At 43.8% G+C, this 259,607-nt stretch overlaps 3 protein-coding genes, 1 non-coding gene and 7 pseudogenes across 5 annotated transcripts; 6 read left to right on the top strand and 5 right to left on the bottom strand.

Annotated features, from left to right (window-relative positions):
* Positions 1 to 2,129: 2,129 nt before the first annotated feature.
* Positions 2,130 to 43,573, bottom strand: LOC105709521 (uncharacterized; annotated as a pseudogene).
* Positions 43,574 to 47,323: 3,750 nt separating this feature from the next.
* Positions 47,324 to 47,421, top strand: LOC135275555 (small nucleolar RNA U13; annotated as a pseudogene).
* A 7,151-nt stretch (positions 47,422 to 54,572) lies between these two features.
* LOC135268147 (ATP-binding cassette sub-family C member 6-like) lies at positions 54,573 to 74,086 on the bottom strand (annotated as a pseudogene).
* A 6,504-nt stretch (positions 74,087 to 80,590) lies between these two features.
* On the top strand, positions 80,591 to 85,722 carry LOC105709408 (E3 ubiquitin-protein ligase Mdm2). The gene is given in 3 exon segments (XM_064376783.1): positions 80,591 to 80,675; positions 85,140 to 85,262; positions 85,265 to 85,722. Coding segments are annotated over 3 exon segments (666 nt in total).
* Positions 85,723 to 86,562: 840 nt separating this feature from the next.
* Positions 86,563 to 87,871, top strand: LOC105709389 (probable ribosome biogenesis protein RLP24; annotated as a pseudogene).
* Positions 87,684 to 185,168, bottom strand: CPM (carboxypeptidase M). Of its 2 annotated transcripts, XM_012441409.3 has the most exons (9): positions 185,120 to 185,168; positions 184,646 to 184,808; positions 141,655 to 141,752; positions 126,533 to 126,705; positions 124,886 to 125,070; positions 123,993 to 124,163; positions 111,620 to 111,772; positions 104,160 to 104,308; positions 87,684 to 101,923 (listed from the first exon to the last, which is right to left on the bottom strand). In XM_012441409.3, the coding sequence occupies exons 2-9, from the start codon at positions 184,803 to 184,805 to the stop codon at positions 101,669 to 101,671; spliced, it is 1,344 nt and encodes a 447-aa protein (XP_012296832.2). In that variant the 5' UTR covers positions 184,806 to 184,808; positions 185,120 to 185,168; the 3' UTR covers positions 87,684 to 101,668. The 2 variants fall into 2 exon arrangements, with proteins under 2 accessions (XP_012296832.2, XP_064233075.1); XM_064377005.1 differs by lacking the exons at positions 87,684 to 101,923; positions 104,160 to 104,308 and adding an exon at positions 108,861 to 109,734.
* Positions 114,023 to 115,884, top strand: LOC135275216 (melanoma inhibitory activity protein 2-like; annotated as a pseudogene).
* On the top strand, positions 119,573 to 120,405 carry LOC135275215 (protein CREG1-like). The gene has a single exon (XM_064376660.1). It carries the CDS (start codon positions 119,573 to 119,575, stop codon positions 120,233 to 120,235), a length of 663 nt encoding a protein of 220 aa, XP_064232730.1. The 3' UTR covers positions 120,236 to 120,405.
* LOC110567208 (small ribosomal subunit protein eS21-like) lies at positions 136,705 to 136,962 on the bottom strand (annotated as a pseudogene).
* Positions 165,354 to 165,416, top strand: LOC135275514 (U7 small nuclear RNA). Its single transcript, XR_010343139.1, has one exon. It is a non-coding gene; the product is annotated as a U7 small nuclear RNA (small nuclear RNA).
* Positions 185,169 to 193,942: 8,774 nt separating the features above from the next.
* LOC105709390 (melanoma inhibitory activity protein 2-like) lies at positions 193,943 to 194,983 on the bottom strand (annotated as a pseudogene).
* Positions 194,984 to 259,607: the final 64,624 nt, after the last annotated feature.

Below are 259,607 nucleotides of genomic sequence, written 5' to 3'. Positions count from 1 at the left end.
TTTCGTTGATGGCTGTAGTAGCTGACGGTTTCGTATTTACACGGTCAGAACAATGAGTGCTTCTGCTTGATTCCCAGATTCTCTAAGATTCCTGTGGAGCCACACCACCTCCTATCTTGGCACTTCGTGAGTCCAAGGCTGCTTCCAGAGAGGATCTGGTTGGTAGACCATGACATTGATTCCTGCCTCTTGGCAGCTCCCACCTTTTTGGTCCTAGAAGAGTGGTTTTTCTAGTACACTCATAAGCGGATGCTGAAATCACAACCTGGCCATTTGGATGTTCAACTACTGCTTTATGCTGCGGAGTCCCTGGAACTCACCAACCCATGCCGGAACTCACCGGAGCTCAGGTGTGTGGCACTACATTGTTTCTCTAGGACAGGAAGTGCAAACATTGTTCATGCATTTATTTCCCATTTTTATACTTTGGAGGTTTTGTTTTGTGAGACAGGGTCTCACTGTCATGCAGTCAGGAGTGTGATCATGGCTCACTGCAGCCTTGACCTCCCAGGTTAAAGCCATCTTGCCTCAGCCTCCCAAAGTGCTATGAATACAAGCGTGAACCACTGCACCTGGCCTACTTTTGAGCTTTGAGTTCTTTATATATTCTAGAGATGAGTCTCTGCAGATGAGTCCTTGGTCTGATAGGTGGTTTATAAATGTTTTTCCTAATCTGTAGCTTATCTTTCCAACTTCCTAATCCAGTCAGAGAGCACAAATGTGGTCTCTCTTGCAAATACTCTGCTGCTGTAGCAGGAAAGCAGACACAGTATGTAAATGAACATGTGGATGTATCCCTTGAGTAAGTGTCCACTTGTGGTAAAGAGATCTCTAGACAGATCAGTGCTGAGAGGTTATTTCATTACGTAATAGTTGAGCTGGGTATAAACTCTAACCTCGTGCTTACTTTCTCTTATTCCACTGTCTGCTGTTGCTGCTGGTGGGAAAGCAATTGTCAACATGTTCTTCCTTCTTTCCACCCTCCTCAGTAGCTTTTAGGACCTTTTCTTTGTCTTTTCTGCAATTTTGTTTTGATGGGTCTAGGTATGGATGGATTTATTGAATTGGGGATTGTGCCTCCTGACCCTAAAGGGTCCTGTCTCTGTTTTCATTCTGGAATTTTTTTTTTTTTTTTTTTTTTGAGACAGACTCTCACTCTGTCGCCAGGCTGGAGTGGAGTGGCAAGATCTCAGCTCACTGCAACCTCCGCCTCCTGGGTTCAAGCATTTCTCCTGTCTCAGCCTCTGGAGTAGCTGGGATTACAGGTGCACACCACCATGCCCAGGTAATTTCTGTATTTTTAGTAGAGACAGGGTTTCACCATGTTGGTCAAGCTGGTCTTGAACTCCTGACCTCAGGTGATCCACTCATTTTGGACTCTCAAAGTGCTGGGATTATAGGGATGAGCCACCACACCTGGCCTGGAATTTTTTGAGACATGTTGGATCCTCTCATTTCATCCTCCCTTTGTCATATTTTCCAATTGATTACTTTTCTCTTCTGCTGTTGAATTTGTGAAGTTTTAAATGTCTGTGAATGCCAGCCACTAATTCTGGCATCTGAAGCTCTTGGAAGTCCACGCCTCTTGTTTACACTGACTTCTATGCCCTTTTAGAGGGGCTTTGGCTGTGGCAATCATATGCAACACTGGCTGAAGAATCTCTTACCACGTAGGCTCTCATGCTATCTCAAGGTAGCTAGTGTTAGAACTGAATTAGAGGGACACCCTGGTAGTGGGGACAAACCCCCACACATTTGCTCACAGAAGTCAGCTTCTGTGTTGATGATGATTGTTGGGGTATGAGAGCAGAGGGAAAACAGGGGCTGAGCATTTTTCCTAAACAGTGTGTAATTCAAACCCCTAATGACACTGGGCATGGTGGCTCATGCCTGTCATCCCAGCACTTTGGGAGGCCAAGGCAGGAGGATCACCAGAGGTCAGGAATTCATGAACAGCCTGGCCAACACAGCAAAAACCCATCTCTACAAAAATACATGCCTGTAGTTTTGGGAGGCTCAGGCAGGCATATTGCTTGAACCTGGGAGATGGAAGTTGCAGTGAGGCGAGATTGCGCCAATACACTCCAGCCTGGGCGGTTCATAAACAAGACATAAATTGACTCACAGTTCTAGAGGCTGTACAAGCACAGCTCCAGCATCTGCTTGGCTTCTGGCAAGGCCTCAGGAAGCTTACAGTCATGGGAGAAATGGGGGTGGGTACAAGGAGAGAGACGAGGTGCCAGGCTTCTTTAAAAACAAACTGCTCTCATGTGAACTAATAGAGCAAGAACTCTGGCTTCACCAAACGGAGGGCAATAAGCCATCCATGAGGGAATGCACTCTCTCTAACAAACGTGATATTTGGAGGGGAGACACATCCAAGCTGTGTCAGGCCATAAATGTTTTGACTCTTAGCTCCTTGAATGATAATTGAGTATTTGTCCTGGAGAGAGGGAGAGAGAGACAGACAGGTTTTACTTCCAGACTGGAAGGCAGATGCCAGATGGGGCAGAGTGCCAGCCGGCTGGGGCAGCTTACCATGCTGTGGAGGAGGGGCCAGGGGCACGAAGCTGTGGGCACATAGGTGGATGTAGGTGGTCACCAGAGTGCAGGCAGGCTGGAGCTCCCAAGTGCCACAGGGGTCCTGCACACACAGGCTGAGGAATGGTGCAGGGTCCACCTGAAATCAGGGCCACCCAGTCACTGTCCCTACCCTGGAGAGTGGCATGGAGGAAGGGCCTAAGCTAGATCGGGGAAAGGGCACACACTCACCACCCAGAAGCAGTTCCCCAAGCTGGAGCAGGGGTCCTGGAAGAAGGCCCGGTAAGTGAGGCTCTGTCCTGGGCAGGCCTACTGAGTCTTCTCAGTGGCCCTGCAGTCACCATCCACCTGGTGGGACAGACAAGACTCAGGCCTCCCGCTGGACCATGTGGCTTCCCCACATACAGCAGCCTCAACAGGAGACTCCTCCAGACCCTGGGCCTGCAAAGTCCTCTGCAGAGCCAGCAGGCCACCTGCTTCTCCCAGAACTCTGCAGTGAGCAGCCCTCAAGAGACTCAGCCGGAGGGAGGAAGGGCAGGTTCACCCACTCACCTGCCAGGCCAGGCTGAGCTCCTCCAGGCTGTGGGCCACAGAGCCATCTGGCAACATCAGCTCATTGCCTGCTTCATTGTCGTTGGTGCCCAGAAGGCCTGCGGATATGCATGTAGGGGAGGAGGGAAGCTGAGGAGCTCCTAAGAGCCTGTGATCCTCCCACAGGGGACCTGTGAGTGAGATGAGCCTGAAGCACACCGAGGAGTGGTAGAATCCTGCCACCTCCACCCCAGACTCCCAACCCTCATCAGAGGAGGGAGGGAAAGCACAGGGACTAAGGACAGCATGTGTCCCCCCATCTGCAGCTCAAGTGGCCGGAATCCAGGCCCTTCCTTGGTGTTCCTTGGCAGAGGGACCACAGAAGGGCCAACTCCACCCTGGAGCCATGTATCCCAGGGACGGGGGCAGAAAGCCCTGGGCCTCAGTGCGATCATGTGGACACAAGGTCAGTACCATGCAGCAATGCTAGAGACAAGGCCAGCAGAGCCTCTGTATTCAGTCACTGCCTACAGCCCGGGGACCTGTTGCACTGGAAGCTGAGAAAGGAGGCTCTTGGCGATGGGGCCAACCCCGCCGGGGCCCAGACTCACCATGGTGCCAGAGGCCCAGAGTCAGGCTGCAGAGGCCGGTGGGCATGTCACAGGAGATGGAGACCCCTTCCTCACTGGCCAGCTCAATCCTGGGGATGTCCCTCTTTGTTGTGGCAGGAGGCAGCTGGAGGTCTGGACAGCTCTCCCCCAGCAGGGAGGAGTTGTATAGCCTGTAGGCCTGTGGGCCAGAGCGGGTGGGCAGGAGGGCTGACCCACAGCCAGGGGACAAGCTTGAAAGGGCCATTCCCCCAGGTGAGCTGCCACAGGCACAGGTCTCTAGGGGAAGTTCAGGCCTCTTCTCCTCACCTGCAGGCTGGGGTAGAAGATGAGGGTCATGTGATTCAGCTCCATGGTCAGGGCTGTGAGCCCCGAGTCCGTCCGACTCAGCATCAGGGAGACTGTGTTGTGAGCAAAGGCTTGGGCCAGCAGGACGCTGCCACACTGGGCACTGAGGTCCCACATCCGGCTGTCGAAGGTCACCACGTGCTGGGACCCAGCCATTAGGGCATGATCTGGGGAGAAGCAGCCCCAAAGGCAGGGTGAGTGAAGCCAGCTCCACCCACCGCAGTGGGAGCCCAATGCCTCCTGGGCACCAATGCCTAGAGTCCCAGCTTAGCCTGCCCTGAGGCCAGGAGTCCCCCTCCCCTGGTCAGCAGCCAGAGGCCCAGTGATCCCCCACCAGCTTCAAGATGACATGAGCTGAAGGTCTACGGCCAATTCAGCCCTAACAAGGAATGGAGTCCTGAGACCCGCTACAAAAATGCTGTGCTAAGTAAAAAAGACTGGCTCAGAGGCCACGTATTCTATGCTTCCGTTTACATCAGATGTCCAGAGCAGGCACAGCCATGGACACAGCAGGCAGATTGGTAGCTGCAGGGTTTCATTTTAAGATGATAAAAACCTTTTAAAATCGATTGTGGTGAGGCATGCACAATTCTGTGAATAAACTAGAAGCCACTGAATCATACACTTAAAATTCACACATCAGCTGGGCATGGTGGCACTAAGCCATCCCAGCACTTTGCGGGGCTAAGGCAGGAGGATCACTTGAACCCAGGAGGTCAAGGGTGCAGTGAGCCGAGATCGCACCATTGCATTCCAACCATGACAACAGAGTGAGACCTAGTCTCAGGAAAATAATAATAATAATAATAATCACAGATCATACAAGTCATCCATTTAATCTCAAGGAAGCTACTGGAGGGGAGGCGGGGGAACACTGACTAGTTGAGTAGATGGCCAATGGCTCCCTCAAACATGAGAGTGGTGTCCTGCAGACCTGCCCTCTTCAGGGTAGGGAAGAGATGGCCTGTGAAGGAGCAGGTCTGAGCAGTCCAGCCAGCGTGGCCTCTGAGTTTTGCCTTGAGGGTGCTCGTGCCCGTGGCAGGGAAGCACCATCTATGGTGCACAGCCAGGCACCTGATGGCCAGGGCCAGCATCCCGAGGGAGGCACTACCAGCCCCGTGGTCAGCTGTCTGTCAGAACTGAGGGGCACAGAGAAGCCCATGGTCACACACACACAACTTGAAGACCAGGCTGTTTTCTACAGCATCAGCGTGCTGCTTAGATGTGACTGCACCCACTCTTCTAGGGAGCCCTAGGCCTCCCCGTGAGTCTCACACAGATAAATCACTCCTTGCCAAGCCTGGGTACCATGGCTCCCCCACAGACATGAGGGGCTCCCTCATGCATCAAGAACTGTACATGCCCCTCACCCATGTGAGTGAGCCATCTTGTTAACTGCATTTCACAGTGGAAATTCCAAGTCCATAGGGGTTAGCAGACTCACCTGAGCCACACGCAAGCTCCCCAGGAGCCCAGAGCCGGTCATCCCAGCACTGCCCTTGGCTGCAGGTCGCCCCTGACCGGCGAGTCTGAACTCAGTGCCCTTCCAACTGTAGCAGGAGGTCTGCCTTTTGCTCCAGCAGAGCCCACAGGGAGGGAGCTGGCCTGAAGCCCTAAACCGCCCGCTATACTCTGCTGGGCCAGGCCTTATATTCTGGACAAAAGCAGGATGTGCAGCCTCAGCCCTAGTCCCATAGGACCTTGGGAAGTCCAATAAGCTCTGGGCCTGGCACGGTGATGCCATGAGCCTCTGCAGGCTTCCCTGTGCCCCCACAGCACCTGGCCCTGCTGCTGTGCCCCTGGGGCAGAGGGCGTCACAACCCGGGGCAGGACTCACACTCCCAGGAACCCTGCAGCAGGTGGTGTCTGAGCCAGCACGTTGGCCCCGGACAGCTCTCAGAGTGGCCGCAGCAGCTTCTCCTCCACCAGGTAGCTGGTCACCTGGGCCACATCCAGCGGCTCATCTTCCCCAGGCAGCATTGGCAGCATCACCACCACTGAGTAGATCCTAGAGGGAACACACAGGACAAGTCGCTGTACCTGGCAGAGCCTTGCTTCCTTTGGCTGCAGAGGGTAGCTCACAGGTCCACAGGAAGAGCTCTGCCGTGGAGAGCATGGAGGTGCCTCTTGGGGAGGGGTGTCCTTGTTCTAGGAAATCCCATAATGAGGTGGAGGAAGACAGAGGCCGGCACAACAGTGGAGGTGGGGGGTGAGGCTGGGACAGAAACAAGCTGCCCTATTTTGAGGACACAGGTATCTGATGTCATGCCTGATCTGCCCCCTGGGTCTTGGGCAGCATGCGGCCTGTGTGTGGGGATGCCGAGGACAGAAGCTGGAAGGGCTAGGAAATTGTTGTGGTTTGTTTTTTCAGACAATCTCATTCTGTTGCCCAGGCTGGAGTATAGTGGTACAATCTCGACGCACTGCGATCTCTGCCTCCTGGGTTTCAGTGATTCTCCTGTCTCAGCCTCCTGAGTAGCTGGAACTACAGGCACTCACTGCCATGCCTGGCTAATTTTTGTATTTTTAGTAGAGTCAGGGTTTCACCATGTTGGTCAGGCTGGTCTCGAACTCCTGACCTCAAGTGATCTGCCCACCTTGGCCTCCCAAAATGCTGGGATTACAGGCGTGAGCCACTGTGCCCGACCAGCAGGTCTAAGAAATTTCTACAGTTGAGGGGAGGACTGGAACTTTCTCAATATGTAGAGTAGGGGTCAAGCCTGTGAGATCTGAATGATGGGGTTATCCTGGCTCACATGGGGGTGTAGTGGGAAGAGGAACACTACACACTCTGTTGTTGATGGGCTGGTGGAGGGGGTGCAGGGGCAGGTGGCCTCACGTACCTTCTAGGGAGCCCAGAGGCCCTGCAGCTGAAGGCAGGAAGCAGCCTCAACACCCTCCCTGCCAGTTGAATCCATTTTTTGGCACCCCCACCAGATCCCACTCACCAGGAAGGTGAATAACCAGGCAGGCGATTCTGCAACCAAGCCAAAGCCCCACCCTGGGAGCTCTTCCCTTCCTCAGCCTACATTCTGACCGCAAGAGGGCAGGAGCAGGAACTTGTATTACATGGAGCCTTTTCCCCATGATGCGGGTTTAGTCCTTATTCTACAGCTGGGGAAACAGGCACAGAGAGCTGATGCAGAGGCATCCTAGTTAGAGGCAGAGCCAGAGTCCAGATGCTCTGCAAGGCCACCAGTGTGGAAGAAGGGGGCTGCCCCCCCTGCCTGGAGCCCGGTTCCTGGTGGGCCTCATGCCTGTGAGGGAAAAGGATACTGGGTCCCTAGGCCCCTGCTCTAGACTGGGTTCCCCACTTCTATCCACCACTCCCGTGTTCTCAACACAGGGACCAAAGGGGCCTTTTGAAGTGAAAGGGTACTCGCATCCTTCCTAGGTCAGAGCAGAAGCCAGAGCCCTTGCCCCCACCCCCCCAGCCTTGGGACCTCCCAGTCCCTCCCAGTTGTGTCCACTCTCCCTTGCTCACATTCTGCTTCAGCCCCGCCAGTTTGATATTCAAATAGGCCAGGCACGGTGGCTCATGCCCGTAATCCCAGCACTTTGGAAGGCTGAGTCTCTGGAGCCCAGGAGTCTGAGACCAACCTGACTAATATGGTGAAACCCTGTCTCTACTAAAAATACAAAAATTAGCCGGGTATGGTGGTGCGTGCCTGTAATCCCAGCTACTTGGGAGGCCGAGGCAGGAGAATCACTTGAATTTGAGAGGCAGAGGTTGCAGTGAGCTGAGATCACACCACTGCACTCCAGCCTGTGTGACAGAGAATGAGACTCCATTTCAAAAACAGGCCAGGCACATCCCTCTCCCAGGCCTCTGTGCAGTGGCGCCCCCACCTGGAGCTCTCTTCCCACGCTGACCCATGGCTCTTACTCAAACTGTACCTTCTCCTCAAAGCTGGCCATGTCCTCACCATAGGATCCCCCGCCCACAATCTCACTAGTGTTACTTCTCTAGCATTTCCCACCTAATGTATCACTCAGTGGTGGTAAATGATGGGCAGTGGGCCACACCCAGCCTGCAGCCTGCTTCTGCACAGCCTGCAAGAAGGGCTTCTGTGTGTTAAAAGATTACAAAACAGGCCAGGTGTGGTGGCTCATGCCTATAATACCAACACTTTGGAAGGCCAAGTGGGGTGTATCACCTAAGGTCAGGAGTTTCAGACCAGCCTAGAGTGGCAAAACTCTGTCTCTACTAAAAATGCAAAACATTAGCCAGGTACGGCAGTTCACGTACCTGTAGTCCCAGCTACTTGGAAGGCTGAGGCAGGAGAATAGCTTGAACTCAGGAGGCAGAGGTTGCAATGAGCCGAGACCATGCCACTGCACTCCAGCCTGGGCAACAGAGCAAGACTCCATCTCAAAAAAAAAAAAAAAAAAAAAAAGGGATTACAAACGAAAGCAAGGAAATATGACAGAGCAGAATGGACTGCTTAAGAGGTGACTCAGGCTTTCTGCAGGGAGCTGTGCACACCCTGCTGTAGATGATTTCTTGGGCTTTGTATTGGTTTCTGAGTAAAAGTGAGCTTCCTGAAGACGCGCCACTCCCAACCCTGCGTTACCTGGCTGCGAAGCTGTACAGGTTCAGCAGGGGTTTGCAGAGCCTCTTCAGTGCCCATGAGAATGTGGCCTTAGCCCAGGACGGTATCTGGTGGGCCACCTGGAGAGGGAGGGGACAGTGAAAGCTGTCTCGGTCATCCTCAGTTGCCAGCCCCGCCCCATCCTTGCTCTCACCAGCTCCAGGGTGCCTTTCATGGCCCCCAGGGCCACGCTGATGGGCCTAGGACCCCCGTTGCCTGGCATCCCAGGTACCCAGGCCTGTAGCCGCCACATGGCCTCCTCTGCCTTCTTCCACCACACTTCCTCCAGGGCCCGCAGTGTCACCTCCAGGTAGGCATCATTCAGAGTGGCCAGGGGCCCTGCAACGGGCAGCCACCACCCACCATGAAGCCTCTGGGCAGCTCAGAGACCCAGTCCAGGCCTCGAGGACACAGGGCCTGTTCCTGGGATTAAGATAGCGGGGAGTAGGGGAAAAGGAAGAGAGCAGCGGGCACTGGAGATTGCAGGCGAGTTGTCACAGCAGACCCAAGCCGCCTCTGCAAGGCCTGCTCATAGGTTGTCTGGGAACTTGGATTGTGGGAGAATCCTAGAAGTGATCCTAGAAGTGATACGAGGCTCTCTGCACCTGAACTGTTTGCACAAACGTGGTTTATGCTGGACCACTGCTTGCCTCCTAGGAGTCTGACAGTGTGGTCCGTGCCAAGCAGCACCTGCCAATGTGGCAGCCCCCACTAAACACCCTGGGTGACATACTGCTGGGACAGCCACGTGCATCCCTTGTGAAGGTGCTGGGACTGGGAGAGGACACTGGGTGCTGGCCCTGGTTCCCCCTGGACTCCGCCCCGGCCCCCTTCCCTGTGCTGACACTCCTGCCTCCTCCCGCTGTAGTCAGTCACAGCCACGCACAGCACAGTGTGCCGAGTCCTGGAGCACTCCTCCCAACTCACTGCCCCGTGGGTGGCCATGGGACTCTGGCACAGGAGAGAGGATGCGGAGGTGACATTCAACAGCCAGTCAGAGGGACGCCCACCCTGGTGCTGGGCAGGGTCTTGGGTACTCTGTGCTGGGCTGGGCATTAGCCACGGATGGTGGAGAGGCCAGAAGTTCCTAGTCCTGCCAGAAGGGCGGCTGGGGCAGCAGCTGTGAGTGTTTAAGAACCACATGGCCACAGAGAGCTCATTGTGGAACCTGAAAGAGACCCTGTGGCAGTGAGCTTCACAGAAACAAGGCAGGCAGAAGACTGAAGAAACCTAGGCAGCAGGCAGAAGGGATATTAGCTTGGACACCCTGAGACAGCAGACCACGAAAAAATGAAGGTTGCGCTGGGTGTGGTGGCTCACATCAGTAATCCCAGCACTTTGGGAGGCTAAGGTGGGCAGATCACAAAGTCAAGAGATCGAGACCATCCTGGCCAACACGGTGAAACCCATCTCTACTAAAAATACAAAAATTAGCTGGGCGTGGTGGCAGGTGCCTGTAGTCCCAGCTACTTGGGAGGCTGAGACAGGGGAATCGCTTGAACCCGGAAGGTGAAGGTTGCAGTGAGCCAAATTTGTGCCACAGCACTCCAGCCTGGGCAACACAGTGAGACTCCATCTCAAAAAACAAACAAAAACAAAAACAAAAAAACCCCAAGGCTGTAGGTCTGTAAGAAATAAGGCGGGGATCTCAACACAGCTGGGCTGCAGGCCTGCAGGAAGCGAGGCCACCATTCTGATTGAAACAGTGCCATAGGCCCATGTGATGGCTTAGGGCCCCGGGCTGGGCGTGGCTTTTGGTGCAGGGTTGAGCCCTCCCTCCCACACTCACATTCTAGCTCGTTCCACAGCTGCTCCAGCCCCACCTGCAGCCAGGCCAGGTAAAGAGGCTGGTGCTGGGTCCATGTGTGCCTGGCCTGGCTCTGGCCCCACAGGGTGGCGACTGCCCGACTATTCGCCTGCACGGCCTCCAGCCCTGCCTGGGACAGCTGCAGGAGGAGGCCTGCCACGCCATCCAGGGTGCCTGCTGTCCGTACCTGGTCGGGGAAACCAAGGCAGAATTGGGGTGAGGTCCAGGGCAGAGAGCGCCCCAGACCCTCGTGCCCAGGGTGGGATGCCTGGTGAGTAAAGGCTACAAACCAGGCCACAGGGGGAGCTCTCCACCCAACCCTTCCCCATGTGCTACCCACCAGGTGCTGGAACCTTCTTACAGAGGCCCCCAAGCCTTGAACCTTCTCTTCCAGCCAGGCTTGCATCTGGGAGGCAACTGCTGCAATCCTGGACTGTGAGGACGGGGAAGAGGCTGGGACTCCCTTGGGGCCACATAGGAATGAAACAGACAAAAGGTCTTGGTGCCAGCGGCAGGTGCGGGCCTCACCCCGGGGCCGTCTGCTCTGGTTTCTGGACACAGATGGACCCAAAGGGCTCAGGGCTCCTGGCACTGTGGCCTCTGCCCAGGGAGAGAATGGTAACCCCTTCCCTGTGTCCCAGCCCAGGCCCTCTCACCTCCACGTGGCCCAGCAGGTGCCCCTGGCAGCCATGCACAGCCAGCAGGAGGCTCTGGCTGGCAGGCTGCAGGGTCAGGAGTCCCAGGGGCTGGAAGGGCTGCCTGCCATCCCAGAACAGGACCTCTGCCCTTGCTGTCCGCCTGTGAGCACACGCCCGCAGCACCACACTCTCTTCTCTGCCCCCTGGAGCCAGAAGGGGACCTGCTGGTGTACCCATGATGTTTCCTTTTGCCCACTCCTCCACCACTTTCGGTAGCTCCCCGCTGCCCCAGGCCAAGCCTCAAAGCCCTAGGACTTGAGAACTTGGAGCTCCACATGAACTTGAGCCACCTGAAGCCCCCTCTTCTGTACCCTTCCCAGCAGCCTCACCTGACATGGCAGTCAGGGAGGGATGCCATGCAGTCCTGACAGGGTTTCCTGAGTTTTTTTTAAGACAGGGTCTCTCTCTCACCAAGGCAGCAATGCAGTGGCACCATCACAGCTTGCTCCCAGCAGCTGGGACACAGGAGCGCACCACCCCACTAGGCCTTTTTTTAAGTAGAGACAGGGGTCTCACTATGTTGCCCAGCCTGGTCTTGAACTCCTAAGCTCAAGCGATCCTCCTGTCTCAGCCTCCCAAAGTGCTGGGATTACAGGTGTGAGCTCCTGCGCCCAGCCCTGACTTCTGAGATCTTAATGCCCAGACCACTCTCCTTTCTCGAGCCAGTGGGGGCCATGACCCAGCGAGCTGAGCTGGGACCCAGCTGCCACTCACCCTCCTTATGGGCCACAGAGACCTGGAGACAGCTTGGGGCCTGGGACACGGACAGCCTCCCTTTCTCCTCCCTGTTGTCCACATTTCCCTCCAACCGGACCAGGCTTTGAGAAGCCGAGGTGGAGACGCGGCCCAGCAGGCCAACCCGCTGAGCCTTGGAGCTGCGAAGCTGGGAAGGGAAGGGCAAAGGCCTGTGTGGAGCCTGGCCCAGGCCCTGCCCCTGGTCTCTGTTCCCTGCCAGCCCCAGGCTCAGGAAGGGGCTGGCTGGGGAGACTGCGGTCAGACCTGTAGTAAATCAAGGGAAGGCACAATACCCACGCCCAATCTCCAGGGCACCAAGCTCCCTATGCCACATCCCTCCCCAAGGCTCCCAGTGCCCCGTCACAGAAAGCATCTATGAAAATACTCAGGGCTGGGCGCAGTGGCTCACTCCTGTAATCCCAACACTTTATAAGGCCGAGGTGGGCAGATCACTTGAGCCCAGGAGTTTGAGACCAGCCTGGGCAACATGGCAAAGCCCTGTCTCTACCAAAAATACAAAAATGAGCCAGTCTCATAACAAATAGATTAAAAAAATTTTTTTTTAAATATCCATCTAGGCTGGACACAGTGGCTCACGCCTGTAATCCCAGCACTTTTGGAGGCTGAGGTGAGTAGATCACGAGGTCAGGAGATCAAGACCATCCTGGCTAACACGGTAAAACCCAGTCTCTACTAAAAATAAGAAAAATTAGTCATGCATAGTGGCACGCACCTGTAGCCCCATCTACTTGGGAGGCTGAGGCAGGAGAATTGCCTGAACCCGGGAGGCGGAGTTTGCAGTCAGCAGAGATTGCACCACTGCACTCCAGCCCAGGCAACGGCGACTCTGTCTTTGAAACAAACAAAAACAAAACCATCTAGGAGCCCACCAACCCAGCAGCAGCCACCACAGGGTAACTTAGAGATGACTGCTTCCCCGGTCCCGCCCAGACACTCTGACACTCCCAGTGCCCTGGTGTTGTGCCAACAGTCCAGGCTTTCTGAGTTTGCATGGGAACCACTGCAAAGGTCTAAGCAAGTTCAAGGAGACGTGGGTAACACCTGGTGTAACACCCCAGGCACAGAGCAGTTTACCTCAATCCCTGCAGGCACCCAGCCTTGGGAGCACGGCAGGGACCAGGACCAGCACAGGTGAGTCTAGAATGGGGTGGGGGAGAGGCTCAGAGGCCCCAAGAGAACACAAACCTGGAGGAGGCCCTTCGGGGGAAGGACCTCAGTTACCCTGTATTCTACCCTGTATTCTGTCTTGTTAGCTCCAGACGCTGCAGCTAAGAAGCTGTGCACCCTTCAGTGAGGTCGGCACCCTCTCTGGGCCTCAGCTCCAAGGTCTGTAAAACATACAGAACACAATGGTTCACAAAACTTAGCAGGACTTGAGTGTGTGTGTGTGTGTGTGTGTGTGTGTGTGTGCGCGCGCGCGCACATGTGTCTGTTATGGGTTGAATTTTGTTCCTCAGATATGTTGAAGTGCTAACCCCACATACCCGTGAACATGGTGTTATTTGGAAATAAGTTTTTTGCAAATGTAATCAAGTTAAGATGAGGCGACAGTGGATGAAGGCAGGCCACACACCCAATGAATGCTGTCCCTAGGAGAAGGCCACCACATGGGATAGAGGCAGAGACTGGCATGATGCCACTACAGCCAAGGGTTGCTGGCAGCCACCAGAAGCTAGAGGTGGTACGGAGGATCTTCCCTAGGGCTTTCAGAGGGAGTGCGGCCCTGCTGACAACTTGATTTTGGACTTCTGGCCTCTAGAACTGTGAGACCAGACATGTCTGTTACATTAAGCCTTCCGGTTGGTGGCAATTTAATATAGTAGTCGTTGGAATTGAATGCAGGGTGCTTACTACACATGCAGAAGCATGTCAATCTCTGAGGAGATCCAAGTTGGTAGGAGGGTACAGCAGACTCCTGTGGAATTTCACAGAGCACAGTGAAATCCTGCCAGGCAGGTGGGGTCAGGGGAGGGTCTGCAGACCACATGGAGTCAGCCCTGGATGGCTCCCCGCATCTGAGCTCAGCCCCTCACTGGCTATCACTGAAGAGCGAGGGCCCCACCTGCCTCTGTGCAGCCTGGGTGAGCGCCTGACCTCCCCGAATCTGTCCTGGGGCCCCTGGGCTGTGGGAAGGAACAAACAAGGCTGGGAAAGCCTCTGACCACTCTACAGACCCCAGAATGGAGCAAGTGAGGAGGAGCCAGAACAGCTGTCCCAAATAAATCAGGGACAGAAAAGCAAGAGGATCAGCCACTTGCTGAGTGTCTGCCACAGGCTCATTCCCAGGCCTCCAGTTCTGTCAGGCAAGGGGCCTACAGATCTGGGAGCAGCCAGGAGCCTGGCTGGGAAATGGGGAAGTGACTGTCAGTCCCGGAGAACGAGAACCTTGGAAAGAGAAGCTCCTTTGAAATGGTGACAGCTGCTGAATTCTCAAGCCACAAATGCCATCCTCATCCAGCTCCAGATGCCAGGAAGGGAGGGAATTCCCTTCTCACAAGCACCTGCTATGTGCAGATGTTGTACAAATGTCTGTTTTCCTCCTAACGATTCTGCAAGGGAGATGGTATATGTTCCCATTTGACAGAGGGGAAGACTGAGGCTCAGCAAAGGAACATCACAAGGTCAAGTTCACCCGGCCAGGGAGACAGAGGAGGTGGATGGAAACACCAAGAGAGCACCTGCTATGTCATGTGCCTTGGCTATGCAGGCAGTGGGTACTGGTATGCAGACCCCCCAAAACCACCCTGTGAAATACCTGATCCAAGATAAGGAAACGGATGTTCAGAGAGATTCCTCGCTGGGATCACCTGGCCAGGTCAGGGCAGAGTAGGCATTGGAGGCCAACCCTGCCCCTTCCTACTTCCCAGGGCTGCTGGGAGGCAGGAGGGGAAGGAGATGAGGCCAATAATGGCTAATGACAGCAAATACTCACATAGTGGCTGTTTTCTGTCAAGCACTGGTCTAAGCGATCTATGCCTATGAACATATTTAATCTTTGCAATCTTAACCCCATGGGAGATAGGGCCAGTGCAATTATTATACCCATTTTAAAGAGGAGGAAACTCAGGTACCAGGAGGCAGCTGGTCTGGGATTCAAACTTGGGCAGCCCAACAGCTGCCTCTCCGTTATAGGAAGGGCTGGGTGTTGGGGCAGTGGAGGAGCTGCTTTGTCTCGGCGCCAGGGCCAGGCCTGGGGATCAGCAGGCGTTCCCTCCACCCAGAGTGACGCTCTGGCCCCATCCAGGGTGCTGGTCTGCAGTTCCTCAGGTGGCCACTAGATGGCGGGGCCACCCAGGCAGTGAGGACCTGCTGGCCAGGGAGGAATGGGAGGGAAGTCGGGGCATCTTCCCCAGGGACTGTCATCTCCATCCTGGCCCTACCTGCAGCTCCCCAGAGAAGTCAGGCGAATGAGGCCTGCTGTGGTTTTGGAGGGTCAGGCTGAGGTGCAGGCCGTGGTCTGGGGCTGGGGCAAGGCCCAGCTGGCAGTGGGAACGCATCAGGAGCCCATCCCGGCCCAGGATGTACTCCTCAGAGACCAAGAGGGCCTGGGAAGAGAGAATCTGGGTGTCAGGCAGGTACAGGGGGTGGCAGCTTCCTCTCCTCACCATCCTCTGCGCCAGGAATGCAGCAGCAGCTGTCACCTCCCAGCCTCCACACTTGCCCCTGCCCCAGCTGACCTCTAAGAAATGCAAATCAGGGCCAGGTGTGGTGGCTCACACCTGTAATCCCAGCACTTTGGGAGGCTGAGGCGGGTGGATCATGAGGTCAGGAGTTCAAGACCAGCCTGACCAACATGGCGAAACCCCGTCTCTACTAAAAATACAAAACTTAGCCGGGCATGGTGGTGCTCGCCTATAATCCCAGCTACTCAGGAGGCTAAGGCAGGAGAATCACTTGAACCCAGGAGGTGGAGGTTGCAGTGACCCGAGATGGCACCACTGCTCTCCAACCTGGGCGACAGAGCGAGACTCTGTCTCGGGGGGGGGGGGGGGGGAAAGCAAATCAGACGTTGTCCCCTGCACTTAGAAGAGAAGCTGGGCTCTGGCATGGCCTGCTTCATCTTCCCAACCTCACCTCCCTCGCTCCCTCCATAAGGGCTGCCCCATGTTCCTCAAGGCAAAGTCCTGCCTCAGGCCTCTTACCTCTGCAGGGCTCACCCTCACCAGTGAGGCCCCTTTTCCAACACCCTGCTCCCTCTCCCTGCTTCCTTCCTGCACAGCATTTACCACACCCTGACCACAGACCATGTAGCTCTAGTTTGCTGTACCTTCCTGGCCCCACTGGAATGCACCACCCAGGAGGCCGGCACTGGGGCTGTCTCTTTCACTACCCAGTCCCTGCACCTAGAGCACAGCCTGGCATAGGTGAAACACATACATGTTTTCTGAATGAACAGAGGAATAGATAAGGGGTGGGAAACTATGGTTCAGGGCCAAATCTGACTCACTGCCCACTCTTGTAAATACTTTTACTGGAATACAGCCATATGCATTCACTTATATATGATATATATAAGTCTGTTGGGAAATGATATATAGCTGCTTTCACAAGACAGTGGTAGAGTTGGTAGTTGCAACAGATACTGGATGGTTCATAAAGCCTAAAATATTTACTATCTGTCCCTTTACAGAAGAGCGTGTGTCCCTGGAATGAATGGATGGATGGATGGTGGATGGATGGATGGATAAATGGATAATGGATGGATGGTGGGTGAATGGATAGATGGTAGATGGATTGATGGATGGTGGATGGATGATGGAAGGATGGGTGGATGGATGGTTGATGGATGGATGGTGGATGGATGGATGGTGGATGGATGGATGGTGGATGGATGGATGGTGGATTGTTGGATGGTAGATGGATGATGGATGATGGATGGATAGTAGATGGATGGATGGATGGATAGTGGATGGTAGATGAATAGATGGATGGTAGATGGGCTGATGGATGGTGGATGGATGATGGATGGATGGATGGTGGATGGATGGTGGATGGATGGTGGATGGAGGGATGGAGGGATGCAAGACAGTGAGGGTGGGAGGGTGAGAGGGCAGAAATAGGGGGATGGATGGAAGATGGGAAGGAGGATGGAAGGACGGTGAATGAATGGATATATGGGTGGGTGGATAGAAGAACCAAAAAACCAGCTACCAACCCCAGGAAGGGATAGGGGTTGAGGAAAAGGGGTCCCAACACCTCTCTTCTGAGGCAATCACGACAATAGCAACTCTAACTTCCGTGCCAGGCACCAAGGCTGAGCATTCCTGCATCACATCTCTTAACTCTCACCATCACTTACATCCTGGAACCTGCTGCTGCTTCCATTCCTCAGATGAAACACTGGAGGCTCAGAGAGGAGATGCGCCCTGCCCAGTCACCCAGGAGGCAAATGGCAGAGCCACCATGCTGGTGTCTGGCTGCCTGGCTCATACCCCTGCATTCTGTGGGCACCACCCTCCCTGCTGCCCCCTCAGCATGGGTCCCTGGTCTTCCAGCTTCCCCTTTCCCCAGGGCAGACTCACCCTGGCAGGTCACAGAGCCCCAGGTAGAGGGAGTGCCACAGCCAGTGTGCATAGTCAGTCTGTACTCCCCGGAAGCTCTGCGGGGCACAAGAGGCCCCGAGAATGTGTTCCAGCGTGGCCTCCACGATGATCTTGTCTGGCTGAGATGGCCGATACCTCTGGAATGACAGTGCCCATGTGTCAGGGCCTTATCACATAAGAGAATGCCCATGGCCAGCTGCAGGTGGAGACCCTCATGTAGCAAGAGCATGTGCCAGGAATCCACCGTCAGAGCCCTCATTAGCCACAGCACCCCCTTACACTCTGGGGCAGGATTTTTTTTTTTTTTTTTTTTTCTGTGAGAAGGAGTCTTGCTCTGTAGCCCAGGCTGGAGTGCAGTGGCATGATCTCGGCTCACTGCAACCTCACCTCCCAGGTCCAGGTGATTCTCCCACCTCAGCCTCCCAGATAGCTGGGACTACAGGTGCACATCACCACGCCCAGCTAATTTTTTGTATTTTTAGTAGAGACGGGGTTTCACCATGTTGGCCAGGCTGGTCTCAAACTCCTGACTTCAGGTAATTTCCCCTGCTGCAGCCTCCCAAAGTTTTGGGGTTACAGGCGTGAGCCACCATGCTCTGCCTGTGGTAGGATTTCTGCAGTGAGCACTTAGTGGGTTGGGCCCAAGAGCCCGAGGAACCCAGGTGGGAGGCCCAGAGGAGGAAGGGGGCTTCCAGGGCCAGCTCTCGCCAGTTCTCCATGGCCTGGTTCCTGCCCCAGGCTCTGCAGAACAGTGCTCAACACCACGAGGAACCCATCAGGCAGTGATGCTGGAAGAGACCTGGTCCCTGATGCCTCCAGGAACCTGAGCTCCTGATCTCCCTCCGCCCCCTCCTGAGAAGCCTACAAGCACCCCACCTCCTTCCCCATCTGTTCGCAGCATCTCATGCTGGAAACACCTGCTGTTCTTGTCTTCCAGAGCCCTCACCGCATCCCAGGTAGGAAGGGAATACTGTGCCCATTTCACAGATGAGAAACCAAGGCGCACAGCAGAGAAGTGAGTTTCCCAGGATCTGGCAAGCACTGGAACCCAAGACCACACGGTCCCAGAGTGGGACATCCTGCAGCAGGTGGAGCCGCCTGGGGCTTCCCTGCCCAGACGCTGCTCCCCAGGCCTCACCTCATATGTCAAGTTCTGCAGCATGCACTGCTGGCCCCAGGACACGTCGAGCTGTACAATGAACATTTCTGGGGTTTGTGTTATGGCCCCATAGGCCGGAGGGCATCCAGGCCCCAGGTTTCCTGGAGCTGATAGGGACAAAAATAGGGTACATGACCTGGCGAGGCAGCCGAGAAGCCTGGAGCAAAGGGGAGCCCCATACTGGGCACAGTGGCCAGGCCCCACATACCTGTTCCGGGGAGGCTGCCAGGCAGCCGTCCCAGGCAGTGCTGTGTGCTGACATGTCGGCCCTGGCAGGCTGCAGGGTCACAGGCTGTCCTGTGTTCCAGGTGAGCTGCACCTGCGTTGAGATGGGAGGGCAGGGGTGGGGGTAAGGGGGAGATGTGGGGGAGAGGAGAGGCTAACGGCACCACCACACCCCATGTCTGTTGGGAAATGAGAGGCTAGGGAGGATGGAGAAGCTGGCACCACCACCCCCCACCCCCACAATATCCCTGTAGAGGAATTAGGATCTGGGGTGGAGAGACTGCCCTGCCCCTCATCTCTGGAAGAGCCCAGAGCCATTCCCAGGCTGGAGACTGAAAACATCTGGATAAAAAACCCGCCTCATCCCAAACACCCAGACTCAGCATTTCCAAAAACAGAAAGCTATCGTGTGCCTCACTGCAGCCTCCAGGGCCAGCAGGATCCATCCCTGCCCATCTGACCTCATCTCCCTGTCACCCACCCCCCCCCGCCAAATCACTCTGCCCCTGTCTTATTCCCCCTCCGGCCCTCCCCAAAGCACCAGGCTCCTTCCCACCACTGGCTCCCCCACGCATCTGCCCAGTCACTCTCAATCTCATTTCCTCTTTTTATTCTGAGATGGAGTCTCAAATCCTCTTTACTTTTTTTCCAGTCGCCCAGGCTGGAGTGCAATGGCATGATTTTAGCTCATTGCAACCTCTGCCTCCCGGGCTCAACCAATTCTCCTGCCTCAGCCTCCTGAGTAGCTCAGATTGCAGGTGTGCACCACCATGCCCAGCTAGTTTTTTGCATTTTTAGTAGAGACGGGGTTTTGCCATGTTGGCTAGGCTGGTTTCAAACTCCTGACCTCAAGTGATCCACCTGCCTCGACCTCCCAAAGTGCTGGGATGACAGGCATGAGCCACTGTGCCTGGCCCCTCTTTACTGCTTTATGATGCCTATTGCACCTTCTGATTTTTAAATTCATTCCTTAGCTTGAATTCTGGAGAGCATCTTTTCCCTGCACACAGCTGGCCTATTATCCTCCCTTTCACAGATGGAAAAACCTAAGGCTCAGAGAGGTGATGGGAGATGCCTGAGACCACCCAGCCAGACAGGGCACCCAGCTGCCTCACTCAGTCCCCAAAACTATCGTTAAACAAGCAACTATAAATGATGAATTGGAGATGCCTGTACCTGTTTCCCATGTTAAAATGTGAGCTGTTCTCAAACACTACCTGGTATACAGTAAGTGCTTAATGAGATATTGATAACAACTGAATGAAGGACCCTGGAGATCCGCAGGCTTCAGGGAGCTGTGATTCTGGAGAAGTCCTTGTCACTGATGAACACGGTCTCCTTCTCCTACCTGAGGTGCCCAGCCCCCCAGGCTCAGCCACGTTCCAGCTCCTGCCCCTGCTAAGGGCGCCTGGGACATCCTCACTCACCTGCCGGCTCTGCCTGCCACCCCTGCTCTCAGCAAGGCCGCTGGCCTCAGCTTGCCACCAGGAGACGCTGAATGGGTGAGCCAGGGCCAGGCAGGCAGCCAGCTCACTCTTCCCCAGCCATAGGGAGGAGGAAAGCAGCACCTGGGGAGGGGGACAGACTCAGCCAGGGGCCTTACCCAGTCAGGCCGCACCTCTTCCCCACCCACACAGACCACCTTTTCCATCAAGGTCAAGGCTGTAAGGGTAGGTGGCTTTGAGGACAAACCCAGCCCTGTGCAAAGTCCTGGGAGAGCTCAACCCACTTCTCAGAGGAGAACATCGAGGCTTGGAGAGGAGTGTTTGGAGCGAACACATGACAGAGATGAAACTGGAGGTCACCCTCCTCTTCCACTGTCTTCTCCTAGTTCTGTGGCTCCGGGCAGGTCATGATGCCTCTAAGTCCTTCAATTTCATCATCTGAACATGGAGCTATTAAGAGCACCGAGCAGATGGGAGGCTGAGGTGTGGGTTCACACACAGCACCTATCATGGGATAAGCATTCAGGGCCTGTCAGCCACTGCCACTGCCGTGCCTGTCAAGGCATTGTGGGGACCCAGGTCTCCTGCTGCCCTTCTGGAGAGACTGTGGGACATGATGCAGCCTTGTCAGCTGCAGGTAAGACTCTTCGGGGAGGGGAGGGCCCCAAGGAGCCCGCTCAGCCTTCAGGGCGGAGTTCAGCTCTGCCCCAGGGTCATCTTCCAGTCCTGACACCTACCTGGTCCCTGCCATCCCAGCCGACAACCAGGCCATCCTGGTGGCTGCCTCCCAAATGCTCAGACAGGCAGACTGCAGTGTCATGGCAGGGGAAAGGGCAGCAGGTGGGTGAGCTCCACTGGGCGGGTGAGGACACACACAAAGGGTAGGGCATGTGAGCTGAGGTCAGCAGCTCCAGGCCTAGGGGGCGTTCAGGGGACCCTCAGCGGATGTCGCTGCCAGCTCAGGCAGGTGGCCACTTGGGGGCCACACACCCAGATAATTTTCACAAAATTTGGAAGCTACGCGCCCACTTTGTCACCATCACCACTTGAAACCCTACACTGTCCCTGTGGGAGGCCCCGTTACAATGAGACTTCACGGCTCCTCCCCAGCCCTTGGACCTGGGCTGGCCTCATGATGTGCTAATGGAGTTTAGCAAAGTTGACCACGCGCCAGTTCTAAGCCCAGGCTTTAAAAAGCCTTGCCCCGCTTCCTCCCTCGAACCCCTGCCCAGCCACATGAGAACAAACCTGCTCGCCTGTGGGCTGGTGCCACCTGGGGTTGGAGGGAGCCTGATTTCTGCTCAGGATGTCCAAGCACAGCTGACAGCTAGCCCCCGAGCAGGTCAGAGAGCCCAGCCAATGCCAGCAGAGCCGCCTGCTCACCCTACAGCTGACCTTGAACATGCGGAAGACCAGAAAAGCTGCCCAGGTAACCCACAGCCTCGTGAGCAAGGAGCAACGCTTGCTTTATGCTGCTGAGTTTCGGAGCAGTTTGTCATCTTGAATCAGGAGCTAATGGGTGCCCCAATCCCCAGCAACTTGCATCACTCTTGGGGCCTCACATGCACGGGTGACCTGCGCCCTCTCGGAAGCCCCGCACCCCCATGCCACCCTTCCTATGCTCTCCTTCCATCTCAGGTATGACAGGTGGCACCCCATAGCTGAGTCCTCGCAACAGTCTCCACACCCTGGGTCTTCTTCCTCTGTCCCCCAGGTGAGTCAAGCTGCCCTGACCTCCTGCCTCACTTGACCCCACCTGCTGAGACCCCTGCACAGTCCTGCTTTCCCAGACCCCCACAGCAGGAGGCTGCCCAGGGATCCTTTGCACTGTGGCGAGCTCTGAGCTCTGTACAAAGGGCACCCACCTGTTCGGATGGGCTGCAGGGAGCCGTGTCCAGAGACACTGGCACTGGCTGGTTCTCAGGGCATCACCCTGTCATTGGTTCTGGGGAAGCTGACCACATGCAGGGCCAGAAGCCTTTTCCCTGCCACCCGTTGACCCACCACCTGCAACGTTGTGACCACAGTGTGAAGCTGCAGGCTGTGAGGCTCATCAAGGGTGGCACAAATACACACACACATACATGCACATGCATGTATACACACACCCATGCACACAGGCATGCTCACATACAGGCATACACACATGCATATACGTGCACACGCACATGCTGTCATGCCCATACACATGCACACAGGCATATACACATGCACATACATACATGCATACACACATGCACATACAGGCACACATACAGGCACACACATACATGCACACATGCACACACAGGCACAGATACATGCGCACATACATGCATGCACACACGCACACAGGCATACATGCACACACACATGCATATACAGGCATACACAGGCGCATACACACATGCACACATGAATGCACATACACAGGCGCAGATATGTGCACACATACAGGCATGCACACACATACGCACACAGACATACACATGCACACACGTACGCATGTGCACCTACAGTCATGCATACACAGGTTCACACACACACATGCACACACACATGCACACATACAGACATGCACACACAGGCATATGCACACGTGCACACAGACATGCACACATACAGACATGCACACACAGGCACACACGTGCACACACACATGCACACATACATACATGCACACTGCCTTGGCTAGTGGAGGACCTGCTCATTTCCTCTGCCTTCCAGGGCACACATGGCAAACATGACGCTGGGAGTATTCCATCAGGCCACCTGGAAAGTCATGCCCCCAGGCTGGGGTCTGCATTCTGTCTCCACACCTGGCGGGTCAGGGGTCGGGCTCTTCTCTGTGCCCAGCGGGTTTCTCACACAGAAACTGATAGTCTGCGTGGCTGCACAGGCTGTGAATGACAGGCCCTTCCAGGGATGCCTATTCCTGGAGGACCCTGGGGCTCACGGCTGCCATTGGGGCTTCACTGGCACTCACCTCTCTTGGCACCAGAATTGCCCAGGGATGCCACCCCTCCCACACCCTGGCCTCTTCTCCCTGCCCGGTCCCACTCGGGATAAACCCCAGCTCCTGAGTGACCTGGGTCTCCCAGCCCTCTTGCCTCACCTCCTCCCTTCTCCCCACTCCAGCCACGCTGGCCTCCCTGATGCTGCTCCACATGCAAAGCTCATTTCCACCAGGGCCTTCCACCTGAAGTGCCTCTGCTCAGCCTCTGCACCTCAGCCAGCTCCTCTTTACCCCTCAGATCTCAGCTTGGAAGTCACCTCCTCCAAGAGGTCTTCCCAGACCACCCTACCTAAAGGAGCCCCACACTCCACACAGACCCTGCTTGCTCTCACAGTCTTTCCCACGCGTGGAAATGGTCACGTTGGATGTTATTTTGCTTATGTGTGTCTCGTTGCTCAATGACTGTCTCCCTGATGGGGACATCTGGGCCATCTTGTTTCCCGATAGATTCCTTGTGCCCTAGAATCACACCTGGGATCAGCAGGTGCTCAGTGATGGCTTTTTTTTGAGACCAAGTCTCACTCTGTTGCCCAGGCTGGAGTGCAGCGGTGCGATTTTGGCTCACTGCAACCTCTGCCTCCTGGGTTCAAGTGATTCTCCTGCCTCAGCTTCCCAAGTAGCTGGGATTACAGACGCCCACCACCACAGCTGGCTAATTTTTGTATTTTTAGTAGAGATGGGATTTCACCATGTTGGTCAGGCTGGTCTCAAACTCCTGACCTCAGATGATCCACCCACCTTGGCCTCCCAAAGTGCTAGGACTACAGGCGTGAGCCACTGTGCTTAGCCAGGGATGATTTCTTGAGTGGCTGGGTCACTGCTGCCACATTCCCTCACACACTCACCCTGCAGGCTGAGGTTCCTGAAGGGCTTGGGGAGAGGCCCAGAGAGGCTCCCAGTGATGGCCAACACCTGGCCATTCCACAGCAACTCCTGATGCAGGACACAGGTCCCATGAGCTCGTTCATATGTGGTCTGCAGGACCAGCTCTCCCGGAAGAGCACTGAGCTGGAAGAGAATGATGGCGTCACAGGGGAACCTGACACACGCTTCTGCCTGGGATGGGAAAAAGAGAAGTTTGCAGAGGAGAAAAAAGGGAGTATTTGTGGATCATTTCTAGTTTCCTGCATGGCAACATATGTCAGGGAATCAAAAAGCCAAATGCTTCCTAAGGATGAGCGGATAACATAAAGGAGAGGAGTGGGTGAGGGGACTATGGCCAACTGGAGACAGCGCAGAACAGCCACCTCTCAACTCCATGGCCAAACTGTGTGGCTCTGGGCAAGTTTCCAACCTCTCTGAGCCTCACTTTCCTAGACAATGGAGGCAAGAAATTGTCAACTTCTGAAAGATAATACAAACGGTGCACTCAGCCCAGGGCTAGATCATGGAGAGGAGATTGTAGGGGCCACGCAGTTGGTATTGAGATTTCTCAATCATGTACTGAGCATGTATTATGCTCCCAAGCTAGTGCTAAGTGCCTGGGTACAAAGGTAGCCAAGACCTGATCCTGGCCCTTATGGGGCTTCCAGGCTGACAGGGAGATAGTCAAAGGACAGAAAACGATGGGACAAGGATGGTCACAGAGGCATTCAAGGAAGAAAGGAATGCAGAGAAGCAAGCTTGGGGATGAGGCAGGGAAGAGCATTCCAGGCAGATGGAACAGCCTGTGCAAAGGCTCAGAGTGGGTCGCTGTCCTTGCTGGTAGGTACCACAGTCCGAGGGTCACTTGAGGGCACTGCAGGGGGACTGCTGGGGTAGGGTCCGAAGTTTGCTTTTTTTTTTTTTTTTTTTGAGATGGAGTCTTGCTGTGTTACCCAAGCTGGAGTGCAGTGGTGCGATCTCTGCTCATTGTGAACTCCACCTCCCAGGCTCAAGCGATTCTCCTCCCTCAACCTACTGAGTAGCTGGGACTACAGGCATGTGCCACCATGTGCCACCATGCCTGGCTAATTTTTTGTATTTTAGTAGAGATGGGTTTTCACTATGTTGGCCAGGCTGATCTTGATTTCCTGACCTTGTGATCTGCCTGCCTTAGCCTCCCAAAGTGCTGGGATTACAGGTATGAGCCACCATGCCTGGCTTTCCCTTAGATTTTCAAATGGCTGGCGCTTATCATCCATGGCTAGCTCAAGAGCCACCTCCTCAGTAGAGACTTCCCTGGCCACCTAATCTAAATGTGTTCCCTGTTCACTCTCAGTCACTTAAGTGCGTCTTCTCCATATCATACTAGTATCTGGCATATCTGTGTGATTTTGGGTAATCTCCCCCACTAGAAAGCACATTTAATGAAAGGAAGGATTGATCAGTTCCATTTTAGGTCACACCTCAGCTTCTAAAATAGTGCCTGGCACCTAGTAGATGCTCAATAAATAATGTAAAAGGAAGAAGGGATGGATATAGACACCAGCTAATAATCTACTTCAGCAATTTTTATCCGTTTCACAGCCTTGCCTGCCCTTCCCTCCCACGAACCAGAACATTAGGACAATTTCTCTTTTCTCAAAGGGCTGTCCCAGGAGCGCCCCCATCCCCACCCCAGCATGCCCTGGGCCTGGACCGTCCTCCACATACCTGTAGGAAAGTCTGTCCCAGCTTCATGAAGTTGGCGAGACTGGCCTTAGCAGCTACCAGCTGGGTGCTGATGTGAAAATGACACTATTCTGCACCCAAGGCAAACATGCTCTGAACCTCATCCTTGCAGTAGTGTAGCTGGGTCGGGGGAAAAAAAAAAAAAAAACGCACGATAGATCTCCTCATCAGGGCTCTGATGGAACATTTAAGCAGATGCTGGCTCTAAGCCATGAGCTCTGCCTCCCAAAGCCCCAGGCCCAAGAGACCCACAGCTTCCTGGGCTGAAGGAACTTTGATGAAGGAAGGGTTTGGAGCTTCAGTCTAGGCCATCAAATGTGGCCATGGCAACTATCTTCTCAGGCCCTCCCAGCTATAACACGGACTTGAAAATATATACCAGCCTGGCGCCAGCAGGCAAGAACTCTAGTTGCAGTACTGTTGCAGACCGCAGGGGGCAGTCTAGCAGAAAGGACAATGCTTGGGCTTGTGTCGGCATCAAACACTCAGAACTCTAAGTGTGGATCCACTACGGAGAGGTGAGTGATTTCCAGCTAGTTCCTTAACCACCCAAGCCTCAGCTTCCTAATCCAAAACACAGGGATAAGGACACCTATTTTATTATGGGTTGCTGTGAAAATTGTATGAAATAATGTGCTAACTTCCAGGTTGGCTGAACAGTAGAATCACTGGGGGAAACACTAAAAATATAGATTCTGGGCTCACACTTAAAACCTACAAAAACAGAATGTCTGAGAAGAGGTTCAAAAGCTGGTACTTTTTTTCTATTTTGAGACAGAGTCTCGCTCTGTTGCTCAGGCTGGAGTGCAGTGGCACAATCTCAGCTCAATATAACCTCCACCTCCCGGGTTCAAGTGATTCTCCTGCCTCAGCCTCCTGAGTAGCTAAGATTACAGACATGTGCCACCACGCCCAGCTAATTTTTCTATTTGTAGTAGAGACAGGGTTTTGCCATGTTGGCCAGGCTGGTCTTGAACTCCTGACCTCAGGTGCTCCACCCACCACAGCCTCCCAAAGTGCTGGGATTGCAGGCTCGAGCCACCACACCTGGCTAAGAGCTGGCACTTTTAATGAGCTCACCAGAAATGCATCGTTACGTTAGTGATATCCCTGTCAAAAATGTTCAACCTGAATCTTAACTTCAGCAAACAATCTGACAAATCCACATTAGGAGAATGTTTTGCAAAATAACCTCCTGGACACTTCAAAATTGTCAATACAGGAATTTTTTTTTTTTTTTCATTTTTGAGAAAGGGACAGGGTCTGCTCTGTCATCCAGGCTGGAGTATGCAGTGGTGTGAACACAGCTCACTGCTGCCTCAACCTCCTGGACTCAAGCAATTCTCCCATACCTCAGCCTCCTGGGTAGCTGAGACTACAGGTACACATTGCCATGCTTGGCTAATTTTTAAATTTTTTGTAGAGATGGGGTTTCCCTAGGTTGCCCAGGCTGGTCTTGAACTCCTGAAGTCAAACAATTCTTGGCCTCCCAAAGTGTTAGGATTACAAGTGTGAGCCACTGTATCTGGCTGGGATTTTTTTTAAAGGTGGTTAATGTTAATAAAATGTTTAGGGGAAATTATATTGATATCTGCAACTTATTTTGAAATGTCTCCAAAAATAAGATGGATGGAGAGCTATGTGATTACGTGAAATAAAATGTGAACAGGAAAATCTAGGTATGTGGGTGTTCACTGTAAAATTACTTCCATTTTTTAGTGTCTGAAAAATTGTATAATAAGATCTAGGGGGGTCTGTGTGCAGTGGCTCATGCCTGTAATCCCAGCACTGTGGGAGGCCAAGGTGGGTGGACCACTTGAGGTCAGGAGTTTGAGATCAAGCTTGGCCAACATGGTGAAACTTCATCTATACTAAAACTGCAAAAATTAGCCAGGTGTGGTAGTGCATGCCTGTAATCCCAGCTACTCAGGAGGCTGAGGCAGGAGAATTACTTGAACCCAGGGGATGGAGGTCGCAGTGAGCCGAGACTGCATCACTGCACTCCAACCTGGTGACAGAGAGAAACTGTCTCAAAAAAAGTAAAAAAATTAAAAAATAAAAAATAAAACATTGGGTAAGGAAAGGTAGAGTGTGGAAGGAGAATGTTCTAGATCAGGAGTTGGCTTTTGGGTCAAACGTGGCCCACAACCTGATTTTGTAAATAAAGTTTTATTGTAACGCAGCCATGCCTATTCACTTACATATAGTCTATAGCTGCTTTTGTGTTACAATGATAATTCTGAGTAGCTAACAGTGATCATAAGGCCTGCAACCCCCACATTTTACTTTACAGTAAAAGTCTGTAGACCTCTGTTCTGGCAAATATGCAGGCTGTGTGATCTTGGCCTGCATCCCGGATTTAAAACAAAACAGTTTTTTGAAAGAATGTTATTGGGAAAGCTGGGAAATTTTATATGGGCTACACATTAAATGAAGGTACTACTTCAATGTTCAGTTTCCTGAATGTTGTAATTATTGTGTTAAATCAGAAAACATCCTTGTTACAGGAAAGAGTTGAAGTATCTCAGAGTAAAAAGACGATGCCTTCAGAAATATCTCTATATTAATTAATGATACAGAAAAAATGTGTGTATGATGATACAAATTTATGTAACATAGATAAGAAATATGGAAAGGCATTAACAATTGGTCAGTGTTCACTGTCCCACAGTAACTTTTATATAGGTTCAAATGACTCAAAATAAAACTTGGGGAAAAAACGAAGAAGCTCCCTGGATGGAGCCAGGTGTGATGGTACCACCTGTAGTCCCAGTTACTCTGGAGGCTGAGGCGGGAGGATTATTTGCACCCAGGAACTTGAGGGTGCAGTGGGCTATGATCATGTCACTACACTCCAGCCTGGGTGACAGAGCAAGACCCTGTCCCAAAAATAAATTTTCAAAATAAAAACTAAGGCCGGGCATGGTGGCTCACGCCTGTAATCCCAACACTTTGGGAGGCCGAGGTGGGTGGATCATTTGAGGTCAGGAGTTTGCAACCAGCTGGATAAGATAGTGAAACCCCATCTTTACAAAAAAAGAAAAAAAAAAATCAGCCAGACGTGGTGGTGTATGCCTGTAATCCCAGCTACTCAGGAGGCTGTAGCAGGAGAATCATCTGAACCCAGGAGGTGGAGGTTGCTGTGAGCTGAGATCATGCCACTGCACTCCAGCCTGGGCAACAAAGTGGGACTCTGTCTCAAAAAACAAATACATAAATAATAAAGATGTTCCCTGAATGATTGTGCAGTTGTAGCAAAGTTAGGGGAACTCCAAAATCATGTGTAAATGTGGCAGAGGACCCCAGCACATAGCATGTGCTCTGTAAAGGAAGTCAGCCTGGGTCAGGGTTAGGAGGATGCCTAGCAGAACACGGTGGCTGGCTGGAAAATGAAGTGACCAGTTGGCAGATGTGACCGTTCATGCATGCACTCACCCATTCGCACCCTGTTTTTTACTGAGCACCTACTATGCACTGGGCCCTATGCCAGGCACTAGGCATGCCCTCCAGGAGCACTGGATTTGGATATGGACAACAACAGCTCAGAGGGACAGAGGAACCTGGCCTAAGTCTAGTGGACCCTCCTGTCCACTCCCAGGACCCCCTAGTCTTGTGTGCAGAGCAGAGACGGGGGTGACACTGGCTCAGCTCAAAGGACTGCGTCATCTCCTGCAGCCTCTACAAGTGCGCCAGGCTGGGCGAGGCAGCGCCAGCACCAGGCACTGGGTGAGGAGGCCTCCCCAGTCTCCTGAAGGGCTCGTGGGCCTGGCTGGGGGCCGGTCCAGGAATGTAAACCTGGGTATGTTTGGGAAAGCTGGAGCCAGGAGTTTCCCAGGATGGCCCACAGGGACTTGCTGCAGGCTGGCGGACAGATGCGCATGCGTTAACACGCCCCAGAGGGACCTGGCCCCACTCCCGCCTTGGGCTGAGCATCTGAAACCAGTTAGGAGCCAGGCGGCTGGTGCACAGTTACCTTAGCTGAGACTGAGGCTGAGCTGGGGCAGCGGCCCAGGAGGGAGGGGAGACAATGCCGGCCTGAGAACAGCCACTCTTTGCTAGAAGGAAGGAAATAGAGGGCTTGAAGCTGGCAAGACGCCGCCTTGTCCAGTGCCCCCAGGACCAGGTTGGATCAAGTCAGCTTCCCCAAGAGAGGGTCAGAGAGCCAGGATCACATCAATGGCCCAATGCAGGGCTATTCACACACCCTGAGGCCCAAGGGCCATATGGTGTCCTGGTTAGGGCTGGATTCTGGAGCCAGGTGACCTGGGTTTGAATCCCAGTTTGGCCTCTGTCTAGCTCTGGCACCATAGGCAAGCTTCTCTGAGCCTCAGTTTCCCCATTGGTATCAAGGGTTAAGCATGGCTCTGGGCTGCAAGTCTGCCATGAGCCCATCAACGAGCTTTCTTGGGTTGGTCCCATGGGAGTCCCAGCAGAGTGTGGACAGGATTGTGACCCCCGGCTGCCTCCCAGCGATCCTCCTCACATAGCTCCCCTCCCCTCACTCCTTCAGGCCAGGGTGGGAATCATCTCCATGTTTCCTTTTCTTTTTCTTTTTCCTAGAGAGACAGGGTCTTCCTCTGTCACCCAGGCTGGAGTTCAGTGGTATGATCTCTGCTCACTGCAGCCTCCACCTCCCAGGTTCAAGTGATCCTCCCACCTCAGCCTCCAGAGCAGCCGGGACTATAACATGCATCACCACACCTGGCTAATTTTTAAGACTTTTTGTAGAGATGTAGGTCTCACTATGTTGCCCAGGCTGGTCTCACTATGTTGCTGGAGCTCCTGGGCTTAAGCAATCCTCCCACCTCGACCTCCCAAAGCACTGGGATTACAGCTGTGAGCCACTGTGCCAGGACTGTGTAACCCCAGGGCGCTGCACCCTCCTGTCGGGTTCCTCTCCACCCCAGGGTCTCAGCCTTGGCACAGCTGACACCTTGGCTCATGGACTCACAGTCATGGGTGTGTCCTGCGCACCGTAAGATGCTTAGCAGCATCCGTGGCCTCTGTACACTGACCCTCATAGCGTCGTCCTCCCCAGTGTAGCAGCCAGAAACTCCCAGACATTGCCAAAAGTTCCTGGGGGTGGGGGGCGGGGGGACTCACCTCTAAGTGAGAAGCACTGGTCTACCCCTTCAACAAGTGGCTTACTCACCTCCTCCCCCCACTGCTGAGATCTGAGCGCTGAAGACTGGCTGGTGGCCCCTGACGTAGTGTACCCATAAGAACACCAAGCACCTCACCAGGCCCCCAGCCCCAAGGGCAGTAAGAGTCACTAATAAGCGTTTGGGGCCTGGGATGTACTTAGTTTCTGAGACCAAGAACTCATCAGTGCCCTGCCTGGAGAGGTTGAGGGATTTTTATAGCTGTGTGACCTTGGAAAAGTCGCTTGCCCTCTCTGAGCCTCCCTGCCCACATCTGTTGATGTGAGCTAAGCAGAGGATCGAGAGGTGCTGTGTCCAGCGTTGGTGCACAGTAGGTGCCCAGCCAATGGTTCCTCCCTCTGACTCCTCTCCTCCTGGTGGCCGGGGGGTCTCACCTGACTGCCTGGTTCTGGCCACGGACGTTAAGGACCAAGCTGGTCTGAGAATCGCAGGTCAGCCGCAGTGAGGAGCTCATCTCTTCCGCTGCCCAGGGTCCTTGGAACACAAGCTGAGGAGGGAGCAGACTGCCAGGTGTGCGGGTTTAGACAGCCTGAGGAGGCCAGGTAGGGACCCTCACAGGCCAGGCTCTACAGCCCAGCACATCCCTGTCCCCACGCCCTGCAGGCCTGGCTCATCCAACACTCTCATGGGTGCTGAGGATGCAGGGCGGGGGTCAGCCCCTGTTGCAGCTCAGGTTGGCAGCGCCCACTGAGGGATGCCAAAGGACAGCTGCAGCCCAGACATCATCAGAGACCTCACTCCCCGGGGGTCTCCCCATCACCTGGCCTCAAGTGCAGGAAATAGTTTAGATGAAGTCAGGGGCACGGGGTATCCAGTCCACTCAGTTGTGGGGTACAGAGCCAAGAGCCTTTGCAGGAGGGAGAGCCTTTGACATTCTGGCCCCCTGAGCCCTGGGGAGCTGCCCTCTCCTCCCACGGCAGAGTGGACTGGGGCAGGGGTTGCCGGGTAATCTGAAACAGGAGGCTGTGAAAGCAGCATTGGTGCCTGGCTCTGGGACATGCTCTGTGGCTCTTGGAGAAGGAGGGCCAGCCAGGCAGGGCGAGTTCATGCCAAGTGACAGTGGCCAAGGCATGGCCCCATGTGGGTTCCTCCGCCGAGGCAGGAGGGCCCCATGAGGAAGGTCCTGGGTGCCAAGTCTGAGGCCCCATTTTGCTGCTTTCTTGCTAGGTGACCTTGGGCAAGTCACCCACACTCTGGCATGTGACCCAGAGATGATGATGATAAAGGTCATTGTCACACCACCAGCATCATCTTTTTCTTCTTCATCACAGCAAGTGCTTCTTAAGCATCTACTCAGGCATTCCTAAGATTAACTCCCTCAGTCCTCACAACCTCCACGTTACAGGTAATATCATTATCCCCATTTTGCAGATGAGGAGATGAGTGTACAGAGAGGTGAAGAAATTTGCCCAAGGCCATACAGCCGGCAAGCAGCAGAAGTGGGATCCAAACACTGGAGAAAGCCTTGGTAAAGATGGGGCCATCCTGCCTCTCTCTGGGGCATTGGGAGGATGAAACTAACAAATGCCCATGAACCCTTCAAAGGGGGCTGGGCACGGGGCGGGCACTGGATAAGCAGGAGCTTTGATTCTGACCCAAGACCGCAGGGCACCAAGACACAGGCCAGAAGCCAGATGCTAATCCAGGGTACCCATCCATACCAGCTCTGTGATTGGGAGTACAGAGACTGCTCAGCAGACCTGGTTATAGTGATGACAAATGAAGGCTTTGTAAACTGTGAAGTGCTGGGGAAACCCAAGGCCTGGCCCTCCCCATCCGCCCTGCACACAGCGGGTCCTCTGCACCCCAGGAATTAGACAGAGGGGACAGAATTTGGAGGGAGGTCCTGCCCCATCCACTCCTTACCTGGCTGGGAAAGGCAGGCCCAGCCTCAGAGAGCGGGCACTGTGTGGCTGGCATTGGCCGCCAGTTGCAGTGGGCTGTGCAGTGGCCAGGACACCAGGGCTGCCAGGTCCACACTGACCCCACTGTCCCTGCCATGGAGGGCCATGCAGGCCTGGGTCTGGGTCTCTAGAGCAGAAAATGACAGGGGCTACTGAAGCAGGTTCACCTCCCTTCCCAGCCCAGGAACACACCAGACTTCAGGAGGGGCCATGCCCTGCAGCCCTCAAACACAACACCAGTGGGAAAGGGAAAGACTCCCATGGGGATCTGGGTGGGGTCAACCCCTTTTGAGCCTCCTTGACATCATCTGTCATCATTTGCCCCTGAGGATCTAGGCATGGGTGGCTCCTCCTTTCATTGAAGTTTAAGTTGCTGAAATGACACCTCTTCCTAGAGGGCTCCCCTGACTGCCCATCTGAATTCCCTCCCAGTCCTTTGCTGCCAGCCATCCTCCATCCCATCTCCCTGGATTGGGGTTCCCAGCACAACCTGAAATGACCTCGCTCCCTTGCTTACTAGGCTCCTGCTCCCCTACTGCCACTCCACAAGAACGACAGCCCCTGGGCCCAGATTTCTCTTAGGATGGCTCCTGACATACAGCAGGGGTTCAGTGAATGCTTTCTGAATGACTGTGAGATGAAGGGCTCTGCAGCAATTCCTGGGGATTCTCTGAGCAGCCTGCAGAGGAATCAGCATGAGGTCTGCCCTTGATAAATGGCCACTTTGGCCACTGATACCCACCTGCAGCCACCTGGCCCTGGCTGGAGGGTCCCATCCCTTCCATCACCCCCCACAGAATAGGAGAGTCTGGTTCACGGTTAGGAGTTTCTTCTTTGACTTAAATTCCCTCTGCTACACACAGAACCATCTGGTCCAGGAGCCCCAGCACAAACGCATGTCGCCTACTCTATGTCAGAGGCCAGGTTCCCATGGGGTGCAGCTCATGGCTCAGGCCCAAGTGACACTCAGCCAGTCTCCAGCACCTCCCATCTGGCCAGCAGGGTAGATGAGCCCCGCAGCTCTGAGCCTTGACTTCCTTATCTATAAGGTGGTCACAGTCCACCAGCCTCAAGGGACAGCGTCCAGAGTAAATGGGGTAACGCATGGGAGAGGACTGCCTGTGCGGCATGCAGGAGGCCTGGGAAACGCTTCCTTCCTTCCTCATTCAACATTCAACCATGTGTACTTACTGTGTGCAGGGCAAGAGGAGGGAAGGGACACAATTCCCACGCCCGGGAGCGCCCAGCTGTCAGAGACACCAAGAATGTTAACGACAGGCAGAAAGCATCCCCGAGAAGGGGGACAGCAGACTGTGGACAGCAATGGGAGGAGAGGGAGGTCACCTCTTGCTGGGGGTGGCCATAACAGGCATCATGGGTCAGGAACTAGAGTGGCGTGGAGGTGTTCATCCAGAATGACTTCCCATCACTTGGCCACCCTGTCCGCAACAAACTCTGAGGTCAGCTCAGACTGGGGACAATTTCCTCATGTGATCCAATCCTCCATTCACCCCTCAGGAGGCCGAGGGCCAAAAATAAAGTGGTTTTTTTTTTTGTCTGTAAATTTTTTTGAGATGCAGTCTCACTCTGTCGCCCAGGCTGAAGTGCAGTGGTGTGATCTCGGCTCACTGCAACCTCTACTTCCCAGGTTCAAGAGATTCTCGTGCCTCAGCCTCCTGAGTAGCTGGGACTACAGGCATGCACCACCATGCCCAGCTAATTTTTTTTTCTTTTGTAGAGACGGTTTCACCATGCTGGTCAGGCTAGTGTCAAACTCCTGACCTCAAATGATCCATCCACTTTGGCCTCCCAAAGTGCTAGGATTACAGGCATGAGCCATCACACCTAGCCCTCAAAATAAAAAAAAATTTGGGGCTAACAGAAGATGCCCTAGGGGACTAGGGAGACCCAGGGGTCCTGAATGCTCAAGAGCCAGGTCTCTGTAATCTATATGGGGGTAAGAGGGTGGCTCTGGGTTTAATCCTTGCTCCGTCATTACCAGCTATGTGGCCTGGGCCAGGTGACTTAACTTCTCTGAGCCTCCATCCCTCATCTGCAGAATGGGAATGGTGTTCCTAACCCTACCTCATAGGCTCATTCACGCACATTCAACACCTTCTATGTGCCCTGCGGCAAAGCAGACAAAATTGTCCCTGCCCTCGTGAAGCACACATTCTGGTGATTCTTGTGCAGAGAGAATGAGAAACAAAGGTATTTGTATGCTACTCAGTGTGTTCAAATGACAGAGCCGGGGAGAGGGTGGGAGGGGATGGGAGCAGACGGGGAGGTGGAAAAGAGGCCTCCCTGAGATGACATTGAAAAATACCTAAGGGAGGTGAGGGAGCCAGGCAGGTGTGTGGGAGAGAGGCTTTCCAGGTGGCAGGATTAGCCCGTGTCAAGGTCCTGGGGCAGCAGCAAGCCTGGTGTGTTAAAGAATAGCAAGGAGTGGAACAGGTGGGGCTGGGGGCCGGGAGACGAGGTCAGATGGGGGAAGGGTGCGGGTTCTGATGGCTCGCAGGCCCCTCTAAGAGCTGTGGTGTTCCCCTGTGTGATCGGGACAGCTGTACTGTACTGAACTCTCGTGTGTACACGGCTTGCCTGGTGTGTATGCAGTAAGTGCCCAGCCAATGCTGGCTCCTCTTATTCCTTTTATCTTTCCCCCATAATGGGTTGAACTGTGTCCCCCAAAAAGAGATATGGAAGTCCCACCCCCCTTGCCGTCTGTCCTATGAATATGACCTTATTTAAAAATAGGGTCTTGGCTGGGTGCAGTGGCTCACACCTGTAAACCCAGCACTTTGGGAGGCCCAGGCAGGCAGATCATGAGGTCAGGAGTTCGAGACCAGCCTGCCCAACATGGTGAAACCCTATCTCTACTAAAAATACAAAAATTAGCTGGGCATGGTGGTGTACCTGTAATCCCAGCTACTCAGGAGGCTGAGGCAGGAGAATTGCTTGAACATGGGAGGTGGAGGTTGCAGTGAGCCAAGATCACACCAATGCACTCCAGCCTGGGTGGCAGAGTAAGACTCCATCTCAAAAAAATAAATAAAAAATAGCATCTTTACAGATGGAATTAAGTGAAAATAATGTCATATTCAAGCCAGATGGGCCCTCAGTCCACTGTGGATTATGTTGTTTTTATTTTGAGACAGGGTCTCATTCTGTCATCCAGGCTGGAGCACAGTGTTGCAATCATAGCTCACTGCAGCCTCGACCTTCTGGCTCAAGTGATTTTCCTGCTTCAGCCTCCTGAGTACCTGGGACCACATATACATGCCACCACATCTGGCTACGATGTCTGTGTTTTAAGCCATCCAGTGTGTGGAACTTGGTTGTGGAAGTCCTAGGAAATGAATCCGCCTGCCTTGGGAGTGAGGCCATCGATGGACAAGGCTGTCCCAGTTGTCCCAGAGCCCAGGGCCACACTGGGCTTGATGGGGTGCCACCTGGGTCCAGGGCTGCTAGGCTGGCCCAGGCATGGAGGAAGCCAGCTCCAGCCCTGGGGCTCTGTGCTGGGTGCCTTACCATGTATCTGCAGTTCTGTGCGCAGGGAGGCCTCGCCTGGGAACCCTGCCCACAACAAAACCTCACTGTTGTGCCAGCTCTGGCCGGAGAGCTCCAGGTGCTCGTCATGGTAACAGCAGCTCACAGAGTAATTGAGAGATGTGGGTCCCATCAGGATGTGTCCAGAATGCTCAGAGCCTGAGCTGTCATTGTGAATGTCCACGAAGACCTAGAATGACAGGAGACATTGGACTGTCCTGTGCAGAGAGAGCCAGCCCAGGGCAAGCTGGCACTGGCTCCCACACACCCTGGGGTTATCAGTGCCATCCATGTCCCTGTGGTGGGAGGAACTCAGATCCTCTTGAAGGAGGTTTGATGACCAACGCAGTTACTTCAACTAATTACACGTGCAACAAGGAATCCACAGAGGAAACACAGAGAAACCAATCTGGAGGTGGGGCAGGTGGAGCGGGGAGCCTGGGGAGGACGGCTGGAGAAAAACTTTGGGAAGAAGGAGGCATCCTGGCTGATGTGAAACAGGTTGGCAAGCCACAGCCTACACCTGTTGTTATAAATAAAGTTTTATTGGAACACAACCCTGCCTGTTTGTCAGAGGCATTTGAACAAGAGCAGCTCCATCTTGAATAGAGACCGGGTAAAATGAGGCTGAGACCTACTGGGCTGCATTCCCAGATGGTTAGGCATTCTAAGTCACAGGATGAGATAGGAGGTTACACAAGAGATAGGCCATGGCTGGGTGCGGTGGCTCATGCCTGTAATCCCAGTACTTTGGTAGGCTGAGGTGGGCAGATCACTTGAGGTCAGGAGTTCAAGACCAGCCTGGCCAACATGGTGAAACTCTGTCTCTACTAAAAAACATAAGAATTAGCTGCTCATGGTGGTACATGCCTATAATCCCAGCTACTGGGGAGGCTGAGGCAGGAGAATCACTTGAACCTGGGAGGCAGAGGTTGTGGTGAGCTGAGATTGTGCCATTACACTCCAGCCTGGGCAACAGAGTGAGACTCTATTGCAAAAAAAAAAAAAGAGAGAGAGAGAGATACAGGTCATAAAGACCTTGCTGATAAAACAGATTGCAGTAAAGAAGCTGGCCAAAACCCACCAAGATGGTGACGAGAGGGACCTCTGGTCGTTCTCACTGCTACACTCCCACCAGCGCCGTGACAGTTTACAAATATGGCGGCAACATTAGGAAGTTACCCTATATGGTCTAAAAAGGGTGGCATGAATAATCCATCCCCTGTTTAGCATATCATCAATAAATAACCATAAAAATAGGCACCAGCAGCCCTGAATCTTTTCTTGCACAAGATCCAAGAACCCTCTCTTGGGTCTGGATCGAGATCCCTTTCCTGTAACACGTTCATGTCCTATTCCCGTGGCTGCTTTCATGACACCACAGCAGCAGAATGGAGTAGCTACAGCACAGACTTAGGGGCCACAGAGCCTGAGACAGAAAACATTTCTCAAACTCTGCCGCAAGATGTAATTCCCTCCCAATGCCACCCCATGACCATCTCAGTAAAACCTTCAATAAGGCCGGGTGCAGTGGCTCACGCCTGTGATCCCAGCAGTTTGGGAGGCTGAGGTGGGCAGATCACTTGAGGTCAGGAGTTTGAGACCAGCCTGGACAACATGGCAAAACCCCATCTCTACTACAAATACAAAAATTAGCCAGGCATGTTGGGTGCCTATAATCCCAGCTACTCGGGAGACTGAGGTGGGTGGATCATGAGGTCAGGAGTTCAAGACCAGCGTGGACAACATGGTGAAACTCTTTCCTACTAAATAAAAAAGTTAGCCAGGTGTGGTGGTGGGTGCCTGTAATCTCAGTTTGGGAGGCTGAGGCAGGAGAATTGCTTGAACCTGGGAAGCGGAGTTTGCAGGGAGCCAAGATCACACCACTGCACTCCAGACTGGTTGACAGAGCAAGACTCCATCTTGAAAAAAAAAAAAAAAAAGGAAGGAAATTCTGACACAAGCTTGTCAAAACTTTGAGGACATGCTAAGTGAAATAAGCCAGTCCAAAAAAGCACAGGCTGGCATAGTGGCTCACACCTGTAATCCCAGCACTTCGGGAGGCTGAGGCATGAGGATCACCTGAGGTCAAGAGTTACCAGGCTGGCCAACATGGTGAAACCCTGTCTCTACTAAAAATACAAAAAATTAGCTGGGTGTGGTTGCACGCACCTGTAATCCCAGCTACTCAGGAGGCTGAGGCAGGAGAATTGCTTGAACACAGGAGGTGCAGGTTGCAGTGAGCCGAGATGGTGCCACTGCACTCCAGTGTGGGCAAGAAGAGTGAAACTCCGTCTCAAGAAAAAACAAGGACAAATAGTGTATGATTCCACTTCTATGTGGTGCCTAGAGTAGTCAAAAGCCTAAAACACAAAGTAGAATGGTGGTTGCCAGGGACTGGGGGCAGGAGCGAATGGTGAGTCAGCATTTAATGGTACAGACTTGCAGTTTTGCAGGTTCTGCAGATGAATAGTGGTGATGGCTGCAGAAGACTGTAAATGCAGGTAATGCCACTAAACTTAACAATGGTTAAAACAGCACATTTTACACAATGTATATTTAACCACAATTAAAAGTTAATATTTAAAAGACCATTTGTGGCCAGGCATGGTGGCTCACACTTATAATCCCAGCACTTTGGAAGGCCGAGGTGGGTGGATCATGAGGTCAAGAGATCGAGACCATCCTGGCCAACATGGTGAAACCCCATCTCTACTAAAAATACAAAAATTAGCCTAGTGTTGTGGTGCATGCCTGTAGTCCCAGCTACTCGGGAGGCTGAGGCAGGAGAGTCGCTTGAACACGGGAGGTGGAGGTTGCCATGAGCCGAGATTATGCCACTGCGCTCCAGCCTGGTGACAGAGCAAGACTCCCTCTCAAAACAAAACCAGACAAAACAACAACAACAACAACAAAAAAACAAGACAATTTGCAGGACCGGATGTGAAAAGGGAAAAAAATTAAACCCATTTTTAAATAAATGTAAAGGTGAAATGTGTGCTGTAGAAAAACCGCCACCTGCTCAGCTGCCGAGCTCACCATTATTCCTAACTCAGCAGAAGAACCCACCCTCTGGGGAAAACTAAAAGCAAACCGCTGCTTCCAAAATGCATTTTTACAGTTGGAAATCTGTTTTTCCTAAGCCCTCCTTCCAGTCCTTGGCACTGTGGCAAGCGTTTCTCATCCCTGGGGATCTGGGGCTGGAGATGCAAAAGGGAAAGTCACCAAGGCTGAGTTTCAGCTGCTTGCATCCTTGCGGCCAGGGCCAGAGGGCCATGCGGGGTTCCCCAGCTCGCACCGTCCAGGCTGGACTCATGGGGCATGGCTCTGCTGCAGTGGCCGGGCTCACCTCCACCAAGTGATTGCTCAGGGTGGGCTCCGAGTCATTCTTGAAGGTCTGGCTGACACGGAGATGCCTGTTGTTGCTGCTCTCATCCCAGTGCTTCCTGTAGTTCACCTCCAGCTGTGAGTGCAGGTGGCCCGAGTCCTCCTCGTGCCAGAGCTGAACCTGGGACACACACGAGCGGTGAACTGTCCATGGAGGCCCTGTCCACCCAGTCCCTGGGCCCCCTCACAGCCACCCACTCCAGGGATATCAGTTTGGTTTTCTGAGGAGACAGTTCTGTAGAAAGCACTATTTTGTTGATGTTTTTTGTTTTTGAGATGGAGTCTCGCTCTGTCACCTAGGCTGGAGGGCAGTGGCATAATCTCCGCTCACTGCAACCTCTGCCTCCCCAGTTCAAGCGATTCTCCTGTCTCAGCCTCCTGAGTAGCTGGGATTACAGGCACCTGCCACTACACCTGGATGATTTTTGTATATTTAGTAGAGATGGGGTTTCACCATGTTGACCAGGCTGGTCTCAAACTCCTGACCTCATGATCCACCCGCCTCAGCCTCCCAAAGTGCTGGGATTACAAGCGTGAGCCACTGTGCCTAGCCTTGTTTTTTTTTTTTTTTTTTATTTATATTTGTTTATTTTAGAGACAAGATCTCACTCTGTTGCCCAGGCTAGAGTACAGTGGCACCATCTTGGCTCACTGCAACCTTTGCCTCCTGGGCTCAAGCAACCCTGGATGAATAGACATAAGACTGAGGCTGAAGTGCCAGCCCTGGATCCATCCTATATGGCTATGCTATGGGAGCAAGTTCATCTCTCTGGAGATGAGCTCAGGGTACTCAGATCACCACTTGCCTGACTCTGGTGTTCTCTCTGGACATCCCACCTGGCCTGGGCACCCACCTTGTGGCTGAAAGCCAGGATGTGTGTGTAGCAGAGCTCATGGCCCAGCTCCAGCCTATAGGCACTATCTGAGCCACTCTCTGTCTGCAGCCTCTGGCTGGTGCTGCACTCGTGTGCTGGCTGCTTTGCCTGAGCTGTGAGGATCAACCCAGAGACCCCTGACATCCTCTGCCAGGCAGCCCTCCACCACGGCTCCAAGAGGAGGAGGGCCCAGCCCAGCCTGGCCTCAGCCATGCCCCCCACAGCCCCGTGCTCTGCTCCACCTGTCACTCCATTAGAACCTGTTGGTAAGGAGGTCTTAAGAGATGGGTGAATGTCCCCTCATCAGACACACCTTTTTTTTTTAATGAGCAGGTACTAAGTCCTACTCAGAGCCCACAGAGTGACTAATGGAAAACCCTGTGGTGAAAGCATATCTTACCTTGCAGAGCCACAGCTGCAGGAAACAGGGCAGACCCTGCCACCTCCACCTGCCCCGCCACCAGGCACGCAATGCCTTACCCAGGAGGCTGTACTGTATCCTCAGGGAGTTGGTCCAGAGCTGGGCTCACTGCTGCAGCAGGCCAAGGGCACGCAGCCCCGCCAGCCCTGGCATGAAAAGCTCAGCACCCAGGGCGGCCACCCACTGTCCATCTTCCTTCTTCCTCTCCAGCAGTGCTGCAGGGACAGAGCAGGCAGATGAAAGGGTCAGCCCCCAGGGACCAACAATCCCAGACCCAGGCAAAGAGGGGACTCGGGAATCCCCCAAGGGCCTTGGAGTTGGGGGCTCCTTGAAGAGCCAACACCTGTGCCCTGTACAACAGGCCACAGACAGGCCTGATCATGGCTCACTGCAGCCAGCCTTGACCTCCCAGGCTCAGTCAATCCTCCCACCTAAGCCTCCCAAGTAGCTGGTACTACAGACATGTGCCACCAAACTTGGCTAATTTTTATGTATATATACATTTTTTTTTTGGTAGAAACAGGGGTCTTACGATGTTGCCCAGGCTGGTCTTGAACTCCTGGGCTCAAGCAATCCTCCTGCCTTGGCTTCCCAAAGTGCTGGAATTATAGGCGTGGGACACTGCTTAGCTCAAAAATAAAGTAGAATGAGGCTGGGCGCAGTGGCTCATGGCTGTAATCCCAGCACTTTGGGAGGCCAAGTTGGGCAGATTTCTGGAGGTCAGGAGTTCAAGACCAGCCTGGCCAACATAGTGAAACCCCATCTCTACTAAAAAAAAAAACAAAAACAAAAACAAAAAACCAGGTTTGGTGGCAGGCACCTATAATCCCAGCTACTCAGGAGGCTGAGGCAGGAGAATTGCTTGAACCCAGGAGGCAGTGGTTACAGTGAGCCAAGATTGCACCATCGCATCCAGTCTCGGCAACAGTGCAAGACTCTGTCTCAAAAAAGAAAAAAAAAGTAGAATGAAACAAAATCAAACAGGACAGATGAGAAAAGAATTAACCACACATCATGGGTTGTCATGTAAATTTCACCTTCTGAAGCTTCTGCAACACTGAAGGTCAGCCAGAACACACAGGTGGAACTGGGCCAGCTGTTATGACTCCCAAACACCCACGTGAGGTGGTCAACAGCCGCCGCTCCAAGTGCCCCCGGCCCCAGCTCCTGTCTTTATCTTGGAATCTTTCACAACCCGTAAGCGGCACACCCAGGCGCCACCAGCCCGGCTCCGGCACAGGGCCAGCACCTGCTCAGCCTCTGTGTATTTGTTTTAAATCCCCAGTGTATTTTAGGTCAAAATGTTACCTGTGTTTCTTATTGTGGGTCAGAATAAAAACAGCCCAAAAGCTGCTATTTTAAGGTTAGTGGGGGCAGTTGGAGGTTGGGGGAGGTTCTGGAGGCTCACATTGAGCCTGCATCTGTCCTTAGATGGGATGTTGATATTGAGAGGCTGGGGTGATGAGAACCATCAGGAGGCATTTGGCCCACACCCTAGCCTGGCCACGGAGGAGATGGGGCACAAGGGATCTCATCTCCTACCTGTCACGTGGGCCTGGTCACTCAGCAGATGGCTCAGCGATGCGGAGAAGGCCAGCTTGCCGCCCGCCTGCCATGTGAGGTTCCCTATAAAGATGATGGGGCTGCCCCCATCACCAGTTTCACTTCCAGCTCCGCCTGGAGCCACTTGGCCTCGCCACCCATGGGTGGCTGCAGGTCACTCCAGCCCTGAAAAGGCCCTGGTGTCACCTGGGAGGATAGGCTTAGCCAGCAAGCCCAGCCATGACCACACAAGCTGGGGCTGGAGAGAGGGCAGGAGACAGCCCAGCTAGTGGTTTTCTATGCCAATCCTTCCCCAGGTTTTGTTTTTTCTTGAGACAGAGTCTCACTCTGTCATCCAGGCTGGAGTACAGTGGCAGGATCCTGGTTCACTGTAACCTCTGCCTCCCAGGTTCAAGTGATTCTCCTGCCTCAGCCTCCCAAGTAGCTGGGATTACAGGCACACACGACCGTGCCCAGCTAATTTTTTCTATTTTTAGTAGAGATGGGGTTTCACTATGTTGGCTAGGCTGGTCTCAAACTCCTGAGCCCAAGTGATCTGCCCGCCTTGGCCTCCCAAAGCGCCGAGATTACAGGTGTGAGCCACTGTGCCCAGCCCTTCCCCAATTTTTTAAACTCCAGATTTCTCAAAATTAGAAACCTCTGTTACAAACTCAGAAATAAATACAAAGGACTCCTCTTCTCTCCTCAACAATTCCCTCATTGGATCCATTAGGAATTCAGTCGACTGTCGCTATGGAATGTGACTAGAATCAATCCCTTCTGCCACCTCCGCTGAGCACCAGCTCCAGCCCTGGTCATCGCGCCTGTCTCACTGCAGCATCCTCCTGGCTCCCATCTCGCTGCTGGTAACTGATCTCCACGTGGTGACCAGACATGTCGAATGATGGCACACTAGTGTTTCTTACAGTACAATCCAAAGTCCTTGAGAAGGCCAGTGAAGCCAGAACTTCATTGGTCGTGGTGCAGACACTGGCAGTTGGGCCGCAGGGAAGCTCACCACACTCCAAGGCCCCACACGGGAGATCCTCTAGAAAAGCCATGAGCAAATGCAAATATCATCTTTGGCTGCCCTGCCAACCTGCAGATCCACCCCACACACCCCTCTGATGGCCACTAGCTGGTCAGTTCACCCAAAAGATGTCAAAACAACACTTGCTATTACCAGACCGTCACTACTTAATGCTGTCTTTCCCTGATTCCCACAGATGTGTATGCAGATGTGTGTACTAATGTGTGTGCATGTGTGTACAGATGTATCTGTACATAGATGTGTGTATATACAGAAGTGTGTGTGTAGATATACATAGGTACGTGTGTACGAATGTGTGGATATGGATGTGTGTGTACATGGATGTGTCTATATGTAGATGTGTGTGTATATGGATGTGTGTGTACAGATGTGTGTAAAGATGTGTATATGAATATATGTGTACAGCTATGTCTATATGTGGATGTAGATGCAGCTTTTCCTGCTGACAGGCACATCCTAATGACAGCTTTCTCCAGTCTGTGTCAGAGGCTGTGTGGTGGTGTCAGAGCTTCCTCTGTGAACAGGGTGAGCACAAAATTTCTCACCCAAACCACAACACTTTGCAGTTAAAGAGAACACCAGTTATAAATGCCTCAGGTCAGCAGGTGTAAGCTGGGGTTCTCCAGGCAACCCAGGACCCAACCCCCACACACCGGGGGAGGGGTTGCCAAACAGAACACTTCCCACACCAACCTTAAATCCCATAAACTTTGAGACAAGTTGAACTTAAGCTCTGGTACTCAGTATTCATGAGCTCATCAGCCTCAGTATCCTCACCTCATATGGGGTTACAGAGAGGACTTGAAGAAGGGACCTCATGTCTGCTGGAACAGGCTCCAGAAAGTTCCAGTGTAATTGTGATCAGTCTGCGGAGGATGGAATTAGAATTTCTCCAAAAGCAAACAAACATTTCCAGGCTGCAGACAGAGCTATAGGAGCAGCAGGAAGGTCCGAGGGGAGAGGTACAGGGAATTCGTGCTTGCACATTTAGCAAACAACGAGAAGTTCAGGGGCCCCTGGGAGTTCCAGAAAGGAGGCATAAGTCTCAGCCATCAGGCAGGTGGGGCTTTAGGAGGAAGATGGCTCTCCCCTGACATGGGTCTTCTACCCCCCGAGGCTGACAGCAGAGCTGGAAGTGGAAAGTGCATTTATGCAGCAAGACATCCAGCCCTGGCTTCAGACGCTCCACTCCAGGCCTCTCTGAGAAGACACTGGAAACTCAGGCAGAATTGGGAGATCCACTGCTGAACGTGCCCAGGAGTCATGCCTGGCGGGATCAAGTCTAAAGCTGCTATTTGTACCCTGGCTGGAGTGCAGTGGCGCGATCTCGACTCACTGCAACCTCCACCTCCCAGATTCAAGCAATTCGCCTGCCTCAGCCTCCCAAGAAGCTGGGACTACAGGCATGCACCACCACACCCAGCTAAATTTTGTATTTTTAGTAGAGACAGGGTTTTGCCACCTTGGCCAGCCTGGTCCCAAATTCCCGACTTCAAGTGATCCTCCCTCCTCGGCCTCCCAACATTTGTATACTTTTTGGAGTCACCGATCTGCTTGAAAAGGGGATAGAAATTTTAAATCTTCTCCCCAGGATGGAGGAGACAGACACGAAACTTCAACACAATGACAAGGGCTTCAAGTGACTCACTAAGTTCCATCCAGGTACCCTTGGTTAAGAACCCTTGAAAAGCACCTACTAAGATGAAAATGAGCCTGGACAGCATAGTAAGACCCATCTCCACACATACACACACACAAATAGAAAAGCATGGTGGCACAGGCCTTCATCCCAGCTACTTGGGAGGCTGAGGCAAGAGGATCACCTGAGCCCAGGGGTTCAAGTTTGCAGTGACCTAGGATCATGCCACTGTACAGAAGACCTTGTAAAAGAAAGAAAAAAGTGAGGGGGAGAGAAAAGAGGGTGTGGGAAGAGGGGGGGAAACACGGGAGGGAAAGAGGTAGGAAGAGGAAAAGAGCGGGAATAGAGGGAGGGAGAGAAAGGAAAGAAAAGGAAAAAAAAGAAAAGAAGAAAAGAAAATAAATGAGAAAAAACATATAAACCTTGTGGCCAGGGAATTTCACTATTAAGAATTTACTCTGCAGAGAGAATGGTGTTCACAGCAGAGTATTTGTAAGAGAAGAAACCTGGGAAAAACTCTGGAGCCCTTCATTATAAAACTAGCTGAATACATTCCATTCCACGGACTATTACACAGTCATCCGCACTACGCGGGAGACGCCGATTTTTTTTAAGTGAACATATTAACTCCATGTGCTGATTGTGTGCATAGATCATCTTGGAAAGGAATCACCAGAACAACCCTAACAGTGGTTGGCTTTCAGGAGGGGTGGGAGAGCGTCTTTAAGTCTGCACCAGCACCAACCAATAGAACTTTCTGCAATGAGGACCATGTTTCAGGGCCACCTGCAGCTGCGGAGCACCTGAAATGTGGCCCATGCAGCCAAAGAACCAAATCTTTCGTTTTCTTTAACGTTAATTCACTTAGATTTTTTTTTTTTGAGATGGAGTCTCGCTCTGTTGCCCAGGCTGGAGTGAAGCTGCATGATCTTGGCTCACTGCAACCTCTGCCCCCCAGGTTCAAGCAATTCTCCTGCCTCAGTTTCCCAAGTAGATGGGATTACAGGAGCCCACCACCACATCTGGCTACTTCTTGCGTTTTCAGTAGAGATGGGGTTTCACCATGTTGGTCAGACTGGTCTCAAACTCCTGACCTCAGGTGAGTCACCTGACTCAGCCTCCCAAAGTGCTGGGATTATAGGCGTGAGCCACCGTACCCAGCCTCACTTAGATTTCAATAAATACATATGCCACTGGCTGCCATATGGGAGACTCAGTTCTATACCCTTTCATAGTTTTTGAACTTTGAATCATTTAAATATATCACCTATTTTTTTAAATTGTAGAATTTAATAGAATAGTATTTAGATAGAATTAATCTAAATGAAATCTACAATAGAATTTAAATTGTACCAGTGCATACTGATATGTAAAAAGATTGCCAAGGAGAGTGTGTGTGTGTGTGTGTATATATATATACATGTATGTTTATTTCCTTTTTTTTTTTTTTGAGTTGGAGTCTCACTCTGCTGCCCAGTCTGGAGTACAGTAGTACGAACTTGGCTCACTGCAACCTCCACCTCCAGGGTTCAAGCGATTCTCCTGCCTCAGCTTCCTGAGTCACTGGGATTACAGGCACGCACCACCACACCCAGTTCATTTTTGTACTTTTAGTAGAGAAGGCATTACACTATGTTGGCCAGGCTGGTCTTGAACTCCTGATCTTAAGTGATCCACCTGCCTCAGCTTCCCAAAGTGCTGAGGATTACAGGTATGAGCCACCATGCCCAGCTGCAAAGGTCTATTTTTGAGTAAAAAGAGCAAAGTACAAATAAAAAATAGGGACTAGCTGGGCATGGTGGCTCATGCCTGTAATCCTAGCACTTTGGGAGGCTGAGGTGGGAAGATCGCTGGAGCCCAGGAGGCTGAGGCTTCGGTGAGCCATGTCTGTACCACTGCCCTCCAGCCTGAGTGACAGAGCAAGATCCTGCCTCAAGAAAAAATTAAAATTAAAAAAACCAAGACCTAAGCATGACGATTGGGTTTTCATGTTATCGTATGACATATGCCTTCCTCAAAACTTGTTACGACATCATCACATCACCCATCTGATGCGAAAAAGAAAAAATAGAACCCAGAAACCCAAACTAAAAATATTTGCAAATCTATCGTGTTATACATTGTACTGTGTCTCCCCGAAAGACGCCGAAGCCCTATGCCGCAGGATCTGTGGATGTGACCTTATTTGGAAATAGGTTTTTCACATGTGACCAAGCTAAGCTGAGGTGATGAGGGTGAACCCTAATCCTGTATGCCTGGTGTCCTTATAAAAAGGGGATGTGGACACAGACACCTACAAAGGGAAGACTATGTCAAGACAGAGACAGAAGACCACCTACAAGCCAAGGAACTCTGGAAGCTCTGAGAATCCAGGAGCCAGACCTGGGACAGACCCTCCCTCACAGCCTTCACAGGAAAAACAAATAAAAACCCCTTGACTTCAGACTCCTGGCCTCCAGAACTGTGAGAACAAATCTCTGTGGTTGAAGCCACACAGTTTAGGGTACTTTGTTAAGGCAGAGCTGGGAAGTGATGCAGATTTCTTGGGGCGTGCATCAACACTTCTGCAGGCAATTTGAGATGTGGCATGCTTGAACTTACCATTCATGCCTTTCTCTGCTCTGAATTCTTTTTTTGAGAGACAGTCTCACTCTGTCACCCAGGCTGGAGTGCAGTGGCACAAGCATGGCTCATTGCAGCCTCGACCTCCTGGGCTCCAGCGATCCTCTTGCCTCAGCCTCCTGAGTAGCTGAGTCTACAGGCACACACCACTGTGCCTGGCTAATTTTTAAAAAAAATGTTTTGTAGAGATGGGGTCTTGCTATGTTGCCCAGGTTTACCTGGAACTCCTAGCCTCAAGTGATCCTCCCACCTTGGCCTCCCAATGTTCTGGGATTACAGGTATAAGCCAGTGTAACTGGCTTGCTGGTTTTTTTGTTTCGTTTTAAAGACAGAATCTTGCTCTATCGCCAAGGCTAGAGTGCAGGGACATGATCTCAGCTCACTGCAACCTCCACCTCCTGGATTCAAGCAATTCTTCTGCCTCAGCCTCCTGACTAGCTCAAATTATAGGCACCTACCACCACACCCAGCTAATTTTTGTATTTTTATTAGACACGGGGTTTCACCATTTGGCCAGGCTGGTCTCGAACTCCTGAATTCAGGTGATCCACCCACTTCAGCCTCCCAAAATGCTGCAATCTTGGCTCGCTGCAACCTCTGCTCCTGGGTTGAAGCAATTCTCCTGCCTTAGTCTCCCAAGTAGCTGGGATTACAGGCGCCTGCCACAATGTCTGGCTAGTTTTTGTACTTTTAGTAGAGACGAGGTTTCACCATGTTGGCCAGGCTGCTCTGGAACTCCTGATCTCAAGTGATCCACCTGCCTGAGCCTCCCAAAGTGCTGGGATGACAGGCATGGGCCACTGTGCCTGGTCTACTTCTATTATTATTACATTGTATACAACTCACCATAACATAGAATCAGCAGGAGCCCTGAGCTTGTTTTCCTGAAACTAGATGGTCGCTTCCAGCGGCGACGGGAGACAGTGATAGATCATCAGGCATTAGAGTCTCATGAGGAGCATGCAGCCCAGCTTCCTCGCATGTGCTGTTTACAGTGGGGTTTGTACTTCTATGAGACTCTAACCCTGCCACCGATCTGACAGGAGGTGGAGCTCAAGCGGTGATGCCAACAATAAGGAGTGGCTGTGAACACAGATGAAGCCTCCCTCGCCCACCCGCTGCTCACCTGCTGTGCTGCCTGTCCAGTTCCTAACAGGTGAGCCGGGTGCAATGGCTCACACCTCTAATCCCAGCACTTTGGGAGACTGAGGCGGGTGGATCACCTGAGGTCGGGAGTTTGAGACCAACCTGACCAACATGGAGACACCCTGTCTCTACTAGAAATACAAAAATTAGCCTGGCATGGTGGCTTATACCTGTAATCCCAGCTACTTAGGAGTCTCAGGCAGAACAGTCACTTGAATCCAGGAGGCAGAGGTTGCAGTGAGCCAAGATCATGCCATTGCATTCCAGCCTGGGCAACAAGAGTGAAACTCTGTCTCAGAAAAGAAAAAAAAAAAGGCCAGGCGCAATGGCTCACGCTTGTAATCCCAGCACTTTGGGAGGCTGAGGCGGGAGAATCACCTGAATAACAGAGTTCAAGACCAGCCTGGCCAACATGGTGAAACTCTGTCTCTGCTAAAAATACAAAAATTGGCTGGGTGTGGTAGTACATGCCTGTAATTCCAGCTACTCAGGAGGCTGAGGCAGGAGAATTGCTTGACCCTCAGAGGTGGAGGTTACACTGACCTGAGATTGCACCACTGCACAGAGTGAGACTCTGTCTCAAAAAAAAACCCAAAAACAACAGGAACAGGCCACAGACTGGTACTGATCCGTGGCCAGGGGGTTTGGGGACCCCAGCTGTAGACAATATATAATGATCAAATCAGGGTAACTGAGACAGTCATCACCTCAAATATTTATATTTTGTTTTGGGAACACGAAAATCCTTCTCTTCTTTGCTATCTTGAAATACACAAATAAATTCTCCCTCATTGTAATTTCCCTTGTGCACTATTGATTACTGTAACTTATTCCTTCTATCTAGGCCTTCTTGTCTTTCATTCTTTTTTAAAATTATTTTTATTTTTGAGACAGTTTCGCTCTTTCTGACAGGCAAGAGCACAATGGCACGATCTCAACTCACTGCAACCTCCATCTCCTGGGTGCAGGCAATTCTCCCGCCTCAGCCTCCCCAGTAGCTGGGATTACAGGCGTGCACCACCATTCCTAGCTAATTTTTGTATTTTTAGTAGCAATGGGGTTTCACCATATTGTCCAGGCAGGTCTCGAACTCCTGACCTCAAGCAATCCACGCACCTCGGCCTCCCAAAGAGCTGGGATTACAGGCATGAGCCACAGCACCCGGCCATTCATTCATTCTTATATTCATTCATTCCACTAACAACTACTGCCTGGTTATCATATACCCGGCAGAGTTCCAGGCTCTGGGGAAACAGCAATGAGCAAAACAAAGTTGCTGCTCTCTTAATGGATCCATCATTCTAATGACGGGGAGAGAGACAGGTGATCCATAAACAAACCAGTAACACAGACAGCACGTCGGGTAGAAAGCAGTACGAAGAATAAATACTAAAGCAGGTGTGACCAGGTGCAGTGGCTCACACCTGTAATCCCAGCACTTTGGGAGGCCAAGGTGGATAAATCCCTTGAGGTTAGGAGTTCAAGACCAGCCTGGACAACATGGTGAAATGCCATCTCTACTAAAAGTACAAAAAAAAAAAAAAAAAATGAGCCAGGCGTGGTGGCACCTGCCTGTAATCCTAGCTACTCAGGAGACTGAGGTGGGAGGACTGCTTGAATTCGGGAGGTGGAAGTTGCAGTGAACTGAGATTGCGCCACTGCACTCCAGCCTGGGGAACAAAGCAAGACTCTGTCTTTAAAAAAAAGGAAAGAGAAAGGTGCAGGTGTCGGGTGCACTAGCACGAGCAGGGGTGCTGTGGTGGTGGAGAAGGTGGTCAGGAAAGGCCTCTCTGTGAAGGTAACAGACATGAGGGCTGAGCCTGGGAACTCCTGGCTCTATGCGTTGGTGCCATTTGTGGTCCTTTTGTTTTGTTTTTGAGATGAAGTCTTGCTCTGTCACCCAGGCTGGAGTGAAGTGGCACAATCTCAGCTCACTGCAATCTCCGCTACCTGGGTTCAAGCCACCTCAGCCTCCCAAAGAGCTGGGATGACAAGTGTGAGTCCCTGCGCCTGGCCTACGTACCAACATTTTAAAATTCTTCCTAAAGCTGTGCAGCAAATCCCACTGATCTCGCCAAGTGCATCCCAAAAGCTGTCTGCCTCTCAGCGTCTCTGACCTCAGTCCTGATCCATCTACGTCATCCTGTGCTTAGACTTCTGTAGGAGCTGATCCCGGGACCATCACCCCAGGGAGGCAGCCTCTGATGCCCGGAGAACAGAGGCAGCCCCTGAGCCCAGCTGGGTATGGCGCCACAGGAAGGCTACCTGGAGGTGGGCGATGCCTGAGCTACATCTTTTTTTCTTTCTTTTACATTTTTTTGTGGAGTTGGGGTTTCACTATGTTGCCCAGGCTAGCCTCAAGCTCCTGGGCTCAAGTGATCCTCTGCCCTCGGCCTCCTAAAATTCTGGGATGACAGCCTGAGCTACATCTTAAATGACCAGGATGTGGGTGCTGAGCAGGCAGAGGTTGGGGGTACGGAGCTGGGGAAGAGGGAGGGGAGGCTTTGAGACAAGGGGTGGCAAAAACCCGGGCACAGGGAATAGCATGACTCGAAGGACACTCAGTGTGGCCAGAGGAGCATGTGGGCAGGGTCACTTGGCATTTTAGGGTCAGGCAGGAGTTTGGGGTCTCCCGTGCTTCAGCAGGGTGGGGGCATCATCAGAGGGCAGCTGCCTGGAGAAGGTTTTTTGTTATTTTTTTGAGATAGAGTCTCTCTGTGTTACCAGGCTGGAGTGCAGTGGCACGATCTCTGCTCACTGTAACCTCTGCCTCCCGGGTTCAAGCGATTCTCCTGCCCGAGCCTCTGGAGTAGCTGGCATCATAGGTGCCTGCCACCATGCTCAGCTAATCTTTGTATTTTTAAATAGAGATAGCATTTTGCCATGTTGGCCAGGCTGGTTTTGAACTCCTGACCTCAGGTGATCCACCCGCCTCAGCCCCTCAAAGTGCTGGGATTACAGGTGTGAGCCACCGTGCCCAGAGGAGGCCATGTAGAAGGCTGGAGAAACAGTCCAGGTGACAGATGGACTTTGGGACAGCTGGGCCTACAGAGGAAATAAGTTCCTTCCCTCCCTCTCTCCCGCCTTTCTTTCCCTTCTTCACTACTCCTTTCTTCCTCTCCCCTGCTCTTTTTCTTCCCTCTCTTTCCTCCTTCCCTCCCTCATTCCTTCTCTTCCTCTCAACTCTTTCCTTCCCTCCTTTTCTCTTCTCCCCTCCTTCCTTCCTCCCCTCCCTTCTTTTTTTCCCTTCCTCTCTCCTTCCCTTCACCCCTCCCTCCTTTCTTCCATAGTTTTCGAACACTTAATCCAGCACCTTCTGCATGCCAAGCACTAACTAGATACTGAGTCTGCCACAGTGAGTGGCCCGTGCTGCTTCGGAGCTTCCAGTCTAAGGAGAGCGAGGCCATCGGCCCCTGCCGGGCACTTCCTGCAGTGCCCTTTAGGAAGTGAGAAGTGCTGGGGAAAAGCAAAAATGAACCCAGGGCAGGCCAAGGAGAGGGGCTGCTGGGAACAGTGGGATGGGCAGGCCTGTCCCTGCAGGACGGTGGTGAGGGAGGCCGCCCTGACTGCAGGGGGTGCTGGAGGGGACAAGATTCTTCTGGAGTGAGGGTGGTCCAGGCAGAGGGAATGGCTAAAGCAGACGCTTGGAGAGATGTGAGAACATCAGGCAGGTGTTAGAATGGGGGAAGGTGGGGGTAGGTGGGGAAGGGAGGGAGACTGGGTGGGAGGTGAGGCTGGAGGTAATGAGGCAGCTTAGGGTGGGCCTGGTGGGCCACTGTGGGGCCTTTGGCTCAGACTGAGGAAAATGGGGCCGCTGTGGGTCTGAGCAGAGGAGGGTGCAACAGATTTGGCTTACACAGGGCTCTAGTGGCTGGGAGTAGAGAGGCTGGGGCAGAAGTAGGGAGTGAGCCAGGGCCTTACTGCTGGGTGCATTTTCAAGGTGACACCAAGCAAATCCGCTGACCAATGGGGTATGGGAGAAAAAGGTATTGAATTGACCCAGGGTCTGGGGCCTGAACACTGGAGGGAGGAGCTGCCATCCACCGCGATGGGGGAGGACGGCGTGCAGGTCTGCACAATGGGCAACACACAGCCGACAAGAACAAAGCCAGACCTGTGGGCTCCCACTGAGCTCTCCCCTCCACATCGCCCACACCAGGACCTGTCTTCCTCCCTACTTCTTGCCTTGGCCTTCCCTTCCCAAAAGCCAAACCTGACGGTGATTCCTCTTCTTGGTGAAGAAATTCAGAGGCAGGAGGCTCAGGAAGACAGTGATGGCAGTGAGGGCAGAGGGGTCCAGGAGCTGGGGACAGAGGGGACAGAATGTCAAGAGATCCTGAGGAGCCCAGCTGCCAGAGGCGTCTGAACCACAGCAACTCCATCTTGAATAAGAGCAGGGTAAAAGGAGGCTGAGACCTACTGGGCTGCATTCCCAGGTGGTGAAGGCATTCTAAGTCACAGGATGAGATAGGTCAGCACAGGACACAGGTCACAGAGACCTTGCCCACAAAACAGGCAGCAGTAAAGAAGCCTGTCCAAAACCCACCAAAACCAAGATGGCCAGGAGAGTGACCTCTGGTCGTCCTCACTGCTGCATTCCCACCAGCGCCATGAGTTTACAAATGCCATGGCAACCTCAGAAAGTTGCTGTATATGATCTAAAAAAAGGGAGGTGTGAATAATCTACTCCTTGTTTAGCATGTCATCAAGAAATAACCCTTTAGCCGGGCGTGGTGGCGCACATCTGTAGTCCCAGCTACTCAGGAGGCTGAGGCAGGAGAATTGCTGGAGCTTGGGAGGTGGAGGTTGCGGTGAGCCGATGTGGTACCATTGCACTCCTGCCTGGGCAACAAGAGTGAAACTCCATCTCAAAAAAAAAAAAAAAAGAAAGAAAGAAATAACTCCAAGGATGGGCACCAGCGCCCTCTGGGCTGCTCTGTCTATGGAGTAGCCATTCTATCTTTACTTTCCTAAAAAACTTTTTTTGGGAAACAATAAACTTGCTCTGTGGCTCATGCCTGTAATCCCAGCACTTTGGGAGGCTGAGGCAGGTGGAACACCTGAGTACAGGAGTTAGAGACCAGCCTGGCCAACATGGTGAAACCCTGTCTCTACTAAAAATATAAAAATTAGCCAGGTGTGGTAGCAGGCACCTGTGATCCCAGCTACTTGGGAGGCTGAACAGGAGAATCGCTTGAACCCAGGAGGTGTAGGTTGTAGTGAGCCAAGATCATACCACCGCCCTCCAGCCTGGGCAACAGAGTGAGACTCCATCTCAAAAAAGTAACAAAACAAAACAAAAAAAACGTGCTTTCACTTTACAGACTCGCCCTGAGTTGTTTCTTGCACGAGATTCAAGAACCCTCCTTTGGGGTATGGATTGGGTCCCTTTTCCTGTAACACAGCTGCAGATCCTGAAGGGGGTCAGACTTGCGTCCTAAGATGGGGAGTCAGGGAATGTGACAAGGGCAGCCACCAGGTCCCAGGGATCTGGGCTCATGGGGGTCTGCTGGGTCAGGAGGCGCCTGCTGAAGATGGTGTCCTTCAATGTCAGGGAGGGGAATAGCCCACTTACACCATGGGGAGAGGGTTATATTCAAGACAGAACATGCACACACATGAGTGGGATTGGGGGGATGTTCCTGGCCACAACGGTGAAGTTGAGACCTCTGGAATCAGGACCGGGTTCAAATCCTGACTCTGACGCTTGTGAGTGTGGCCTTGGGGCAAGTTGCCTCCCTAACGCCCAATTCCCTTGTCTGCAAAATGGGAACAGAGTTCTCCTCATTTTGCATATTCGCTTATTACATTTATTTTCCTAATCTTCATTTTACCCTCATGAAGGTTGTCAGACTTAGCAAATCATCATACAGACGCCCAGCTACATTTGAAGACAAAGAGTGAATAAGGTTTTAGTCTAAGTCTCGTGCATTATTTGGGACATACACTGAGAGTCCGAAACTCTCACTTCACTGGATGTCCGGGGTTTTCTCTGGCAACTCTGTTCCCTACCAACGTGGTGCTTCTGAGATAGTTATCTCCCCCCTCTCAGCTTTGGTTTCTGTATCTGGAAAATGTGGAAGTGGGAGGTAGAATAAATGATTTTTAATTTGCTGTGACTTTCTGAGAGTCCTTCACAGGTTACTTGAACGCATTCTTTCACCAAGCCCCACCCCAACTCCAGTCTATGTACCTCAGTTTCCCCTCAGTCCTTAGGAATAATTTTTTTTTTGAGATGGAATCTCACTGTTACCCGGGCTGGAGTGCAGTGTCGCGATCTTGGCTCACTGCAACCTCCGCTTCCCAGCCAATTCTCCTGTCTCAGCCTCCCAAGTAGCTGGAATTACAGGCATGCATCACTATGCCTGGCTAATTTTTGTATTTTCAGTAGAGACAGGGTTTCACCATGTTGCCAGGCTGGTCTCGTACTCCAGCCTCAAGTGATCTACCTACCTCAGCCTCCCTAAGTGCTGGGATTACAGGTTTGAGCCACCCTACTCAGCTCAAAGAAATTAGAAGTTTTCTACAGTGTGGCGATTCCTCAAGGACCTAGAAATAGAAATTCCATTTGACCCAGCAATCCCATTACTGGGTATATATCCAAAGGATTATAAATCGTTCTACTATAAGGACACATGCACACGAATGTTCATTGCAGCACAGTTTACAATAGCAAAGACCTGGAACCAACCCAAATGCCCATCGATGATAGACTGGACAGGAAAAATGTGGCACATATACATCATGGAATATTATGCAGCCATCAAAAACGATGAGTTCGCGTCCTTTGTAGGGACGTGGATGAACCTGGAAACCATCATTCTCAGCAAACTGACACAAGAACAGAAAATCAAACACCACATGTTCTCACTCATAGGTGGGTGTTGAACAATGAGAACACATGGACACAGGGAGGGGAGCACTATACACTGGGGTCTGTTGGGGGGGAGAGGGGGGACAGAGGGGGGTGGGGAGTTGGGGAGGGATAGCATGGGGAGAAATGCCAGATATAGGTGAAGGGGAGGAAGGCAGCAAATCACACTGCCACGTATGCACCTATGCAACAACCTTGCATGTTTTTCACATGTACCCCAAAACCTAAAATGCAATAAAAAATAAAAATAATAAAAAAATAAAAAATCATCTTGGCGAAAAAAAAAAAGAAATTAGAAGTTTTCTAATCTTGGGTCAGTTTGTTTCATTTATGCAGCAATGGCGCCACCTGGTGGCTCTATGGAGAAGTGCCCTGAGGGTAAACAGCCCACAGCAGGGGTTGGAAAATCACTCAAAGGAATGTGACAGATGAACATCTCTCTCTGGGAGAAAATGGTTCATTAAACTATAGCAACCCCAGTATCCACCCCTCCTTCACCAGGATCTCATGGTGATGTTAGGAGCTGTCTACCAAGAGGCAGGAAAAGTGCAAGTGTACAGGGAAAGTGACATGGTACATTATCTGCAGATATCTTGTTGGTCTTGCCTGAATTTTTTTTTTTTTTTTTTTTTTGAGGTGGAGTCTTGCTCTGTCCCTCAGGCTGAAGTGCAGTGGTGTAATCTCATCTAACTGCAACTTACGCCTCCCAGGTTCAAGTGATTCTCCTGCCTCAGCCTCCTTAGTAGCTGGGATTACAGGCACCTTCCACCATGCCCAGCTAATTTTTGTGTATTTAATAGAGATGGGGTTTCACCATGTTGGCCAGGCTAGTGTTGAACTTCTGACCTTGTGATTCGCCCACCTCGGCCTCCCAAAGTAATTTTTTTTTTTTGTGGAGACGGGGTCTCATCGTGTTGGCCAGGCTAGTCTCAAACTCCTGACTTCAGGTGATCCACCAACCTTAGCCTTCCAGCAAGATGGGGTTACGGGTGTGAGCCACGGTGCCCAGGTTTTTTTTTTTTTTTTTTTTTTTTTAGATGGAGTCTCACTCTGTCACCCAGGCTGGAATGCAATGGTGAGATCTCTGCTCATTGCAACCACCACCTCCTGGATTCAAGCCATTCTCTTGCCTCAGCCTTCTGAGTAACTGGGATTACAGGCAAGTGCCACCACACCCAGCTAATTTTTGTTTTTTTAATGAGAGATGAGTTTCATCATGTTGGGCAGGCTGGTCTCGAACTCCTGACCTCAGGTGATCCACCAGCCTTGGCCTATCAAAGTGCTGAAATTACAGGTGCGAGCCACTGCACCTGGCCACAAATACTCATTTCAGAGTCCTGCACTGGGTACTGGGGGAACAGCAGTGACCAGAGGCTGCACCGCTGCCCTGGTGCACCCAAGTCACCCTCTCCCACTCCCCGTGTCTGGGGTGTGCTGAAACCCATGGGCCAGATATGGCTCAAACTGGCTCACAGGAGTAGCCTCTCAAATATACAGGAATCTCCAGCCTGTCCAACATGGTGAAACCTCGTCTCTAAATACAAAAATTAGCTTGGGCATGGTGGCAGGTGCCTGTGATCCCAGCTACTCGGTAGGCTGAGGCAGGAAAATCACTTCAACTGGGGAGGTGGAGGTTGCAGTGAGCCAAGATAGCACCACTGCACTCCAGCCTGGGCAAGAGAGCAAGACTCCATGTCAAAAAAAAAAAAAAAAAATTCAGGAAACTTACACCAGTCAGTTTCACATCAGTGGCTTGAAAGCTGCCACTGTGGAAATATTTACACCACAGGAATGGGCAGACACTACCCAGGGGTCCTTTGCCCTCTGAGAGCCAGTTGTTAAATATTTAGCACTGACAGCTACTGAGGTAATTATAAAGCCACGTCTAAGCCATGCCATTCGGATCAATGTGCCCCTTTGGGAGGTGGGCTCCAGGGTGGCATCTTCCCCATATCCTTACCACTGCTGGAAGTCATTGTCAGCCATTGCCTGTCCTCTCCAGAAGGGTGGAAGTCCACCCCCTGAAAAAACTGCCTGGAGATCCTGCCTTCCCTAGAGGCCCCAGACTAGGAAGATCAGCTCTGAGTGGCTGCAGGTGGAAGACCCTGGGTAGGGCGGGAGACATCCACAGAAGAGAGGAGACAGGTGTGGGACTCTTCCCTGCCACACCTGTTTCCTATACCATGAGACCTGCACTTTCTCCCCACCGCCATGGGTTCTGTGACCCCCCTGAGCCCTTCCTGCCCTGACCTAGCCTCCACTGTCATCCACCACTTCCCTGCTGTTGATGGACCACTTAGTTATCTGCCCCCTCTGCCCTCTCTAGCCAGAGCCTGGGCATTGGGGGAGAACAGGGATCCTGGTGACAGCTGCCAGAGGGCACAGAGAGCATGGCAGACACAGAAACTGTAACAGTCATCTGGGTGCAGTGGCTTATGCCTGTAATCCCAGCACTTTCAGAGGCTTGGACAGGTGGATGGCTTGAGGTCAGGAGTTTGAGACCAGCCTGGCCAACATGGAGAAACATCTCTATTAAAACTTAGCCAGGTGTGATGGTGGGTGCCTGTAATCCCAGCTACTCAGGAGGCTGAGGCAAGAGAAAAACTTGAACCTGGGAAGCAGAGGCTGCCGTGGGCCAAGATTGCACCACTACGCTCCAGGGTGGGTGAGAGCCAGACTCCACAGTCTCAAAACAACCACCACCACCCGCCCCCCTCCCCCCGCAAAAAAAAAACCCATAAAAGTCAAAGTGGACCAGGTGCAGTGGCTCATGCCTGTAATCCCAGACTTTTGAGAGGTGGAGGAGGGCAGATCACTTGAGGTCAGGAGTTCACGACAAGCCTTGCCAACATGGTGAAACCCTGTCTCTACTAAAAATACAAAAATTAGCCAAGCGTGGTGGCTCATGCCTGTGATCCCAGCTACTCGGGAGGCTGAGGCAGGAGAATCACTTGAACCCAGGAGGCAGCAGTTGCAGTGAGCCAAGATTGCACCACTTTACTCCAGCCTGGGAAACAGAGCAAGACTCTGTCTCAAAAAAATAAATACATATAAATAAAAAGAAATAACAAAGGAAGTGAAAATGTATCATGAGTGACTCTAATAAGTAAGGACTGAACGCATTCTCAGCTGCTGATAGCATTACTGCCAACCAACTCAGTGATGTTGCCTTCTCTGGCCAGGAAGGCCTTCACTTGTCCCCCTGGGCTCACCTTTCTGTACACCAGGCCAGTGATGGCCGACCGCAGCCTCATCTGCAGCACCTTGAGCTGGTACACGTTCTGCTGCTCAAACAGCGTTTGCAGTCAGGCCGAGAGGAACATCAGCACAGCCAGGAGGTAGCCCTTCCAGGCTGGAGGCTTGGGATCACCAATAAACTTCAGGAAAAGGCTTACAGGGGAAGGAGTGAGAAGGTACAGCTGGTGAGAGGAGATGCCCATGTGTGCTGCCTTTGCCCAAACCAGGCCAGGTGTGGAGGATCAGTTGGCGTGGTTGGCTCTTTCACAATCATGATCTCGGTTATTTCCCCCACTGTCCATGCTTCTTCTCAATCTGACTGCAGCTCCTCAAGATCAAGAGATGGTGTTTTTGTCCCCACTTGTAATGGGCTCAATTGTGTCCTCATAAAATTTGTATGTCGAAGCCCCAACCCCCAGTGCCTCTGAATGTGACTGTATTTGGAAACAGGGCCTTTAAAGAGGCAATGAAGTTAAAATGAGGTCATTAGGCTGGGCCCTCATCCAGTCCGACTGGGGTCCTTGTAAGAGGAGAAAATGCAGACACACAGGGAGACACCAGGGCGCACACAGAGGAAGGACCACATGAGGACACAGGGAGGCGGCGGCCAGCTGCACGCCAAGGGCAGAGGCCTCAGAGGGAACCAACCTGCAGATACTCGAACTGGAACTTCCAACCTCCAGAATCATGAGGAAAACACATTTCTGTTGTGGAAGCTACTCAGTCTGTGATGCTCTGTTATGGCAGCTGAGCAGACACCACTTGAATCCGGGCTGGCCACAAAACCACCTTTGACTAACAGAGTACGGTGGAGGTAAAGCTATGCCGGCTCTGAGCCTCAAGAGAAAATGTGGCTTTTGGCCTGTTGCTTAGAACCCTCCCAAGCAGCCACAGGAACAAGTCTGAGCTAGCTTTTTGTAGGATGGGAACCCACATGGAACAGAGACAGCCATCCCAGCGTCAGATACACAACTGCAGGCACATGAGAAAACGCCGCGAAGACAAGAACTGCCCAGCTGAGCCCAGCCCACGTTACTGACCCACATTACCATGAACTAAATAAATGAATGCCTGTAATTTTAAGCCACTCACTTTTGGAGCATTTTACAGCAAAAGCTAATTGACGTAGTCCAGTAACAGCTTGCTTATTTGCCCTTCTGGGGGTCACTTTCTCGTTAATCATTTCCCTTCCTCAGTATCCTCACCCACCCTCCAGTGTCCTGAGCACCAGATCTACAGGCAGAGGCAGGAGAGTTGAAGCCCCCTGACCCTGGAGGAATGCCATTAAGAGACCACCAGCCTTCTCAGGGCACCTGAAGTCTGGACTCACCTAAGCAGCTTGGGAACCGTGAACCTGAAGACGTCACTGATGACGAGACTGGGTCCCCAGGAGGAAGACAGACTGGAATACCTGCCAGATTATGGCTCTCAGCAGTGGGTCCCACTGGCTCCCTTCTTGCTGTAGGAAGAGCAGGGTCTCTGGAGCCTCCATGCCACTGCCTCCTTTCCTTTTAAACACTATTAGCCTCAGCGTGCCTTAGGGGAGAGGCGAGGTTGGCTCCGAGTCCCATTTTATACTCTCAGCCACCAGCAGCAGGACCAGGCATTAAAGGCTTGTTTTCCTAACAATGGGCGTGGGTGGGTGTGGATCCGACCTGACTCCCTCACCTGTTCCTCCTTATCACCCTGAGTACCCATTTAAGAGGCAGTCACAGGAGTTGTGGGGGAAGGGCAGGAGGGCAGCCCTGAGGCCTCTTAGATGGCCATGGGAAAGCGCACGTGTTGAGCACCTACTACGTGCCAGGCACTCCCCAGTCATCCTAAGACCCCCAACAAGCCAGGTGTTGTTCCCATTTCACAGATGAGAAAACTGAGGCTCAGAGAAGTGAACTTGTCAAGGGCACACAGCTCAGAAGTGAAACAACTGGGATTCAATTCCAGCTCTCTGCCTCCAGAGCCCATGCACTGTTTATTTTTTTGAGATGAAGTCTCACTCTGTCTCCCAGGCTGCAGTGCAGTGGTGTGGTCTCGGCTCACTACAACCTCTGCTTCATGGATTCAAGTGATTCTTCCACCTCAGCATCCCAAGTAGCTGGGATTACAGGGAAATGCCGCCACACCCAACTAATTTTTGTATGTTTAGGAGATGGGGTTTCACCACGTTGGCCAGGCTGGTTCTGAACTCCTGACATCAGGTGATCCGCCCATCTCAGCCCCCTAAAGTGCTGGGATTACGGGCATGAGCCACTGCACCTGGCCTCCCATATGCTTTTAAATCTATCATGTTGTCAACCTGGAGGAAGAACAGCATCCCCTCCCCCACACACAACCAGCAAGCCCTTAGGTGGTTTTGAATCGGTGGAGAATCACAGCTGATGTGCATGGGGCCTGGTGCTCTGGCTCTGGGTGAAAGCACAGACAGAAGTTCAGGCTGCCTCAAACTCATAAGATCCCCAGGCTTTGGCCATGACTTGGGGCCACAGAGAAGAACTAAAGTGAGGAAGGGAGAGGAGGTGGTAGGGGGAGGCCCATGGGCCCCTCCAGGGCAGGTCAGAAGCCCGGGGCCATAATGGAGAGGCTGGGGCGATGCAGCTGCTGACAGCCGGTTGCTGTGTGGTCTTGGGCGGGTGGACTGCTCCCCTTTCTGTGTGAGAGGATAGATTGTGCGCCTCTGACAATCTATAAGGTTATCAGTAATGGCTTGCCTGCTTGCTTTTTTGAGACAAAGTTTCACTTTTGTTGCCCAGGCTGGAATGCAGTGGCATGATCTCAGTTCACTGCAACCTCCATCTCCCGGGTTCAAGTGATTCTCCTGCCTCAGCCTCCTGAGTAGATGGGATTACAGGTGCACACCACCATGCCCGGATAATTTTTTCTATTTTTAGTAGAGAGGGAGTTTCACCACGTTGGCTAGGCTGGTCTTAAACTCCTGACTTCAGGTGGTCCACCTGTCTCGTCTTCCCAAAGTGCTGGGATTACGGGCATGAGCCACCGAGCCTCACCACTTATCAGTAATTGCAATCTCCATTACAAATCTGTGACTCGGGGCCACGTGCAGGGATCAGCTCTTTACACGAAGGAGCTCACTGACTTCCCTGGATACCCTTGCCAGGTGGGTATTGTTAGGCTCTCCATTTTACAGCAGGGGAAGGAAGCTGAGGCTCTGAGAGGTGGTGATAGCAGCCCGAGGTCACATAGCAAGGGCAGAGCAGGGATTGGAACCTCGATCTTGATTTATGGTTCATAGAGTGTTTCTTGTGCACTAAGGACCCCCAACCCCACCATAATAATAAAAAGCAGCAGCATAAGAAAAATCACCTTGTGAGCTCAGGTGGCCAGACCCTTCCAGGCCAAGGTTTTTGTCCCTCATTGCTGGCCTGATCTGGTGTTTGGTTTGGCGTCTATGGAGGGTTGTGGCTCAGCTCTGTTACTGAGTGGGCATGGCCTGCTGCTCACAGGTATTTTGGCATTTGGGTCTCAAAGCCAAGCAGATGCCCCTTCCATGCAGAGAGCATCCCTGACCACCCTTCCTGTCTGATCACGCCATTTCATTCGTTGCCTTCACAGCCTTGCCCAGGGCACCAACCCTCTCTTTGTCTTGTTAGAATCCCAGGTGGGTAGACTTTGCCTGGAGTTTTTCACCAAGATGTCCCTAGTATCGAGTCCAGCTCCTGCACACAGTAGGAGAATAAACACTTGTCAAACGAATGGGAAAAGCAGACTGAGTGATGTGTGTAAAAGGGCCTAACAAGAGTGCCCAGCACATACTGTTATAAATATTTATAGAAGGAAGGATGGAGCCTGGCTGGGTGGACAGAACTTGGCTTTGGAGCCAGGAGACTGTGGTTCCAATGCCTGCTCTGTCTTCTCTCTTCTGAGCCTTAATGTTTCCATCTGTAAAATAGGGTTAAGGAAGAGTTGACTGGGAAGTGTTCTTTCTGGCTGGAAGTTTGCTTAGTTCTGTTTAGTTGTTTGGCCAAAGAGTCGGTGTGTTCAGCCTGCAGGCTCCATAGCAAGTGTTTTCCTCTCCTGGAAGTCTCACCTCCCATCAAGGAAGAGGTCCAGATTGCTGTCTGATGTCTGGTCTCTGGACTGAAGGCCATTTAGTACACAACTCACAAATGACCGTGGGGCAAGGCAGGGAGTATGAATGAGTGGCATGGACAACATGTGAGTTGGGGGATACAAAAGGAAGTGGTGGAGGCTGGGTGCGGTGGTTCAGACCTGTAATCCTAGCACTTTGGGAGGCCAAGGCAGGTGGATCTCCTGAACTCATAGCCTGAGCAACATGGAGAAACCCCGCCTCTAATAAAGAACACAAAAATTAGCTGAACCTGGTGGCGGTCACTTGTAGTACCAGCTACTTGGGAGGGTGAGGCAGGAGAATCATTTGAACCCAGGACGGGGATCTTGCAATGAGGCAAGATGGTACCACTGCACTCCAGCCTGGGTGACAGAAACAGAGAGAAGGAAGGAAGGAAGGGAGGAAGGAAAAAGAAAAGAAAGAGAAGGAAGGAAGAAAAGAAGGAAGGGAGGGAGGAAAGAAAGAAAAAGAAGGAAGGAAGAAGGAAGAAAGGAAGGAAGGAGAGAGGTGGGGACGGACTGCAGCAAATTGAAGTATGCATACCTTGTCCAATGCTGTAGACTGTACCTGAATCCACTCTCCTACTGCCTTATGAAGATGTGGCCTAGTGTTGCAAGATCTACTTTAAGAGAGATCAGAATTCCAGATTTTTATTTTTATTTATTTGTATTTGTATTTATTTTTTGAGACAGGGTCTCACTCTCTCAGCCAGGCTGGAGTGCAGCGGCGTGATCTCAGCTCACTGCAACCTCCACCTCCCGGGTTCAAGCAATTCTCCTGCCTCAGCCTCTCCAGTGGCTGGGATTATAGGCACCCACCACTACACCCAGCTAATTTTTGTATTTTTAGTAGAGACAGGGTTTTACCATGTTGGCCAGGCTGGTCTCGAACTCCTGACCTCATGTGATTTGCCCACCTCGGCCTCCCAAAGAGCTGAGATTTCAGGCTGAGCCACTGCACCCATCCTCGATTTCCAGATTTGTATGTGATCTCTCCAAATTTTTAAATATTGGCAACTTATTAAAAAATGAAACAATACAAACAACCACAAAGCCCCACGTGGGCCAAACATACCTTGTGAAGGTGACCTGACCAGCAGGTGGCTGTTGTGTGACCTCTCAGGAGGACGCTCTCTCCCTTCCCCCAGTGGTTGCAAAATATTTCAGACAGAAAACCAGAGTTCTGTCTGGGTGCAGTCAGTTGGCTCAGAAGCTGACGGAGCCTGGTCTTTGTATAACCCCATCCTTTCCCTTTCTTTCTGTCAGTTGTTTATGGGAGGATTCTCAAACTGCTCTGGAGAATGTTTCTACCTTTTAGTTGTAGTGTCGGGTGATCTGTAATTTTCATGTTGGCTGGGGATGCCAGGAGTTGGCAGAGGCTCATTCCAGAGCCCCTGTGGACTGAATTCTGCCACTTCTGTGAAGTCATTTAAAAGTAGAGGGTGAGTCAGGCACAGTGGTTCACACCTGTAATCCCAGAACTTTGAGAGGCCCAGCCAGGCAGATCACCTGAGGTCAGGAGTTCAAGATCAGCCTGGCCAACATGGCAAAACCGTCTCTACTAAAAAAATACAAAAATTAGCTGGGCGTGGTGGTGCACGCCTGTGGTACCAGCCACACAGAAGGCTGAAGCAGGAGAATCACTTGAACCCAGGAGGTGGAGGTTGCAGTGAGTATGCCTGGGGTGAGAGAGAACTGATGTTTTGGCTCAAGCTACTTATTCTGTTTGGAAAAACACATGCCCTCCCTTTGTGGGAACAGCCCCTACCCTCTTCTGTGGCTCTGAAGGGACCACCAGTCATGGAACCAGGTCCCTGAGCACGGTATTGGCTCCTGACAGGCACATGACTTGAGCCAGGTCAATTAGAGGCCTTCCTTCGGATTCTCTATATGGCTGTTAGGAGAGATGCCCTCTCATTCTGCTGAGGTTTGCTGAACTTGCATGGGAAGAGACAGGCCTATGGAGAGACCAACACATAGATAACAGCTGGGCTGGGAGATGAAGCGAGAGAACGCTGACATCAAGTGAGTCCCCTGATCGAGCAATACCTGAGACTAGATCCTCAGCTGTGTGAGCCTATAGTATCCGTCGCTCTCCTCTTTCTCTCCTGATGTGTGGGGTTCAGCCATCTACAACAACTACCACAAAATCCCAGAGTGTACTCTTCCCATAGAGCTAACTTTTGTTCTGTCTCTGAAGCACCAAGGTCCCATGAGGTGAAGTAACATGTTCAAAGCCATCACTATTCGCTGGTCGGGCAGCATTTAACCCAATTTTATCTAATCCTATGTTTCAGGCCAATTTCTCTAGACCAGAGCTTTTCAAATGAGGCTCCCCAGGCTCTCAGGGTTGCAGAGAAGTTTCCAGAGAAGCCACTAAGGATTGGATAATGCCAAAGATCTTCACACCCTCTGGATGACTAACAATGCTTGAGCACTTCCCATTTTTAAGAAATTTGCAAGTTATTTTCCGAAAATCAACTCTTTTTCATTCCCATAAGCTGTGAGCTGGGGCTGATGACATCCCCATTGAACAGATGAGAAAACAGAGGCCCAGGAAAGGAATTGCTCAGCAAGTGAGCAGCTGGCTGCTCCCAATCCTCCACCCAGGTCTTAAAATACCACTCCTGTTTCCTGCTTGTCATTCTGCTATGAGTTTCCCATTTGTAGGAACCTGGGAGGCATTCTGGCAGGAACCATATCTTGAGGCTGATCAGTTACTACTTAGTGGGATCCACTGGGAGGCAAGATTGCGGGGGTGGCAGTGCAGCCACAAGTAGTGTTGGGGGCTAGACTAGGGGTCAAAGGATGAGCTTTTCTGACGGAGCCTCAGCTGAGTTCTTGATCTCCACACACTTACCTCCGGGCTGCGCTGTGGTTCGAGCTGGGAAACAAGTTCTTCTGAGGAGTTTTCGCTCCCAAGCGACCAGAGATCTTTTGGTCTCAGTGGCCTCCTGTAGCCTCTCCAGACCAGCCTGCAAAAGAGGGGCACCAGGGCAAGCTCCTCCTGCCATTCACCCCTGCAGGATCCTGGTCAGGCCAGTAGCTGTGTGACCCTGAGTAAGTCACTTTCTCTCTCTGTACCTCTACTGGCCCTTGGGTAAAAAGAAAGCAATTCACTAACCCCACCTAACATTTGTGGGCACTTCTCGGTTCACAGAGATTGTCCCATTCATTAATTCTTACATGAGCGCATAGGGTGGTTTTCGTTTTGTTTCATTTTTGAGATGGAGTCTTGCTCTGTCGCTTGGGCTAGAGTGCAGTGGCCAGATCTCAGCTCACTCCTGGGTTCAAACGATTCTCTCACTTCAGCCTCCTGAGTAGATGGAATTACAGGCACCCACACCACACCCAACTAATTTTTGTATTTTTTGTAGAGACGGGGTTCACCATGTTGGCCAGGCTGGTCTCGAACTCCTGGCCTCAGGTGATCCACCCACCTCAGCCTCCCAAAGTGCTGGGATTACAAGCATGAGCCACCACACCCAGCCTGTAAATTGATAGTTTATAATTACATAAATGTATGAGGATATTATTACAGATCTATTTCACAGAGGGGGAAGGAAAGAGAAGTACAGATGGGGAAGGAAAGAGGAGTACAGAGAGATTAAGTGGCCAAAGCAAGGGACATCCCTTGGCAAGGGAAACAGACATTTCCCTGTGAGTCAGAAGTCCAGCGTCCAAAACTATCACTGTAGAAGAAGCCTGAATTCCTTCCTCAGCTTTACTTTATTATTATTATTATTTTTGAGATGGAGTCTTGCTCTGTCACCCAGGCTGGAGTGCAGTGTTGTAATCTGGGCTCACTGCAACCTCCACCTCCCTGGTTCAAGTGATTCCCATGCCTCAGCCTCCCGAGTAGTTGAAATTACAGGCACCTACCATCATGCCTGGCTAATTTTTGTGTTTGTAGTAGAGATGGGTATCACCATCTTGGCCAGGCGGATCTCAAGTTACTGGCCTCAAGCAATCCTCCCATCTCAGCCTCCCAAAGTGCTGGGACTATAGGTGTATGCCACCACACCCAGCTAATTTTTGTGTTTCTACTTGAGAGCTGGAACCATCAGGAGATTCTGCCGGGTTTGCTAGGTGGTAGAACGTAAGTCTGAAGGTACTGGTGGCTCTCGTTGCCACTCCATTGGAGAATCAAGCTAACACAGCAGAGCCTAGATGCAGAAGTGGAGACCTGGTGATGGTACCTAGTCCCAGGCCTGGATTAGTCACTCCTGGGACATTCCATGGATGTGAGCTAATAAATACACGAGCTAATGAACCCTCTCTGACTTTCCCTTTTCCTTAAGCTAGTGTGAACTGAGTTTTTATGGCTTTAAACCAGAGCCCTAGTTTCAAATCACAATTCCTCTACTGGACTTTTTACTCTCCTAGGTTTTTTTGGATTTTTTGGCAGATAGGAGACCATTGGCTATTCCAACAACAACATGGCCCATCTTCCCTAAACTGCCACTGTTTTCCCCACTGTTTCTACCAGAAAGTTTGTTCTGCATTTGCCTGAGATGAACTTGGGCTCTGCACTCCCAAGCTGTGTGGCCCTGAGGCCGTCATTCTCTTCTCCTAGCCTTAGTTTACCTCATCTTTAAAATGGCCTGTTAGAATCCATCATTGGCTGGGCACATTGGCTCAAGCCTGTAATCCCAGCACTTTGGGAGGCTGAGGTGGGAAGATCACTTGAGCCCAAGAGTTTGAGACCAGCCTTGGGAACATAGTGAGACTTTATTTAAAAACATAAAAAAGAATCCATCACTGCACCCTATGTGAGAATCCAATGGGACAGGTGTGTAAATGCCTGCCACGGTGCCTGGCACATGCCTGGAACCCCGGAGTGTAAATGATCCCAGTATTATTGTTTCTATGCTGTGTCCCGAAAAGCTGACTTATGTCAACTGTGGGGGCCAACCCCTTCAGAAATTACTGAATAACCTTTGGAATTTCCCCTTAGTTACAAAGTTACTCTTTTAAAAATGCTATCCTTCGTCAGGCGCTGTGGCTCATGCCTGTAATCCCAGCACTTTGAGAGGCCAAGGCAGGTGGATCACTTGAGGTCAGGCATTTGAGACCAGCCTGGCCAACATGGTGAAACCCTGTCTTTACTAAAAATACAAAAATTAGGTGGGTGTGGTGGTTCACGCTTATAATCCCAGCTACTTGGGAGGCTGAGGCAAGAGAATCGCTTGAACCCAGGAGTTGGAGGTTGCAGTGACCCAAGATTGTGCCACTGCACTCCAGCCTGGGTGACAGAGCAAGCCTCTGTCTCAGAATAAACAAACAAACAAACAATAAATAAATAAATAAAAACTTTGTCCTTAAGGGCAGGATGCTGTTTCTCTACCTTCTTCTTTAGGGATGGGATGGGGTAACCAGAAATGATCTGTGAGTCCAGATGTGGTGGCTCACACCTATAATCCCAGCACTTTAGGAGGCTGAGGTCAAAGAATTGCTCTAACCCAGGAGTTCAAGATCAGCCTGGGCAACAAAGCACAACCTTTTTCTCCACAAAAATAAAATAATAAAGTAAAATATCTGCAACCTGCTGCAGCCTGGTCATTGGTGTCAAGATAATCCCTCTCCCCGAAGCCTTGGCTAAGCACTGCTGAGGCCAGTGTCCCTCAACCGGTAGGCGATTTTGTCCTGCCCACTCCCAGGGACACTTAGTTAATATCAGGAGACATTTTGGGTTACTGCAATTGGATGGTATGCTACTGGCATCTGTGGGTGGACGCCAGGGATGCTGTTTCACACCCTCCAGCAAACAGGACACCCCATCCTCCCAACAAAGAATCATCTGGCCACATCATTACTAAAACTGAGGTAGAGAAAAGTTGGTCTAGACTACATGTTTTTCTCTTTACAGAAAAAATGACTTCTCATGTCTCCTAATAAAGAAATGCTGCTTCCAGGTGGGCACAGTGGCTCACACCTGTAATCTCAGCACTTTGGGAGGCCGAAGCAGGCAGATCACCTGAGCTCGAGACCAGCCTGGCCAACATGATGAAACCTCATCTCTACTAAAAATACAAATATTAGCTGGGTGTGGTGGCGCACACCTGTAATCCCAGCTACACGGGAAGCTGAGGCAGGAAAATCACTTGAACCTAGGAGGCGAAGGTTGCAGTAGACTGAGATCATGCCACTGCACTCCAGCCTGGGTGACAGAGCGAGCCTCTCAAAAAATAAATAAATAAATAAATAAATAAATAAAGCTGCTTCCCAGATTGGGCAACAGAAATAAGAGAAATATGGGTGGGTGTGCAGAATGAGTGTGTAAACATAGATGTGTAGGAATGAGGGGAGGGTGTGTGCATGAGATGAGGGGAGGTGTGCATGTAGGGGAATGTGTGCACACAGGAGTGTCTCTGCCCAGGTTGTGTGTGCGTGCATACATATGTTTGTGTGATGTATGAATCGGAGCATTAAGTGTGTGCCAGGTGTGCAAGTGGAGTGTGTGATGTGGGTGTGAAAGCAACAGGGAATTGTGTTGATAAGTAAGGTATGGTGGGATGATGGGAACTTACAGGTGCAGGAGTGGATTTTGTGTCTCTAGAGTGTCAGTGACTGGCTTGTGTTGTCGCTGTGCAGAGAATAAGTCATATGTGGAAACGGGAGGAGGAAGGATGGGACCCAAGGCCTGAACCAGCATTTTGGTTTCCAGGGTGGCCCATGCCCCCATTTACCTCTCCAGAAGCCTGATGGGCAGTGCTGGTAGCTGGCAAGACACAGCAGAGAAGCCAGTACCCAAACAGCACTCCAGATGACTGGACTCCCTTCTTCTCTCGGTGTGAATCAGGAACACTGCGAAGCTCTGGGCGGGAAAGTCAGGGCAGGCCCCTTAGGGGAGGGTGGGAGGCAGGGGAGCCTCTTCTCTTCCCTTTGTTCTCCACTGTGGCAGGTAAAGCAGCAGCTGGGAGCAAGCGTGGCTCCACACTGAAGCCATCATTAGCAGCATGGTGAGCCACACCGCAGGGTGAATGAGGAATTCCAGGGCCTCGGGCTTTCCCTGCTGGATATTCCAAAGAGTGACAGCCACGCTGGAGGTACACAGGACTATGAGGGTGAACCCAAGCACCTGGGGAGACAGGCTTAGATAAGCTTGGGAAGCAATAAAAGAGGTCACAGAAAACGAGTGGGCGATTTGGGAGCTGGTTCAATTGGGAGCTGGTTCTGTGACATCCCGGCTGGGGCCAGGTCACAAACCAATATCACCAGCTAGCAATGCACCAATGTGAACAATGTGTAAAGGGCATTGCAGTTCAGTCCTGACATGTAACTGTCATGTAAATAATGCACAGCAAGGCCTTGAGCCAATTGAGTGCTTTCCAAAATGCAGGGAGCACTCCAATTATGCACATACGAGATGACCGTGGGTGTGAAGAAACAGCAGGAAATGAAATGTACTCACCGGGTAAAAAACTATCCTCTCTCCAAGTCATTTTCAATCCCTGCTATGAAATCAAGGAGAAACTCTCTGTTGGGTCAGTAAATCTCTAGGGTCTCTCTAACATATATGGGTTTCTCTATCGAATGAAAGAAAAGAAGAAAGTGAGAGAACACGTACACACCAGAGGGAAGGCCAGAGCTAAGGCACAGTGGAGGAACTGCTCAAAGAACCTCAGTTTAAAGCAGAGGTTGGAAAATTATCAACCATCAAAGAAAAATAAAAAGCATAATATGTCATGACAGGTGAAAATTATAAGAGATCCAAATTTCAATGACTACAAACAAAGTTTTATTGAAACACAGTTGGCTGGGCGCAGTGGTTCACACCTGTAATCCCAGCACTTTGGGAGGCTGAGGCAGGCAGATCACCTGAGGTCAGGAGTTGGAGACCAGCCTGGCCAACATGGTGAAACCCTGTCTCTACTAAAAGTACAAAAAATAGTGAGGTGTGGAGGTGGGCGCCTGTAATCCCAGCTACTTGGGAGTCTCAGGCAGGAGAATCACGTGAACCCAGGAAGTGGAGGTTGCAGTGAGCTAAGATCATCACCCCATTGCACTCCAACCTGGGTGACAAGAGTGAAACTCCATCTAAAAGAAAAAAGAAAGAAACACAGTTATGACTATTGTCTGTGGTTATGACTACTGCGTTCATGCTGCAATGGCAGAGCTGAGCGTTTGGAAGGAAGCCTGCCTGGCTGACAGAGCCTCAAGTACTATGGGCTGCTCGCTCTTTAAGTTTGCCAGCCCCGGGCTGGTGGTGGGTGATAATGCAAATATTAACACAGAGGCAGAAGGAGGAATGAACTCTGAAGAACATTCTTTAGAGCCTACAGGAATGGAGGAGAAGAGGATGGATGAGCAGAAAAGCTCACATTTGGAATGCCAGCGCTTATTCAACACACTAAAGCAAATACGTATCACTTGCGAAATTGTTCTACAACACAGCCAGTGGGGAAACATAGAAGTCAATGCACAACTTTTAAAAGGTTCATCCTAATGTGGTCCTAAAATTACCTTGTGTATCTGAGAGTCTACATGGTACATTTTGGAAAATGCCAGGTTATGGTAGCTATCAAGTGTCCGGGAACATGGGAATATGCATGTGTGTGTTTGTGCAAGCATGGATTTTTGGAATGTGCCACTGTACTCCAGCCTGAGTGACAGAGTGAGACCCTGTGTCTAAAATAATGATAATGACAGTAATAATAATAGTAATAGATTAAGAAACTAAAGGATTAAGATAGGTAGAAACATAATAGGTTAGATTAATACATGACATGCCTCATAAGGAAAATCTAATGGAGAAGGAAATACCAGAATACTAGGCAAGAGAAAACCCAAGACAAAGGTTGATGACATAATAAGGAAGGTGAAAGTCCTATTAAGTTTATAACCTGATGAGATGCTGGTGAGAAAGAACGGATTTCATAACATCCCCTATCATGGAGAGTCAACCTAGTCCATGAGTGACTCAGCCATTTAAACAGCCCTGAGAGTTTACCAGTAATCTTTGTGTACTTCTTTTCAAGTCACGGAATGGAGGCTGGGAATACAGGCATGAAAGAGGGTAGAGGCATCCCTTTTAGGGTTGTATGGCCAAGGGAGGGTACTAATTGCACTCAGCCCTCTGGCCCTGTGCTACCCTCCCTCATCCTTCTCCGTCTTCTTCGTAGCAGGAGGAAAGCTTTGGTGTGAATCATGCAGAACAGTCCAGGAATTATGCAATTATACAGTAGGCCCATGCAGCAACCCTTTTCAACACACAAACACTGCCTCTCTCTCTCTCTCTCTCTCTCTCTCTCTCTCTCTCTCTCTCTCTCGTGATATTATAGCTATTATGCCAATTTCTGACATGTTTCTCTCCCCAAGCCATTCTGAATGGAAGCAGGTAATTTTAACTCTGTAAATAAAGAAGAGCCATCCACATCTTGCCCAAACAGACACCACCTTTAATAAACTTGAACTGCACAAGATTCCATCATCATCTCAAGTAGTGTGTTTCTCTAGTGCAGTGGCTTTCTAAGTATAGTCCCTGAACCAGCGGCATCAGCATCTCGTGGGAAGATGGTAATAATTCAGGGCCCATTCAGTCAGAAACTCTGGGTTGGGGCCTGGCAATCTGTCTTAGCAAGTTCTACCGATGAGTCCGCTGCATGTTTGAGAGCTACCATTCTCTGCCACAATTAGTATGTCCGTCTGTGATGAGGTCCAGCCAGCCTTCAGCAAACGGTCTGGCAAGATTTCTAGCACCAGGACATCTGGCAGAGTTCAGAGGTGAGAGGGGTTGAAGGCAATGGAGCTAGCTCACCACTCCAGTTGTGGAAAAAATGCAAAGTATTATGTCCAGTGTTGTTTTTGAGACAGAGTCTCATTCTGTTACCAGGCTGGAGTGCAGTGGCACCATCTCAGCTCACTGCAACCTCTGCCTCCCAAGCTCAAGTGATCCTCCCATTTTACTCTCCTGAGTAGCTGGGACAACAGGCATGAGCCACCATGCCTGGCTAAATTTTCTATTTTTGGTAGAGATGGGGTTTTACCATGTTTCCCAGGCTGGTCTCAAACTCCTGAGCTTGGGTGATCCACCTGCCTCGGCCTCCCAAAGTGCTGGGATTACAGGTATGAGCCATTGCTCCTGGTCTTAAAATTAATTTTTAAAAATATTTCTTATGTAACATATCTAAAATATTATCATTTCAACCTGTAATCAGTATAAAACATTATTAGTGAAATATTTTACTTTTTTGTATTAAGTCTTCAAAGTCACTTTCTAGCACATCTAAGTTTGGCCTGGTCAAATTTAACTCCTCAATTGAATAGTGGCTAAGAGCTACTGACTTGAATAGAACAGCTGTAGATCCTTGGTAGAAACTAATACCTTCAGGTCAAGTGTGTCCAAACCATGGTCCTAAAATCCTCTACTAATGACCTCAACTTCCATGGAATCATCCCCATCTGTGTCAAGCTGCTTTTTTAAAGAGAATAGAGGGGTGCTTGGGAAATAGGCAGATCTGAGTTTGAATCCTCTCTCTAACACTTAGCTATGTGATCAGCAAGATAATTAACCTCTCTGTTGCTCATTTCACCTGTTTTGTAAATGAGGATAATACCTACTTTGAGTTATTGGATTGAAATAATGTATTAAACCATCTACTACATGGAAAGTACTTGATAACAGAGACTACCATTTGACTGGCTTTAAAAAATCTCAAATAATATTATCTCTAGTAAGGAAAGTGTTATTATCCCACCTACCATATTCAGATACAATGATGATTAGACAAGTTTCTTTCTTTCTTTCTTTCCTTCCTTCCTTCCTTCCTTCCTTCCTTCCTTCCTTCCTTCCTTCCTTCCTTCCTTCCTTCTTTCTTTCTTTCTTTCTTTCTTTCTTTCTTTCTTTCTTTCTTTCTTTCTTTCTTTCTTTCTTTCTTTCTTTCTTTCTTTTTTGAGACAGGGTCTTGCTCTGTAGTCCAGACTGGAGTACAGTGGCACGATCATGGCTCACTGCAGCCTTGAACTCCCAGGCTCAAGTGATTCTCATGCCTCAGTTTCCCAAGTAGCTGGCACCACAGGAGTGCACAATTATGCCAAGTGAATTTAAAAAAAAAATTATTTTTTTGTAGAAATGGGGTCTTACTATGTTGCTGAGGTTGGTCTCAAACTGGGCTCAAACAATTCTCCCACCTCAGCCTGCTGAAGTGCTGGGATTATAGACATGAGCCACCACATTGGCCAAGGCAAGATCCTAAAAATAGATGGTAGGAAATCTCATTTAAAATGGCCCTTTGGGTTTTTTTGTTTTTGTTTTTATTTTTGTTTTTTGTAGCAGAGCAGCTCTTTCGTTGCTATCTATTGAAAGTCAACCTCAATGCAAGGGTTTATCTTTTAAAAAAATAAAATGTTCCTAAACTAATTTTGGGGTGTGTGTGTGGAGAGACTACTCTGAAAACTCACAGTAAATACATTTGTATTTGAAAATGTGGTGCCTAATGGCAGGGAATGAATGACACACATCTTTGCTTGCCTCCCATGGCTTTTGCTCAGCAAATATTTGATCCATTAAATAAACAGAACAGATTATTGATTATGTGGCAGGCATCCTTCTAGACAAGGGGTTAGGGGCAAAAAATGGGAGGTGCTCCCTTAATTGAATGAATGAGGACTGAACGAACTGATGGACACTGTACCTTTTCTGATTTTTCTGAACTAGGTCATCAGTCCTCTTTTGCTTCTCTTGTTTCACCTAAGATTTTCTTGACTATGTCGCTAGGTAGTGGGATTTCCTTCAAAAGGCTCAACTGAAATGTGGTCTACTATGGCTGAATCTGGGTAAAGGGTACAAATGTGCTTAACTTTTGTGTGAGTTTTAAAAGTTTCAAAATAAGAAAGTTTTCAAAATTCACCAATAATAATAGGAGGTAATTATCATGGCATGTATCTGTGGTTTTATAGCACTGTGTTTATAACAGAGTTGACCAAAAACTATACAGATGCCCAAAGAGGTGAATGACTAAGAAAATTCACATAATCAAGAGAATGAAATACTATACAGCAATGAATTCACATCTGCAGACTTTGTCAATTCATAGAAATATATAATGAAATAACGTGAAATGGAGAAAAAAGCAGAATATAATCCACAATTACATCAAAGAAAATATATGTGATATGTATGCTTATCACATATATTTTAGTTTCTACAAAAACTAAAAATGTATTACTTTGATTATCCATGTTAATACATGTAATATAAATAAATAAATAGCACATATATAATAAATTCTTTTTTCCTTTTTTTGAGACAAGAGTTTCACTCTTGTCGCCCAGGCTGGAATGCAGTGGCGTAATCTTGGCTCACTGCACCCTTTGCCTCCTGGGTTCACGCTATTTCTCCTGCCTCAGCCTCCCTAGTAGTGGGCACCACAGGTGCATGCCATCTTGCCCAGCTAATTTTTTATATTTTTAGTAGAGACAAGTTTTCACCATGTTGACCAGGCTGGTCTCAGAATTACTGACCTCAGGTGATCCTCCTGCCTCGGCCTCCCAAAGTGCCATGATTACAGGTGTGAGCCACCGCACCCGGTCATAAATTCTGTTTTCTAAGCAAACTTATCTTACACCAGAGGGCAGAACGGCTAGGGAAAATAGTCTATCTAGTGAAAAAGAGCACCAACAAAGGAGCACCATCTCTCCACTGTCACACTAATATGCAGTGACACTTTGGCAACAGACTCCCAGTTACTGGCGTGCAGTTTAGCCTACTGCTTGGAGCCAGATGTCAGATTTGGGATTTTTCTTAATCTGAGTTATTATTCAGAGTAATACCCAACACAAACATTTGACCACTAGTGTCAGATTTTATTTTTACACGATAACTCCTCAAGCCTTTAACCACAAGGGTCCATACAAGGTAAAATTAAAAAATATATTAAGCCTGCTGACTTTCACTGTGATTGTGGTTTGATATCATGCGGGATAGATCACATTTGTTGATTCACATTAGGAAAGAGAGCCCCCAACTGTCACAAGCACATTGTGTTTGAAAAGAGGCAACCTCACCAAATCTTTTAGTACTTAAAATTAACAACATCCTCATCATCTTGTGGTTCAAATGATGACTGAACAATAACTCAAGCTAGTTGCGTTCTATATTTTTTTAATTAATATAATTAGTATTCCTAGATCTTTTTAAATTGCTCTACTCTAGCCCTAGGGGAAAAATGATTTCAGAAGGCTGAATACATATGCTGATTCAAGATATGATTTCTCACATGCCCAACTTCTATAATTTAGGATTATAGAGCAATTATAGAGTAATTCTGGCACCGAGTCTTTGGCAATGCTGTTTAAAAACAAAGTTACTATTACACACAGCCCATGATATTGACTTCACATTGCACATAAATACATTTATATAATACATTTTCTTAATATAGAAGCCATAGCCTTTTTTGAAAAATGATTAAAAATATGGTAATTATGAGACTCTCAATTGACTCAAAAGCCCAGAGCTAAAATCCAGGTAGAGTTTGAACACAACTTACAAACAGGTGTGATCCAAATTGCATAAACTTTATGAGACTTTTGATTTAAGGACTAAGTTTTCTGGTAACGTCTTTGGGAACATCTGGATAATAAAAGATGATTAAGAAATAATATCTGATCAAATTATTTGCCTTGTCCGAATGGTCTGGGTGCCAGTCCTGGCTATAAAATTCACCATCTGGGAGACCTTGAACAAATTATGTAATTTCTCTGATTCAAACTAGCTATCTATAAAAATTAAAATAACTTTATGTAGTTTCTAACTTAGAACAATAAGTAACTAATAGTAAATATGAAATGCTAGGAAGAGTTTCAATCACTGTAAATATATATTTATTATCTAGCATTGTCTTCTTCAAATGGATACATTTTAGGCTGGACATGGCGACTCATATCTGTAATCCCAGCACTTTGGGAGAGTGAGGCAGGTGGATCACCTGAGGTCAGGAGTTTGAGACCAGACTGACCAACGCGGTAAAACCCTGTCTTTACTAAAAATATGAAAATTAGCCGGGCATGGTGGCAGGCGCCTGTAATCCCAGCTACTTGGGAGGCTGTGGAAGGAGAATCACTTAAACCCAAGAGGCAGCAGTTGCAGTGAGCCGAGATTGCATCATTGCACTCCAGCCTGGGCAAGAGAGTGAGACTCCATCTCAAACAAACAAATGCATACATTTTAAAAACAGCCTTTAATACTAGAACCACTTTTTTGGCATAACTTTAAGCCATAGGGCTAATTACACATGACACAAATCTAACCAACAGAACTGCACTACTTAGATTAAAAGAAACTTTAGAAATGATAGTTTTGCTTTGCATAACTTTAAAAAGCTAATTAGGAGAGAGATCCAAGATGGCTGATCACTAGCAGCTCGGGCTCCTAGCTCCCAGTGAAAGCGCAGAGAACGAGAGGACGCCACACTTTCAGACGAATATTTGTTGCTCACGGACCAGGAGATTCCCAGCAGAGGAGCCCCACGTGTCACCAGGGCGACTCTTGTGGCCGGCGCAGTGGACTGCTCAGATTTCGGCGCTGGGAATCAACAAGTTGGACGTCTGCTCAGAGACCTAGTTAGAAAGTCGGTAATTACAAAGACAACAGACGGATAAATATATAATGAAGGGAAGAAATCAGCGTAAAAAGGCAGAGAATACTCAAAATCAGAATGCCTCTCCCTCTACAGGGGATCACAATTCCTCATCAGTAACGGAACAAGGCTTAATAGATTACGAGTGTGTTCCAATAACAGAAGCAGGTTTCAAAACGTGGGTGATAAGAAACTTCTGTGAATTAAAAGAACTTGTTCTAACCCAATGCAAAGAAACTAAGAACCTTGAAAAAAGGTTTGATGAAATGTTAACAAGAATGGACAATTTAGAGAGGAATATATGTGAATTGATGGAGCTGAAAAACACAACATGAGAACTTCGCGAAGCATGAACAAGTTTAAACAGTCGAATTGATCAAGTAGAAGAAAGGACATCAGAAGTCGAGAACCAGCTCAGTGAAATGAAACAAGAAGACAAGATTGGAGAAAAAAGGATGAAAAGGAATGAGCAAAGTCTCCAGGAAATATGGTACTATGTGAAAAGACCTAATTTACGTTTGATAGGTGTACCTGAATGTGATGAAGAGAATGAATCCAAGTTGGAAAATACTCTTCAGGATATCATTCAGGAAAATTTTCCCAACCTGGCAAGGCAGGGTAATATTCAACTCCAGGTAATACAGAGAACACCACAAAGATATTCTTCAAGAAGACCAACCCCAAGGCACATAATTGCCAGATTTATTAGGGTTGAATTGAAGGAGAAAATACTAAGGGCAGCCAGAGAGAAAGGTCAGGTTACCCATAAAGGGAAACCTATCAGACTTACAGCAGATCTCTCAGCAGAAACCCTACAAGCCAGAAAAGAGTGGGGACCAATATTTAACATCCTTAAAGAAAAGAACTTTCAACCCAGAATTTCATATCCAGCCAAACTAAGCTTTATAATCGAAGGAAAAATTAAATCCTTTGCGAACAAACAAGTACTTAGAGAGTTCACCACCACCAGGCCTGCTTTACAAGAGCTTCTGAAAGAAGCACTATACATATAAAGGAACAACCAATATCAGCCTTTCCAAAAATATATCAAAAAGAAAAGAACATTAACACAACGAAAAATTTACACTAACTAATGGGCAAAACAGCCAGCTAGCATCAAATGCTAGTATTAAAGTTATATATATTCTAATTGGATAAAAAGCCAAAACCCATTGCTATGCTGCATCCAGACCCATTTCACATGCAACGATATACAAAGACTCAAAACAAAGAGAAGGAGGAAGATTTATCAACCAATCAGAGAGTAAAAATAAACAAATAAAAAGCAGGAGATGCAATTCTTGCCTCTGATAAAGTAGACTTTAAAGTAACAGAGCAAAAGAGGCAAAGAAGGACATTACATAATGGCAAAAGGATCAATGTAACAAGAAGAGCTAATGATTTTATAGATCAACGAGACAGAAAATTAACAAGGACATCCAGGACTTGAACTCAGACCCGGAACAAGTAAACTTAATAAACATTTATAGAACTCTCCACTTCAAATACATAAAACATACATTACCACCTCACACCTATTCCATAAGTGACTACATAATTGGAAGTAAATCACTCCTCAGTAATCGCATAGCATTTCATAGGTTTAAATGAAATATTGGTTGGCTGCTCGTTTGTTATTTTCTTCCCTTATTCCTTCCTGTTTACATCAAGTAGAATTATTGGTATAAAAGAGGTTTTCAATACCCATTACTAAACTGCATTCTAGCCTGGGCAAGAAAGCAATACTCCTATTCTCTCTCTCTCTTTCTCTTCTTTTTTCCTCCTCTTCTTTATTCTTTTTCTTTCTTTCTTTCAAAAAAAAAAATTATATAATCACAGTCAGACTGTGGATACACGAAGTAAAAAAAAAAAAAAAGCTAATTAGATATGACCTAGAAATCTTACCAACAAAACTGCATTATTTCAGTTTAAAAGAGACTTGAAGAAATGACATTAACAGTCCAAGTCATATTTAAAGAAGCCCAAAGGTGAACTGAAATGGATAGACGGACTTAATTTGGAGTTTTCTTGAAAAGGAACTAAAACACACATCCCAAATAACAAATGTCTGCAAGATCCAAAAAGACAGAACTCCAATAATGCAAAGGACTCAGTGACACTGAATTACAATGGACAAGCCCAGTAAAATTCAGTTCTTCCTACTACTCCTCCCAACAAAACAAAAGCAGAAAACCAACACGCAGGGTACCGGTTTACCTGTTCTGTGCCCCTCAGGGTCGGTACGTGGAAGAGGAAATGGGAAGCCGGGGCATATTTAATGAATACTGAAAGGGAGGACTGAGGGTTTGGGAAAGTGTGCACAGACGGACCGTACCTTTCACAGATTTCCCAATACTGTGTAAGTGAGTGATAGAACTGTAGTTTTGGGCAACGGTCTTCAAAAACGCTTCCATCCCTTCCTGGTGGTGGTAGTTGAAATCCAGCGCAGCTACCACAGGCAGCAACAGCTCTAGCCAGAGGCACGGGAAGTCCATGTTCTAGAGATGAATAAAAAGAAGAAGAACCTAAGAACACTTGAAGGCTGGCGCGGGCATCACCAGCTCCGGCTCGGCACTGCGGTCTCAGGGTCTCCCGACACTGACGCTCCCCGCTTCCTAAGGAGGCAAAAGCTGGAAGCAACACCTTCGGGAGTGAGCCGTGCAACCGGAGCCCGGGAGCATGGGCAGCCTCGGTGCCCTGAACCCAGAGGCCTGCGCCGCCCTCTCCTCCCTCTCCTCCTCCCGGCGCCTCCGCCGCCCGGCAGGTAGCTGCCACAGCTGCGCCAAGTCCTGCTCCGCCCCCAGCCTCACAATCCTAATTTAAACTATGGATGCACTTTGGGTGGTAATGATCCTTCAGTGTAGGTTTATTGGTTGTAACAAATGTGCCACTTCGGTGAGGTGTATTGATCATCAAAGAGGCTATGCACGTGTGGGTGTAGGGACAAGGGGTATGTGGGAAACCTCTGTACCTTCTCAATTTTCCTTTAGATAATTTTGCTTTTGGGTACTGGTTCTTGGGGTTTTTTAAGTAAATATTTATATTTGTATTGACTTTACCACAGTAGGTTCAGCAAATTTGCTCTACAACTGCTTTAAGAAAATAAAGTCTTAAAAAAAGAAAAGCTGGTGAGGAGGGAAAGGTTTAAAAAAGGCAAAGGTGGCTGGGCGCGGTGGCTCACGCCTGTAATCCCAGCACTTTGGGAGGCCGATGCGGGCAGATCACGTGGTCAGGAGTTTGAGACCAGAATGGCCAACATGGTGAAACCCCGTCTCTACCAAAAATACAAAAATTAGATTGTAATCCTAGCTACTCAGGAGACTGAATCAGGAGAATCACTTGACCCGGGAGGCGGAGGTTGCAGTGAGCCAAGATTGTGCCCATTGCACTCTAGCCTGGGAGACAGACTGAGACTCCATCTCAAAAAAAAAAAAAAAAAAAGGTAAAGATAAACTATGCCCGCCATGCACTGGCTCCTGCAGCTTGTAAAGGTGGGATTTAGGAGCCAGAGAGGTCAGGCTTGCTCATTTGAAAGGTGAAGACACTGGCCTGGCGCGGTGGCTCACGCATGTAATCCCACCACTCTAGGAGGCTGAGGTGGACGGATCACGAGGTCAAGAGATGGAGACCATCTTGGCCAACATGGTGAAAACCCGTCTCTATTAAAAATACAAAAAATTAGCTGGGTGTGGTGGTGCGTGCCTATAGTCCCAGTTAGTCAGGAGGCTGAATCAGGAGCATTACTTGAACCTGGGAAGCAGAGGTTGCAGTGTGCCGAGATGGTGCCACTGCACTCCAGCCTGGTGACACAGTGAGACTCCGTCTCAAAAAAAAAAAAGAAAAGAAAAAAAGAAAGAAAGGTGAAGCCACTTGGAGGGAAAATGGAAGCCCCAAGGTGAGAAATTCACAGGCTGCTGCTTCCTGTTGAAAACACAGAGCTTTACTAACCATATTAGAGAAGGGGTTAAGAAATTAGTATGTAAACTCTCCAAAATGTGGTCAAGCATATTAGCTTTATTAAACCTCTCTATTTGGAAAGAAAAATCATCTCCATGCAAATGTGAATGTTAAGTAAAGAATAGACATTTGAAAATTTTTATTACAACTAGCAAAAGCTACAAAAATAGTTTAAAATCATATGATTTATGGGATCATTGGAACTTCTGGTCACTCAGTCATTAATCTAGCAAAGGCCAAGTGATTAACATAAGAGATACATGAAGCAAGAAATTAGATATAAAAAGTTGTGCTCTGAAAGTGAAATGCCAGGTGATGTGAGAGTTTATCAGGGCATCTAGTGTAGGACTGACTGGGGGGAGAGAGTCTTGGAGGAAATGCTATTTAGGCAGTGGGAGGAAATGGTGTGTGTAAAACGCTGAGGTGAGAAAGCACTGGTAGTTCCAGGACAGGAAGGAGGGACAGAGGGGCGGACATAGGGGAGGGAGAGGGAGTGGCAAGTGAAGATGGAGAGGCTAGGTGGGCACTGCTGCAAAGTAGCCTGAGTCGCATAGAATGTACATGTGTCTTATGAGATTGATACAAAACACAGTGCTAAATTTTACTTTAAAATAAAACTACTATATTGATCTCCACCTTCAACCCCAGGTATTGTAAGAAATGTGGAAAATAGTAGAGTAACACTGGTATTGGGAAAATTAGTAGTAGTAGTAGTAGTTATCATTAGATAACTACTATGTATTAGAGCTTATTTATGGATCACTGCACCAATAGTACATTCAAATTAATTGAGTATAGAAGTATTTGAGAATTTCAAAGTTGTACTTTTTAAAAAATAAAGAAGCAAAACCAAAAATTTAGCTCAGTTAAATATTTTAGCATTTTAAGGCAAATTTGTCTTGACTGTTTAGAGTAAAAATACCTTTTATTGCAGCCATCAGCAAAAAAGTCAGCATAGTCTAAGCTTTACATTTGGCAAATAGGTCTAGATATCAGGTAAGTTCTATTTACGAATACTGTGAAATACAGGTTCATTATTGCATGGATGACAGGAGAGTATTGGTACTTTCTGATGACTAATACAGAATTCCAAAATATTAGCGAGCAGAATTTCTTAAGTGATGTCACTGAATTTTGGTAAAAAAGTTTTTTGTTAACAAGAGTGCTTGACAAATGGAATATTTTCTTTTGTATGTATTTAAACAAGCTTGTCCAACCCACGCCCCGTGGGCCATATGGCAAGATGGCTTTGAATGTGGCCCAACACAAATTCATACACTTTCTTAAAAATATTATGATTTTTTTCTTTAGTTTTTTTCCCCATCATCAGCTATTGTTAGTGTTAAGTGTATTTTACGCCTAGCCCAAGACAATTCTTCTTCTTCCAATGTGACCCAGGGAAGCCAAAAGATTGGATACCTTTTTTGGTATGTGGCAGTGTCTCATGGTTATTATTCTGGATATTAGTAATCATTGCATAGTTCTCTAGAAGATGTAGGAGATGGAACCAATTTTGATAGTCATCCTAGTCTTTTACCTTTTACCTATTCTCGTTACTTCCTGTATTATCTTTATATTTTTCTCTTCCAAAGTCGTGACTGTATGAACGCATACCTGCCTCTAGAGTTAGTACTGTATTTAACCGAGCTGTTACTCGTGTGGACCACTAGATGGCAGGATCCTGCTCAGTCTGAGTGCTGGTTCTTCATTTGTAGATATTTAAGTTTATACCAGATTCCATACAGTTGAGATGGCGCTGGATTAACAGTAGTAGTTGAACTTCTGGTTCTCTAGCAGCTGGGACATTTCTCTGATAATCAATGAGAACTGCATCCAACAGAGGGGGAACAAAATTTTCAGCTACCATCTGCGGATCATTGGATCAGCTCACCCAACCAGATATTAACTTTAAAGTTTCCCTTTTTACTGTCCGCATACTTCTAATCAATGGTTGCTTTGTAACCATTTCACCATTAGCTTGGATAGCTGCAGAAATGTTTTCACTGAGGCACTTGTATACATTAAGCATATCTAAATAAATTCTTCCAAGTTGAATTACAAAGGGGCGTCCAACAGCTTTGCAGGCTCTCACATTTGTTTTCAAAATGCTACCAAGCTGCTTGATTGTTTCAGGATCTTTCAGTATATCCACATTTTTGATTGCCTGCTGGATTATACTATCCCAGACTTGATTAGGGAGTAGCATGTATTTTTCTATTAAGTGTTCTTGTACTGTTTGATCTGTTTGTGCACCAATCATGTACCCCACAGCTTCATAAAATGTATGAACCTGTTGAGGCTGAAGATGACAAATAATAGTGTTAATGTTGTTCAAAATCTCATCAATAAATGGCATCACTTCTCCAAGCTGAACCTGAACAAAATGCCTGCGGCACTTTTGGGCTATTTTAATGAAAGTATCACAAGCCATGTCCTGGACTCCATCATGGGTCTCATGCATGAATTCAAACAGCTTGTTAACTACTGTCTTCAAAAATTTCCCATGAGCTCTCAAAAATCATGGATATTGACCTACTATGTACATGATATTTGATGCAATAATAGCTTTATTATCTTTGCCTCTTTTCTGTTCACATAATCCTAAAAGATCCATTATAACTGTAACAATAAATCATTTTTCATCCTCTTCATGCATTGCTCCACTAATGGAGCCTATTGCCCAACGCAATGTAGATACGGCAGATACGGTTCTTGCCTTCATGGGAGATAGATCGTTAATGATAAAAATGAAAACATTTAGTAAATCCAATAAAAAAGTTTCTTAAGAGCAAATACGTGTGATCTGAAAATTAGATCCACTTAAAACTTGATGAGTACACAAACTACAAGTTTGGTTAAAAAAGATAATTACCCTATCTATCTATCTATCTACTTACCTATCTATCCATCTACTTATTTATTGAGATTGACTCTCACTCTATTTATTTATTGAGATTGACTCTCACTCTATCACCCAGGCTGGAATGCAGTGGTGCAATCTTGGGTCACTGCAACTTCTGCCTCTCGGGTTTAAGAGATTTTCATGTCTCAGTCTCCTGAGTAGCTGGGATTACAGGCACCCACCGCCACACCCTGCTATTTTTTTGTTTTATTTTTAGTAGAGACGGGGTTCACAATGTTGGCTAGGCTGTACATGGTGACTATTTTAATATAAAACACGAAACACTGAATAATGAGCTGTGTGATATATTTTACCTTAGACATAGCAAAGTTGCTAGCATTTCTGTGACTAGTAGTTAAAGGGTTACAGAAACTGACTGTGTGTGGAAATGCACTTCATGCAATGAAATGAATCCTGCACTTCTGTCACATTGTAACAGATGTTGGGCCCTTCCTGAGAATTGGCTTTCTGAAGATAAAGGGAAAGATAAAGGGAAATCTCTGAGAAAGCCAAACTGGAAAGCTCAACACAAGTTGAAGAGGGCTTTGATGTTCCCGATTGTAAAAACACTATAGTGAATGATTCCGAAGAGTCGTGTGTTGAGGAAAATGATGATAAAATTACACAAACCTCACAATCACAAGAAAGGGAGGACTATTCTCTGCCGTCAACTTCTAGTAGCATTATTTATAGCAGCCAAGAAGATGCGAAAGAGTTTGAAAGGGAAGAAACACAAGACAAAGAATAAAGTATGGAATCTAATTTGCCCCTTAATGCCACTGAACCTTGTGTGATTTGTCAAGGTCGACCTAAAAATGGATGCATTGTCCATGGCAAAACAGGACATCTTATGGCCTGCTTTACATGTGCAAAGAAGCTAAAGAGAAGGAATAAGCCCTGCCCGGTATGTAGACAACCAATTCAAATGATTGTGATAGCTTATTTCCCCTAGTTACCCTGTGTACAAGAGAATTACATTTCTAACTAATTATCCCTAAGAATTCAGACAACGTGAAATTTATTTACATATATCAAAGTGAGAAAATGCCTCAATCCTTGTGGATTTCTTCTCTTTAGGATTATCTACCTACTTTGGTAGTGGAATAGTAAATACTTACTTTGAAGAAAATTTCACTTCTGTGTCTATTTTATATTTGGGTTTTAATATAATTTGAATTGAATAGCTCATCCTTTACCTCAACCCTGAATTTTAAATAATTTCTACTCTGTCTTAAATGAGAATATTCTGTGTGTGTGTGTGTGTGTGTGTGTGCGCGCGCGCGCGCGTGCATATGGGACATTTAAATGTAACTTATTTAATACCTTTCATGTAAAGGGAAAATGTTTGAAAGATTTGGTTGTTTCTTTTGTTTTTGAGATGGAGCCTCACTCTGTTGCCCAGGCTGGAGTGCAGTGGCACCATCTCGCAGTCTCTCCCTCTCGGGTTCAAGCCATTCTCTTGCCTCAGCCTCCAGAGCAGCTGGGATTACAGGCATGTGCCACCACACCATGTGATTTTTTTGTATTTTTAGTAGAGACAGGGTTTCACCATATATTTGGTGCTATGTAAGTAAAAATGTACTACTTTTATTTTTCTTTTTCTTGATTTTACTATAGAGACAGGGTCTCCCTATGTTGCCCAGGCTGGTCTTGAACTCCTGGACTCAAAGGATCCTCCTGTCTCGGCCTCCTGAAGTGCTAGGTAGGATTATAGGCATGAGCCACCCCACCTGGCTGTAAAAGTGTACTTTTTATTCTCCAGCCTCTTTTGTACAAACAACTGAAGTAAGGGATGGGGGTAATGATGTTACCAGTGAAAATAGCTACCATTTACCCATAAGACAGAACTTTTTAAAGCCTCCTCCTGGGTAAAATGTGGAATTGTCTTTGAAGTCTAACCTAGTATATCAAGCCCTTTTTTCACAGAAAAGAATCATTTTCAGGATTTAGTGGAAGCTGTTGCTTCCCCTAAGTTGAAGAACAACTGTAGGACACTTCCAAGTCCCTTCCTGGGCTTGGTTACTTGGTGCCCAGCCTAGGTTTCAGACTTTTGCTTAAGGCCAGTTTTGGAAACCTGTGAATTCAGAAAGGTTAATTCAGAAATTTGATAAACAGAATTGTTCATTTAAAAACTAACTGGAAAGATTGCAAGTTTTTTTCTGAACTAACCAGAAATTATTCATCATTTTCCTTCAAGAATGACAAGGTCGGCCAGGCGCGGTGGCTCACGCCTGTAATCCCAGCACTTTGGGAGGCCGAGGTGGGTGGATCACAAGGTCAAGAGATCGAGACCATCCTGGTCAACATGGTGAAACCCTGTCTCTACTAAAAATACAAAAAGTTAGCTGGGCATGGTGGCGCGTGCCTGTAATCTCAGCTACTCAGGAGGCTGAGGCAGGAGAATTGCCTGAACCCAGGAGGTGGAGGTTGCGGTGAGCCAAGATCGCGCCATTGCACTCCAGCCTGGGTAACAACAGCGAAACTCCGTCTCACAAAAAAAAAAAAAAAAAAAAAAAAAGAATGACAAGGTCAGAATGTGGAATTCCAAGATACCTCTTGACTTCCTCTCTAGCTCCATGTTTGGTCAGTGGAGGCCCATGTGAGCTCAGCATGTGTACTGAGAAGTGTTAGTGTCTCTTGGGGCCAGTCTACCCTGGCTATATCACGGTGTTCATCTGCAGGTATTGCAAGGTGTTCAGACTGTGTGAATCCAAATGTCATAAAAACTTTAAAAAGAAGTGCAATTCTTGAAAGGTTAGGTGGACTAAAGCATTCTGTAAAGCAACTGGTAATAATGAGCTTACAGTGGATAATTCATTTGAATTTGAAAAATGTAGAAATGAACCTGTCAAATACCAGCAAGAACTATGGAATAAAACCACTGATGCAATGAAGACAGCTGAAAAGATCAAACAAATGCCAAACTAAATTTATAATGAACAAATTGAAGAAAAATAAAGGACTACAGAAAGTTCAGGACATCAAAGAAGTCAGGCAAAACTCGTCTTATCTTGACCCCTCTTGCAGGCAGAGGAAAGCAGCTGGAAGAAAAGATGATTCAACAGTTACAACAAGATGCAGACGTGGAAGAGGTTTCCTAAGAATCTCGTCTATAACCACTAATACATGTACATTTGAAAATCTCTTTTGGAGACTTAAAACCTCTAAATTATTGATTTATTTTTTATGTAAGGTCACTCAAATGAAAGGTGATTAAAAAAATCACATACATTGCTGTCTACAAAACATCAGATAATATGGATATTAGATTGCATCTCATTGTTAACTCTTCACTGATAGATACTTTTATGTAAATCATGAAAATTCTGTTTGTAAATGCAGAAGTGAAATGTGGACATAAAATGGTTATGCCATTTGGTTAGCGATACTAGGCAACATTTATGTAATAACTAATGACAAAATTCAAAAATTTATGGCTAGTGATAGACATATAATTTTCTTTGCAGTAAAATATGCCCTCTATTGTTATAGAAGGGAGGATATAAGGAACCAACAGTTTGTATGAAAATAGCTCAAATAATATATTTTCAGTTTAATATTTCTTGTTTTGGTTTATTAGCATCTTAGAACAAAACGGCCTTATGTAATGAAGCCTGGTTATGCTGGACTGTTTCGACCTGGTTTTACTGTTCTCACAGACAGTTGGGAAGGAGAGCTGAAAAACCTTTGCCTGAAATGACGCTATATAATTTCTACTTTGGCAAATACTCAGTTCTAACTTGTGATTCCTGGTAGAACAAGCTTTATTTTTCAAGCCTAGCTATGATCTAGAAGCAGATGTATCTCAGTGCCTTTTAAAATTTGTTGTGTGGTTTTTTTTAAAAAAAAAGCCAAACAATAATTTTGGAAAACAATGTATGGGTAGAACATCTGTCTAGTATTTGTACAAAACCACTTTTAATGGGTACAAAGTTAAATTAGGAGGAATAAGTTCTGATGTCCTATTGCACAGTAGGGTGACTGTAGTTAATTATTGAATGTTCTTGCTGCAAATAAATGATAAATGTTTGAGTTGATGGGTGTGCTAATTACACTGATTTGATCGATACACATTGTACGTGAAACAGTACATATGACATATTTACAATTATGTATCAGTTTAAAATTTAAAAAAAAATTTTTAATGTCAAAAGTATCTCTCAAACTGTGTAGATTAACTTCTTGATTTATATTTAAAAATGAATCTTAAGCAAAGTAGTGAAAATAACTATCCTGGTTTAGTGTTTTTCTCCCACATGTGAATTGTATATACTTACAATAAAATCAGCTAAACTGTAAGCTTAGAATAGGCCTGAGGGATAATTTTGCACAGCAGCTTTACTAATGGTACATTGTTACATTGCTGCTTACACACACACACACAGACACACACACACACACACACAGACACACACAGACACACACACTGACTTAGGAAACAAATGGCCAAAGGGATGAGTACTTTACCTGTGGAGTTCCTCAAAGTGTTATTTGGAGTTGAACCAAGTAGAATCTGTTTTTTTCTGAGGAGTGTAAGTAGTGTAAATGTGATTATAAACAATGTACACTTAAGATATATGTATGCAATGACTGCTATTTATACAAAATTTAAATCTGCAAATGGAATCAACATGTTTATGGGTTATTAAAATTGTCTACATTCTTAGGTTCTGAATAGTAACCTATTCAGATAGATAACCCAACAGATTTTGATTTACAAACAATTGTATTGATTTACAAATAAATGATTTATTACGTGATTAAGAATTGTTTAAAGAAAGCAATTATTTGATCTTAAACAATTGTTTAATGAGTTAAAATGGAAATTGTTTGAATATCATATATTTGGGTAACAAAAGGCACAAGTCTGAATATGTTTCTGGAATGGCTATGCCTGCCCACTTTAGAAATACAAATATCACTGCGCAGCTTAAAGCAGTTGGGAGCCTCCAGTGAGAGCAACTTGACAGAATGATGTTCCATGTTAGTAGCAGGAAGAAATGATTTGTTCTCCTTATCTTTACTTAGGTCACATGACAGGCTGATGTAAGTGATCATGAATGGTCTATAAAGGAGGTAGCTGGGATAAGGAGGGGAATTTGGGCTAGCCACTGTGCTACTTGTCTGCATGAAAAACTGCCTCGTCTTTGAAAGTTCCTCCAAACTGGGAACCTCTTGATTGTGATGCACAAATGTAAGTGCTCAGTAAGAATTTACTAAATGAAAGCATTGGGGCCTCAGTCTTGAAAGCTGGCTTTGTCTGGGTGTGGTGCCTCACACCTGTAATTCCGGCACTTTGGGAGGTCAAGGTGGGCTAATCACCTAAGGTCGGGAGTTTAAGAGCAGCCTGACCAACATGGATGAATCCTGTCTCTATTAAAAATACAAAAATTAGCCGGGGGTGGTGGCGTGTGCCTGTAATCCCAGCTACTCAGGAGGCTGAGGCAGTAGAATCCCTTGAACCAGGGAGGTGGAGGTTGCAGTGAACTGAGATAGCGTCACTGCCCTGGCAGCAGAGTGAGACTCCATCTCAAAACAAAAACAAAAAATAACAACAACAGAAAGCTGGCTTTGGCTGGGTGAGGTGGCTCATACCTGTAATCCTAGCACTTTGGGAGGCTGAGGTGGGAAGATCATGAGGTCAGGAGATCAAGACCACCCTGCCTAACATGGTGAAACCCATCTCTACTAAAAATACAAAAAATTAACTGGGCGTGGGGGCATATGCCTGGAGTCCCTGCTATTCAGGAGGCTGAGGCAGGAGAATCACTTGAACATGGGAGGCAGAGGTTGCAGTGAGCCGAGATTGTATCACTGTACTCCAGCCTGGATGACAAAGCAAGACTCCATCTCAAAAAAAAAAAAAAAGCTAGCTTAGGAGCTTGTGGGCCCCTACGCCAGAAGGGGATAGTTTTTGCCATCATATAATTAAGATTTAAAAAATCTTTAATAAGGGTTATTTATTTATTTATTGAGATGGAGTCTTGCTCTGTTGCTCAGACTGGAGTGCAGTGGCGTGATCTCGGCTCACTGCAGCCTCTGCCTCCTGGGTTCAAGTGATACTCCTGCCTCAGCCTCCCGAGTAGCTGGGATTACAGGACCCCATCACCACACCAGCTAATTTTTGTATTTCTAGCAGAGATGAGGTTTCACCATGTTGGCCAGGCTGGTCTTGGACTCCTGACCTTAAGTGATCTGCCCACCTTGGCCTCCCAAAGTGCTGGGATTACAGGCATGCACCACTGCACCAGGCCTAATAAGGGTTTTAAAGATAATTGGTGTGTAGGTCTAGGGCTTATGACGGTAACCACAAGTTGTTAATGGCATTGTGAAAAGTTTGTAGTTGACCTTTATGATTGGATGTTGAATTACATTTTGATTTGATATTTACAAAGAAGTATTTCTTTGGCTTAAAAATTTATTTAAGAGTTGGTGATCACATTGTCTATCATGTAGCCAGCTTTCAGTTATATATAATAGGGACTTTTTGACATTTACAAATGATATTTGAGATAGATATCTGAAAGTACCAGCACATGAAAGGTGTTCAGAAGTAACAAATTGTAAAATGAGCTAACAAACAAATGAAAGGCAACAGAAAATAAAACAAGAGCCATAAAGCAAGCAGATGGGAGGCATGTTCAGTAACTTGCTAGTAATGCATCTGAAATGATTGCTGTACTTAAATATAGTTAGAGTAATAGGATTTTGAATAAAAACCATAATTGATTGTCTTTAGGTGAGGAGTGGTACTGAAACATACTTGAATTCCTATTGCTTTCCTTTAAAGCTCTGCTTTAAAGACTTAAAAAAAAATCTGTAGGATTTACCTTCATCTGTTTCAGTCCTACAATCCCACATCTCTCCTGTCTTCAGAATGCTACAACTTAGTGGTCCAGCCAACAGCTTAAAGCCAATTTATCAAAATAGCATCTCTCCTAATTCCAAGATTTTACTTTTGTTTTGTTTTGAGATGGGGTCTTGCTCTGTCGCCCAGGCTGGAGTGCAGTGGCATGATCTCAGCTCACTGCAACCTCCACCTCCCAGTTCTAAGCAATTCTGCCTCAGCCTCCTGAGTAGCTGGAATTATAGGTGCCCAGCATCACACCCGGCTAATTTTTTTTTTTGTATTTTCAGTAGAGATGGGGTTTTACCATGTTGGCCAGACTTGTCTCGAACTCCTGACCTCATGATCTACCTGCCTAGGCCTCCCAAAGTGCTGGGATTGTAGGCATGAACCACTGCGCCTGGCCTAATTTTTGTATTTTTTGTAGAGACAGTTTCATCATGTTGCTCAGGCTGGTCTCAAACTCCTGGGGTCAAGTGATCTGCCCATCTTCGCTTCCCAAAGTGCTGAGATTGCAGGCATGAGCCACGACACCAGGTCCAAAATTTCACCTTTTAAATTTATTTCATTACCATTATGTTCTAGGTGAATTTCATTTATTTCTCAGGGTTAAATTGTAGTGCTTTTGCATGTGTGTATTTTTGGTTCACACCTTCCCAGCCCACTGTCATGTATTAAGTAGGCCTTCCTCCAGTCCAAGATCACAGTAATATTTCCCTAAATGGATTTTACTACGTTTGGTCCTCCCATTTTTGTTCAGTTATAGTTTACAGATATCACGTTGCATCCTTGATTTAAATATTGGGGAAAAAACTTGCTTTTTGGATTTTATCTCTGATGTTCTACTGGATTATTTTAGACTTTTAGAACACTATGAAATGGGTGATTGCTTTTCACTTCTCAAATCATTTTGCTTCAACAAAGTTCATAAGCTTATTGTGGGAAGTTCAAAGTCACATATCTGGTACTTACTTGCCTAGTGACCCTAGAGACATTAAATATACAGAACTTAGGATGGTGTCTGGCAGGTAGCAAGCACTTTTAATGAATGGCAGTTTAATATTCTGCATCCATTCTTGACCATAATCACCCCAAATCCAGCTTAGGTAGCCTTGATGTAACCTCTACCCCCATCCCAAGCTTTTTTTTTTTTTGCTGAGACTGGGTCTCATTCTGTCGCCCAGGCTGTAGTACAGTGGCACAAACATGGCTCACTGCAGCCCGAGTAGCTGTGAACACAGGCCTGTTGCCACCATACCCGGCTAATACATGTGTGTGTTTGTGAATGTATGTATGTATGTATGTATGTATGTAAGTATTTTTAGAGACAGGGTCTTGCTATGTTGCCCAGGCTGGCCTTGAACTTTTGGGTTCAAGCAATCCTCCTACCTTGGCCTCCCAAAATGCTGGGATTACAGGTGTGAGCCACTGCATCTGGTGAATTAAGCCTTTTTTATGCACTCTCAAGTCTGAGGTATTCTGTTCATACCAATGTGTTCCTTTGTATCTTCTTCCCATAGCAGGTTGTAACATCATTTTTTATCTCTTTCTTTCAACTGTCAAATAAATGCATTGTGTATACAGTAGGCATTTAGTAAAGGATGTTGATTGGCAATGAAAGCAACTACGAAGTTTTTGTTGATTTAGAAGATGAAAAGACAGTTTTAAAATACCATCCTGGGCCAGGCTCGGTGACTCACGCCTGCAATCTCAACACTTTGGGAGGCCAAGGAAGGAGGATCACTTGAGGCCAGGAGTTTGAGATCAGCCTGAGCAACGTAATGACACGCTATATCCAAAAATTGTGGTGGCTTGCACCCACAGTCTTAGCTACTTGGGAGACTGAGGTGGCATGATCACTTGAGCCCAGGAGTCCGATGTTACAATGAATTATGATTGTGCTGCTACACTCTTCTTGGGAGACAGAGGGAGACTTGTCTCTAAAAAATAAAAAAATACTATGTCATTAATCTTACTGATTATTATTTGAGAGGAAGTCTTGCTCTGTTGCTCAGGCTGGAGTGTAGTGGCATGATCTTGGCTCACTGCAACCTCTACCTCCTGGGTTCAAGCTATTCTCCTGCATCAGTCTCCCAAGTAGCTGTAATTTTTTTTTTTTTTGGTTAATTTTTACATTTTAATAGAAATGGAGTGGCCAGGCTGGTCTTGAACTCCTGACCTCATGAAATCTGCCTGCCTCAGCCTTCCAAAGTGCTGAGATTACAGGTGTTCAGCCACTGCACCTGGCCTTATTAGAATTTTCTGAAATCTCCTCTCTCCCAAATTAATGTCTATGCAATAAATGGCAAAAAAAGAAACATTCTAAGAAAACAGTAGTCTTTAAAAATTGAGATGGTGTCAGAATCGTAATAATCCTTTTTTTAACAGAGAGAATCTCGCTGACAAAGCTTTTTAGAAAAAATTGGTCCCTATAAAAAAGATCTTTTCTCACATTTATTTTGTTTCTTTTACAGGGGATATACTAGAAGACCAAATCTCTTCAAAGTTAAGCATTTTTTAACCACAAGGTGGAAGTGTCATGTTGGGAAGACTGAAGGTGTCCATTAATGGTAGTTTTTTTTTTTTTTTTTTTAGATGGCGCTTCGCTGTTTTGCCTAGGTGAGAGTGAAGTGGAGCGATCTTGGCTCACTGTAACCTCTGCCCCTGCCGGGTTCAAGTGATTCTCCTGCCTCAGCCTCCCGAGTAGCTGGGACTACAGGTGTGTGCCACCATGCCTGCCTAATTTTTGTATTTTTAGTAGAGACAGGGTTTCACCATGTTGGCCAGGCTGGTCTTGCACTCCTGATCTCAGGTAAGATCCACCTCCTCAGCCTTCCAAAGTGCTGGAATTACAGGAGTGAGCCACCGTGCTTGGTTGGCTTTTTTTTTTAAATTTTTTTTAAAAGACAGTCTCCTCTCACTCTGTCACTCAGGCTGGAGTGCAGTGGCGCTATCTCGGCTCACTGCAAACTGCCTCCGAAGTTCAAGCGATTCTCCTGCCTCAGCCTCCTGAGTAGGTGGAATTACAGGTGTGTGTGCCACCACACCTGGCTAATTTTTGTATTTTCAGTAGAGACAGGGTTTTGCCATGGTGGCCAGGCTGGTTTTGAACTCCTGACCTCAGGTGATCCACTTGCCTTGGTCTCACAAAGCGCTGGGATTACAGGCGTGAGCCACTACATTTGGCCAGCAGTGACTCTTAACAGCACTGAGAGATCACTCCAAGAGAGCAGAGAAATAATAGTTCTATCTCAGTTGTCAAAAAGCAAACAAAAAAACCCTTGACACTCCTTCACAATCAGTCTGATTTGTTGCAGACAGCCAATTTCTCATCTGCAGTTGCAGAAAAGGTCAGGGGTTTGCAAAGGGAATAGCCTCTGGTCCTTCTGCTACTTAGGGTGGGAAGTTAGGGTTTTCCTTTCAGATTAGTTCTAGGAAGTTGGTGTGAAACATTCTTACGTTCCCTGTCTATTCTCCTGCCTCAATAGAACATTTCAAAAATGAAGCAGAAAAAAAAAAACAGAAACATAATTCTACCATTCAAAAATAGACTAATCATTTGTTTAGACTTTTATTCTTATTTACTTTTTCCCCTCATGTCTAATACTTGAAAATTAGTTCATTTAAAACTTCTACCTTACTTTTGTGGGAGGGGAGATTGTAATGGATGCTTTTAAGAGCTGCACATCTATCCCGGGTGTGGTGGCTCACGCCTGTAATCCCAGCACTTTGGGAGGCTGAGGTGAGAGGATCACTTGAGGCCAGGAGTTCAAGACCAACTGGGGCAACATGGTGAAACCCTGTCTCTACTAAAAATACAAAAATTTGCCAGGCATCATGGTATGTGCCTGTAATTCCAGCTGCTCGAGAGACTGAGGCATGAGAATTACTTGAACCTGGGAGTGGGAGTTTACAGTGAGCCAAGATCCCACCACTGCACTCCAGCCTGGGTGACAGAACAAGACTCCATCACAAAAAACAAACAAACAAACAAAATGCTACAAAATCAAATACTGAAGTCTAGCTAAAATATACCAGGGAACTTCTGCTTAAGGGGTTTCCATGTAACATCATAAATTCTCTTGAAAACGGAGAAATTATTTCCAGTTTATTTTCTAAATTGAGATATCTACTCAGCAATGTCTCATTGAAACTATTATTTGTTCAGCATGTTTCAAAGAGCAGATAGAAACTTGGGCCCATCCTCTGTCCTATGACTAAGTTGATATTAGCAGGGCTTTGCAGTGCTTAAGGTCAGGACTGTGAGATTTACAGTTCCTACTGGAGGCAAATTATTTGTTTACAGCTGTTCTCCATATTTCAAAAGCACTTGGAAATCAACAAACTTTGTTATTCAGAACAAAAGACTTCTCTGATCTCAGCATTTCTTAAAGTGTGTTTGGAAATATAGGTATGTTAGTCCAAAGGGATGGTATGAGGCTGAATTATTTAAGGAGATGATCCCATAGCTAAGCATGTTTGGGACATCTTCTTTTCTGCATTTCTCAGTCTGTTTATTACATTAATATAAACTGTAATTTTTCAAATCTTTTTTCTGACCAGAAAGCATACTTTCCATCCATCATCTTGCCCATGGAACACACTGCTCCAGAACACAAATTAACGTGGAATATGTTATATATAGTATACATAACATATAGCATATATAACATGTTCTGGAAGATCTGGACTTTGAAGAGTTGTTACAATATTATTGCCTCATAAAAGGTCATTAAATTTTGTCTTCCTCAAAGTTTTATTTGGTGGTAATCAGTTCTTTTTAGTGGACTTTGTTCTATTTGCATAAGCATTTATTTCAGGTTACATAATGGGAAAAAAGCATTCATTATTTATATGAATATTAGTTCTCTATTGAGAATCAGAAATATTTTAAATTTACTAAATTCAGAGGTAGTCATGGCCTCTCCCCAATAAAATTTACAGTCTTAGACAATTTGAGCATTTTAATAAATTCTTAATTATAGTATAAAAGAAAGTGACCAGGTGTGGTAGCTCATGCCTGTAATCCCAGCACTTTGGGGGGCTGAGGCCGGTAAATCATGCAGGAGATCAAGACCATCCTGCCTGGCTAACATGGTGAAACCCCATCTCTACTGAAAATACAAAAAATTAGCCAGGTGTGGTGGTGGGCACCTGTAGTGCCAGCTACTCAGGAGGCTGAGGCAGGAGAGTGGCTTGAGCCCTGGAGGTGGAGGTTGCAGTAAGCCGAGATCACACCACTGCACTCCAGCCTGGGCGACAGAGTGAGACCTCATCTGAAATAAAAAAATAAAAAAAAAAAAGGAATTTCCCAGGAAAACTGGTAAAATAAGCTATAAAACATATATAAAAGGCTGTGGAAAAAGTACAGCAAAATGTAAGCAATACTGTCCAAATATCTGCTCATTAGTTGATACAACGTAAAGTCTACAACAAACCCACACTTCTACTTTAGATACAGTACTGTGGACTCTCAATGCTCTTTAATTAATCTGGATATCATAATTTTCCCCCTTCCCCATCTAAACTTATGAGGAAAATAAAAGGATCTATCATAAAATACATACCAACTGTATTGTTATCATATAGAATAACAACCAGACTTCTCAATAAGCAACTTATCTGTTGCAGTAAGACAATATGCTATTCTTACCTTTCCGGATTTCCCAGTAAGAGATACTTCCAATCTAGCATCAGATATTTTCACTTTCTAAACATAGAGGTAACTTACAGCATTTTTAAAAGCAGATCACAAATGCAAATTTGCTTCTGGAACAAAACATAACATTGATTTCTCGGAAAAACTTTCGGAAATGTTGAGAAAAAGCTTTTAACATTTCTGATACATCCAACAGTTCAAGTCTAAATGTAATACATTAAGCACCCAAATCAACACTTGTCATTTATCTGCAGGGACTTAGTGTTTTTCTAAAATACTCCTCGCCATTTAGGTTCAGTCATGTCAACATTTACCAATATTTGAGTAGGTATACTTTTTAAGAAGATATATTATACTGCCTTCAAAATAATTGCTACCTGAGTGTTAACTATCCTTCCTCCATCTGAACAAGCACCAAAAATGTAGCATCTCTTACCACTGTTTCTAAGAGTCACAGAATCACTGTTCAGTCAGGAGGTCTTCATTTTACCGATAAGAAAACTGAGTGTATGGTGGATTTGAATCCAGGGCTTCTGCCTTTTTTTTTTTTTATTTTTATTTATTTTTTTTGAGAGGGAGTCTTGCTCTGTTGCCCAGGCTGGAGTGTGGTGCAGTGATGCAATCTAGGCTCACTGCAACCTTAGCCTCCTGGGTTCAGGAGATTCTCCTGCCTCAACCTCCCAAGTAGCTGGGACTACAGGCATGTGCCACCACACCGGCTAATTTTTGTACTTTTTAAAGTAGAGACAGGGTTTCACCATGTTGGCCAGGCTGGTCTCAAACTCCTGACCTCAAGTGATCGGCCTGCCTTAGCCTCCCAAATTGGGATTACAGGCATGAGCCACCATGCCTCACTGCTGCTTTCTAAATATCAATTCACTCCCACATTTTTCTCCCATCATGAATGTGTTTATCATGCTGGTTTCTCTACAAAAGGAATTCTAGCTTAACTTAGAGCCACGGAGCATAACCACCAGCCTACGAGGGAGGGGAAGAGCAGGAAAGGTGTTGCACAGGGAGGGGTTTGGGTACCTGGTTCGACCACAGTCAGAATGCCATGATTGTGTTTTGTTAGTCTTTAAATGATTTTGAGTCTGATACCAAATTTTGATTTTAAAAAGATTATTTCAGCAAGAGATATTTACCTTAAGGCTCATGAACTCATTCTGATTTTAGTTCGTGTCCCTTCAAAAACTGCTATCTTAGAAAAGTTAGAACTCAATGCCCAGTTTAAAAATTGTTTGGGGCTTGATGGCAAATCAAATTTAGTTTTATATACTTTTATTTGTAATACACCAAAGTCATTTTTGCAATATTATATTAACATGTACTTTCAAGGATATAATAAATTACTGCTTATTTAAATAATCAAGATATTCAGATTATTATAAGATTTTTTTGTTGTCTATTGCCAACACACAAATTACCAGATTTTCTAAGTGGGTTAAAGAAGCCTCCAAATTTTGTTTATATTGACATGTCTGATTTTGTGGTTGTAGAATAAGCTTGGCATAGAAATAGCCTAAATGCTCCTAAGAGCTCTAGGAGCTCGTCGTTCCTCTGTGGTTCTCATCACTCTCCATGCCATTGTGGTTTCATTTCTAGATCCTGTAGAACTTTCAATTGAAGGTAAGAACGAAGGCAACTCATTTTCCACGAGTAATACACCACACTTCTAGAAATCGGCCTATATTACTATCACACTGGGGATTAAGTAAAAAGAGAGAAAGAAAAGAGGAAGGGGAGAGGGGGAGGGGAAAATAGAGGAGGAGAGGGAAAGGAGGAAGGAAGAAAGGAAGGTAGGAAGAGGAGAAAGAAGGAAGAAAGGAGTTTCAGGAAGGAAGGAAGGAATCTGCTCACCAGTTGCTATTGTTTTCTTTCTTTTCTGGTTAGTGCTTTACCCTTTAATTCTTACAGGTAATGGTTTAAGATAGAGTAACTCTCACAGAAAATTTGAGAAGCATTAGTACTTCAAATTGAGTCCTAATGGTAAAATTTAATCTGATAAAAAAAGGTAGTTTGCAGTGCTGTTAACAGGTAACAAAATACCTTTACTACCAACATTAGGATCAATTCAAGGTCCAGTAAAAGGAATGTATCCGGAATTATTTTCTTGATTACAGACATGAAAACACTCTTCTGTCAGTGTTCCAAGTGAGCTGGAGATTGCCTAAGCATAAGACCTAGCTTCATAAAATGACAAAACCCTAGGTGGTTTCCGGGAAGGACTGGGAGTAACAGGCTCCTGGAACCCCTTGTTTGTTCATTCATTCATTCAGTATCTACTATGTGCTAGGCTTTGAGGATATAAAAATGAATTGTTCCAACAAATTTAGTAGACCTTGGCCTCAAAGAGCTCACATTCTACTAGAGAAGGCACCCATAGAAATAGAAGATTATAATACAATGTTGTAAATCCAATAGTAGAGATACCCAGTTTATTTTGGGGAGCAAAGAGGAAGGGTCCTCAACCCCAGACTGCCTGGGAAGGGGTGAAATGGAATTGAATGGGATTATGGTCAGCCAAGGCTTCCTAGTGGAGCTGCTACCCGAACTGAGTTTTAAGAGGAGTGGGAAAGGAAAAATGTGGTGGGTAGAATGGCATTCCAGATACAGGGACACAAGCAGCTCTGTGCTCATGAACTATGAGCAGTTGTGGATTTTGTTTCAAGTGGCTCCCCTTCCCCAGTGCTGTGTGGAGGATGGATTGAAGAGGAGAAGGGACCAAAAAAAGTGCTGTGTGGAAGAGGGACTGAAAGGAGCAAGGGACCAAAAAAGCTGTTGCAGCAGTGCTGACAACCAAGAAGAGCAGAATTCATCAATATTTATCATTAACACGAATTTTTTTTTTTTTGTTTTGAGATGGAGTCTCGCTTCTCCTCCCAGGCTGGAGTGCAATGGCACCATCTTGGCTCACTGCAACCTCTACCTCCTGGGTTCAAGCAATTCTCCTGCCTCAGCCTCCCCAGTAGCTGGGATTACAGGCACGTGCCACCACGCCTGGCTAATTTTTGTATTTTTTTTTTTTAGTAGAGATAGGGTTTAACCATGTTGGCCAGGCTGGTCTCGAGCTCCTGACCTCAAGTGATCTGCCCGCCTTGGCCTCCCAAAGTGCTAGGATTACAGGCATGAGCCACCATGCCCAGCCAACACCAATCTTTAGTTACTTGCTGAATACATGGGATTTAGGAGGAGGAGAAAGTATCAGGGATGACTCCAAGGTTCCTAGCTTGGTGGTCCCAGTAACTGAGAGAGACAATGCAGCAGGAAGAGCAGATCTAGGGGGAACAGGATGAGTATCTCCACATGATAGATTTGAGGTACCTGTGAGTCACATCCAGGTGCATGTGTCCAGTGGGCAGTGGGATGTGAGTCTGAAGCTCAGGCAAGAGGCTAGAGTTATACCCTTGGAGTCATCAGCCTAACAGATGACTGTGGCGCCAGGTGCCAAAATCTAGGGACACGTGACTCTGGAGGGAGAGGGGCTTACTTAATTGACTTGTGTGCTTTGATGCTCTATAGAGACACAATCTTTTCCCTTCAGGCTTGTATTTTCTTGGGCCACTCAAATATGCTTGCATATTTTCTCTCACATCTCCTAGAAAATTTGCAAAACAATTCCCAGTCCTATAATTTCACCCTTCTCTGAGAACTAAAAATATATGGCACATACTATCTCTTTACATATAGCACTCACGGTGAGGTCTTTTTTTTTTTTTTTTTTTTTGAGACAGAGTCTCAATCTGTTGCCCAGGCTGGAGTGCAGTGGTGCAATTTCAGCTTACTGCAACCCCTGCCTCCCAGGTCCAAGCGATTCTCCTGCCTCAGCCTCCTGAGTGGCTAGGATTACAGGCACCTGCTACCACGCTCCGCTAATTTTTAGTAGAGACGGGGTTTCACCATGTTGGCCAGGCTGGTTTTGAATTCCTGAGGCTGTTGGGTGAGTCACCCACCTTGGCCTCCCAAAGTGCTGGGATTACAAGGCGTGAGCCACCATGTCTGGACTCATGGTGAGGTCTTGTAGGTAGGAGATCAATAAATGTTCATCTTTATTGCTTATATTCATCCGGTTCTCTGGATACAAAATTATCTTCCTTTGGAAGGCATTTTTTTGCTTCTCAAGTTTTAACTTCTTACAAATTTTAAGACGACTTCAAGATTAATTTGAGTGTAAATGAGAAGTGCGTGCTAGGTAAGTGTCTTCCATTCATCATCAAGACTGAATCATTCTTCTCATTATCACCACATATTGCATTGCAGAATTTGGAAACATCCACTTTTCTTCAGGAAGATTGTGGAGCTTCTTGAGTCAAGGTCCCACTAGAGTGAGTTAGGGTTACAGTAACCTGGAGTGAGTAATCCCTGATTCCAGGTGGTGATGTGGCTTGAGTTTCACATTTTACTTTGTTTGAAGAATATGTGCAAAAGAGTCACTAAAAATAAGAACAAACTAGGCTTTGTTGCAGCTGAGTGGCTTGGCAAATTTCTGTATAGAGGAATCATTGGGCATGAAGGATTCGATGCTGGGATAGAATCCAATTGCCCTCGAAATGGAAGCAGAATATCCTTTTTAAGAGCACTGAAGTTCTGGGATTTCTCTGGAATAATTACCTTTGTAAGGTATGGCTCATGTCCAGGGACTGTAACCTGAGAAGAAACAAGAGACAATTATATGAGTGACTGAAGATGTTTGGTGGTGTCCACACTGAAAACACTGATCTCCACCACTAAAATGCAGCCTTTGTGCAATGCATGTCACAATCTGCCAGACTCTGGGCCAGCAACAGATTTGGTCCTGCAGGCTGAGTTTCCCAATGCCTGTTGACAGAGACCAGCGTTGTGGCTGCTGTTGCCAAGAATTACAAAATGAAATAAGGACAGACGGGTACCTTATCTGGGGATGTAAGTGAAGAGAAGGAAGCAGCAGATGATTCTGCCACCATCCTTTTCATGGGCCACAAAGGTAAAGAGTTAACTGTTTCCCTTTTTCCTGTGTGTATTTAACATCCTTCTTAGATATCAAGATTATTTACAAGTAGAATCATTAGAATTATTTTCTCAACTTACTCATTTCTTTTCAGTTGACCTACAAGTCTATTGCTTCATTTAAATGCTTTTCTTTCTTTCTTTTTTTTTTTTTTTTTGAGATGGAGTCTCGCTCTGTCACCCACCATGGAGTATGGTGGCACGACGTTAGCTTACTGCAACCTCCACCTCCCAGATTCAAGCAATTCTCCTACCTCAGCCTCCCAAGTAGCTGGGATTATAGGCATGCATCACCATGCCCAGGTAATTTTTTGTATTTTTAGTAGAGACAGGGTTTCACAACATTGGTCACACTGGTCTTGAACTCCCGACCTCAAATGATTCACCCACTTTGGTCTCCCAAAGTGCTGGGATTACAGGTGTGAGCTACCACATCCAGCCTCCTTTAAAAGCTTTGATTTTACCTGGTTTTGTTCATATGAGCCTGAATCTTCAGTTAGTTTTTTTTTTTTTTTTTTTTTTTTGTGGCGAAAATGATCAGGTCAAATAAGAGAAATGCTAAACTAACTACAGGCAATGTCTACTGAGAAATGCTTTTATTATATATGGTGGAGAAGGGAAAAAATGGAGAATGACATTTACATAACCACTCATTGGTATGTATTTTACACATTCATTTCAACGTCCGGAGTCTTAACTTCAAATCTTATCCTGGAAATAATATCTATGGTCAATGTGTACTGTGTTAGTCTAACTAATGTGAAATGAAGAATTCACAACGTTATTCTAAAGTTGTGGCTTATTTATGAGATTGCATTCAAGTAATTAGATTCACTATAAGGAAAACCATTTTTTAAAATAGATAGAAATAGTACAGTAAATAGGAGGAAAATAAAGGGCCCTCTAGAGAAAAATTCACCACAGTGAATTGAGATTTTTCAAGCTCTATCCATTTTCTCTGTAGGAGTGGATATTCCTAAAAGATTTGCAGTTGATAGACCCCACTTCTAGGTACCTTGGGGAGAACCCATGGAGCAGGGAGGCTCTGAATTCTATAGTTTTATCAACTAAAAACCTTGTTTTTCATGATGTCCTCAAGATGAAATAATAAAATACTCATTCAGTTTTCACTACAGAAGAGATGACTACCTTCTTCCAGGATTAGCTCTACATTGAATGACTGCTATGGTTGGCATGAGACCCACTAAGCAAAGTAGAAGAATCTTGAATTTCTCAGAGAAAGTCACATCAAAGAGAAAGAGGCAAAATCTGGCCAACTAAATCAATACTTATTCATTTAGTTATTTCACATAAATCTACTCAGGCTCAAATTAGTCCATGCCTCCCTGTCTTAGATAAAATAACTCAGAAATATCTATTTTATGAAATTAAAAACTGAAATTTTACTTGCATCAATTGAAAAAAGGGCTGCAAAATAAGTCTATCATTTGCTGAATATAGTGATAAAATTTATGGATCAGATTTCAATTATAAAATAAATTCTAAGGAACATTTCCCAATTCATTTTTTATAGTAGAAAGTATATTCCATGGAATGAGTGCCATATGTTATTCCAGGAAGGTATAAACTACCTTTGCTACATTGCTTATTCTAATTATAAATGAGGTTACGTTTTAATCATAAAAGGTATCACAGGAAATAGGATTTGGCTTCTATTTAAAAAAATAATTGCCATCAGAAAAAAAATAGGAATTTTTTTTTTCTCTGTAATTTCCATCCCTTCTACCCCCTGCTAATTGCAAGTCTGACACTGTCCTTTCTTTCTGTCTTGATGGATCTACTTTTGAACTTCTTAGATTTATTTTTCAATTTCTTCTGGGTAAGTATTATGAGTTCTATAATATTTTAGCAACAATAACTAGCCTTACATACATACATTTATTATATAGGACCCAGGCAAGAGAAGGAGATAATACTCTCCATATTTGTTGGTTCTATAGGGGCAGATATGTTTTCTGTCTTGGACTTCCACAATTACATGGGGTAATGGATTTCCATTCTGATCAAAAACTTGACCCTTTACACCTGCAAGACAAAAATAAAATTAAATGTAAATACCATATTTTATGGCATATAAAAATTCTTGTAAATATTTAAGAACAATATATGCAATATTTATTAGCTAACTCAATGTTCTGATTTAATATTAACTGTTAGAGAGGGAAAGAAAACTTATTTTTGATGTAACTTAAAATATAGTCAAAATGACTAATGGAATAGTCCATTTATATTAGCACATATTATCAAAGTGAGAGAACACAGATGACAACCTAAGATCCACTCCTGTCACTTCCAAGTTATTTACTCAATCACCAAACTGTACTACAATCATTGGTGGATTCCATAAAATCCTAAATAAAAACACTGTCAGTGTAGTACATTACAACAAGATATTTACCTATGCAAGGGACTCAATAGTTTTGTCTTGTGGTCAAACTACATGAGAAGCAAAATTATAATCACAAGACTGGAAGCATGGAATCGACTGACCAGTAATAGCAGCCAATATTTATTGAGCACTTAGTATATTCCAGGTTCTGTATTAACTGCTAAATGTGTATTTTCTCATTAAATTCTCATAACAACTCTGTGCCATCAATTATTTTCATGATTTCACAGATGAAGAAAACTAAGGCTCTGGCTTATTAAAATTACCTTCACAAGCTCACACAGCCAACGAAGTGGCCCAGCCTCACTGTCAATACATGATAGTCTCCAGAGCGCCTCTCAAAATTTCAGGAGTACAATTTTTAAAAGGCCATTAATTTTTAAGACCTTTCTTATTTTAGATCCTACATTTCACATCTAGTTTGTTTACTCCAGGGTCAAATCATATTACCTTAAGGTGAAGCCACCTAAGCCCCCAATGACATAAATGAGAATGAAGAGTCTAAAATGATAAGATGAGCTTGAACGATCCCCAAACAGTTATACTCAATGATTAATTACTAGGGCAGAAAAACATGAGGCACACATAATAGCTTCCCCAAGAAATGGTTAAAATGAAAAATAAAAATTTTGGCATTTAACAAAACAATGTTTATCTTGTTAAACAAACTTCTATCTGACCTAGGTTGCCTTTTATTTTACTCTCTTTCCTATTTAATTCCTCACTCTTCATTTTTTGCTAACAGAGGAGGAAAATGCCACATTTCCTTCTCCCTTTCTCTATACAACTATGTAAACTTCTATGTTCACGTCATGTGGTTCTCTTTGGCCTGTTTTATTTTGTTTTGAGACAGTTTTGCGCTTGTTACCCAGGCTGGAGTGCAATGGCACAATCTTGGCTCACCACAACCCTGCCTCCCAGGTTCAAGGGATTTCAGCCTTCCAAGTAGCTAGGATTACAGGCATGTGCCACCGTACCGGCCTAATTTTGTATTTTAATAGAGATGGGGTTTCTCCTGGTTGGTCAAGGCTGGTCTCAAACTCCGGACCTCAGGTGATCTACCCGCCTCGGCCTTCCAAAGTGCTGGCATTACAGGTGTGAGCCACTGTGCCCGGCCTGGCCTCTCTTTTTTAAAAAACATTTCCGTTATATTTGTTCCTACTGCTTAATATATATCCTTTTGATCTTTAGGTAGTACCCAATCATAAATTGGTCATAATTTGGTAACCAGATTATGGATTTATTCCTTGGGTTTCAGTGACACTGTTTTAATTAATTTATTTAATTTTTGTAGAGACGGGGTTTCGCCATGTTGCCCAGGCTTGTACTTTTTTTTTGTAGAGGTGGGGTTTCACTTTGTTGCACAGGCTAGTCTTGAACTCCTAAGCTCACGCGATCCACTTTGGCCTCCCAAAGTGCTAGGATTATAGGTATGAACCACCAGGCCCAGCTTTCTTTCTTCTTATTTGGATAAGAAAAACTGTGGGGGTGGGGTGGGGAGGAAAACACATATTAGATGAGTTACTGGAATCTCAATTCAACTTTGTTCGGTAAAGCAGGAATATGTGAGGGAAGAAGCTATGCAAATTATTTCCTTCTCCAGGGCTCTGAGCTAGCTGACTGTGTTCTCGCCACTTATAAAATCTATGCATTTCAGCAAGGTAGCTTGTGATAGAGGGTGGTGGTGTATCTGTTGGCATCTTCTGTATTTTTCATTGACTTCCCCAAAACCCATCAAATCAAAGTAAATGAAGTGCATAAAAAGCAAAGCAGAAGTATCATTGAAACTGATATTATACCATCCTTTAACATTGAGGATGATGACGAAATGGAATTCAGAGTACTAGTGATGAGTAGTTGGCAGAAGACACCAAAAAAAAGTCATGATACTCTTTAAAAAAAGGCAGCAAATTTTTTCTTGGCTAGAAGCAGTTACACTTTAATAGACCAGACTTGATTTTATTGACAGTGGTTTTGGACGGCCTCACGTGACAGTGGTTTTGGACGGCCGCACGTGGCAGTGGTTTTGGACGGCCGCACGTGTGGTTTTGGACGGCCGCACGTGGCAGTGGTTTTGGACGGCCGCACGTGGCAGTGGTTTTGGACGGCCGCACGTGACAGTGGTTTTGGACGGTTGCACGTGACAGTGGTTTTGGACGGCCTCACGTGACAGTGGTTTTAGATGGCCTTAGGTATTGCAACAACGCATATCAATGTGTGCTGCCTCTGAACTGAGGCTCCAGTTAACCTGAGATCTGCCTACCCTCAAACATGGAAAAAGGAGGAACAATTTGCATTTGAAGAAATGTCTGAACAAGTCTTCATATTTCAGTTTGACCCTTATTCATCATATTTTTTTTTTTTTTTCCCTGAATTGAAGTCTCCCTCTGTCGCACAGCCTGCAGTGTAGTAGCATGATCTCGGCTCACCACAACTTTCACCTCCCGGGTACAAGCGATTTTCCTGCCTCAGCCCCCTAAGTAACTGGGATTACAAGTGCCCGCCACCACACCCAGCTAATTTTTGTATTTTTAGTAGAGATAGGTTTTACCATGTTGGCCAGGCTGTTCTCAAACTCCTGATCTCAAGTGATCTGCCCACTTTGGCCTGTCAAATTTCTGGGATTATAGGTCCGAAGACTCACTTTCGTATGACTCTTATCTAAACCTAAAGATAGTTATTCCAGTGGTGGAAGCCTGGGGTATGTGAATATCACTGTCACTGGGCAAACATAGACCATGCTTATGTATGGAATTTGTATGCATAGAAAAACTCCTCCCTCTAGTCAAATGAAAGCGTGCTTTAGTTGTATATGTCTTTACAATATATTGTCTACATACCACCAAACCTTACACCTAAGAGGGAAGTAACTGTTTTACTAGAAAATGTGATTTATTTCTATATGCTGAAGTTGAAACACTGAAAAAAAGACTGGTAGACCTCAAGAGATACAGAGAGAGCCAACACTATTAACTATATATAAAAACAAACACAAAATAAAAATTTAAAAAGTGCTCAGATGCTACACAAATGAGAAGAAATAAAATTCTGTGGCCAGATGGGGAGATACACGGGAGAAATGCACGACTGAGAGTCGGAGCTGGGACGGTACTTAGGAGACTGCTGGTTTGTGCCCATGTCCCCACTGCATGGTCACAGTTGCCTCCTTTGTTGGATGTGGTGACAGATCCACATCTGTGTCCCACAGGCTTCTGGAACTCGGCACATACCAGATTCTTTTAGGCCCAGGTTGCCTAAGTTTCTGGATGCCGTGAGCCATTCCCTGGCTCTCTGGGTTCAGATCTGCTTTGAGGAGTCCAGGGGAGAGACAGGGAAGCAGCAGGTAACACCATATCTTGCTCATTTTTGCTTCTCCTCAGAGACGGGGACAAGCAAGACAATCTATGCCCCTAGAATTCAGACTTGCCCTCCTTTGCTACCTTGGCCTTAATGTCTGTGACATCCTCGTCTCAATTCAAACCTAATAAATCATCCTCTAATCAGGACAATATGGCACCAAGGGGCCTGAGTTTCACTTGAGGTCTGCAGTGAGTTCTAATGGAAAGAAAAACACCACTGAAGCCTTAGAACAGGCTGATGGGAAGCAAGGCTGATGCCATTACTTTCAACTTTCTGTTGACTAAACTGAGATTCAGACAAGTGCTTGCTTATGATTTCAAACATTGCGAGATGACACAACTGCTTTACCCAAGCCTCTGCCCTCTTGGCAATGCCCTTCCACTAAAGCAGAAGACCTTTCCTTCCCAGACAAGGTGGGTCAGAATGTTCCAGATGGGTCAAAACCTCAGAAACTCAGAAGCATCCTAGTGATTGGTAACATGGAACCAGCAAATGCAACGCAGCTTGACAAATATCAATAATATCCTTAAACCAGAGCAATACCAATAAAAGGGTGTTTGCTCTTATCCTTCACAAACAAAAACATTCATTAGCTTCTTATTGAGCACAAGTAGTGGCAGAACCTTTCTATTATGTAATAATAACCACACTGTATTGGTGTTTGGAAATATGGTTTCATTGTTAAACCGTGTTATGCATCTGTCTTAAACCACAAGGGGACAGGGTTGATGTGGCAATACATATTTTTTGAGTGAGTTGTTTCCATCTGATTACAGGGACAGGCAGATAAACATTATTTATAAAACCTAGTGTAAATGGGCTTGGCATCATGGCTAATGCCTGTAATCCCAGCACTTTGGGAGGTGGAGGCGGGTGGATCACCTGAGATTAGGAGTTCAAGACCAGCCTGGCCAACATAGTGAAACCCTGTCTGTACAAAAATACAAAAATTAGCCAGGCATGATGGTGGGTACCTGTAATCCCAGCTATTTGGGAGGCTGAGGTGGGAGAATCACATGAACCCAGGAGGCGGAGGTTGCAGTGAGCCGAGATCATCGCACCATTGCACTCTGGCCTCCGTGACAGAGCCAGACTCTATCTCAGAAATGAACAAACAAACCTAGTGCTAATGGTGGACTGATAAACCTTCAAAAGTATTAAAAATAATAACTACAGGTATACTGCAATTTATATGTTATCAGTTCACAAAGCCCCTTCCCTGGCAATATTATATCCACATGACACTTCAAAGCCCACCTTCATTCAGTTCTTGGTGAATAATCTGTACAGCTAGATTGAGGTTCTGAAAATAGTGGTGCAGTTACATACAGCATATGCATGTCCATGACCATGTTGACACTGGTGAAGAATAAATTTCAGAAAAGAATAGGCAGAGCCAGTCATGGTGGCTCACACCTGAAATCCCAGCACTTTGGGAGGCTGAGGCAGAAGAATCGCTTGAGACCAGAAGTTTGAGACTCACCTGGACAGCATAGCAAGATTCTGTCTCTACACAAAGCTACACAAAGTTTTTTTTTTTTTTTTTTTTTTAAATTAGCTAGACATGGTGGTGTTCACCTGTAGTCCTACTTACTTGGGAGGCTGAGGCAGAAAGATCACTTGAGCCCAGGAGTTCAAGGTTACAGTGAGCGATGATTGCGCCACTGTACTCCAGCCTGAGTGACAGAGTGAGACCCTGTCCCTAAAATAATGATAATGACAATAATAATAATAGTAATAGTCAGATTAAGAAACTAAAGGATCAAGATAGGTAGAAATATAATAGGTTAGATTAATACATGACATGCCTCATAAGGAAAATCTAATGGAGAAGGAAATACCAGAGTACTAAGCAAGAAAGAACCCAAGACAAAGGTTGATGACATAATAAGGAAGGTGAAAGTCCCAATAATAAGTTTATAATCTGATGAGATGCTGGTGAGAAAGAACGGATTTCATAACATCCCCTATCATGGAGAGTCAACCTAGTCCATGAGTGACTCAGCCAGTTAAACAGCCCTGAGAGTTTACCAGTAATCTTTGTGTACTTCTTTTCAAGTCACGGAATGGAGGCTGGGAATACAGGCATGAAAGAGGGTAGAGGCATCCCTTTTAGGGTTGTGTGGCCAAGGGAGGGTACTAATTGCACTCAGTCCTCTGGCCCTGTGCTACCCTCCCTCATCCTTCTCCATCTTCTTCGTAGCAGGAGGAAAGCTTTGGTGTGAATCATGCAGAACAGTCCAGGAATTATGCAATTATACAGTAGGCTCATGCAGCAATCCTTTTCAACACACAAACACTGTCTCTCTCTCTATCTCTCTCTCTCTCTCTCTCTCTCTCTCGTGATATTATAGCTATTATGCCAATTTCTGACATGTTTCTCTCCCCAAGCCATTCTGAATGGAAGCAGGTAATTTTAACTCTGTAAAAAAGAAGAGCTGTCCACACCTTGCCCAAACAGACACCACCTTTAATAAACTTGAACTGCACAAGATTCCATCATCATCTCAAGTAGTGTGTTTCTCTAGTGCAGTGGCTTTCTAAGTATAGTCCCTGAACCAGCGGCATTAGCATCACGTGGGAAGATGGTAATAATTCAGGGCCCATTCAGTCAGAAACTCTGGGTTGGGGCCTGGCAATCTGTCTTAGAAGTCATCCTAGTGAGTTGCTGCACATTTTAGAGCTACCATTCTTTGACACATTTAGTATGTCCATCTGTGATAAGGGCCAGCCAGCCTTCAACAAACAGGCTGGCAAGATTCCTAGCACCAGGACATCTGGTGGAGTTCACAGGTGAGAGAAGTTGAAGGCAATGGAGCTAGCTCACCACCCCAGTTCTGGAAAAAATGCAAAGTGGTATTGGTATGTCCAGTGTTCTCAGAGTCCTTGGTACTGTGTGGCGAGTAAGAAGCAAACACAGTGTTTTCCTAAATGGGAAATCATGTAACAGAGTAGCATCCTGTTTTCTTGATCTTTTGCTAGAGTTCTAGAACATTTAACATGTAAAATTAGGGGTACTCTGGATTTTTGGTTTGTTTGTTTTTGAGACAGAGTCTCATTCTGTCACCCAGGCTGGAGTGCAGTGGCACCATCTTACCTCACTGCAACCTCCGTATCCCGGGTTCAAGTAATTCTCCTGTCTCAGGCTCCCAAGTAGCTGGGACTACAGGTGCATGCAACCATGCCCAGCTAATTTTTCTGTCTTTAGTATTTCGAGTAGAAACAAGGTTTTCCCTTGTTGGCCAGGCTGGTCTCGAACTCCTGACCTCAGGTGATCCACCTGCCTTGGCCTCCCAAAGTGCTGGGATTACAGGTGTGTGCCACCATGTCCGGCTGGTACTCTGGATTTTTATACCCTCATATTAAAAGAACATGACTCATGCTTTGTTTTCTATGAATGAGTGGGCACTGCATTTCTCACACACTGCAGGTATTCACACAGAGAGAATTCTTAACCGTCAGATCTGGTACTGAAATGAGGCTGTAACTACAGAGCATAAATAAAGGCTTGCGTTGACTCAACTCGGAGGTCTTGCCAGATGCTGTATTTTGTATTAACAGGGAATTAATAAGAAAACTGTACAAACCTAGGTGCACCTGTTTCATATATTCAATTAATGAGGCTTTGTTATTATTCCAAAAGGATGGCAGCTTCTCCTCACGAGGGTATTTACAGCATGACAGCTCCAACGTGATTTCAAAACACTGGGCCCAGATGTAGTTGTAATCTTGCATTCCACCTAAACACAAGCATATTGAATTTTTGTTAGGGTCTAAAATTGAAGTGCGGCCAAACATCACGTGCTTTGGGGACAAGTGAATCAGATGGCTACCTGTAAACAGGACAAGATGAATTTGACATATTAGCTTGTAAAATCAGGGCTTGACATTTTATTAGCCAGGCATGACCAGACAACCCTAAATTTTCCCATATGGGTAACTGGATCAGAGCTGACTTAAGTGCACCTGTGCGTCAAAACTAAGTAAGGGGTGAAGGAAGGGTTCTTTTTTATTTTTTGAAATCCTACATTACAAAAAGGATTCTTCGAATTACATTTCTTTCTTAAATTACCTTTTAAATGGATATAAGCTGGAACAAGATTCCTTTAAAAATATTTCTACAAATCATTGATAAATACACTTACTACATAAAGCAAAGCATACTAAAATGGAAGAATCATGGCCAACATTTACTGAGTGTTCACTATTGCTAGGTACAGTATGCAGTGCTTTGTAGCAGCTCGTTAAGCAACTGCCCCTTCTTTACAGATGAGGAAACATGATCACAGATGTTAAGAAAAGTCCCCAGGGGTGTTGGCCAGTGAATGGCAGACACTGGAGTGCAGGCCACCTTCCGCCAGCCCCTGTGGGCTTCCCCAATATGCCAGAGAGCTCCTGCAGATCAAAGACAGAATGTTAGGCTGCCTCTCAGAGGTGGAAGGCCCAGCCTCCTGTAGTCAAAGCTGCCACTACTCATGCTGACTTTCCAGTTGTCTCCTCTGGTCCCCTATTTTCAAAAGGTTATAATCATTTCATACTTTCCTTTTTTTTTTTTTTTTTTTTAAATAGAGACATGGTCTCGCTGTATCACTCAGGCTGGAATGCAGTGGTGCAATCACAGCTCATTGTAGTTTCAAACTTCTGGGCTGAAGTGATCCTCCTACCTCAGCCTCTCAAGTAGCTGCGACTACAGATATGCACCACCACACCCAGCTAATTCTTTTTGTTTTGAGACAGTGTCTTGCTCTGTTGCACAGGCTGGAGTGCAGTGGCTTGTATTTTTTGGTAGAGATGGGGTTTGCCATGTTGCTGAGATTGGTACTTAAAAAAAAAAATTTGTGTATGGAGATGGAGTCTCACTATGTTGCCCAGGTTGGTCTCAAACTTCAGGCTTTAAGTGATCCTTCTGCCTTGGCCTCCCAAAGTGCTGGAATTATAGGCATGAGGCACTGTCCCTGGCTTTCATTTTACCACAGACTAAGATGCAACATCATTATTATTATTATTATTATTATTATTATTATTATTATTATTGAGATGGAGTTTTGCTCTATGGAACAGGCTGGAGCACAGTGGCACAATCTCAGCTACTGTAACCTCTGCCTCCTGGGTTCAAGCAATTCTTGTACCTCAGCCTCCTGAGTAGCTGGGACTACAGGTGTGTACCACCACACCTGTCTAACTTTTTTTATTTTGGTAGAGACAGGGTTTCACCATATTGCCCAGAGTGGTCTCAAACTCCTGAGCTCAGGCAATCTGCACACCTTGGCCTCCCAAAGTGCTAGGATTACAAGCATAAGCTTCTGCTCCTGGCCTAAGATGCAATATTTTTTATATTTTAATATCTCTGAATTGGGATGTGTCTTAAAAAATTTTATGGCTAAAAACATCATGTCTTTAACTGAAAATATTTTCTTGGTAGCACACCGGGTTTTATAATCAACAGTATCTTGGATTCGATGAAATACAGTAACTATTAAGAAAGTAGTTTCTGAACAAATTTTAATTTGTTACACTTGATACCTGCCCAAGAAAATATGTATTCTCAGTTTCATCAGGATATTCTGGATGTACTGAAATAGAAAAAAAATTTAGGCCAGGTACTGTGGCTCATGCCTGTAATCCCAGCACTTTGGGAGGTCAAGAGGGGAGGATCCCTGGAGACTAGGAGTTCAGGGCCAGCCTGGACAACATGACAAGACGCCATCTCTAAAAATAAAGTAAAAAGAAAAAAGAAAAAGGCAGCATGGACCTGTGAGGCCTGTGGGTACCCACGTCCCCAAGCTCCCCCAACATCCCCCAGCTCCCACCCCCATCCCCCAGTTCCCCCTGCCTCCCCCAGCTTCCCCTGCTGCTGGCTTTGCAGCGGTCTGCTCCAGTTGCCACCTGTGGATTCAGGTTCCAGACAGAAGGCTGTATGGTCTCTGCCCTTTGTTGTGGCCCCCACAGGCCCAGATTACTGTGGCAACCCCGAGAGCAGACTTGGCACTATGGTGGAGCCCCGGGCTATCCCTCAGCCTTACTTGAGGCTGGTTCTGGAGGTGCTACACAGGGTTGTGGCAGCACTGCATCAAAGTATGGGAGCAGATTCTAATTCTTATGGTTTTCCATGGGAATGGGTGATATGGGCAGCTATTTTTGAATTTTTTGCTGTTCCCTTTTTTTTGTGGAGAGGTTTTAGATCTGTTAGGAGTCAGCTTTATGTGGGAAGAGAGAAAAAGCTTGCTGAAATGCATTGTAAACTACTAGAAAAATTTACTGTTATTGAAAAAGAGCATGAAGACTATGAAGTCGAGTCATCTTTACAGGATCCCAGCTTTGAGAAGGAGGCAACAGAAGCACAAAGTTTGGAGGCAACCCGTGAAAAGCTGAACAGGTCCAATGCGGAACGTGAGGATGAAATACTCCGTCTAGTAAAAGAGTTAAAAGAAGAGAAATTGAAACAGTCTGAACAAAATGAACTGATGGTGGATATTTCAAAAAGGATACAGTCTCTAGAAGATGAGTCAAAATCCCTCAAATCACAAGTAGCTGAAGCCAAAATGATCTTCAAGACTATTTCAAATGAATGAAGAACCACTGAAGATAGCAGTAAAAGATGCTTTGGATGAAAATTCTCAACTTCAGGAAATCCAGAAATAACTTTTGTAAGAAGCTGAAGTATGGAAAGAACAAGTGAATGAACTTAATAAACAGAAAATAACATTGGAAGACTCCAAAGTACACGCAGAACAAGTTCTCAATGATAAAGACAATCACATCAAGACTCTGACTGAACGCTTGCTAAAGATGAAAGATTGGGCTGCTATGCTTGGAGAAGACAGAACGGCTGGTGATAAGTTGAAGTTAGAAATGAACAGTGAATCGGAAAATGGTGCTTACTTATATCATCCTCCAAAAGGAGCTTTGAAGAAACTGATTCATGCTGCTAAGTTCAATGCTTCTTTAAAAAACGTAGAAGGAGAAATAAATAAAATTTATATTCAGTCATCTGAAGTTGACAAAATGAAGGAAGAGCTTACAGAATGTATTAAAAACCTGGAGACTGAACAAGCATCTTTTCAGTCAGAAAATACACATTTTGAAAGTGAGAATCAGAAGCTTCAACAGAAACTTAAAGTAATGACTGAACTATATCAAGAAAATGAAATGAAACTCTACAGGAAATTAACAACAGAGGAAAATTACCGGGTAGAGACAGAAGAGAAACTTTCTAAAGTAGACAAAAGGATCAGCCATGCCACTGCAAAGCTGGAGACCTACAGAAAGTGAGCCAAAGATCTTAAAGAAGAATTAGAGAGAACAATGCATTATTATCAAGGGCGCACTATTTCCTATGAGAACAAAGCACAGGATAATTGGTTCTCAGCTCAAACTGCTGAAAGAAGTCTCAATGATTTAAGGAAAAAAAATGCTCACAACAGACAAAAATTAACTGAAATAGTTTAAATGTGAACTTTTAGAAAAAGATCCATATGCATTGGATGTTCCAAATACACCACTTGGCAGAGAGCATTCCCCATATGGTCCCTCACCACGGGCTCAGCCTTCATCTGAAATGAGAGCTTTTCTGTCTCCTCCAACTTCATTGGAGGGTCCACTCAGACTATCACCTTTGCTTCCAAGGAGAGGAGGAAGAGGCTCAAGAGGCCCAGGGAATCCTCTGGACCATCAGATTACCAATGAAGGAGGAGAATCAAGCTCTGATATGTTAACCATTTCTCACAGGGGTCCTTCTGACACGGGGCCCCTGTCACCTTTGTGGGAAAAGGGAGCTTCTGGAGATGATTTTCCACCAAGGGATTTCCCAGGTCCACCACATGCTCCATTTGCAAGTATGCTTGTTTTTTAAATTTTTTTAAAAGCTAAATATATGTTTTATTAATCAGAGATATTAATTTTACTATCTGTTTATGTAGTAACACAGTGGAGGAAAAATTTTTCTAGCATTCTGAGTGTACCTTTACTTTTCCAAAGTGGGAAGGCAGCCAGCCATAAATGAACTGTAATGAGGTTTCAAATGGATTCATCTTAATAGTATAGAATTATTTCTGTATATTGGTAGTCAAAAAATAATTGACTTTTTGCAGGTCTTATAAAACTAAAATTATCTGTATCTTATTGGTAGCAACTGGTTATTCTGGCCGTTACTTAAAATAATTAAAATTTATTAATTTTTAATAAAATTACTGGCTAAGGTATTTTTTAAAGTCTTTTTCATAAGTAGTTCTGATGTAGTCCTATGTATTTAAAACTTAAAATGTATTTATTATGTTTGACCTAATTGTTGAATTTATTGAATTCTTTTAAAGCTTCACATAAGAAAAGGGAATAATATATTGCTTTTCTATTCATACTTTACTGTTTTGAACTATAGGGTTCTGCAGAATAAATATGTGATTACCAAATACCAGGTTTTGCCTATGAATGTCTCATCTAGTCATTCCTTCCCTTGTTTCTCCTCTTTTTTTAAAGTTTAAAGTGAATTAAAATGAATTTTGTTTGGGGGAATTTTAAGGTGTTTTTTAATATAACTGGAAATGTTTTAGTGTAATATCAAATCAGAATTGGAAATCACTGATGTGATTTTAAGTTTGGTGAAAATTATATTATAAGAAAATGTTTTTGGAGAAGAACTTTGATAATGAAAGAAAAATATTTTTACAGCAAGTTTTATATATTTTTAAATACTTTATCTTTTTCAAAAAAACAGGTATTAAGATAGGAGAAAAATTACATTAAAAATTAATGATATTTCCTTTAATCATCTATATTTGAAGAAGTACATTTTTCTCAATGTTGTAAAAGTTAATTTCTTAGATCAAGAAATTATTCTGGTGTCAATTTTCAAGTAAAGAATAGATAATGGAAGTTATAAACTTAATGATTTATTAGGGCACAGTATGGTTCTCAAAGTTGTAAAATGTCTTTTACCAATCTCTTTAAACAGTGAGAAATGTGTATCTAGCAAGGGGTTTTCCTCTTTACCTTCCCCCAAGACCTGGATTTTAACTCCCACCTCGACATTTTAAAAGTAGAAGTGAGTTCCTTCAGGGTTGATTCCACCTTCAAATGAGCCTGCTACTGAACATCCAGAACCACAGCAAGAAACCTGACAAGATTTTTGCTCTCTTCAACAATCATTTTGACTGATCTCATTTTCAGTTTAAAGTAACTGCTGTTACTGTATAATTTTCAATTATACTTACTTTACTTATACTTTTGCTAAAATTGTAGGTTAATGGAATTATAAATCTCAGGATAGTATTTTGTGAATAAAGATGATTTAAATATGAATCTTATGAGTAAATTATTTCCATTTTATTTTATTCTAGATAATATAACTATTTTAAGTTGATTAGTCTACTATTATATAAATAATAGTGGGAGTTTTATATATGTAATCTTGCAGGTGGGGAAGCTCTAAATTCTAAAGTCTGTGTCTTTATGCCAAGAACTGTATTTACTGTATTTACTGCTTAATTAAATACATTTTAGTTGATTTAAAGACTTGTTTCACATTGATAATAAAAAAATCAGCTAGTTTCTCTATTAAAAAAACCTCATAGCATATGTAATGTGAACCTAATACAAACTATGAGTTTAGTTAATAAGAATGTATCAGCATTGGCTCATCAATTGTAACAGATATGCCACACTAATGCCAGCTGTTAATAATAGGGGAAACTGTGTATGTGGGTGAGGCAGGAAAAGGGTATATGGGAACTCTATACTTTCTGTTCAATCTTTCTGCAAACCTCAAACTGCTCTAAAAATTCATTGAAAAAATGAGATGTCAGAAGGAAAAGTAAATAAAAAAATAAAAATACCAAAAAAATAAAAATGGAAGAAAATATAAATTAATATATAATTTAAGAATAAACTTGGTAGGAATATATCAAAAAACATCAAGAGAGAAAAGACATACACCACTAGAAAAATGAGCAATAGATATTAATATACTTTTTTAAAACGGAAGAACAATAAATGTTCAATAAGACTATGAGAGAAATATCAGTTAATACTACGACTTAAAATTATGAGATTTCATCTTTATCTATGAAACTGGCAAACATTTTAAAAAGAGATAATAGTAATCACGAGGGGCCAAACAGGCCCTTTCACATATGGTGAGGACTGTAAACTGGGATGACCTTCGGTAAGAAAAAAATTTACCAAAACTTGGAAGGTGTACTATGATTTTAACTAATGGCCAGAATAACTAGTATAATTTGTTTTCATGTGAGGGCACTGCCTAACTAGCCCATCTAAGGTGAACTGAATCCTGATTTGTTATTATTGATTTGCACATTTTACAACTGTAAATTCAAATGTTAGCTTGTAGAAAATTGGCAAGATGTTAATATTTTTGTCCAATAGAGGTATAATTTCTGTCCTGCACAGACAAAAATGATTTCTGCTCTGTAAAGAAGATAGAACCAAAAGTTAGGGTTTATTACCCTGTAGGACATTCATCAGATTTATATCTAATTTAGCAATAATTTATAATAATTTTAGTATTCTTTTTCTATGTATGTATATATTATATATATGTATCTTATGTAGTATATATAATACACATACTACATGTGTATATATATGATATATACTATGGCATGTATACTATGGCATATATACATATATACATTATATATTCATATATTATAGTTACATATATAATACATGTACATCATATATGTATCTATAGATACATAGATATACATAGATATCTATACCTATACATATATAGATATATGTACATATATATGTATACTTATACATACTATATATATACACATATAGATAAATGTACATAATATATGTGTACATATAGATAGATATATAGAAAACCTAGGCAATACCATTCAGGACATAGGCATAGGCAAGGACTTCATGACTAAAACACCAAAAGCAATGGCAACAAAAGCCAAAATAGACAAATGGGATCTAATGAAACTTAAGAGCTTCTGCACAGCAAAAGAAACTATTACTAGAGTGATCTGGCAACCAACAGAATGGGAAAAAATTTTTGCAGTCTACCCGTCTGACAAAGGGCTAGTATCCATAACCTACAAAGAACTGAAACAAATTTACAAGAACAAACAACCCCATCAAAAAGTGGGTCAAAAATATGAACAGACACTTTTCAGCAGAAGACATCTGTGCAGCCAACAAACACATGAAAAAAAGCTCATCATGACTGGTCATTAGAGAAATGCAAATCAAAACCACATTGAGATACCATCTCACGCCAGTTAGAATAGCCATCAGTAAAAAATAGGGAGACAACAGATGCTGGAGAAGATATGGAGAAACAGGAACACTTTTACACTGTTGGTGGGAGTGTAAATTAGTTCAACCATTGTGGAAGACAGTGTGGCAATTCCTCAAGGATCTGGAACTAGAAATACCATTGACCCAGCAATCTCATTACTGGGTATATACCCAAAGGATTATAAATCATTCTATTATAAAGCCACATGTATACGTATGTTCATTGAAGCACTGTTTATAATAGCAAAGACTTGGAACCAACCCAAATGCCCATCAATGGTAGACTGGATAAAGAAAATGTGCGCGCCCTGCTCGCCGCCCTGCTGGCGTCGGCGCTGTTGGCGTCCCCCGCGCGGGGTCGCGGCGGCCGGGACCACGGGGACTGGGATGAGGCCTCGCGGCTGCCGCCGCTGCCACCACGCGAGGACGCGGCGCGCGTGGCCCGCTTCGTGACGCACGTCTGCAACTGGGGCGCGCTGGCCACCATCTCCACGCTGGAGGCGGTGCGCGGCCGGCGCTTCTCCGACGTCCTCTCGCTCAGCGACGGGCCCCCGGGCGCGGGCAGCGGCGTGCCCTACTTCTACCTGAGCCCGCTGCAGGTTTCCGTGAGCAACCTGCAGGAGAATCCATATGCTACACTGACCATGACTTTGGCACAGACCAACTTCTGCAAGAAACATGGATTTGATCCTCAAAGTCCCCTTTGTGCTCACATAATGCTGTCAGGAACTGTGACCAAGGTGAATGAGACAGAAGTGGATACTGCAAAACATTCGTTATTCATTCGACACCCTGAGATGAAAACCTGGCCTTCCAGCCATAATTGGTTCTTTGCTAAGTTGAATATAACCAATATCTGGGTTCTGGACTACTTTGGTGGACCAAAAATTGTGACACCGGAAGAATATTATAATGTCACAGTTCAGTGAAGCAGACTGTGGTGAATTTAACAACACTTGTGAAATTTCTTAAAGTGGCTCATACACACTTAAAGGGTTTAATGTTTCTCTGGAAAGCATCCCAGAATGTTAGCCAGTTTTCTGTCACATGCTGGTTTGTTTTCCTGTTTGTTTGCAAATAGAGTTGGTCTGTTACTGGATTTCTTGAAAGAGGTGGTTACTACTTTTTTCATATTTTGTAGCCATTTTCATAGAGAAATATCCTTCACTGTAATCAAATAAGTTTTGTCCCATCAATTCCAAAGATGTTTCCACTGGTGCTCCTTGAAGAGGAACGAGTACTAGATTTAAATTGCCCATTGGCATTTGAAAGTACTTGAGTATGTGTTCTTTATTCCTGGAAGCCACTGTGCTGGGTAGAGTGTGTCACTCACCACAGCTGCCTCCTGAGCTGCCTGAGCCTGGTGCAGAAGGATTGGCCTCATTATGGTGCACCTGAATAAATCTTGCCACAATAGACAAGCAATGATGAATCTCACAGGGAGCTTCCTACTCATGTTGATTTATGTCTGACAGTCCTGGGTATTGTTAATCCAACATAGAGTGAAACTATTTCTGATAAAGAACTTTTTGAAAAACTTTTTATACTCTAAAGTGATACCCAGAACAAAAGAAATTCATAAAACTCCTGAATTTAATTTCCTCACCTATTATCAAAACACATATGCACACAGATTATTTTTGGCCACAAAACTGGATTGCAAAAGAAAGAGAAGAACATTTTATGTGTTCCTGGTATTCTTTAATGAATAAAGGTTACCCAGGCATGGACCACCTTCGACCGGGGACAAAATCTCCTTTCAAACCACTCTCCACAGCTTTTTAAATGCTGTTACTCTTAATAATTACCTAAGGCTTCCTCAGCTGCTCCAAATCTCTTAATAACTTCTAGTGCTGCTATGATCTAAGTCATGTCACCAGAGGGAAGAGAACATGGCATTAAAAGAATCACATCTTCAGAAGAGAAGACACTAATATTATTACCAACATTCATGATTTCAGAAGATGACATAAGATTCCTCTGAAAGAGGAAATGTCAGGAATCAAGCCACTGAATCCTTAAATGGCAAAGAGAAAAGTTATAAATATGAGTCATTGTGTCTGAAAATTACAAAGTGAACTTAACTGAGATCCAGCAAACAGCTTCTGTTTAACAAAACTAATTTATACTAAACTTAGTAAAATGGACTTCTTATTCAAAGCATCAATAATTAAAAGATTTTTTAAAAAAAAAAAAAGAAAATGTGACACATAAACACCTTGGGATACTATGCAGCCATAGAAAAGGATGAGTTCATGTTCTTTGCAGGGTCATGGATGAAGCTGGAAACCATCATTCTCAGCAAACTGACACAAGAACAGAGAACCAACACTGCATGTTCTCACTCATAAGTGGGTGTTGAACAATGAGAACATATGGACACACACAGGGAGGGTGTTGAACAATGAGAACATATGGACATCACACACTGGGGCATGTTGTGGGGTAGCGGGCTAGGGGAGAGATTGCAGGCAGTGGGGGGATAGGGAGGGATAGTGTTAGGAGAAATACCTAATGTAGATGATGGGGGGATCAATGCAGCACACCACCATGGCACGTGTATACCTATGTAACGAACATTCTGCACATGTACCCCAGAACATAATTTTAAAAAGAAAAATATTAATGATAAGCAAGTGGTCAAAATATTATATAAAAATATTATCTAAATATTAAGTAATATCCATGTAGGCCCAGATTCCAGTCAGGAAGACTTTCTCTGTCCTTTCTATTTCCTTACCTTACAGGTTTTTCATTTCTCTGATCTCATTTTTGCCAAAAAATAGTAGAAGGAAAAAGAAGAGAGGAAAGAAAAAAAGACAAACCCCATGGCTAGACATGTCTCAGGTAGAAAAAATTTAAATAGCAAAACAGGCAGCATTATAGATCCCTAGCAAAGTAGCTAGGATTGAGAATGCCAAGCGTGAAGAAAGTTCTGGATAAGGCGGGTCAGGCCTGGCCAACAAAACCCCAGGCGGGGCCAGACACATTCTTCTGGGCTCCTCAAGGCCGCTGGCTTCACCTGTTTTTTCCTGAGAAGCATACACAGCTCACACACAGGCACACTGGGGAACAATTCCCAGCAGCAACCGTTCCCAGCTCATTTCTTACACATACGGATTTGCCTTGAAAGTTAGACAGTGAACATGCAGGACAGCTCTGCCACTGGACAGGACGGGCCCTTTCTTAGCTACAAAGTGTGGAAAGCAGAGACTATGCAGGAGCCCTAAGGTAGGGGTAGGGGCTGTATCTTGGACACGAGAGAGGTTTGGATGCTGCCCAGACCTGCTGCCTGTCAGTTGTGGTCTATGCTTATTTATGTTCCCTGGAAACCTGACAGAAAGCCACCCAGGCACAAAAATACCAGCTTGTGCAAGATTACCTGAAAGCTTGTGTATCCAAAGTGACCATTAGAGAAGGCACCTTTGGAAGTGGCCTGCATGCAGAAATGCACGCTGCAGCTTGCTGTTGGTGGGGTCAGGCTAACCAGTCTAGAAGGGAATGTTTTCCCCTGAGGCTGGAAATCCAGTTCCAGTCTACCGTCTCCCTTCCTGTCCTTCCACCCTAGGTCCCTCCTACCCCGGGTTTCTATTATTCCCTCTAATAATAATATCTCTGGGCTGGGCGCAGTGGCTCAACCTGTAATGGCAGCACTTTGGGAGGCCGAGGCTATGGATCACAAGATCAGGAGATCAAAACCATTCTGGCTAAGACAGTGAAACTCTGTCACTACTAAAAATACAAAAAAAACCCCAAAAACTACAGGCATGGTGGTGCGTGCCTGTAGTCCCAGCTACTAGGGAGGCTGAGGCAGGAGAATCATTAGAACCCAGGAGGCAGAGTTTGTGGTGAGCTGAGGTAGCACCACTGCACTCCATACACTCCAGCCTGGGTGACAGAGCGATACTCCATCTCAAAAAAAAAAAGAATACCTCTCCTTCCATGTTGTCTACATTGCAATCTCATCCTGTCCCTTACCTGGCCATCTTATTCTGATGGAGAACTGGGGGCCCTCCTCCCACTGTATACTGTCTGAAGAGCTAATTTGTTGAGCCTGCAAAATGGCTTTAAAACCATGATACTTCACATACAAATCCAGCTTCTTTTTACAAACTGCAAGATCTGGCAGTATTGGCTCCCGATGGTTGCATGACAATAATTAGCTAGATCTAGTAGCAGCTGTCCCTGTTAGATGGCATGTCAGCATTACATTTCTCCAAACTCCCTATTGTATTTTGGCTTTGTGCACCCTTGGGGTACACTGCGCCTTTTCTAAATCTGTTGTTATTCTAATTACACTGCTATCACAATTACTTATTTGCATATCTGTCTCCCCTATTCAACTCCAGGGTGAGCTGTGTGTCTTGTTCATCTTTCTTGGTACAGTTTCTGGCTCACAGTAAGCAGAAGCAGAATAAGCATCTGAATGAATGAAGGAGGACCTTGGTAATAAGGAACATGTCTGAGCATCTCTCAAGCCATCAGTCACCTCCACTGCTCCTATGATACTAGCTGATAAGGATACAATGAAGGGCCTATTGTACCTAAAGTTGTTTTAACCACTGCTGGATCAAAATAAAAGAGCTGGCACTTCTAGGTGAAGGCAAAGGGCGAATGGGCGACAGAGCTAGACTGCATCTCAAAAAAAAAAAAATGAAGAAATGAGAGAAATGAAGAGAAACTCACCTTGGAGTGGATACCAAGAGTAGCCATTTGTAACACCATTCGGAAAGTTCATTTTGCTTTTACACTCGTCTCCTTTCTTCATGTTGGGATTTCTTGAAGCATAGGTATGTGCAAGATATTGAAAAACATCATCATCAGGAGTTAAGCTTCGGGAGTATAATGTCCCAGTTGCTGCATTTAAAAGATGAGCCAAGACCTTTAAACGTCTTTAGAGTAAGAGGAAACACAAACACCACATTAGCAAATACATAATCACATGACACACAGATGCTCCAATTTCCCTAGAGAGAAATCCTCCATCCACCTCCATGAATGCTTCCTCTATTCTTCTTTCTACTTTATAATAAACATATGCAAGGTGATAGCCCCCAACTAAGTCAGATACAAATCCAAACTCCTAAATCAACTTAAAAATTCAATGCTCTCTCAGTCACTCTTGCTAATTTCTGGAGGTAAGGACAGTTTCCTTAGGTATCAGAAGGATGAAATAAAGTTATTATAATATTTTGGGTCCTCATATTATAGTTTTAAGAAGAGTCAACAATTATTGTTCACATGATTAGCAAAAAAGCGTGAGTTGTTCCAGTTTTATGTTATTTTAGCCATGTTGTCTCTTGTCAGAGAATCAATCTGACTGTTTAGATCCTATTTTCTAGAATCTAAATTTCACTATTTCACTGATGCATGTCCACTGTGGGTTGTCAGTTCAGCCACACTGCCCATCTGCTATTGAGGAATCACAAGAAGGATGGCTAGGGTTGGGAACAGGAAGCTCTTTTCACCCTGTCAGAGAAGTTAAGTGGGGAAGGGAGAGTTTATCCCCATGCAGAGACAAAGAGTTTTCAGTCCCACTCTGGACTTAGGAAGCCAGAACCAGGCCCGCACCTGCTTACCTTGAACACCATTATCAAATGGGTAACTGGCCACAAGGGCACCACCGTGGAGGTTTGCAGAGAGGACAAACGTCTCCGTGTTCAGCCACTTCATGACTGCCACAGTTTCAGGCTGCCTTGAGACATTATTATATTCAAAAGCATCGGGGAAATTTCGATTCAAGTCATACTGGTTGTAATTTTCCCTTTAAAAGAAAGAATATTTGAGGGCTTATTGATAGGGCATAAGGGAGTGGATTCTTACAGTGTCTGGTCCCATGCTTTAGGCTCCAGGTGTCTTTCCAAATGTGAGTGTGGGTGTGGCAATGGCTGCCCTGGTGTCTTGCCATGACCCACACTTGGCACTCACACCCCATGGCATCCCCTCCCTCATGATGTGCTCTCGCTAACGAGACACTAGCTACTGTGATGCAGGCAGAGGTTTTATAAGTGTTTATATTTTAGGACTTCTGCTCTTAGATTCTCCCTTTTAGGACTCTGAGACCCCTATGGTAGCCACGTGGAGAGTCCATGTGGAGAAACGAGGAGCCCAGGTAACAGCCAGAGCTGAGACTCCAAACACATGTCTCCAGGTAAATTGTCTCAGAAAGACCAGAGCTGAGCCCCAGACCTGTGGCACAGAGTAGCCATGCCTGCGGCACAGAGTAGCCATCCCTGCTCTGCCCTGCACAAATTCCTGACTTACAGAATCAATAGAAATAAAAAGGCTGTTGCTTTAAGTCACTAATTTTGGGGTGATTCGTTATGTAGCAACTGATAACAGAAACAGTAAACACATTACTTTACACGCATGCATTTGTGAAAAGTGGAATGGCCATGTTTAGATATGCTAGAAAAACTTAGAATTGGAGGGAATGAAGTGGTGAGATTTTGTTCAGCTTTGGTAAAGCAAACACATTTATAAATTGCATAAATATAAATGTATATTAAACATCTGAGAAATTCCAAACCTCTCAAGGTTTGGAATTTAAACAAAATAAACTGTTTAAATCAGAGCTCCTTCAAGACCTGGTCTTGGTTATGGTGAGTTCTTGGACTATTGGCTTAATAAATCAGCCAGTCATCACCAAGGGCTTTGGTACTCTGCCAGGCATTGGGGATCTAACAACGATGAACGTAATGGACAGGATTCCTACCTTCAGGTAGCCTGCAGTGTAGTGGGGAGAGAGACGTGAAGGAAGAAGTTAGATATTAAAAGTTGTGCTCTGAAAGTAAAGTGCCAGGTGGTCTGAGAGTTTACCAGGGCATCTAGTGCATGACAGGTCGGGGAGAAAGAGTCTTGGAGGAAATGCTATTTTAGGCAGTGGGAGGAAATGGTGTGTGTAAAACACCGAGGTGAGAAAGCACTGGTAGTTCCGGGACAGGAAGGAGGGACAGAGGGCAGGAGGCAGGGGATGGCGAGGGAGTGGCAAGTGAAGATGGAGAGCCTAGGTGGGCACCTGTGCAAAGTAGCCTGAGTCGCATTTCATCCTGCAAGCTGGATGCAGCCCTGAGGAGCCTTGAGCTTTGGCACATCAGCGACAGCACACCGGCTCTGAGGGCTGTCACCAGGACACACTCCTCTTGCCAAGGCCAACAGGTGCCTGGCGGGAGCCTTTGTGTTGTGTTGTTTCATTTCGAAATAAAGATAGGCCAGCCCCTCTTTACCTTCCGATGCTGTAATAACAGTCAGGCTTTCTGACGGCTTCAAATCCATCTGGGTTCATGGAAGGCATGATGTGTATCCGGGTACTATTGATCAGATTTGTGATGTCAGGGTCTTTGCCATCATTGGTTACGAGGTGGTCGATCAGATGGAGCAGCAGTTCCCGCCCGACGGTCTGTATGTGTAAAGAGAAAAGAGGACATTATTAGGTCAGAGGCAATAAGGAAAGCAGTCCCTGCCGTGCAAATTCCCCAACAGGGGTCTGCACACATGACATCTCAGACCCAAACTAGTTTGTAAGACCACTCTTTCTTAGGCATGCTTATGCTGTGACAAGTGCAATCAGGTGGCGATCAGTCATGGGGTGTGCTGAAACTGTTATTAAGAGTTAAAGTATCTATTTGTAAATAGTTTACACACTGCAAAAATGAATTCATGTAGTAATAATGCTGCTGCTGCTTCTTTTTTTTTTTTTTTTTGAGACAGTCTCAGTTGCCCAGGCTGGAGAGCAGTGGCACAATCTTGGCTCACTGCAACCTCTGCCTCCTGGGTTCAAATGATTCTCCTGCCTCAGCTTCCTGAATAGCTGGGATTACAGGCATGTGCCACCATGCCCAGGTAATTTTCATATTTTTAGTAGAGATGGGGTTTCACTATGTTGGCCAGGCTGATCTCATACTCCTGACCTCAAGTGATCCACCTGCCTCAGCCTCCCAAAGTGCTGGGATTACAGCGTTGAGCCACTGTGCTCAGCTGGAATAATACTTCCTATTATAACATTTTTCATTTGCTTGACTTCCAAAGTATCCTCTGGAGTGGTAGAGAAAGAGGTGGAGTTACAGAGAAGCACAGGAATCATGTATTTCCATGAGAATGCATGCTGCATATGAAGCTTCTCATGTATGGAATGGTGGATAACAGACTTAGAACCATTGCATTGCAGATTTTTTTTTTTAAGACAGGGTCTCACTGTGTTGCTCAGGCTGGCTGCTAACTCCTGAGCTCGAGTGATCCTCCCACCACAGCATCCCAAGTAGCTGGGACTACAGACGTGCACTATTGTATCAGACTACAGATTTTAATAGGGAAAAATCCAAGTCTTTAACAAGCATAATTTCAGTAGGTTTCAGATTTTTAATTTGCCTATATTCTGGTTCTCCTATTGCACGTTTGTGCAATTTTGGTCATATCTATGTATTTCTGATTTCCACAATTCTCATGTTTCTAAAACTTTAGTCATTTGTATATCATCCTCATAATTCTTTCCCATATATGCATATTATCCATATACTATGTTTTACTTTGCATTTTTTTAAAAAAAACAGAGTTTCACTGTCCCAGGCTGTAGTGCAGTGGTGTGATCTTGGCTACCTGCAAACTCTGCCTCCCAGGATCAAGCAATTCTCCTGTCTCAGCCTCCTGAGTAGCTGGGACTACAGGCATGTGCCACCATGCCCAGCTAATTTTTGTATTTTTAGTACAGACAGGGTTTCACCATGTTGGCCAGGATGCTGTCGATCTCCTGATCTTGTGATCCATCCACCTCAGACTCCCAAAGTGCTGGGGTTACTGGTTCACTTTTTACTTACCTTAAAATGAAACTTTATATCATTTCTACTTTTCTAGATATATATTTCTCATATACATTAAGTAAAAGCATGACTATTAAAATGTTAAAAACCATTATATCCACCTAAAATTAGCTTAAATATCAATAAGGACTGGGAAACCGAAGGCCTGTGAGAGATCTTGCTTTATAATCCCTCCCCAGGAGAGAGATTCCTTATTTTTCTTATTGAAAAAATTAATGTAAATTTCAGCCTTTCTGCTTAGACTACATCGAGTTCTCCCTATCATTCTAGGTTCAAGGAATCTGCTTCAGAAGAGCAGATGTTGTTGAGGGTTAGTAAAGGAGAACTCGGGGCAGCAGGTGAGTAAATCAGGAGAGTGCTGCAGGGACATTCGTGTGCAGGAAAAGATTTCATGGAGCCTCAGAAGAATTTCCAGTCAAGAGTGACTGTAGGACTTCAACATTGTGACAAAGGACAAGTGATCCTTGGATGACAACTCCTCACTTGATTCCTTCACTGGCACATAAAGAGACCACATTAAAAAAACTTATTATCCTAATGAACATAGAGTAATTAAAATTGGGACTAAGAAAATTTGGGGCTGGAGGCAGTGGCTCATGCCTGTAATCCCAGCCAGCACTTTTGGAGGCAAAGGCAGGTGGCTCACTGGAGCCCCAGAGTTCAAAAACCAGCCTGGGCAATGTAGCGAGATGCCATCTTTACATAAAATAAAAAATTAGCCAGGCATGGTGGCGTGCACCTGTGGCCCCAGCTACTCAGGAGGCTGAGGTGGGAGGATCACTTATGCTGCTCAGGAGGTTGAGGCAGCAGTGATCTGAGATCGCACCACTGCATTCCAGCATGGGTGACAGAGTGAGACTCCATCTCAAAAAAAGAAAGAAAAAAGAAAGAAAAAAGAAAGAGATTTTGGGATATATGAATTACAGTTTCATAGAGAACCATAAAATTTAGAGTCAAGTGATATCCAATTCTGACTTCAACTTTTTTTCATATTTGTTTTTTATCTTCCTCTTCTACTACCTTGCTTTTTTAAAATTTTGAGACAGAGTCTCACTCTGTCACCCAGGCTGGAGTGCAGTGGCACTGTGTCGGCTCACTGCAACCTCTGTCTCTCTGGTTCAAGCAATTCTCCTGCCTCACCCTCCCGAGTAGCTGAGATTACAAGTGCTCACCACCAAGCCCTGCTCATCTTTATATTTTTAGTAGAGATGGGGTTTTACTATGCTGACCAGGCCAGTCTCGAACTCCTGACCTCAGGTGATCTGCCAGTCTCGGCCTCCCAAAGAGCTGGGATGACAGGTGTGAGCCAGCGCACCCTGTCAGATTTTTTACAGTCAAAATTGTCACTGGAAAAAGTCCTTACAAGCTAATAAGAAAAAAAGTCACTCATGCCCCATGCTGGGTTCCAGTTGTAAGACAGAATAGGCTCTTAAACTCAAGCACCTTTGAAGTAACCCAACAAGCTACTATGACCTGCCCTAAAGCCAGTGGGGAGGAGCTGATAACATAAAACTGTGACTGTAACTTTCAATGTGAAAAGGGGACAGGCACAATGGCTCACGCCTGTAATCACAGCACTTTGGGAGGCCGAGGTGGCTGGATCACCTGAAGTAAGGAGTTCGAGACCAGGCTGGCCAATATGGCAAAACACTGTCTCTACTAAAAATACAAAAATTAGCTGGGTGTGGTGGCATGTGCCTGTAGTCCCAGCTACTCGGGAGGCTGAGGCAGGAGAATTGCTTGAACTAGGGAGGCAGAGGTTGCAGTGAGCCGAGATTATGCCACTGCACTCCAGCCTGGTGCCTGGCGACAGAGTGAGACTCTCTCGAAAAAAAAAAAAAAAAAAAAAAAAATTGGCTGGGCGTGGTGGTGCCCACCTGTAATCCTGGCTACTCAGGAAGCTGAGGAACGAGAATTACTTGAACCTGGGAGGCAGAGGTTGCAGTGAGCTGAGATTGCGTTGCTGCACTCCAGCTTGGGTGACAGTGAGACTGCATCTCTGAAAAAAAAAATGTGAAAAGGGTAATTGGTTTAAGGAGCTTTCACAGATGGGTTTGGGGAGAAATAGGTACAGGAAGGTGAGGAGGAAATGACCAGGAGTTCTGCAGTTTGTCAAATGTCTAAGTGCTGGTTAGAGGCCACAGTGTGGTTCAGCTGATAAAAATCTCTGGCCTATCTGAGACCCAAGTCAAGAACAGAGAGGACGTGATATCAGAATCCCTGTGTGACTCTAAATGTGAATTTCTCTCTTAGCTATCTGAACCATACACTCTCCAGCATGCAGTCAAGATGTAAGTTGGCAATGAAATTCATCCAACCGAAGGAAAGTGAAAAGGAAGAGTAAAGAAGCCATGATTAGGAGGCTAGGTTGAGTTGGTATTCTGTTAGATACAGAACTAGATTAAGCAATCTTTGTAGTATGGGTACAGAACTAAATATGAAAGTTGAGGCCAGGCATGGTGGCTCACGTCTGTAATCCCAGAACTTTGGGAGGCTGAGGTGGGCAGATCACCTGAGGTCAGGAGTTTGAAACCAGCCTTGCCAACATGGTGAAGCTCTGTGTCTATTAAATATACAAAAATTAGCCAGGCATGGTTGCAGGTACCTGTAGTCCCAGCTACTCAGGAGGCTGAAGCAGGGGAATTGCTTGCACTCCAGCCTGGGCAATAGAGCAGGACTCTGCCTCAAAAAAAAAAAATGTTGAGGGAGAAATTTTCAAAATGTTAATTACTTCACTTTTCATAGTAAGGGGTCATAAAATACTATCAAAAGTTAAAATATATACTTATAAAATGACTACAATTTCAAAGTTTTTCATAATCTTTTTTCTTAACTTTAGAAAAATCTGATAATCAATTTCTTATTTTGAGAAAGTATCAAGTTCACCAGTTATTTTAGTTTCACTTCAGTTTTATTCTTCTGTTAATTCAAATAAAATCAAATTTCATATGACACATTTTATTTTATATATTTTTAATTCTACTCATTCTCTTACCACAGAAATATATAAATGTCTAGAGTGATGTCTGGCAAAATTCATGATGGCTATTTCTGGGTAGAGTATTCTGAATGATTTTTATTTCCTCTTATTCTTTTTAAATTAAAGAAAACCTGTGTCATTTTTACAAAAATAATAAAATCATGATTCTTTGAGGGAAACAAGTATGTAACCGATGTATTTTCTGTGTGTCTCAATATTCCACAACAAATCACAAGTTTTCAACTGCAGTGGTAAATAAAAACCTTGAAAATACGATAAAGAACTGACTAAGGATCAGATAATTCTTTAAATGCTGAGGTAAACAGATGGAATTTCAGAGGCAGTCAAACAAAATCCTCCTTTCTTTTTGCGCCATCTTTTGCTGCCTCTGTAACAGCAGATTTATGCCAAATATCATTCAAATTAATTCTTCCCAACCTTAGTATAAATGTCTCAAACACTCATTCATGCTTTATGTATAAACCTCACTTCGCTGAAAATTAAGTCTTGGACAGGAAACCTCGGACAGTCCAAATTTTAAAAGAAGAATGTGGTCAAAAGAGTCTCCAAAAGCCCAGGCGGCCTTTCACCCAGCATGGTGGCTTCCTTCCTGTGAGAGCACAGACTTAAGGGAGAAGCCCTCATGAAGAGCCTGGGGCCTGATGGACACACGGGCCTCTGGAGCCTCTTACTCCATCTCCTCCATCTGGTGGTTAAACTGGCAATGACCCATAAAGCAGAAAACTTATTCTCTATCAGCTGTAGTTCAATTCAGTCAAGTTGGAATTTGCCACACAGATAAAAATGAGTGTTCTAGTCCTTCACAGAATGTTTATAAAAAATTGAAAAAAATATTTTGCAGGAAAATCCACAACCGGGGCAGTGGGGTATGTGTGTGTGTGTGTGTGTGTGTGTGTGTGTGTGTGTGTGTGTGAGAGAGAGAGAGAGAGAGAGAGAGAGAGAGAGAGAGAGAGAGAGAGAGAGAATTCAGCTATCCTAATATGGAATCTGTTTTTGCAATGCTACCCTGTGATGCAGCTTCTAGGGGGAAAGTCACTGGGCTGTGGGGCTCCACAGTGGTGTGTGTGTTACAGATTTAAGTCATTTGTCTGACCTGCCAGCTAATTCTTCTTTAAATATCAGTCTAAACATGACATTTATCTAGCATACTTTCTTGGCCTCCCAAGTCTGGGTTCACCATGACACCTGCGCTATTTAATGCACACACATTACAATCACTTGGCTGATCCTGACTGACCCCTGCTTCCCCAATTCTACCATCAAAGCCCTGAAATAAGGGATCCTCATGGTTTTTCTCTGTATCCCTATGTTCTTGGTGTAGCTTGCCCAGCTCCTGGTATATCCTGTATTCAATAAATAATTGCTAATAAACTACGGTTCACAGTTCATTATAAGATCAAGACTATTCTGATGAAGAACTTTCTGAAAACAGGAGGACTTAAGGTGCTTGGTAAGGGAAGATGTACAAATAATCAAGTTATTTTATCTGAAGGATTTTTAAATAGTGAACAAATTTTATAGAGGTACAGGCTAACAATTCTGCTCATGACAGGGACTCAGGATATCTGGTCACCCTGGCCCAGCCTCACCAAAAATTAATGAATTTAAAACATGCTTAAAATGAATTAGACACTTCACCTGGAAAACAACGAGCTCTGCCTACATCTAAAAAGAAAGAATTTAATTATGCAAAGCCACATAGCATAACTGAGGACATTTTGCTATCACCTGGGATAGTGGTAGAAAAGGAGCTTGGGAAGTGGCATTTAGAAAGACAAGGTTGAATGTTGTGTTTTTGGTTTAATGATTAGTTGGGAACCCCTACTGCATGCTGACTATACATCCCAGATTTTCCTGGATGGTCACAATTTCAGATATTGTGTCTGACTGTCTGTGTAAACCATTAAAATGCCCCCTAAGTAAAACATTTAGACATGGAAACTACCTCATAAACTGTCTATTATACCTAGAAGGTGTATGAAAATAATTTATCTTTTATCTCTTTATTTTTAGGTTGAAAAATATGGCCACTATATATATACATATATTGTTTTTGGGATGGACTGTTGTTCTGTCGCCCAGACGAGAATGCAGTGGTGTGATGATGGCTCACTGCAACCTCTGCCTCACAGGTTCAAGCAATTCTCCTGCCTCAGCCTCCTGAGTAGCTGGGATTACAGGCACCCACCACTGTACCTGGCTAATTTTTGTATTTTTAGTAGAGACAGGGTTTCACCATCTTGGCCAGGCTTGTCTCAAATGCCTGACCTCGTGATCCACCTGCCTCAGCCTCCCAAAGTGCTGGGATTACAGGTGTGAGCCACTGTACTCAGCCTAATATGGCCACTATTATCGAGGGAATGATTTTTCTTTTCAACCTGTATTTCTGGAATACAATAAACTATAAACCAATGCCACAATCATAAAATTCTAAATGTGATGTGAATTGTTCAAAAATGAAACTGCCTTTGCAAAACTTATAACAGTGAGAAAACTATGGCAGTGAAAGAGATCTGATGAAACCAACTCCATCTTGTTCTAACCTTCAAGTTGTCCTTGTTCATTCCTGGGCATAGGCTGAACTAACAGTCATAGTTTAACTTGGAAACAAAGATGATAATAGCACTTTCCTGAATGTAGGACTAACAAATTAGCTATAAGATTAGAAATTATGGAATAGGTGTCATGCAGCCAGAGGTCATAGGATTCCAAACCTTACCAACTGCTCTGAGGGATGACATCAGTATTGTAAAACCTAAGATATTTTTTAGACCCTACACTGGATGGATCTGCTGGTGCCACCCACAGTGATAAACTGGCTCATCCCCCCCAGGAACTGATGCAGCGCAGGAGGGCAGCTTTGACGCCCTATGATTTCATCTCAGACCTGACCAATCACCGCTCCCCACTGCCTCTCCCCCTACCCACCAAATTATCCTTAAAAACTCCCAGTCTCTGAATTTTTGGGGAGACTGATTTAAGTAATAATAAGACTTCAGTCTCCTTGTTCAGCTGGCTGTGAATGAATTAAACTCTCTCTTGCAATTCCCCTGTCTTGATAAATCTGCTCTATCTGGGCAGCAGGCAAAATCAAACTGTAGGGCAGTTAGAAAAGCCTATATCAAGTCTATCATAGTAAAAATAATTCACTGATCTTTAAGAAATGAAAGCTTAAAAAAATTCCTCCCCGCTGCCTCCCCAAAAAGGCAGAAGTGCTATTTAGGCTGGATGCGTGGCTCAAGCCTGTAATCCCAACACTTTGGGAAGCCAAGGCTGGAAAATCACTTGAAGCCAGGAGTTTGAGAACAGCCTGGGCAACACTGAGAGATCCTATCTCTGCAAAAAATAAAAAACTTAGCCTGGTGTGGTTGCACACACCTCTAGACCTAGCTACATGGGAGGCTGAGGCAGAAGGATTGCTTGGACTCAAGGTGTTTGAGGTTACAGTGAGCCATGATCACACCAGAGCATTCTAGCCTGGGTTACAGAGTGAGACCCCAACTCTCAAAGCAAAAATAATTGCATTTTAGTTAAATTACTTAACAAACATATTCAATAGTTACTCCTATAGTACAGTAATTAAGACCATTGATCCTGAAGTCAAGGAAACCTGGGTTTGAACCCAGGCTCTGACCTATACTTTGCTTAGTGTTACTAGAATTAGCTTAAAATCTAGGTACTCAATTTTTTTTTTAAAGGCAGGGTCTTGTTCTGTCAACCAGGGTGAAGTACAGTGTGGTGTGATCATGGCCCACTGCAGCCTTGACCTCCCAGGCTCAAGTAATCCTTCCACCTCAGCCTCCTGAGTAGCTGGGGCTACAAGTATGCACCACCACACTCGTCTAATTTTTAAATTTTTTTTTAGAGACGAGGTCTTACTATGTTTCCCAGGCTGGTCTTGAACTCCTGGCCTCAAGCAATCTCCCCAGCTTGACCTCCCAAAGTGATGGGATTATGAGCGTGAGCCACCATGCCTGGCCTGGGCACCCAATTCTTTAAGCACACAGTCATGCCTTGCTTCAATATTTCCACTTGAGAGGAATTAGAGATGTCTTACCAACCTAGAGATTACCCAAGAGAAACATGTTTTTTTCTACACAATTTTAAAAACATAGGATAGAAGACAGGCACAAAACAAAGAGTGTGGAGGGCTGGAGAAGATTTTCCTAGGCTTCTCTTCTGCATCCACATTTAGGCTGAGGATGTTAGGTGCTTCTGGTTTCAGGTCATGGTCCCAGTTTCAGTATAGCTCTGATTTTAGAATATTGGTTATAGTTTACTACAGAGCAAGCGAGGAGCAGAATGAGGTGTGGGAGAAGGTGAGGAGACAGGGATCCCATCCCCAGGTAATCTGAATATCTGTGGCATAAGGGAATGGTAGAGAAACCCATTCAGCCTGCACTAGAGTCAACCCTTCCAGTTTAAAAAAAAAAAAAAAGAAAAGAAAAAAAGATGAAACGGTAGTATGTCAAGTGATGCCAATTAGGAGCTTGTGCAAATTAAACCTAGGATTGAGGCTTCAATCCAACATGCCAATATGTGTGCAAACAATGTGTGTGCCTGGGTGAACCAGAAAAACACCTCCTAGTCTTATTAAAATGAGAAAGAACCCCAGAAATGTTTCTCCCACGCTGCTCTGAAAACAGCATAAACATAGGTGATAAAGGCTCACCATGAATGCTTTGTCTGTTAGCTCCCAGCAGTCAAGGAGAGAGAAGTGAAGAGTAGGGGAAAGAAAGGGACAGGCAGGTGACTGGAAGATATTTATTCCAGTGTTGCCCTCTAAGAGCTTGCTACTCTTTTACATAATCAACGAGCCCAAATCCTCTCCCCAAATGTTGCTGGGACAACTTAGTATCCATCTAAATGAAATTGAGACAGATCATAGATCTATACTTAATAACTAAAACCATGAAACAGAACATTTTAAAAACAGACAAGAGAGAGTAAAGGAGTGGGTCCACAGCTGGACAAGCCTCAGTGCTCAGGCTCTGGGTTCCCACAGCTGGTGACCAAGCACAAACCTGGACCCCCTTCTTGGTACACGGAACTAATAAACACGCCTTCTGCAGAGGTGATCAAAAGAAACAAGGCCTATGAAGCACTTACTGTAGTCTGTGCTCAATAAATGTAAGCTATTGTTATTATTTTCTTGTAAGGCACTGTTTGAAGAGGCAACTTGCCAGTCTGATTAATGTGGCATAGTGAGCCTGTGGCATAGAAAGCATGTGACACAACGGAAGGTCACTGAGACAAGAAAAACATCTACAGTAAGAGCTAGGTCCCTAGTAGAACAATGACCTTTGCAAGAATAAGAGAATACGTGAAGTTCATGGAAAATGAGGAGTGGGTTTAACTTTACTTCTTTTGTAACAAAATTTGGCTGAAAATGGGCCATTTTAAGTTGATTTTGCTATCCAAAACTTACTTTTGAGATTCCTGAATGTAGCCAGGTGAATTAGCCTGAACCCTCAACATCAATCAAATGAACCTATCTTCACAACTCTTTTTTTGTTTGTTTGTTTTTTAGGTTTTCACTGTTTATTTATGACAAATACTCCACAACCGCGATTCTCTCCAGTCAAAAGTTCTTTAAGATGATGCCTTCGGCCTTGGCCAATTGGAGAATGGAATAATCTGACTCACCTATCCTGCGTATGGCCCCGCAGATAGCTTAAGTTTTAAACTGGGTGTTAAACCCGCCTGTGACCTTGTCAACCTCCGCCACGTTCATCTGGATGGATGCGTGGTCCCTGGCACTGATGATGCGGTTGCTAGTGGAGCATTTCCGCGACACACGCACGTACAGGTCCACGAACTCTGTGGCCTTGTTCTGCATCTCGAGGCCACGCCTCCTGCCACCATGCCACACGAGCAGAAAAAGGAAGCCACGTGTCACCTGGCAGAGAAATCGGCGGCAAGGCGGGGGCCTCGGCGAGTGCTTCCGGGTCACACCCACAACTCTTAAGATGTGTATTAGCCAAAAATTTTTGCCTAAATTCAGCAAACCTTTACATTTAATTTCCAGTTTGAAGTAAAGACAGGGACTAGAGGTACAACTGCAATGATACTATAAAGAAGCAAACAAAAAATCGAGAATATGTGGCATTCGACAGGTCAGACAACCGATTGAGCTCTTCATCAAGTCTGGTATTATAATAAAAAGATAATAGATTAAATGAGATCCAAGAGATCCAACGTATCCACTAAATGTGATGCATGGGCCAGGACTGGATCCTGATCTGGGTAATTTTAGAGACATTTGAGGACAATTAGAGAAACTAGAAAGTGGGAGATAAGATAAAGAGAGGATAAAGATTTATTGGTACAAAAAGGTAGCTAGTATTAACTTAAAAAATGTTGCAAATAGCATAGTCTGTTTTGGTAAAAGTGCATGCACACACATATCTGGAAATATTAAGAGCATTAATTTTGGGAAGGTCAGTATATAAGGTTTTCTTTTTTGTTTATACTTTTTCTAACATGAGCATATGTTGATTTTGTAATAATTTTTCCTTTTTTTAAACCTTTATTTTAGTTTCAGGGGTACATGTGCAGATTGGCTCTATAGGTAAATTGTGTGTTGTAGAGATTTGGTGTATGAATTATTTCATCACTCAGGTAATAAGCATAGTATCTAATAGGTAGGTTTTTGATCCTCACCCTCCTTCCACCCTCCACCCTCAAGTAGGTGTTGGTGACTATTGTTCCCTTCTTTGTGCCCATGTGTATTCAATGTTTAGTTCCCACTTATAAGTGAGAACATGCAGTGTTTGATTTTCTTTTCCTGCATTAGTTTGCTTAGGATAAGGTCAAAGGTGCATGATCTTGTTCTTTTTTTTTATGGCTACATAGCATTCCATGATGAATATGTACCATGTTTTCTTTATCCAGTCTACCATTGATGGGCATCTAGACTAACCCTATGTCACTGCTATTGTGAATAGTGCTGCAGTGAACACGTGTGTGCATGTGTCTTTATGGCAGAACAATTTATATTCCTTTGGGTATATATTGGGATTGCTGGGTTGAATGGTAGGTCTGTCTTAGTTCTTTGAGAAATTGCCACATGCTTTCCACAGTGGTTAACCTAATTTACACGTTCCCACCAGCAGTGTATAAGGAGTCCCTTTTCTCTGCGGCCTCATCAGCATCTGTTATTTTTTGACTTTTTAATAATAGCCATTCTAACTGGTGGGACATGATATTTCATTGTGGTTTTGATTTGCATTTCTCTGATGATTAGTGTTGTTGGACATTTTTTCATATGCTTTTTGGCCACCAGACAATTTCTAATTTAAAAAAGACCCAATTCTAAAACAAGGCATAAATGGGTAAAATAAAAATACATGGGGGAAATTGGTAGGTGTCATCAGCAGAACTGAGTCTCCCTGATGCTGCTGATGCTCCCCATCATCTAGCCACGGTATTAGGTGGGGAAACACACGAACACAAACACACACAAACACAAACATACACACACAGTCAGAATGGGGTCCCATTTTGAAAATAGTGAGGTCAGTTCTGTCCACCCTGCCACTCAGTGTATGTGTGTTCCCTGCTGGAATTCTCCATCTAAGGTCCATAAACTCCTAGATGATCCACAGATCCTGAAGTCAGAGATCAAATTTATACCAGAATAGCAAGGAATACATCCCAAAACAGTTAAGAACCACTGCCCTAAAATGTTAGCTCTGTTGCTTCTTAAAAATCTTTTGTCTGGGCACAATGGCTCACACCTGTCTTCCCAGCACTTTGGGAGGCTGAGGTGGGTAGATCACGAGGTCGAGAGATTGAGACCATCCTGGCCAACATGGAGAAATCCCGTCTCTATTAAAAATACAAAAATTAGCTGGGTGTGGTGGTGCATGCCTGTAGTCTCAGCTACTTAGGAGGCTGAGGCAGGAGAATCGCTTGAACCCTGGAGGTGGAGGTTGCAGTGCACTGAGATTGCGCCACTGCACTCCAGCCTGGCAACAGAGTGAGACTCTGTCTCAAAAAAAAAAAAAAAAAAAAAAAAGTTTTCAATTTCAAAAGATCTATGGGAGGAAAAAATGGGTTGTTAGATCCTGTATTTAGAAGGACTTCTCTGCTCCAATGTTAAGCCATCACTTTCTCCAGCTCCTGGAGGCATGAGGAGGACAGAAGAGATAAGGTCTCAAATTCAGAAAAATAAATTTCTTACTACCCCAAAGAGCCTCCAAACATTGCCACGAGCTGGAACACATAAGGGAGTAATAGTGCTTCAAATTCCCACCCCAAAATACACTGGGACTTCTCCCACTGTCTAGTCTCAGCCCTTAGCATTTCTCAAAGAATCAGAGTGAACTAGCAAGCCCTGATTTGAAGGGATACGCCAGCTACCCAGACAGCAAGATGCCAGAAATTTAGGAAAGTGCATGGAAAGAATAAGCAAATTCGGGGGTAGGTGAGGGAAAGCACTCTTGCTTATCTTTGGAAGTTTCAGTTCTGAGGACTAATTTCAGAGTAGCAGGATGAAATCTCTGAAATGCCAGGAATTCAATAAATAAACTACGAAAGACAATGAATGCCATATGTCTCTTGTTACAAATGCATTCTAAGCCTGGTGCAGTGGCTGACACCTGTAATTCCAGCACTTTGGGAGGCTGAGGCAGATGGATCACCTGAGGTCAGGGGTTTGAGACCAGCCTGGCCAAAATGGTGAAACCTCGTCTCTACTAAAAGAAAAAAAAAATTAGCCAGCAGTAGTGGCGTACACCTATAGTCTCAGCTTAGGAGGTGGAGGTAGGACAATCGCTTGAAACTTGTAGGTGGAGGTTGCAGAGCTGAGATCATGCCATTGCACTCCAGGCTGAGAAACAAGAGAGAAACTCTGTCTCAAAAAAACCAAAAACCGAAAAACAACAACAAAAAAAATGCATTCTGAGGCACCTTGATCAATAGACTAGTTAGCAAAAGGAAAAGGCAGTCTGAGCTGCTGTCTGTAATGAACAGCTGTTTTATTAAAACCAACTTTGGTCAGACTCCTTGCAATGTAGTCTTTTTTAAAGAAATTGCCCGTTATGCTCAAAAAGTCGCAGATGGACTAAACTTGCACCCACCCCAAAATCGGGTTCAAAGACTTATTACTTTGTTTGAGGCAGGTGCATGCATCTTAGCTCTAGCTGCAAGAAGTATCCTCTCTCAGCAGGACAGGTTGGGCAGCATGCCTGGCAAGGGCAGGCAGAGTGTATCATGAAGGGTGGATCCAGTTCCTGTAGAGTTTGGGGAGGGCTATGCCAGAAGAGGAAGCTCAGCACTGATTAGAGCATGCCAGCCATACTATTGCGCATTCAGAAGAGTTTTAACAAGTCAGCAGGTAGTACTTATCGGAATACGCATGTAAATTAGAAAGTCCCTAAAGTTACGAGTTGTGTTTTACAGGGTAATACGCATATTCCTATGCAAAATTTCCTTACTGTAATGGCTGGGAACTCTTTGATTCCTCAGTTTTATAGAGTCCTGGTAAACAGAAAATACTTTGGTTGTCATGGTCTCAAAATAGTCTGAGGAAGCAAGGTAAGAAACAGAGGTGAACAACTTCAACTGCCTGGCAAGAATGGCTCAGTAGGTAACAGTGGTAAATGATATTTCGTAAAATCTAAAAATAAAAGTAGAGTTTATCCCTGCTAAGTTGGAAAAGAGGCAAGATATTATTAAGGAATTTAAGAATGGTTTTGTTTGTTTGTTTGTTTTTCAGATGGAGTCTCACTCTGTCTCCCAGGCTGTAGTGCAGTGGCACAATCTTGGCTCACTGTAGCCTCGACCTCCTGGGTTCAAGCAATTCTCTTGCCTCAGCCTCCCAAGTAGCTGAGATTACAGGTGTGCACCACTACACCTGGCTGATTTTTTCTATTTTTAGTAGAGACAAGATTTCACCATGTTGGCCAGGCTGGTCTCGAACTCCTGACCTCAAGTGATCTGTCTGCCTTGGCCTCCCAAAGTGTTGGGATTATAGTCATGAGCCACTCCACCCGGCCAAGTGTTTGTTGAAAGGTGGGTAGGAGAGAATTCTAAATGTGACTGTCTAAACTGGAGCACCGAAGACACTGAGTAATCGATTTGAGAGAGGGTTAACAAAAGCATTTGAAAAGCCAGATCACAGGAATTTGGGTAGCTATTTGGGAGTTTCTGATGGTTGTGTGTTCAGATAAAATACAGCTCCTTTGCTGGGTCACCTTCATGCTGACCAGGAGGTGGGAAAACTCAACCCAGAAAGGAGATGCAGGGATTGGCAGGTAGAAGCTCAGGGCTGGGGAACTGCTCTTCTTCTGAAGCTCCAGTTACTCTGACAGGGTGCTGGGTGCACAGCCACACAGCTGTGGTGGTTGTTGAACCATTCCTTAACTTCCCACAGGCCTCACAGAAGGACCTCTCCAGGCCTTGCTTCTTTGCTACAATGCATGCTGGAGACTTCTCCAAGCTTCCTCTGTAGCATTTACACAGAGCTCACGAGACCCTAGGGGAAACTTCTCTGGTGACATTTCAGAAATTCAAGCCACATACGTACCTCATCTCCATGCATATTCGCCACGTATTTGAACTCTGGAATCCCAATTCTGTGTTCCTTTGGAGACCGCCCCACAACAAGAACCCACAGGTTTCTACCTTTAGAGGAAAGAAAAGAGGGAAAAGTAAATTGTTTCTTTAAATGACAAATGAATTCTGGGAGAATAAGAACAGGAAACAGGATGCTTCTTCCCCCACCTGATCACTTGACTGTTTCATGGTGACTTAAGTTTTTATGACTAACATCTCTGTGCTTAACACATTCTTCGTTTACTGCCAGAATTTATGGAAACTCCTTCAACTCAGCACAAATATTTCACTTATTATTTTAGAATGGGATTTTTAAAAGCTGAAGACTTATTAGGCAATGCAGATCTTATTTTTCTAAAATGTGTAGATACCACGCTCTGAGATCCTGGAGGCTCCTAGGATTTGCTAATTCACACAATTATACAAAGTTAAATTATAGTTGATGGTTGACTGGGATGGTGTCATAACTTGAAGTACAAGGAAAGAGAAAAAACAACAGCAATGAAAGTAACTCAGAAGAGAGATGGTTTTCAACGTAGGAGATCCTGAATTCTGTATTTAAACGCTGATGTGGCACAGCCCCTTGCTAGCATCCTCAATATGTGTGAGTCCCGTCAGGTAAAGTGGGAACCACAACCCAAAGAAAGTGTCTTAAGTCTTAGCTCTGTGTGATTTGAGCAAAAAAGGGCAGAGATGACAGCTCACTGAGGATTTGTTTTGTGCAGATATTACTTGTGCTGCTCTGGCTCAGGTAATCTTAAGTAACCCCTTGTCATGACCCACTGAGATGGATTATTAACAAAACTTTACAAAAGAAAAAAACCGATCTTCAAAAATATTAAGTAAAGGGCTCATGATCACACCGCCAATTAGAGGCAATGATTTGAGCCCTTCAGCCAAGAACTGAACTCTGGTCTATTTGACTTCAATTCTAATGCTCCTCCTCCTAACAAAAACTGCTTGTCTCCTAAGAGGCTTAGTTTCCTAACCAGTAAAAATGAAGAAGTCACTTTCAATTTTAAAATTGTCTGACACTTTTAATACACTTACATTAGAGATGTGGGAATGTTTGCTATCCATCATGTATGTACAAAGTTTAAATATCTGTAATAATTTAGCCTCTGAGGAATTTTAGTGCCCAGGAGAGGAATTTAACAGCAACCAATGGGCTAATGTTGAGCAGGTTTCTGCAGAATTTCAGATCTAGCTCCTTAAATCAGTAGTCCCACAGACTGGGGAGCATGCAGTTGCCATCAGGGACTCAGGGAAAACCAGATACTGGACTTGTTATTTTCAACATTTATTGATAATTTATTATAACAATATTGTATGGAAATTTGTTGTGATAAGGTGATACTTTAAATTTTGTAACTCCAGGACTTCTCAGAAAACTGAGAAGTCTTATTCTGTTCAGTACAGAATTCTTATTCATACATCTATTTGATGAATACTATATCCAGGCATTGAACCTGGATTAGGCTGCACAAATAAGCCACATGCTCTATGCCCAATGAATTTCTGATCTATCAGAGAATAGCAACACACAAACATATACTAGAGTGTGACATATCATAGATGTGTGTGTAGTGAACTGTGTAGGTATAGAATAAAAAAATGGTTAATTTTTTTCAAGGAGGGGCTGATGAAAAGCTTTATGGATGTAGGGTTTTACAGACAATGCCTCTACACAAGGTTCTGAAGAGTGATTCTGAGTTTGCCATGTGGACAAGCATACTCCATCTAGTGATTCCCCATCAGAAGCATTTGATTAACCAGAATCTTCCATTCCCCAACACTGCCAAGTCTTCGTTGTGTGGAGCTTTACTTCTACAAAGTTACCATTTTCATATGAAACAAGGAACTTTGCATGAGTGAGATATTATATCTGGCTTTTAAAGGTTTGTTTCTGAGGAATTCTTCTGTGTTAACTATTTGTACAGAATATGGTCTAGTCCTTTTACAAGCAAGGAAAAAATTCAGTATCATCTCAACATAATATTTAGCAATAGTTATTTATAAGCATGTATCTGCAACAGCTGGCCTGTTACATAAAAAATAATGTAAGATGACAAAAGCCTGACTTGATATGGATATCCAATATTATTTAGTTTAAGGAAGGAGGGAAATCACACTGATAAAATCTAAGTGAAGAAGTCCTTTGATGCGTAACTCAATCTAAATTTTAGCATGAGTGGCCGCTAAGTGAACTGCAAGATGAGAATCTTACCTTGAACAACCTCAATGACATAGTCTGAGAATGAAAATCAACCAACAGACGGGAAGAAAACTATTCTTTGAAATGACAGGCCTCTAGAAGGGTTTTAACTGCCCTCTCCAACTTACTGGCTGTCTCTGGCCTAGACCAGAGTAAATACACAAAGGACAAACTATTTACTTTTCACAACCTGTCAAGGTAAGTAAAAGTAATCTAAACAAGGTTTTGTTTTTGTTGTAAATCAAAGTTAAAAAGACTACCTTTATTCCCAAAAGTTCCTGCTGTAACAGGTGTGCTAAAGAGTTCTGAAGTACTCAGCCTCTCTCCACCGCAAAGGAAATGAAGTTTGGATTCCGGATGCTTCAGTATTTCTATTCAGGAAGTCATGCAGGGTTTGACACAAATCCTGGGGCTATGACATGGGTGTGCAACTAGGCTTGCTTGAAGGATCAGGAAAAGTGTTACAATTTAGAAGTGTTTGCTAAGATCTCTAAGACGAGAAAGCAGACACGTGCTACGAGTACTACAGGAGTTCAGGAGAAAGTAGAAGGAGAAGCCTGGAAAATTATGTATAGCTTCGATAGGCAGAAATGGGCAAGGTATCTTTCCCACATCAGAAGCACCTGGGATCCTTGTAAAAATGCCAATTCCTGAGCCCCAGCCTCAATCAAACTCTTGGGGTAAAGCCTGAAACTGGCATTTAACAAGTACCTTTGTGATTGGGAGCCTCATTAAAGTTTGAAAGTTGCTGAGACTGAGGTAGGAAAATATCCAGACAGATTTGAGAGGTAGTTAATATTTAGGTACAACCATTTCATTTTACATATACTTGTGAACATGTTTCTATGTTAAGAAATATACTTCTAATCTATCTCTTTTTTTTATTTGAAACAGAGTCTCACTCTGTCACCAGGCTGGAGTGCAGTGGCGCTATCTCGGCTCACTGCAACCTCCACCTCCCGGGTTCTTGCAATTCTACTGCCTCAGCCTCCCGAGTAGCTGGGATTACAGGCGCCTGCCACTACGCCCAGCTAATTTTTTGTATTTTTAGTAGAGACAGGGTTTCACCATGTTGGCTAGGATGGTCTCAATCTCTTGACCTCATGATCTGCACACTTCAGCCTGCCAAAGTGCTGGGATTAAAGGTGTGAGCCATTGCACCTGGCCCTAATCCATCTTTGTAAATGGCTAATTCATATTTTATTATGTGAATGCACTACCATTTATTCAACCAATTCTCTATTGGTTGTCTCTATTTTGTGTACAATGAAAAGTAATTTTATATAAATTAAAGCATGTTCACTAAAATTACATACAGAATTTATGACATTAAAATATTTTGTAATGTGGAAAAAGAATGCAAAAATATATAATTACAACTATGTAAAACAGACTTCCTATTAAAAACCTATAGATTTGTAGCATATAAAGCCTAAATTAAATAATGGCTGAAGCCAGGCATGGTGGCTCATGCCTGCAATCCCAGTACTTTGGGATGCTGAGGTGGGAGGATCACTTGAGGTTAGGAGTTTGAGACCAGCCTGAGCAACATAGTGTGATGCCATCTCTACAAAAACTTTAAAAATTAACTGGGTGTGGTGGCACGTGTCTGTAATCCTAACTACTCAGGAGGCTGAGGTGGAAGGATCCCTTGATCCCAGGAGGTGGAGGTTACAGTGAACTATGATTGTGCCACTGCACCCAAGCCTGGGAGACAGAACGAGACTGATCAATTAAAAAATTATTAAGAAGGCCGGGCGCGGTGGCTCAAGCCTGTAATCCCAGCAGTTTGGGAGGCTGAGGCGGGTGGATCACAAGGTCAAGAGATCGAGACCATCCTGGTCAACATGGTGAAACCCCGTCTCTATTAAAAATACAAAAAATTGGCTGGGCATAGTAGCGCATGCCTGTAATCCCAGCTACTCAGGAGGCTGAGGCAGAAGAATTGCCTGAACCCAGGAGGCGGAGGTTGCAGTGAGCCAATATCGCGCCATTGCACTCCAGCCTGGGTAACGAGAGCGAAACTCCGTCTCAAAAAAAAAAATTATTAACAATACAAATGCATCCCTACAGGATTGAAAATGGCACACTGTCAGGGATAACAGGCTAAATGACAGGATGATAAAGTTGAGTAATTATTTTCACCTTTCCATATTTCCAGTTTTTTAAACTAAAGAAATACCAAACCCTATCATTCATTAAGTGCAGATACTACAAACCAGGCACTCTGCTAAGCACTTTACGTTATTTGATCTTCACAACACCTGTGAGGTGTGTGATAGCCACAATATATATTTGAGGAAACTTAAGTGACTGAAACAGGGTTCAAATCCAAGTCTGTCTGACACCAAAATCTGTGCTCTTCTGAGGACCTAGGGCTGCCTCAATGTCCCTGAAATACTAGACAGGCTAAAGCCAACCCCATTGTGGGGAAAAAGTTCCCAGGCAGTTCTTTCAGCATTGTGTTGCTATGGTTTGCACCTGCAGCAAGACTGGGCTTGCTTCCTGGCTATGACTGATTATAGGGCAAGACAACTGAATCAGAGGCCACCCTACCAGGACATTCCACACTGGGTGTTAATGTCACAACTCCATCAGACTATCTCTGTGTGGAGAGTCTCAATGAGACACGCCTAGGGAGAAGCAGAGATGTGGGTGGCCCTATCACTGGGGCAAAGCTGCAATGATGTGAAGCACATTCCAGTTTCTCATGAGGCTTGTTGTGTGTTTGGTCTGATACATAAAGTTCTGGTACACAGAGTAATAGATCAGCCGGTTTCCCAGGCTTGCATGTTTCTCTGTGTATCCTTACAAGTCACCTTTGACCTAAGTCAAAGCTTGAGAGAGCTTCCTCAATGAACTGAGTTTCAGTTTCCTCTAGTAGTGGGAGTAACAGCCCTACTGGCAAAGCTGCTGTAAGGCTGCACTGTAGTGTAGTGTGACTTCCTTTTACCTTCCCTAGCAATGATCCAAAGATCTGACGTCAATTTCACGTATGCACATTCCCACTATCCCCCACACACAAGAAGTTTATCACATACGGCACGCAGAGCCCACATTAAATAATGAGTGAACCCACCGAAGAGTTGAAAATCACGTATAATTTAGGTCAGTTTAAACAGTCTCCAAAGTTCACACGCCTTCTGGATTTGAAGGAGAGGAAGAGGTACCTGGCTAAGTGGTTTATTACAAACAAAAAACAAATGGAGGTTAACAAAACAGGGACAAAAGGCATGGGCGAAGTTTCCAGACTAGCTATGCTTGCATTGTACTATTCACAGCTCAAAGCATTTTACCTATATTCACTCATTTAACCCTAATAGCCACAAGTGGTTAGGGATAGGGCTATCCTTTCACACAAGTCAACAGTTTTGGTAACTTCATAAGTCAGAGGTTCTCCAAGTTTGGTCACAGGACCAAGAGTATCAGCATCACCTGGGAACTTGTTAGAAATCCACATCCTTGCATTCCACCCTGGATGTGCTGAATGAGAAACTCTGGGGTTGGGGAGCAGTAATCTGTGATCTTTTGTTTTTTTAATCGAGGCAGAGTCTCACTTTGTTGCTTTGTCCCCCAGGCTGGAGTGCAGTGGAGCAATCCCGGCACACTGCAGTCTCCACTTCCTGGGTTCAAATGATTCTCATGCCTCAGACTCCAGAGTAGCTGGGATTACAGAGGTGCACCGGCTAATTTTTGTATTTTTAGTAGAGATGGGGTTTCGCCATGTTGGCCAGGCTGGTCTTGAACGCTTGATCTCAAGTGATCTGCCCAAAGTGCTGGGCCTCCCAAAGTGCTGAGATTACAGGCATGAGCCACCACACATGGCTGGTGAGCTGTGTTTTAATAAGCTCTCCAGGTGATTTCCAGTCACCTGAAAGCTTAAGAACCACTGTAACAAGGGTCAGGACTGGGTGATCTATCCTGCTCTGTTCTTGACCACTAGGCTGCACTGCTAATCACCTCAGAGATGGAAAATGAAAAACATCAAAAATAAGTCAAAGAAAAATAAAAGAAACGTGAGCATGTGAAGCAAACTTGCTGTGTACTGACTTCTGTCGTTGAGGTGATTGTCTTTCTCCCCTCTACGTAGTACTGCAAATGGAAGGAGGGAGTCGAGGGGCACAATGAGGATGGTTTGAGAAGTGATGGCTATTGTCTGCTCCCTTGGTTTTGTTTGATTAGCTGGTACTGTCCCAAATTGCTCTCCATTTAAGGACTACAGGTGAGCTTTAGTCACTCTGTTTGCCCCAGAGCTGTGGAATCTGGAGTAGCTGCCCTTCTGGGGTCAGGCTGCTAGGTGTTCTCCCTGCACTCAGTTTGAATGCAAGTCAGCAAACAGGCTAAGAAAGTAGGGTAGGCATGTTCTCTCTCATAAGTGGAAGTTAAACAATGAGAACACATGGACACAGGGAGGGGAACATCACACACTGGGGCCTGCTGTGGGGGGCTGGAGGGCAAGGGGAGGGAGAGCATTAGGACAAATGCCAAATGCATGTGGGGCTTAAAACCTAGATGAGCTGGGCACGGTGGCTCAAGCCTGTAATCCCAGCACTTTGGGAGGCTGAGGCGGGTGGATCACGAGGTCAAGAGATCGAGACCATCCTGGTCAACATGGTGAAACCCCGTCTCTACTAATACAAAAAAAAATTAGCTGAGCATGGTGGCGCGTGCCTGTAATCCCAGCTACTCAGGAGGCTGAGGCAGGAGAATTGCCTAAACCCAGGAGGCGGAGGTTGCGGTGAGCCGAGATCGCGCCATTGCACTCCAGCCTGGGTAACAAGAGTGAAACTCCGTCTCAAAAAAAAAAAAAAAACCTAGATGAAGGGTTGATAAGCTGCAGCAAATCACCATAGCCCATGTATATCTATGTAACAAACATGCACATTATATATCCCAGAACTTAAAAAAAAAAATAAAACTGGCTAAAAAAGAAAAAAGAAAGTAGGGTGGCTGAAGTGGTAAGGGAAGGAAAGACATGGACGAAATCCATCTGCACCATACACACCCTGTCTTTGGGGGACACATATTTTTTCATGGTTAACCGCCTAGTATGCAAACACTGGGGTTTATGTAGAGTTTCAGGTTTGGGCCAGTCCAGGTGAACAGCCTGTCTGTTTCTGAACTTGGCAAGCCTAGAGCCTGTACAGATGTGATGCCCCCAGCCCACCCAAGGTCAGCCACAGGGTCCCAATGAAGCTTAATTGCCATACTCTGTGTAGTGGGCAGGGAATTCCTGACCTTGTTTATGGACAGGGGAACCTGCCAAGAAAGGGTCTTGGGGAGTCAGGTGTCCCAGGGGCCTTCTGCAACTGTGATAAAAGTAAGGGCTCTATTCTGCTCTGAAGTAATGAAGGGGCTGGGCTGTTTCTTCTGCCTAGGTCAATTCTAAAATCTACTTAGAACCACGAATTTTGCAGTTCAGTTTAACATGGGAGTGAGAGGAACACAGGGGGCATCCCAACATGGAATGAGAAATAGGCAGGCATTTGACTCCAGCTTCTGCTGCATGGAATTTCCCATTGCACAATGAGGTCTAAAATGAGGGGGGTCTGAAATGAGGCCACCTGCTCTGTGAGTATAACCCTGGGCCCTGTTGAGGTCGTGGGACTCAGCAGTCCCCAGGGGTTCTACGTGGATCTGGGATCCATGTCCCCTGCATTTTCTCTCTGGCCTACCTCTTTGGGCTCAGCATTCCTGGCTCTTCTAATTAACTGATCACCCGGACAAGGAAGATTTGCTCAGTGGAGTATGCTAACCCTGGGATGGTGCTCTGAGGGTAGGGAGTGGAGCCCTGGTTGTTACCAGGGACCACCTCATGCTCACCAGTCTCCACAGCTGTCTTGTCATTCACCCCACCCCCTGGCTGCACCACCGCCACCACTGTCACCATACACACCCTAGTCACTCTCTAATCCTGTGTCATCTTTCTTCACAACTTTTTCACTCTTTGAGATTGTATATTTGTTTACCTAGGTGGTATCTGTCTCAACCAAAATGTAACCCACAAGGGCATTGCATGTTGTGTTCACTATTTTGTTCAGGTTGCTGGTTTTGTTCACTGATAATCAAACAGTGCCTGGCACATAGTAGATGTTCAAATAACTACTGTTAACATTTCAAAAATTGTTGATGTATCTCCAGGACTGCTTTTTGTTTTTTTTTTTTTGAGACGACGCGATCTCGGCTCACTGCAATCTTTGCCTCCTGGGTTCAAGCGATTCTCCTGCCTCACTCTTCCGAGTAGCTGAGACTACAGGCAGGCACCACACCTGGCTAATTTTGTGTTTTTAGTAGAGATGGGGTTTCTCCATGTTGGTCAGGGTGGTCTCAAACTTGTGAACTCAGGTGATCTGCCCACCTCAGCCTCCCAAAGTGCTGGGATTACAGGCATGAGCCACCGAGCTCGGCAACTTCTTTTTCTAGATAAATATTGGCACATCACATCCAAATTCTCCCTCTGAGTATTCAGGGTCCTCCATCACCTACCCTCTACCTGAATGTCCCACTATCTGCTAACACAAATGCTCTCACAGGAGATGGGTTCCTTTCTGCACACTAGTACCCTAGGCACAGCCCCATTTTATTTATGTTGTTTTAGCCTAAAATGGCCTCACTGGATTTTCTGCCTTTTAAAATCCTCTGAATTCCACAGAATCCTGGTTCTAAGAAGTTTCCCCAGGCTGCTCTGACTCACCTGGGTTTTTCTCTCTTCAGAATATTTGTATAAAGTGGCATCCTAAGATTTGTCACTGTGAAGCATTCTGCCTTGAAGTCAGTTTTCTAAGGTTTTCACAGCTGGGTGCGGTGTCTCATGCCTGTAATCCCAGCACTCTGGAAGGCTGAGGAGGGTGGATCACTTGAGGTCAGAAGTTTGAGACCAGCTGGCCAACATGGTGAAACCCGGACTCTACTAAAAATACAAAAATTAGCTGAACATGGTAATGGGCACCTGTAATCCCAGCTACTTGGGAGACTGAGGCAGGAGAATCACTTGAACCTGAGAAGTAGAGGTGGCAGTGAGCCGAGATTCCACCATTGCACTCCAGCCTGGGTGACAGAGTGAGACTCAGTCTCAAAAAAAAAGCGTTTCATGTGGCCAAGTTTGGATTTCATAACAATGTTGCCATATTTTTCTATTGCTCTCCTGCTGTGTCTACCAGATAAATCATGGCCATTTCTCAAGGTCCGGGTCACCTTCTTAGTAAAGACCTCAGTGGTGGGTTGTATTACTGGTGGCCCAACATCTGGTGTCCTGATGAACTCATCCATATCATGCGACTTGCTCTGGCCAGTGAAATGTGGGCAGAAATGATATGTACCACTTCTGGGCAGAGCTTTAAGGGCCAATGCATGATTTGCCATCTCTTTTCCCTCTGACACAAGACAGGCAATATTGGATAGAGGGTGCTCTGTCAGCTTGGGTCCTGGAGGGAAGATGACCGGGAGCAGAACCACAACTGTTCAATAATGGACATATGAGTGAGATCTAAATCTTTATTTTTCTGTTATAAAATAGCTTTGTGGGTCTTCTATTTCTGCAGGATAGTCTAGCCCTTTCCATATGACATTGCTTCTATAACCAACCCAAACCAAAATTACTTTTTCCTCTAGTGAATGTTCAGTATACTTACTGCTGATACCTGTGATTTTTCACATAGGGGTTCCCAGAACCATAAAATTTTGTGGAGGTGACCCAGAAGTAAAGAAAGCTTAGAAAATATGTTTTAGGCTGGACGTGGTGGCTCACGCCTGTAATCCCAGCACTTTGGGGGGCCGAGGCAGGGGGATCATTCGAGGTCAGGAGTTCTCTGCAAAAAGTACAAAAATTATCTGGGTGTAGTGGTGTGCAGTAAAGACACTCATTTCTATTTCTGATATCACTGTCATGCTTTGATGAAATGGAGTCCAAATGAAGCATACTGTTGAGTAAACTTTCCTTTGTTTGGGTGACTGATCAAATGTGACCCAGATCCCATGGCTCCACTGCTTTTCCTGCAGTGGCTCCCTATGGCATCGCAATAGTGCCCAATCTCCTCAGCATGCACACCAGACCTCGTGGGATCTGTCTTCTTCCTGCCTTGGGTTTCCCACCCCAATCCCATACACCAGGCCTCAGCCATTCTTCATTATGTGTAGTTCCTAAAGGAGCTGACTGCATGCTCTGGCACCTTTAATACCTGTTCTTTCTTCTGCACGGATAGTCCTTAGCCCACCCCATCAAAGCCACCAACTTCCCCTTGCCTTTTCAAGGCTCAGCTAAAAGCCTCCTGCCATCTAACACCTTCCTGACCCTTCTCCTGCTCAGCCCCATCCCCTACCACCCTGAGTTAGACGCTTCCTTCGAACTTTCGTAGTACCCCTGCAACCTTTCACTTTTTTTTCCTGCAAGCAAGGAAAAAAAAGATTGTGTATCTCTGTGCTTGCAAAATCTAGTGTAGTGTCTGCCATATACATAGCAAATGATTGATAAGTGTTTGCTGAGTGAATGAATGATTGGGTAAATTAACAAACAAACCTGAGGAAGTTCACCTAGAGTCTGGGTCACCCCTGGTCTAGAGATTAGATGAAATTATTTTCTAGTATTGATGGAAAACTCCATGGCTAGTCTATGAGGTGCCATCTTGGGTGGGCTCTTAAAAAAAACCAATTTTCTAGATCAAATCAAGAGTCAATGGACCTTCTTGGAATATTTCCATATAAGAAAGTGCCAAGATCCAAACCAAATGTCTGGCTTCAAGTTAGATTCTTCCAACATTATGGGGAGATAGGGTTTCATTTGCTTACACATTCATCTCCATGGCATTAAAGTTTTGATATTATACCCAAGAAATGTAGAGGTTAAGGTTCCATTTCATTTCTTCCTAAACAGGTGAATGGGGAGGTTTGGGAATTTCAATTCCTAAATTAGGGACAGTTTATTTTTTAACTGAAAAAAAGAGGAAAAATCTGAAGCTGCATTGGGTTGCAATAAATTTTCTTTTTTTTTTCTTCAAGACAGTCCAGACTCCCAGAGAAACAGAACAGCTTGTCTCATTAATCACTAACCATCAACAAAAACAGGAACACTGTAGGAAATTCCTCTGGCTTTCCCCTCTTGCAACCCCACCTTCTCTATTCCTCCCACTCCATTCCCAGGTCAGAGGCTCATAAACCTGTTCCCCTTCTTCTAAACATTTTAAAGTTTAACTTATAAATTATAAGACATTTTTAAGAATGGAGTTTTAAAAACAATGTAATTATCATGCTCCAATCATTGTAATTTTTCTATGTTCCCCTCTAGTTTTTTTTTTTTTTTTTATCATATAGATACAGGAAACTTGTTTTTAAATCCCCAAAATGAAAACCTCTAGGGGCCTCATACTATAAAAAGCCAAGAACGTCCCTTTTTAATTCCTTGGGGAAGAGGTCAAACATAATCAGATCATCTTTTTGAAGGGCAATTCAGCTATAATAAGAGTGAGATCGAGCATTATCTTAAAATACAAAACATACTTAAAGAGATTTCTTAAAGGTTATTTTAAAAGGTACAATATTACAACTAGCACTATACATTTACTGTCCATTTGAGGTTTCTCTTTTTACGATCTGTCAGGGACATTCTAGTTCAGTGTTGACATTTTGTTTCTTCCTGACCTATTTGTCTCACTCTGTCACCCAGGCTGGAAGGCAGTGGTGCAATCATGGCTCACTACAGCCTTGACTTCCCAGGGCTCAAGCGATTCTCCCACCTTAGGCTCCTGAGTAGCTGAGACTAGAAGCATGGGTCACCACCCCTGGCTAATTTTTGTATTTTTTGTTGAGATGGGGTTTTGCCATATTGTCTAGGCTGGTCTTGAACTCCTGAGCTCAAGCAATCCACCCGCCTCGGCCTCCCAATGTGTTGGGGTTACAGGCATGAGTCACAGTGCCTGGCCCGGTGTTCTTTATTATGAGTGCCTGCAGGTTGTCACAGAGCTATAACTTAGGAAGAGTTTAATTCAGATTCTTTTGACCCCAGAAAAGAGTTTGTTGGAGGTCTGCACAGCACTACTGTCTATCTATTGCTACCATAAGAACTCATCCTTTAGTGGCAAGGATTAATGGCAATTAGTTTACTAGCTTCCCCATAAACTACTCTGGAGAAGAAAGACTTTTCTTTCAGTCATCCTACTCCCTGAGTTTGTACCCTAAAAAGCTCTCATTCTAAAGTGAAGCAAGTCAGAGTCCAGAGTGAAGGATGCTGAGCTCCCAAACAGCAGGAGAGACCCTGAAGTTGCCAAAATGAGGTTCCCTCAAATTTGACCTAAAACCGGGACATTTGATGGATTAACAAGGGTGGACTTCTCACTAGTATCACTGTTTTGAGATACAAATCTCGAAAATAGATCAGTAGTTTACCAAGGACATCAAAACCAGCATTTCTGCAGCACATCCTCTGCCTGAACACAGCATTTGAGATGAGATGATATGCAGTATCTTCTTTAGTGGCACCTTATAGAAGGATGAAATGTGCAGAATCAAAGTGTCAGGGCTAAAACCCAGCTCTATCACTTACTAGCCACATGGTATTGCTTGGTATTGTACTGTTACTTGGTATTGTGTATAAAGCAAATGTGGCAAAATATTAACAACTGGTGGCTGTATATGAAGAATGAGTGGGTACTTATTTTACTATTTTTGTATTTTTTTCTATAAGATTGAAAATTTTCTAAATAAAAAGCTGGAGGGAGCAAGAGAATGAAAAGGTCTTAGAGAAAATATTTACAAAAGACACCTCTGAGAATACGTGTCACTTACTAGCCATGTGGTATTGCAAATTGCTTAATCCCTCTAAATCAATCAGTTTTCTCATCCATGTTATGGGATTAATGGTACCTACCCTCTTGGGGTTGCTATGCTATCTCATTTAATTCTTACAAGCTTTAAAAATAATGCCAGAAACATTGTAAGCACATGTTTGTTTGAGGGCCTCAGGTGTACAAATTGGCTGATGACAAACTACTGACATTAGCAGATGATGTAGTATCAGACCAATTAAAGAAAAATTTTGAATATAAAGTACACATAACATAGGCATAGACTGCCAACTTGTTATGCCAAGAGACGGGAGAATTGTATGTGCCAGAAGATCTGCACATCAAGTCAAATAGACCAACACTCGCTGAAGTTAAAAAGGAAACTGGAGCCTGGATTCAGAGAGTGGAGGGAGCTATTCTCAGAGAGCATGTCCTTTAAGACGTATTAGCACAAAAACTGTCACAAACATTCACATCACCAAGCATCAGGCAAATTGCCCTTTCAAATCCAAGGACTGAATCTCATTCAGAATTCCCTGGCCCTGACAGCAGAGATCAGCTGATCTGGGAAACCTCATGCTGCCACGGGGGGCAGGGCAGGAAGCCAAGTCACCTCTGCTAACTGTGTTGAACCATAAACACATCTTTCACGACATTTTCTTACATGGCCTGTTCCCAAAATTATTGAAGCCATCACATAGATTTTGACTCTCTCAGTGTTAATGAGACTGGAAAGCACAATAAGAATTTCCAGTCTGGCTCTGTCGTGGAGAGACTCCAGCTCATCACTGTAAGAGGGCAAGCCAAGAGCTTGTAGACAAGGAAATGATTCATGAGGAATCAACCAATCACATAAAACTGTTCAATATGAATCAGTCAATGCCAACAAACGGCAGGGGAACTGTCCTAGATTGTGAGACTGTAGATGATGGGTGAGCCTTGCTTGATTTGATTCTGGGAGAAAAAAAGGGTATTAAAGTCATTCTCGGAACTACTGGAGAACTTTAAAAATGCAGTATGTTGTTTGATATTATTGAGTTATTATTATTTTTAGTTTAATAATGGTGTGTCATGATTAGGCAGGAAGAAGTCATGCTTAGGAGAGGCATATTGGTGTTTTTTGGGATGATGTGAGATGCCATTTATCACTTCTAATAGTTCAGTAAAATCATGAGACGGAGCTCATGAGAGAGATAAAGCAAATGTGGCAAAATTTTAACAACTGGTGGATGTATATGAAAAATATGTGGGTTCTTATTTTCTATGTTTGTGTTTTTTCTATAGGATTGAAAATTTTCTAAATAAAAAGCTGGAGGGATCAAGTGAATGAAAAGATAAGCCACAGACTTGGAGAAAATATTTGCAAAAGACATGTCTGATAAAAGACTGTTATCCAAAACACAGAAAGAACTCTGAAAACCCAACAGTAAGAAAATAAACAACCCACTTACTAAATGGACTAAAGATGGGAACAGCAGGCATTTCAGCAAAGAAGATAAACAGAGGGCAAATAAGCATATGAAAAGATGCCATCATATGTCACATCATATATCATCAGGGAAATACAAATTAAAACAACAATCAGATGCCAATACATTCCCACTGGAGTGGCAAAAATCCAGAACACTGACAACACCAAATACTCGTGAGGATGTGGAACAACAGGAACTCTCATTCATTGCTGGAGGGAATGCAAAGTGGCCAGTTTGGAAGACAGTTCGCAAGTTTTTTACAAAACTAAACCTACTCTTTCCATATGATCCAGCAAACAAGCTCCTTGTTATTTAACAAAATAAACTGAAAGCTTATGTCCATAGAAAAACTATACAGCTATTTACATTTTTATTTATAATAGCCAAGACTTGAAAGGAACCAATATGTCCTTCAGTAAGTTAAGGGGATACAGAAACTGTGGTACATCCAGACCATGGAATATGATTCAGTATTGAGAAGAAATGAACTATCAAGCCATGAAGATACATGGAAGAAACTTAAATGCATATTACTAAGTGAAAGAAGCCTATCTGAAAAGACTATACTATATGAGTCCAAGCATATGATATTCTGAACAGGTGAAATTATGGAGACAATAAAAAGATCAGTGGTTGCCAAAGGCTAGGGAGGAGGGAGGGATGAAAAGGCACACAGGATATTTAGGGCAGAGCAGTGAAACTCCTCTGTATGATACTGTATGTATAATGGTAGATACGTGTCATTATACATTTGTCCAAACCCCTAGAATGTACAACAACAAAAGTGAATCACAGTCCTAATGTAAACTATGTATGCATTTTGGGTGGTGATGATGCTTCAGTGTAGGTTTATCAGTTGTAACAAATGTGCCACTCTGGTGGGGGATATCGATCATGGGAGGCTATGCACGTGTGGATAGGGACAAGGGGTATGTGGGAAACCTCTGTACCTTCCTTTCAATTTTGCTTTAGATAATTTTGCTTTTGGGTACTGGTTGTTTTTTTTACGTAAATATTTATTTTTATATTGACTTTGCCACAGTAGGTACAGCAAATTTGCTCTAAAACTGCTCTAAGAAAATTAAGTCTTAAAAAAAAAAAATAAAGTTGGTGAGGAGGCAAAGGTTTTAAAAAGGTAAAGGTAAGAAACTATGTCCCCATGCACTGGCTCCTGCAGCTTGTAAGAGTGAGATTCAGGAGCAGAGAGGTCAGGGTTGTTCGCCTGAAAAGTGAAGCCACCTGGAGAGAAAATGGAAGCCCCAAGGTGAGAAATTCATAGGCTGCTTCTTCCTGATGAAAACATAGAGCTTTCCTAGCCATATTAGAGAAGGGGTTAAGAAATTAGTATGTAAACTCTCCAAAACCTGGTCGAGCACATTAGCTTTATTAAATGTCTCTATTTGGAAAGAAAAATCATCTCCATGCAAATGTGAATGTTAAGTAAAGGACGGGCATTTGAAAATTTTTATTACAACTAGCAAAAGCTACAAAAATAGTTTAAAATCATATAATTTATGAGATCATTGACACTTCTGGTCACTCAGTCATTAATCTAGCAAAGGCCAAGTGATTAATATAAGATTAAGGGGTCAGTAAAGTTTGGGTGCTGGGGAAGTTTAATCATGACCTCCATGTCTTCCTCAAGATCGGGCTTTGACTGGAGTGAAGGGGAAGGAATGTAAATGTTTGGACTTACTCAGTCTTGATTAGATCACCACTCCCTTTCAGGCTCTGTGTAGAACAGAGCAAGTAGCCGGAATATTACAGGAGAGAAAGGGGAGAGAGGAGATAGAAGGGGAGAGGGGAAGGGGATGGTACAGGGGCTGGGAAGGAGAGTATCAGAAAGAGGCACCTGTGTGTCACCCAGCCTGGGAATGCCAACTGAGGAGCTCTACTTAATGAGCATCAATGCCGGACCAAACATCTGTTGCTTTAAGAATCCTTTCAATTTACCCTTTATCAAAATCATAACACATACTTGCTAACAAGCTTGAGAAGCTATGTGACAATTACTCAACCTCTTTCCAAGGAGTGGTAAATATGATATTTGTCTACCTTTTTGTTTCTATTCATTTTTAAGATAGCCAAGAAGAATATGAGCATACTGTAATCTGCATAATTTAAACCATGACTGGGTACTAATTAATTTCTGTAGCAAGGTACCATGATAAATTTGCTGTACCTGCTGTTGAAAAGTCAATACGAATATAAATTTTTTTACTCAAAAAACACCCCAAGAACTAGTACCCAAATATTCCACACACTGAAATACCCTGCCTCAAGAAATTATCAACAGATTTCTCAAGCTTATCAAAGTACTTAGCAATGACACTCTCGGCAGACCCGTTAACAATGATCACTAATTGAGGGGTGTATAAGGAGGGCTGCTTCAGTAGAAATCACTATTGCTTTTGGACTTTTCCAGTGTTTCACTGAGATTTGGGGTATTAGGATAGCAGAGGGGTGGCATATTTAAATGATGTTGTAATCATGGAATCAAAGGAAAAACTCAAAGATTTCAGGAAATCATACCTGCTTAAAATACTGATATTTTACATAATTTCCAAAGTGTTTTATCATTTAATCCTCAACAGAAACCCCACAAGATATGAAAGGCAGGTATTATTATCCTTATTTGACAAATGAGGAGATGGGCTCAGACAGCCTGAGCTTTGAACTGGGTTTTTGTTTGTTTTACTCTAAGGTTAATGTTTCTCCAATGTAAAACAGACCTTATTCTATTACTACCTCAGAGGCAATTGATGTTTACCTTTCTCAGAATAGAGAACTTGAGACATCTAACTCCTAAAATAAAGCAAGAGCTTCATCTCCTGTGTCCCTCTCCCCATCCTACAAAAGTGATAAAAATTCACGATTAATGAGTGGCTTCTCCAATAGACGAGCATTACTTAGACTCATCGATGAGAAGATGTTTTCTGCAAGTTGTAAGTTTATCTTCTTTTGTATCTGTAAGAGCTCTGAGACATTAACTGCCTACAGTGTTATTGTTAACAGACATTGTTAACAAAGTCAATGTTACCTGCAAAGTAGGCCTACATGCTCACAAGGAAACTTGAACCTATTTGGGGAGTTGGTAGATTTCTCAAGCTGTGCATTTACAGTTGGCTAATTCTATGTTTTTCCTGAGCTGAAGACAGTAGCTTTAATCTTCCTCTTTGTTCCCTGCTTTGGAACTACTGAAGTCTCAGTCGATAATGCCCTCATACCCATAAACTGTAGCTTACATTCAATATATCTAAAGGACCAACATTGAATGCTAAGGGTCTGAAATGTTTGCCAGAGTAGACCCAAGATTACATGGGCACCACCACCGAACATTTTTAGGTCAGAAAATCTCCCAAGCCCAACTCTTTGGCTTCAACACACTGTATAATTAACTTGCATCTCAAATCAGCTCCTACCTTAAAATGTAGGTTGAGAAATGCCCATTTCAGAAGGAGCATGAGGAAATGAAGCTGTTAATAAGCCATTTGAGTTTACCCATCCATTAAAACACATCTTATCTTGATCTTAGTTTGTACATTTTTAATTAATAATTTATGCTCTGCCAATTTCACAAAGGACATGAAGCAACTTGGTCACACAGTACATTGCTCACCGGCAAACTATTCTCAAGAAAGAGTGGGCCAGGTGCCATATTCAGAGGCCTAGAACTGATTTCATGTTCATAAATACATTATACCAGTCAGGCCTCCCTCCCTCCCTCCCTCTGTCCCTCCACCCCTCTGTCCCTCTCTCCTTTCCTCCCTCCCTTCCTCCCTTTCTCTCATTCTTTCTTTTGACTGGGTCTTGCTCTGTTGCCTGGCTGGCATACAGTGGTGTGAACACGGCCCACTGCAGCCTGGAATTCTTGGGCTCAGGTGATCCTCCTGCCTTGCACTCCCATGTAGCTGGGACCATAGGCATGCACCACTATACCTGGCTAATTTTTTTGTAGAGACAGGGTCTCACTTTGTTGCCCAGGCTGGTCTCAAACTCCTGGATTCAAGTGATCCTCCTCCTTGGCCCCCACAAAGCACTGGGATTACAGGCATGAACCACCATGCTTGGAAAGTCAGGTCTCTTGAAAGGAGTCTACTTTTCCATAGGCTGTGACACAGAAACCTTGGTAGAAAGTCCAAATAATTATAAGAAGCCATTCCCCAGAGACACTCTTTACTGTAATAGATACCTTCTCATAATGAATCGATGTAGCCCTAGCTCATCTCAAGTCTGCTGGGACAATCACAACTCTGTGCCCATCATCCGCAGTACACAGTGGCCAGCTTTATCCTTTCTGACGATGTACATTTATTTACGTCAATGGAGATTAAGAAATTTGTAGACACGGACCTCACTCAAGTTACTTCATTTTACTACAGAGTCAAATGGTTGGGCTTCAGGATGAGGCAGATTCTTAGGGGAAAATGGCAACAAGATTCACCAAGGTTTTCATATTACTCAGTACATGAGCAATGCTCAGCAACAGAATTGCTAATACCTTCAGACATGCCCAGCCACCACTCAGAATTAGATGAGCTCTTGAAGACCAACCATAAGGGTACTTACTGTTCAAGCCACCCTCTCCCGATTGAACATACCAAAGTGCTGGGATTACAGGTGCCCCTGTGGATTTTTTTTTTTTTTTTGAGACAGAGTCTAGTTCTATTGCCCATGATGGAGTGCGGTGGCGCGATTTCAACTCACTGCAACCTCCGCCTCCTGGGTTCAAGGGATTCTCCTGCTTACTGTTGCATAAATGTAAATCATTCATTCTCAGGAAGGCATAGTATTCCATCAGGGAATGTGAACCAATTAAAGAACCCCCGTCTTCCAGAATTAAGCCTAAACAGGGCTAATCCCTGCATGAACACACGACATCTTATACCTGAAGGCACGCTTCTCCATTTTTTACCCCGTGGCTAACCTTTGCCTGGAACTATAGAGCTCACACTGTGACTGAAGTCAGAAGGCTGGATAAGAGTGCTGCTGGCACCAGAGCAGTGGCTCTGTTGTTTGACTTTAAAGAGGCTCCTTCCAGCATGGTATTATAACCAGTGAGGTGTTGGTGTCTTTTCCCGACACAGGTTTTTTAGCCCTGCCTTATGAAGGCTCATCAGAGTATAATACTTTCCTTAACAATGCAGCTGCTGAAATAGCCAATTTGGAGGCAACATTATTGGAGGGATGTTGCGAACCTGAAGCCAGACAACTTGAGTCCAAATCCCAATGCTGCTACTGCTTGTGGGACAGTGGGCAACTTATTTAATCTCTGGAGACTCAGTTTCCTCACGTGTAAAGGAGGCTTATAATAGTACCTCATAGGGTTGTGACAAGCAGTGAAGGAGCATTTAGAACAACATATGTGTTTGATAGATGCACTGGGATTTCTGAACTCATGGGTGCAACACAGACACTAAGAAATCACATGGTTTTAATGTCAAGGGAAGAAGGTAGTGCAGTGATTTGGGGTAGGTTAGCCCAGGGTAGCTCCCACTCCGCCTGTCTTTAAAGAATCATCTACAGAAGGCTTGTACATTTGTGCATATATTTCTGCCACACAACATTCTCTTTCTGGAATCTGAAAAGTGTTAATTAACATGGCTACACATAGTCATCCACTTTTACTAACCTTTGCTAGTCAGAATGAAAATTCATCATTAATCCAGGGCTGGGTTATTTTTATTTATTCATATATTTATTTATTTATGAGATGGAGTCTCACTCTGTTGCCCAGGCTGGAGTGCAGTGGCACAATCTCAGCTCACTGCAACCTCTGCCTCCCGGATTTAAGCAATTCTCCTGCCTCAGCCTCCCGAGTAGCTGGGATATAGGCGCCCGCCACCACACCCAACTAATTTTTGTATTTTTACTAGAGACAGGGTTTCACTATGTTGGCCAGGCTGCTCTTGAACTCCTGACCTCAGGTGATCCACCTGCTTTGGCCTCGCAAAGTGCTGGGATTACAGGTGTAAGCCACTGTGCCCAGCCTGTGTTATTTTTAAATGGGCTATTATCTCAAACTCATTTTTGTACCAGATGAGAGATTAAAAATGCTATTATAAGTACAAATACTGAAGAATCCCATCTCTGATTCACTTTGGCTTGTCTTCCAGTTCTTGCAAAGCTGTGACACTTCATGTACTTGATGTACTTCCTAAGGTGCTGTAGCTACCAGGATACAAGGCTAGCCCGGGGCTACTCTTTCTGCTCTGTCTCCACCTACAGTCATTATGACCTGAATCTACTCTACGGGGCACAGTCTTTTTTTTTTTTTTTCCCGCATCACTTTCTGTTTTCTCTGGAGGTTATCTGCTAAAATTGCAAACTCCTGGGCCCACCCAGAATGGACATCTAGTTTCTGAGTGTCTCTTCCAACTCCTCATGGCTCTTTCTGCTTAGCAAAGTCATACATACTTTAAAAATATTTGAGCACTCAAAAATATATACCGTAAGACTTGAAATCTATCTGTATGCCACTCCTTTCCCAAAAATAGATTCCAGATGGAGTTAGGTGCTAAATGTAAAGACTAAAACCATAAAACTATTGAAAAATATATAGAATATATTTATGACCTTGGGGCAAAAAAGGGCCTTTTTAAGTGAGGCACAAAAAATAAAAGCATAAAGTAAAGGGCTGATGAATATGACCTCATAATTAAAAACTTCTGTAAGGCCGAAGATACTAAAAATGAAGTTTAAAAGACAAGCCACAGAAGAGGTAAAAATATTTGCTATGTATGTAACAAAGCATGAATAAATAGAAAAATAGGCAAATGGCATGAGGAAATAGAAACAACCCATAGAATTGAACAGAAGTTCCATAGGGGCCGGGATTTGTGTTTGTTCATCTGGGGCAGTACCTCAGTGTTTATTTAATGAGGAATTAATGTGAAAACATGTTCATTCTGATTTTCAATCATGTAAATGCAATTAATCAATTAATTAGAGACAGGTTCTTACTCTGTCACTCAGGCTAGAGTACAGTGGTGCAACCACAGCCCTGGATTCAAGCAATGACCCAGCCTCAGTGTCCTGGGTAGCTGGAACTACAGGAATGCACCATCATGCCTGGCTAGTTTTAAAAAATTTTTCTGTAGAGATGGGATCTTGCTATATTTCCCAGGCTAGTCTTGAACTCCTGACCCTAGCCTCAAGCAATCCTCCCATCTCAGCCTCCGAAGTTGCTAGAACTGTAGGTGCATACCACCATGCCCAGTGAAAATGAAACTTAAAATGGAGATTCTTTTTTCACCCATTAGAATGGAAAAAAAAATTAGTGTTGGTTATGATGTGGGGAAATGTATACACTCATGTGGGGCTGGGAGTGTAAATAATACATCTTCTTGTAGGGTAATCTGTCAGTATCCATCAAGCACAAAAATGTATGTACTTTTCAATTTAGCAATGCCTACCTTGGGAAATTATGGAGCTAATGTGCTTGCTCGAGGGTATCTATTACAGCATTCTTTGACCTATCTAAAAGTTATAAATGACCTAAAGACCCATCAATATGGAAATGATTAAATAAACTAAGATAAAATTATACCACAGAATAGTTTGAAACAGTTAAAAAAATGAAGTATCTCTATATGTACCAAACTCTAACATAACACACATAAGTGAAAAAGCCAAGTTGCATAACGGCATTCACAAGAGTGTTACCATAAGACAAAACTGCAGACGTGTATATAGCATATGGAAATGCACATCAACTTCTTTTACTTCACAGTATATTCTGGACATCTTCCCATGTCAAAATATAAATCTACCTAATTCTTTAATAAAGGTTGTAAAATACTCCATTGACTGGGTTTGGCATAACCTGACCAATTCTCTATGGATGAATGTAAAAAATATCTTTATTGAGACATCATTAACATATAATACAATCCACTCCTTTAAAGTATGCAATTCACCAGTTTCTTAAACTATTATTTTTTTAAAATATGGCAAAACACATATAACAAAATTTGCCATTTACCCATTCTAAGTGTACAGCTAAGTGGCATTAACTAGACGACTGTTTCATTTTTTTACTATTATAAGCAATGCTAAGAATACAATGCTGTATATCCTCATATATACTTCGTGCAGATGATGCCATAAGATAGAAAGCTCTCATTTGTGACCGGCCAATGATAAGGAGTGATAAAAATGTGTTGGTCTTTTTCCTAAGATAACTACGTTATTGTTAAACATGATTTTTAAGCCGGTAAAAGACATGAAGGATTTTCCCAAGCAAATTTAGAAGTTGAAAAAAAAAAAACTTGTTTTTCTCTGTTCATTCGCATTGTCAATTATATAACTATAAGCTAATTAAAGTGAAGGATGATTTGCTACATAGCATCTGGGCACAAATATTCTAGATGTCAATGAAATATGTTATTCAGTAGCTAACTTTAATCTGAGTCTTTTTTGCCAAACATACCAGAAGCAATTGGATCCTATACAGAAAGACACAGCTTCGAGGTTAGTTCAGGTTTCCTAATCTGGACATCAGAGACAGTTTAGGGAGTGACCTCTGGCAATTCATTCACTCCTAGGGCCTCAGGTTCCTCTTCTATAAAACAGAGAGTCAGTTCAGGATGCTATAACTTGTATGGCCCAGGTCCCAAAGTGTGCTGGCAGGAACAAGGTCAGCCTAAACTGCAGCTATGGCTAGAGCCAGGCTCTCTAGACTTGAAGCTCCAGTCCTGAATCTACCGGGTACTTGTGGTCTTGGGCAAGTTACTCAACCACTGGCAAGTTGATCTCTAAAGTTGTAAATTGGTATTTACCTCATAGGGTATTGTGTAGATTCATTGAGATACAGCAGGAATATTGCCTAGCCCTGTGCCTGACATCAACGATACCCTCAATAAACAGTAATTTGAGGGTTTTAAACACAAAGCCCATGGCAAGGTCATCCTTCAAGGCTGCCAAATATCACAATTTATGTAACAGCAGTAGGAGTAGCATATACTTCTATAGCACTCATGTGCCAATCATATTCTGAGCACTTTATATTGATTAACTTACTTAGCCCTCTCAACAACCTATGAGGTAGATATTATTATTTCTATTTTACAAAATAGGAAATAGGCACAGATAGGGTAAGACACTTGTTCAAGATCACAGTTACTGAGTAGCAGAACCAGGATTTGAACCCAGGCAATCTGTGTTCTTCAGGGTGTGTGTTCTCAACCATTATTAAACAGTCTTATTATAGTGTTACAGCTCTTTTAACATTTATCTAGTAGGCTTTCTGGTTTTTGCTGGAAAAACCCCCAAAGGAAAAAAAATAAACTGTCTTTTATTTTATTTTATTTTTTTGAGACAGAGTTTTGCTCTTGTTACCCTGGCTGGAGTACAATAGTGCGATCTCGGCTCACTGCAACCTCCATCTCCCAGGTTCAAGCAATCCTCCTGCCTCAGCCTCCCAAGTAGCTGGGATTACAGGCATGTGCCACCACACCTGGCTAATTTTGTGTTTTTATTAGAGATGGAGTTTCACCATGTTGGCCAGGCTGGTCTCAAACTCCTGACCTCAAGCAGTCCACTTGCCTTGGCCTTTCAAAATGCTGGGATTAGAGGCATGAGCCACTACGTCCGGCCTATCTCATTATTGTTTATAAATATTTGTATATTTGTGAGTTTGGGCATAAATAGAGAATTTTTCCCTATTCTGATAGCTCCCCGATTTCAATACCTGATACCAACATCTCTTTCATACTGAGTTTAAAAAAATTAAGATGACTTTACCAAACACTTCATTTTCACCCTACTGTCTTAGAAACCTATATTTAAAGTGACTACCAGATGGTAACTTGGTATAAGGGCTATACGAAAAGAGGGAGTATAATGAAAAGCATTATTAAATTTCTCATAGGTCACTTATGACCTCTAAGATCACACCATGACTTATGAGCCTACTGAGTTTTGTAACTCTAACTCCAAGAGAGTTGCCTTCTCATACTGGCACACTCTACTCCTTTAACTTACTCTATTTCCCTAGAGCTTCCTCCTCAAAATTGAATGGTTTCTCACTAGACTTCGTGTACCTTTACACCAGCTCATAATTCGTCCCTTAGAGGAAATACAGTTTGGACTGCTGATTGAGCAAGCCTCAGAGTTTTGGCAGCCTGGGATTCTGTTAATTTAGCAGTTGTAAAAGCTTATTTTGCTTTCCTCCCTTAATATACTTCTATCTCTATTTCCAGCACACGGGAAAAGCCTTCCCCTCAGTAGAAGTCAGCACCCCAGGGGTGCACACTGACAGTAGCTACTTGCGTGACCCAATCACTTCACTTCCAGATGCACAGGAGCTGAGGATGCTCTGGGCAGGTTCCAGTGTCCCTACATGGCACCATCATCTCCTCCCAGATGTTAAGGGGGCTGGGTAGATGCTGTCCTGCCAATCAACCTTGTTGTTAGCTAGTGTACAGTCTTCCTCCAGGGGTTCTGAGGAATCCTAGCACCTGAGGTAACTCAGTCTGTGCTCACTGGAAACTCCAAAGTTCCTGATGACCAGATTCTGCCCCCTACTGTCCCTACCCTCTCATTCACCTTGTCCCTCAGTGAAGTCTGAATCTCAGCTGTGAAGAAGGAGGCTTCTGAGTCCAGGCAATTCAGTAGAGGTGGCTAAGGGTTTCTGGGCATTTTGAGATAATTACTTGAGTAACTTTGCCCAGAGCGTAGCAAGGATGGGAGTGTGGGAAGCGCCAACAGTGGGATCTTTTGCCTAACCCAATACCCACGCGATCCACCAAGATATTCTGTTGCTTACACAAGCTCCTAATATTTGGCTTGATATACAGAATATATTTAATATTTTCTAACAGATGCAATTTTGATCAATTTCAGAGGGCTCCAAACCTTTGCAAAGCATCACATGTTCATCAACTAGAATACCACACTCCAAAGGGTGGGGACTCAAACTCCCTGCCACCCCCAGAGAGCCTAGCACATTCACCTGCTGAGGGCACATCCTCGGTTTATTCTTGGAAAGGTGCCTGGTCAATGTGGCAGACTTCATGCTACTCACTGCTGGTAGTGGAACCTTTATTCCTATAAAATCCCATGTGGAAACCCAATGTAAAAAGTTAATCCATCTCAGCATTTATTTTCCAGAGTACGATGGTAACAACTCCTATGAGGATGCGAGGAATTACATCAAGAGCCAGTTCCTTGACCTCAGTATGCAAAAAGATGTCAAAGTAATCTACAGTCACATGACCTGTGCTACAGCTACACAGCATGTCAAATTTGTGTTTGATGCAGTTACAGATACTATCAAAGAAAACCTCAAGGACTACGGCCTCTTCTAATCCTCACCATTCCATTCCTCAGGTATAAGTTCTATAAACAGGCTTGGAATCTGGGTAATTACAAACAGAAAATTATAGTCAACATACCATAACATGAAGAATGAATCCATTCTTTGGAGATGGAGTATGCATGACTGCGACTGTTTTGTACATTCTTTTCAAAGTGGGATAGCTAGTGCAGCTTAAAGAGCACAGGCCAGTCATTGGAAGAGCACCCCCTCCACCCCTAGATTCCAGTACTGGTTTTCCAATTTAATACAGAAGTGTGAATACTTAAAAAAAACATATCACAGAGTTTTTATATAATTTAAAGGAGGAAAATCTGTAAAGGGCCTAGCACTGTGCACGGCACATAAATGTGTTGAATACTCAGCAGTGGCATTGCTTTCATTTTCCCATTCTCTTTGCTCCTCCTGAACGGTTTGTCTAGAAAATGATCAGGATACATTCCCTTTCATGTTCCTGCTTGTGTACACAGCTGTTACATACTACATCAAATATAAGTGGCTATAATTCATAATATAATTATAATATTCCAGAATTATGTTTATATCTAGATGTCTGTTCCTTGATATTCTGGCATTTCTCTTTACATTCTGAATAATTAATGTTTGTCAGTTTCTGTATAAGGTTGGTATTCATAGAATGAGCTGCTCTGGTTTACGGAATGAGTCCCCAAGCAGTCCTCTGTCTCCTCACTTATTGAAGTAGCCTGGAAGAACTGGGGCTTTGAATCTGGACAGACCTGGATGTGAATTCCCAGCTCTGCTCCTTACTAGCTAAGTAGTCTCAGGCAAGTCATTTTTTCTGAGCCTCAGTTTCCCATCTGTAAAACAGGGATAATACTACCTAATTCACAGGGTTGGTGCTAGGATTTAAAATAATATGGATAAGTATCTAGTACACAGTAAAACATTCAATAATGTATACAACTTTTATTACGGATCCTCAAATACCTCTTTTTATTCTGTTTTTTCTTTTTTTAGATAGTTCCCAAGAACAGTGAACAGAATGTCCTACGGAAACATAGTTCCCATGGGGCTACAAATATTGCCAATTTTAGTGAGAAATTACGTGAGTCAAAATATTTTCCCTATTTATCACTGTTCTTTGAACAATCTATTTTTTTCTTTTAAACCACAATGACAAAAGCCTTCTAAAACTATGTGTTTTCCAGTGAGCACAAATTAAAGGAACTTAGATGCTAAGATACATTAGAAATTCCCATCAAATTCTTATGTTTGGACATATGTACAAGGGAAGTCTCATCTTCTTGCCATACAAGATTTCTTGCAGCACAATCCCACCATGTTCTCATCTCCCTGGACTGTTCCTGCTACCCAAGGACGGCATGTGTTTTCCCAGTCATGTCACCTGGAATTCCTACCACCTCCATCTCTCTGCCTGGTAATAGCCAAACCTTTGTTCAAACATCAGCTTCCCTGATAAGCCTTTCTCAACTTTACCAAGCACCCTGTAGGCAGGCTACAAAGCGTCCCTACACTGCACTGTTCACTGTAATGAACAAAGTCCCATTACAATGCTTTTCCCATTATGGCCCACCACCCTAGTTCCTAAAGGGGAAGACCCATGCCTGTTCTGCTTTGCATCCCCTTACAAAAGTTCTGGTAGACAGTAGGAACTCAATAAATATTTGTTGAATGAATACATAAATTGCTAAAAGACAGATTTGGGTTACTGAACCAAATCTATCATCTACTAAGATATCATTTTAGGTCATCAGTTTCTTCATCTGTAAAATCTATTTGCTCTTGCCTATAAAATGGGAATGTAAATAACTTATCACAGAGTTTTTATATTGCTTAAAGGAGGAAAATCTGCAAAGGGCCTAACACAGTGCATGGCACCTAAAGGTTCTGAATACTCAGCAGTGGCATTGCTTTCATTTTCCCATTCTCTTTGCTCCTTTTGAACGTCTTGCCTAGAAAATGAGACCAGGATACATTTCCTCTCATGTTCCTGCTTGTGCACACAGCTGTTACATACTGCCTCAAATATGACTGGTTGTAATTAGTAATAATTGTAGTTAATAATAATTACAATATTCCAAAATTATATTTAAATCTGGCATTTCTCTTTACATTCTGAATAATTAATGTTTGTCAGTTTTTGTATAAGGTTGACATTCATAGAATTTTTCTCCAAAACTGCTGATAAAAAAAATTCATTCCTTTCTGTATGATCTGTGCTCTGTTGAGGGCAACAGAGAAAAGAGACTACATATAATCACGATTGAAACATTTCTAATAAGTTCTAGACATAAAAATAAATTTGCTTGAAGGTTTAAATGAACAATTCCATTCAATTATGGCATTCAAATAGTAACTTTTCACACTGATAGGTCTCAGGAACCGTTATTATTTTTACACAGTTCATATTACATTTTGTGGTGCTCTGGTTTATTTACCTTGGTGTGTTTGTATTTTCTCACTACTTTTTGTTCCAGAAATGACTGTTGCACCATATTTCTTAAAGAGAATCTCTGGGCTGGGTGTGGTGGCTCATGCCTGTAATGCCAGCACTTTGGGAGGCCAAGGTGGGTAGATCACAAAGTCAGGAGTTCGAGACCAGCCTGGACAACCTTGTGAAACCCTGTCTCTACTAAAAATACAAAAATTAGCCAGACATGGTGGCACATGCCTGTAATTCCAGCTACTCAGGAGGCTGAGGCAGGAGAATCACTTGAACTCAGTAAGCAGAGGTTGCAGTGAGCTGAGATCGCGCCACTGCACTCCAACCTTGGTGACAGAGCAAGACTCAGTCTCAACAAAAAAATAAAAATAAAAAAAGAGAGAATCTGTGTTGGAATGCAAAACTAATTGTAAAATTATCAGAAACACTTAGGATGATTATATCTCCCTGTGGATGAAGCAAAACGTGTCTAACAGCTTCATAACCTACCCCTCTCACCTCCTCCTCTCTCCCCTCCAGCCACACTGAACTTTTGCTCCTCAAAGTCAATGTGCTGCTTCACCTCCAGGCCTTTGACATGCTATTTATTGCCTTGCTTTTCCCTCTTCACCTGGCTCAACTCTCTTTATCCTTCAGGCCTCAGCCATGAGACCTCTATCATATTGTTGCACACAGCAAATGACATATGCGTTTATTGGATTGTCACCCCCTTCGGGGCAGGGGCCATGTCTAACTTCTTTACTTCTGTAGTCTCATGCTAGTACATGCCATGAACTATATTAGACATTCAATAAAAGTTTACTAAGTAAGTTGAGTGAATCTATCTGGAGAGAAATATAATTTTACTAAATATACTTTGGGATATAGAAATTAACTTTATGGTTCTTAGTTTTAACTTCCACCTGTATTCAACATAAAGCACGACCTCAAGAGGAAAGAGTTAACATAGCCAATATGTTTTACTCAGCGCTTGCGTATCTTTGGGAACACCTGCAGTCACAGCAATGACCCCTGACCCAAATCCTGAGCACTAAACTCCCCAAAATGCTTACTAATTAGTTAGGTTATTTTTGTGCCCTCAAGGCAGTGGTCAAAATATATCAAGACAGTATCATTGTTTAAAGTTAATGTGAAGATTCCTGATGTGTCCTAGTACCCAGTTTGGGGTCTGCATCCTTGCTGGTTACGTAGCTACACGACCAGCTCCCTTGACCAGCTCTGAAGTCCTGAGACTTGAGTGGACTTTCCTGGGTGGAGGTGTTTTGCATATGTCTTTGCAATTCACAGCTGGAGAGAAACATGCATTTCTGAGAAACATGTGGGATCCCTGCAGAGAGAGGACAAGAAAGCCTACCCTGACCTCTCTAGTTTTGCCACTGTATATCTGTATCCTGCTGTTCCAGCACCATACCCTTTGCTGTAGTAAATCTTAGCCTTCAATATGATTTTATATCGAGTTGTGAGTGAGCCCTTTCAGCACATCACTAGTGGGTGGTCATGGTACTCCCCAAAACATCCGCCTTCTTGAGCCACTTCCCTTCTTTGACATTTGGACACCACTCTTAGTTTTCCTTCTACCTCATTACTGAATTTTTCCCATCTCCATTGTTGGCTCCTATACTAGACTAAATGTTTGAGGGTGCTATAGCTTGATTCTGGCCTTCTTTTCTTTATCTCTACTCTCTTACTAGATTATTTTATCAGTCCTGCAGATTTCAATACCATCTCTATGTTGATGGCTTCCAACTTTCTTTCTGCAGCCAAACCTCTCTCCTGAGCTCCACTTACATACCCACTGGATACCTCCTAAGGAGTTCACAATTTCTAAAGAAAATGTCTGAATCAGAGCTCTTGATTTCATCCCAGATCTGTCCTCTTCCAGTTTTTTCAATCTTCATACACTCAGTCGAGCACAAAACCTAAGCGTCATCCTTGATTTTCCTCTTTTGCTCCACGCCTTCCTCCCCCAATCCAATCCAATCCAATCCAATCCAATCCAATCCAATCCAATCCAATCCAATCCAATCCAATCCATTCCAATCCATTAGCGAGTATTCTTAATTTTATTTCCAAAACAGATTTCCAATGCTTTCACTTCTCTGGAGCACCTTAATCCAAATTAGCATCATCAACATTTGCCAGGATTACTGTAACTGGATTATTCTCCCTGCTTCTATACTGGCCATTTTCTGTATTCAGTAGCTAAAGTTATCTTTCTCAAACCCACAACAGATTGCATCGCTCTATGCTTAAAACCCTTCAATGGTTTTCCATTCTTCTCAGAACAGAATTCAAACTCTCCATGTTAGAATTGGCTTAGAAGGTGCTCTATGTTCTGTCCCCTGCACACCATGCAGCTTCCTCAAAGACCACTTTCCCCTTGCTCACTGTGCTCCAGCCACCCTGGTCTCACTTCTGCTCTACTCTTTCCACCTCGAGGCCTTTGCACATCACTTGCACTTTGTGCACTTTGGAATCAGGCTGTAAGATCTAGCTGATTGTCACCTTTAAGATCTCCACTTCAACCTACCATCTTTTCAGGCAGGCCTTCCCCTCATTCTTTCCACACAACATTCTCTCAAACAGTAACTGCTATGATTTAGGCACTGAAAACAGAGTGATAAGCAGGATAGGTTCCCTGCCTTTATGGAACCCATGTTCCACAGTAGCTGTCACTCTCCATTACATTAAACTATGTATTTGCATCATAGCAATGATCAAAATCTGGACTTGCTTTGTTTTCCATTTGCCTTCCTCACTAGCATATGTAAGAAACATCAGAGCAGAGATGCTGTTTGCTGACGATTATCTCTAGCCTAATACAGTGCCCAACACACACGACTGGGATTTACTTCCAAGCAAGAATTATTTGACCAAAGAGCTCTTAGTGTAAAAAACGTTTGGAAGTTTCTACAATTGACTGACGTGGTATTATGCTAGAACTGTATGCCATAGAGTTTGGAAACACATTTTGTACACTTAGAAATACATGTTCTTAAAACTCAAAAGATGGCCAAGTCCAACTAAAGAGTTTGTTAAGGCTAGAATGTGGCACTCCCCAATTTAGCTTTCTGTTTTTCACAAACTGAAAGGAACTTATAGTAACAAATGTTATACCAGTTAGGCTTATCTCTATCCCACTAAGATTATTCATCTGAGTCCCTAAGAGCAATGGAAGTAATTAAATGTCTTCCCTAATTAACAACCTTTATCTGAAATTTAACTGTGCATGTTTAGTACTATTAGTAAGGTGTGAATAGTTTGGGTATTTGTTCCCCCAAATTTCACATTGAAACGTCACCCCCCATGTTAGAGGTGGAGCCTGGTGGGAGGCTTTTGGGTCATGGGAGTGGATCCCTTATGGCTTGGTGCTGTCCTCACAATAATGATGAGTTCTCAGGAGATCTGGTTGTTTAAAAGTGTGTGGCACCTCACATCCCCTCTTTCTCTTGTTCCTGCTTTCACCATGTAATATACCTGTTTCTGCTTTGCCTTCTGCCATGAGTAAAAGCCTCCTGATGCCTCCCTAGAAACTGAGCAGATGCCAGCGCCACACTTATGCAGCCTGCAGAACCTTTAGCCAATTAAACCTCTTTTCTTTATAAATTACCTAGTATTTCTTTCTAGCAACACAAGAACGGCCTAACACAAGCTGTCAATAAATCTCTCTGGTAAAACAATGGAAAACCGCTGTAGAATCACCATATGTTAAATGACCCTGTGCTTCCCACATGTCTCCAGGTTACCATAAGAGTGAGTATCCCTAGTGAAAAGGATTTTAATGAGTGGACTCAACTGAGTCACCAACAACGGACAAAGGAATAAATATTTAACAAAAACTAAAAATTAAGGTGAAACTACCTTTAATAGTCCATTTGTGTGTTCCAAAATTGTGCCCTTCTGAACCACTTACAGCAAGAATAGCTAGACATGTCATCTGCTTCACCTAAAATGTGTACAACATTCCTGAGTATGTGGGGAGAAAAAGACACTTAAAATAAAGGGTTTCATATCTCTGCTTAATTTCTTTTCTTTTCTTTTCTTTTTTTTTTTAAGACAGAGACTCACTGTCGCCCAGGCTGGAGTACAGTGGCGTGATCTCGGCTCACTGCAACCTTCACGTCCTGGGGTCAAGCGATTCTCCTGCCTCAGTCTCCAGAGCAGCTGGAATTACAGGTGCACACCACCACGTCTGGCTAAATTTTTTTGTATTTTTTCAGTACAGATGGGGTTTTGCCATGTTGGCCAGGCTGTTCTCAAACTCCTCGCCTCAAGCGATCGGCCTGCCTTAGCCTCCCAAAGTGCTGGAATGATAGCCTGAGCCACTGCGCCTGGCTCCTGCTTAACTTTTGAGGGAAAAAAGGCTATCTTTACATGATCCCTCCCACCTTCTTTTCTTTGTCAAAATTCTGTGACAGACCCTTGAATTATTCCTGCACTGTTCAAATAAAGCCAGAGGCATTTATTTAAACTTTTTTTTTTTTTTTTTTTTTTTTTTTGAGTCAGAGTCTCGCTCTGTCACCCAGGCTGCACTGCAATGATGTGATCTTGGCTCTCAGCTCACTGTAACGTCCACCTCCCGGGTTCGAGTGATTCCCCTGCCTCAGCCTCCCAAGTAGCTGGGATTACAGGTGTGCCACCACATCTGGCTAATCTTTGTATTTCTAGTAGAGACGGGGTTTTACCATGTCAGCCAGGCTGGTTTCACGCTCCTGGCCTCAAGTGATCCACCTGCCTCAGCCTCCCAAAGTGCCAGAGTCACAGGTGTGAGCCATTGCACCTGGCCTAAAAACTTCTTAATGAAGGCAGGGGTGAGGGTGATGGTGATGAACCTCCTATAATTACTCTTTTTTTATTACATGGTTGGTCAGTGTTTTGAAGGCAAGGGAGGGGGGGATAGACCCATTTTAGGCTAGCCAGTGAATAATTCTATTGTGTCCTTCACTGCCTGAAAGTCCCTAACTTCCCTGAGGCTTTCTCCTACATGCCAGTGATTCATCTTGAACTGGGGCACAATTGTTGTACCCCAATTCTACCTCTCTAAGTTATCATATTATTTTTTACTAATATAAAACTAATGTTAGCAAAAAGTTTCTAAGAAAACAATGTCATTTTCTTGAGGGATTGAAGTACTTACATACAACATAGGTAACTATATAAAGATTTATACATAAAGTTACATACAATACGTGTAACAATACAAAAAATATACATCCTATATATGTATTAATATGCTGCATAACAATCAATTTGCATTCATATGTTTCATTTAATAAGCATCTAATAACTCTTCAGCTTTTTCCCTGAGAGTATCAGTATCTGTTACATGTAATAAGCACGTCTTAGTGCCTAGGATACAAAGTTGAACAAAGCCTGGTCCTTGGCCTCCATGTGCACCTAGATAAGAGTTACTGGAAGATGCTCAAGAGGAGACGAGGTGTGCAAGGAGATTCTGACTCTGCCCAGGGGAACGGAAACAAGGCTTCCTGGAGGAAGCAACATTTTGAACTAAGTTTCAATTAATCTAATGAATGATTAAATGGTTTCTAACATTTATTCCTGCTTTAAAAACATGATGTTATGCTAAATTTCACCTGCCTGTATTTGTATATGTGCCTGTGCATTATGTGGGAAAGGAGGCTTAGTAATGTGTTTGAAAAACTGTTAATTCATGTTACTTTAGTTGTGATTTTTAAGTGTGGTTTTAGTTTTCAGATTTTCATCAGAATAATTTTAAAACTGGATAAGCAACTAGTTGAAAGTTCTTTAAACAAACAGAAGAATTACTTAGGCTTCTCGTGCATTCTGTGATAGGGTAAAGTCTGGGGTAGTAAGCACTATCATTATCCCCACTGTCAAGGTAGTTATCTTCAACTCCGGGTAAGTGCATAATAACTCTGTGAAGCCAGCTCCAGCTCCAAGGCAGATTGTTTGAAGTGGGCAGCATTTTTTTTTTTTATGCAGTGGAGATTAAGCCCTCCAGTTGAGCTTGACAAAGGTATGTATGTGAAAGGTCACAGATAGAAAATTTGTATTTCTAAAACCTGTGACATGCAGCAGTCCTCAGAAAACAGAGATGAGCAACATTTTTAATGTGCATTTTGTATCTGTTTTATTTTAACACAAATTCAAATTAGGACTTACCTCTTCACGAACTACTATATAATATTACATTTAATTGCTAGGAAGAATGTCAATTGTTTTAAATCACTAGATAGAAGACTGTGTGTGTGTGTGTGTGTGTGTGTGTGCGCGCGCGTGTTTTTAAAGAGACAGACTCTCACTGTGTGCTGGAGTGCAGTTCACAGGTGCGATCATAGTGCAGTATAGCCCCAAACTCTGGGGTTCAAGTGATCCTCCCGGGTAAGCCTCCCAAGTATCTGGGACTACAGGACCAAGCCCACCTCCAAACAGGAAGATCTGACTTAGACTCCTTTCCTTAACCCAAATGCATGTTGGTATTTGATATAGCGAGTGTGTGTGTGTGTGTGTGTGTGTGTGTGTGTGTGTGTGTTTTGAGGGGGAGGTAATATTACTTTAAGGTTTTTTTTTAACATCTTACTTTCTCACTTGGCACACTTAGAGAAAGGGGTGTTTTAAATATACAAACTGAAAGGAGGAATCAGGGCTAATGGCAGTTATCACAGCTCAACTCTAGATACTGCTGTCACCACAGTGTTACCATCAGACACACATATTGATGGATTAAGAACAGAAACTAAGCACCTTTTGGATGCTGGCTACATGAACTTCAAGTGGGTCCTTATTAGCTCTCTTTGTGCTTCTACACCAATAGTTCTTAACCCTATCAGATGATGCCTCTTTTTTTCATGTCCAATATTTTGCAACTTCTCTTTTATTATGCTGACAAACAATTCTAACACATTTACATACATAATTTCAGAAGATCAATACAGTATTCAAACTACATACAGCAAAAATAAAAAAGAAAGCGATTTACATAAAATATGGTATCCATATGCAAAAACTTGGACACGCCACCAGAAGACAAATGAAGTCACATGCCTGTATCTATACTTGAGAGTCCCCGTGAACATACAGATTATAAATGCAGATTGATTTGGCTCTTCGGTCACTGTTGTCAGGATTTTCTGAATATGCAATAGCTCTCAGTCAAGTTGAGAGCAAAACAAAGTATAATTCCCCACGATTTACATGCAGGGCTAGCCCTGAAAAGTTCAGTATATATTAAAACTGTTGGGGAAAAATATTTTATGCTTGTATATAAAAAAGAGTTTGGTTTTAGGCTCAGATAATTGTAAGCTGATCTTACACCTATGGAGGACATTACAAAGTTGTGGGCGGAGGGCACAGTGGCTCATTCCTGTAATCCCAGCACTTTGGGAGGCTGAGGCAGAAAGATCACTTAAGCTCAAAGGTTTGCGACCAGCCTGGGCAACATAGTGAGACCCCTGTCTCTACTAAAAGAAAAAAAGAAAATTGAAGGGAACAAGTCTTCACTATGCAGGACTGTTCTGTGCATTGCAGACAGGTAGATCAGGAGGATGCTTCAGAAGGGAGGTTCTCCCCCTTCCTAAAGACTGTTAACAAATTAGGGCCCAAACCTCATCTCCACATTTCCAAAAATTCCGCTAGGGGGCAGACAGTCCTTAATGAGAAGCCCTCCTTTCAGTTCCGTATCTCAAACTCAAGATGGCAGCTTGGTGGGTGGGTGGCCCGTGAATGTGCAAATCACAAGCTCAGACTTCTCCTTTTGCTTCATAATCAAAAAGCTTCAGCATATTGGAAAATAAAATCTAACTCTACACCAAAAGGTGGAATTCAAACTGCTTTGGATGAAATTGTGAATACCAAAAAAGGATCAAGGAATTCCATAGGCGATCACTCAGCACATAAAGAATATTTAATACAGGCCTTTCTTGGATGATAGAGGTTGCTTGTTAACTCCTTCAGAATCACAGGGGCCAGAAGCAAAGTGGTACAACAGGAGGAGGAGGGAAGGACAAGAACAGAGAAAAAGGTCTCTGGAGAAACATTTAGCCTCTTTACTAGTCTTTGACACAAACCGACTTTGGTTCCAGTCAAACCTCTGTCACCTACTAACAATGAACAACTCACTTAATCTCCATTCTTTACATGTAAATTGGGAGATAATCATGGTATTCTATACCATTGTTAGAATGATTGAGACATTTATGTAAAGTGCCAAATGGCAAAATTCCCTTAATGTTGGTTGTGATTATTATTTTCTAAAAGTTGCAATTGTCACTTGCCCCTAGAGTATTGCTGTTTAGATACAGTTGAGATTTGGAATAAAAAGTTATTAGATATAAGAAGCAAAGTAAAATTCTATTTTACTTTTTGGATATTCTCTGTTTTGATTTTCTCTTAAAATATCATATTACAAATTAGGGGAAATCTGAATCAGCTCCTCACAAAATAAAAAAAGACAGTGTCTCTAAGAAACCCTGAATGTTTCAAGAATAAGGCTGATAGCTGATAGATGTCTCAGAAAGGGACTCTGTGTATTATGTTAAAGGGAAAAGGCTTACTAAACCCACATAACTTTAAATCACGAACATGTATATTATAGCTGAAGTTCCTAGATTTTAGTGGCTTTCTTGATATTTGTCCTCAATATGCATCACAATAGGCATTTTATACAGGATCTCAAGCAAACCGGTTTTACAAGTATATTTGGGAAATGAGCAGAGTGTGATGGATGACCAAGTGTTGTGCCAAAATTTTATATACAATGTTCTTTTCTGAGGGTAAATCACCAGCTAAAATCTACCCAGTTGAGGGCAAGTGATCATGAGAGATATGTGTATGTGAGCACAGTACATTCCTCTTAGGAGCAAGAATCTTAATCAATGTTAGGGAGATTTCTGAACATCTGAGATGGTATAGGATTGCTGGTGGAGGAATTCAGTAAATGTCTGTTGATTATGGGAAGGTGAGAGTTCTTAGAGAAAGATGCAAGATAAATAAATTCTCCCCCATACTTAAAGCCTAACAACGAGAAATACATACTACAGTAATCTTTCAAAGCGCTAATGACAGTATTGATTGATGACTAGTGTAAGTTTTAGAAGAATTGTTTTCTTTTTCTTAGCATACATTTCTCAAGAGATTATAAATCAACAATCTTTTTGGAAGGCAATTCGGTATATCAAATACTGAAAACTGTTTTAGACTTCATAATTCCCTTTTTGGGTATGTATCCATAATAATAATAGTAATAGCAGCTTTTACATAGCACTTACTATGTTCCAGGAATTGTTCTAAAGACCCACAGTCACACAGCTACAAAACTGGGGATCCAGAATTTGCACTTGGGCATGGTGGTTCCAAGCCTATGCTCAGCCTTTTGCTGTCTTAGCTACAAGGATGTTCACTACAACATTGATTATAACAGGGAAAGTTTAGAAACAAATATTCAGCAGTGGGGCAAGAGTTAAATAAACAATGATATATCTATTGATAGAATACAAAACAAAAATGAAAAATCTAGTTTTAGAAGTACATATTTGCATGGACAAACAAAGTAAGATATTTGACTCAGAGTGGGTAAAAAGGCTCAAAGCTCTGTAGTATGATTCCAATCTACTAAATGTTTTCTTTGGATGGTGAGATTTTTGTTTTCTTTTTGGTGCTTTGTAGTATGATACAGATTTTCTAAATGAACTAGAATTTCTTTTGTATTCAGGAAAAAATTAATAACAAATTGCTCTCTATAGCAGCACAATCCGATCAAAATATAATGCAAGACGTATATATAATTTTAATCTTTTAGTAGTTACATTAATAATGTAAAAAGAAACAGGTGAAATTAATTTTTATTCATATATTTACTTATTTTTGAGATGGGGGTCTCACTCTGTCACCCAGGTTAGAGTGCAATGGTACAATCTTGGGTCACTGCAACCTCTGCCTCTCAAGTTCAAGGGATCCTCCCATCTTACCCTCCCGAGTAGCTGGAACCACAGGCATGAGCCACCATGCCTGGCTAATTTTTGTATTTTTGGTAGAGATGGGGTTTAACCATGTTGCCTAGGCTGGTCTCAAACTCCTGAGCTTGGGTGATACACCTGCCTCAGCCTCCCAAAGTGCTGGAATTACAGGTGTGAGCCACTGCTCCTGGCCTTAAAATTAATTTTTAAAAATATTTCTTACGTAACATATCTAAAATATTATCATTTCAACATGTAATCAGTATAAAACATTATTAGTGAAATATTTTACTTTTTTGTATTAAGTCTTCAAAGTCACTTTCTAGCACATCTCAGTTTGGCCTAGTCAAATTTAACTCCTCAATTGAATAGTGGCTAAGAGCTACTGACTTGAATAGAACAGCTGTAGATCCTTGGTAGAAACTAATACCTTCAGGTCAAGTGTGTCCAAACTATGGTCCTAAAACCCTCTACTAATGACCTCAACTTCCATGGAATCATCCCCATCTGTGTCAAGCTGCTTTTTTAAAGAGAATAGAGGGGTGCTTGGGAAATAGGCAGATCTGAGTTTGAATCCTCTCTCTAACACTTAGCTATGTGATCTTCAGCAAAATAATTAACCTCTCTGTTGCTCATTTCACCTGTTTTGTAAATGAGGATAATGCCTACTTTGAGTTGTTGAGATTGAAATAATGTATTAAACCATCTACTACATGGAAAGTACTTGATAACAGAGACTACCATTTGACTGGCTTTAAAAAATCTCAAATAATATTATCTCTAGTAAGGAAGGTGTTATTATCCCACCTACCATATTCAGATACAATGATGATTAGACAAGTTTTTTTCTTTCTTTCTTTTTTTTTTTTTTTTTTTTGAGACAGAGTCTTGCTCTGTAGTCCAGACTGTAGTACAGTGGCACGATCATGGCTCACTGCAGCCTTGCACTCCCAGGCTCTAGTGATTCCCATGCCTCAGTTTCCCTAGTAGCTGGCACCACAGGCATGCACCATTATGCCTGGTTAAATTTGTTTTTGTTTTTCCTTAGAAACGGGGTCTCACTATGTTGCCCAGGCTTGTCTCAAACTGGGCTCAAACAATTCTCCCACCTCAGCCTCCTTAAGTGCTGGGATTATAGACATGAGCCACCACACCTGGCCAAGGCAAGATTCTTAAAATAGATGGTAGGAAATCTCATTTAAAATGGCCGTTTGGGTTTTTTTTGTTTTGTTTTGTTTTGTTTTTGTAGCAGAGCAGCTCTTTCGTTGCTATCTATTGAAAGTCAACCCTCAACACAAGAGTTTATTTTTTTAAAATATAATAAAATGTTGCTACTTTTGGGGTGTGTGTGTGGAGAGACTACCCTGAGAAACTCACAGTAAATACATTTGTATTTGAAAATGGGGTGCCTAATGGCAGGGAAATGAATGACACACATCTCTGTTTGCCTCCCATGACCTTTGCTCAGTAAATATTCAATCCACTAAATAAATAGATATAGATTATTGATTATGTGCCAGGCATCCTTCTAGACTAAGCGGTTTGGGGCAATAAATGGGAGGTATTCTGTTAATTGAATGAATGAGGACTGAATGAACTGATGGACACTGTACCTTTTCTGATTTTTCTGAACTAAGTCATCAGTCCTTTTTTGCTTCTCCTGTTTCACCTACGAGTTTCTTGACTATGTCGCTAGGTAGTGGGATTTCCTTCAAAAGGCTCAACTGAATTATGGTCTACTATGGCTGAATCTGGGTAAAGGGTACAAATGTGCTTAACTTTTGTGTGAGTTTTAAAAGTTTCAAAATAAGAAAGTTTTCAAAAATCACCAATAATAATAGAAGGTAATTATCATGGCATGCATCAATGGTTTTATAGCATCCGTGTTTATAACAGAGTTAACCAAAAACTATACGGATGCCCAAAGAGGTTAATGACTAAGAAAATTCACAATCAAGAGAATAAAATACTATACAGCAACGAATTCACATCTGCAGACTTTGTGATGAAATAATGTGAAATGGAAAAACAAGCAAAATATAATCCACAATTAAAACAAACATGTAAATATATACATATCACATACATTTTAGTTTTTACAAAAACTAAAAATGTATTTGGTTACATAGGAATATTATTTTCCCTTCTGGGTAAGATTGCTCATGTTAATACATGTAATATAAATATATAACATGTGTATAATAAATTGTATTATTTTGAGATGAAGTTTCACTCTTGTTGGCCAGGCTGGAGTACAGTGGCATGATCTTGGCTCACTGCAACCTCTGCTTTCTGGGTTCATGCTATTCTCCTGCTTCAGCTTCCCTAGTAGCAGGGACCACAGGTGCGTGCCATCATGCTCGGCTAATGTTTTTGTATTTTTAGTAGAGATGAGGTTTCACCATGTTGGCCAGGCTGGTCTTGAATTACTGACCTCAGGTGATCCTCTTGCCTTGGCCTCCCAAAGTGCCAGGATTACAGGTGTGAGTCACCGCACCCGGTCATAAATTCTGTTTTCTAAGCAAACTTATCTTACACCAGAGGGCAGAACGGCTAGGGAAAATAGTCTATCTAGTGAAAAAGAGCACCAACAAAGGAGCACCATCTCTCCACTGTCACACTAATATGCAGTGACATTTTGGCAACAGACTCCCAGTTACTGGCGTGCAGTTTAGCCTACTGCTTGGAGCCAGATGTCAGATTTGGGATTTTTCTTAATCTGAGTTATTATTCAGAGTAATACCCAACACAAACATTTGACCACTAGTGTCAGATTTTATTTTTACACGATAACTCCTCAAGCCTTTAACCACAAGGGTGCATACAAGGTAAAATTTTAAAAAATATTAAGCCTGCTGACTTTCACTGTGATTGTGGTTTGATATCATGCAGGATAGATCATATTTGCTGATTCACATTAGGAAAGAGAGCCCCCAATTGTCACAAGCACATTGTGTTTGAAAAGAGGCAACCTCACCAAATCATTTAGTACTTAAAATTAACAACATCCTCATCATCTTGTGGTTCAAATGATGACTGAACAATAACTCAAGCTAGTTGCGTTCTATATTTTTTTAATTAATATAATTAGTATTCCTAGATCTTTTTAAATTGCTCTACTCTAGCCCTAAGGGAGAAATGATTTCAAAAGGCTGAATATGTATGCTGATTCAAGATATGATTTCTCACACACCCAACCTCTATAATTTCGGATTATAGAGTAATATAGAGTAATTCTGGCACCGAGTCTTTGGCAATGCTGTTTAAAAACAAAGTACTATTACACACAGCCCATGATATTGACTTTGCATTGCACATACATTTATATAATACTTTTTCTTCAATATATGTTTATACCAGGCTTAGGGCCTGCAAGCCTAGCATAAACAAATATAGAAGCCATAGCCCTGATATTTTTGAAAATGATTAAGAATATGGTAATTATAAGACTCTCAACTGACTCAAAGTCTCAGAGCTAAAATCCAGGTAGAGTTTGAACACAACTTACAAACAGTTGTGATCCAAATTGCATAAACTTTATGAAACTTTTGATTTAAGGACTAAGTTTTCTGGTAACATCTTTGGGAACATCTGGATAATAAAAGATGATTAAGAACTAATAATATCTGATCTAATTATTTGCCTTGTCCAAATGGTCTGGGTGCCAGTCCTGGCAATAAAATTCACCATCTGGGAGACCCTGAACAAATTATTTAATTTCTCTGATTCAAACTTGCTGTTCATAAAAATGAAAATAATTTAATGTAATTTCTAATTTAAAACTAATAAATTATTAATGATAAATATGAAAATGCTAGGAAGAGATTCAATCACTACTAATATATTATTATCTAGCATTGTCTTCTTCAAATGGATAGATTTTAGGCTGGGTGTGGTGGCTCACATCTGTAATCTCAGCACTTTGGGAGGCTGAGGCAGGTGGATCGCCTGAGGTCAGGCGTTTGAGACCAGACTGACCAACATGGTGAAACCCCGTCTCTACTAAAAACACGAAAATCAGCCGGGCATGGTGGCTCGCGCCTGTAATCCCAGCTACTTGGAAGTCTGGGCCAGGAGAGTCGCTTGAACCCAGGAGACGAAGGTTGCAGTGAGCCAAGATCACACCATTGCACTCCAGCCTGGGCAAGAGGGTGACTCTGTCTCAAACAAACAAAAAACCAAATGGATACATTTTTAAAACAGCCTTTAATTATAGAACCACTTTTTTGCATAATTTTAAGCCACAGGGCTAATTATACGTGACACAAATCTAACCAACAGAATTGTACTATTTAGATTAAAAGAAACTTGTAGAAGTGATAATTTTGCGTAACTTTAAACTAAAAAAAAAGGCTAATTACATATGGCCTAGAAATCTTACCAACAAAACCGCATTATTTCAGTTTAAAAGAGACTTGAAGAAATGACATTAACAGTCCAAGTCATATTTAAAGACGCCGAGACAAAGGGGAACTGAAATGGATAGACGGACTTACTTTGGAGTTTTCTTGAAAAGGAACTAAAATACACATCCCAAATAACAAATGTCTGCAAGATCCAAAAAGACAGAACTCCAATAATGCAAAGGACTCAGCGACACTGAATTACAATGGACAAGCCCAGTAAAATTCAGTTCTTCCTACTACTCCTCCCAACAAAACAAAACAAAAGCAGAAAACAACCAACACGCAGGGTACCGGTTTACCTGTTCTGTGCCCCTCAGGGTCGGTACGTGGAGGAGGAAATGGGAAGCCGGGGCATATTTAATGAATACTGAAAGGGAGGACTGAGGGTTTGGGAAAGTGTGCACAGACGGACCATACCTTTCACAGATTTCCCAATACTGTGTAAGTGAGTGATAGAACTGTAGTTTTGGGCAACGGTCTTCAAAAACGCTTCCATCCCTTCCTGGTGGTGGTAGTTGAAATCCAGCGCAGCTACCACAGGCAGCAACAGCTCTAGCCAGAGGCACGGGAAGTCCATGTTCTAGAGATGAATAAAAAGAAGAAGAACCTGAGAACACTTGAAGGCTGGCGCGGGCATCACCAGCTCCGGCTCGGCACTGCGGTCTCAGGGTCTCCCGACACTGACGCTCCCCGCTTCCTAAGGAGGCAAAAGCTGGAAGCAACACCTTCGGGAGTGAGCCGTGCAACCGGAGCCCGGGAGCATGGGCAGCCTCGGTGCCCTGAACCCAGAGGCCTGCGCCGCCCTCTCCTCCCTCTCCTCCTCCCGGCGCCTCCGCCGCCCGGCAGGCAGCTGCCGCAGCTGCGCCAAGTCCCGCGCGCCCCCAGCCTCACCAGGGCCCAGGCGCACACCTCCGCCCGCCCGCGGCTGCCCGGCGGGACACGGTGTTATAGCCCCGTCATGGGGGAGGGCGCGCCCGGGCCCCGCCTCCAGGCGTCCCTCTGGCCCACTCCGGAGCCGCGCGGGTGCCTCCCGGGCGGGGCCTCAGCCGCCTTCACACCTAGGAGAGCCGGCGCACGCTGGGTGCGCCCTTTCGCGGAGCGGCGGGTGCGGGAGGGCGGCGGGACGTGGAGTCTCCCCTCGCGGACAGTCTTTGCTGGCACCCCAGGTTAGAAGTGTGTCCTCCCCTCGGCCACAGCTGTGCCCTGGGCAGGCCACCGGGCGCTCCACGGAGGGACATTCTCTGTCGCAGGCTGCGGCCACTTGGGAGACGTTTAGGGCTCGGCGGGTTTCCTAAGGTTGGCGGTGCCGGGGCCCACCTGGAGCCGGGACGCGTCCCGAGTCCTGGGTGCCCTGAGCCCCGCGCCGGCTACGGCGGGATGGGCGGCCTCGGCCCTGGCAGCGCGAGCCACGCTCCCAGCGGTGCCAGCTGCTTGGCGCGGCTCAGCGATCTCGGGACTCCAAGAGAGAACGCGCGTGTGTGGAAGTTTTAAATGCCACGAAGTGCAGAGTGCAGGACATTGTCCAACAAATTTACATGGTGGGTGGGATTTGCGTAAATGAGAGTTGAATTTAAAACTGGAAATCACATGGAAGAAGGCAGAGCCACTGTTGTAAATCCGATGCTTCCTCCACCGGCACGCCTTAGGAGTTTCCAGTTCCAGGTCCCTTGTCCTAAAATGCTTCTTTCTGGAAGGATGGCATGATCTCTGCACGAGAGAGAACGAAGTCTTCACTTAAACCTGAGAGGTGGTTTGTGGCGCGGGCCAGCTGTCTCTCTCTAGCGCTCTCGCTTGCTCTTGCTCTTTCTCTCTGGCTCTCTCGCTCTCTCTCCCTTTCTCTCTTGCTCTCTCGCTCTAATTGTGGTAACCCCATTGGAGCCGGTTCAAAGGTCTGGTGAATACAAAAAGTTTGAAAACCACTGATTTGAGATAACATTCCTCTTTTACAGATGAAAAATACAGATGCAAGCCCCTGACTCATTAAATAGATGTTTAAGTCTGCTGAAACAGCCACCCTTTCCCTGAGGTACTCTGTCCCAAGGAGATGGCAGCTTTATCTATAAGTCCCTGACTAGGGCTGCTGCCTGTTTTTTCAGGGATACTCTGCCCAGAGAGGAGGAATCCAGAGAGGCAGTCTGGCAGCAGTGGCCTTGCTGAGCTGGTCTCGTGGGCTCTGCCCAGTTTGAACTTCCTGGTGGCTTTGTTTACACTGTGAGGGTAAAACTGCCTACTCAAGCCTCAGCAATGGCGGCTGCCCCTGCCCCCACCAAGCTTGAGCATCCCAGGTCGACTTCAGACTGCTATGCTGGCAGCAAGAATTTCAAGCCAGTGAATCTTAGCTTGCTGGGTTCCGTGGGGATGGGACCCACCGAGTCACCTGGCCACAGACCACTTGGCTCCCTGGCTTCAGCCCCCTTTCCAGGGGAGTGAACAGTTCTGTCTTGCTGGCATTCCAGGTGCCACTGGGATATGAAAAAAAAAAAAAAGCTGCTGCTAGCTTGGTGACTGCCCAAATAGCTGCCCAGATTTGTGCTTGAAACCCAGGGCCCTGGTAGAGTAGGAACTGGAGGGAGTCTCCTGGTCTGCCAGTTGTGAAGGCCATGGGAAAAGTGCAGTATCTGGGCTGGAGTGGACTGTTCCTCCCAGTACAGTCTCTCATGGCTTTCCTTGACTAGGGGAGGGGCATGCCCCGACCCCTTGCGCTTCCTGGGTGAGGCAATGCCCCACCCTGCTTCGGTTCATTCTCCGTGGGCTGCACCCACTGTTCAATCAGTCCCAGTGAGATGAACTGGATACCTCAGTTGTAAATGCAGAAGTCACCCGCTGTCTATGTCCATCTTGTTGAGAGCTGCAGACTGGCGCTGTTTCTATTCAGCCATCTTGCCAGTGGGGGGAATATATATTTTTTTAATGAGAAGCTGTTTGTTTGTTTATTTATTTAGTGACACAGTCTCACTCTGTTTCCCTGGCTTGAGTGCAGGGGTGCAATCTCAGCCCACTGCAGCTTCCACCTCCCAGGTTCAAGCAATTCTTGTGTTTCAGCTTTCCAGAATAGCTGGGATTACAGGTGAGCATCACCAAACCTGACCAACTTTTGTATTTTAGTAGAGACAAAGTTTTGCAATGTTTGCCAGGCTAGTCTCAAACTTCTGGCCTCGAGTGATCATTCTGCCTCAGCCTCCCAAAGTCCTCGGATTACATGCGTGAGCCACCGCACCTGGCTCAAGTGTTGGAAAATCTTAATATGACATTGTTGAGTTTTTGAGTAGGTTTGTATTTTTAATTATGCGGTAGTCACTATGCTAAATATTATTTCCACTGGATGGCTTGAAGAAGTTCTTTTGTTGTTGTTCATTGATTAAGAGGTGTGAGAGGAGGGGGACTGGAGCTTGAGGCGATTACATTTAGGCAGTTACTCTAGGAATGGGAAAGGGAACAAAGTGAAGGCTTGCTGATGTACCTGAAAAATCACATTTTTAATGGAAGTACGTGGAAGCTATCTAATATCCTGCAGGGGTGCTGTGGCTGGAGACTGGAAGAAATGGTGGCTTCATCGATACTGGAATGGAGATTGCCAGGATTGTTGTTCCAGAAGAACAAGGAGACGAGCTGTAGTTGAAATTGCTGCCTTTGGAGTTCACACTAGGTAGGAAAGGAAGGAACTTCAGGAAAGAGTCAGAAAATGGAGGGTACAGAGGACTGAGCTCTGAAGGTTTAGGAGCAGTAACTCCGAGTGTGGCCACAGGCAGCACTGGCATCACCTGGAGCTTGTTGTAACTCCGAGTGCGGCCACGGGCAGCGCTGGCATCACCTGGAGCTTGTTGGAAATGCAGAATCCCTCATCCCACGCCAAACCTACTGAATCAGAACACATTTTAATAGGATTTCCAGATGTATATGTACATTCAAGTTTAAGGTGCACTTGTCTAGAGAGAAAAAAGATTTAGTGTTAGAGTATGAAAGATATCAGCAAAATAAAAGATTAGCCTAATAGAGTAAAATACTGAAGTTTAATATTTTAGAGGTGCTCTTGGTTTTTTTTTCTGTTCCTTCCTTCCTTCCTTCTTTATTTCCTTTCTTTTTTGAAATGGAGCCTCGCTCTGTCATCCAGGCTGGAGTGCAGTGGCATGATTTTAGCTCACTGCAGCCTCCGCCTCCCAGGTTCAAGCAGTTCTCCTGCCTCAGCCTCCTGAGTACGTGGGATTACAGGCCCGTCACTATGCTTGGCTAATTTTTGTATTTTTAGTAGAGACAGGGTTTCACCACGTTGGCCAGGCTGGTCTCAAACTCCTGACCTCAAGTTATCTGCCCACCTCAGCCTCCCAAAGTGCTACAGGTGTGAACCACCGGGCCTGGCTCTAGAGGTGATCTTTCTAAGTATGACACAATTAAATGTAATACCATAGTTAAAAGGCCGATAATTTAAAAACATAAAAATGTATGACTTCTGTACAGGAAACCTTATAAAGTTTTCAGAAAAAAGGTTTAAATCAGGTTATAAGAAAAATTACAAATTGGAAGAAGGAATTAACAGCTCTTACAAAATCAAGGATGAGCAAAGGACATTAATAAGCTGTTTATAAAAGCCGTAACACAAATAGCTAATATAAAGATTACCAACCTGGTAAGCAAAGAATTACAAGTTTAATATTTTGTTTTCCTTATCACAAAGCAAAATGAAAAAGATTGACAATACCTGGAAGTAGACAGGATCTCAGGAAATGACATTTATGCTGTTTTAATGGTATTGTACATTAATACAATCTTTCTGGAGAGAAATGTAGGAATACACATCAACATTTTAAGTGTGCCATTCCTTGCTAGAAATTTATGCTATAGAAGTAATTTAAAGATGTGCTGAATTTGTATATGTTAGGAGCTTCACAAGTGCTGCTGCTTTAAATTGTGACACAGTAGATAAAACCTAAATGTCAAACAATAGCAGATTGGTTAGATCAGTGGTTCTCAACTTGAGGCAGTATTGCCCACAGCAAACATTTGGCAATATCTGGAGACATTTCTGATGGTCATAACTAGGGGTGGGAGCTACTGGCATCTAGTACTGATACAGAGGACAGGGAGGCTGTTAAATATCCTTCAGTGCACAGCGCAGCCTCCCACAACAAAGACTTATCCAGGCCAAAATGTCAGTAGTGCTGAAGCTGAGAAATCCTAGAATATAAAGAATATGATAGCTGTACAATTAATTATTTTTCAGCCATAATAATTTCAATATAGATCTGTATCCACTGACTTGGAAAGATAAATTGTTCAGTGGCAAAAAGCAGATAATAAAAGTGAAATGAATAGTAAGATCTCATTTAGATGAAGCAAACAAAAACCATTCCTAGAAGTATGTTTCTAAGGTTCCCAACATGCTGAGTGCTAATTTAAATCTTTCTGTATTTTCTGAAAAGTTTTCCCAGTAAACATGCATTCTTTTTCAAATTGGAAAAACAACAAATGCATTTTAATGTAAAAGCAAAGCAGAGAAAAAAAGCACAAAAGTGTTAGAGAGGACCAATGACTAATTCTGAATGAAAACAGGATCAACATGTCTTAGAGTGAATTACAAAAGTGAAGAGGAGGTAAAGATCACTGGAAATGGGAAATCCAGGAATGAAAAAGCCAGAGTGTTGGATCAGATCTGTTTAAGGGCTCTGAATTTTCTAAGATAGTAGCAGGAATTGGGACAGAGGGAAAAACTATAGTCAGGGGCTAAGCACCTCAATAGATGTCAACAAGAATGAGAACAGTAGAACTAGACTTTGTGACTTTCAAACTTTTTTCTTTTGAAAGTGTCACAAGAAAATATGAACAAGGCAAAAGAAAAACTTTAAACTTACACATTTTATGTACCTGGAAACAACCATTCTTATAGGGAGGAGGCATGGTGGCACACGCCTGTAATCCCAGCTACTCAGGAGGCCGAGGCGGGAAGATTGCTTGAGCCCAGGAATTTGAAGTTGCAGTGAGCCATGATCGCAGCACTGCACTCCAGCTTGGATGACAGAATGAGATTCTGTCTAAAAAAAAAACAACCCAAACAAACATACACCCATGTAGGTATTAATCAGTGCCCTAATGTTGCATGTTTGTTTCTGGCATTTCATTATGATACACAGCACATCTCTAAACATTCTCAGAGCTAAGTCTTTGAGCACATCCTTAGCTCCTTAGGATCAATTCTTAAACATGCAATTGCGAGGTTAAAAAGCATGTACATTTTTAAGACTTAAAATATTTGGCCAAGTTTACTCCTAGAAAATGTTAAATATATAATTTTTTAAATGCTAAAAAGTATTCTCATACAAATATAGAGTACACACAGGTCAAGTTTTTATTTTAACTCATTAATGAAGAAACCAGGAGGGTAACAAAGCCAGTTCAAAGAAAGACATGAGAAGTTGTGTGTACATACAAACACACACACACAATATATATATATCTATATATATGTGTACATATGTATTTCTATCTATAATGTATATACATATATAGATATAATGTATACCTATAAGTATATACATATATTATGTACATATATCTATATGTATATACTTATGTACATATGTATATGTATGATGTATTATATATAATATATGCATATATTATGTATATATGAGTATATACATCCCATAATGTATATGATATATATACATATAGTATGTATATTATGTATATATACTATAATACATGTATGTAATATATACATATATAAGAAAAAGAATACTAAAATCATTATAAATTTTTGCTAAATTAGATATAAATCTGATGAATGTCCTACAGAGTGATAAACCATAGCTTTTGGTGCTGTCTTCTTTACAGAGCAGAAATCATTTTCATCTGTGCAGGACAGAAATTATATCTCTATTGGACAAAAATATTAACATCTTACCAGTCTTCTACTAGTTAACATCTGAATTTACAGTTGTAAAATGTCCAAATCAATAACAAATCAGGATTTAATTCACCTTAGATGGGCTAGTTAGGCAATGCCCTCACATGAAAACATATTATACAATCATATTTTGCCTTCCAAGTTTTGGAAATTTTTTTCTGACCAAAGGTCATCCCAATTTACAGTCCTCGCTGGTCATATGTGAAAGGGCCTGTTTGGCCCCTCGTGATTACTACTATCTCTTTTAAAAATGTTTGCCAATTTCATAGATAAAAATGAAATCTCATAACTTTAAGTTTTCATATTAATGTGACCGAACATTTCTCTCATAGTCTTATTGAACATTTATTGTTCTTCCTTTTTAAAAAAGTCTATTAATATCTTTTTCTCATTTTTCTAGTGGTGTATTAGTCTTTTCTTTCTTGATTCATGTTTTTTGATATATTCCTACCAAGTTTATTCTTAAATTATATATTAATTTATAGTTTCTTCTATTTTTATTTCTTAGATATTTTTATTTTTTCATTTACTTTTCCTTCTTACATCTCATTTTTTCAATGAATTTTTAGAGCAGTTTGAGGTTTGCAGAAAAATTGAACAGAAAATATAGAGTTCCAATACACCCTTTTCCTGCCCCACCCACATACGCAGTTTCCCTTATTATTAACATCTGGCATTAGTGTGGCATATCTGTTACAACTGATGAGCCAATGCTGATACATTATTATCAACTAAACTCATAGTTCACAATACATATGCTATGACTTTTTTTTTTATAAAAAAACTAGCTGATTTTATTATTATCAATGCCAAACAAGTCTTTAAATCAATTAAAATTTATGTAATTAAGCATAAATTTACTTTCACCTTTGTCTACAACCACAGTAAATATAGTTCTTGGCATAAAGCCATAGCCTTTAGAATTTAAAGCCTCCCCACCTGCAAGATTACATATATAAAACTCCTACTATTGTTTATATAATAGTGGATTAATCAAATTAAAATAGTTATACTATCTAGAATAAAATAAAAGAAATCATGTACTCATAAGATTCATATTTAAATCATCTTTATTTACATCTATATTTTAGCAAAAGTATAAGTAAATTAAGTATAAATAGCAGTTAAACAGTAACAGTAGTTACTTTAAATTGAAAATGAGATCAGTCAAAATCCCTTTTAAAGAGAGCAAAAATCTTGTCCGGTTTCTTGCTGTGATTCTGGATGTTCAGAAGCAGGCTTATTTGAAGGTGGAATCAAGCCTGAAGGAACTCACTTCTGCCTTCACAGTGTGGAGGAAGGAGGAAAAATCCAGGTCTCAGTGGGTAGACATTTCTCACTGTTTAAGAGATTGGTAAGACATTTTATAACTAAGAGAACCTGTTCTGTGCCCTAATAAATCATTTATTTTATAACTTCCATTACCTATTCTTTTATTTGAAAATTGACACCAGAATAATTATTTGATCTAACAAATTAATTTTTACAACATTGAGAAAAATGTGCCTCTTCAAATACAGATGATTAAAGGAAATATCATTAACTTTTAATGTAATTTTTGTCCTATCTTAACACCTGTTTTTTAAAAAAGAGGAATTATTTCAAAATATATAAAACTTACTGTAACAATAATATTTTTTTCTTTCATTATCAAAGTCCTTCTCAAAAAACATTTTCATGTAATATAATTTTCACCAAATAACCAGTTGCTACCAATAAGATACTGATAATTTTAGTTTTATAAGACCTGCAAAAAGTCAATTATTTTTTGACTACCAAAATACAGAAATAATTCTATAGTATTAAGATGAATCCATTTGAAACCTATTACAGACCACTTATGGCTGGCTGCCTTCCCAATTCAGAATAGTAATGATATACTCACGGATGCTAGAAGATTTTTTTCCTCCACTGTGTTACTACATGAACAGATAGTAAAATTAGTATCTCTGATTAATAAAACATATATTCAGCTTTAAAAAAATTTTTTTTAAATGAGCATACTTGCAAATGGAGCATGTACTGGACCTGGGAAATCCCTTGGTGGAAAATCATCTCCAGAAGCTCCCTTTTCCCACAGAGGTGACAGGGGCCCTGTGTCTTAAGGACCCTTGTGAGAATTGGCTAACATATCAGAGCTTGATTCTCCTCCTTCATTGGTAATCTGATGGTCCAGAGGATTCCCTGGGCCTCTTGGGCCTCTTCCTCCTCTCCTTGTAAGCAAAGGTGAGAGTCTGGGTGGACCCTCCAATGAAGTTGGAGGAGACAGAAAAGCTCCCATTTCAGATGAAGCCGACCCAATGGTGAGGAGCCATATGGGGAATGCTCTCTGCCAAGTGGTGTATTTGGAACATGCAGTACATACGGATCTTTTTCGAAAAGTTCAAATTTAAACTCTATTTCAAATAATTTTTGTCTGTTGCAAGCATTTTCTTTCCTTAAATCATTGAGATGTCTTTCAGCAGTTCGAGCTGTGAACCAATTATCCTGTGCTTTGTTCTCATAGGAAATAGTGCGCCCTTGATAATAATGCATCGTTCTCTCCAATTCTTCTTCAAGATCTTTGGCTCACTTTCTGTAGGTCTCCAGCTTTGCAGTGGCATGGCTGATCCTTTTGTCTACTTTAGAAAGTTTCTCTTCTGTCTCTGTTGTTAATTTCCTGTAGAGTTTCATTTCATTTTCTTGATATAGTTCAGTCATTACTTTAAGTTTCTGTTGAAGCTTCTGATTCTCACCTTCAAAACGCATGTTTTCTGACTGCAAAGATGCTCATTCAATCTCAAGATTTTTAATATGCTCTGTAAGCTCTTCCTTCATTTTATCAACTTCCAATAACTGAATATAAATTTGGTTTTTTTTCTCCTTCTAAGGTTTTGAAAGAAGCATTGAACTTTGCAGCATGAAGCAGTTTCTTCAAAGCTCCTTTTGGAGGATGATCTAAATAAGCACCATTTTCCGACTCACTGTTCATTTCTAACTCCAAGTTATCACCATCCGTTCTGTCTTCTCCAAGCATAGCAGCCCAATCTTTCATCTTTAGCAACCGTTCAGTCAGAGTCTTAATGTGATTGTCTTTATCACTGAGAAATTGTTCTGCGTGTACTTTGGAGTCTTCCAATGTTATTTTCTGTTTATTAAGTTCACTCACCTGTTCTTTCCATACTTCAGCTTCTTACAAAAGTTGTTTCTGGCTTTCCTGAAGTTGAGAATTTTCATCCAAAGCATCTTTTATTGCTATCTTCAGTGGTTCTTCATTCATTTGAAATAAAGTCTTGAAGATCATTTTGGCTTCAGCTACTTGTGATTTGAGGGATTTTGACTCATCTTCTAGAGACTGTATCCTTTTTGAAATATCTGCCATCATTCATTTTGTTCAGACTGTTTCAATTTCTCTTCTTCTAACTCTTTTACTAGACAGAGTATTTCATCCTCACATTCTGCATTAGACCTGTTCAGCTTTTCACAGGTTGCCTCCAAACTTTGTGCTTCTGTTGCCTCCTTCTCAAAGCTGGGATCCTGTAAAGATGACTCGACTTCATAGCCTTCATACTCTCTTTGAATAATGCTAAACTTTTCAAGTAGTGTACATTTTTCCTCAATTAGTCTAAAAGTGTTTCAGCAAGCTTTTTCTCTCTTCCCACATAAAGCTGATTCCTAACTGATCTAAAACCTCTCCACAAAACAAAGAGAACAGCAAAAAATCCAAAAATAACTGCCCATATCACCCATTCCCATGGAAAACCGTAAGAATTACAATCTGCTCCCATAGTTTGACCCAGTACTGCCACAACCCTGCGTAACACCTCCAGAACCAGCCTCAAATAAGGCTGAGGGGTAGCCTGTGACTCCTCCATAGCACCAAAAGGCTGCTCTCAGGGTTGCCACAGTAACCCAGGCCTGTGGGGGCCACAACAGAGGGCAGAGAACACACAACCTTCTGTCTGGAACCAGAATCCACAGGTGGCAACTGGAGAGGAGCCTGCTGCGGGGGACACTAGGGGACACAGGCACCCACAGGCCTCACAGGCCCATGCTGCTCACCCCAGCCCCATGTTACACTTTACATCCTGAGCAGTGCAGGTGCTCCAGCCTGTACAAGCCTGCGACGCACCCTGTCCTGGCCACCCCACCCCTCTGTTTGTATATGCTATGAGTTTTTACTAATGTATAATGACATGCATCCAATGTTACAGTATCACACAGAATAATTTCATGGCCCCAATGATCTTCTGTGCTCCACCTATTCATCCCTCTCTCCCTCCCCCAGATTTATATTTTTAGTCCACTTGGAATTTATTTTCATCTAGTAGGTGAACTATGTGCTGATTGTGTGAAGTCGTTGTTCTGTCAGGACCTACGATTCCAATCCTTGACCTCTACCCACCAACGGTTCTCCTGAAATGTGTATGTCCAGAGCACCAGGCCAGGCAACACCAACTGGGGCTTTGGTCTCCATACGTTTGAGTAGAACCATCATCCAAATGATCGGGGGTGGGGACTTGGCACTGTGAGCTTCCTCTTGCTTAGATGAGACACTGAGACTTTTAGCAGTTCTAACTGAAACAAGAAGAGAACATCTTAACATGTTGGAATTGGGTTGCAAATTGTTCTTTATTATAGAAGATAGCCCTTTATTCTGAGATCATGTCCTTCCTATATTTGTAAAATTATTGTGGTATAAAACAGACAAAATTTACTTACTTAAGTGTACAGTGCAGTTGTGTTAACTCTATGCACACTGTTGTGTAATAGAGCTCTAGAACTTTTTCAAATCTTGCAAAACAAACTCTATACCCGCTGAAAACAACTCACCTTTTCCCTGTCCCCCCCTGCTCCTGGCTACCACTATTCTAAGAGTCTGACTAATTTAGATTCCTAATATAAGTGGAATCATGCAATATTTGTTTTTTTGTGACTGGCTTATTTCTAGTTGATTTGTCTGTTTTTATCCTACAGAAGTAATTTGAAGATGTGCTGAGTATAAATATTTTGGGAGCTTCATAAGTGCTGCTGCTTTAAATTGTGACAAAGTAGATACAACCTAAATGTCAAACAGTAGCAGATTAGTTAGATCAGTGGCTCCTAACTGGGGCAGTATTGCCCTCAGAAGACATTTGGCAATATCTTGAGACATTTTTGACTGCCATGACTAAGGGTGAGTGCTACTGGCATCTAGTACTGATACAGGGGACAAGGAGGCTGTTTTTATTTTTGTAGCTTTATAATATGTTTTGAAGTCAGAAAGTCTTCAAGCCTCTAGCTTTGTTGTTCTTTCTCAAGATTATTTTGGTTATTTTGGGTCACTTGAGATTTCATTTGAAGTTTAGAATTTCTTTTTCTGTTTTGCAAAGAAATACCATTGGGATTTTGAGAGGGATTACATTAAATATGTAGTTTACTTTGGCTAGTATGGACATTTTTAACAACATTAAATCTTTCAATCCATGACCATGGAATGCCTTTCTGTTTGTTTGTGCTTCCCTATAGCTTTTTGCTAACATATGTTTGCATGAGTGTGTGTATATGTATGAGAGAGAGCTTTAATAATTATTAAGGTAGTTTTCTTTTTTTAAGTCCACCTTTAGAAAAATGTTGCCGAATGCTGTGTTTCCCACTTTGGGGACTTAGTGGGTGAGGTGATAGTTTTACTTGACTACTGCATTTCAGTGTCAAGAACACATTGCCTAGACTTTAGAAGAAAGTAACGTTTATTGAAAGCAGTCATGTGGTCTTCTAACACTTCTTACCCAAGTGTAAACCTTAATAGATATTACCACTCTAATGTCAAGAAAATCTGAATCTCAAGGTGCATTCAGAAAAAGTAAGAGGAAAGGGCATTTGCCAAAAATAAAGAGTCTTTATTTTCCTACTAAAGATTGATTGATCTCCTATCAAGTGTCAATATAATGAATACTTAGTTCAAATCCCAATTCCATGACTATCTAAACATGAGCAAATCACTTAATTCCCCTCAGCCTCAGTTTTCTCATCTGTAAAATCTTGTCTATAAAGTTGGGAAAATCATAGTACCTACCTCATAGGGTTATTGAATGAAATAATATATGCAAATGAATAATAATTTATATATAGTTTTTAAAACAGCACCTCATATGATAAAATATGAATGTCACCTATTATTTATTATTATTTTTTATTTTTATTTTTTCAGACCCTCCCCCTTCCTATATTTTACATGGCTAATAACCCCAAATTTCCATTTTCTTGAAACCTGCCTCAAAAGGTGGGAACTAAAAAGGCTGTTGATGACAGAATATGGTCAGAATCAACCAAAAAAAAAAAATCTTCAGCCTTTTTCTAATCAGGAATGCTCCATATAGTCATCATGTAATCAGACCTTTTTAAATGTTTAATTTCAGTACAGATAAATTAGACTATCCACAAATGACAGAGGGTCTGTTAGTTTGAGGTTTTGAGGCTTGCCTAAGCACAGATTAGGTATGAAATACCTAGTTTTCTAGAAATGCAACTTTAATACTCAGCTGCTGCTGAATGTCCACTTGATAAATTTAACTCTTTTTTTTTGTTTTGTTTTTTTAAGAAAAAGGAAGAAAGAAAGAAAGAAAAAAGAAAAAAAAATGAAGAAGAAGAAAAAGGAAGAGAAAGAGGGAGAGAGAACGAGAATATTGCTTTATTGCCCAGGCTAGAATGCAGTCTAAAAATGGGAATTGAAAACCTCTTTTATGCCAATAATTGTGCTTAACAATGGAGACAGGAAGGAATAAGGGAAGAAAATAACAAACAAGCAGCCAACCAATATTTCATTTAAACCTATGAAATGCTATGCAATTACTGAGGAGTGATTTACTTCCAATTATGTAGTCACTTTTGGAATAGGTGTGATATGGTACTGATAAGAATGTATGTTTTGTGTATTTGAAGTGGAGAGTTCTATAAATGTTTATTAAGTTTACTTGTTCCAGGTCTGAATTCAAGTGCTGGATATCCTTGTTAATTTTCTATCTCATTGATCAGTCTAATATTGACAATGTGATGTTACAGTCTCCCACTATTATTGTGTGGGAGACTAAGTCTCTTTATAAGTCATTAAGAACTTGTCTTATGTATCTGGGTGCTCCTGTATTGGGTGTGTGTATATATAGGATCATTAGCTCTTCTTGTTGCATTGATCCTTTTACCATTATGTAACGTCCTTCTTTGCCTCCTTTGATCTTTGTTGCTTTAAGGTCTATTTTATCAGAGGTGAGAATTGCAACTCCTGCTTTTTATTTATTTATTTATGTTTGCTCTCTGTTTGGTTGGTAAATCTTCCTCTGTCCCATTGAGTCTTTGTGTATCGTTGCATGTGAGATGGGTCTGGATACAGCGTACCGATGGGTTTTGGCTTTTTATCCAGTTAATAATATATATGAGTTTAAAACTGCCATTTGATGCTAGCTGGATATATTTTTGGAAAGGCTGATACTGGTTGTTCATTTATATGTGTAGTGCTTCTTTCAGAAGCTTCTGCAAAGCAGGCCTGGTGATGGCAAAATCTCTAAGTACTTGCTTGTTTGCAAAAGATTTTATTTTTCCTTCACTTTTGAAGCTCAGTTTGGCTGGATATGAAATTCTGGGTTGAAAGTTCTTTTCTTTAAGGATGTTGAATATTGGCCCCCACTCTCTTCTAGCTTGTAGGGTTTCTGCTGAGAGATCTGCTGTAAGTCTGATAGGCTTCCCTTTGTGGGTAACCTGACCTTTCTCTCTAGCTGCTCTTAGTATTTTCTCCTTCATTTCAACCCTAGTGAAACTGATGATTATGTGCCTTGGGGTTGGTCTTCTTGAGGAATATCTTTGTGGTGTTCTCTGTATTACCTGGAGTTGAATATTGTCCTGTCTTACTAGGTTGGGAAAGTTTTCCTGATTAATCTCCTGAAGAGTATTTTCCAACTTGGATTCATTCTCTTCGTCACATTCAGGTACACCTATCAAACTCAGATTAGGTCTTTTCACATAGTCCTGTATTTCTTGGAGACTTTGCTCATTCTTTTTTATCCTTTTTTCTCTAATCTTGACTTCTCATTTTATTTCGTTAAGTTGGTCTTCGAACTCTGATATCCTTTTTCTGCTTGATCAATTCGACTGTTAAAACTTGTGCATTCTTTGTGAAGTTCTTGTGTTGTGTTTTTCAGCTCCATTAATTCACTTATATTCCTCTCCAAATTGTCTATTCTTGTTAGCATTTTGTCAAACCTTTTTTCAAAGTTCTTAGTTTCTTTGCATTGGGTTAGAACAAGTTCTTTTAATTCACAGAAGTTTCTTATCATCCACCTTCTGAAGCCTACTTCTGTTAATGGAACACACTCGTTCTCCATCAGGGCTTGATCCGTTGCTGATGAGGAACTGTGATCCCCTGTAGAGGGAGAGGCATTCTGATTTTGGATATTCTCAGCCTTTTTACACTGGTTTCTTCCCATCATTGTAAATTTATCCACCTGTCGTCTTTGTGATTTCTGACTTTCAAATTAGGTTTCTGAGTGGACGTCAAACTTGTTGATTCCCAGCGCCGAAATCTGAGCAATCCATTGCACCGGCCAAAACAGCGGCGTCAAGATGGATGGTGCTTTTCTGCCCGGGAATTGGCCAAAAGGGGACCCAGTCCTGCTCACTCTGCACCAAGAACTGCCACGCTGAGGCACCAGCAAAACTGCCGCGCCGGCCACAAGAGTCGCGCTAGTGACCCGTGGGGCTCCTCCACTGAGAATCTCCTGGTCCGTGAGCAACAAAAATTTGTCTGAAAGTGTGGCATCCTCTCGTTCTCTGCACTTTCACTAGGAGCTACTATCCCGAGCTGCTAGTGGTCAGCCATCTTGGATCTCTCTCCTATTATTATTTTGAACCCACATCAACTCCTCAATTCAGCAAACATTTAAACAGCACCTAATCCTTCTGCTCATTCTACTGTTACAACTGTCAATAACAATAGCTTACACATTACTTTTTGTAACAAGTATTGCTGACATTTTTTTTTTTTTGAGACAGGGTCTAGCTCTGTTGCCCAGGCTGGAGTGCAGTAGTGTGATCACAGCTCACTTCAGCCTTAACCTCCCAGGCTTAAGTGATCCTCCCATCTCAGCCTCCCAGGTAGCTGGGACTACAGGTGTGTACCACCATGCATGGCTGATTTTTTGTAAATATGGGGTCTCACCATGTTGCCCAGGCTGGTCTCGAACTCCTGACCTCAGGTGATCTGCCTGCTTATGCCTCCCAAATTGTTGGGATTATAGACTTGAGGCACCACCCCTGGCCTAATGACTTCTTTAAAATCTCCAGTTCCCCCAATTTTGGCATAGATTTTCTCATTTAACTCTCAACAACATTTTTATAAGTTAGATGCTGTTATTATCCCTGTTTTCAGATGAGGAATGTTGGGAGAGGCAGTCCATCGTGAGCCCTGAGTGTCCCTGTGTATTTTTCCTGGGTATGCCAAGAATGCAAGACTCTGACAGCTATTTTTCACAGTTAAATTTGCCATGAGCAGCCTTGCAGTGAGGCAACATCTTCCTCTAAGACAAAGAATAGGCTGTTTTCTGCCTACTTTAAAAGCAGTGAATTTCCAAGCTCAGTGTTTCTCAGCTGTGATGCATACCCGCTTCATTTGCAGCATCCACTTGGCCCCTCCACATTGCCCCTGCAGGACTTGGAAAGCAGGAGCAACCAATGAACATGACATCCATGTGACTTACTTGTGCAATGGTTAATAAAGTCATCTGTCTCTGATCCAGGAGTCTCATGTCTTCTGCCAGCATCTATGGAGCCTTAACTGGTTAGCTTATTAACTTGCAAGTAGGGTAAAATCACAAACCCTGACAAAGAAGTAGCCTGTTTAGTTGACAGTGTTCCTACTGAATTCCAAGATCTGCAAGAGGAAGAACTTACCTGTCTTCTTCAGTCTTGTATTTTGAGAAAAGAGCAGAGTTCCAGATACACAGCAGGCATTTAATGAAAACTTATTAAATAAAAATGTCAGATGATGCATTAAGTGATTTACATATGAATCTAATGCAATCCTTATAACAACCCTAGAAGGTAAGGATTAAATATCTTTTTACAGTTAAGGAAAGCGAGCCTCAGAGAGCTTAAATATCTTGTCCACGGTCACACATGGACGGTTAAGATTGAAACCCAGTCTTGTCAAATTTTAAAGCCTGTTGCTCAGAAATAACTTACCCAATAAGATAAAATTTATTTTATGTTATTGTGTTATATTTTTTAAAGACATATTTTCTTGAAATTTCACATGTAGAATATAATGCCTTGTACTAATTCTGCTCAATGATTCTATTGTCTGCTGTTTCCCATGTTTCTGAGGGGGTCTGGATATTTATCTTAAGCCAGATGTTCCTGGTACCTCCCCCAGTGCTCAATCTGCCTCCTTCAAACTAGCTCCCCCAACTCAGATCTGTACCCCCAGCAAAACTGGATTTGTTTACTTTTTATAAAAGTAAAAAAGAAAGTGACTTTGCAATGCTGTAGAATGGAAAGATTGCTATATATAGCTAGAGATATGAAAACTGTTAGTGAAAAGCTAGATGGCTTTTGTTAAGGTCCAAGATTGTATCCTTTCCCTAAACTACCAAAGGGTGATGTTTAAACAGTAAGACTCAGAGATTTAAAGAATATATCTCAGCTCAAGCACTCTCTGTTTAAAACAAGGACTCTGTAGTCTGGACTGTGCATCTTTTAAAAATAGTTCCTTCATTTTTATATTAATAGACTTTGTTTTTTAGAGCTGTATGTCTTTTTAATAAGTATTTCTCTAGAAACTGTGGCTGCATTTTCTGTTTGTTACGCAAGTTGTCTATCAAAAACCAAACAGAGTAGTTCTTTTATTTTGGATGTGCAACTGTAAATACATTAGCATTCCTTTGAGAGATTCAGAAAGGATTTGATACATATTTGTGTTCATGATAAATTTCTGAATCCTAGAATTTTTTATGGCACAAAGAAAGAAAAGAACTAAAAACTGCTATTTAAATAGTTGAAAAGCACACCATAGAAGAATATAAAAATACACAGCAGTGACTCTAAAATCATGCGCCATTATCCTATTCTTCCTCATCAGCACTATGTCACTGTTAGAGTAAACCTATTTCTACTTTTCCCCACTCTCTGATTTTTTTAATCATTCATTCATTCATTCATGCATTCAATTTCTTATCAATTATTTATTGTTTACTCTATGCCAGGCACTGCACTAGCTCCTAGGGATTACAACTGTAAACAAGACAGAACAAATCTCTGCCCTTGGGTAGTTTACATTCTACAAGAGCCAAAAATCTCCACTAAAGAATCTCATATGTTCGAAGAAACCTGTGATCTTTCTTGGGGGCTAGCATATTACTTTATGCCTCTTGTGTCTTATCTAGTAGAGGTTTTTACCACATTCTGTCCTGCATAGCAGGACCTTAGCTTCACATTCTATCTACTGTTGGTGAAGCAAAATTAAAGTGTAATCAGATCAAAGTTTGATCTGACACTGCAGTATGCCCTAACACATCAGCTGAGAACCAATGTCAGGAAAAATCTAAACATTTGAAATTCAATTTAGTTTGGGAAGATACCCCAGAGTGAGTGAAGCATCAAATGGTATCTGTTTTTGTTTACCCCATGGCATCTAGGTCAGCACTTAGTGCATGCTTGCTGATTTAGAAGTGTTACTCTAGGAAGAATATAGCATCAGTAGATTATATGTAATATCTAAAATAGTAAATTATTAAAATCAGGGTCTGGGGAGCCACACCATCTTAGTTTAAACTTCAGCTCTGTGACTTACTGTGTGCCCTGAGCAAGTCACTTAACCTCTTGGTGCTTTCATGTCCTTCTCTGTAAAATGGAATAACTCATAGTATTGATCTTAGAGGATTATTGTGACTTTATAGGGTTGCACATGTTAAATAAGTTATATGACTTTATAGGGAGTATATGATCTTATAGGGTTGCATATATTAAATGAGTTAACATACACGACGAGTTTGGAACAAACAGTGCCTGGCATGTTATAAATGCTTTATAAGTCCCAAGCTGAATTCATTTTTTTTATTATTACCATCTAGTGAAGATGAACAAGATAGAAAGGGATACAATAGATAGTATATGTTTATATTTATTTTCTTTATTTCCACATTCCAGCTTCTTCCAACATATTTCCAATAGTGGAATAGACCTTTATCAATGATAAATTTGTAATAATTTACAATTACAAAGCGATCATTACAATAGTGACTATTTCTCTTAAACTCATGGTCTTTGAATGCAAAAGTAATGTTTGCTTCTCTTATATTTTGTTTATATTATAGATTTGCAAGAAAGCTTCTTGGATGTAATAAGGCCAAATTCCAAAGCAAAGGCAGTCTTATTTGGCTGCATTTAATCTGGATTGTGTGATATCAGACAATCTGACATACCAACAGATGAAAGGCCTACTCTTGTCTCTTTAGGAAACAATATACTCACTGAATTTGATTTCTTTTCTAGCCTTGTTTCAAATGTTGAGAAAGAACTATTTTTGGATTATTTTTAAAAAACTGTATATTTGAGAAAAGTTCTACCACCTTTGTTAATACTCTGTACCTGTAGCAGAGAGAAAATGGGTGGGGGTGGGAAGAAGGGAAAAATGTATATATAGCAGAATGACAAAGAGAATGTTTGAAGATAGTTAATAATCTGTAAGTTCACCTAATCATTCACTTTTCAATGACCCTTTTGAAAACAGCATACATCATATCTATTCAACAGTGATCTCCAGAAATTCAAATTACAAATATACTTACACAATAGCCAAACAAATTCTTTTGTCTCCTCATGACTCATGATTAATTGGTTCATTCATTCCTTCTGTCAATAATTATTTAATGAACATCTAATAATATGCCAAGCACTGTGAATACCATGGTGAAAAGGGAAACATAGTCCTCACTTTGATAGCATACATATTATATTGGGAACGATGATACAGAGATAAGCAGTCACTCAGTTACCATTTTGATGCATATTACAAACAGAAAATTATAGGGTATTATGAGATATACTATCAGAACGTGCTTACTTCTTTTTCTTTTCAGAGACAGGTTCTTCCTCTGCTGTCCAGGCTGGAGTGCAGCGGTATAATCATAGCTCACTGAAGACTTGAACTTCTGGGCTCAAGCAATCCTCCCATCTCAGCTTTCTGAGTAGCTGGGACTACAGACACATGCCACCACACCCAGCTTATTTATTTTTTGTAGATAGGGGGGCCTCACTTTGTTGCACAGGATAGTCTCAAACTCTTGGCTTCAAGTCATCCTCCCAGTTCAGCCTCCCAAAATATAGGGATGAGAGGCATGAGACACCATGCCCGGACAAGGCTAGAATCTCTTTTTTCTTTTCCCTTCCCTTCCCTTCCCCTCCCTTCCCCTCCCTTCTTCTCCCTTCCCCCTCCTTCCTTCCCCCTCCTCCCCTCCCCTCCCCTCCCCTCCCCTCCCCTTCCCTTCTTTTTCCTTTTCTTTTTTTCTTGAGACAGGTTATCTCTCTGTTGCCCAGGCTGGAGTGCAGTGGCATGATCATAGCTCACTAAAGCCTTGACCTCTGGGGCTTAAGCAATCCTTCCACCTCAGCCTCCCAAGTAGCTAGGACTACAGGTGTGCACCACCACACCCAGCTAACTTTTAATAAATTTTTGTAAAGATGGGGTTTTCCTATGTTGCCCAGGCTGGTCTCAAACTTCTGGGTTCAAGTGATTCATCCTCCTGCCTTGGCCTCCCAAAATGTTGGGATTACCGATGTGAGCCACTGTGCCCAGCCAAGGCTAGAATCTAGTAACAGATATGCCATAGGTTTTTTTAAAAACATAATTTTTCTCTCTCCAGTTTCCCATTTCTACTAAAGACAAATTACAGTAGGACCAATTTATTTGCAAAATAAGTTTTAATCTTATTTACACTTGGTCTAATTGTTTGCATAAAACATAGCATGAATAATTATTTGCTATATAGGTCTTTTAAAAAATATATTGGCTTTGCTGGATCTTTTTTATAAGGAATCTTAGGTTAGACATTTTAAAAGCATCTTGAGCCCAGCCAGAGATTTATTTTTGCTGCAGATACCTGTGTGAATTGAATGAATTCCTCTTTTCAAGAGGTACCAAAATAACTTGGGATTCCTAGACCTATAAGAAAGGGACATTTTTACTTACCACAGGTTGGGAACGTTATAAAAACAAGATACAAGGCCAGTTTTTCCAAGGGGTTTTTATCAGCTCCATAGCTCAACCTCAATTCCTCAAAGCAGTCTGAAAAGGCTGAAAACATCATTCCAGTCAAAGCCTTGGTAAAACAAGTATGTCTCTAATGGTGTGTAATGAAAGAAAACAGATTCTTACTGAACTTATGCAAATAACTATACTACCATAAATTAAGTATACTTATAGATAATTTCCAAATTACAAAGAAATAAGGTAGAGAGAAAAAAATATGCTCCTACTTTTGCTCACAGGAGTATATTTTACTCAGTTGTTAAAAGCTGTAAATAGTTCCACATAAAAAAGTTTTCATGTTGAACAATGGGAACACATGGACACAGGGAGGGGAGCACTATACACTGGGGTCTGTTTGGGGGGACTGGGAGGGACAGCGGAGGGTGGGGAGTTGGGGAGAGATGGCATGGGGAGAAATGCCACATATAGGTGAAGGGGAGGAAGGCAGCAAATCACACTGCCATGTATGCACCTATGCAACAATTGTGCATGTTTTTCACATGTACCCCAAAACCTAAAATGCAATAAAAAATAAATACTAAAAAAAAAAAGTTTTCTTGACTCTGAAAAACAAAAAAGATAAGCAATGTTTAAAGCAAAAAGTCATAAAAATATTATTTTGGTCTTCTATTTGCTCAATCCATGCAAGTAACTCCTGTTCTGCTCTGTATTCATGAACACGTCAGCTCTCTATGAAAGTCTTAGAAGTCTTTCCCTCTGTTCCAATGGCACAACCTCCAAATCATCAGAAACCTGCATTCAAGAGCACAGAAGTGCTCATTGAGTTGAAATGGGCTTAAGCGGAGGTAAAAAAAAAAAAAAAAAAAAAAAAAAAAAAAAAACCTTCCAGAGGATGGATCTGTTCAAGCTGAAACTTGAAGGATGGAGAAATGGAAAGTCCAGGCAGAGGAAATCATATGTTTTATTTTACATACTCATGTAGTTTCTATCATATGTCTTTGCACACATTACATAATTTTGAGGCCGGGCCCAGTGTCTCATGCCTCTAATCCTAGCACTTTGGGAGGCCAAGGCACACGGATCACCTGAGGTCAGGAGTTGGGTACCAGCCTGGCCAACATGGCAAAACTGCATCTCTACTAAAAACACAAAAAATAGCCAGGCGTGGTGGCATGTGCCTATAATCCCAGCTACTCAGGAGTCTGAAGCAGGAGAATTGCTTGAACCCAGGAGGCAAAGGTTGCAGTGAGCCGAGATCATACCATTGCACTCCAACCTGGGTGACAGAGTGGGACTCCATCTCAAAAAAAAAAAAAAATTATATAATGACTGTTTTTTTTTTTTTTGAGACAGGGTTCTTGTTCTGTTGCCCAGTCTGGAGTGCAGTTGCACAATCAGGGCTCACTGCAGCCTTGACTTCCCAGGCTCAAAGGCTCTGCCTCAGCCTCCCAAGTAGCTGGGACAACAGGTGGATGCCACCATGGCCAGCTTTTTTTTTTTTTTTAATTTTAGTAGAGACAAGGTCTTACTATGTCGCCCAGTCTGGAAATTTGATTTTTTTATTAATGTCATAATTTCAACCCATTTCTAGCATTCCCACTTGCCAAACAGCTCTAATAGCAGTTCCCTATTCCAAAGCAAACTCTCAAGATCCAACATAGTCTAACTAATAAACAAGTAAGACCCAAACCTTAAGGTCTTCGAGCTCTGCCAAGATAGTCTTTTATCTAACGCCTATTGGGAATGTATTCAGGCTACAGATGAGTTATTTCAGTTTCACCTTTCCAGAGTCACCAGAAACATTGAAACTTAAGTTTTCTAGTTGTCCCCTTGATCACAGTGGATTTTATTATCTGACTGTGATAGCTAGAATATAGGGATCAGACAAACACTGCTAACAATTTATTTTTTGGAGTTTATATTGAAAGTGTGAAACTATCTCTTTCATGACCTTACATTATCATTCATGAGGAAGAAGGAAGAGAGATGTTGAGGGCCTGAGTGGGTAGGCCTTAGGGAAATGGAATTTTTGACATGAAAGACTGACATGAAAAAGTAACCCCAAAATATTCAGGTAATAAAAGCAATGCATTATTATCAGCCCATCAGATTATGTGTTATTTAGTTTCTAGTGGTTGTCTTTTGGGGTATACAGGGAGTTGGGCAGGCTTTGGGGTTTTGGCAGGGGAGTAGGGAGGTCTCTCTCCCCCATTTATCATCTCTCTTGAACTGCAGAATTGGGTTTTTAAATCTGACTTAGTGTAACCTCCAGTCAGAACGAAGCTTGGTTGCCTGCATACAGCAATAAAGTTAGGAGGAAATAGTCTCAATGATTAGACTCCCATCATCTCAGTAATAAGAGAAATTGAAATGAAGTGTAATTCGGTAAGGACTTAGAAGCCTGGAATTGCTCCAGAAGTAAAAAGTCTTGCTAGAATCCTGCATCTTTTGGTTCAGGGACCATTTATTGCTGCTACGCAACCCAGTAAGCATGCCAATATATACTATGACGAAATATGATGCTCTAACCTTGGACCATTGCTCAGTAGCCAGTCGCAGATTGGAGGTGGAGGTAAAAGAACTCATAGCTTGGTGCCCTACAGTTATTTGTGGGCACAGATATTTTTCCTCCACTAAAAGGTAAGCTCCCTGAGGACAGAAAATATGCTTTATTAATTCCTTTATCCTCCATCAGGCCTATCAAATATTTTGCATGTATTAGAAACTATTCTTGTTGTTAAAGGTACAGATTCTGGGCTCACACCTGTAATTCTAGCACCTTTGGGAGGCTGAGGTGGGTGGATCACCTGAGTACAGGCCAGCCTAGCCAATATGGCAAAAGCTCATCTCTACAAAACGTACAAAAATTAGTTGGGCATGTGGTGCATACCTGTGGTGCCAATCCCCTACTCAGGGGGCTGAGGCAAGAGGATTGCTTGAGCCCGGGAGGTTGAGGATGCAGTAAGCCGTGATTGTGACACAACACTTCAGTCTAAGCAACAGCAATAAATGAATTTATTTATTTCCAAACCCTGTCTCAGAAATAAATAAATTAAAAAGTACAGATTCTGGAGCCCAGTAGATAAGGATTCAAATCCTGAGAGCCAGTGTGACCACAGGTTTGGTGTTTGAAGCTGTAATTAGGAATTCACCACGTACCAACCTTCATCTTCTTCCTGGCATTGACTCCTCTAAGCTTCAGTTTCTTCTTTAGAAATGTGGATAATTGATAGCATCTACCTCATAAGGATGTTGGCAGGGTTAAATGAGATTGTTCACTTAAAGCACTCAACAACATGTCTGGCATTCAGTAAATGTTGCTACTATCAATGGAGGTAGTGCAGTAGGTGCTCAAGGAAAGTGTATTAGGTTGTTGAATTATGGATCATGCTACTGATGCAAAGGCAAGAGAACTCAGTTGAGGCACAGCAATGGGAAATTGCAGGTGAGGCTCGCTTCAGGACGACATGCCCAGGGCCTCGAATGATGGCACACAGACCCTCAGACCTGGTTTCTCTCATTTCATGTCCTGGCGTTGCATTCACTGTGTTTGCTCGATCCTCAGACAGCCTCTCCTCTCCAGGCCAAGATCTGGAAGAAAGAGTGTGCTTTCCTCAAAGTCAAATCAAAGTTTCAGCTAGGTCTTATTGGCTTGCATTAGGCGAATGAAGATTATGCATCTGTGCCTGAGCCACTCTCTGATGCCAGAGGATGCAGTGTGCTTGGGCCTTGCTCATGTGCTCATGCCTGGAGTGAGGGGCAGACAGCCACTCCTAAACCATGTTGACTGAGAGTGGAAGCAGGGCTGGTTCCTCAGAGGGAAATTAAGGTGCATATTCTAAAAGAAGGTGAATGACTGCTGTGTAGAAAAAGGCAGGTGCCTGTTACAACCTTCTAGACTTTTACAGTTCCAAATCCCTGAAGGCATGTTCCTCTTTGATTAAATCCAAGTTCTAGAGGACATATTGAACTGCTTTGGAAGAGCCCATTCAGCTGGGACAGCAATTCCAAGTGCTGCCATTTTTTGGGGGTGGTGGGTCCCAGGAAAACCAGACATGAGATCAGGTGACTTAGCTATGCCCCTGCCCCTTCAGAATTATGGGAAGCAGTTAGCAGTGGAAATAATCATGGAGGGCATTAATATACTACATTATGTTATATATTAGTGCTATAAATACTGGATTTCAGGAAATGGAAATCTTATTTTGTAATTTGCAACAGTAAAGCTAGTAGGAGAGAAAGGGAAGTAGATTTACATTGTACTAAACTGGTACTGGGTTTCCCTGAATATTTTTCCCTGCATGGTTGTGGGTTGATTGGGCCACAGCAGAAGCTTTGCTCAAGATTTGGAAGGTAGGAGTTAAGTGCCTATTCTTTCTTTGATCGGAAGGTCAGTTCAGTGCACTAGAGCCATGGCAGCTGACACACGTTGTTGCTTCTCTGCTGACTCACCTGATAGGCATGGGGTGGCAGCTGGGTCCACCAGCTCCTACAGGTCCTGCCAGATGACCCCCCAGCCAGGTGTATGCCAATGGATACTATGGCTAAATATGATGCTCCTGAGTAAGGTGCCACTGTTCTTGAAAGTGAGCCTCACGTGGAAGTGGAATGCCTGGAGGTGGGGAGATACCATCAAGGGTTCCAGTTTGTCCTGGAGGCCCAGCTCATCCCCACAGGCTCCAGTTTGTCTTTCTTCATGTCCATCTTTCCTTGCCAACTACCTTCCCTGTGGGCTGCAGACCCAAACACTGGGTGCAGAAGCCATAGCATAGAACTTTTAATAAGCTCCCGCAATTGCATAAGGTCCAATCCTTAAAACAAATCCCTTAGTCTGTATCGCTCCTAGTGGTTCTGCTTCTCTGAATTTTGGCACATGGAATGAAACATATGGATTTTAAAATCTGACAGCCTGACTGTACCACTTCCCACTGTGTGACCTTGGGCAACTTACTCAACCTCTCTGAGCCTTACTTTCTTCATGCATTAAACGAGAACGTGAATCCTGTCCTTTTAGGATTGACGTGATATAATAAATAAAAATCACTTAACAATGCTAAAACTTCAACAGCTTTCAACAATGTTTTTGGGGCTGTCAGGTTTTGGGAATACACTGGAGGACAGGCAAGCATATCCCTGACCTGATCATACTTGGGGTTTAGTTGGGAATACAGGCAGGTTAACCAGAGTGTGGTAAGTACAGTGTGGTAAGTATTCCTACAAGGAAAAGAGTAGGATGGGAGGACTAGCTTCATCTTAGTGGTGAGTAGAAGAGAGAAGTATGTCAAGGAAGGATTCCCAGAGGAACTGGCATCTACACTGACCCCTGGGGACAGATGGGAATCTTCTGTCATTTTAGGAAGAGGGCATTGCGTGTGCAAAGCTGAGAGGCAAGGGAGAGCCTGGGGAGTTATCATCATTAGGATTCATATTGCAGATGCTAAATGCTGGCTGTGCCAGCCCCCACCACCAGCGAGTGAGCAGGTCATGTGTTCAGAGTAGGGAGGAGGCATGGAAACTGGGAGGTGGGTAGAGCTCAGGGAGCAGAGCAACCAGGAGCCAGGAGGCCTCATGGGACCACCTAGACTGGCTGTGAGCACACCCTGGACTGGGAGTAGAAGTATAAAGCTGTTTCAGGGTGGTGTTCTAGCAAGCAAACATGACTTCCTAAGAAGAGGAAAAGGAGGAAGGGCAGAAAGGAAGGAACCAGATGCCATGAGTTACACAATGTGCCAGGGAAGGCCATGAGGGAACCACGTGAGGGGAGGGAGGAAGCTGCAATCCATGGGTAGGTGTTTGCTGAATTGGAGTTTCCTCTCTCCTCTCTGGGACATGTGTGCCTTCATTGTTATGGCATTTGAGATTATTTGGGGGCCAGAAGGACTTCATATCAAAGTGATAATAAGGGTGTATCTTCTTGAAGCATTGATACTACTTAAAGATTGCTTTTTAGGGGAAAGCCTTTCTTATTTAAAAAATGTATTTAATGGATATTTCATAGAACAGAACATAAATATCGTGTTTTGGGTCTTTTTCTTAGGATAAGATGTGAGCCTTCAAGGAAATGCCTCTGCTGGAGAGAGCTGTTCTCTGCTCTTCCCTTAGACTCAGGTTAGCCAGTATGAGGAGTTACTGTGTTCTGATATTGAGACTACTTGGGAAAAGAAAGAGAAGTTTACGGCCCAGGTGAGAGTCTAGCCTGAACTTTCTTTTCTCTGAAGGCTAGGTCTTGCCAGCCTCCCATCTCCCTGACTGGCTACATAATTTGTGGGGCCTGGTGCAAAATGAAATTGTTAAGATTTTCAAGATAGTGACAGCAGTGCACTAAACCCAGCGTGGGGCCCTTCTAAGCAGAGGGCCCTGAGTGAGGGGTAGCCTCCACACCTATGAAGCTGGCTCTGCCCACCTCCCTCCCCTCACCCCAGCACATATCTGGGACATTTCTGAGATACAACAGCAGCTGAAGAGAAAAGAGATAGAGATTTTCCCCTTGTTTGTCCTATTTATAATCTTTTCATGCCTCCCACAGTCTCTGCCTTCTCCAAATTGTTGGGAAGAGGGAAGACAGGGCATGATTCAATGGAGGCTTCATTTTGTCAGTTAGTTCTGCAGGTGTCTTTGATGTCTGCCTGAGTTTCCTCACAAAAGTAAGTAGAGAAACCCTTTGTGGCTAACCATGTATTCCTCCCCTGTTCCTACAGGTGGATCTGGAGAACATGAGGCTTGAGCTCTGTTGCCTGTGTTACACCCTGGCCTATCTGTGTGATTCTGGCTAAGGTTGAATGGTAGAATATTTTCATCCCAAATTTATAGGTGACCTAACTAAAATCACTACTTCTCAAGAAGGTAATGTCAGGCCAGGGAGGCAGGTGCTGGCTCACAGAGAACAGCCTTCCCTGTAAGTTATCACTGTGGGAGCCAGCGCAGGACATTCTTACCCATTGCTCCTATGGAATACTTGGCTCGATATTAGAAAGGAACTCAAGGCAGTACGCTTCGCCTGGCTGGGGAATAACGAGCCTCCTTCAGCAGGTACACTTTCTCTCTGTTTTTTTTTTTTTTTTTAAGTGGGAATGGAAGAACCCAAGGATCTTCTTTTGCGGTTAAAAATCTTACAGAAGCAGTTCTTTCTTATTTCCAGGCCTGGAATATTTTTCCTCCTGACTCTTCTGTTGGAATTCTATTTAGCTTTCAGGGCCTATTTCAGAAGCCACAATCTCTTCAATAATCATTTCTGACAGTCCTATATCCCTGTATTTACGTTTTCCTTATTTTGTAACATCTTCTAAGATGTTTGTTCCATAATTTACTAACTACTTATCATTCTCTGTTTTGAATTCATTTATCCATTCACAAACATTGCCGTAAGTGCCTTCTCTGCCCAGGTGCTATGTGACAGTGGCAATCCAGACAGGCTCAGTCCCTGCCCTGATGGTGGTGCAGCCTGGAGGCAGAGAGAGTTTTTGTTGGCTTTTTGAAGACAAAGGCTACTTGTGACTCATCTCTGTGTCTCCTTCAGTGGCAGGCACAACCTATTTCCCTTACTGGCTGCTCAGTAAAAATATTCATTGAATTAAATGGAACATGATACGATTCCAGTAGCACTTGCCACAAGTGAAATAAAAGTCTGTCACAATTCTAGATAAATGTTTTGCTAGTTGTGGGATGGGTTATAATGCAAATACCTTCACCACAGAAGTCATGGCTGTGTGTTTATGGTGGCGTTGTCAGTATTAAAACATAGAAATGCATCAGGCGTGAGTTATTCCCAGCCAGATTTTCTATTTTTGTTTGTTTTATTTTGCAATTGCTTTTATTAGTTATTCCTTTGTGATGTCTTGGAGAGCCACCCCATAAAGTTATTCATGCTGGTTAGTTTAGGAGCTCTTTCATGGCATTTCAAGATTTATGAGCTATGTAGGTGGTGATAAAAATGTTACGGCATTTTTTTGTTGTGTATTTTCTCTGTGCCACGTCATTCAGAAAAAAATAAAAACTTTTAAGAACATTGTATGCTGCTAGTCGAGCACAGCTTCGGGGGTATTATCCAACCTGGGAGTGTATGACAAATATTCCTTCAGTCCTCTCACTCTGTTACCATCTCTCTGAAACTGCCCAGTCAAGGTTGCCAAAGACCTCCAAGGAGCACATGTTTGTCTGCCTCTGAGGCAGCCTCTCATCAGTAGTGGGCATAGTTTACACTCCCTCTCCTTGAAGCACTACCTTCTCTTGGCTTCTGAGACACACACAATCTGGATTTTTATCTATCTCAGGCTCCTTTGCTGACTTCTCTCCTTCCCCAAGTGAGGGCCTTCTTGGCTCCTTGCCTTCTCTGTGTACCCTCCGCCCCCACTTAGATAATCTCATCTAGCCCCACGGCTTTAACTCCCATCTCTGTGTCAATGACTCCAGATTTTAATTTTCATCCCTGACCTCCTCTCTGTGCCCTAGATTGACATCTCTCAATGCTCACTTGACATTTCTACTTCAATGTTTAATAGGCCTCTCAAACTCAACATTTAAAAATTGTAATTTTTTTTTTTAGCTTTCTTAGGTAGTGTATATTTATATTTTGGCTTCTGATCATGAGAAATGCAAACTACTGCCATCTAATTTTCAAACAGTAAATACCACCTTACGTTACAGTTGAAAGTACATTTTCAAAATGTTTCACATCATAATAATGGCTTCCATTGCATGGACTTCTGCTATGCACCAGTAAGCATGCTAGGTACTTTACAATTTTTTTTAAATGAGCTTCATGAAGATTTAAAATTATATCCACAATCACTAAGCCAGTAGGTGTCAGTGTCCTGGGATCCTTAGGGGTGTCACTTTTCCAGCTGGAAGCCTCTATGGCTGGCAACACCTTTGCCTGAGTTATACTTGGGCCTGCTGGGCTCATTCTGCCCACTCAGCCCAGCAGGCTGTGCTCAACTTGTGCTACCGGCCCTGATTCCACACCTGCCAAACATGAGCCAAGTGTGGAGTGGCAAGGGGTGTGTAAGTGAGCAAGCACAGGGTCCAGCCACTACACACAGCCAGGCACGCAGGCTGCTACTACAGGGGAGGCAGCTCCAGGCACCAGTACAGGTGCTGGCTTCATGTGAGGCTGTGGCTGGACCAGATGTACTGCACATGGCTTCTGCTGCAGGCACCTGCATCTGGATGAGGAGAACATGGTGGCACCTGGAAGCTTAGAGATGCTAGGACTGCAGAATCCCAGGTGTCACAGCCCTGGCTTTGGGAGCCCCTAGGTCTGTGCTCCCCAAAGGGTCACAGCTCTTCTCTCCTTCCCACAAATGGCGAGTGTGTGTGTGGGCATGTTTCAGCCCTGTTTGTGTTATACCTCTTTTAGTCCCGCTGTTTGGTGAGTCCTGAGTTCTTGTGCCACATCCAGAAAGAATGAGGTACTCAAACAGTTGGAGGGTGAGCAAGGCAGAGAGGAGCTTCACTGAGCAGCAGAACAGTTCTTGAGGAGACCCGAAGTGGGTAGCTCCTATCTGCAGACAGGTCATCCTGAGGTCTGTGCAGCCCTCAGCTGAGAGGAGATCTGGAGCAGGTAGCTCCTATCTACAGGGAGGTTATCCCAAGGTCTGTGCAGCCCTCAGCAGGGAGGAGACCCAGAGTGGGTAGCTCCTATCTGCAGACAAATTGTCCCATGTCTACCTGAGTCTGTCTGAGTCTGGAGTTTTTATGGGCTTTAGAGGGGAGGAAGTGTGTATGGATTGGTCCATGAGTGGCCATGGGTGTCACAGAAAAAGCACATAAGCTCTCACTCCAGTCTGCAAAACGGACAGCCCAGCCCCCAGGCTTCAGGCTGTCACTAGTTTGGAGGTGGGGTTTCACAGGGTACCTGCCCCTTCCCACCCAGGAGACTGTCTGCCTCCTGCCACCATCAATCTGCCCTCCATGGCACCCACAGTGCCCAGGCTGTTCCCGCCTAGAGGCTCCTGCAGGCCCACACCCAGCCACCCTCAGCCACCTCTTGGTCCATTTCCCATGCTCATCAGTGCCCAAAGTCTGGAGGGGGCCCAGGCGGCAGGGTGCTGATATGTCAGTGCCTCAGAGCATGCACACTTGGCCAGGTCATGACAGGGCCCAGGTTTGACCACAGATTCGCTCCAAAATTAGAGCAGGTGCCAGAAGTGGGGAGAGGCCAGGCAGTGGAAGCAGGCACCTCTGAGCCTGCAGGGGCACAGGGTCTTCCTAAGTCCTAAGAGTGCAGGGATGCCAGGGTCTGTAGCTGTGGCTGGGCACCTGCAGCTGCACACAGGAGGGCAGGACTCCTGCCCTTCCAACTTGGAAGGGCCTGCTCCTGCTCCCACTGGCTTCATGGAGCCCACTGCCCCAGCCATACCTCCCCCACTACAGCTGGCATTAGGCAGCAGCCACTCCAGACGGGCCATGGCTGCCATCACCAGCACTTGGATTCAAATGTAGATCTGTCTGACTCCCAAACCTTGACTCCTTGCACAAAATTACCTTGTTTAATTATCACAACCCATTGGCAGAATGACCTGTGCTTGATTATCCCCATTTTCCCAGTAAAAAACAGACAGGTTAATGATTTGCTCCATATCACAGAACAAGCTATCAGGAGCCAAGTTCAGAACCTTCCTTCCCACTCTTCATTCTGTGTTTTTTCAGAGCACTAAATCACAGTTCACATGTTATGTTGTAAAAGTTCTATTAATGGCAGTTCCATTTGACTTATGGATAGACATAAAATCTGATTTCTGAGAATCTCAAACATTGCAATAGATATAGCTTGGCTGCAACATAGGTCTGGTATATCCCTGTTTGTTCCAGTTCACCTAGGAATCAGGTACCTACCTTTTTATTGGTTCCAGAATCCTCTCACAAGTCCTATGAACAATGGTGCTAATAACATAAGGGCACAAACACCCTCCTTGGCCTTATCCTGTCTGGCTTTCCTGACACCATGACCAGACAATCAGCAGAGCACCCCAAAGAAGGGCAGACATCATCTTATCTGGATTTTATTCCTTTATTTGTAAAGTTATAAAGAGATTATGTCATAAAAATCCAGCAAGAAGGTCTCATGTCCCTGAGTCCCACTGTTGAAAGCAGGTTCTCAGAGGAGGGTATCACTTTATGTCCTGGCAAGAAGGTCTCTTCCTCTTGAAGCTGCTGACACGGTATCCTCAAACCTGTATTCCAGAAACAGTGTCTATAATGTGTTGTGACCAAGAAGTGATTCTTGGAAAAAAAAAAAAATCACAGCTCTCTGGCGATTCTTTATTCAGCTAAGGGAGCACCATACTGTTCCTTTAGCAGCGCCTCCATCATTCTAATTCCCTTCTGAGCTTCCTGTCTTCAGAATGTGCTGGTAAAAGTTTCCAAAATGTAGTTGAGAAATACAGCTCCAACAACTGAAATCATGCCTTTTTGAATGAGCTCTAATTTGGATTTTCCACATTTTCACAGAAGACAGTTTCTTCCTTCCTAAATGTATACTGTGTCCACATAAGGCAATAACTCCATATAACCATGTTTCTTTCTTGAGGATTGAGCCATGATTCCTCTTGTAACTGGATGTTAGGTACTAAAAAAGAGATTTTTAAATGACGTTTTTGATTTTCCCCTCAAAACTCTTCCACCCAGTCCCCTCCATCCCCAGCTTTTCTGTCTCAGGAAATGAAACCAAAACCCCAGGAAATGTTACTCAAACCAAAACCCCAGAAGTCTTTTCTCCCCACCCACCCCAACCAATGCAATACATCAGGAAGTTCTGTTAACTCTATCACCAAGACATCTCCTGATGCCGTTTGCGTTGACACTTCCACTGCTGCCATCCTGATCCGAGATACCATCGTCTCTGTCCCAATCTCCTCCCTACTTCCTCTCTGGCACCTAGAGTCTAGTTACAACTCAAATGCCAGAGGGGTGTTTTAAAATGTAATCAGAACATGCCCTTTTCACTCCAGGGACTTCTACTCACACTTAGAATCAAACCCAAAGCCTCTTCCTTCCTGGCTCATGAGATCCCACATGAAGTGGGCCCACCTGCCTCGCTCCCTCAGTAACACTACATTATAGCCACATGTGCCCTGAACACACATAGCTGCCCTCTCACTCAATGGCCTTTGCATAAGGTCTGCCCTAGGCTGACACATTCTTCTCCTAGGTTTTCCCATGCCTGGTTCCTTCTTATCCTTCAGGTTTCAACGTCAATGCCATCCTCTTTGAGAGACCTTTGACCACTTAGCTGTAGCCCCCAGTTCCTGAACCCCAGCTGTTATTTTCTTGCACATCTCTGTCTTATCTTAATCATAGCATTTACTATTATTAAATATTTTTTCCTTAAATTATATATTCCTGCCACCATCCCCCTTCAAATGTAAGTACCATGAGAATAGGGTCCTGATCATTCTGTTCAATGTTGTATCCCAGCATCCACAGCAGTCCCTGGCACAGGATAAGTCTTGAGGATGTGTTTGACGATTAAATGAATGAATGAATATCTTTTAGAACGAGCCAGTCCTCTTCATAGACTGCCACCTAAATGATGAGACTCAGAAGTGTTTCAAAATCCCCATTGCCTGGTAATGTAATACTGGGGTTCAGGGGTTCAGGGTGCCCTCAGCTCCCCTGAGAGGCTGTTTCTCCAGGTTCTTGGTCTCCTGCCCTCTCAAGAATGAGAAAGGGGACCACAGCGCAGTGTGCAGTAAATGCCATACTCAAAAGTGTTTGTAGATAGTGATTTATTTAGTGAGAGAAACAGGAGAAGGAGAGAGAAAGAAACACCTAACTCTCACACTGAGTGAGAGAATCCAGAAAGATGGAATCCAGGAGAGGAAAGCAGCTCCCACACTGAGTGGAAAGGAATAGAGAGAGATGGAGTTTAGGAGGGGAAGACAGGCTTCCACAAAGGGAGTGTTTGTGGAAGGGGACCCAAACATGGAGTCCGAAGGAGTGTGGAAGAAAGGGACTTTTAACCTGGGAGGAACCCCAACCTTCTCTAAGACCCCAGGCCAACGAAAGGAGTTCCTTAAAACTTCTGCTGCAGTGATTGGCTCTTAGTTTCTTCCCACTCCCAACAAAATTCAAACATAAACCATTAAATCTCCCAGATGGAGAGAGATGGGAGGGGGGCATGGTGCTGGGAAGTTTTTGCCCTTAAAACTATGCCCCTCTGTGGACTGGGAAAGAGAACAACTTCCCTCATTCCCCCCATCTGAACAGGAAAGCCCAACTTCTGTTGGAACACGGGCATCGATCCTCTTAAGCTGCTTCCTGCTGAAATGGGGCATAGAAGGGGCCCTGCAGTTGAGGTTTCCTCCAGAGGGGAGCCTTTCAGGGGTGCAGGTTGATCTAGAGGTCCATGATAGAGTTTTGAGCCAAGGACATCCAGGGTTCCAGCGGTGGGATTATTTGTGACCTTATGGTTCTATAAGAAATGAATGTGACAATGTGGTTAAAGATGAAAAGCCCAAAGGCCAACAAATATAGAATGGTTATAAACGAGCCTAGGAGAGAACAGAGCCAGGTTCTTGAAGGTCTTTAGCCCTGTGTTTGATTGATTCCTGAGTTCTATGTTCAAAACAACACTTAACTGGTTTACAAGATAGCAGCATTTTGCCTAGAAAGAGACAGGTTCCTTTCCCACTATGAAAAGGATCATCGGAGTTCGAGAGATAGCAAAGTTGAGGGTTATAGTCCTATTAATGCCAGGATAAAATTAGACTTATGCGTAGTTACTTCCCTGAGGATCTTGTTGGAAAAGCAGATGTAGATCTTCTAAAAGCTCACAGGGATACGAAGGGTTGTCTCCAGGAACTTCAGGCTGGGGGGGGGGAGGGTCTATGATTTCCTTCAGGAGGTATCCAAGGCTTCAGCCAAGGATGATGAATCCATGAGTTAATTCCCACTACCTTAATTGCTGTTGGAGTAGACAGAATGATCAAAAATCATCCTTCCCAGGATGGGCCTAGAGAGGGAGAGTCTGAGGGGAGAGAATTAACAAGTACCAAGTCTCCAGGGCAGGAGAAAAATACTGAGAAGGCCATGCATGTCCAGGAGAAGATTAACTTCCTGGACCTCTATGGTCAGCTTTACCCAGGGCTCTGTGAGGGTGGTGGCTCATGCTGGCACTTGCTCCAGGCATCCTCAGTCCTGCCATTGGGTCATCTGATCAGACACCTCAGGCCCTGGAAACCTTCATCCCCTGGGACAGTGTGCTTTCCAGTGATTCCCTTGGCACAGCAGGCATAGACAAGATGGTGGTCCATTCCTCTGGGGACAATTTCTTATAAAATGTCCCTTCAGACCACACTGGTAACAAGTTCTGCCAGACTGGTGGCTAACCCAAGACTTTCCCACATTTGAGCCCCTAGGGTCTGCTTGCCTGAAAGCCATTACTAAGGCTGATCTCTCCTGTTCCTTTCAGCCTGTTCCTCCTGGCCTCTATTATAAAATACTGAGGTTGCCTGGTTCAGTAATGATTCTAGACTCTGCTGTGGCCCCAAGGCCAGTTTCTGGAGCTTCTGCCTGATACCTGCTGCTGACTAATAAACTTGTCCTTTAGTATTAACTGACCCTCTGTGAAGTCTGGTGACAGGGGAGTGTACTTTCTTAAGGCCTGCAATGGCTCAAAGAAAGCTGTTGGGTTTTCTTCCCTTCCCTTTGGGGAGCAGATTTTCCACTAGGCTGAGGGTAATTTGGCCATGCTGTTTGGCAGGGAAAAATAAGCCACTTCTTCCTTAAAGATTGTGTGCTAAATTGGTCCCAATTTTCCAGTATACACTTTAATGGGGACTTGAGCTTGGGAATAGAAGCACCCATCTGAAATTGAACACAAGGGATGTCTGCACCCCCGATTAAAGAAATTATAGCCCCTTTAACCTGAGGTGTCCCCCAGGTAAAACGGGTACTGAAATGAAACATCTTTCAGTCAGTACCCTGAAATTTGTGTGCCCAAGATGCATGATCTATTTTATCAGAGGTCCTCCCATGTACTGGATTCCAATCACGACCTACCAGCATCATGGGACCACTCACTGCCTGCATGACCTCCAGTGACTACCATAGAGGCATGGAACGAGACAAACTGTTGGGTTGGGTAGTCACGTACCAACGAGCCCCAACGAGGAATGAGGCTCAGGAGATGAGTACCAATATTTCCCAGCAAGAGTCCAATTTACACAGGCCAATTTATAAAACTGCCTCAGAAGGGTAAACTTCTAGGGAGGGGCCATTAGAGTACACAGTTCAAAGAAGTCATGCCTTCTTTGAAGGCTGAGTGGCTTTGGCTGGAACAATACCCTCAGGACCCAGGCCTCTTCTCCCCTAACCCACCTTCCCTTGTAGGAAAATGCTCTTAAGGTTGTGAGATTTGCCATTGACTATTTGGGCCCTGGAACTGGTTTAACTATGATTTTCTAGATGGAAAAGTTCTGCCGTAGAGAGAGCCAATCCTAAGCAAGACAAATTATACACCAAACACAAAGTCTCATAGCCTTCAGCTTCTCAATTTTCCCAAAAGTCTTCTCCAAATGAAGACTGGCTCCACTAGGGACTTGAACAAGCAACCTTACAGTTGCAGGCCCTACACCTTAACCAACTATGCAAACAGACCACTTGTGCAAAACAAAAGCAGAAAGCTTTCTTAAGCCACATTGTGAATGAGAATGCTGCACCCGGAGGCAGTGCGGCCTGCCTAAAAGCTGGGCAGGGCTGACAGTCAGCAGCCGCTTCCTTTCCTTCAGCCGCACCGGCAGAGGGAAAAAGCCGCTTGCTGCAACCGTTTAAAAGCTGCGTTTGCAGCCACAGCGAGTTCCCCCGCCTGCGTGGCTTTCAGTCGCCATGTTGACCCTGCCAGAACCACGTGAGCAGTTAGGCCACTCCCTGAGCCGCTGCCCACACAGGAACCAGCGGCCAGCAGGCGAACGTCCTGAGGAGACTTTTTACCCCGCTGCCTGGGACTGGAGAAGGCTGGAGAGGCCTGCCAGAGCCATGCGCCAGGCTGCCGCGCTCCCTGGTCCCCTGAAGGCTCGGGCTGTACCTCGTCCCTCCCCGCTATTTTCCTCTCAGCCTGCCGTGCCGGCAGCTACGGCTTGCTGCATGCACCTGGGGAGGAGGGGGCGTGGTCTCTGCATCCCGGTTCCCGGGCAGGCAAGGAGCGAAAGGCCTGAGGGCAGTGCTCACCCACTCCGCCCCACAGGCTCCCTCAGGTTTTGGTCCCAGAGATAATATCTGAAGGATAGAGAAGGAGACGGGAAGCAGAGAGAGAGCCTGAAGGTAAAAAAACTGCGCTTTTACTTCCAGCTGGCCTGCGCAGCTTAAGATGGGCTGGGTTGTGCCTCCAGGGCTCTGTACCGGGGCTCCGGTTCCCCACAGCCCTGTCTGGCTGTGGCCACTTCAGGGGTTCTCAAAGAGACAGGACAGACTGGGGCTGGTTTTACTCACAATTTTAAAGTCTTCTTCTCTGGCTGTACCCCTTTCCTGGCTGTACCCCTCTTTCTGGTGTACCCCTCTCCTGGTGTACCCCTTTCCTGGCTGGCTTGCCAAAATGTAATATTGGAGTTCAGGGGTTCAGGGTGCCCTCAGCTCCCCTGAGAGGATGTTTCTCCAGGTTCTTGGTCTCCTGCCCTCTCAAGAATGAGAAAGGGGACCACAGTGCAGTGCGCAGTAAATGCCATACTCAAAAGTGTTTGTAGTTAGTGATTTATTTAGAGAGAGAGAAACAGGAGAAGGAGAGAGAAAGAAACACCTAACTCTCACACTGAGTGAGAGAATCCAGAAAGATGGAATCCGGGAGAGGAAAGCAACTCCCACACTGAGTGGAAAGGAATAGAGAGAGATGGAGTTTAGGAGGGGAAGACAGGCTTCCATGAAGGGAGTGTTTGTGGAAGAGGACCCAAACATGGAGTCCGAAGGGGCATGGAAGAAGGGGACTTTTAACCTGGGAAGAACCCCAACCTTCTCTAAGACCCCGGGCCAATGAAAGGAGTTCCTTAGAACTTCTGCTGCAGTGATTGGCTCTTAGGATTGGCTCTTAGTTTCTTCCCGTGCCCACAAAATTCAAACATAAACCGTTAAATCTCCCAGATGGAGAGAGATGGGAGGGGGGCATGGTGCTGGGAAGTTCTTGCCCTTAAAACTACGTGCCCCTGTGGACCCGGAAAGAGAACAACTTCCCTCAGTAAGACATTTCAACTTTTAGATACACTCATTCTTCAAAACATAAGACTGAGTTAGTTTTCACATAATTTTTGTCTTAGAAATTAGAGGCAGTGGAATCAAGGAAAAATACATTATAATGAAAGTGTGGAAGAGAGAATATGAAAAGTTGGCTGCATGGGGCATTGCCCAGTCAAGACAGATGTGGGTGAAACATCATGTGCAAGGAGGGGGGATTTCCCGGGAGAGGCCAAAATTGGAGAGAGGGTGAAGAGAGGGTTTGCTGGGTACTTCTCACATGCTAGCATCGTGTTAGGTGCCTTAGGAATAAGGAAGAAGTGAAGCACTGGCCCTCAGAACCTTCTGGGAAGCTTGATGCTATGGTAATTTCTGGTGAGGATGATCATGTTTAATAAGCAAGGCACAAACATTTCAGCCCATTTCAGGCATCTCTCCCAATATCAGTTTACTTCTCTACTTTACAAGCAAAAGTCGGTTAGCTTCTGGGTTTATAAAACTCACTAAAACATACAAATGTAAAAGCAAATGTTACTCTGCTGATTTAAAAGAGATTCTGCCAAGACTTCTCAGATAAATATACAAATACGTTCTTTGTTCATTTCCGTGAACGGCCTTTTTATGGCTTTTGAGACCTAGTCTGAGTCAGTCAAAGTCAGAATTTGTGTTTCTGATAGGTGTTGGCCTTGTAAAACTGGAAAAAAGGAATCACATTTTTTATAACGTATGAATGCACAAGTGATTCATTCTTTGGCTCAGGATGGAAATATTTATTTTTGGCACTCTTGATTCTTCTTTCTGCATTAGCTTCACAGATTTTTCTCAATAAGATGTAGATATTGGATGGGCTTCATTCACATGGAAACACCAAGATAAATGGGGTGACTAACATCCAACTATTTAAAACTTGTAAATATTTATGAGAAAATTATATTAGTCTTTGTGGGGATTTCTCGCTGAAGCTTGGATGTAACTATTGAGGGTTCTAGCTTCTCTTTAAATGGTAGATTCTAGTGTTAGCATTGCAATGCTCTATAGCAAAATCAGTATGAACATTGTGTATAAAATAGCGACACTGAATCTTGAATAAAAGGAACAATGCTGCCTTACTTGTACAATGCTTCCCACTGCTGAGCCTAGAACATCATAGTTAGAGATCAGTGACCTAAGTCTTGGATCAACTAGAAAATTTGCAGGGCTCAGTGCAAAATGAAAATATGGGGCCGGGGCCTTTTGTTAATATGTATATATATACACATATATATTAAAAATGTCAAGATGATAACAGCAAAACATTAAACAAGCATGGGGCTCCTCTAAGTGTGGCAACTTACATGACTGTACAGTTCTCAAGCACAGGAAGCTGACCCTGAGTAAGTCCTCATTTGAGACCTTTTGGTATGACTTGTTCAGGTGAATTAACCATTCTGAACCTATTTTGTCCTATCTGCAGAACAGATGAAAAGAGTAATGTATTTTCAATTAATCGTGCTGACTACCTATAACAACTGAGAGTTGATTTTTTCATATACCAGGCAGGCGGGTGAAAGTCTATGCAACTTAGCATTGGGAACTGCCTCAGTAAAAATTAGCAGATTTGTTAATGTCCACTTACTGGGTGATACCATTCCCAAATAGAAAGCACAAGGACAGTGGTCTGCAGGATTGAGGTATAAATATCAGAAGGATGAGTAGAGTCATGATAAAAATGATGAAAATACACATATTCTTTAAAAAAAAAATTTTTTTTTTTTTTTTTTTTTTTTGGAGACAGAGTCTTGCTCTGTCATCCAGGCTGGAGTGCAGTGGTGTGATCTCAGCTCACTACAACCTCTGGTGAGCTCAAGCGATCCTCCACCTTAGCCTCCCAAGTAGCTGGGACTACAGGCACATGCCACCATGCCTAGCAAATTTTGTGTTTTTTGTAAAGATGGAGTTTTGCCGTATTGCCCAGGTTGGTCTCAAACTCCTGGGCTCAAGCGGTCCACCTGCCTTGGGCATCCCAGAGTCCTGGGATTACAGGTGTAAGACACAGTGCCCAGCCTAAACTTTTTATTATATATATTTTATTTTACAGAAGAGGTTTCACCATGTTGCCCAGCTTGACCTCGAACTCCTGGGCTCAAGTGATCCTCCCACATCAACCTCTGAGTAGCCAGGACTACAGGTGTGCTACGCTGTGCCTGGCTTATGTATTTTTTATTTGAAAAACAACTGTATAAGTTCAATGAGCCAGGCATGGTGGCTCATGCCTGCAATCTCAGCACTTTGGGAGGATGAGGCAGGTGGGTCACTTGAAGTCAGGAGTTCGAGACCAGCCTGGCCAACAGGGTGAAACCCCATCTCTACCAAATAAACAACAAACAAACACCCTAACAACAACTGTATAAGTTGAAAAGTCATCATAAGTATATTTAAATCAGCAATTTAAAAAATATTTGATTATTTTAAATGTTTAAAGTGTTTCATGGTCTTTTTAAAATAGGTTTTAAAAAATTGTGGTAATATACATGACACAAAATTTACCATCATAACCATTTTTAAATCCACAGTTCAGTAGGTCTTAAGTACATTCACATTGCTGTGTCACTGTTGAGATCTAGAAAACAATACCCTAAAATGACAGCCTTGGAAGCAGCCTGAGAAGCAAAGGCTTTTCTGTGACCTTCTTCTGCTCTCCTGTCTCTCAGTCCCATTCTTTCCTGAGGCTAGTCATAGAAACTGGAATCCCTTTTCCCCACGTGGGTCATAGAAACCAGAACCCTTTTCCCCCAAAGCCAGCTGTAAAACCTAAAAATGACAAACTTTTCATCTGCCTTTCTTGTAAACCAAAAATAAAATTCTAAATACCCCAACCATCTGAATGGACTCCTCCTCTTGGCAAGGGCATCCCAAAGTTGACTTGAAAAACGAGTTCGGGCCATGAGGAAAAGGGGAAGCCAAGCATGCCTCACTGTTGCCACATCCCTTTTGGAATTACTGATAGAACAGACTCCTTAAGTCTAATAAGAAACATTTACAATTTGTTCTCTCTGAAGGCTTAATCTGCATGATAAAACCTTGGTCTCCACAATCTCTTATCATAACCCAGACATTCCTTTCTATTGATAATAACTCTTTCAACCAATTGCCAATCAGAAAATTTTTAAATCTCCTGATGACCTGGAAGTCCTCTCTTTGAGTTGTCCCACCTTTCTGGGCCAAACCAATGTACATCTTACATGTATTGATTGATGTCTCATGTTTCCCTAAAATATATAAAACCAAGTTGTGGCCTGACCCCCTTGAGTACCTAGGCAGGACCTCTTAAGGCTGTGTCATGGATGTGTCCTTAACCTTAGCAAAATAAACTTTCTACATTGATTGGGATCTGTCTCGGATACTTTTGGTTTACATTCTGTATAAAAATTGGCCATAGGGAAATGATCTGACCTACCTTATTTTACTGTAGGTCGTAAGACCCCCATTCCAGAAAGGGTCCTGTCCCATATCTGGAAAAAAGAAGTGCTGCCCAGAGAGGCCAAGAAGAATCTAGACAGATAGGCCTTGCTGAGTTTCCTCACGCCATCTGTTCGCGTTAGATCATACTCTTTTTGTCCTGTCATATTTCTACACAGCTCTACATACTTTGTTGAACCTAAGCTTAAAAATGTGCACTTTACCCTGTCTTCATTCTGAAGGCTCCCATGTACACATTAAATGCATTTGTATGTTATTTCTCCAATTAGTCTGCCTTTCGTGAGTTGATTTTTCCATGAAACCTCATAGGGTGAAGGGGAAATTTTCCCTTGGCCCCTAAGAAACCAATCTCCAGAACATTCTCATCTTGCAAAACTGAACCTCTATGGCTATTAAACAAACAACAACTTTTCATTCCCCCTCCCACTAGTGCCTGACAACCACCATTCTACTTTCCATCCCTATGAATTTGGCTATTTTAGACACTCCTACCAGTAGAATTATATAGTATTCATCTTTTTGTGACTGACTTATTTCACTTAGTATAATGTCCACAAGGTTCGTGCATATTATAGCATATGTCAGAATTTCCTTCTTTTTAATGCTGAATAAGAATAGTTCATTGTATGCATATACCACTGTTGGGGGAGGAAAAAAATGTTTTCCTTTACCTTCTTAGGTTCAGTATCTGGGGCCCTGCAAATCAGACTGACAAAAGATAGATTAGCAGGAGGAAAGGTTTATTATCATGTATATATACAGAGGTCTTCCCAGAAAAGTGAAGGGGCAGAGAAGCAGTTACACCTAAGATGTGACACAGCATTTTGACAAAGAGTGATACATTTGATACATTGTAGAGACTGATAAGACAAAGGAAAAGGGGTGTTTCTAGGGGTGGTAGCTTGTGAGAAGGAACTATATGGGGAAATAAATACAAGAAAAGGGTGGTTTAGTAAGATTTGTTATATACATTCCTCTCCAAACCTTTGGGCTGATAAGAACCTAGAGTCATCTCCAGTGATGAAGAGTCCCAATGATTAATGAAACCACCTTTACAAAGATTATGACAGCAGGAAGACTCTAACATGACTGAATCCATCTTGCTTCTAGCCTCACAGACCAACTGTCTTCACTCATTTCTGGGCATAGGAAGCTAACCATGGAAGGCATTTAGTTTCCAGTTTAACTTGGAAGCAAGGATGATAGTCCCTCCCTAACACTGATCCCCTCCTTGTTGAGAGGCTGAAACTACCTCTGTAAAGCTAATGAAAGACTGCAAGATTAGAATTATGGGAGGAGCCTAAATTCTGCTAAAATATAGTTTTTATAGTCCCTTACTGTTCAGGAGTCATGTGCCCAGAGGTCACAAGATTTGTGACTTCCCCAGTTGTTCCTATAGATACCATCATGATTGTGGAACCTAAGATTGGTCTTTTGAGACGTTTTTCAGACTTTTGCATTCTGACCATTGATTGACCCTACTGACTCATGACTCAACCAGTCCTGTGGCCCCCACCCAGAGGCAAACTCAGTGCATGAGGACCATTTTCTACAACCTGTGATTATATCCTCAGTCAGTCAATAACACCCATTCCCTAGTCCCCTACCCACCAAGCCATCCTTACAAAACCCTGACCTCCAAACCTTCTGGAAGACTGATTTGAGTAATAACTCCATCTCCCATGTGACCAGCCTAGAGGTAATTAAACTTTTTCCTTATTGCAGTACCACAATCTCAGTAGATTGGATTTGTCTGTGCAGTGGGCAGACCGAACCCATCAGGCAATTGCATTAAGAGCTGTTCTCTTCCTTGGTAAGGAAGAGGACACTTTCATAAATGTATAACCTAAAAATAAAATCCTAAGCCCACTGACTGAACAGATCCTTCCTAGCCATGGAGACCCCAAAATCCTAAGCCCACTGACTGAACAGATCCTTCCTAGCCATGGAGACCCCAAAAACTTTAAAAACTGAATTTCCAGCCATGACAGGAAGTAAGGTTGAACATGCTTTGTTATATTTCCTCCCTTTTGGAGTTTAGGCACAACTAACCAGCATTAATGTTAAAATAGAGATCATAAGATTGACAAAACAGACTCTTTGTGACAACAAGATATCAGATTATAAAAGGAACCTATGACCATGCCAGACAAGGGTTAAGTCACATCCCTACAGGTCACTCTGACCCAGTTTATTGGGTAATGATCTTCCTTAACTTAAGCATTCCTTTCTACTGACTTTAAGCCTTTAGACAAAGTTTAATTCTTTCAACTAATTGCCAACTAAAGAATCCCAAAAACCCACCTATGACTTGGAAGTGCCCTTTTCCCCACCTCAAGATGTCCTGCCTTTTAGGGCTGAACCAATGTTACCTTCCATGAAGTGATTTATGTCTTTAGCTGTAGTTCCTGTCTCCTTGAAATGTACAAAATTAAACTATAACCTGACTGACTTGGGCACACTTTCCCTGATTCTTTTTTTTTTTGATAGAGTCTTACTCCATCACCCAGGCTGGAGTGCAATGAGATGATCTCTGCTCACTGCAGCCTTCACCTCCCAGGTTTAAGTGATTCTTGTGCCTCAGCCTCCTGAGTAGCTGGAATTACAGGTGCCCACCACCATGCCCAACTAATTTTTGTATTTTTAGTATAGATGGGATTTCACCATGTTTGCCAGGATGGTCTTGAACTCAAGTGACCCACCTGCTTTGACCTCCCACAGTGCTGGGATTACAGGTGTGAGCCACTGCACCCAGCCATGAGCGCACTTTCTCAAGACCACCTGAGATTGTGTTTCCCCAGGCCATGGCCACACATATTGGCTCAGAAAAATCTCTTTAAACTATTTTACAGTTTATTTTTTCCATTAAAAATGGAGATTCATGTTCTGCTTTTACCCAGATAAGGGGAGGGCAGAGAGTTGTTTTTTGGGTTTTTTTTTTTGTTTTTCTTTTTTTCGGTCTGCTGTTCCTGAGCTGTCTTTAGCGCAAAATAATTCTTATGCCAAAGTGGCATATTTTGTGGTGGCATATTCTGGCTCCCTTCACCACATTTTATTTATCCATTCATCCACTGATGGACACTTGGGTTGGTGGTCTTGTTTTAAATACTACCAAAAGGTCTTATCAAGACATTCATTTGAAACAAGTGCAGTGCTTTCCCTAAAAGGAGTTCTACTGAATAAAATTTCTCCATCGTTACCAACAGGAGATTGTGTTTTGGCTGCCAGGTTAAAAAAGCAAGTTAAACCAGCATTAGGTAAATAACCATTATTTGAGAAGGGTGTCTTCATCTTTCTGAGAGTTCCAGAATCCCCATCTGCAAAATAGTGACCTTGACTCATTGTTGTAATTTATTTGCAACTTGGTAGCTTGGAACCAGGAGAATTAGTGGAAGGTCCGGCAAAGGACTTGATCTTGAAGTCCATTTTTCTTGCTACTACAACTTCTTAGATCAATGAAATTCATCAAATGAAATATTTGTATACATATGCTAGAGTTAAGGGAGTCCATAAACTTTTAACAGATGTACTGAATATTCTGTGCTATGAAACTCCAGTGTTCCAGCGAGTTCCTTTGCTTCCTTTTCCCTCTACCGCCCTCTCTTTGATCAGAAACACATGTGAATTCAGTAGCTATGTGAGGGTTCTGCTTGCCTTGTATAAAGGAAATAAAAAAGAACTGTCCCAGCTGGGCGTGGTGGCTCATGCCTATAATCCCAGCACTTTGGGAGGCCTAGGCGGGTGTATCAAGAGGTCAAGAGATCGAGACCATCCTGGTCAACATGGTGAAACCCCGTCTCTACTAAAAATACAAAAATTAGCTGGGCATGGTGGCGTGCACCTGTAGTCCCAGCTACTCAGGAAGCTGAGGCAGAAGAATTGCTTGAACCCAGGAGGCGGAGGTTGCAGTGAGCCGAGATTGTGCCATTGCACTCCAGCCTGGGTAACAAGAGTGAAACTCTGTCTCAAAAAAAAAAAAAAAAAGACCTGTCCTACATAAGACAGGTCAAATCCTAAATATTAATAAAGAAGAGAGATGTGGTTCATTTGAGGTAGAAGGATGAGGAAGAAAAAGAGGGAATGTCTCAAGCCAGAGATCCAGATGGAGCATATTATAAACAGGTAAGTGAACAGCCATATCTTAATATTTGAGTTGATAAATGGGGCCTAACCATTATCAGCCAGACTGTTGAAGGGAACTGGCAGAAGTTGGAAGTATAGAAAGAGAAGACAGAATTAAAAGTCAGCTTTTTGCTTCTATGTCTTGAGCTGAGCTAACTTGGACATGATTTTGCTCCTGAGTCTGCAAGGCAATGTAGAAAAGTCTACTGATAAGTATGCTGAATGCTAATGACTAATATTCTGGCCTCCGCTGCTTCCCTGGGTGAGTAGGGGGTATTGCAATAAGGTGTAGCATTGTGCAGACTGTCATTGTGATAGAAAACAGCAACATTAATATCGACTGATATTTAAGAGCTTCTCCAAAAGACTTAGAGCGGTTTTTTCAGTTGAAGCTATGAGTACTTTCACCTCGTAACAGGTGTCTTTACCCAAGGTCCTGGACCTTAAGTAGTGAGAGACTCGAGTAGACTTTTAGTTCAACAGGAACCTCTTCAAAAGAGATCTTAGGACCAAGGCTAAGCAAAGGTTGAGGCTGTGCAGAAACATCCCCAGGCAAATTGTCAAGTGAATGGGGTCTCTTTTTTATTTTTGTATTTTTGAGACAAAGTCTCTGTCACCCAGGCTGGAGTGCAGTGACATAATCATAGCTCACTGTAGCTTCAGCCTCCCCTGGCTCAGATGATCTTCCTGCCTCAGCCTTCCCAAATAGCTGGATCTACAAGGCACTCACCATCATGCCCCACTAATTTTTATATTTTTTGTAGAGATGGAGTTTGCCATATTGCCCAGGCTAGTCTTGAACCTCTGGGCTCAAGTGATCTGCCCTTCTTAGCTTCTCAAAGTGCTAGGATTGCAGGCATGAGCCACTGTGCCCAGCCCTGGGTTACTTTTCTAATTCCTATGACCTCTTCAGAGAAGATTTGGAAACCTGGGTTATGGGGGTGGGGAGAATGAACTACCCTCCTCAAATTCGCAAATATTTTCTTAAACACACATAATACAAACTTGTCATAATGCCATCAGAAATATAATTAGTATAATTGCCAAAGTGCTACAAGAATGTTGTGCAAGTGTAAGATGTCAAACATTTAAACCCAAACTCTTCTCCTCCCATTGGAAATCACAGATTTAGACTTCAGTTAAATGCTTAGCTTAACATTTAATGTCTTACCATCTGCCTCTTATTTAGTATGCCCTAAAAAGCACATCAAAAAGAGAACAAATGTTTATGAAGGCAGCTGGAACTCTTCTCTTTTAATGAGTCGTAAACTAATGGGCTTCCCCAAATTTCATTTGTGTTAGCTAATGTGGCACAATGTAGATTAATAATTTAAAATAGAAATATACTTGGAACTGGTTTCCTATTGGATCAGATTCATCACTGAAAGAAGGAAAGGTGATTTTTTCCTTCACCCTCCCAGGAAGGCAGGCAGGCTTTTGCATTCTGGAGTTCTGGTTTTCTCACCTCTCGCCCCACTCTAGATCACTGGGGCTAAGGCTGTAGCCCCTTGAAGACTGGAGGTTTATCTTCTGGAATTTGTCTTCTAGATTTATCTTCTGGAGTGAGAGATACCAGGCATAGGTGAAGGAATGGTACTCTCTGTGGAAAGCAGAGGTGTAGGGGCTGCTTGAATTTTAATGCCCATGGTGCAGGTACCCCAGACCTCTCTCCCAGAATCTGGCTGTTTCCCAGACCTTACCCTCCAGGCAGGAAACAGGAAGACTCTTCTCTGGGAAATTTCCAACCAGCCCAAAGGGAAATACTTTGAAATACTAACATAGAATTTAGGGGTGGGGATGAGGGAAGTTGTAAATGGTGTACCGAAAACACCTTGGATCTAGAGTAAAGGTCAAAATTAATAAGCCTCAGCCTTGAACTTCTAATCAATTTTTACTCCTCTATCCTCAATCTGGAGCACTAGTAAGGAAAACAGACAAAATTACTGTACTCCATGAGCTTATATCTAATGGTGGTGGGAATGGGTGGGGGGTAGAAAATAAAGAAATAAAATATATGGTATATTATAGAGTGATAAATGCTTTGGATAAAAAAATGGGTGGTGGTGGTTATGAAATGCCATTTTTGGAGGGTATTGCATTAGTGGATTAAATTTTGGTCAGGGAGAGAGATAAGACCATCTATGCAACCTGCCCTCTTCACCTGGAAGTTTTGCATCTGAACACTTTCAAGTTCCTGAAACAAACCTGCTGGTTTTGGCCTTGAGGCCTTTACTGTATTCAATTCCCTTGATCTGGAAAACTAGACTCTTTTGCTACACCTTGTGTGCTAACTTCTGCAGAAGAATGAGATTTAGGGTTGTGCTTGAAATTAATTGGCTTAGCCTTACCTATTTATTTTTATTTGTATAAACTATGCAAGGACAAAGCTTCAAATACTTTCCTTACAACAAGAAAACCCCCAGGCTTTTATACTGGTCGAGTTCATTATACAACATCAGTGAGGTCTTACTGGTTAATTATCATAGGGTTGGTGAGGAAGTTTAACCTTGTATGACAAACACAGTTTGCAACCTCAAGTGAACAAACATGATTCTCTATAACAACATTCTACAGAGTAGACTACAGTTCTGTAGTACAAACATTTGCAGTCTCCAGATTATAAATCAACAGCCCTTCAAACTGCAAAAGCATACCTCTGAATATTACTGGGACACTCTTTGCCCATCTTAGGAAATAGAGGGAAATCTAAGTTTATAAGATACAGAATGATTATAGATTTAACTTAAATTTAATGGTAACAAGCGTGTAAACATTCTCTAAACTTCTGTATTTTTTTTAAATCAGAGGGTAATGACCAATCCAGTGAAGTTAAAAGTACTTTTGTCACAACTCAAAGTTTCTTATTAAGCACCATTAAAAGCCTGTAGTCTCAACTAAAATTTAAAATGTCAATGTGTGCAAAAATTTTGAATTAAATTTAATTTTACCCTCTACATCTCAGTTTAATCATTATTCCTCCAAGAAGCCTTCTCTGATCTTCCAAGAAGGGAACTGCAATCTGTACTACGCCATGACCCATTTATCACTTTGGAATTGCCTATTTCTTTTCTTTTCTTTTCGTGCAGCCCAGTGTACAAAAAATCTCCACCTCCTAGGTTCCAGTGGTTCTCTTGCCTCAGTGTACACCCTAGTAGGCCAGACACTTCTAAGAGCAAGAATTAAGTTTGTTTTTTTTTCTCAGTTCAATCCCCAGGGCTCAGTACAGTGGCCAGCCCTTAGTAAGCACAAAATAAATATTTGTTGAGTAAATGACTAAATATATAAATGAACAAAAAGTTAAGCATCATAATAGGGAATGAAATAGTTTGTAAAATTTTAAATCTCAGCAGTTGTTAGCTATTATTTATCAAAATGTTCATTTAAATTTAAAATAACATTAAAAATGCTAGATTAAAAAATTAAATGTTGGACTCTATTCAAATGTCACTTTCTCAGTGATGCCTTCTTTGACCATCCAACATAAAATTGCACCTGAGTCATTGCCTTGCCATTCATTACCCTTTTTCTTTTCCTGGTGCTTGCAGAACAACTTCTTTGTATTTCATATATTCCATCTGTCTTCCCAACTTTATGGAAGCTGTATGAGAGCTAGGATCCCAATTTATTACCATTGCCTCCTCAGAACCTAGAACAGTTCCACATGGGAGCAGCACATTTAACTTTAAATTTACCTTATTAAAGGCTAATATTAATGGAGAATAATCTTTGGGGTGTGGCTAGAATTAATTTAAGACTTTTTAAAAATGAGAGATATACCAGCTATTATGTAAAGTCTAGTGCTTTAAAATGTTTAAAAAACAATTATTTTTTTTTTTTAGAGACAGGGTTTTGCTGTGTCACCCAGGCTGGAGTGCAGTGGTGCAGTCATGTCTCACTGCAGCCTCGACCTCCTGGGCTCAAGCAATTCATTCACCTCAGTCTCCTGAGTAGCTAGGACTACAGGTGTGTGCCACCATGCTAGACTAATTTTTATTTATTATAATTTTTTATTTTTTTGTAGAAACAGAGTCTCACTATGCTGCCCAGCATAGCCTTGAGTTTCTCAAGTGGTCCTTCCTCCTGCCTTGGTCTCCCAAAGTGGTAGGATTACAGGCATGAGCCATCACACCTGGATTCCAGTGCTTTTGAAATCAGTTTGACCATAGCCTTACAGTAGGGATGCATTTTACATAGCAATGTCGCACATCCACTTGAAATAATACTGACCTTTATTATATGCAATGCTTTTTTCTTTTTTCTTCCATTCTATTTCATTTCCAAAAAAAAAAGCTGGGAGCAGTGGTTCACACCTGTAATCCCAACACTTTGAGGGGCCGAGGCGGGCAGATCACATGAGGCCAGGAGTTCAAGACCAGCCAGGCCAACGTGGTAAAACCCTATCTCTACTAAAAATACAAAAATTAGCAGGTCATGGTGGCATGCACCTATAATCCCAGCTACTGGGGAGGTTGAGACAGGAGAATTGCTTGAACCTGGGAGGCGGAGGTTGAAGTGAGCTGAGATCACACCATTGCACTCCAGCCTGAGCAACAAGAGTGAAACTCTATCTCAAAAAAAAAAAAAAAACAAAAAACCCAGTCTGATCCACTGATTTCATGACTCACTAATGGTCATGATCATGATTCACAGTTTCAAAAGCACTGATTTAAAGTGCTTTTACTTAATAAAATACTCAACTTATGAAAACATTATGACTGCCTTCCCTATGACACCATAAGTATGTCCTGAAAGTTTTGTGATAGTTATGCTGATGGCTGAAAATAGATCAAGAATTAGTTTCAGCTCAGTAAGCTTCTTCTATTTTTTAAGGTCTTTTGGACCACAATACAATTAAAAAATATTTTGTTGTTCATTCATAAAGGAATTTTATGTTGTGTAAATAACATTTCCTAAAGTAATGGCCCAACATATTAGTAACTATTACTTTTACGGCATTTAGGAAAAAGAGGAAATTTAAAAGTCCTTGTATTTGAAGTATCAGTATAAGTGAAAATGTTTTTGGTAAGAAATGATTATAATAAATTTGTAGGGTATTTTCTTAGCTATCTTAAAACTTTTCATTATTTTATGATAAGGTAGCACTTTAGTCAGGAGAAGGTTTTAGACCCTGAGTTTTGATATGAGAATATATTTTAATACATTGTCTAGGAATGAAAAAAAAAGTGTATCATAGTAGTCATCATCTATTGTATCAGAGTAATATCATAGTAGTTTGAGGTCTGTCTCATCAAAGCATGGATGAAGATGTTCTTCATTTGACCAGAATGCTCATGTCCCTTAGAGCCAGCATTTTTATTCTCTGGACAGCCCTGGACTCACAGGTCAAATCTGCCTCAAAAGAAGTGATTCTGTCCCTCTGCCAGGAAAGCTACTGCGCATCTCTCTACCTCCCACCATTTGGATATCCATTCAAAGGTCACTTTCTGGCAGACAGACTTCTGTTGCTTCCTCCCTCAAGCCCACACTGAATCAGCTTTCCTGTCGTAGTAGTCATCATGGCAGTTAATGTTGATTATTACTGAAAAGGAAATGGTCCTTTTCAGGCAACAGGCCTGTGCAACAATACACACAGGAGGAAATACAAATGACTAAATCACATATGGAAAAGTGTTTAATCTCACTGTAAATAAAAATAAATACAAATTGAAACAACAGTGAACAAAATTCTTAACCTATCAACGTATCAAATCTTTTAAAAAAATTGTATGTATTCATTTTCAAAAATGAGATGCCTAATATGAATGAGGAAACAAGGAAGTGGCTATTGATACTGCAGGTGGGGATGAAAATTGCCACAAGCCTTTTAGAAAATAATTTTGCAATGTAACCTTTAAAACATTTATTATGGTAATTCTACTTTGTGAATCTATCCTAAAGGCATGACCTGAAATTTGGAAGATTTTTTTCATAAAGTTAGAAATCGTAATATTGTTTAAAATAGCGAAAAAGGGAATAAGGTTTACAAAATTGTTACATAATCACATCTTAGAATATTATTCTGTTGTTAAGATGAGGTTTATTAGAGTTTTTAATATTATGAGGTAATTGTATACTGTTAACACTATACATTGGTATCTTTACATTGCATACTGTTAAGATTGTATTACAACATCCAATATTGCCAGATAATGTGCTAGAGAATGTTTTCACTCAACACCAAAATTTGTTTTCCAGCTGAATTCTGAAAATGGTAAAATTATAGCTTTTTTTTTTAACTGAATCTATATGCCTTGAAAATTGTGACATTTCTTGATGTAGAGGTCTAGAACAAGAGACATGAACTATGAAACTTATTCAGTTTCTACTCTTGTGTCATTATTTTAAGAGAGCATGAAATTGGCCTTATATTCACCAACAACTTTTTGGAGGGTATTTTTGACTTGAGGCAAATACTTTGTGGAATGGTTGTCAGATGGTTATTCTGGTCACTAAATTATGAAAGCAGACAAAAGCGAAATTCAGGGCAGCATCTAGAAGGGACAAAATCAATGACTCAGGTAACTCTACCAGCCACAACTAAAGAGGAAGGTGCACACTGGAAATCTGCAAGCATCATCTTCCCTCACCCGTGTCTCTTCTCCCGAGACACATGTCCAACTCCAGACTTGATGTGTTTGTGATTTCTCCCCTTAAAGTGTTCCTGGGTTTACTTGTACCAGTTTAAAAATGTCCTCATGAGTAACTGCCTTATTCAGCAGCCCCAGCATAAATAAATCTTGACTTCTACCAGTCTTGGTTAGAGCCAGCTCTAAGCCTGGGTTTAAGCTGGGCTTAAGTGGCTCACGCAAGCCCAGCAGGTTGGTAGTGTGACAGGAGGCACAGTGTTACACAATAGCCATTGAAGCACCTAGACTCAAAATATCCAGACAAAACAGCAGTTTTATGACAGCATTTTTTCCTTTAAAGGCGAGGCTAGCTAAGCAGCTGTTTTATTCTTAGAGAAGTTCTATGGCAGGAATTGGAAGAAGTGTTTCCTATTTTGCAGCTAAAAATATGATGATTTTGATTGAGGATTGCCTACTGCTGCAAACTTAATGTTAAAGAAAATTAGGAATGTTTCATTTTATCATATTTTCTGTCAAAGAAAATGACAGAAAATATAATAAAACTGCAGTTCATAACCCTCAGTTAGCTATGAAATATTTAGGAGGTCGTGACTAGCAAACTTATTTATTATAATTTAAGTACTATAACTTTATAAAATCTTTGCTAAGAATCATGTAATGGATATTAATTATATATTAAGGACCAAATCTGCATTTTTCCCTGAAAATTAGACTGAAAATAATGAACAAAATCTATGTATTATGTAATAGTCTAAAATGTTTAAAATTCATATTTTAATTAGTAATACATATTCATTATAGATAGTAAAAAGAAGATTACACTCACCCACAAACCCAGCAGCTAGAGACAAATGGGCTATTGTTAATATATTGGTACTTTTCTGTCCATATGGTTTTTCTCTGCATATATAAAAATATATGATATTTTTTTCCTTTCAAAATAGGGTGATTCTAGTAAATTTTTCACCCAAATATTGTGAATATCTTTCCATACCAATATAGTTCTACCACATTATTTTTAATAACTGCATGTATTCTGCATTATGACTACATTATAATATATTTGACCAAACTGATCAGTTTTGGATATTTATAAGCCAATGTTTTTCAGTTTGCAATTTATGACCCTCTCAGTAGGCTATGAAATAATTTAGCAGGTCATGACTAGCAACCTTATTTATTACACTTTAAATACTATAGCTTTATAGTATGTTTTGTTAAATAATTAACAGGACAAGTTCTTCCTTAACCATATTCTTATTTTTCTAAATGATATGGGTTTTTATAGGTTTAGTCTTTCAGATAATGCTTAAAATTATTTTGAATAGATCCAAGAAACATGCTATGGAAATTTTCACATTAAATTTATAAATTGACTTGGAAATTGACGCCTTTGTAACAATGAATTTTTTCATCTAGACATAAAGTATGTCACTTCATTTAATTGTTTTATTTTTTGTCTCTGAGTAAAATTATAAAGGATTCTTTACATAGGCTTTCGTATTTGTTGTTAAGTTTATTGATGGGTATTTAATATTTAGTTTTACTACTGAAAAGTGATTTTCATTATTTTTTTCCAATCAAACAGAGCCGTATGTAGGAAAGATACCAATGTTTATACACTTTTTTTGCAGCTGAGCATACTGAATTCTAAAAATATTTTCCCACCCTAGTTGTGTAGGTGAAATGAGAATGAGAACCATGAGATATAACTGGAAAGTCTTGACCCTATCCCTCTTCCTTCCTAAATCACATATTATTTGAGTTTTTTATTTCATTAAATGTAAATGGCTGTCCTATGAAGACAAAAGTAAGAGCATGACCTAAAGTCATCTGTATGACCAAATCTCCTTGAAAAAGCAGAGTGAATTTCCGAGTGAACATGATTAAACAACGCATAACAGGACCCACCTGCAGTTGCTTTAGCTTTCACCCTTTTGCCAGCAACTGCACATCCTGAAACCACGTTCTCCCTAACAGGAAGAACATAAAGGACCCCTTGGCTAGGTAAACCGTGTTGCTGCTTTCTGGCACTGGTTGCTACCTGTGTAGATGTCAGATTGAGTGCTGTTACTGCCCTCGTTTTACAGATGAGAAAACTAGGCCCAGAGAGGTTAAATACTTCATCCATTCAGTCACTTATAATTCATTTATTCTTTTAATACATTTAAATTAAGTTTTGAGCACCCACCATGCACTAAGCCTCTTCTATGGCTATGAATGAAAGTTTCTGCCCTGGTGAAAGTTACATTTTAATGGGGCAGACACGTATAAACAAAAAAGTACCCTCTCCCAGGTGACACAGCTAAAATTGAAATTGAGCAATGGACCTCGGTCTGGCTGTAGAGCCCATGGGTTTGACTATGACTGCACTGCCACATTGAGAGAGAAGAGAATACAGGCCCTGGAGAAGGGGGTCTGCCATCTCCTGAAAAGCCTTCATGATGGCATGACTTGGGTGAGTTGACCACAGTCCATGGGGTAATTTCAGAACCACCTCATTCTACAAGTTCCACCCAGGGAGAGGATATCTCTCCCCAGGATAGCCGCCTTTACCACTCTTAGGATACCATTTTATGTGTTCACCCTTCCTGACCCCGGTAACCCACCTACCTACTCTTGTGTTCTTTCTTTCACATCTTGCTAGTGCAAATGTCAATTCAATAAGGTATTAATGATTGATAAGAACTAAGTTATTTCAGCAGAGTGAAATGAGGCTGATGCCAGGGTTTTTACATACATAGTACAACAGAGGGCAGAAATAGCTAAGTGGAATTAGGCAAAAACTTTTAGTATCATTAAAAATTATCCATAGAAGTAGGGCAGTTGGTGACAGGGCTATCACCTGATGATGTTGGATTGACCTTTTACTTAGTAAAATTCCATTTGCCAGCCCCTGCTATTCCTTCCTTAATGAAACCAAGGCTCTTCTTGCCTTACAAATGTAGATAGTTATAGATAAAGATCTTTTCTAAATATCCAGAGTTAATCTTCATTTACTAGTTTCGGGATTCATCTCAATTTTAAGAAAATATTTATATTGTCTAATTTCTTTGAAATATTTGGAGTTAACTAGGCCTTTATCTTAGTCCAGTGTTTATTTGAGAACACTAGAAACTTTATAAAGGATTTAAATCACTTTTGCTAAACACTGTCGGTAGTTTAAATGTAGGAAAAAAGTATTTTCTCTGCTATTAATTCAGCTTTGTGTCAGATGTTGTCAGTCCTTTGGAAATCAGCTGTGTTCAGCTTTAATTACCATTTTTTTTAAATTTGTGAAAGATAGAGAGGAAAGAGGAGACTGCCTCCCTGCCCCCAAGGAAAAGACACTCAGACACCCTGAAGCCTTTCTGTCTGAATCTTCTATAATTAAGCAGTACAGGCAAATTTGGTGAGCACACTTGCTATGGAAAACTTTACATGCCTTTTCTTTCTTTCTTTTTTTTGTTACATCATGTGAAATCCTTGCAAATACAAGGACCTTTTATTTACTGACAAAGGGAACAGTGATTCCAGACAAGCAGCTCTCTTGTCCTTCTCAAAAATAAGAAAGAGAATCTGTTGCATATTTCAGTGCAAAGCACCCAGAATGAAAACTGCATATTGTATGTTATTTCTCCTTGATTTTTGTGAATGCTTTCTATCAAACAGTGAAAATTATGTAAACTCACTCATGCTTTCTGCAAATGATTTGAAAAACAGAAATATTTTTAAGTGATTCAGGATCAAGCATTATATTACTGACCAAATTGAACAAAATATTAACTTACCTGTTTTGGAGAATTTGAGGTGTAATGAAGAAATGGACGGAATGATTTTTTTTCCTTTCATACATTCCTGGATAGGCAATTATGTATTCATCTGGGAAAATGAATGGAGTGCCCTCTGTGTGCTGGGTTGTGTGCTAGGCACTGGGGATGCAAGCATAAATAAGACAGGGCCCCTGCTTGGCACGGCTCACTTTTGCAGAGGAGATAGGCAGATAAACAAACAATTACAATGCTGTGAGCCCCATGCTCTCTAATCAAGAGCACCTAGCAGGCACAAGGGACTCCCTCCCCCAGAGACCCAGAGCCAGCAAAGAAAAAGAGGATGCAAATCACAGCCAAACAATGCATTGATTTCAGATCTTTACAGATTCCAACCAATGCTGCAGAGACACTCAGACCGTTACCATGCATGCCTGTATGCATGATGGCAAAAGTGCGGTAATTTTGGGATGGTCTCTGATGCAAGCAGTTTCTATTTTAAAAGAGGCCTTCCTGGGGAAGTGGCTGTATTCCTGTCCTTGTATAAGTTAGTCTGAGACTCAGGATGGAGCCAGAGATCTCTGCTTTCGAAGACCGCAATCGATTTACCATGAGTCTCCAATTAATAATAATTTACTGAGTGTCATCTAAGTGCTTTCAGCTACATGTCACCTCCTCAAAAAGTCCCTCACTGACAGAGGTGGATTTGTGGTGAAAACAATGAGGCTTACATTTCAGAACTCCTCACTTGCAGGGGTCCTTTGTAAGTTCTGGGAGGGACCCTAGTGATCTATTCACATGCATGTGTGTTTTTGTAAATGTTGTGAAAGTAAAATATTTTAACCACAATCAGTTAAAACTTAAGGCTACTTTCTTTTTATTCCAGTTTTCTCTCCCGCATGCCTCTCTTCCATTGGCATTCGAGTAGCTCTAGGCACTTGGGGGACCTGGCAAAGGAGAAGTTGATTTAGGGGTTCATTGAGTTGAGGGGAAGTATGTAAGTGGTTTGCAGTCACTTCCTTGTGTGGTGCCTGGTACAGCAAAGATTTCCTGGGATACTCATCACTCACTGCCAACTATCCGTTATTGTTACACAAAGGCTTCTCAATGTGAAAATGTCCTACAACACCCAGAGGACAAGGATAGTATGGGAGGAAAATGAGTTTGTTTTATTCTCATTTTATTTTATTTTAAGAGGCAGGGTCTCACTATGTTGTCCAGGATGGCCTCAAATTCCTAGACTCAAGGGATTCTCCTACCTCAGCCTCCCTAATAACTGGGATTACAGGTGTGAGCCACTGTGCCTGTCAAAAGTGAGTTTGAAATGTGTGGAGTCAGAAGCTATCTGCGGGGCATCTTTTCAAAGATGAAAGAAGCTTAATAGAGGCTTTCCCACCGAGGTAATAATCCTCAAAATTCACATCATTTTACCAAATAACAAGTCGTGAAGCTGAAAGAAACTTTAAAAAAATGTTAACCACCAAATGGTTTACCACTTTAAGGGGAAGATCAAAATGTCTTTCTAGTCTCTTAATGAAAAGCAAATACCAAGCCATTATCATATAGGGAGGTAATCAGAATATATATGGCCAAATAATGTAGGAAAAGGTACTGTAGAGGAGTGTCAGAAAGTTTAATTAACTTTAATTAAATATTAACTACTTTTTCTGGATTTTGCGGTGCTTCAGTTATTTGTTAGCTTTTATTATTTGTAATTCTTTGTCTTCTCATTTTGAATACATTTTCATGTTTGTACTAGCTTTGTATTCATGATTTCATATTCTTTTACTTTAAAAAGGCCCTGCTGAATTTTAAGTTTCAAATTCTGCAAAATCAATCCACCCCTGTATCATGGCCACACAGTCTAAAGGAGTGGTACAGTCTCTCTGCTGTCATTGAATTTCCATTCTCTCCTAGCAGTTTCCACTATCTGACTTTTCCCCTTATGAAGAGATGCAGCCGATGTTGCTGATGCTCTGCCCATGCCCCATGACCAGCCATGTGCTCCACTCCTGTGCACACAGCAGCTAACACCTCATACCCATGGCCTTCTTCTAAGAATCACTCTTGCCTAAGGAGCCTCTTCACCTGGGAGGCTACTGCAACACCCTGGGGTGGCCAATGACTGACAGAGACAGGGTACAGAAGCTCCCCATTCTTGCCTTTAAGGACAACTCTGAAGATGTGATTTGCACTTCAGGGCTACCAGGGTTCATGCCCAGGCTAGATTTTTCTAGAGCACCCCTCTGCTTCATTCTTCCCCATCCCCATCCTGATCCCCTCATCCTTTACAGGTTTTCCTGAGGAGAACATCCTCGATAAATCACATGCACCCAAATCCCCATCTCAGTCCCTGACAGTGTGTTTATCTGCTTATTGTTTGTCCCCTGTCCTTAAGAGGATATAAACTAAGAGAGCAGTACTTGACCCAGCTCCCTCACTGCTGTATTCCTATTGCCTGGAGTTTGGCATGAAGTAACTACAACATGGGATGAAATGAATAAATGTTGAATGAGGATATGAATTCCGGTCACTTTGCACATCTTTCCTCCAATCCTCATGACAACTGAGAGGTAGATATTGCTTCTTTTCATATTACAAGGTAATGTCTCTAAGCAGGGCTCCGGCTGCTGCTGAGCCCTGTTGTCCTCTGTTGGCACCATCACCTGACCTCCAGGAAGGGGTCCAGCATTTCCCTGCATCATCCTGATGAAGGTGTGGGTGTGGACCCCTCCCTGATCCAATCAGGACAGGCTGTACTGATGACGAAAGGGCACGTGGCATAGAGCATGATTCAGATGCACTGCTGAGTCAGGACCCAACCCGAGGCTCTTTCCTTGGCACTTTCCCAGACTCTCTCGCAGGTAATCTCCCTAGAACAAGGAAAGCCACCCTCCACCAACTGAAATGCTTCCAGCAATTGCATGACACTGAGACTGCCAAGCATTGGCCAGATCTAGAGCAAAGAAAATAGTCCTCCTACCACTACCGGATAAGCTCCTGCCAGAGTCTCTATTCCCTACTCTCAAACTGACCTCTTTCCAATGACAAGGGCTCATTCCCTCGGTGGACGCCCCCATTGCGATGGATGAACAGGATAACCTCAAAATATCTGGCAGTATATTTCCAGAGTTTATGCTATTCTCTCTTTAGTAACTGTCTCTACCCCAGCAAGTAATCTATGAGTGCCTACCCCAAGCTCTGGGCAGAATTTTTGAGTTTTTTCCTCAGGAAATTCTTATAAAATTTAGTAGTGTGCTTTCATCTGTGACCGTCTTCTTCCAGAAGAGTAAACAAAAATGCATGCATTTTATAGCTTGGATGTGAGAATAAGATGAGCCGACATGAGACAATTATCAGTACAAAATTAAACTGTAAATAAGACAGGGAGTTAGAGTCTACCTAGAAGGCTATAGTGCTTTTGTTGGAGCCTCCAAAAGGAGAGGGTGAGATCAGCTCTTGTTAGCTGGAGTTGTCGGGAAATCACAGACATGATGCATTTCCTTTGGTACTAGTTTGTTTGGCAGGGACACATCACCTAAGGTGATAAGGATGAGCTCATGGGCTGGCTCTCCACTAGCCACTGCAGTGGATGGGAGTGGAAGAGCTATTTGGCTTCCCCCTGTTGTTCTCTTATCTCTTCCTCAACATCTGATTCTCTTTTGGTTCTTCCCCCTTCCTATCCTTTCCTCTTTCTCCTCCACTTTCCATTAATCTGACCCCTCTTTTCTTCTCTTTTCTTTTTGAATTTAAGGTTTGGTCCTTTTGAGACATATACTCTACTTGTGAGGCACAGCAATTTGAGGAAGAGAAAGGGCCCCTGAGTCAAACACACCTGGGTGCAAATTCAGATTTGTGCCTTACAGGCAAGTTATATAACCTCTCATAGCTCTGTGCCATCCATAGAAGTGAGGACACAACACTTTCTCATTAAGTTATTTGAAGGAGTAAGCAAGATGATTTATGCAAAGTGCCTGGCACATAGGTAGCTCTCAGTAGATGTTTATTTTTCCTGACTTCCTTTCTCCTTATTTGTTTTTGTAGTACTATGCACATATTTAATAGGAGTCATTAAATGGATGCTTATTAAATGAGTATTTGGAGTTCAAATAGTAAACTGTCAAATACTTAGAATGATTGATATTGGGAGGGATTTAATATTATTATAACACTTTTGTGCTAGGCACTGGGATTAGAGAAGTCCTTGTCATATAATATCTGACATGATTCTCCCCAAATGCATAAGGCAGGCATTATTTTTATTACTCAAGATGTAGTCTTCATTATTCAGGGTCCACATTTCATTTTACAGATTAAGAAGCTGAGGCTTAGAGGGATCAAGTAATTTACATGAAGTCACAGAATGGAATCTTGACACCAGAACCAAACCCTTCCACTGCTAGGTTAGACTGCAGAGTTTTTAAATATTTTTGATTCCCTGCAACCCATAAGGAAGGGAGCCCAGCAATCAGAGCATCACTTGTTTCCTAACTGCAAAGATATCTTCTTAAAGATAACATAAGTGTGCATTTATGCAAAATTGAAAGATTTGAGACAGAGCCATATTGTTCTCACAGGAAAGGATTAAGGAGTGGGGAATGTGTAAAATTAGAAGTGTGAAAAGAAAATGTATTAAGAGACATGTTCTAGGGCAACCCAGAGCTGGTGGATAACAGAAAGTTCTAAGGGGGATTCTCATTAGGTTGTTTGCAGTTTAAGACCTGTTAAATCAAGTTTAGCCCAAAGCTGCCTCCTTACATATATTAAGTCCAGCCTAAGGGTTTCTCTGTACATGGTGAACTATAAAAAGTGGAGGTATAACAAGACCGTAGCCTATACTTGTGCCAATCACCAAGTTTTGGCTGATCAAATATAGCCAGTTGTTTGAACTGTGTTCAAATAAGGCAAACGCCAAGCTGTAACCAATCCACCTGTTTCTGTACCTCACTTCTGTTTTCTGTATGTTACTTTCCTTTTTCTGTCCATAAATCTTCTTCCACAACATAGCTGTGCTGGAGTCTCTGAGCCTATTTTAGCTCAGGAGGCTGCCCAATTCACAGATTGTTCATTGCTCAGTTAAACTCCTTTAAATTTAATTTGGCTAAAGTTTTTCTTTTATCAGATGGTGTCAGAAGTGGGATCTGAAGTAGAGCTTCTAACAACCCCTAGGAGGACTGAGTGACCAAGTGAAGAATTCTCTGGACCCATTGTGTGCATTGATCTCTTGGAGCAGCTGGGGATTGTGGTTAGTTCTCTCTCGGATTCCAAAGCTCCATGGATTTGTGTTTTTAGCTCTCCAAGTTTCTTTGAGAAAGTTTCTGATCCAAATTGGGTTTGGAAGTCATGACAGAAACTGGACTGGGTCTAGTAATTAACTGGTTTGGATACAGCTCAAGGCTTCTTACATCTGATTGGGTCAGAAAGAAACTGGTAGTAAATGGCAATATTGCAGGGGGTGTAACATTTGGCTTTTGGAAATTCACAGGGATTTTTGTGTTCTATCCCTTTGTTTCATTTTTCTTGTGCACTTAGGTAGAAAAAAAATCATTGGCTAAGTTGATCATGGGAACTTGAAAGCAAAGCCAATATTTGAGGTAAAAATGAAGACTTTGATTTTTGAAGAACTGAGTTCTTTCTGTCTTATACATGCATAAGTGTTAGGCCCTATAAGCAGCAGAGTCTTACAGAAATGGCAAAACCTTACTGAAGATAACTTACGGTGGAACATTCCAAATGAACAATGCTGCACTGAAGTGCATTAGAAAATGCGGGCTTCCAAATTAGTCTCATATAGGGATGTGTATCGATATGCAGAAGCTTGTAAAAAAGACTTCAGTATTTTTATCTGAAGACTTTATAAAAGGCAAATAAAAAGCTTAAGTGACTAATTGATTTAAAAAATTAAATCTGCTAATGTTTGGCTTAGTTGCTATTCTGATCTGAAGGAAATATACTGCAGCACCAATTGGCTGACTTTGGGTAAGTAATGGGATACATTTTACCTGTATTGGGTTAGAGGACTGGGTTAGAGGCCGTCCCCTCAGTAAAGTCTCTCTTGGTTAAAAATGGAATGTTAATTGGTATTCTCTTTGGATTAATCTGCCTTGCACTTTTTGCTGATGACAGTGGGTGACAGGATCAGGCATGTACAGGATCATGGGACCTGGGGAAATTTTTTCTCCTCAAAGGGGGAAACTTGAGGGCTGATGGAACTGCTGGAAAAGATCCCTTTGTGACTGACACGTGGCCATCTGAACTTTTGATTCAGTATCACTGCAATGGGTGGGTGTTACCCTGGGCTCCCTGAGTGCCTGGCCTTCCTTACCCTACTGCGAGCAATGCTTTTCTCCCTTTCCTTTTTTCTCTCTCTGTGCAAACTGGTTGTAGGAATGGTAAAAAAAATTACTATCTCTTGTAAAGTTTTAATTAATCAAAAAAGGATTCATGAGGCAAGTCTTAAGCTGTAGCAAATCTGGTGTATTTTGTGCTATGAATTTGTCTTTCTGCCACGTTCTGTCATCGAGAGGGTACCATAGGATGCAATGCAGGCCTAGGCCCCCATAAGCTGGCTGCCCAAGCCATCCCAGTAAGCTGGTCAGTTATAAACTTTGCTTTCAGTCCCTGACACAAACAACAACAAAAACAACCAACTGGATGAGGTTTCCCTCTTGTCTTGTTTTATGCCCTTGGGAGCTTACCCTTGTAACCACAGGGTGGTACTTTCTCTTGGTCTCTGCCATCCAGGGAACAGGAATTTGGGGATTCATGTGAAAGTTAGCTCTAAAAATTGCTGCGAACAGTTAAAAGCTTTTGCAGCTGAAAATTGACTGCTCTAGGCTCCTTTTGGGAAGAACAGTGGAAACTTCCCAATGCTGTAGCTTCGTGGTAAAGGTTTTGTCTCTTCTCAATGGCAGCCAGGTTCAATTCCTGGCTTAGGGAATGAGTCCTTTCTGGTTTGATATCTAAGTGGCTTTTGCTATTTATTGATTTTCTTCCTCTCCTTCTGAGTTCCCATCTTGAAGTTTTCTTTCTCTGAGCACCTGGGAGGTTACTTTCGGTAAAGTTCAAAAGCCAGAAATATTTGCTATTTGTTCTGGCTAGAATCTGGTAAAAATAAATAAATAAATAAATAAATAAATAAATAAATAAATAAAATTAAAAAATTTAAAAATTGGTTAAAAGTCAGCGTAGGCTGGGTGCAGTAGTCTATACCTGTAATTCCAGTACTTTGGGAGGCCAGAGAGGGTGGATCACTTGAGGTCAGGAGGTCAAGACCAGCCTGGCCAAACTGGCAAAACCTGATCTCTACTAAAAATACAAAATATGGCCGGGCGCGGTGGCTCAAGCCTGTAATCCCAGCACTTTGGGAGGCCGAGGCGGGTGGATCACGAGGTCGAGAGATCGAGACCATCCTGGTCAACATTGTGAAACCCCGTCTCTATTAATACAAAAAAATTAGCTGGGCACGGTGGCGCGTGCCTGTAATCCCAGCTACTCAGGAGGCTGAGGCAGGAGAATTGCCTGAACCCAGGAGGCGGAGGTTGCGGTGAGCCGAGATCGCGCCATTGCACTCCAGCCTGGGTAACAAGAGCGAGACTCCGTCTCAAAAAAAAAAATAAATAAAAATAAAAATAAAAATAAAAAAAATACAAAATATTAGCCAGGCATGGTGGTGTGCACCTGTAATCCCAGCTACTCAGAAGGCTGAGGCAAGAGATCACTTTAACCGGGGAGGTGGAGGTTAAAGTGAGCCAAGGTCATACCACTGCACTCCAGCCTGGGTGACAAAGTGAGACTCTATCTCAAAAAAAAAAAAAAAAAAATTAAAAGTGGATATTCAAGCTATAGGTATATTTAAAAAGACTTTTTTTCTCTTTTTTTTTTTAAGTTTTTATTTTTTGGGCAACTGAATTGTTTTTCTCCATTTTTTCTTCTTGCCACTCTTGGTGCACACAGAAGAGGACCTAAGATAACTTAGCCTGGGACTCCTTCGGAAAAGCAGAGGAGGTGCCACAGACCCCATTTTGGGAAAACCTCTGTTTTTCTCATGAAACCCCAGAAATTGAAAGCAGATAGGTCTCTCTCAAAATCTAAGGCTAAATATACTTTGAAGGATGGCAAATGGCACTTAGGGAAATACTCAGCTCTTGGCACATTTGGATCAGAGAAGCATGCTCCTGGCCACCTGGAAAGTATGGAAATGTCCTCACCCCCCACCAAGAGATAAGACTCCCATGGGGGTGGGCTAATCACAGAATGGGCTGATTAGCTTTAGGTTGCTTTGCAGTGAAATGCACGGTAAAATCATTGCACTGTCTTGTTCTGTAGCATTTCTCTTTCGGGGATCCAGGATCCCATATGAAATTGGGACCCTGAATTTTTGGAGATCTGTTTTGCCTTCCAGCTGTGCTTACTTATTAGGACCTAGAAACTGCTTGTTTTCCTTGCCCTTTTCCTCCAAGGACTCCACCCTGGTTCACAGACTGAGGACAATCAACGCCTTCACAATCTAGAACCTGAAGATTGGATCTTCTGGGAATATCAGAGAAAGTCTGCCCTTGCCATCCACACTGCAGCAAAACTTGGGGACCTTAAACCTTGTATTCATAATCTCACAACTGAGAAGGGTCCCTCCATGCTCTTGGAACTGTACGCCCACTGGAACCCTTAAGGTAAAGCTAACTAGGGAAGTTTCTCCCCAAAAGAAGATGGCATCTTTGATGTGAACAGCTTTTCCCAAGATCACAGATCATGACTGTCTACTATCATGAGACTCTTATCTTTACGTATTTTTTTCCTTGGTTATGCCTCTGTGGACAATAGAAGTGAAAGAGGGAGGCCGGGTGCAGTGGCTCATGCCTGTAATCCCAGCACTTTGGGAGGCTGAGGCGGGGGGATCACGAGGTCAAGAGATCGAGACCATCCTGGCCAACATGGTGAAACCCCGTCTCTACTAAAAAAATACAAAAATTAGTTGAGTGTGGTGGTGCACACCTGTAATCCCAGCTACTTGGGAGGCTGAGGAAGGAGAATTGCTTGAACCTGGGAGGCGGAGGTTGCAGTGAGCCGGGATCACACCACTGCACTCCAGCCTGACACCTCATGACAGAGCGAAACTCTGTCTCAAAAAAAAAAAGCAAAAGAGGGGTCTGTTGTGTGCACTCATGGGGTATACTTTTATTTGTGAAGGATTTTGCAGCCAGCCTTATATATGGATAACCTTATACCTTGATAGATGAAAAAGTAAGGCCCAATGTAGATGAAAAACTAATGGTACATGTGTTGCCTCATAATCAGTCAGAAACAGAACATTGGTTCGTTCCCTTAATCCATATCGTGGGTTAAAGAGAACACTGCCAGGAGGCCTCCATTCTTCTAGAAGGTCATCATTTATTACGCCCTTTTTCCATGGTTTGGAATAAAAGAGGCAATAATTAGAAATGTATGCCTCCTGGTAGGCTCTATAGCAGATTCTACTGTAAAGGCTATGTTTATAAAACAGACTGTAGCCTACACTTGTGCCAATCACTGAGTTTGGGGCAATCAAATGTAGCTGACTGTTCAAACCATGTTCAAATAAGGCAAAGGGTGAGCTGTAACCAATCCAGCTGTTTCTGTCCCTCACTTCTGTTTTCTTTACATCACTTCCCTTTTTCTGTCCATAAATCTTCTTTTACCACATGGCTGTGCTGGAGTCTCTGAACCTATTCTGGCTCAGAAGGCTGCCTAATTCGCAAATCATTCATTGCTCAATAAAACTCCTTTAAATTTAATTTGGCGGAAGTTTTTCTTTTATCAAATATGATCTAAGCCATCTCTTTGTCTTCCACAAAATCTCTGATAAGGTTGATGTTGTTCTCTGAAGCTTTATGAACTGCCTTTGTTTGATGCAGATGTGATGTAGACTGAGCTCTGTTTTCAAAGCTGGAGGAGATAGCTCCCAAGGACCCATCACACCTGGGCTACAGATAAATGAAGTCTAAGCCATCTATTTCTGTTTGTCCTTTCCCCTCCATTGTTATTTATTCTCATTTGCTTCTACATATACAGCTTTGTTTTCTAAACTTGTACCCTTAGTAATTATACTTCTGCTACAAAATACTTTAATAGGCCCTATAGGGGATCTAGATGTGGATATGATAGGGTTTCTCTGGAGTTCACTGGAACCTCATATATCAGTTGGATGAAGCAAAATTGGATATGAGGTTCTACTATGAAAAATAATCATTAAGGATATTGGCATTTTGGTCATTGCAATACGGCCAAATTTTTGTTGGATTGTAACTGTGTCCAATCAGTTCCCGATTAACTGTTTTCTAATGAACAGATCACAAGTGAAACCTTTGAAATATAAGTTGGTAAAATCCTAACAATGTGCTCTCTCATCTTACGTAGAAACTGCTAATCAGACTGTATATTGCTGCCAGCAATATGAAATTGAAACTGCCTTTGTAAAATTATGACTGGGACAGTGAAAGAGATCTAACCTAACTGACTCAATCTTGTTTCTAACCTTTAAGCAGTGCTTGTTCCTTCCTGGGTGTAGGATAAACTAACTTTGGGAGGAACTTACTTTATAGTGTAAAACAAAGATGACAACAGCCCTTTTCCAAAACAAACTCCCTTCCTGCCTGGGGACTAGACTGCCTTTGTAGGACTAAAAATTAGCGACAAGATTAGAAATTATGGTTTAGGAGTTGTACAGCTGGAGGCTACAAGATTCTGACCCTCCTTAACCTGCTCCCAAGATCAGTGCTTGAGATATTTTGCAGACCCTGCACCTGATGGATCAGCTGGCACCACCCACACATCGATAAACTGGCTCATCTGATCTTGTGGCCTCCAACCAGGAACTGACTCAGTTCAAAAGGACAGCTTCAACTTCCCATGATTTCATCTCCGACTGAACCAATCTGCACTCTCAACTCACTGGCCTTCCTCCACTCACCAAATTATCCTTAAAATTTTGCTCCCTGAATGCTCCAGGAGACTAATTTGAGTAATAATAAAACTCCAGTCTCCCACACAGCTGGCTCTGCATGAATTACTCTTTTACTCTTTCTCTATTGCAATTCCCCTGTCTTGATAAATAGGCTTTGTCTAGGCATCCGGCAAGGTGAACTCACTGGGTGGTTACAAAATAATGGCCTGAGCAATGCTTTCGGATCATGTTTAAAATGTCAGTAATTTAAACATGAATTTTCCACACCTTGAAAATTTAGTACGGCTTCTTAAACTTTAATGTGTGTGCAAATAATTTGGAGAACTTGTTAAAATGCTTATTCTAATTCAGCAGGTCTGGGGTACAGCCCAAGATTCTGCATTTTTAATAAGCTCTCAGGTGATGCCAATGCTGCAGGTTCATGGACCACACTTTTGAGTAATAAAGGTTTAGTAGATGGTGACTGTTTCCTCTCTTGCATTTTCCGCAGTTACTGAAGAAGTGTAAGAGCAGAGCCTGCAGGTATGAGCTCCCGAATTGATATTTCCTATCTTTAGAGTCCAGGAAAAGTTGTACTTTTGAAATATTTGCTTTTCTGATTCCAAGATTGTTCTTCATGTACCTGTATAGGCCACACTTTTGGCACTCTTAGGGCTCACACAATGATATTAAAATAAAGTTATTTGTTTGTTTTGGGTAAACCACGATGTTAATATAGCAAACTCAAAGGAGCCAGAAGACATGAGGGTTGACGCACCAGTCATGATGGTGTTGTCACACTGTTTATCGTTATGATAAGCCAGACAGCTATTACAGGAAGCTGTCAGTTCACCAAATCCAAGTTTGAGAAGGTTATTTTTCACTTGAGATTTAAAGAAGGCAGAAATAAGATGCTGGGCCAAAAACTGTGTCAGAAGATGGATTGGAATAATTTCTTTCAAGAAGCTCAGTGGCAATACTGTCTTATAGTTGTTTATTGATTTACCATTACAGAGCACCTTCATCTGAGTTATATCATTTAATCTTCATGAAAACCCTATGAGGCAGCCTTTAAAAAAAAAACAGATAAAGAAACAAGGGCCAAGAAGAGATAGTGATTTGTTCAAAATTGCTTGCTAGAGTGGAGCTGGGACTGGGACAGAAGTCTTCTAGCCTGGTCCTCTTCTTATGACAACGTTGGTAACTATATCACATGGATGTTTCTGTCATGCCTTCTCAAGCAGGAATCAATAATTGATCTCAGAATTATTTTTCACTTGAGCCCTTAGCTTCACAATCTTCCCAACTCTATGCCCCTGAAAGCTAAAAAGCTACTGCCAAAAAAGTGGACATGGTGTGGCATAAGAAACCTATTTTCCTCCTGGCAACACAAACTTATATTATCCACAAGGACTGATCACAAAGAGATTCACTTTTCTTGAAGATCTGTATGAAGATAAGCATTAATTTTTCAGGTTTGGTTAAGGATTATTCATGTCGGGGCAGAGAATGACTCTGGAGGCCCTTTCCCACCCTGGAATTCCAGGAAGTTAACCTCACAGTTTCCCCCATGGCATTGCCCTGATTTTACAGTGAGAGGCTATACAGGCTGAGGCAGGCTGAATTCTAAGATGAGTCCCAAGATTCTTAACCACCGATGTTCACTCCGTGTAACATCCTCCTGATTTGGTTGAGACTTCTGATCTACCTCTGGTAGACTACTTCTAGCAAAGGTGAAGAGATTTTTGTAGATGTAATTAAGGCCCTAAATCAGTGTGTTTTGAGGTAATCAAAAGGGAGATTATCCTGGATGGAACTGCTTTAATCAGGTACTGGACTCTCCCTTAGGTCAGAGACTCCCTGCTGTTGGCTTTGAAGAAGTGCACTGCCATGTTGTGAGAGAATGGAGAGGATTGCCTGGCAAGCAACTTCAAGTGACCTTTGGAACTGAGAGTAGCCCCTGGCCACAGCCAGTGAGAAAAGGGACCTCAGTCCTATGACCACAAGGAAATGAGTTCTACCTGCAATCTTTGGAAACAGAGCTTTCCCATTTGATCCCCCCAGATGAAAATGTAACCTGGCTAACACCTTGCTTGCAGTCTTGGGAGACCCTAAGCAGAGGGCCCAGTTAAGCCATGTCCAGCCTCTTGACCCACATAAACTGTGAGGTGGTAAAAGTATGTTGTTTTAAGCTGCTAAATTTGTGATAACTTCTTATGCAGTGATAGAAAACTCACATACCTTTTATTACATCTTGCTTAAATTTTAATCTTGCCTCTGTTTCTCAACTGTGGATCTATTTATCTATTCAAAATGTAAGATAGGCTAGGCGTGGTGGCTCACACCTGTAATCCCAGCACTTTGGGAGGCTGAGGCAGGTGGATCACTTGAAGTCAGGAGTTCCAGACCAGCCTGGCCAATATGGCAAAATCCTATCTCTACTAAAAATACAAAAATTAGCCAGGCATATGGCACGTGCCTATGATCCCGGCTACTCAGGAGGCTGAGGCAGGAGAATTGCTTGGATCCAGGAGACAGATGTTGCAGTGAGCTGAGATTGTGCCATTGCACTCTAGCCTCGGTGACTGTAGGAGATCAGTCAGGGTGGTGGGAAAAATTATAGGAAAGATGCAAACCTTCTTGGAAGGTCAGGAGGTTTTGCAAAGCTTCAGGGAAGAATGAGCTGAAGGCAGCTGTTCTTACCCTGAGGTAAATGGCAAAGGGCAGATAACAAGGGAGTGCAAAGGAATTTATCTAGATAAGTTTGTTTAATCTGTTTCTCCAGAAACCAACCTTTGATCATCCATGTGCAGGATTGCCCCCTTCTAAGGGGGGCTTGACAATTTTAATTATCCATAAATTGTGTTTGCTCTAAGCCTTTGTCATTAAATCTGTACTAAATAAATGTGAGCCTCTGGCTTATCAGCTGCACTTTCTCGACTTGGTGGTGCCAAGCTGTAAAGTCCCTAGCCACGGTCACAGGCAAGATACCTGTGTCTGTGAACTCCATTCATCCGTCGCTGTCAGCCAGAGTCTGCAGGACAGACTCAGTGACAGGGAGAGACTCCATCTCAGAAAAAAAAAAAAAAAAAGATAAAGTAAAGCTCATCTAGACTTAATTTTGTCTAAACTTGACAACAACAGGACCATCAAGGTGGCAGAATCCTTCCCTGGGACAGAGGGAAAGCTTCATGTCACCACATTTCTACATATCACCATGTTTCTGAATGTTATTGTAGCCAAGCTGACAGTTGACCATGAAATCAGTACAAAACACAGAACAATCCTTACATGTTATCATGATTTTCCAACTTTTACCTAAAACCACTATAGCAAAAATGCCATTTAATGGTATGCATTCTGGGCAGTCCTGCTTGAAAGTTCTATTGGAGTAGGCAATTCAACTTGACTTAATATCTTGGTAATTAAAACTAAATCCTAAATTTTTGTTAGTGGAAATTCCCAGCACAATGTGAGCTGAGGGAATCCACCCATTCACTTAATCATTTAATGTTGACTATGAGGCCATGCACAGTTCTGAGTGGCAGGAATACAATGGTGATTAAGACAGGATACTTGCCCTCAAGTTGCTAGAGGAGAAGACAGGCAGGTAAACCAATAATCACAAATCAATACAAATGAAAAGGGCTATGTGAGAATCAGGAGACTGGAAGAAAAACTTGTCCCCAAAGATGGCTATACTGAAATGTATCATTTACCCTTGCCTCCTAAGCAGCTGTGAAGGCAGCTGCCTCTTCTTGCTATTACTATTCTTTACATTCTAGATGTTTAGCAGTGTCTGCATATCATAGATACTCAACACTACATTGGAGCTAAGACATCACTAATTAAGATCATATCATTTTATATCTCACCTAGAAGGAAAAAAATGCTGCTAATTAAACGTCAGCATACCAGAGATCCTAAACAGATTCTGGTTTCAGAAACATTAAAATGTAGAGGGAAATGCTCACTCTTTAAACAGCTCTAAAAGTTGTAAGGTTCTAAAGCTATGAAAGAATGCAAAATCCCATAAAGTTTAACATTTTTAGTTATTAGATAGAAAATACATTCACTTATCTTCTTAAAATCTCATCTAATTCAGAGGTCATTAAAGTTAAACAAATAGCCGAGGATGGTGTCTCACACGTATAATACCAGCGCTTTGGAAGGCTAAGGCAGGAGGATTATTTGAGCCTAGGAGTTTGAGATCAGCCTTGGCAACATAGCGAGACCTTCTCCACAAAAAAATTAAAAAATTAGCTGAGTGTGGTGGTGCATGCTTGTGGTCCCAGCTACTCGGGAGGCTGGGATGAGAAAATGGCTTGAACCCAGGAGGGCTAGGAGGCAGTAAGCCATGATTGTGCCACTATCCTCCAGTATGGGTTACAGAGCAAAAACTTGTCTCAAAAAAAAAGATTAAAAGATAAAAAAAAATAAAGTTAAGCAAGTAGACAAAAAGCATGTACTATCAAATTGCATTACTTTGTGTCATATGTTAAATTCATATGTTAAAGCCCTAAAAATTCATGTGTTAAAGCCCTAAACCCTTGTACTTCAAAATGGATAAGATCATTGCAGATGTAATTAGTTAAGATGAGGTCATATTGGAGCAAGGTGAGTCCCTACTCCAATAGGCCTATTGTCCTTGTAAAAGGGGAAAATTTAGACAGAGACATGAACAGAGAAAGAACACCATGTGAACATAAAGACAGATCAGGGTGATGCATCTACCAGCCAAGGAATGCCAAAGATGGCCAGCAAACCACCAGAAGCTAGGAGAGACAGACACAGAACAATTTCTCTCTCATAGCCCCCAGAAGGAACCAAATTGACTGACACCTTGACCTTGGTCAAATCATGGTTGAACAGCAGCCACAGTTGCACTCAAGATACAAGAGTTTGGCGAAAATCAACAAAGGCATTCTGTGAGACTCAACTGACCATATGGAATTTACAATAAAGGGTAGTGTATAGTTGATTATTATTGGAAGTTGTGTGCTACATATATTTACTAACATTCCTCTCCTCCCACAGCCAGTTGTTAAACACTTACACCACTGGAGAGACAGACCATTAAATACACAGATAATAAATACGGTAAATTCAGGTGGTTGTAAGAGTTGTGAAGGAATTTGAGCAGAGTGATGTGGCAGAGAGTGACTGTGGGTGGGAAAGTCTTATGACATGGGCAGAGTAGTGAATGGGGAGAGGGAGCCAGCACATGAGGATCAGGGTGGTTTTAGGTAGAAGCAGGAGCAAGCTCAAAGGCCATAAGGGAGCAAAAAAATTGCCCGTTGCTATCATTGCTATTGTTAGCAGAATCTGCAATTGAGATCCCAAATCCAAGGATTCTACTCGTTCCTTCCTTTCCCAGTCTGTATCTGGGCAATTGCTCAGGTCACGGTCCATTGGCACTGAAAGAAACACCTGGGATTCCTGGCTTCCTCCACAAAGTCTCACATACTATCAGAGTTCTGTATGGTTTAGATCATAAATGTTCTATATATTCCTTTCTTGTTTCTCTTCTTTGGTGGAATTTGAAGCCGTGGAACCTATACTTTTCAATTTTCCTTGTTCCTAAACTAACTTTCTTAACCCGATTTTCTCCTATAGTAGAGTTGTCTAAACCAAAAATAAAACTCTAAGCCCTCCAACTATCTGAATGGACTCCTCCTCTAGGCAAGGGCATCCCAAAATTAACCTGAAAAACAAGTTCGGGTCATGGTGGGAGGTGGGAGCCAGACATGCCTCATTTTACCCTCTTCCTTTTTGGAATTACTGATAGGACAGACTCTTTAAGTCTGATATTAAACATTTACAGGCTCTCTGAAGCCTGCTACCTGGAGGCTTCATTTGCATGATGAAACCTTAGTGTCCACAGCCCCTTATAATAATCCAGACATTCCTTCTTTCCTTTCTATTGATAATTAGTCTTTCAATCAATTGCCCAGAAAATCTTTAAATCCTCCTATGGCCTGGAAGCAGCCACCCCACTCCAGGTGCTTCCAGTTGTCCTACATTTCCTGACTGAACAGATGTACATTCTACATGGGTTGATTGATGCCTTGCCTTATGTCTCCCTAAAATGTATAAAACCAAGTTGTGGCTTGGCCACCTTGGGCACATCAGGACATCTGGTGTCGGGAGGTCACAGAAGGCTATCAGAGGCACATCCTTAACCTTGGCCAAAAAAATCTCTGACTGGTCTCGGGTACTTTTGGCTTACAGTTGTGATCCCTCCAAATCCCTCATCTCGAGGCTCATTTAATGATGTAGTTGAGACTAGCAACTCTGTTTTTCAGTTTGGAAGTTTACAGCTCCTAAAGTCAAATGAGACAGTTTTGGGGCAGATGTTTTGATTTCATTTACCTTCAGTCATTGCACTTACTTGGTCATTGTTGGTTCCTGAAATCCAGAGTCTGCCTAGGCTCTGGGGAAATGTGCAAAGGATGTTTCTTTGTCGTATAACAACAACACGTTCAACTCTTAAATGGCATGACTGTAATTCATTCCTTAATGATGGTGCAGATGAGTTCAATCTTTCATATTGTAGACTTTTAACTTTGCAAACATTCTTTCAAAGCCCATTACAGGGATATGCTCACTCCAGCAGATAACTGCTTTGGCTACAGCATGAAATAGCTAATTCATAATTTAAAATATGATGCCTTTCCCTTTTCGCCTTTTAGATAGTTTATAAAAAGGGAAACTTTCTCCTCCGTGTACTGAGGGGCTGGTTTTTTTCACTGGCTGTTTGCCTTCCAGAGCACTTTCCTCATGGCCAGCACTATGAGCAAGCCTGGAGTGTTTAACTTAGCTGGTGAAATGATCAACGGTAAACGTCAATTGCTGACATTAGAGCCAGCTGCTTGAAGTGTTAGCGCAGCTGCTTTGTGAGATGAGAACAAAATCTTACCGCTGCTCCCTGTTCCGTGGCGAGGCAGTAAGGAAATTCCCCTTATGAACCAAGGGGCTCATAACACATTCATTTTTGCTCCTTTTACCACCAGCTCAGATTTCTGTGGAGAGAAACCTAAGTTCAGAAATCTGGAAGCAAATGCAAAAAATGTACCCCTGCTTCTGAAACTGTGCTCTATTACTCACAGATTTCAGAATCTGCTTTTTCTTTTTTTGATTGTATGACTCACATAGATTTTAAGGAACCACCCATGAGGGCTCTTGTTCATTTGGATAATTAAGGTTCTTCCTGGGTGAAGAGCAGCAGTCCCTTCTTTCTGAATGACTGAAGATTTGAGGGCTCTGCACGCCCTGAGCAATGCTGTCCTGCGGTGAAGCTTTGTTTTTCCTTGCTCTGGTCCAGCTGGACCTAGAGATTTGGGTGCAAAGGTGCTTAGGGTGGAACAAAGGAAAGAATTGAGCAGGCCTGGACAATGTCACCTCACCAAAGCGGGGGCAGAATGAGGCAAAGGAAAGGTGTTTAGTGCAAGCCGAAGGATCTTGTAAGCCTTTTTAGCCTGGGCTCTGACCAGCCTGTTGTTTCTTTAACATTCTGCGTTCAAGTTATTTGATACAAACATGATTGCCTCTAGGCAAGAGAATATATATATGTGGCAAATGTATAATTAAATGGAAAAAAATAGCTGTGTAAGTGAGGACAGCGATGATCTCTTCTTCCCTTCTCTTTGTCCTGCTCCCTCTCCTTTCTTCCTTGGTTTTCAAGGATTCAAAACAAACAAAACAAAAGGAAGAAACCTGTTTTGTCCTGGGAGTGTAGTTTCACCAACTCCCTGCTGTTCCAGTCTATCCAAGCTGTCAATCAAGCAAACAACAGAAGTTGGCTAGCATTCAAAGGAAAAATGTGTTTTATGACACATTTTGACATATGTTGGATGATTTAGTAAGATCATGGTGCCTTGTCTCATTTTTGAAGACTTAGTTCATTTTTTTCTTTTATCCATAATTTTTATTGAACTTTTAATGGCCTGTCTTTTTGTATTTTTCTCATGGAGGATCTTTCACTAATAGGGGACTCCATCTAGTAAATGAATCTTCACATTAAAAAATAGGAAAATATTTTTAAAGTTTTTTTTTTTATTTTTAGAGAAAACAGGTATTAATATAAAATGGATGAAGTGCCTTCCAAGCCCATGGTTTCCAGGCTGTGTACCAAGGTGCCCTGGTGTGCCACTGGATATTTTAGAATTGTAAAAGAAGCACAGTGACACTTGACATCCATTCAGGTACCACACAAACTAGTAGCTCAAGGTAGTTGACAGCATCACCATTAGATTGTGCAACATTTCT

The sequence above is a fragment of the Aotus nancymaae genome, unplaced genomic scaffold (assembly GCF_030222135.1).
Source record: "Aotus nancymaae isolate 86718 unplaced genomic scaffold, 86718_ANA_hifiasm-v0.15.2.pri h1tg000016l, whole genome shotgun sequence".
NCBI lineage: Eukaryota > Metazoa > Chordata > Mammalia > Primates > Aotidae > Aotus > Aotus nancymaae.
This window is presented reverse-complemented; position numbering and strand designations above follow the sequence as displayed.

Bases quoted from the DNA above. Each gene is read 5' to 3' on its own strand.
- CPM (XM_012441409.3), bottom strand. From the start codon at position 184,805: ATGGACTTCCCGTGCCTCTGGCTAGAGCTGTTGCTGCCTGTGGTAGCT. The intron at 126,706-141,654 runs GTACGTATGTGG...TTACACATACAG, and splicing joins CGAATATGCATGGAGATGAG to ACCGTCGGGCGGGAACTGCT. The intron at 111,773-123,992 runs GTGAGTTTCTCT...GCTTGTGTTTAG, and splicing joins CTCTTGGTATCCACTCCAAG to GTGGAATGCAAGATTACAAC.
- LOC135275215 (XM_064376660.1), top strand. From the start codon at position 119,573: ATGCCCATCAATGGTAGACTGGATAAAGAAAATGTGCGCGCCCTGCTC.